Below are 246,936 nucleotides of genomic sequence, written 5' to 3'. Positions count from 1 at the left end.
ATAGGCGCAGTAAGCTTTACCACTATCATCTACTATATCTAATGATTAGAGAGAAACTTTTGTAATGAGGTGAAGTACCTATCAGTACATACGACTATGATTTCATACATGATTTATTAAGTTTACTCTATAGTGGTCTCTGTAGTCTTCAATATGCTGTTATACTTTAGTAACTAACTTTAACTCAATGTAGAAAGCGTATGGAGAATCATGTCTGCAATCAGTGTCTCTTATAGAGTAGCAACTCTAATTTCAATCTGACATCCGACGATTGCGCATTCCGTCTAAGCAGATTTGATTGCTATTCTATATCAAATCTCGACCTTGATTCAAAATTACTGTGTGACCTAATATCAAAAGGGACATCAAAAGAAAACACATTTAACGGAATTTGCCATTTTCATTAACTATAAAACATTAAGCTGCGTCCAATGTCGGTATAATTACATTCAAACAATCTAAATGTCTTTTCTTCTCAAATATTTTTGTAGTAATTTCCAAAACAAATGAAAGTAATGTTATCTAAAGAGATATAACTTTGTAATAGAACTCTCGTCTGAAAGCTTATCGATGATTGATGGACGGAATGTAGACAGAGACATAATTATAGGACATAACGTGAACCATTTCCATGTCTGTCTTGAATATCGAATTATCGATTAAAATAATTTGCATTATTACAAAATATTATTTTGTATCATATTGAATTAATCCATTATGATTTTATTGCTTGATTACAATACGTAGTTAAAATTGTTTTGTAATAAAATTAAGGAATATAGGAATTTAAAAATTATTTTGCCCGTTAGAAATCTATATATTAATACGTGAAGCAAAAACTTTGTATCCCTTTTTACGAAAATCGCGGGACGGAGGAGTATGAAATTTTCCACACTTATACATAATGTAGAGAAGAAGTGCACAATACTAATATTTTTTTAAAATAATGCATAAAAGATACATTAAATCAATAAAGAAAACATTACACACACTACATACCATGTATTTGACGCACACACGCATGCATACCGTACTATTTATTGTCAAACTTTTGTTCTTGACGTCTGTTGTCAAATTGAGATAAAATATTGTTTGTCTTTGTTAATATTTTTTAAAGTGTAGTCTTGGCGAAATTTGTAATTATGGAAGTATAAAATACAATCTTATTAGTGTACAAACTTACAATCCAATTAATTATAGTCGAATTTCGACTACTGCGGGACATCTAGTATTCATAAAAGTGAATCTCGAAAAACAATTCCAAAATTTCGAATAACAAATGAATCGAAATTTTATCTGGATTTAATCGCTTCTTTGTTTAACGAGATGTCAGCTTTCGCTTGAAATACATTTGAATATGAGCTGGGAATATCTTTTTTTTTTTTTTTTTTTTTTTTTTTATGATTGAAGGATTACTGGTGGCCCGAAGGCCTTTCCAGTTTCACCAGGACAGGTGGGCGAGCAAAGGCTCAGCCAAGAGGGGCGGGATTAGCTAACAACTGCCCGAGCGCCTCCGAAGGAGACCTAACAACTCAAGAGCAATTGCTTCGCGAATGAATCTACTACCGGATCGGAATCGCGACCCGCTGAGAAGATCCGGCGAGAAACTCAGCGAGCTGATGCATGGGTTAGGTTGCACGGCGAACTCTTTGTCGAGTTCGACGAGTACGGTTACCGAGGTTCCTAAGCCTGCTCCTAGTGTTAGAGCTGAAGGCGTCTAATGCAGAGGTTATTGGATCTGATGGATCCGTAAGAACGTGTCTAGGGCGTCGACGGTGACTGGCTCCTGCATGATCAGGATTCGGGGAGTAGTCAGCGGCGGCTACGATAAGGCGATTATCATGACGCATAGCCTTATCGAAGTACCGTTCCGACGCTGACTTCATGTATTTCTGTATAGATTCGAGGCCCAGGTCGTCGTGTAGGTCAACGTTCCTCACGAACCACGGAGCTCCGACGGCTAACCTGCAAAAGCGGGATTGTAGAGATTGAAGGGTGTCTATGTGTGTGCGGGCCGCGTGAGCGAACACCACACTCGCGTAAATCATGACGGGCCTTATGCAAGTTTTGTAAAGTGTCACCTTGTTACGAAGGGACATTTTACTCCGCTTACAGATCATGGGGTAGAGTCTACCGAGAATAAACGCGGCACGGTCACGGACTGATTTTATATGTGGGCGGAATGTCATCGATGCATCCAAGGTAACGCCCAGGTACTTGACCTTCCTGGCCCAGGGAATGGATTGACTAAAGAGAGTAATCGGGGGTGTGAGATTCCTCCTCCTAATACGGGAGGAAATCCGTGTGGAGCTTCCCCTCTGAAATAGCACCGCAGTACTTTTCGCTGGGTTGATGTCTATGCGCCATTTTCGGAACCACTGTCCTAGGGCTAGGGCTGCGCTCTGAAGCTCCTTCGCGATTAAGGACTTGTTTCTACTGGAATAGTAAACAGTCGTGTCGTCGGCGAATAAAGCTAAATGGGTCGGCGGCGACCGGGGAATATCGTTAACGAATAAGCTAAATAGGAGGGGTGAAAGGACAGAGCCTTGCGGGACTCCAGCTGTGAGAGGTCGTGGGGAGGAGCGGGTTCCCTCGACTCGATATCGAAAAGAGCGGTTCGACAAGAAGTCCCGTATGATGAGCACGAGACTATCCGGCACACCCATGTTGAATAGTTTGAAAATCAAACCGTTGTGCCAGACTTTGTCGAACGCTTTTGCGACGTCGAAGAAGAGAGCTCCCGTGTATAACGGTTTTGGTCGATTAAGCCCCACAAGAATGTGCTCCGTGAGGCGGTGCACCTGTTGAACGCATGAGTGATTTGTACGGAATCCGAATTGTTCATCGATGAGAATGCCCTTGGATGAGACGAAGTCTCTGAGGCGTTTGTAGAGCAGACGCTCATACAGTTTGCCTAGAGACATGAGGAGGCTAATCGGGCGGTAGCTCGTCGGATGATTTTTTGGTTTACCGGGTTTATGTATGCCGATAACGTCCGCTTCTTTCCACACCGCGGGAAAGATACAGTTCGCCATAGCGGCATTGAAAATAGATGCCAACATCACGATGACTTGGACGGGTAGAAGTTTAATAACGCGGTTGGATATACCGTCGGAACCGGGAGCCTTGCGAGGACGTAGGTCTTTGATCAAGTCTTTAACTTCCATCGGGGTGACGGGTGGTAACGCATCCGAGGGTGGCAAGGAGACTATGCGTTCTACCTCACTGTCTACTAATTCTACATGAACAGGGTCCACGGATTGAGTGCTGGGCGTGCACTGGGTTTGCAATGTATCGGCCAGCAACTCTGCTTTTTCGTCATCATCAAACGCCGCGAGTCGGCCTGAGGGGCCTACGAGGGGGGGCATTGTTACTACCGTATCCGATTTGAGAGTACGAGCTAAGCGGTAGTAAGACCTTTGGGAGGGCGCGAGTCCTTCTAAGAAATCAGACCATCTGGCATCTCGGACTTCGGCGATGCGAGACTTTACGTCGCGTTGTAGGGCACGCATTCGAATACGATTTTCCGCGGTAGGATACCTGTCGTAGGCGCGTATCGAGGCGTTCTTAGCTCTAAGGAGTTCCCTAATATCATCGGACAATTTGAAGCGGTGAAGGAAATCCTCCGCTACAACTTGTTTCGATGATCTATCTAATGTTGAGGTGATGTGTGACGTTAAGATGTCTATGGCTTCAGCGGTATCCTGAGGAGACGGAGTAGAGTCCGGGTTAAACGGGAGCGATGGTGGATCAGATTCAGCCAGGCTGATGCCCAGCGTGTGCCAATCCACCACAGTCCTCGTGACGGGAACGGAGTCGGGAGCGCGACCGAGCTTCATAACGACGGGACGGTGGTCTGAATCTAACTCTGAAACTACTTCGATCGAGTGTAAGCTCAGAGTTACGTTTTTTAATAATGCTATGTCGAGTATATCCGGGCGATGCGCGATATTTAGCGGGTAGTGAGTCGGTGTTAGCGGAGCGACGATATCGAAGGCGAGATCATCGACTAACGCGTCAAGCCGCCTGCCATTCGGGGTTGTGGTGTGTGAGTTCCACCTGATGTGTTTACAATTTAGGTCGCCCGCCAGAATGACAGAGCTCCCCATGCCGAGCAGCGCCTCGATATCACTGCTTAGAACGATCTTATCCGGTGGAAGATAAACGGACGCGATAACGATCGGCGCGTGTCCCGTCAGTGAGATTCGGCACACTGATGCTTCGATATTAGCGAGCGCGGGAGGATCGAGCGGGACGCAATGCAGGGCTCTTCTATAGTAAATGACGGTACCACCACCACGAGCAGAGAGCCTGTCGTTCCTGACCATGTTATAGTTCGCGATTTTGGGGTCACGACGCGCGGGCTTAAGTAGGGTCTCCTGCACTAAAAAGATATCAATTTGATGGTCACGCAAAAAGTCAGAAACCTGATCACGTTGATTTGCGAGACCGTAAGCGTTAAAAAATCCTATCGTTACGGATAGGGGCTTTATTCTACTTATATACGCCATTGATTACCGGCGGAGTGAGGGGAGGACGTACGTATTTAATGACGCGTATACGTCGGCGTATTCTTGCACAACGGCGATAAAGTGTTGTGCAGTGGAGGCAGCGCGAATGGCGTCGCCCAAAGCGTTAACGCGCTCAAAGTTGATCGACTGAAAGAAGTCGATCGCTAAAGCGAGATTGTCGGACGCGGTCGGAGGGCAAGTCGCGGGAGAGGGACGAGTTGCGGGGGCGGGACGAATCGCGGAGGAGGGAGTTGTAACCGTGTTCGTGTACGGCAGCGGTTTCGCCCAAGCCGAGACACTGGGCACCGGCGCCGGAACGAACGCTGGCTTAGCCTGCGACACAGAGGGTGCCGAGGCTTTGATGTCTGGGCCGGAAGCTCGGAGACGGTTTTGGCGGGCGACGCGGCGATTTATTTTCGGGGCTCGGGGGCATCCGCGGTAATTTGCGGGGTGACCCTGTGTGCGACACAGGACGCAGCTAGGCGGTTCCGTCGCGGTTTTTTGATCGCGAGTGCAGAGGGCCGTGGCGTGATCTCCTAAACACTTGACGCATCGGGGGCGCGCGTGACAGTTACGGGAAGAATGCCCGTATAATTGGCAGTTATGGCACTGGCTAGGTGTGCCTTTCTTGTGTGGGGTTTCGACGGCGATTCCGGAAAGGCTACAGACCGTTCGGATGTTGAATATTTGCTTACCCTCGGGGGTAGGCTCGAGGGCGACGAGAACCATGTTATATGGCTCCCTTCCGCGACCTGTGTGCATGCGGTGTACGGAGTTAACCGGTAGGCCTTGTTCGAGAAGGTCGGCCTTGACTAGCTCGGCATCCAACTCTTTAGGGATGCCACGTATGACGACACGGAGTTCGCGCTCCTCCTGGAGCGTATACGTGTGGAAACTTATACGCTCCTTACGGAGGTAAGAAGAGAGGGCCCTATGGTCGTCGGGTGTTCGAACCTTAATTTGAATGCCGTTCGCGAGGTTACGGGCATTCGTGAAGTTGATATTTTTGGCCTTAAGGGCCAGGGAAACTCGATCCCAAGCTGCCTTCTCTTGGAGGATTACCGGGGGAGGGGTCTGGGTTTTATTTTGTGCCACCGGACGCGGCGACGGAGTGGCACGGGCTGGAGGCGCAACGGGAGTCTGAGGGCGGGGGCGCGACGCGTTCGCGGCTTTGCTAATTTTAGCGGCCGCGGGAGCTCGAGACTCCGCGGCACGCTTCTTACCCTTTTGTACCAGGGTGAATCCATTCGTCGATGAGGCGGGAGCGAGGTCGACCTCCATCTCCGAGTCAGAGTCGGAGGACGAGGAGGCGGGCACCGGTGACCTACGAGCAGGTGTTTTGGAGGGCACGACGGAGGCTGCGGATGATCGAGCTGCTGGAACGGTGGCCACGGCGGACGACGCAGCAGTTTTACTCGCCAGTATAGGCGACGCGGGAACGGCAGGCACGACGGAGGCTGCGGTGCTCGATGCAGAAGCTTTGCACGCAGGTACAGGCGACGCAGGAGCAGCGAGCTCGGCGGAGTCCACGAGAGGGCTCGCGATGTGATCGGCCTTGAAGGCCAGAAACTCTGAGGCGAGCTGTGGGTGGCGAAGTCGGAGGAATTCCGCGAATACAGCGTCCATGATCGCTGAGTGCCCAGGTGGGGCGGCCCCGGGTCTTGAAAACACTCGCCTTGCGGCGAGGCCCCAACTTCTCGGACCTGAGCGGTTCTATTGAACACAGGTGGCGATGCGGCACGATTACTACAGGACAAAGAAAAAACACAACAAAACGGAAATAACAAAAAGAAACAGAACAATTAAGCACTTCTAGGAAAACAGTTTGTCGGCAGATGTACCACGAACACAGAAACAACAAAAGGAAACAAAACAAATAAAAACTTCCAGGAAGAGCACTTAGTCGGCAGATGTATCACGAACACAGGCCGCGCGAACAATGGCCGGGCTAACAAAAGCCGGGCGAACAAAGACCGGGCGATCGAGTGGTCGATGAGCACGTCCGCACGTGACGGGTGCCTCTATCGGAATGCTGGGAATATCTAGGAACTGGTCCCGGTTGCTTGTGGCGTTGATGAGAATTAGTTTCCGCTGAGAAAGCTCATTTTTCTCCTGAACAAAGGTTTGAATCAAGCTAAAAGGGCTAACTGCTTAATCTACTTGCGGAGCATGGGAATTTAATAAAAAGTAATACATAATCCTGTAGATTTTTTTAATTATATATTGTTTTAATGTAATATAAAACGAAATGGGCTATGGAATGAGCACCCCTCCACGGTGTTTCCCGAGCGCTATGACATGTCCTTCTTCAAACGAGGCTTGTGGAGAGTATTAAGTCGTAGGCAGCGGCTTGGCTCTGCCCCTGGCATTGCTAAAGTCCATGGGCGACGGTAACCACTCACCATCAGGTGGGCCGTATGCTCGTCTGCCTACAAGGGCAATAAAAAAAAATGAAATTAATAATATTGTAAAGAAAGTCCAAAAACAATGCAACAAAGTTTTGAAATTGAAATAAATAGCTCAATTGTAAACATTATTCAGAGTTGAAACAGAAAAGTGACGTTAAAAATAACTTTAACGCGCGTCTTCGCTAGAGTTGACTTCGGAAAAAATATGTAATAAAAATATACATTGTTTCCGCTCGTCAACTGATATTAAAGTTAAATAGTCACGCGTTAAGCAAATATAGTGAATTTACATGTTTCAATCGTATTTTTTGTGATCGTATCAGTATTTAACAGTTCTTTGCCTACGCGCGTCCGTGCTGTTTTCGTGCACCTGGTATAACCATAACATAGACGAAACAAAAAGTAAGGTTATAATGTCAAAGACTACAGAATCGTGTTAAGCTTAATGCCGAGTCATGGCCGCTCACAACTTCGGATGGCCACTAGCTCGGCCGCCGGCACAAACGGACAAATGGAAATATACGACGGACATCCTTTTAGCGTGTTACTACGTTGCAAAATTTCTCAGGCAATTGACTTTCTTTGAAGATTTAGTTGCTGTGCTCACTTTCAAAAATGTTTTTAGTATTCTTTTCTTTTTTCAATTGGGACATCGACCTCAGTAATTTAGAGGGCAGCATTGTGATATAGATGTACTAAAATGTCATCAAGTCAATCAAGTTTATGGCATTTTATGGCAATTTTATGGCATTCATATGGGATGCTGCCTTGTGAATTTTCACTAATTCGATTTCCATTCACATTCACAATTTTTTTTTATTGCCTTTGTAGGCAGACGGGCATACGGCCCACCTGATGGTGAGTGCTTACCGTCGCCCATGGACTTCAGCAATGCCAGGGGCAGAGCCAAGCCGCTGCTTACCGCTTAATACTCTAAAATACAATTTGTATTATGATGTGATTTACTAACGAATTACTTATAATATGTACAGTATGCCTTTTGATACACACTGAGATAGTGCACATCTAAAAGCACATTTCCTCGAATCAATCCCTCGAGTATTAAGTAGTATAAGTGTTAAGTCGTTCGAGTTACTTTCGTATGGCATGTTTATGTATGTTGTAATAATACACATGTAGCTGATTACTTCCTCTTCCAATAAAAGCCATTTTTGCACCAATTTCTGGACATTCATTATGAAGCGGGAACATTCTTCCGTCTATATATTTACGACGAACCATTAATTCGGTTGAAGTGTCGGTAATGTGATGAAAGCCTTCTTCTAATTCTTTTTTGAGCCTCGCCGTGTATGGAATTACATAGAAAAATGATTTATTTTTCCTTCACGCCTCTTCTTTTTGTTTTGTTTGTATGCGAAAATCACTAAAGGCGTTAATCGCAACTTGTGATCTTATGTTCATTTTATGTATGTCAATAATTATGTTTAGAAACACAATGTTTGCCTTGCCCAGTTATGTTGTGGTTTAGTTTTGATCTTAAATTTAATAATAACAAACAATTACCCTCCCAAATTAAAGTTCTAAAGGTTAGTTAAGAATAAAACAGAGTCCGAAAAATAAATGCTAATTAAAAGTCTATCGTTGGTTTCATAACTGAATTTACTGTTGATCAATACCCCGAAGAATCAGGTGAAATAACGAGGTTGTTTCTCGAGAGATTGTTTTATTTTTTCATCTTTGTACGAACGACAAAAGCCTTGATTACAGAGCTTCATTGGCGAAGCGGAGGGCTCTCGCCCCGACAAGCACTCTTCGTTTGTAACGAAATGTGCCAAATTGTCAACTCAGCCTTCGATCGCGCTTGATATTCTTGTATAAGATTTATACTTCAATCATAAATTAATAGGCTTATTGTACATAAAGCAAATGAAAACAATGAATCATAATTAACGCAGTATAAGGTGTAAAATCATTTGATATTTCATTTGCTAATCCAAAAAATGTTTAAATTTTTCTGTCATAAAAATTATATGATAAGCAGTCCCCAAAGTTGGCACTAGATAACGTCACATTTTCTATAAGCCGTCTTGGCGAGTCAAGTTTGGGGAGGCTTTAATTTCCTTGTGCTAACATAATCTGGTAGTCAATTAAAATTTTCTTACGCGAACGTCCTTTATAAATTGTTCTCGGTAAAGGGTTTTATTTATTACTTTATAATTTGAGCAGTCCTCAGATTTGCCCTTAAGATGCTTGTATCCGATTGACAACTTTTATACTTCTCTTCTCGTAAAGTTTAATAAAATTAAAACGAATTCGATGTAATCAATTCTTTTTTTATTTTAATTCAATTCGTGTCTATAATTCGGGAAGATTCAATGAAGATAAAAAGTCATGTATAAAAACCGCGATATTGCTGATCAAAAATATAAAATTAATAATTTGTACACTAGGATGTTCTGGCGAAAGAGTTCGATGATCTGAGAGAACGCAGAGATGTCCAATCAGTACAACCGCACTTGGTAAGGGCGGGTCCACATATCCAAACTGCTCCAAGACATAGCCCAGAGCCATTATACAATGACCTACGTAAGGTAGGTACACTTCTATAGCATCAGATAGATCACACACTAAAGGATTCATTTAGTGCACTATTCAAATTCCACAGTCACGTTCGTAGTTTTCCATACCGAAATTCATTTCTTTATACTCGCCTAAAATGGATAGAATATTTGCAAACGTAAAGTAAGAATTAATTTCGTAATCTCGTTTTCCGTTTTTCAAGCACAAATAATCTTCATATAAGGTAGTAAGTTCCGTCATCAAAGCTACGAGATGTCCCAATAAAATGAGTAAATTGCTGATGAAGAATGTGTATTGGTTATCAGAGTTAATCTTTCCAATTACAAATCCTAAGAATACTAGACAGTTTCCGATTACTGATAAGTAGAAGTCGATAGAAGACAAAATAATCCTGGGCTTTGTTCGTAGTTGACATCCGTTGGTCTGTGGCATTTTGGAAATAATCGCAGCTCACAACTAAGTATTACGAAAGACGATTGTTAATATTTTGGTTGGTTCTTCATGATTTTGTTTCTGGTGCCAATACCCGAACGAACAACATTTAGTTTTATACCAACCATACTGATTTATAGTGTGTGACTAAAGGTTTGAATACGAAAAATTACAAGCTTTTGTGACATATCTAGTGATAACAAATAATGACAATACACGTTCAATAATTTTGTGCTATGGCAACTTCGTTATTTAGTTCTAAAAGCTTCAATAGGATTAACGTTCTCGAATAAAAACCTTATTTTGATGTTTGAATACGAAAAAGCGTTTTAAGAAATTCAGAGGCGCATTTTCACTTTAATCAATTCGGCCAATGAAATTGAACGGTATTCACCTGACAGCGCTCTCAAATATTCCCCGTTGTTATTCGTTCGAATATATTATTTGAATATTATGCGGTCCCCCAGAAATACAAGGGTTACAGGTATTTGTTTCCTGTGAACAAAAGGGTAAATTCTTCGGGGTTACGGACACACGCCTCCCTAATAGTTACAGTTAGAATAACTGCAAAAGTTGCCAGAGCAAGAAAATAAATAATGTATTATCTCGTTACATCTGCTAATATCAGTTGCCTTTGCGTAAGCTATCCTAATACCCATAAATACCTAATATTCAAACCCAACCTTACAAAATCCTACGAAACGCAGAAAAGATACGACACTAGCATGGTTTTTTCTAGAATATTTTAGAATGGTTAATTATAAAATCAATAATTGAAAAATCTAAGTATGTGCCGTTCGTGTTCAAATGAATAAGACATCCGGTGCATCTTATTCCTTTCAATCAATACATATATGCCGGAGCTTAAAACCTGAAACAGAAAAAATAGTTTTGTGTTCGTACGCACCTAACATACGGTTACAGAAAACTAAAATTCAACCTTGTTATTAGTAACATTTTTGAATTTCGTAGGGTGTACCTTTTTTTTTTTTTTTTTTTTCGGGCCGGGGGCCGAACCTCCTACGAGGTCCCCGCGCCTAGGGGGCGCGCGGGGTATGTGAGACTCAACGATCTGCAGGTGTTGAGAGCAGATCGCGGGCCCAAGGATTTTAGGGCCCACCCACTAAACGACTCCCCTGCACTCTTACACCCGACGTCCGATCTCCGTCCGGGGTCAGAACCCGTTCAGAGTAGGGGGGTTCCCGCGGTCAACACTACAACCAGACACGCGGCGCCACCCCGAGGACGCCCGACCGACGGGTCGTCGAGGCGATAGTCGACGACCAACGACGTCGGTCTCCGCGGTACGGCGGCCCTACCAGGCCGCCCGGGCGGTGCCGCTGGTGTTCCGGGATACCCCGCTGGGCCAGAACCAGCCTGCCGGGTCGGAACGCGATACACCGCCGACCGGGTTGCTCTTCAACAGTATGTTCGGCGACGACAGCGACGACGAAAATGCGGACCGCATCGCAGTCCGCAGCCGCCGACGCGCCGTCCCGTCCTCCTGGTGCCAGCGCGCTAGAGTGACGGTAGCGTGCGGCGCAGCCTCAACCCCCTTAGGTCGCCCCGTGACCATCACCGGGAGGAGACTGCCTCCTCATAGGGGCTGGAGCTGGACAAACGCCCTCCTCCGAACCCCGGCTCGACGGCGGCGGCACGGCGCCGAGAGGGAAGAAGAGCTCTCCCTCTCCCGTTCCGCCGCCTCCTTCTGCGAGATGGTGGACTCGCAGAAGTCGAGCATCGCCTGCCAGGACTCGTCGCTGCCGAGCATCGTAGCCACGACGGTCGGAAGCGACAAGTCCGGTCCTATTTTTGCAACGAGGACGCGGCGCTGCTCCGCGAAAGCGGTGCAGTACGCGAGCGTGTGCTCCGCCGTGTCCTCGTTGCAGCCACTGCAGTGGTGACACTTCGGCGTCGGCTCCCTCCGGGCGACGAGGTGCAGGTAGCGACCGAAACAGCCGTGTCCCGTGAGCACCTGCGTCGCTCGGAAGGTGAGACGTCCTCGGTCGCGATTCACCCAGTCCGAGAGGACCGGGCGGATCGCCTCGACAGTCCGTCGCCCGTAGGTGGGGTCCGCCAGGCGGCGAGACCACGCCTCGAGCACGGCACGCCGAGATTGAAGTTTCCGCGCTCGAACTTCCGCCGCGCCGGGACGCGGCTCCCCCCTGGAGCGGAGATCGCATCGCCACGCGTAATCCGCAGCGAGCGCCTCCGCTTCTAGGTCCCAGGGAGGCGTCCCAGCTAGCACGCACGCCGCCTCAAACGAGACGGTGCGGTATCCACGAACCGCCCTGACCGCAATCGCGCGCTGCGGACGTCGCAACGCCGCAACGTTGTCACGGGTCAGGGCGTGGCACCACACGGGAGCCCCGTACAGTGCCATCGACCGCACCACCCCCGTGTAGAGGCGACGCACTACCACGTCAGGCCCCCCGACGTTCGGCAACAGCCGACTCAGCGAGCCGGCAGCCGCCATCAGTCGGGGACCTAATCTTTCAAAGTGAGCGCGGAAGCTCCAACGACCGTCCAGTACGAGACCGAGGTACCGCAACCCGGTTGCCTCGATCTCGACGCGAACGCCTCCGATCACGAGGTGGGCCCCCTGAGGCGGCGCTCTCCGGGCCCCGTGAAACAACAGGGCCTGGGATTTATCAAGCGCCACCTCCAGACCCAACCGTCGGATCCTGCCGATGACGAAGGCCACCCCCGCGCAGGAAAGACGGGCAGACTCTCGCAAGTCCCTCCCCCGGGCCACGACCAAAGTGTCGTCCGCGTAGCAAACTACGCTCAGACCCGGGAGAGGAGTGCTTAGGGTGCCACGCAAGACCCAGTCGTAGCCGATGTTCCACAAGAGAGGGCCAAGGACCGACCCCTGTGGAACACCGCGCTGGACGGGGAAGCGGAGCACCGTCCCACCGTGCCCGGTGCACACGACCGACCTATCCTCGAGGTAGGACCCGATCAGCCGACGGAGATACGCAGGGACGCCGTGATACTGCAGCGCCCCCGCGATCACCGACCAGGGCAGGGTGTTGAACGCATTGGCGATGTCCAGGGACACCGCCAGTGCAACCCCGCCCCGGCTGACAGCCTCATCAGAGAGGGCGCGCACGCGCATCACCGCGTCAATGGTCGAGCGGCCCTCCCTGAATCCGAACTGCTCCGCTGACAGATCAGGACCCACTCCCGTCAGGTGCTGGACGATGCGGGCGGCCACCACTCGCTCGAGCAGTTTTCCCGCCTCGTCCAGCAACACGATGGGACGATACCCCGCAGGTGAGTCCGCAGGGCGTCCCTCCTTCCTTAGCAGAACAAGTCTGCCCGTCTTCCACTGCTTTGGAAACCGCCCCGACTCGAGGCAGGCTTCAAAGAGCCGCACGAGCCGGTCCCCAAGGGCACCGAAGGCCAAATCCCAAACCCGACCGTGAACACCGTCAGGGCCGGGGGCCGCGTCTTTCCTCCGCATCCTCGACACGGCCGCACGCATCTCCTGCTCCGATATGCTCGGAGGGACCACCTCAGCAGGGGCATCACCGCTCGCGTCAAGGCGTGGCGGCACGCCCATGAAGGGGGGCTCAAAGTCCCTCTCCATCCGCGGGAATAGCCCGGAGACAATATCCCGCAGCTGCTGAGGCTGGAGACGCTCCGTCACCGGGAGCGCCCACGGTCGCAATTTCTTGCGTACCGTCTGGTACGGGCGCCCCCAGGGATCCTGATCGAGCGTCTCCAGGAGCGTCTTCATGCTCTGAGACTTGGCCTCGCCGATGGCCCGCCGCAGAGCCTCCTGCTTCTCACGGCAGTCGGCATGTAAGCGGGCCGCCACCTCCGCGAAATCCATACCGCGAAGACGGCGACGGCGGTGGCGGGCGTTTCGGCGGCGTGCCCGCACGCACTCCTCTCTGAGGAGTGCGATCTCGGGCGTCCACCAATACGCACCGCCACGTGGGGCGCGGCCACTGACCCGGGGCATCGCAGCATCGCAGACGCGACGCATCGTACCCCGGAACCAATCGGCCTCCGACTCCACGTCCACTAGACGCGCGGGCATGGGCGCCCACGCGGCCACTGTGGCCGCCTCCACCGCGAGCACCTTATTCAGGCGCTTCAGTGCCCATCGTGGGAATGATCGGGGAGCGCTACGCGGGAGCTCCTCCTCACCGCGGGCGTCTTCGGCCGGCGCATTCAACAAAGTGGAAACGGAGAGCTCAAATCGAACAAACCGATGGTCCGAGAGCGTCTCCGCCCCCTCGAGAACACGCCAGCCACGGACACGGCGTGCGGCGGACGGAGACGCGAACGACACGTCCACGTGTGATTCCCCGTTCCACCGCACGCAGGTCGCGACCGAACCTCTGTTCAGAAGACAGAGACCGGTCGCGAAAGCCCACTCCGACAGGAACTCGCCGCGCGAGTCCGTGCGGGGGGAGCCCCACGCTGTACATTTAGCGTTGAGGTCCCCCGCCAGTATCACCGGGCGAGACTCGAAGCGATGAACCAACGCCTCGAGCCCACCCAGGAACCGTTCGAACTCAGCGAGACTCCTGTTCGGAGAGAAGTACACCCCGATCACGACGGTTTCATTGACCCTAACTACGACGTACCCGGATCCCCTGGCCACCATTCCAAGGGGGGGTAGCGCCGCTGACTGTCGCATCACGATCGCCACGGAGCCATCAACATCTCCGGCCCAGGAATCCTCCCGGTCGGGAGGTACGAAGTATGGCTCCGCAACGATCGCGATGTCGATGAACCACTCCGCCATGGTGTGGACGAGGAGATCCTGCGCCCTGGCGGAGTGGTTCACGTTGGCTTGGAGGAAGCGATGGACGTGATCCATTATTGAGGTGTCACGTCCATCGCTCCCTCGTCTTCCGTCCCACCTTGCGGCCCGACGGCCGCGGCGGGAACTGACTGGCCGGCTGCTTTACACGCAGCCGGCTCTTCCTCTGCTATCTTCTTCTTTTTCCCGCCACGCCTCCTCTTTGTGGAGGAGGGGGCGGAAAGACAGGCCGGGCCCCCAGCCCGATGATCGGCCCGCCGCTTCGCCGCGTCGCATAGCACGCAGTGTGGCGCGGCGGCTGCGCAGGAGACCGCTTTGTGTCCTGGCTGGCCGCAGCGGAAACAAAGCCCGCTGCGGTCCACGGCCGATGGGCACCTGGCGAGGCCGTGCCCGGTGCCGAAGCACCGGAGGCATCGCCAGGGGCGGGCCTTCTGTAACTGCACGTGGGCCATCACCCAGCCCACGCGCAGCCTCCCTGGTGAGTCGGCGGGCCGACCTTGTGGAGGCGTAGCCAGGAGCGTGGCCGCCTGCATAGGGCAACGCGCCCACGCAGTGAAGGCTCCAGAGTAAGAGCTTCGCAGCTCTCCCACCCTGACCTGCGTGAGGGTGCAATTGCCCTGCGATGCAATGGCAGCGGCCACTTCCTCCTTTGTGGCGCATTCATCCAGGCCCGTCACTTTGACTTCTGCCATTTTGACGGGCCTGTCTATACGCACCACTTCTGGGTCCGGTAGGATTTCACGGAGCCGGGTTGCTAGCTTATCCGCGGCCGCACTGGTGTTGGCACCAGGACACTCCAGCAACCGGGCCCCGTTGGCGGTGTGCCGGACTCGGAGGCCACCCTCCACGCCCATAGCATCCACGTCGACGCTAGCGCGCGCCCGGGCCATGACCTCCCCATAGGTGAGGCCCTTTTCCTTGGCAGCCGGCAGCAGCTCCAATACGACAGCCGCCGACCGCGGAGCGCGCGGTTTTCTTGCCTTGCGCCCTCCCTTTCTTTTCCCTTCAGTTGCTGCTCGACCCACTACCTGGGGAGCCTTGACTGTCGGGACGGGACGGGGGTTAGGTACGTCTTGCGCCCTCCTTCGACCCCGCTTCACTACCGTCGTCCAGGCTGCGTCCATGTTGGACGGGGCGGGAGGCAATGGACGGGGCTGGGGGTGTTGCGCTGGCTGGGCGGCATTCACACACCCCTTTGGATTGTTGCGGCTTCTGCCAGGCCCCGCCTTCGCAGGCTGGGGCGGGACAGAAGCAGCAGCCTGAGGCCTCGCAGGCTGGGCGGGTATTCGTCGCCCAGCAGTCTTGGACCGTGTAGCCAGTTTGGCCGCAGTGGCGTTCGCGGGCGCCGGTGCAGCCGCGGTCTTAGGCGTTAGTGATACCTGCGCTGGCTGCTCGTGTGCCAGCGGTGGCCTCGCACGCACCACTGTAGAGGTGCGAGCCTCAAGAATGGCTAGGCGCCTCTTGAGGTCTTCGATCTCCTTATCTTTTTCCGCCACTATAGCCTCTTGCACTTGGGGCGGTGGTGGTGGGGAAACCGAACTGCCCCGCTGTCTCCTTACACCATCAATGGCCACACGCATTGCGGCCATCTCCTCCCGCAACTTTACACTCTCCGCCCGAAGCTCTGCATTCTCACTCTGAACGCAGGCGTACAAAGCCTGTAGGCTCTCCAGCTGCGACCGCAGGCCAGCTGTTTCCTCCGTGGCCGTGCGCTGGAGAAATGCCTCTAGGAGCCTACCCATGGCAGTGACCACGGAATTCAGGGCATGCACGTACGTGCCCTTTAAGGAGCCTGATTTGCTCGCCACCTTGGAGACAATATCCAGAGAGATATCGAAGATTTTGTGCAGGTCAGTGGGTTCAGTCTCCATAAGGGAGCGGCACAACCGCTCAACCTCTCCCTCCCTGACTCGTTCGGCCTTCCCACAACGGGTTCTCCCGCCTCGCAGCGAGCCGGCTGCCAATCCGCCGCAGGTTATCCGAACATCCTGTTCTTTGGCGGACGACGCCGCAACAGTCGCCGGTCCTTCCTCGACCGCCAAAAACTTGGCGGGCGCGGGTTCAATTTCCGAGGAGTCGGAGGGAGCGGAAGTCACTGGTCGCTTGACCGTCTTCCGCTTCCTCCGAGTTTTCGCATCAGCGTTGGCTCTGCTGGCGAGCCGTCCGGTAGTATTCCGGAGCAAAAGCGGCGACTCTCGACCACTCGACGCGTAGCCCCTCGCAGAGCTTCGCGTCGAGCGCAGTGAGAGTGCACTGTCGCAACGCTCAGGGTGCACGAATAGATCGTTTTCGCGGCTCGTGCTGCCGCCTCCTTCCTCTAGGCAATTGTTGCCCCCCCCAGAATACGAGGGGCAGCGTGCCTCCGATTGCTCGGAGGCACGGAGGGATTCTCCTCCCGCTGAGCGGGAGGTACCCTCCTGGGGTAATACTGTTTCGCAATTGTCCATGTTCATTTTTTTTTCCTTTCTTATTTAACCAGGGGTGAGGTCCCCTGGGATCAGGTGATGCCCTCGGGACTGGACTCCCTCCAGCCATTCATCCCTTCGCCGGGCATCGGAGCTTGGGATTGGGGTATTTTTTATAGAGGTTTACGTCCTCGCGACCCCGTGCCTTGCGGCAGCGGCCACCGCCCCCCACTCAGTGAGGATTACGGGTTGGTCGGCAGCCCACCGGGTGCACAGGGCAACTCGGCAGACCACCGCCCGACGCTCGAAACGAGCGACCACGAAGCCACGCCGGCGAACCGGTACCCCCCATATCTGGGGGGCGTTCCCCTGTAGCCGAAGCCGGGGACATAGCAACCAGCGGTCAGCAGCTGCGAAAATGCAGCGCTGACTCACTTCCACGATTACGGGGCACAGGGTGCCACCGCTCACGGCAGGCCGGCGAACCAGTGCCGTCGGAAGCTGCGATCTCCAGAAGGAGCACTCTTCACTTAGTGAAGAGTGTGGAGAGCGCAGTCCTTCCACTCCTCCTAGTGCTGATTTTGGTCCGCGTCATCCGATCTCTTTCGTTGCAAAGCCTATCTAAGCTATCCTAAACCTAACCCTAAACCTAGGACCTTAACCTACATCTAACCTAATCATATACCTAGGACCTTAATCTACATCTAAACCTAACCCTATACCTAGGACCTAAACCTAAGAATCCTTGCAACGAAAAAGATCGGACGATACCTCTGGGAATGTCGCCCAGAGGATCCCGTTATCCGCCACCTACGGACGCGCCACGGTGGAAGTCCAGCAAAACTCCCCCACAGACGGAGCCCCCGGCCACGCAGAGTGCGCACCGGGGGGCCCGCCCAGGTCCCGCCCGCCCAGGTCGTAGGGTGTACCTAAGTCATCATTTTCATCTTTGGCTGTACAGGCTCGCGTCGAACTTAGTGTTGTTTGAGCAAAATTTTCTTTTCTATCCGTAGATATTGAGTACAAGGTTCAATTGCTATTTGTTTCGTATTTCGGTGTCTCGTTCAAGTCATATTTACGACTCCTTAATTGAAAAGTGTTTTCTTACTTGAACACTTACATCTTAATTGAAATAATTACAGAGTGATACCCACGGGATGGCTGTAGAAAAAAAGGAAGACAGCCAAAACGTTGGGAAGATGAAATAAGGAGTGTAGCCGGCCCGCATTGGAGTCGAATGGCCAAAAATCGAGAATATTGGCAATCTTTAAAGGAGGCCTTTGCCTGTTTTTAAAACCACACCGAACGCCGAACGGAATAATTATAAGTTGCACTTAAATTTAATTTATTATTAAGTAATGTATTAAGTTAGTAATTAGTAAGTCAAACAGCAATAAAGGCTTATTATTATTATTATTAATTGAAAAGTGTGAGAAGCGGAATAAATTATTTTTTATTTGGCTTGGGTCGTTCCATAGGAGCTTCGAAATGGATTTTACCGTAATGAGAAATTATAACGAACGTTATATAATTACAGCGTTGCTTATTCGAATAAAATTTTCATCATCGTATGTTTTTATTACCGCCATTTATGGTACACAAATATTTTTATATAATAATTTATTGTTGCTTCAAATTTTTTTTGTTAAATTCATATTTTCACATTTCACCATACAAAAATAATATCAGTTAGAAATATTAACGTTAGATACTGTCTGCTTATTGCTGTAGATGAACAAACGAGTTCATATGGTCCAGTGTTATAAGAACCTTTCAGAACGTATTTGACCTCTGAATCATTGTAACAATCAATGTCCATTTTTATTTATTTATTTGTTTTCGCCGGGGCGGAACGGAGTCGAACTCAGCAGCTGGAAATAGTGGTCATTATTACCATTATCGACTGTAGATGTGGATGGTAGACAATAAAATAATTAACTTATTTGAAATCTAAGTAGACCATAAATCATATCAAACGATTTGAAGTTGAGAGCAAACTTTGTGATTCGATTACGAATATTTTAGATGAAAGTACGAAATCGTCGATTTCGTAGGAAACTGAATTTGAATTAGTTTGTGGATTCCATGAAGTGTGCACCTAAATGGAAGTATGTATGTGGTGGAACTTGCAATCTAGCAACGCCCAGCTACTTCTGAAATTGACTTTCGTCAGGCACTTCTGAATTTCATCGTAATCCTTCCTAGATTCTGGCATTTTTAGAGATTTAAAATATTTGCCAAATTATAAATTTACTTACAAGCGTTCTATTGGACTTCATTGTATTAAATTTTATCACATAGTATGATAATACACGAGAAATGTCTGTAATACTCGCTTTTTGTCGGGATATTAATATGAATAAAAATACATTAACGGCCCATTTCTTTTTTAGTTACTTTTAAATAAAGACATGCACATAAATAATGAGCGAATAACGTAAATGATATTCGTGATAGCGTTTTAAAAATATATTAGAAAATGAAAGTCGATTTTTCTTCATATTTCAAATTCTTTTATATACATACAGTTTAACACGATTTAACAAATACTTACCGAAAAAAAAAAAAAAACAAATACATAGTTCGAACGTCGCCCGTCGCGTTCTGAATTCAAATAACGCGGTGAGGTGTGAGAATCTTGAGCATAGAGGACTTGCTTTAAGAGAGGTTTGGAATTCTTTCCTCGTTAGCAATATTGAATTTATCGGCAGGAATACGACGAACGACGTTTTGTGCGAGAATTCCTTTGCTTCGTATGATCAGCGGTGATTTGATCTAAAAAGTTTTTATGGTTCACATTTCAGAACTTTTTTTACATGATACTTTAAAAATGTCCTATATTATCTTTCCAAATAACATATTCATTGGTATATAAATATAATGTAAAGACGTATTCACAATTTCTTAAACTTCTTCTGTGCTTAAATACCAATCTAAAATAAACCATTTTCATTACTTGATAAGTCAATTTGGAAGTATACTTATTAAATTTTGTAATCCGCTAAATTATTTATGACTACAAATCAAATTGACAGTTATTTAATTAACTATTTCATTAGTATCTGCAGAAATGACTTTTTCTTTTTTATCAAATGGCTGACCCGGCAGACTTCGTAGTGCCTCAATCGATAAATAAAAGACCTAAACTTTTGTGTAAAATAAACTTAAAACAAACAAAAGGAATCCGTCCAACGGGGGACACATAAAAGGGAAAAAAATATTGTTATTTTTATTTATATTCCGAGCATTTTCATATTTTAAAGCCTTCTCTGGACTTCTACAAATAATTGAAGACCAACACTAGCCAAATCGGTCCAGTCGTTCTCGAGTTTTAGCGAAACTAACGAACAGCAATTCATTTTTATATATATAGATAATCAGTTGCTATTAAAAACGTTAATGAAAGCTGTACATTATAATACACGAGGATTTGATTAAGTTCTAATAACCGATTAGAAGTGGCTGTTGACTTTGACTGTCGTCATCTGTTCGATAGTTGGCACTTTGTCAAATGAGTGTCGCGCCCTTGCACCACTTTATTGGAGCCTGAAGGCCTGCTGACGTCTTAATCACGGAGTTCGAGTCACTGGGAACGTTTTAATCTGTTCAAATCTGTTGTAATAGCGCTTCGATGATTATATGTCGTGTTTGATTGTATGCAATATTTTTCGTTGTATTTTGTGATAATTCGTTCTGTTGTTATTACTGTTTAGTAAAAAATAAATAATAGCTTTCAAAACAAACAAAAAAACGCGCGTAATTAAAAAGTAGAATATGTTTTACGATTAATAAATAAATATTAAATTGTAAAAATGCGTGAGGTTCTAGATGATGATATTATTGTAAATATGATATTGATTGCTTAAAAAGCACCTCAAGCTTTTTTTAGTAATAGCTATTTTTTGATTAGTGTGGGTCCTGTAGAAGTTGCCTTGCTTTAAACCTGGTTGCAGCGCCACTTATCGGGCCAAATTGTAAATATTTTCTCAGACCATCGTTTGAACTATCTATATATATCAAAATGAATTGCTGTTTTTTTTTATTGCTTAGATGGGTGGACGAGCTCACAGCCCACTTGGTGTTAAGTGGTTACTGGAGCCCATAGACATCTACAACGTAAATGCGCCACCCACCTTGAGATATAAGTTCTAAGGTCTCAAGTATAGTTACAACGGCTGCCCCACCCTTCAAACCGAAACGCATTACTGCTTCACGGCAGAAATAGGCAGGGTGGTGGTATCCATCCGCGCGGACTCACAAGAGGTCCTACCACCAGTCTCGCTAAAACTCAAGAACGGCTGGACCGATTTGGCTAATTTTGGTCTTTAATTATTTGTGGAAGTCCAGAGAAGGTTTAAAGGATAGATAAATATGAAAATGATCGGAATTAACAATTTTGATTTCCTTTTGATGTGTCCCCCGTCGGAAAAAATCCTTTTGTTAGTTTTAAGTTTATTTTATACAAAAGTTTAGGTCCTTTATTTATCGATTGAGGCACTACGAAGTCTGCCGGGTCAGCTAGTTACGAATATTTTGAGTCTAAAAACAGCCAAATCAGGTGAGCCATTCTTAAGTGATGCGATTATCAATAATTTAAGAATTTCAATTTTTTGAAGACATGTCATGATAAATGATGGTCGATCTGACTACGTCACTGTTATTGTCCATGTTTTTTCGTATTATTCATTACACATATTCAGAATACAGGTCTCCTTTAACGAAACCTAATATTCCACTGTTCCTATCCTGCATTTAAAAGTTAAGGCTTTGAAACAAAAACCTAATTATTAAATTTCCTTAAAATGTTTTTTGTTAACCAAAAATCTTGCAAAAAACGAATTTATTAGTATTACACGTAGTCAAAGATATAAAACAAATTTAGCATTGAACGGATATCTGTTTCGCATTCCAGCGATGATGTATAGGGATTGTTTCCGTCTTACATATTTTTTTACGTAAATACAAATAAAACCAAATTCATTACTTTATCTATGCACGAGTGTTTTAATAAAGTGCCTGTAATTTTAAACGAGCTATTAACTGTCGAAAAAATATTTCAAAAGCCGGTATAGATAATTTTTGTGTGAATAATCTTCCTTTATATATTAAAATTAGATGAATGATTTTATTTTACTCGTAGATCCCTAAAAGACGTAAAGCTCAGAAAAAAAACACGTGTGGCACTCGGGGACGGCCGCGGTAAAGCTATTGCTAGCATTTTTATCAACTTAATAATAATTTAATATTAAAACAATAATAAAATAAGACCATTTATAAACATTAACAAAAGCAAAACATTAACTGTCCCCTTCACACTCATAAGCTAGACCGTGCGAGAGAGAGAGATGGGAAGATTTTCATGATGCGCATGCAGTGCGACGTCACGCCGCGCGCTTATTCACAAACACTACACAAGCGCAACGTGTGAATGCGTTGAACGCGAGCTACACGGTAGGCGGAGTGGGGGATGTTAGGTTTTATTTTCGTTATGGAATTTCTTGATTCGGTCGCCGCGCTCAAAGCCCGCAATAAAAGCTATGCAATAGCTTAAAAATCGCACCTGATAAAACTAGTTGATAAAGTTTATAACCGCACTATACATACTAACGACTTTGTATATACAGTATTTGTATACTCCACATTGTCTCACTATTACCAACGATTACAGAGTTGTTTTAACAAAATAAAGTCTCAGTTAAGCATTGATCAAATTATCAACTTAATACAAAAAATTTACGCGTTGAGTTGACACTAAGTTATTTCTCAATTTAATTAATCGTCTCAGTTGTAATTTGCGCTTTTATGACTACGACTGTTTACGAGGGTAATTCCAATGCAATCGCATCTCTTTAACAATCCATTCGATCCTATCAATCAAAATCTATTGTAGTAATATGGTAGAAGTGTTGATTAATTTCGATATTGGAGCCGATTCCATTAAGCATTATTACGCACAACGCAATATTGACAATTGATATTTTAAAATTTAAAATTAAAATTTCCAAAATAAAACAATCATAAATGTTTTTATTTTAAACATTTATCGAGTTATCGATTATCAATCTATTCGAGTTATCAATATAGCTATATTTAAATTGTACCTACTAAGTTTATGAATAATACTATCGATATCTGTTAAATGAAAGATACTTTGAAACAATTCAATTATGAAACCGCTTCAGAAGTATTGGAAAATTGTTCCGTAAAAACTTAAAGAAACAGACAGACGAATCATCGAGTTGCTTTTTATTTGCCGTAGGCGTTAATTGAACTAAAAATAAATCTGGAAACGTGTCTTCTATTATATAGTCGGTCCTCAATTCGATCGGATTAGTTGCGTATACTAAGGATGAGTGTCTACTCAATTTACCTTTACTTCATCAAATGATAACAACCCTTTTTTTGCCAACCTATTTTATTAAGAAATAACAGATTTTATTACTGAGAATTCAAAGCAAATTTAATTTTTAATACGATTTTGTTAGTTTGTATGTAATTTTTGCACTTTTTGGTACTTTGGTACTTCACTACGTAATTTTTGGCAACTTCAAGACTTTAAAATTTGCACACGTACCAAGGATTCTGAATATAATATACATATATTACACAAATAAAATTTTGCGGGTTTGATTTGTATTACAGGATGTTATTTCTTCATTGTGGAAAGAAGTCGTGAATATTTATTTAGTATGTAGTAGTAACATTAGTACCTGCCTGCGTGTTCCAGTGCTCTGGGCGTCCAATTTAGGCGCCACAACGAGTTTAATTTACTTATGTTTGTTAGTAAATTTTTAAATTTATATAATAAATAAATCTTAACCTAATTTAATCCTGCACGGATGTGAAACGCCATGCCGTTTCAATTTACTAAAACCAATTAGAATCAGAATTAGATCTGAAATTGAGCGGATAGCGTGCATAACATTAGGGCTTGGGTACATTTGAGTAATAGTGTCGGGTTCTACTACATGAATATAAATTATACAACATCTGCGACCCACTACTGTTGAAATAGATTTGTCAGACGGTTACAAGAATCCAAGTGACCTTTATACAATTTTTTTTTACAACGATGCGAACTAGGTTTATACTTTTGATTGGCGGCGAACTATGAAAAGTCGCTTAGCACTAAGACTACCCGATCTGAAATACAGGCATGTGCATGTTACAATCTAACAGCCAATATGAGGTCTAAATTTTCGTGATCACATTATATGAATGTAGTGTGCGCATTTGATTGTCACAAGGTACGCGATCCTCTCTGTACTATGTATTCCTTCGTTATCATCGGTCCATAGTAGAACCTCGTCTTTAAATATTCGACATGCGGCATTTAAGTATAGATCCTAAAAATTTGTCTTAAAACATCCGATGCTGAGCTATTTGACGACGGGACCATATCACAAAATATGTACAGCTATTACGATCGATATTAATTTTATAAAAACATTTGTAATCAATAACACGGTTATTGTAGTATACACCTACACATGGTATGTAGGTCGCGAAATTTCGAATTTGAAATTTCCGTAAACAAGTGCAACTCATTATGAAAAGTTATGGAAATAAAAAAAATAAGACGGATAATTTATCACAAAAATGCAACACACTGTATGTTTTCTGGTCGGAAATATTTCTTAAAACTTACTGTGATCTAATAAAAATAAACTGAAATTATACAAAGCGTGCAAAGTGCTGGAAACACGCAAACCCAAAAACCTTAATCATTCACAAAAATACTGACTCCGTTAGAAATCGAACTCCAGCCTCGAGATATACAGTATTCAGTGTGACAAACCACTCGATCAAGCCGATCGATAGAGCTGTCGATTGGCTTTCAATCCAGTCTAAGCAGTTAAAAATGAGCCTCGTTTTTAAACTAAAACCTCCAAAGGGACGAACGAACTGAAGAGATTCAATTAGACCTTTATGCTTTTAGGTATTGACCGGAATGCGTATCTGGGACTTCAAGTGTCATTCGAAAATAACATTTCCTATTGCTCAACACCTTTGTATTGTACTTGTGATTTTTTACGAGTTCTTTACCTTTACCTCCCAATAGAAAGACCCTTTGTGGGCTCGTTGAGCATCTTCTGATGAGCGCCATATTTTATTGGAATATTTTCGGGTTCAGTGGTAAGATTAAAGTTATTGTGTTAGTATTGCAGTTAATGTAGTGTAGTTTGTAGATAATGTGGGTGTGGTATGAGAAATATCTATGTGTATGTACGTTTTTTGTGCAATAAAAGTGTCACGTGTATATTTTATGAAATAATTAATTTAATGTAAATTAAATACAAAAGAACCATTAAAATATAGTTTGTTTTAAAAATTGAATAAATTGTATTTAATATTACTATTACTATTTACTATTGCTGCGGAATAATATATTTTTAAAACGCTTTTACTAGCTTGATCTATAAACAATACTTATCTATAAGTATATATAACAAAATCGTTCAATTTAATTTTCACCAACTTGAAGACTTACGATTAACCTGAAAACTAGAATTAGCCGATGTATCAAGTACGGATGATAATACAGTTATTTCAATCATCAAGTTGGTGAAAATTGAGTTGAACGATTTTGTAAAGTAAACTTTACTTTGGCTTAATATCCTGAACAGGATCATCGGGATAAAATTAAAATATTATTTTAAGTTTTATTTGAACGTAGCTGTTTAGAAGCCTGAGCCGGTACTCCATTAGTTGGTTTGCGGCAGAAATGGGTGAGTTGTTTATACCCACTACCGTGGACGGATGACGGAGCAAGATAGGAAGGTAAGTGCTTAAAAGCAGTGTCTCGGATTAAGTAACTTTAAAACATACTCTTGATAATACAATTTTTGTCTAATAAATTTCGTAATAAAAATGTTATTTTAATCTTGCGAGCAAAAATTCTATGAAAAAAATTTAATATGACATGTAACTCGAGTAAAAAATTTACATCACAAAGTATGTTAGTTTAGGGTTTTCTATCATATTATTAAGTTAGGAGAGACGCAAGTTTATATGAGCCGAGATTAGTGACATCGTCCACTGAATTTTTTAGCATCAAATTTTGTGTTATTTATTCACACTTTATTGTATACGTTCTATATTATAAGGCGTACATATTGTATTAAATAATAAATAATTATTTGTAAAATTTGTGCTTTTTAAGAACGGGACAAATACAATTTGAAAGCTTAAAATATATCTGACTTTGTAGGTACCTGTAATGATAAAAATTATTAACCATATCTTTTACGAGTATACATATGTATTGAAATTTTAAGTTATTTATAATTATAAGCTATTTATAATTTTCTTTACTCATGATAACATAAACAGAAACCAATGTTCATTTACAAATAAATCATCATCTATAGGTAATATAAAATAAACGGGCCGAAATAAAACAGTTTAATACTTTCTTTTCTTTAACAACTGATTTTGGTTTCATTATGACCAGTTTTAGATTTCAAACTATAATAATAAACCTTTTTACAATAAAAAATAATAACATAAGAAAAATTTTAACGTATAAAACGAATCTTAGCCTTAAGGTATCGTGTATACGGTAAAAATTTAGTCACTGAACAAACGCTAGGGCGCATAAATATTCGTCGAATTAGGAAGCTAGAATTTCATCAACAGATATGTGACAGATATGATACTAGAATTTCATCAACAGAATGTAAATCGAAGCCAGACATCCACTCTACTTCTATTACCTCTGTATTATTGTGTTCAGTGCAAAAAACATTAGTAAAATCTTTTCATTAGTATTCTTTTACACTTTACTTATGCTGTCGTAGTAATAGCAGTAGTATAGTAGCGGATACACAACTTTCTTTATCGTTTTCGAGTATTGACGTTTCTGTATCGACTGTGCTTAGTGGGCGTTGGCACTTATAATCTATCAAGCGTATTGTCCGCTGCCACCGAGCGACGCGCATCATCAAACTAGCACATGAGCGATGGATGATGTAGACAAGTTATACGGCGCCGAAGGTCTATCGGAAATTCACTTACCGATAAGCGACATTCGGTACACGCCTGGTGACATCGTAACACGCTTAGTTAAATCATTGCAAGATTTCTTGATTCCTCATAGTGAAATAAGCTTAGTGTCTATGTATAATGAAAACATTTCCTGTCACTTTAATTGTATTTAAGTTATTGTTTTATGTATGTTCATTTATATGTATTTTTCATTTTATATCAGTTTTTTTTTTAAAGCTTAGTTTAAAAATCATGCTTTAATAGCTTTTATATTGTACACTATTCCCCTCTTATACATCGTATTTCACTCTGCTAATGGTTTGCTGGAAGAAAACTCATGAATGAGTTAAGCTCGCCTTTGTACATAGTATTTAGACATTCTTTAAATCTGTTTTTATTGTATTTTCTTTGTGTGTACAATAAGTATAAATAAAATAAATGATTTATAAACAGTTAATTTAGCGTCGAAGAAAACTGTTCTAAATATTTAACTTGTTAATCGGAACGAGCGCTATCGTCTAGACAAGCTGCCTGTTTCTAGATGTAGATGTCCATGGGCTCTGGTAACCACACCGGGTGACCTGTGAGCTCGTCCATCCTTGTAAGCAATAAAAAAAAAGACGCACGCTATTTCTTGCAACTTTTTATTTATTTATTTTTTATTGCATAAATGGGTGAACAATCTAACGCCCACATGGTGTTAAGTGGTTACCGGAGCCCATAGACATCTACAACGTAAAAGCCGCCACCCACTTTAAGATATGAGTTCTAAGGTAGGAGTTCAGTATAGTTACAACGGCTGCCCCACCCTTCAAACCGAAACGCATTACTGCTTCACGGCAAAAATACCACCGACCACCAGTAAGCTTCAGTGTCTTAGAAGTAACGTCTTCATTTAAAGTAATGTTCGAAAACAATTGTTCTACAAAACATTACGATCATATCGCCTTGTCACAGAATAGACGACGCATTACGCGTAAGAGAATAAGCCCTACCGTTCTAATAGATCTACCATTTTATATGCGTAAAGTACCGTCTCAAATATCAAGAATTCCCATTTTCCACTTTTTAGAAATTTAAAAAAAATGTTGACTGTTGTTAATATTTTAACACTAATACTACACCATAAGTTCATAAAAATCCACAAAAAAAAATAAAAAAAAAAATCGCCTGACTAATATATTAAAAGATGGTGTACAACTGTTTTGTTCCAGTTAATTATATTCATTTGAGCAGCTTTGTATACGTGGATTCGCTGTCGTTGACGTAGAGAAGCAAATCTTCAGTTAACTAGTACTTTTTTCTGAATGAAAAATACCATTATCCTGTGTGTGTACTTTTGACATGTAGGCAAAATTTTATGATAATTGATTCATTACTTGATACGTGAAAGTGTAATAAACAAACAAATTCACTGTTTAATATTATAGTATGGATTTTTTTATTGCCTTTTTAGGCAGACGAGCACACGGCTCAACTGATGGTGAGTGGTTATCGTCGCCCGTTAACGTCAAGCCTACCACATAATTATAACAAATATACAATTTCGGTAGGCAGCGGCTTGGCTCTGCCCCTGGCATTGCTGAAGTCCATGGGCGCCGGTAATCACTCACCATCAGGTGGGCCGTATGATCGCCTGCCTACAAGGGCAATAAAAAAAAATACAACCCGATTTAAGAAAACTGAATTAAATTAAAAACCCATTTATTAATTATATCAATACACACCTAAATGGCAATTTGTAAGCGATAGAAGACCTCAATGCTGACTTGATAGAATTCTGCATTCGCAAAGTAATGTTTGTTTCATTTAATTAAGATTCAAACATTCGAGTGTGACAAAGGGAACGTGATCGAGTTAGGGCTCCCTCCCGAGAGGATCCATTTGTCTGAACAGTAATCATTTTACCCACAACTCCTTTTAGCGGTTAATGATTTAATGAACACACTGATAGGCTATTGCGTAGGATCGTTTGTATCATCCTTAATGAAAGACGCGTTGTGAGTTCGATTTTCATTATTGTAACAAATTATAATTCATAAATCATCTATATTAAAAAAAAAACTACCTTTTATTGGAAGACGAATGAAACAGTTCACGGTCTATAAGAGGTTATGGAAGCCCATAGACGGCGCAAAATCAATGCCACCACCCACCATGAAATATTAGGACAAAGTTTAAATTGCAATGGAAGAAGGCTATTACACCCTTCCAGCCTGAACTTATGCTCAGGATGGTGGTACTCTAGCGGAGATTTGATGCACATTACTACCAACAATTAGGCAAATTTATAAATATTCTTAATTCAAATTCATTGATTACACAATAATATTTCTTCATCGCAAAAATCTTTCGTGGACACGTTAATATTTATACGACAAGTTAATATTTCCTTAGAAAATTAGTAACTTGGATTTGAACACCGGTATTTTTTCGGATGGACACCAATTCGCGTAGGTTCATACAGATAATTGTTTTTCGTTACTAGTTTCAATAAAATGTAATCGAAAAAAATAAAAACAGAAAACACGATTCTTAGAACAGCATTCCAAAATAATTTCAGTAAGTATAAAAGAGTGTGTTTATGTATTTACAAACGAGATCCTAAGAAGGGTTTCAGTGGTCGAGTCTGGTATGTCTTTAGTACTGTGAGGAAACGCCGAATATTTGTAACGTGCTCTTATACAAAGAGCACGTGCTTGAAATAACTAGACGTAATGGTTTTGTTGTGAAAGTTTATCATAGTTACTAAATAGTAACTATGGTAAACTAATAGTAACTTACTAAGTAGTAACTAATAGTATATAATTTTAATATATAGTGATGTATTAAATTATTCGAAGGTGTGCACGGATGAAGAAATTCGTTTTTTTTTAGTTTATATTATAAACTAGATGACCCGGCAGACTTCGTAGTGTCTCAATCGATAAATAAAAGACCTAAACTTTTGTATAAAATAAACTCAAAACAAACAAAAGGAATCCGTCCGACGCGAGACACATAAAAGGAAACACAAAATTGTTATTTTTATTTAATTTTGAACATTTTCATTCATTTATCTACCTTTTAAACCTTTTCTTCTTGAATTATTTGTCTTCCACAAAGCCAAGAGCAAAATTAGCCTAATCGGTCCGGCCGTTCTCGAATTTTAGCGAGACTAACGAACATTTATATATACATATATATAGATTATAGGAGTAGTTTCAGAAGATTTTTTCTATGAGATCTATTTCTAGCATTGCATCCACCGGACATTTCGGTCGGTGTGCTATACGAATACAAGTAAGATGGCGCCCTCGACTTATTCCCTCGAGATACGTAGCTGAGTCAGAATCTGTTTGAGTCGGGGCCCATCCCAGTCCCTAGATAAACGATAACTGATTGGTACCTACAAAGAAAAGTGCTCCCTCTCACAGCCCGCAACCTGCTTCTGTGATGCTGTAATCACGGAAATAGAATATGACCCGAAATAATGCGTCCGTCCAAATACGTAGTAGCAGCATCGTCACCCTCACGATTAGGGACTGACTCCGTACGGGAGATCTGTGTAGCATCATCGATTACACCATTTTCAGGTAGACACCTATCGGATGAACTATTTGTTTGTTCATACTCTTCTTTTTCTCCACCTTATCCCACTAGGTGGGGTCGGCACAGCTAATTTTTCTCTTCCATTCTTTTCTATCAGCCGTCATCTCAACACTCACTTCTCTCTCTCTCATATCGTCATTCACACACTCCATCCATGTCTTCTTCGGTCGATCTCTTTCCCCTCTACCTTGCACTACCATTTCCATACATCTCCTACACATTTGTTTGTTCATACATTCCATTAATTAAATGAGGATAAAAATATCTGATAATCCTTATTATCTGGTTTCCTTAACGCTATTAATCATGTTAAATTACATCACGAACAAACAATATACGAACAGAATCGACTAATTTACGAAAACTCATTCTAATCTAAACACAACTCAAATCAAAATTGTTTACGGGACTAAACCGAGATGACAATACACAAATAGGACGGTTTATAGTTAAATAAGAAGCAATTAAAAGTTTAAACGACATTAAGTTCAGAGCGGGTACGTTAATCGCTTCTAATGCAAACACCTGACTTTGAACAACGTTGCCAAATATAGACCAGGCTTCTGTTATCTCGGGCAGACAGATTAATCGCAACAATAATTGCCGTTTTAGACGATGTTTTAATATTATTTTTTAACTTCATTGATGATCGTACCTCAGTGAGGTACTGTTACGCATTACGGAAAGGATTACAATATGAAGTTATGATTTTCAATTAAATTGTAAAAGCGGCTATTTCGATTTTCAATCCTGAACACGATACTGCGTTGCAAAAAAAGTATGTAGGATGTTGCTACACTATGCTTAACTCTACGGGCACAGAATATTCCCCCCTGCTTCCCCAATAAAAAACAAAGTTATTCACACTCTGAATAAAATTTGTGTTTTTAAAATATTTATTATTTTATGAAAGCAATACATGAAAAATTTGAAGAAATAATGTGCCGAAAAAGCTACAACAGTACAATTTTTATTGGACGGTCAGTTTACAAAAGCATGCTGAGTGGTATGCGGAAATGAAAACATCAAAATTTATTATTAGGTAACTGTTATTGGTATTAAAAAGGCACGGGAGTGGATACTAAATGTCTGAAGGTTCGGTTAGCAGCGGTCGATCTGTGAACTTGGCTCGTATAATCGGATATTGCCATTATTATTTTTGTCATACAGCAATAATGCATTCCTGCCTTACATCTTGTTTAGACCATGAAGTCGTCATGGCCTAACGGATAAGACGTCAGGTGCATTCGTGTTGAACGATGCACCAGTGTTCGAATCTCAGGCGGGTACAAATTTTTCTAATGAAGTACGTACTCAACAACGCATTCACGTTGTGGATGTATGGGCTCCAGTAACCACTTAACACCAGGTGAGCTGTGAGCTCGTCTACCCATCTAAGCAATAAAAAAAGTCTATCATCATCAATGAGAAGTACATATTGGAGAAACGCACGCTAAAATATTCTTCACTCAGTTTTTGTCGCGTAACTCTAAACAGCCTATAGGCGAAAGACCATATCATATTCTATTCTTTAAAAAAAAACTGATTTAGTGACCTTCATATTATTTTATGATAAGTAGTATCGCATAGATTTGTCTACACACGTTTTTTATTCACGATCAGAAACGCAAGTTGTTAAATATTAGTAAAATCTATTTTATATTGACGGCAGAGATTTAGATTGCCATCGTTTCCATTAAGACGAAGTAAAGATACTAGATTTTATTTATTTTATCTCAAATTAGTAGCTTACTCTTTTCCATGAGCTTCTTTATATTTACTTAAAGGAAAAAGATAGATCAGCGGTGATATTATATATTATGTTTACTCATATGTACGATAAGAGGTGATAATACATATTATATTATCTAGTCGTATGTACGGTTACTAAATAAATCGAGAATGAATTTCGGTTACAAAAATCCAATTGTAAAAGTTAAGTAAACCTTACGTGTTACATTATTTTAAATTAAGGAATTCCATGATCTTGACGAGGGTCTTTTGTCAAGGAATACAATTAACATTTCGTAGATTCTTTCTTGGAACAACTACTAGCATTTTCATGCAAAACAACCCCGTAACAATACCTGAGATTTACGTCCTAAAATAATATTTAAAATATATTGTTATTTTACGTTTTAAAGCCTATAATAATTTCAATTTTAAATTTGAATAATTAATTCGTATTTTATATGATAGTTAATGTAGTAATAACAAGTCTGTATTTACAATATGATAATCGCTTGAAAGTTACTTACCTAAACAGCAGTAGAAAAACACCCAAAGCTAACATTTTGATAGAACAAATTTATGAAAACTTTTATTTAGTTTGTTTTCATTTTGCGCGTATGTGGCGCCGCGGTTGGCGTGCGGCAGACACGGTGAAGGTTTCGTTAGGAGTTAACTCCACAGCCTCCTCAGAACTCTGAAGCCTCACGCATGCGCCATCGCAAATACAAAAATCCTCGAAAGTAAACCATCTCAAGCGGAACTTTCCACAAGATTTCTTATGAGTTAAATTTATTTATTGCAAAATTCCTTTATAACTCATAGGGTTTCAAGATCAGAGTGTATGTACATGATCCAAGCGGTCTCACCTCTGCGTAAGTATGTATGGTATCATAGAATCGAGACAGTTTTGCAGTTTTTTTAATATTTTAAGTGGTCCTTAAAATCTATTATGTGGTTTGTATCTATAGTACCTAAACACACTCACTGTCACGACTGGACGGCAAACAATGTGTTTGAAAGAAAAAAAAAAAAAATATATAGGTATTATTTCCGAAACACCTGGAACATTTAATTTTTAGAAGTTGCGAATTCGAAATTGATACTGTTTTCATGTTAAATTTACTTTCATGTATTTTTATATATTTTAAACTAAACAGATTTCAACGTATGTACATACATATCAAGAATGCAAACTTCGTTTCGTTGCAGCATAGAACAATAGTTGCCAAATGAAGTGATCCCCAAGGCCGTGGCTGATTGCTCCGACACTGGTCGGCTTTGGTCGAAGCCTCTCGCCTAATAGGATTCCCTGGTATTGCGCGATGTCGGTCGATTAAGGAAATCCTTTTCATTTACACGCAATGCCATTCCCATTCGGACTCCAATTGTATCTATGTGACGAACTTTTAGAAATGTATCGTAAAATAGTCACGGTACAAAGTGGTTTATGAAGTCCATTTTGGTTTTCGAATTTAATTTTTATTATTGAAATTTTAATAATTTAATTTAATATTTAATTAATTACAACATATAAGAAGTAAATCGAAAGGTTTATTGTTTAATTTTAAAACTTAAAACAGAAAAGGTATGAGTATCAAATATTCCCTAGGGAATATCTTTCCTGTAACAATACCGAGTATTTTCTAAGAAAGTTCTTTATGAAACTTTATAAATAGCGACACGTTAAGCTAATTCAGCATAAAATATTACATTACGTTTAATCTCTTTTTTTTCTGTCATCATATTAAAATTAGCGTTGAATCAAATCGAATATTGTACAGACAATGTTTACGTGCGCATATGTTTTCAATCATACCCACGACTGGTTATACCCTTAAATATCATTATGTATGGCTTTATTATCTTAGTATCTCTATATAAAATACATAATTTTCAAGAACATCTTCGAAATACATAATGAAGTAAAATTTGATGGTATCATATCATTAGTATATGGGTCACCGGCGACTGCTGTTATATTTCTCACTATATCCATAATGGAACATAGGTAATCTCTTCAATTATCTGTCTCTTTCTTACTTTTTTATTGTATACACAAATGAGCGAGATAACCTACTTGGTGCTGAAGAGGCTACCGGAGCAGATAGACATCACATCCTGAATTGCGTTACTCACTTTGAGACATGAGGGGTGAGTCTGCGTCGTATAATGAAACGGCTTCAAACTGCAACGTGCTTCGTGCATATTTTGCAGAGTCAGAAACCGCAATGCATCGGCATCTTACAAGTTTCTGGAGCAATGCAATCATACGCTCTAGTTTCAAGAGTGATATAATTGAGATTTGAAGCTAACAGAAAGGCTTTCACGACTCTCACTACCATGTCTGTGGGGGTCGTCTGCCTATCTGAGATTATTGTAGCGAGTGTGATCTAAAATACGAGATATCGCCAACTAAAAGCGATACAAAATACAATCCTAACATTTCCAAGTGTGATGTGTGGCGAGAGACTTTTACTGAACGGTGACAGTACTACGGACACTCGATCCGAAAGTATAGTTTCGTTGCCTATCAGATTTAATCGAGACATTTTTTATTGTAAAAATTTTCACGCTTTAAAAAATTTAGACGCAGTGTTATTTATATAATCATTTGGAACATAAGAAAACACATTTTTTACTTTATTAATTCTTATAACGCTAGACATCGATCTATGCGACAATTTATTTAAATAAATCTAATCTTATTTACACTATATCTAATATAGGTCCAAACCTGACGACGTGACTAACACTAACCTAAGCAAGAGCAGTGCTTCGCAGAATCTACCACCGGATCGGAAACGCGACCCACTGAAAAGATCCGGTGAGAAACTCCCACTGAGTTGTGAGTTTGTCTGTGGTTACTGTGGGTTAATTTACTCGCCGAGCCCTTCGTCGCAAACGACGGATTCGACAAGAACGATGACCGGTGCTTGGGGTACCTAAAAGCACTGTTAGTGGATCAGGAGAATCTGAAATAACGTGGAGTATGTTCTAATTACATTAGAACTGCTTTAAACTGGTATGTATAACCGATCACGGCAGAAATTTAAACCATTCTGTCTGTTACTGTCGGCACATACCGCAGATGCAGTTAGTCTGAGTTTATAATATGAACAAACACCAGTAGAATGGATTAAGTAAGCTTAAATAAATTCAGCTTAAGTAATCAGATTAAGTAAGCTTAAGTAAAATCAGCATTTAGGCTTTAAGACCAGAGTTAAATACATAATATATGTTTCCTTGATAAATATACATTTAGCAGATTATTTCATTTCCGTAGTAGGGGAATCGCCTAGTGAGTAGATTCGGCATGTCTCCTTTAAATCACCATCATTGCCGGGCCCATCTCGCGGCTCAACAAACCACCGCTATGTTTATTCAACAAACATTTTTCAATCCTCACAAATGGAAGATGCTCACGATATCTACCTTTGGGTGTCACGTCGCCTCATCGTTATGGATGACGATCCATATTTGTTTTTCGGTGTAAATGTGTCGAAAATATGAATGTTCGGAATAGAATTATTCGTAGACACAAATATTATTATGTATGTACATACGTCTGAACCCGTTCTACGACCTTGATAAACGAAAATCTAAATTCAAAATACAGACATAAATTTTGCTATTTGTAAAGTATATTGTCAAATATTGTTTAAATTTAAAAATTTTAAAAAGTTTTTTTTTAAAAAATACGCTTCACTGTGACGTTGATCAGGATATTATGTTAAAGTAATACAAGTTATTGTATTGTCATCGGTCCTTGATACGTGTGCAAATTGTCCACTTAATCGGATGTCTTGATGTTGGCAAAAATTCCGTTACATAAACAGATTCAAGATACGATACTTACATAGACAAAAGTAAGTGGGCAAACTAATAAAAGGGTGCTATTAACTCACAGACACAACGCACTGAGTTTCGGATCTTCTGAGTGGGTCGCGATTCCGTTCCGGTGGTAGATTCAGCGAAGTACCTACTGCTCTTGCTAGGGCTAATGTTAGTAAGTTCGCCTGGTTGAGCCCCGCGAGCTCGCCTACACATTAGATGATCGTAGTATAACCCCTCGAGGTTACTAGGAGAGATATGAGAAAGTAATTTAAAAAAACAATTCATTAGAAAAAAATATTCACGCAATCACTTAGCTACTAATTTATATATATAGTTGTAAAGAAACTATATTTCTTTATAGTACATTTGTACAGCGCTCTATAGCTCCTATGTAATCATATAGATGGCGCTGTCGATAATGGTGACATGCATTGATATTGAAGGGTTGACATCTGTCATGTTCTGGCATATTGTTACTCAATTAAATTAGATAATTATTATAAAGAATTGAGAGTGGTGGACTTTGAATGTCGTTTCTTTGTTTTCAGGTGAGATACCTATTATAGGTTTGCAATGTGATTGTACTGTTTGTTAATGTTGTGTACGTTTTAAGTTATTAAAATAATAAAACCTTTGTTTTCAGAGCAACGCCATGTTTATTTCAACTTACAATTCCTATTTATTATTATTCCTAGTAAATGAAATAGAAAAAGTGTTATATAGTTATAAGTACTTTTTAATTTCGTCAGCATTAGAATTGCGAAATAAACATTTTTTATTTCAATGACTGAACGACCTGCCAGAATACGTAGAATTGAACTTTCAAAAACGGTCATTCGTAGCGCTCAATCAATCTCGTAGCGTTCTCGTAGCACTCGATGTAATTGCACTGTGCCAGTCGCATGTAGATGCATGCAGGGTTTGAAGCTGCCACTTCTCATTATTGTCACCCAGAAAGGCCGCCACAAAGAGAAAACTCATCTTTGGAATCACACGTAAAAATATTTAGAGCGTGAGAATGACCATTTCGTAGTTTTCGAAGTTATGTGAGTGGCGTCTGAAATTATATTTAACTTCTCTACATCGTTTTTATGATGTAAGTATTAGGCTACGGGCTAGCAAGAGTAGAGAGAAAACATATTCTACTACTTTTAAACTATAGGGAGTGCTCTGAATTGTTTAAAACCATCACGTTATCTTCTTTTTACTATGACATCGTCCGCTGTCAGAGTACTCTATATCTTCTATACTATTTAGAACTACTTCCCTTTTCACAGTAATTTTTTAAAGATTTTTTTGTCATGCATCATCAGCTGACTCTTAAATGAAGTCTCCTTCCGTGTATTTACCGAACGCTATGACATTTTATTCTTCAAACGAGATTTTCAAATAGGCCCCAGCTGTAGGCAGCCGTTGGATGTGGTCCTCGCGTTACTGGTTTTGTGAGCACCGGTGACCACTAAGTTCGAATTTCATTAAATTGTGTCCAGTTTTATTTCACGCGGGAAACTGTCGGAGGATACAACGGGGATAATTTTTAAGGTAAAATTGATTATTATTGTTTTTTTATTTTATTTAATTGCTTGATGGGTGGACGAGCTCACAGCCCACCAGGTGTTAAGTGGTTACTGGTACCCATAGACATCTGCAACGTAAATGCGCCACCCACCTTGAAATATAAGTTCTATGGTCTCAGTATAGTTACAACGGCTGCCCCACCCTTGAAACCAAAGCGCATTACTGCTTCACGGCAGAAATAGGCGGGGTGCTGGTACCTACTTGTGCGGACTCGGAAGAGGTCCCGCCACCATCTGGATACACGGAAGTCTCAAAACCCACCGCTCTACATTCTCTATCATACATACCGATATAGTGAACACTAAACACTACACAAAACCAACTGAGACACTCGAGAAACATACTTAACGTACGTGTCTCTACAAAAAGTAAATTGTAATTTAATTTCATTCGAATAAGGCATTTTAAACGTTTTCTTGATAAAGTTAAGCAAACGTATTATTACAAATTTAAATATGTTATTTGCGAAATAAACGAAGCACAACAAAGCTCGCAATTTATCGGAAGCAGTAATATCGGTCTTATCTTTCTTGAATGATAATCCCAATCCAGTATTTATTGAGTTGAAAAAAGATGAGACCGTTCTCGATTGATACGAAGAAATATGAAAAATACTCGATGCTTCAATATTATGAGATTTTCTGTGTGCCGTATTTATGTGCCGTTTGAGTTTACTTCACGATGTATTTGAGTACAGATTGTTACTTTTTTTTATTGCTAAGATGGGTCGATGAACTTAAGGCACACCTGGCTTTAAGTGGTTATCGCAGCCCATGGACATCTACAACAAAATGGTCTCCATCCATCTTAAAGAATGTGTTCTAAGGTCTCAGTTTTTACAGTACAACGACTGTTCAAACCGAAACGCACTATTGTTTCACGGTAGTAATAGGCAGAGTGGTGGTACCTACACGTGCGGACTCACAAGACGTCCTACCATCAGTATTATTATTACATTATAAGAAATTCATGCAAATTATTCAAAATTACTAGAGGTCCCGCAGTAGTCGAAATTCGACTATAATTAATGGGAATTGTAAGTTTGTACACTATTATGATTGTATTTTATACTTCTATAATCACAAATCTCGCCAAGACTATACTATAAAAAATATTAACAAAGACAAACCATATTCTATTCTCAATTTGACCACAGACGACAAGAACAAAAGTTTGACAATAAATAGTATGCATGCGTGTGTGCGTCAAATACATGGTATGTAGTGTGTGTAGTCTTTTCTGTATTGATTTAATGTATCTTTTATGCATTATTTTAAAAAAATATTAGCATTGTGCACTTCTTCTCTATATTCTCTATAAGTGTGGAAAATTTCATACTCCTCCGTCCGCGCAATTTTCGTAAAAAGGGATACAAAGTTTTTGCTTCACGTATTAAATATATAGATTGAAATGATTAAAATGTATTAATACAAATTGATTTTATTTTATAATTAAAATAATCAAAAGATTAATAACATGCTAAAGTTAACGTCAAAAAAGTCTGAAATTACTTTATCTTCCTACTAAAACTATTTTTACGGTTTAATCTCGTATTTTTTGTTGTTATTACGTTATTTTGTTTCGATGCTTCGAATACTTTACGGTTTTCGTGGTCTATTCTAATCGCCTAAATATATCACTAAAAACCGAAATACTAACCAAAGTACGGTATGTATGGATGTATATTATTTATGTGGCTTGTAGGTACATGTTCATATCTAGTGGTTTCTCTTTGAATGCGGATCTTAACCGCCTAACTCTATGGACTGAAAAAAACCGTAATGCTATACGTACTACGTGTATGCATATTATTTTTGTGACTTGTATAGACATGTTCATATCTCGTGATTTCTGTTTGAGTGCGAAGTGCGGAAGTCGGTGCGGTGGCGATGGTAGGTCAACCTGAGCAAATAACTTCCGTCGTCGAGCGTACCTCGTCTCGTGCTCCAGTTTGCACTTTACGTGCTCACGTTCCGTTTACAAGTACAAACGCGTTTCCTCAACATTGTGGTTAGATTTGCGGCTACATGTCGAGGCTAACGGTTTGAAGTTCGAACTGTTTGTTAAATACATAAAGTTTCGTGTTTATAATCCAGATTCAGTTTTATTGTTTTTTAGTCGAAGGAACAACTTAGAGTTAGCGTTGACTTATTAGATTTCACGTATAGTTTAATATGGATAATCTTATTAATCGGCTCATCGTTACATTATATAGTTTATCGTCTTGTTGTTTTTTGTGGGAGTATAAGATGATGCATTAAATGAGTATACTAATTTAACATAGTTTAAGTTGTAGTTAAACTTGTGATTATGGAAACAAAAAGGAAATCGTGCGAGATTTACGGCGAATAGCGCACGCGCGACGGCACTCCGTATGCCGCTGTTGCCGCGGCCGCCCGCCACACTTCACGAGACCCCACTGCTGATCGCGATCGCGATAACTTTCAGTACTTCCCGACCGACGCGATAGCTTGCCGATTTCGTGATGAAAAGTTTGTTAGGGTTTAGTAAAGCACGTTAATGTGGGATGCAAGTGGAGGGGTCGAGGCGGCGATGGTGAGGTTGCGGTGATCGCGCGATGTGCCGCGAGTCGCGCGGACGCGCCATCGTCGTGCGATGATCGCGCGTCGCACGCCGCGCTGTCGTTTGCACGCGCTCAAACTCGCGCGGGTTTTCTTGTTGCCAATCGTTTTAACTATTGCCAAATCACAGTAAGTATTAGAACTATGTAAAAAAATATAATCTTTTTGTAATGGAACATTGAAATTTTAAACGAGGAATCAATTAATGCAACTTATTTTACCTACCACACTTGGCTGCTGTTGCCTAGGTTTCCTCCACGGCTACATTACCGAACTTTCTGTATTCAAATTCTGTTAATTTCTTTTTGTTTTATAATATCCACAGATAGTAGTAATGTACTTTTAATGTTATTAATATAAATGTATCAAACTTTATGAAACGGGTTGAGATTTTCAGAAAAATAAATTTTGCATTAGTAATGGAAATAAACTTATGGAGTAAAACATGACATTAGTGATAAAAAAACTTTCAGGAATGTAAAGTTTACTCAAATATAGTACAATATGTACAAGGACATATAAAAACAACCCATTTTACACAAAACCAGCTGAAACTGAATGTTTGTTAAAACAAAATACAGAAACATTATAAACATACATACATTAGGTAGCAATCCTGGCCGATTGCACACTTGGCAACTATACTGCTTTATAAAAAAGAATAAAGTTAAAGATTACTAAAAATGTACTAAGGGCCAGGGTGTTTGTTTCATTAGGGAGTGAAATTCAAATTCAAATTCAAAACCCTTTCTGATTATCCGATTGCCCTTTGGCAAAGCTTCCCCCACAGCTTGCAATACTTTCTGTTCGTAACTTTTCTTCTCTAAAGTAGTCAAGTTGCGTTCTTTCTTTCTTCTTCACGAGGATACCACATAGTGATATCTTTTGTTGATTTTTTTGTCTCACTCCTTATAATATGATGTATCTAGTTTTACTGCAGTTTCATCAAACTGGAAGTGATTGAAATACCCAATCCTTAGTAAAAATAAACACATTAAGGACATATATATGAGTTTAACACTTTTTTGTGCCTCGCAAAGACATTTTAAGTGGTGCTCGCCCGCCGTCGGCAACCGAACCGCTTAGTTAATTCCTTTTACTACTTCGAACTTCATGAGTTTAAATTGACTTTAACCGAGGCTGTAACTCAACGGAGACTCAAATTAAACTATAATTAAACTACTACTACAAATTTAAAAATAATCAATTATCGAGATGGTTTATTTAAGTTAAAGGGGAAAAAAAATCGTAACTACGTCGTCCTTGAAAAAGAAGCAAGTTTACATAAGCGAACATTGAATGAAATCCAGGAAATTCCTCGAAATCGATTTTTTAAACATAATAGGTTGGGGAAAAAGTCTTTTCGTATTAGGTATAGTATGTATGAGCCTGTAATAAAATCTCTTTGGCTATACTATATTTTGTATCTGGCTGGTTTTGGTATCATTAAAAGCTTAAATTTTAAAGAAGATAATTCCAAATTCAAATTAGGAAAAAGTGTGATTTCACAACAGCGCCCCTAGCAGCAAACGTAGGCAAACGTTCCAACTCCATACATACATATATAATGATAATGGGTACTCCAGAATAAATAAACAATAAAATACTTAATTGCGTTTTCTGTTACGTGTATAATGAGAAAACAACATTTAAAGCCCTTATAATTTAATAAAATTATTATTTTTAACAAACTGAACTTTCTTTTTACTGAATGTCAAACTTCACTGAATGACATATAAGAAAAATCCTTTTTATAAAACTAAAGAGTTTTAGACTATGAAGGTTTTTCTTTACACACATTAGAGTTAACTTTTACGCTATCGAGAACGTTAAAAAACTCGGACTAAGCACGCTGTTGAAACTCAGACATGATAATGTGAATTTATTGAACATTTGAGAGTGGAATCCGTGATTTCTTCGTGGAAAGCATGGCCAGGAAACTCTCACCTACCCGTGTGAGCTCACAATGTGCCCTACCAGCCGTATTCGCAGCATTTTAGATCTCTGACTATTTAAATTTAATAAATTCACGGCAAAAATAGGCAGGGTGGTGGTACCCACCCTTGTGGACTCACAAGAGGTCCTACCACCAGTGGTTTCCTATGTGCTGCTCTTTTAAAGATCGATCCGACGAATCTTACGAAAATTTGTGATTATTTTCTAGTCTACCAGTTTAATTTCTTATTTATTTTATTTCGCAATTTTTCTCATACATAAATGAAAAAAATGAGCAGATTTTCTCTTCACCTTTAGAAGTTTTCTTCAAATTCAATTTCACTACGATGTAATTTATATCCCGGTTCCAAGAGTTTAAAATTAAATCGACTTACAGGTACCTTCAGATATGCAAGTGGCTTACGAAGGCTTTGCAATATTTTAAGCAGCCTTTTTAAAAACAGTTGAATTTTTAAATGTTTAATTTCTCTCGAAAATCGCTCGCTAATTTACAAATGTATTTGAAAAACTACAACTTAGCTATCAATTAAATCTTTATGTTTAGTTACATTTATAGTTAGTTGGTTTATGATTAATATCCTGATATTACACGATAACACCTCGCAGAAAAAAGTTGAAGAAAGTTGTTGTTTCATTTTTCAATGCATTTGAATGAGTTTTTTTACTGCACTATTGTATATTGTAAGGGCAGTTTCACGCTTCAAGCCGGAACTCACTTTGCAACAGAAATAGTTAGGAAGGTACTTTCTGATTCGAGCTTCGAATACGTTTTAAACCAGCATATTGTTTTCGAGTATTAGCACTTATTGATATGTCAGGAATTATTAAAATCAACAGCAGTATGTACCTATAATCAACTGGATTTCAGGTAGAAATAAGCATCTTTGTTACCTTTAAAAAGAAAAATGTTTTCGTACCTCGTGTTAAACGGCGTCTCAAATTGTTTTCGTCGGGAAGTCATTTAATATGGGATTTCGAAAAGCCTCACTTAAATTTGCATTACTGTTTGAAGTGACACGGTAATAATTCTGAATGTACTATAAGTGGGGCTCGGTTATTCTTGGGCCAGTATACTTATTATTACAATATCAATCTTTTGTAATATATAACCCGGTAGGTATACCGGGTGGTTTCCGCGTTATACCTAGTCAGGTCATAAATTCCGTCACATGTTTAATGTAAAATAATTGAAACAAGTTTATTCATTATGTAACCATTCATATACCAAAATGAACTTAACAAAACATAGATTCTTATGACACTAAAGTTTATTCAAAATTACCTCCGTGATTTTGAATACAGGCCTTCAATCTGCGCGGCCAGTCGTCTATCGCAGCACGAACGAGGTCCAAGTCAATATCGGCGGCTGCCTTAATCAAGGATGTCTTGAGTGACTCCAAATTGGGATGAGGCTTTGAGCACGCCTTTTCCTCCAAGTGTTGCCATATCTTGAAATCTAACGGATCCAAATCTGGACTGGAGGAGGGCTAGTTTTCGTGCCGGATGAAGTCGATTTCACGCGCCGCCAGCCAGTCTTGTGTGCTCTTCCCTCTATGAGCTGGCGCCGAATCTTGTTGGAATACCCAGTACCTGTTATTGAACATGGTATGAGAAACAGGTTCCACAAGGTTCGTCAGGACTGTATTTTGATACACAACTGCATTCGTTTTTACACCTTTCTCACAAAAATGTACCTCTGTTAAGCCCCAATAAGAAACTCCCAACCATACCATGAGCGAGGATGGAAAATGACCTCGTTGGACACGCGGAATACGGTTGCTCGCTTCTTCACTACTGTGTGCGTACACCTTATCATTTTGTTTGTTGTAGCTCTCTTGTACGGTAAAAATTTTTTCATCCGAAAAAAGAATTTCCCGATATTTTTTTCCCGCGTACCGCTTCAACAAAGTGCGGCATCTCTTCAGTCTCAGGTCCATTAGACGAGCATTCAAACGATGTCCTGTTTTTCTTCGATATGCCCGAAGCCCTAAGTCTTCATTTAACACCCTTTTCACCGTGGTTCTGCTTAACCCCATCTGAAGGGCCAACAGTTTCTGCTTACGTTTGGGATTTCTTTGAATTCGCGCCTTCACAGCTTTTATCACTGCCGGAGTCCTAACAGACCGAGGGCGACCACTTCTTGACCTGTCATCTACACTAGAGTCTTCATTGTATCGTTTGATGGTACGATAAACGAATCTTTTGGTTATATTCAAATTTCTCAGTATGTTAAAAATTTGAATTGGCGCGTAACCGCAACGATGCAACGCAATAACTGCAACACGGTCTTCTTTAAGCGTCCACTCCATGTTTAAAAATGAGTAAAATTCTAAAATTATGCATTTTTATTTTCATGAACAATTCGAAATTCGAATTCAATAAACTTTTTTGTGGCCAGCATTCTAAAAGAAAAGTTTTTACTTTGTGACAATACTTATGACCTGACTAGGTATCTGTAATAATAATAATAAAACATGTAATTTTGTTTTTCATTCAATTACCTATGTCTCTCACGGAGCTCTCCTACCAGATCGACATGCGATCCATTTTTTCATTGATGCGCGAGAGAATCACAAACGAGCAAACAACTTTTCGCTTGCATCCTTGCTGAAATGCATGAATTTATAAACGCCCAAGGACCAACCAACCTAGTACCTGCAAAAGATCGCGATAAATTTTTTTTCAGGATTGCTTTCAATACCGTCCGCAATGTAAAGCAAATTAAATTAAAACTTACGCGTTGAGTCATTGATCTTGCGTGAAGGTCATCAATTAGTTACGTTCACATTAAATTCCGAGCTAGTTATTAATACTAAGTTTTATGTAAGTAAGTATTATACTAAGTAGTATAAGAAACAAAATCACTTACTTAGTAAGTATTATAAAATACTTTTCTTAGACGAGCATTTGAATGTAATTTTCCGCTTAGGAGAAAAAAATAATTCCATTTCGACTTTGGAAATTATCCTTATAAAAAGTGATATGAAAAGATGTGTGTACTTTCTTAGCGTAGATTGGCAGGCGAGTTCTGGTATCTCTATAGCCGAACAATCAATGGAGCCTGCAGATAATCCTGCCTTTCTTCAGACATGCCTTTTTATTATCTTAGCAATCAGACGAGCGTATGTCAATCTCATATCATATGGTCACTATCGTCCATGAATAATGATAATACTGGAGGTTGCTGCTTATAATAAAATAATCTCCTTAAGCCACATTTGAAGGACATGTCGTCGTGGCGCTCCAGAAATATCGTGGTGGGTAGTTCATTCCAGAACGAATGTGGAAATATCTGAAATGATGAGAGGCAATTACGATGATGATGACAAATTCGCGGCAGAAACAGTCATGGATTAGACAGGAGTTTAGGCACATACCACCGTTTAATCTATAGTTGTAATGGTTGTGAATGTTCAATTTGATAATTCAGTGTGATTTTGTTTCAGAAACGAGCGTGCCGTGGTCGCTCGACTAGAGAACGTGACGCATACCGTGTCACGGATACTCGACGGATATGATATACGTCTACGACCTAACTTTGGCGGTAATCAATCTTTTATATAAGCCGACAATCTGGCTAATAACTAACAATAAGTCTCAAATTCAATCATTCATTCGTGTTGGTAACAATCATTGCACATTGAGACAAATTACCATTGATGTTTGTAAATGGTATACAAAATTCGGCTGCAGATCGGAAGCGACGCTTGTCACTACATAGTTTATAACAAAGTCGCTTTCTCTGTCCTATATCCCTATGTATGCTTAAATCTTTAAAACTGCGCAACGGATTTTGATGCGGTTTTTTTTAATAGATAGAGTGATTAAAGAGGAAGGTTTATATGTATAAAAATATCCATTAAATAGTGGAGAAATCAATAATAAATTACAGTTTCCGAAGCGAAGCGAGGGCGGGTCGCTAGTTTACCATAAAACACTATGAACAGCTGTAGACAAATGTCGACGCGTTCCGAATTACATTCATTAATACAAACCAGTAATGTCGCTCGTCGTGTGCAATCCTGGGTATGCGCCACTGTCACCGCAGCGTGCCTTCAGATATGGAATCAGACACTAATTTGTATGCTTGTTATTTGTACAAATAAGAGACAAGGTTGATTCTGTTTATGCCAAATAAGACGAAACTTACATAGATAAACAAGTGAAAAAAAATATTACATAATATATTGTAGTTTAATTATAAGTAGAAAGTGCGTGTCTTAATTTTTTTTGGTAAATTTTCAATCTATAGTTCATTCATAAAACTGTTCTTATAATGAAAAGATATTGAATTGTGTGCGATGTCCTCCTAAAAGGCAAAGTTCCCTTCTACCTCTCCATATTTCAAATAAATTTAGTTTTATTTATCCTAAATGTAAACTAACAGGTTATTCAAACATGGAATTTAATATTCAAAAACATAGTCTGTATGTATTACGTGTGACTTGGGTTCATATCAGTACGTTATGCAATGCATTCAAAATTCTGTGTACACGAGAAACATTACGCTCCACTCTTTTTTTTTTTTTTTTTTATGATTGAAAGTTTACTGGTGGCCCGAAGGCCTTTCCAGTTTCACCAGGACAGGTGGGCGAGCAAAGGCTCAGCCAAGAGGGGTGGGATTTGCTAACAACTGCCCGAGCGCCTCCGAAGGAGACCTAACAACTCAAGAGCAATTGTTTCGCGAATGAATCTACTACCGGATCGGAATCGCGACCCGCTGAGAAGATCCGGCGAGAAACTCAGCGGGCTGATGCATGGGTTAGGTTGCACGTCGACCTCTTTGTCGAGTTCGACGAGTACGGTTACCGGGGTCCCTAAGCCTGCCCCTAGTATTAGAGCTGAAGGCATCTAATGCAAAGGTTATTGGATCTGATGGATCCGTAAGGACGTGTCTAGGGCGTCGACGGTGACTGGCTCCTGCATGATCAGGATTCGGGGAGTAGTCAGCGGCGGCAACGATAAGGCGATTATCATGACGCATAGCCTTATCGAAGTATCGTTCCGACGCTGACTTCATGTATTTCCGAATTGATTCGAGGCCCAGGTCGTCGTGTAGGTCAACGTTCCTCACGAACCACGGAGCCCCGACAGCTAACCTGCAAAAGCGGGATTGTAGGGATTGGAGGGTGTCTATGTGTGTGCGGGCCGCGTGAGCGAACACCACACTCGCGTAAGTCATGACGGGCCTTATGCAAGTTTTGTAAAGTGTCACCTTGTTCCGAAGGGACATTTTACTCCGCTTACAGATCATGGGGTAGAGTCTACCGAGAATAAACGCGGCACGGTCACGGACTGATTTTATATGCGGGCGGAATGTCATCGACGCATCCAGGGTAACGCCCAGGTACTTGACCTTCCTGGCCCAGGGTATGGGTTGTCTAAAGAGAGTAATCGGGGGTGTGAGATTCCTCCTCCTAATCCGGGAGGAAATCCGTGTGGAGCTTCCCCTCTGAAATAGCACCGCAGTACTTTTCGCTGGGTTGATGTCTATGCGCCATTTTCGGAACCACTGTCCTAGGGCTAGGGCTGCGCTCTGAAGCTTCTTCGCGATTAGGGACTTATTTCTACTAGAATAGTAAACAGTCGTGTCGTCGGCGAATAAAGCTAAATGGGTCGGCGGCGACCGGGGAATATCGTTGACGAATAAGCTAAATAGGAGGGGTGAGAGGACAGAGCCTTGCGGGACTCCAGCTGTGAGAGGTCGTGGGGAGGAGCGGGTTCCCTCGACTCGATATCGAAAAGAGCGGTTCGACAAGAAGTCCCGTATGATGAGCACGAGACTATCCGGCACGCCCATGTTGAATAGTTTGAAAATCAAACCATTGTGCCAGACTTTGTCGAACGCTTTTGCGACGTCGAAGAAGAGAGCTCCCGTGTATAACGGTTTTGGTCGATTAAGCCCCACAAGAATGTGCTCCGTGAGGCGGTGCACCTGTTGAACGCATGAGTGATTTGTACGGAATCCGAATTGTTCATCGATAAGAATGCCCTTGGATGAGACGAAGTCTCTGAGGCGTTTGTAGAGCAGACGCTCATACAGTTTGCCTAGAGACATGAGGAGGCTAATCGGGCGGTAGCTCGTCGGATGATTTTTTGGTTTACCGGGTTTATGTATGCCGATAACGTCCGCTTCTTTCCACACCGCGGGAAAGATACAGTTCGCCATAGCGGCATTGAAAATAGATGCCAACATCACGATGAGTTGGACGGGTAGAAGTTTAATAACGCGGTTGGATATACCGTCGGAACCGGGAGCCTTGCGAGGACGTAGGTCTTTGATCAAGTCTTTAACTTCCATCGGGGTGACGGGTGGTAACGCATCAGAGGGTGGCAAGGAGGCTCTGCGTTCTACCTCACTGTCTACTAATTCTACATGAACAGGGTCCACGGATTGAGTGCTGGGCGTGCACTGGGTTTGCAATGTATCGGCCAGCAGCTCTGCTTTTTCGTCATCATCGAACGCCGCGAGTCGGCCTGAGGGGCCTACGAGCGGGGGCATAGTTACTACCGTATCCGATTTGAGAGTACGAGCTAAGCGGTAGTAAGACCTTTGGGAGGGCGCGAGTCCTTCTAAGAAATCAGACCATCTGGCATCTCGGACTTCGGCGATGCGAGACTTTACGTCGCGTTGTAGGGCACGCATTCGAATACGATTTTCCGCGGTAGGATACCTGTCGTAGGCGCGTATCGAGGCGTTCTTAGCTCTAAGGAGTTCCCTAATATCGTCGGACAATTTGAAGCGGTGAAGGAAGTCCTCCGCTACAACTTGTTTCGATGACCTATCTAATGTCGAGGTGATGTGTGACGTTAAGATGTCTATGGCTTCAGCGGTATCCTGAGGAGACGGGATAGAGTCCGGGTTAAACGGGAGCGATGGTGGATCAGATTCAGCCAGGCTGATGCCCAGCGTGTGCCAATCCACCACAGTCCTCGTGACGGGAACGGAATCGGGAGCGCGACCGAGCTTCATAACGACGGGACGGTGGTCTGAATCTAACTCTGAAACTACTTCGATCGAGTGTAAGCGCAGAGTTACGTTTTTTAATAACGCTATGTCGAGTATATCCGGGCGATGCGCGATATTTAGCGGGTAGTGAGTCGGGGTTAGCGGAGCGACGATATCGAAGGCGAGATCATCGACTAACGCGTCAAGCCGCCTGCCATTCGGGGTTGTGGTGTGTGAGTTCCACCTGATGTGTTTACAATTTAGGTCGCCCGCCAGAATGACAGAGCTCCCCATACCGAGCAGCGCCTCGATATCACTGCTTAGAACGATCTTATCCGGTGGAAGATAAACGGACGCGATAACGATCGGCGCGTGTCCCGTCAGTGAGATTCGGCACACTGATGCTTCGATATTAGCGAGCGCGGGAGGATCGAGCGGGACGCAATGCAGGGCTCTTCTATAGTAAATGACGGTACCACCACCACGGGCAGAGAGCCTGTCGTTCCTGACCATGTTATAGTTCGCGATTTTAGGGTCACAGCGCGCGGGCTTAAGTAGGGTCTCCTGCACTAAAAAGATATCAATTTGGTGGTCACGCAAAAAGTCAGAAACCTGATCACGTTGATTTGCGAGACCGTAAGCGTTAAAAAATCCTATCGTTACGGATAGGGGCTTTATTCTACTTATATACGCCATTGATTACCGGCGGAGTGAGGGGAGGACGTACGTATTTAATGACGCGTATACGTCGGCGTATTCCTGCACAACGGCGATAAAGTGTTGTGCAGTGGAGGCAGCGCGAATGGCGTCGCCCAAAGCGTTAACGCGCTCAAAGTTGATCGACTGAAAGAAGTCGATCGCTAAAGCGAGATTTTCGGACGCGGTCGGAGGGCAAGTCGCGGGAGAGGGACGAGTCGCGGGGGCGGGACGAATCGCGGAGGAGGGAGTTGTAGCCGTGTTCGTGTACGGCAGCGGTTTTGCCCAGGCCGAGACACTGGGCACCGCCGCCGGAACGAACGCTGGCTTAGCCTGCGACGCAGAGGGTGCCGAGGCTTTGATGTCTGGGCCGGAAGCTCGGAGGCGGTTTTGGCGGGCGACGCGGCGATTTATTTTCGGGGCTCGGGGGCAACCACGGTAATTCGCGGGGTGACCCTGTGTTCGACACAGGACGCAGCTAGGCGGTTCCGTCGCGGTTTTTTGGTCGCGAGCGCAGAGGGCCGTGGCGTGATCGCCCAAACACTTAACACATCGGGGGCGCGCGTGACAGTTACGGGAAGAGTGCCCGTACAATTGACAGTTATGGCACTGGCTAGGAGTGCCTTTTTTATGGGGGGCTTCGACAGCGATACCAGAGAGCCTACAGACGGTCTGTGTGTTAAAGATTTTCTTACCCTCGGGGGTAGGCTGGAGAGCGACTAGAACCATATTATATGGCTCCCTACCGCGACCGGTGTGCATACGGTGCACAGAATTCACTGGTAGGCCTTGTTCTAACAGGTCGGCTTTTACGAGCTCTACATCTAACTCTTTAGGGATTCCGCGTATTACAACGCGGAGTTCGCGCTCCTCCTGGAGCGTATACGTATGGAAACTTATACGCTCCTTACGGAGGTAAGAAGAGAGGGCCCTATGGTCGTCGGGTGTTTGAACCTTAATTTGAATGCCGTTCGCGAGGTTACGGGCATTCGTGAAATTTATATTTTTGGCCTTAAGGGCCAGGCAAACTCGATCCCAAGCTGCCTTCTCCTGAAGGATAACCGGGGGAGGGGTCTGGGTTTTATTTTGTGCCACCGGACGCGGCGACGGAGTGGCACGGGCTGGGGGCGCAACGGGAGTCTGAGGGCGGGGGCGCGACGCGTTCACGGCTTTGCTAATTTTAGCGGCCGCGGGAGCTCGAGACTCCGCGGCACGCTTCTTACCCTTCTGTACCAGGGTGAATCCATCCGTCGATGAGGCGGGGGCGAGGTCGACCTCCATGTCCGAGTCAGAGTCGGAGCACGAGGAGGCGGGTGCAGGCGACCTACGAGCAAGTGTAGGTGTTTTAGAGGGCGCGACGGAGGCCGCGGATGATCGCTCAGCTGAAACGATGGTCACGGCGGACGACGCAGCAGCTTTTCTCGCCAGTATAGGCGACACGGGAGCGGCAGGCACGACAGAGGCTGCGGTGCTCAATGCAGAAGCTCTGCACGCAGGTACAGGCGACGCAGGAGCAGCGAGCGCGGCGGAGTCCTCGAGAGGGCTCGCAGTGTGATTGGCCTTGAAGGCCAAAAACTCCGAGGCGAGCTGTGGGTGGCGAAGTCGGAGGAATTCCGCGAATACAGCGTCCATGATCGCTGAGTACCCAGGTGGGGCGGCCCCGGGTCTTGAAAACACTCGCCTTGCGGCGAGGCCCCAACTTCTCGGACCTGAGCGGTTCTATTGAACACAGGTGGCAATGCGGCGCGATTACTACAGGACAAAGAAAAAGCACAACAAAACAGAAATTACGAAAAGAAACAAAACAAATAAATACTTGCAGGAAACCACTTTGTCGGCAGATGTACCACGAACACAGAAACAACAAAAGGAAACAAAACAAATAAAAACTTCCAGAAAGAGCACTTAGTCGGCAGATGTACCACAAACACAGGCCGCGCGAACAATGGCCGGGCTAACAAAAGCCGGGCGAACAAAGACCGGGCGATCGAGTGGACGATGAGCACGTCCGCACGTGACGGGTGCCTCTATCGGAATGACGCTCCACTCTCCACGTCTCCGAAAACTAAAATTAATGTGTGTTTCGCGAACCACAAAGATTTCGTATTATTGAGAATTTACTTCAGCAAACCGCAACTAGTTTCGTCAGCGGTTCCCGTGCTCCGCATATGGCCGACCACATTGTTGCTTCGTTGCACAAAATGTTATTATTTCCAGGAGATCCGCTGTACGTTGGAATGGACTTGACTATTGCTAGTTTCGACGCAATCTCTGAAGTCAATATGGTATTTATTATTAGTATTAATTATCTGTATACTATAAATCCTTAGTAATTCTTTTTTAATCATCTTCATTTCATTTCATTTCACTCCATGTTATAATTTTTCACAAAAATAAGAATATAAATTAAAATAAGATATGACCTAAAGGTCTCAGTTACCGGGTCATAAAATGTCTTAAAAAAAGTTATTCTTTTTTTTGTTTTTTATTGCTTAGATGGGTGGATGAGTTCACAGCGCACATGGTGTTAACTGGTTACTGGAGCTCATAGACATAAGACAAGACATATAAGTTCTAAGGTCTCGGTATAGTTACAACGGGTGCCCTATCCTTCAAACCGAAACGCATTACTGCTTCACGCCAGAAATGGGCGAGGCGGTGGTAACTACCCGTGCGGACTCAAGAGGTCCTACCACCAGTTATTACGCAAATTATAATTTTGCGGGTTTGATTTTTATTACACGATGATTGATTTTATTATTTCCTTCACCGTGAAGGTCAATCGTGAACATTTGTTAAGTACGTATTTCATTAGAAAAATTGGTACCCGCCTGCGGGATTCGAACATCGGTGCACCGCTAGATACGAATGCACCGGTCGTCTTATCCTTTAGGCCACGACGACTTCATTTAAAGCTTGATCTTCATATAACCATGTATTTAAGTACGTACAGCTATTAGCAATACAAAAGGGGTATCAAATGAAAATAGTACTTCCATTAATATTGTTCCACAATAGTGCTTTTGGGTTTAGGCTGCCCTCAACACAAAGGCACTGTGAACACGTATATTGAACACGTGACCACTAATTTAAAAAAGACCATATTTTAGATGCTCTAATTTTATTACGTCAAGCTATTTAAAAGCCATCAAGGTAAGAATATTTGTGATAAAACCGAACCAGGATGTAAACGTCATTAAGAAGGCCGAGATACTGTAAGACGACCTTGCCGGTCTTGATGTTCCCTGAGAGGTTTCGGCTTACATCAAGGACTTGTCACTATTAAGCAGTTGGTTCATCGTAATTCATTAAGCTTTTAATAGCCACGGAAAGAGAGCAAGGCCACCACTTGACATACATCGAGGGTCGACGTCGGTCGAGGGGCGGCGTGCTGCGTCAGCCAATCGATGGCCGTCTTTACCCTCTATCGCCACTCACCGCTTGTCGTCGCAGAGGTCACCGCCCACTTATCAGTACATAGATTTTGTATATAAGGATACATAATCATTAACTTAAGTGAACAATTTCGTTAAAATGTACTTCGCATTACATAACATACAAAGCTTGAAGAATTCCCTTATTATATCCCTTTGTTACGTAAGATAGATAGCTTGTCCTGCATTTCAGGATTATACCATTACACTCTACTTAAATCAATATTGGAAAGATGAAAGACTAGCCTTCGGATTGCCGGAGGAGGTTTTGACGTTGTCCGGAGATTTCGCGGATAAGATCTGGGTTCCGGACACCTTCTTCGCAAATGACAAAAATAGGTACGTTCACATTTTTGAAGCGCTTGATTTTTGTTTATTAATATTTCAATTAATTTTAGATTATGCTAAAATTATTCGTCGGATAAGCGGACTATGAGTTATATTAACGATATTATTATTTTTATTGCTTAGATGGGTGGACGACCTCACAGCCCACCTGGTGTTAAGTGGTTACTGTAGCTCATAGACATCTACAACGTAAATGCGCCACCCATCGTGAGATATAAGTTCTAAGGTCTCAAGTATAGTTACAACGGCTGCTCTACCCTTCAAACCGAAACGTATTACTCCTTCACGGTAGAAATGGGCAGGGTGGTGGTACCCACCCGCGCGGACTCACAAGAGGTCCTACCACCAGTAATTTACCTTTTCATAAGTTTTGATAAGTAAGTAACTTTTTGATTTTTTCAGTTTTCTCCACGACGTGACAGAGAGGAATAAGCTGGTTCGCCTGGGAGGTGACGGCAGCATCACATACGGGATGCGTTTCACAGCGACGTTGGCTTGCATGATGGATCTACACTACTATCCACTCGACAGCCAGAACTGCACCGTCGAGATTGAAAGCTGTGTGACTCCTACACTTGTAACATGCCGTCAGGCAGAGCTTATACGATTGTTTTGCAAGCTCAATCCTAACGCCTGATTGTAAAAACACTCAATTATAGATTTAGAATCTAAAAAGCATGGCACATTCTCAAGCCACAGACTTTGTTTTTAGTTTGTGCTATACGATCCATCAAGTCCGATTTTAGTCCATAATATCGAAATATTGGCAATGAGTAGTTGTATTAGAATTACGCTTCGTTTCGTTGCTTTCAATTCAACCTAGTTTCGTAAACTTTAAACGTTATGATATTTAATTTTACGAGAAACAGTTATTTTCAGTTGTATAATAGAATTTACGGTAATATTGTATTCTCGAATTGAAAACATCGATACAAGAATAACATGGTGAATAGAATTTAGTTATTCTAACGAATACACGTACGGTTGCAGATGGCTACACGGTATCTGACGTGGTCATGTACTGGAAGAACACCCCGGTACGCGGCGTCGAAGACGCTGAACTACCCCAGTTCACAATTTTAGGCCACGAAACGAATGATAGAAAGGTTTTTTTTAAAAATTAATTATCTACTATTACGTGTGTGTGTGTGTGTGTGTGTGGATGTGGATGTGTGTGTGTGCGTGTGGGGATGTGTGTGTGTGTGTGGGTGTGTGTGTGTGTGTGTGTGTGTGTGTGTGTGTGTGTGTCATCAAAATTGGCAACTGGTGGTAGGTCCTCTTGTGAGTCCTCACAGGTAGGTACCACCACCCCGCATATTTCTGCCGTGAAGCAGTAATGCGTTTCATTACAGGAATTTCAAATCTGTCTCTGATTCAAATTTGACTCAAACAAGTTATGAATCTATGTTTTCAAAATGAACATTTACTTATTCCAGGAAAAGCTGGCGACAGGAGTGTACCAGCGTTTATCTCTTAGTTTCAAATTACGAAGGAATATAGGATATTTCGTATTTCAAACATATTTGCCGAGTATTTTGATAGTGATGCTATCTTGGGTGTCCTTCTGGATAAACCACGAAGCAACTTCAGCTAGAGTTGCATTAGGTATGTGAATTGCACATGAAATCAATTATTCGTAAGCCTTTATATGTATTTTCTTTTCGTTCCTAAAATAATTACATTAAATTTTCTATTTCGCGTTCTACTAAAATAAAATATGCGAAAAGAACTTAAACACTTAATATTAGTTGGTTAGTTTCTTTTTATTGCTGATCTTTAATATCAATGCGTGTGAAAGTTTTTAAGACTACTATAAAATAGAGTCTTTGTGCGTTTATACATCGCATAGTCCTCCTTTATTTAATTCCTTTTAACTGTAATAACAAAGGTAGGCTGATTTAGATTTTTTTAAATTAATTTTAGATAAATATCTCTATCTTCTTTATAATTATTAACAATCTTTTGTTCAAGATAATTTGGAATACCTTTCTTAATTATTTTTATTAATTTTATTTTCTTCGTCTTGTCTTATCCAAAATTATGTAGGGTCGGGGCAGCATCTCCTTTTACCATACTCCCTAGGGATTTGACATGAGCTTTAGTTTTGATTTATATCTCCAGTAGTATATCCAATGCAACGTTTCATACGAAGTAACTTTTTCTTCTTTTGGTGTTTCTTCATCCCCTTTTTATTATATTCACATTTACACTTCTTCTTTTTCTCCACCTTATCCCACTAGGTGGGTTCGGCACAGCTAATTTTTCTCTTCCATTCTCTTCTATCAGCCGTCATCTCAACACTCACTCCTCTCTCTCTCATATCGTCACTCACACACTCCATCCATGTCTTCTTCGGTCGACCTCTTCCGCCTCTACCTTGCACTACCATTTCCATACATCTCCATTTACACTAAAATTTCAAATTTCAAATACCAAGAGGTTCAAATGTCTCCCGTTTTGATTGGTTTTTATGTATTTTTATATTCGTTTATGTGATGAATTATTGTTAGGTATAACAACCGTGCTCACGATGACAACGATTAGCACCGGGGTCCGCAGTAGCCTCCCGCGGATCTCTTATGTCAAAGCCATCGACATCTATCTGGTGATGTGCTTCGTTTTCGTGTTTGCTGCCCTGTTGGAGTACGCTGCCGTCAACTACACATACTGGGGCGCCCGAGCACGGAAGAGGGCCAAGTTAAAGAACCGCGATCAGATGTCGACGAGTAGCTTCGAAAAGGACTTGAAGAGTTCTGGAAGTAATCCTTTTTTTTTTGCTTAGATGAATGGACTAGCTCACAGCCCACCTAGTGTTAAGTGGTTACTGGAGCCCATAGACATCTACAACGTAAATGCGCCACCCACCTTGAGATATAAGTTCTAAGGTCTCAGTATAGTTACAACGGCTGCCCCACCCTTCAAATCGAAACGCATTACTGCTTCACGGCAGTAATAGGCGGGGTGGTGGTACGTACCCGTGCGGGCTCACAAGAGGTCCTACCACCAGTAATCACGGTAGAAATAGGCGGGGTGGTGGTACCTACACGACTGTCTACCCAAATGGCTGTTTTAAAAAAAACGTTATAACAATTGACGTTTTAAGCTAGATCTGGTTGGCCTAAAACTGTATTTAAAAGCATCTTTTACTTGTTATCAACAAAATAGTAGGATCCTTACTTTATTTTCGTTCCCTACTCTCTCTAGCTCCTGTCTTAAATACTAGAAATATCTCAAATAAACGAAGGCGTTTCACCGAGTATGGGTTGGCTCGATGGTCCTGTCTATTTCTGCTACAAAGCAATCATACTTTGCGTTTGAATACCTGATGAGCCGTGAAATCATTCACCTATCTGAGTCATTTCAAAAATCGAAGTGAGTTGTCAAAGTATTAATTTGGTCGCCATAAGTGTACATGTATTATAGTAGCCGGTTATTTTCTCAGGGCCACGTTCTCCAGACGAGATTATAGCGATTCGTGAGTGCACCACGAGTATGGGACGGGTTTCTCCGCTGTTAGGATTACGGACGAAGCCATTGCCGTCGACTAGCGGGGGTCCGCCCTCACTGAGACTACAACGCGACAACACACTACGTTACAGGACGAGACCAAATTCTAGGAATTCGAGAAGTAATGAATTTCTTTTGCTGAATAAATATTTTTTTTTCGGGTAGAGGGCCGAACCTCCTACGAGGTCCCCGCGCAAAAGGGGCGCGCGGGGTATGTGAGACTCAACGATCTGCATGGTGTTGTGAGCAGACCGCGGGCCCAAGGATTTTAGGGCCCACCCACTAAACGACTCCCCTGCACTCTTACACCCGACGTCCGATCCCCTCCGAGGTCAGAACCCGGACGAGGTAGGGGAGTTACCGCGGTCAACACTACAACCAGACGGCGCGGCTCACCCCAAGGACGCCCAGCCGACGGAGCCTTCGAGGCGAATCGAAGGCTCTGAAACGTCGGCCGTCTCGGTACGGCAGCCCGTCGGGCCGCCCAGACGGTGCCGCTGGTGTCCCGGAATACCCCGTTGGACCAGAACCAGCCTGCCGGGTCGGGACGCGATACACCGTCGACCGGTCGCTCTATTCACTCCGCGGCAGCGCGGTAGAGTGCTGGTAGCGCGCCGCACGGCCTCACCCCCTGAAGTCGCCCCTTGACCTTCACCGGGGGGAGGCCGCTAAGTAGTACATACCCTAATAGATTACTGTTTCTTTTACTTTTTCACTGGTTGCGAAGAGGAGCTGAAGGAACATCTGGTAGTTTCCAGATTCAAGCAACATCGGAATGTCTGAATGCAACCTCGACATAAGTACATGAAGTACTCTGAAAAGCGAGTTACACTTTTCATATGAAATGAAAACTTTGTGGCAGAAATAATGATAATGGTACCATCGCTGCTACTATCACAATACTTCCTACCATCACTCTTACTGTTTTCCGAGTAGTATTTACTACTTAATAGAAATGATAGTCGTTTTTCTATCTATATTATATCAAGGTTGTAAAACCGATAAGTGTTAACTTTGGCGAACACATCCCATGTTTCGTAGGTTCATCTGTACTCTGCAATTTTAAATTTATATCAGCGTTCGCACGTTATCTAATCAATGCGAATGTTTTCACAAACACCAACCGATAATATCTACTACTCGGCCGTTACTGTTATTATGATGAGAGATATAATGATGGGTTATACAGCATTATTTACACTTTATTATATACAAGTGATAAAGATCTCGATTTGCTTCAATCGATCCGTGTACGCAAGAACGCGTGCATACAGATTTGCTTTCACTTATCCTTAAGTGACATCTATGTTTGTGCAGTTAGTTAGTATAATTAACAAAAATAGAGGTAACAATTAATTGAATAATAATTAATTTTACACCTCCGACCTCTGACTGTGGCTATCTCTAAGTTTATAAATTACTAGCTGTACCCTGTAGCTGGGCATTTAAAATTAACATTATTATTTCTCACCTCCACAAAGATTATCATCATTAACGCCCCCCCAAATGGTGTAGGGAGTCCAACACTCATATTAATTTTAATATTAGCCTATCCATTAAGCACATGTATTTTCTACATGGATACCAAGTTTCAAGTCAATCAGATGCATCGTTCAGTAGTTATAACGGAACATCCGTAAAAACCACTGTACATTTATATATTAGTATAGAAGTTTAGATAGATTATAGATTATAAATTTTTATTTCAGATGCGGCTAATAGCAAGCCTAAGATGATGCACGCGCTACGTCGCGGCGCTACTGTCATCAAAGCCTCGATGCCGAAGATAAGGGACGTAAATGTCATAGATACTTATTCCCGGGTCGTCTTTCCCGTGTGCTTCCTCATCTTTAACGCTGTCTATTGGGTCTTCTATATTTTCGATTAATTTGTTCCCTGCATCATCAATTCCATACAAATCGTTATATATTTTATGCAAAACATTTTATATAGCCGTATAAATAATAAAACTAGACAAACAATATTCCTTCCTATAACCTTATATGTTAAAGGATTATTACAGATCAGTAAATGACTGCCGATCAGGCTCAATTCTGTGATATGTTGGTCGATCACAGAATTTACTTCATGAACTAATTAGTTTGGAGAATTGATCTACCTCCAACTAGGGTCTGATGAATCTGCTGGTGTACCTAACTCCTGAATGGGTTCGAGTTCTCTTATTTTTCGTATTTCGAGAACAAATCGTATACTTATTGTTTTTTACAACAACGGATAGAATACATTATGCAAAGTACATATCCAATAGGCTGAAAGGCCAAACAAAATTTAGTGACAATTAACTATCATGGTTGAAAATTAGCTATGTCAGCATGGCACTATGGTCAACAGTGTTAAATATTAAATTTTACTAATGTAGACAGCCAAGTATACGGCCAACTTGATAGTGAGCGATCACCGACGCTCCAAAACCTCGGTAATGCCAGGGGCACAACGTGTTATTGTTGCTATCTAAAATTGGGTAACGGTTAATGTATTTTATGTTAAATTTCCATCAGTTATGAATGAATACTGAATATGACTAGCCTCTACTAGACTCTGACTAGACTAGTCCATAGCTACCCAAAGTACGGTAAGCTGTGCAAGGCTTCTTCGACAAAATAAAAATTAAAATATTATCGATAATCGTAAATGTTTTCGAATTTTTTAGGTGAACGTTTGTATGACAAAAGCGTTTGTAAAATTTTAATAAGTAACACTATTATATGTGTAATAAAATAGTTTTCAATGTGAGTAGGGATTAGAATGCTGCATGTTGTAATTAAACTGCCAATATTGAAACAAATAAGTATTTAGATGTTTACGCTATCATATTGATAAATTTTAAAATCTTTGCAGTTGATTAAGAACGCACCAATGATATTTATTTTCATTAGCCTCCTGTATTGTAATTGCCTATTGCGCATTCTATACCTGTCTCACCGAACACTGACAGAAACTGTTATGTGGTTGATTTTTTAACCGTGCGCATCCAAATTTTACGATCTCGTAAATATAGTAACAATTGTGAGTATTAATGGGTTATGGATCGATAATGAGTGACCATTCAACGAAGAGTAATGTTGCACTAAAGTAAATAAAAAATTAATAAATAAATTCATTGCCGATGTATTGCGGTCGAAATTAACCTTATAAAGAACCAAGCGATAATAGATGTCATTTTAAAATCCTTTAAAGCTTCTTGTGTTTTGTAATACTCCGAAGCAGTGACTATGCCATTTTTTTTAAAAGTCACCGTGTAAAACAATAAGTTTTAGGATTTATAGCATAAACCTTGTCTACGAGAGTCCTAGTTAAAACTACTTTTAACCTCCTGGTTTAATTGAGATTATATTATTTCCAACGCTTTGGAGAATGCAGTTTTCGTGACTATAAAAAAGTACGAACGTAAACATAGTTTTAGTTATGTTTAGGATATAGATAAAAAATATCTAAATAACACCCTTCCCTTGACATTTATGACGTGTGTGTTCAAACCACGAAGAGTAGTTTAGATATATACTCACCGTAGCTTGTTTAACAAATTGGTTCCAACATTTATCAATTATACGTGCATTTCATGAAAGTTTAATTTATAATAGGATTTTTGAATTTTCACTATTCGGCCTCAGTTAGCATGTATGAGTTTTATTAAAATGTTGATATTGTATTATTGTTTCCAAAACAAAAAACTGAAAGTTTACTTAAAATCTTAAATCTTTTTTAGCTTTTGATTTGGAATCTTAGGTTAGGCTGACGTCAGGCTTGAAATGTACCTACCTACTCAACAATATTAATGAGCACTTCTAATAATTCTGTGTTCTAAATCTACATTCTTTGTCATAATATTGATCTATAAGACTTAGCTGATTAAATAGAGGAATTTAAGAGATTATAAACGAAAATATTTCAAAGATTATATGATCTATTCGGAGTTGTTCACAAAAACTTCAAAAGAATCCATTATGTAGCACTAAGTATATGTTAGCACTTTGAATGTATAGTTACATTTTCTGTGTAAATAAATAAAGTTTTTAAACTGTATACCTTGTAAACGTTATATAGATTCATTGATGTTAATGTTAGATTTAGCTTAAGAATATCATATAAATTAATGTTTAATACGAAAATGCACGTTGTGTTTTATTTTCCCTGTTGTTTGATAGGTGTATTTATAAAGTTTGTTTTTTTTCGTTCAAAGGAGAGTTGAACTCGCGATCAGTCCTAATGTTATTGGAGCTCATAGGAACCGTATAGTTAATGCTATTGCCCATATCAGAATAATGGCATAGTATAAATGTGAGTCCGTTCACCAATATACGCTTATTCCAAACAAACAAAAAACTACGCAATAATAGGGCAGTTACTTGATCTTTAAAGAGTTTAATTTTGTGTTGTATTTTAGGTAACGTTATAAATAGCACGTAACCTGGGCAAAATTTAAAGAGACCCTCTTAAGCCATTAATTGAGCGAGATCATCAAGTTTTTGTTTAGAATTGCACGATTCTCTTCGACCAATTCTGCTGAGGTTCGTTTAGCAGTCATAGGGTATGTCAGCGTTAAGCCAGGATTTACACACATAAGTTCTTTTACAATGAAAATACAATACAATTCTATAAAACTTTAACATTACTTGTTTACAACAAAAAGCCACGCCTGAGTTATTCAGTGGTTTTTACACAATTGGCCATTTTGTGTTGGTTATAGCAACTACAACTTCTTTTATACAAACAAATGTAATTACTGCGAATAAATTCACAAAACATAGCTTAATATTCAAAATACATATTTTAGTGATTTTACATGACTCACATTTAATTTATTTTACATGAATTACTTTTAAGTAATATTAACTAACATTATTATTATCCAGCCTGATAATAGATGGCGCCAACAACATCATTGCATAACAATTACAATACTTAATTAAATTATTAGTACTGTTAATTATAATATAAATTATTATTAATATTTATGCTTTATTCATATTTAATCATTTATACAGTAATTTGTGTTTTTAAACAATAACATAAACATTAAACATATTCTGAACATTTTCACATCAAAACAGTGTCTGCTAATTATTAAATATGGTAGAATAACAGTTTTGTTGCTAATAATTAATAAATATTAACATATAATAAATTAAACTATATATTATTATGTTAATTATTGCCAACAGTGGCGTTTGCGCCCATACGGCCATACTGATTCCAGCGCGTCCCTTGCGCTGTTTTAGAATTTCACATAACAGTAAACAAGGCATATCCCCTACTGGGATCTACCCAACACACAAGGCACCATTCACCCTTACGAGATCTAGCTAACACACAAGAGGATTACCCAACACACAAAGCATCACCCATACGGGTCTAGTTAACTCGCAAGCCATCATCCTTACGGGATCTAGCCAACTTACCAGGCATCACCCTTACGGGATCTAGCCAACACACTCGGCATCACCCATTCGGGATCTAGCCAACTCACAAGGCATCACCCACTTGGGATCTAGCCAACCCACAAGGCATCACCCATTCGGGATCTAGCCAACTCATAAGGCATCACCCATTCGGGATCTAGCCAACTCATAAGGCATCACCCATGCGGGATCTAGCCAACTCATAAGGCATCACCCATTCGGGATCTAGCCAACTCTCAAGGCATCACCCATACGAGATCTAGCCAACTCATAAGGCATCACCCATACGGGATCTAGCCAACTCTCAAGGCATCACCCATACGAGATCTAGCCAACTCATAAGGCATCACCCATACGGGATCTAGCCAACAAGACCAGGATTAAGGATTCGCATGGTGGCCCGCCAGCGTTTTAGGAAGGATAATTGGATAGGAAAATAAAAGTAGCCACTTTAACAAATTATCAATCATTTTACAGCAGAACAAATCTCTCTGCCCATACGGTCAATTTTTCAGTTATCAGAATCCTCTGACATTAAGAGGATAGATTTACCTGTATCAAACCTTTACCATTACCAAACCTTTACCTTTACCTTTATCAAAACACATTGGATGGTAGAGACCGCTCGTCCATCCATTTCTCACCAGCTGATTCAACTTCCCCTAATTCATCATTCAGCGGACCATTTCCAATTTGCTTTATTTTAATGGCAGGTAGGGAACATCATCCTCCTAATGCCTCTGCATTTTTGTTTTATTTTTGTGCTGTAGCTTTTAATCAACTGTAATTCTTAAAGCTGCCTGTTAGAGCTTATTAAATTATATTTTATAAACATGTGACATTTATGACCCATCAATAGTTCAGCATGCCTGTTGACCATGCTCTCTCTCTTTGCAATAATGTGGTACTGAATTTCATACTGTTCACAAGTTTTTGAAACTTCTGAATTATCTTTTATCTTGGTGATTTTTATAAAAGTGACAGGGTTCCAAAAATGTAACTAAGATTTTTAAAGCAGAAATCAATACAGAGATCTGTGCAATCCTTTTTCTTGACTAATAATAAATTGGCATCCCCACTAGAAACCTAGGGTGCAGAGAGTTAATCAACCACTCATCCAAAAATAAATAATTATGAAAGGAAAAGTAATAATATGGAGCTACTGAACAGGGATGAGCTGTCTCTTATTATGACATTTTATTAAAAGTTTATTTGTATTGTAATATGCTTGAACTCCTCACAATAAACAGGAGACATACAGTATGTACAGCGTTGTACTATCCTATCCAAATTAATTATTTCAAATCCAACTTTTATCTGCCTGATCACCATCTATGAGACATGATTTGCAAAAGTTACATGATGATTGAATAATGACTCCAAACTTGAGCGTTCACTGGATAGAAACTTATAAAAATAGATAAGTTCTCTTCAAAGAGTGCAACACTGAGAAGTTATTTTTTAAAAGATTAAAACCTATTAGGATGTCAGCAAGACTGTCAGTATTACCATATGAAATTCTATAATAGTTCTAGTATTTTTCTCCATTAAAAGTCACAATGCTTTGTTTTGAAATCAGTTGACCCCTTATGCTCAAAAACTTTACATGAAGTTGTTTAGCTTACTAAACTAGATCTGCAATGATTTAAGTCTTATTAGTTGACCCCTTATGCTCAAAAACTTTACATGAAGTTGTTTAGCCTGCTAAACTAGATCTGCAATGACTTAAGTCTTATTAGTTGACCCTTTATGCTCAAAAACTTTACATGAAGTTGTTTAGCTTACTAAACTAGATCTGCAATGATTTAAGTCTTATTAGTTGACCCCTTATGCTCAAAAACTTTACATGAAGTTGTTTAGCCTGCTAAACTAGATCTGCAATGACTTAAGTCTTATTAGTTGACCCTTTATGCTCAAAAACTTTACATGAAGTTGTTTAGCTTACTAAACTAGATCTGCAATGATTTAAGTCTTATTTGTGGTGATACCAGGTGATACGTTTGTCCTCTTGACGGCGGTAACAAGTTTTCTCGAAATGACGCAAGTGACGCAGTAACCACATTTAAAACCTTAGTGTTACTAAAAGTGCCACGAAAACTGAAGGAATCATTATGTGATTGTGATAAAACTGAGTTATGTTTAGATTATTAACATTATATTTACAGTATATTTTCAATTTGACGCTTTCGGAACGTTTTTAGAATCGATATTATTTAGGAAGCGAAATACATACCACAGCGTATTTCTCAATAACTTGGATCGAATAAATTTAAGATAAATACCTGAAATCAGTATTTTTACCATCTCAGCGTCAGTAGTTTTTCCAAAACATCCACGGTCTAGAACTCATTTTAAATATCCACATCCTTACTGAATGCATGGATCAGTTCTTCCCTCGCTTGCTCCAATGCGGTTCAATACAAAGACCAGATATCGGCTTATGTCTTGCTTGCTCTTTTGAACTCGATGTTCATGCGATGAAACAATTAGCTTCATGATAGTTTCGTCCACATTTCCGCATCGGTATTGATGTCACGCCCTCATCGGAGTTGAACGGCGGCAAATAAAAGTTATAATGCCACCACAAGGGTACAGCATTTGCAGCTATCATCACTTTTCGCCTTTTTAATACAGGTTGAGAGACCCATCACTTCTTCAACAGTGGGTTACTTCATTCGGGGGCTTACGATTAATTTTGGGGCTGTGATCCCACTTCTGATGTCAGCGTTAAGCCAGGATTTACACACATAAGTTCTTTTACAATGAAAATACAATACAATTCTATAAAACTTTAACATTACTTGTTTACAACAAAAAGCCACGCCTGAGTTATTCAGTGGTTTTTACACAATTGGCCATTTTGTGTTGGTTATAGCAACTACAACTTCTTTTATACAAACAAATGTAATTACTGCGAATAAATTCACAAAACATAGCTTAATATTCAAAATACATATTTTAGTGATTTTACATGACTCACATTTAATTTATTTTACATGAATTACTTTTAAGTAATATTAACTAACATTATTATTATCCAGCCTGATAATAGATGGCGCCAACAACATCATTGCATAACAATTACAATGCTTAATTAAATTATTAGTACTGTTAATTATAATATAAATTATTATTAATATTTATGCTTTATTCATATTTAATCATTTATACAGTAATTTGTGTTTTTAAACAATAACATAAACATTAAACATATTCTGAACATTTTCACATCAAAACAGTGTCTGCTAATTATTAAATATGGTAGAATAACAGTTTTGTTGCTAATAATTAATAAATATTAACATATAATAAATTAAACTATATATTATTATGTTAATTATTGCCAACAGTGGCGTTTGCGCCCATAGGTACTTACTAAATGCTATTGCAATATTTCTTTTTTGCCACTCTTTATCACTGCAGACGAGCTGATGACCAAAGTCACAAGAGATTGTAAATGTCACAACGTCTATGGCGTAACCTACTTTGAAAGATGAGTTAAAATCCAATTGTGTTATAAAGGCTATTCCACACTCGGAACCAGTAAGCATGATTTCTTTACGGCAGAAATAATTATTGCATTCATGCGGGGAATTTCTTGCTTTACAACGTAGTGCAATAGTATCAACCTGAGCATGGCACTACCTTGGTATATAAAGATAATCGCCCCCGCAACTGGTGTAGGGAGTCCAACACTCATATCCGTATTAGCCTATCCATTAAGTACATGTATTTTCTACATGGATACCAAGTTTCAAGTCAATCGGATGCATGGTTCAGTAGTTATAACCGAACATCGGTAAAAACTCTAGATTTATATATTAGTATAGATTCTAGCAGTAAGTTCATATACTAAATGGAAGAATTAAAAATTATACATCAAATATATACTATGTGAATGTGACGGTCTATTCAGTAGCAGAACGGACATCTTGGATCACAGGTGCCAGGACCAAAGTCTATAGGATCTTATGTTCAAAAGCTCTAGTGATGTTGAAGGAATTGAATTAAATATGGGGCCTCATACAAAAGTTTTTTCTTAGTCCCAAATAAAATACGATTTGTAGGGCTCACAATACGCCCATCAACCCATAAATATCTCCCAAATTATGGCAGCATTGGATGTCGCTCATGACATCCAATGATCATAAGAAACTTCTGACGAATTACATTGAATTCTGATTTTTAATTTTAATGCTTATAAGATTGTATGTACATCTGGAGGGCTTTTTCCTAATTTTAAAATAAATATTATATATATTTAATTTGATACAAATCTATAATATTCAGTTTCCTTGATAGCTGGTAGGTGGTAGTGGCTGCGGTAGGCAGCGGCTTGGCTCTGCCCCTGGCATTGCTGAAGTCCATGGGCAACGGTAACCACTCACCATCAGGTGGGCCGTATGCTCGTCTGCCTACAAGGGCAATAAAAAAAAAAAAAAGCTGACATCTATTTTACTTTGATTGAAATTAAACAAAGATGACTCGGTGCGTTCTCGGGTCACATTCCAAGCTATTGAATTAAATGGCTTCTTTAACGCTAGCGACATCATCGTGAGTTTTGGGCGAAAGACGTTCTTTTGTAGACTGACATCTATGGTAATGACACGAACTATCTGGACAAAGTATCAAACCTCTGCGAAAATAAAGCGAAAAGGAACATTTAAATACAGCTATATTTCCATTGGTACGTAAGATGTCAGTAGTAAAAATTATTAGATTAAAAATCTGTATGAAAATAAAATAATTCTTAATGGAACGATATCTTAAAAGTAATATACTGTTTGTTTGAACGGAATTATTTTAATTTTAAACTACCTAATTCGATCTCATGTTTCAACGTCAATTCTGACTATTTCAGACAAAAAGCAGTGATGCGTTTCGGTTTGAAAGTTGCTACACACACATTATACAATATAACTGCGATTTCTATCTCATTTCTCAAGCCATCTTTCTCATTGTCATGTATGTCTATGAGATACGGTAACTGTTCAACACCAGTGTGCTTAGTGCGAGTTTTTCAACGTTCTCGATAGCTTATAAGGTACCTAACTTAAATTTAATCACGGTAGGCAGCGGCTTGGCTCTGCCCCTGGCATTGCTGAAGTCCATGGGCGACGGTAACCACTCACCATCAGGTGGGCCGTATGCAGGTCTGCCTAAAAGAGCAAAAAAAAAAAAAATTTTTTTTGCATGGATTTGGAACGTTTGGCTACGTTTGCCGCCAGGGGCGCTGTTCCAACTGCATACAAATTTGAGTTAAATTTTACGTTATCGAGAGCGTTAAAAAGCTCGCATTATAAATCGTGAGCTCGGTCACCCATGGTTGGATAGTAGTACTCATACTTTTTTTATTTCCGTATAGGCAGACGAGCATACGGCCCACCTGATGGTGATGACTTATACGTGCTGGCTTTACAATACAACTTATACTTAAGGTCCAATTACCTTTAAAAAATCGTTATTAGCAAGTTGCGTCGAGACACCGGTTTAAAACATTCCATAATTGAAAATCGGAAAACCCTAAAGAGTGTAATGCTGACGCCGACAGTCTTAGACTACTACGAATGAATAGATGAGAATTGATCGATATACCTACATACTTTAACTTAAACTTTTTTCTTTTTTTTTGCGGTTTTATTTTAAAAATCTTTTTTATTAACTGCTGCTATTTAATTTGGATTGCTGTTTATACTTAAGCTGCCTGATGATGAAAATATGTGTGTTACTGAGCTATTTAGGGAAAGAGCAAAATTTAATCACATTAGATTTCTATTAAAATATTTAAAGTATCGTCATTGAACGCTATTTATAACATGTCTGTCTTCAAACGAGGTTAGAGAGGATTCAGAGGCAGGCAGCGGTTTGGCATTGCTCCTGGGATGTGCCCCTGGGATTGCTGACGTCCATGAGCAACGGTAATCATTTAATCAGCGACAGTAGGCCTTATCACCTGCCTACCAAAAATATATAAAAAAACTCATTGATTAAAATAACATTACATTCGTCGCGCTTAAAGTCAATACGGATTAAAAGTGAAGCTAAATCCATAGCTAAAATGCTATCAAGGCTTAAACTCGTTGCTAAGGGGCAACATACATGTGACATCCATGCTTGTGGACTTGATCTATTTTCATCAAACGTTATTCACATCGGGCGATACAATACAAGTGTAGGAGAGCGTTCAGAGTGATTTTTATATGGAGGCGTTAGGCGGTTCATTCATTGACGAGGCAGAGGCTGCGCGGACTGCGTGAGCTGTGAAGGGGGGTGAGAGAAAGCTTCAGATCACCTAGTACCTCTCCGGGCACCGTTGCGTCAATACGCTCTCGGAGATCCATATTGAGAAATAAAAATATTCTAGTCTCATTACTACATTATTAACTTTTCAAATGCTGTGTATTAAAGAGTTAGTGTTTTTTCGATTCAGTGATTCTTAGTTTGACAACTCTTAATAGACACCCACATTTTGAGAACTTTTCTGTTCTTCCGGGTTTCAAACTATGGTGCATCTTTGATAAATAATCCGGTAAGTCGTTGAAAAATATATATTTTTTTACTGTTTATATCTTCTTCTTCTCAATCATTTCACTCTTGACAGAGTGGTTGTGATCCTCATGCAGTGTTGGAGGGCAGACATGACTTGTCTCATTTTGTCCCCGCTATCTCTCTCTAACATTTTATCTCAATTAACTATTTATCCCAATTTTATATCATTTATTACACTCTTTGTAAGTGTAAATAAGGAATCGGATAGAGTCTACATTTCGCATCCTACAATCAGATTATATAGAGTTTATATATAATATGCAGAGGTGAACATGTGATCTCGTCATTTTCATCTCTACCATTATAAGCTCTCTAAATCTATACATTTTCTCAGTATTCTTGTGACGTCGTAAGATTTTAGGTTTCATCGAGCGATCCGTGGAGCGTGGGCGGGTGGAGGTGCCGAATTTCAGACTCCGGTGGTGGCTAGGGGGTGACGGGAGACGCGCAGGGGCGGGCGTGGGTCGCGCAATCTACCCCGTATTGATCGCCCAGTTTTCATACGTATTAGTTAAACAACTTAACTATGAAATAGGTATCCTGTTTGTCTTTACGTTCGAGACTGTGTGACGAACAAATTATTTCGTAATTGAAGAAGATACAGGATATAAGTGGTCTAAACGTTTCTCAGCAAAATGTCTCCACTGAGCGGACAGCGTGTAATGAAATGACTGTATGTATGTATGTATGACGAAACGCTGTGTTTTAAATTAATACGATCTCATTAATCATTTTTAACAAAAAGAAAACCGACTTCCTAAAATTAAACGAGATTATCATTAATGTAGTCGAATTCAATTGAATATGCATTATTAAGGATAACTCGATAGCAACTGGTCAGATCTGGGTCAAAGAACACTCAAAATCGCTTCACCTAGAAAAAAGATTTGAGGTAACGCACACACAAAAAAAAACACAATTGAATCTAGAAGCTCTTCGTTTTTTTGGATTCCGTTAAATTATCGGCTTTCCTACCTCGAACCCAAAGTTCGTGGTGGCGATTCTTTTGTTTTTTTTTACATTCGACCTGTCTTCTTCATTCTATTTAGGTCTTATGGTACACATTGTGGTGGTATTCACATTGTGATGTTCAAGTGGACCCCTAGGCGCTCAACACCAGACGAACTGTAAGCTGGTTTGACTATCTTCTCGAAAATAGTACTAAATGTTCCAAGACAATCATTTTGTATATAAAGATCCTCTTTGCCCATTTAGATCAGGTCCTAAGAATACACTAGTTATTTCAGATCCCATAGGGAAAGTCAATTTGATATTCTGAGCTTTGAACCCAGTCTATGTTTGCTCACGAATTATTCCAAAATATAGTATAGTATTTGAATAGCCTTCATTTTTTACGTCTTTCGACTTACTACTTACTCATATCTTTTGTGTGTTGTCATCTTGAGCCACAATTCCGCTAACTTACAATGAAAATAAATTGCGTTGACAATTCCTGTGATCTCAAACTTATTATATTTTATCAGAGATAAATATTATGTACATATCATATGTCATATGTTTTAAAATACTTTCGAAAACCTATATAAATGTCTTATCAAGAGAATTAAATGAATCATATTTTACTTCTGAATCAATTCTTAAATGGCGATATATAACAGATTGTTTTGATAAGTTTTAATCGGCTTACTTCATCAGATCTATTGAACCCTCTATAAAATCTTTAATTTAATCTGAAGTACTAAGAAAAAGCTCTTCAAAGCTTTCGTTCAAACGGCGACACGTGAACACACAGAATAAATAAATAAACACCCCAAATAAATTAAAAAACAAAATTTATTGATTAGGTAAGACCAAGATAGAAAATTTGATAATTAAATTATGAAATGCACATTAAATAGCATTATATTTAAACAATTTTTTTTTAAATTCCAGCTTCTATTGTTGTAATTTTTACATTTGTAACTGACGCATAAATTCTGTAATACTCTGTAAACGTTTTATTGAGCTAGAATACCGCAATAATTGTCTAATTTCGTGGATATATTGTACCGTTATGATTTCGAATAGAGAAGTATCTCTTCAGTTTTCGTAGTTACAAACCACAGACATTTGTTTGAAATAAAAAAATCCTCTAATCACACTATCGTCTCAGCTCTATTACTTAAAATCGCTCTAGTATATCATTTTAAACCCATATAATATTGCTTAGACTTTAAGAATAGAAAAACAAAAATCTGAACTTGTTAAGGTCGGTATCGTCTAAGATTATTTTTCTCGCAGCAAATATTATTGATGTCTATTAATAAGTATCCTTGTAGCGAGCCGAGGCCGGGAATTAAGAGTACCTAGGGTCCGCTGCGTAGAATGCGCGGTCGGCTGCGTCGTGAATGAAAAATATATCAACAAGTAGCTCGTAAGGGCGAGTTCGCCCGCGCATGCGCCTTCAGCTCGTCCATTTTTTCCAATATGGTAGTTTGTTCGAAGCCGCCATTTTATGAGCTTCGACCTAATTTTAACTAGGCGTTTGAGCTGCATTTAGTGCATACACAGACCTAGGATGGATTGGTTGTGCAAGTGCATCCAATGGTAATATATTGCGCAAATTTATTGATTGAAATTCATTAGATGCTATGGGGCACTTGAAGGGATTGGGTGTGGTGGGATTGTTTAGTTAGTAATTTTCATTAAATTTCTTGCATATACAGATTATTTTTTATACAATTGATTTTCGATTAGCAGTTTCAACATTTAGACTACATAATTCGTTCTCTACAAATCTTGTTAGCGGTATGTTCCAAACATCTTAGTTTTAAGAGTGATCATATTCATTTTTATTAAACTGCTTTATCAAACTGCACGGGCTGCATTATTTATTTTCGTATATGAGTATATTTTATATTGTTACATACTCCCGGATCGGATTAAATAAAAGCTTTCCCCGAAGTACAAATGAAAACATTATTCAATACTTGCAACACTTAAGGTATGCTTCATAATTCGCAATTCACTTCTTCCGCTTCGCTTCAGGTTATCCGTTCGCTGTTTCGCTTCAAATAAAACTAATTACTAACTACCTTTATGTCATCTCTGCAACGCTTTTATTGTCGACACGATATGTCTCCAATTATCGTGAGCGTTCCCAATGTTTTCATATCCGTTTCTGCTATTTGATGACAGATGGCGTTACTCATACCGGCATAACAATATTATTATTTTTTTAAGTGTAATCACCCTCATAGACAATACACATAAATTAGTTATAGATAAGCAACTCAAGCATTCAACAAAAATGTTTAGGGGCGTCGGCCTGTAGATGGCAGTAACATAATACCTATATTCTATTTTTAATGAAGGATTTTGTAAATCTTCAGAAACCACAGGCTTAGGGGCAGCCGCTACAAGATGTCGCTAATTTCCGTACAGAAAAAATATTTGTCTTAAAGTATCGCAGTTTCAGGGCCCTGTTCACTCTCACTACTTAATACTACGCTACCTGATCTGATTTTTATATATTTCAACCCTTAACGACCACTACTATTACTGCGCTGTCGCTATAACCCCGAAGTCCGTCTTAGCTTCCGACAATAAACGCCGCCATTCGTCCCGGCGCTGCGTAAATCTTGCCATCAGTTAAATTTAAAAAAAATGTTACTTTAATCAGGTGAGGCGTGTCCCGGAAATTTGAGCCATGGTGCATCGGGCGCGAGTGAGGAGCGCCTCCGTGCTCTCCGCGCATGTCAATTAGATTCACTTCGAAGCTGCATCACGGTGCATTCGCCGCCATGCCAGCACCGATCGTCGTTTATATCATTTCATTCTTCTTCTTTTGGCTGTACGGTGAGTACGGTAATTGACAGAATATATTTAGAAAATATTTTAATTAATCGTATTTTGAATGTGATTAAATATGTTTTAGTGCTTGCGGATGAACCGATCGGCCAAAATGGACCTCGAGCAACAAACAATTCGGTGGATGCACCGGACCCTCGCTCTCCTTTGGGCAGAGTACCACCATATCAACCACCGCCGGCAGGAATGGGAGTAGGTCCCAATCCAATGAATTCTCCGGGATTTTGGCCACACGGCATCTATACTCGCGTTGAAGGCTGGCATCGTACGTATGCTACAATTAATTTTATTTCATATCATTATCAAAGGTGATTGACTAAAGCTCATTATAGATCGGCCAAGCCTTCAAAAGGCGATTGATGTGATTCACACCGACCCGGATGATGGACCCCTCAACGAAGGGACAGAAGACGACGCAGGCTGTATTACACCTTGCCTCAAAATCAATTTCTCGTGTCAGGTAAAAATCTACCTTTACATAAAAAATTTCCTTTTTAAGGTCCTACAAACAGATTTGTTTATAGATATCCTGCACGTGCATTCCTATGGAAAAACGTTGCGATGGAATTGCTGATTGTGCCGAAGCCGAAGATGAGGCCGGCTGCGCGAGATCCTGTGACGAACATGAAAACCGTACCATTTGTCACAGCACAAATGTGTGCATCGCTTTAGAATGGCTCTGCGATGGAGACAATGACTGCGGGGATTTCTCGGATGAGATCAATTGCGGTAATTTCTATTCTATTTTAAACCTTGCTTTTTGTTCAACTAGATCGGTACACTAGCACATTATCCGCCTGGAGTTAAGTACATGCAAGAGCTCATAGTCATATGCTCTGGTTGTTCTACAATTGTAAATGAGATCTGGATTGATATAGATACTTGTGTACAGGTGCACCTACAAATTGTACAGCCGATCAATTCCAATGCTCCAACGGCCTATGCATTCATAAAGGATGGGTGTGTGATGGTGACAACGATTGTCGTGACAACTCAGACGAAACTAATTGCACTAAAGGAAGGTGGGTTATTAAAATTACATTTTGGGCATTCACACATACAAATAGTAGTTCATAGCCGAGTTTTTATATGTATTTGTTTTCCTGAATAAGGTTTTTTTTTTTAACCGACAATATTGGTAATCAGAGGTAGGTTTAGAAAAAAGGATAAACGATTTTAATCTCATGATAATTTGTGTCTTCTACAGCTTAAATTTATATGGATATGTACTAGAATATGTTTATTGTGCATCAAAACAGTTTATAAAAAAATATGCAATGAGAAATAAAAGTATAAAGGGCGGTCTTAGTACTGGAAGGGATTTCTTCTTCGCTATGAGATTATTTAAGGAATAATTTATTGGAACTTAAGGTGGAAGGATGGATAAAAAGGGGTATCTTGGTTTTTTTATAATAGTTAATTATATACAGAGCCATTGTCACTACAGAAATATAATGTAGATAAATCATAGCAGCTATTATAAAATACATTTTCGGTCATATTTGTATTTGCACGGGTTCTTTCTATTGCGGTATCGTCCATATCTTTTGGGAATTGATTTGTTTTCACAATATCATTTCTTCAACAAAATGTATTAGAGCTTTTACTTTTTAAATTACTTTGTTTCAATTCTAGTTTCCTATCACTAAAATACATAGGTTCATTTGTTTATTGGTTAAACTGTTACCTCCATACTTAATGTTTTAATGAAAAATGAAAACAGGTTCATTTTTCCATTACAGATAATTGTGATAGTTGTTTTTATTTTATTGACGAAAATAGACCTGTTTCTTCTTAATCTATACTAATATTATAAAGAGGAAAGATTTGTTTGTTTGTTTGTAATAGGCTCCGAAACTACTGGACCGATTTGAAAAATTCTTTTTCCATTAGAAGCCGACATTGTCCCTGATGAACATAGGCTACTTTTATTTATTTATTTTTTAATTTTTATTTTTTGGTCCATGTGTGTTTTAATGTTTCCGAAGCGAAGCGAGGGCGGGTCGCTAGTATAAAATAAACTGATTGTACATGATTTTAATGAGTTAGGGATAAATCTTTTAATTATAATTCGTGGGTAGAATCAACGTGAAAGCTATATAGCAAACAAGAACGCCTACTCGAAAGTAAATATCATAATCAACTCGACATCTTCGACGTCAAAATTCGTTGGTTCGTTGTCAAAATGCATTAAGGCAATCTCAGTTGAGTGGGATTACGCACGTGTCACCCCTTACCATAACCTGCCCCATGATGTCATTGTTATCTAGGGTGAATAGGTATTACGTCATTCTGCTAATGACTCACACGGGTTGTGGGCGAATCTTTCATTTGCGTAATTCATTCCGAGTATCGTTTGAAAAGCTATTCTATTCCAACGCACGGTATTATAGGGAGCTTTTCAAATAATCTTGAACGTGGATTGGAATATTATGTGTACGTACGTACGTGTCAATGAAACCAGGAGATATCAAATAGACTGCCTAACAATAGACTCAAAAATTATTTATATAACAAGTATCTAGGTTTTGTACGAACATTCAGTATTAATTTTATAGTACCGAATTCCACAGCTTTTTTTTTATTGCTTAGATGGGTGGACGAGCTCACAGCTCACCTGGTGTTAAATGTTTACTGGAACCCATAGAAATCTACAATGTAAGTGCGCCACATACCTTCAGATATAAGTTCTAAGGTTTCGAGTATAGTTACAACGGCTGCCCCACCCTTCAAACAGAAACGCATTACTGCTTCACGGCAGAAATAGGCAGGGTAGTGGTATCTACCCGTGCGGACTCACAAGAGGTCCTACCTACCTCCAGTGAAAGCTTCTATAAAATAATTCAATTTCAAATATACAACTATCGTAGTATATTGAATAGGGCTAGAACAGTGCGACAAAACGGATAAAATCGAGATCGGTACAGATTGGTAGCACATTCGTAGCGGTTGGATCAATATTCCAGGGCGGGGGCGGCATTCCGTCTACGCGCAGCCTGCGCCCTGAGAGCGATCCGCCGATTCAAGCAGCTTCCGTGGGCGTACTTATTATTCTAAGCTTAATTTTTTAAACACAGTTTTTTGTTTCTACTTTTTGCTATGATATTTTAATAAACGGCAATAGAAGTATATCAAACCTAAAATACGTTTAACTGATAACTTACGCCCTTTCGCCCCTGTGCTATTATTATCCAAACACATTCATGTTCAAAGATTAAAAAAAAATGTTTTTTAATAACTAATCTCTATATATAAAAATGAATTGCTGTTCGTTACTCTCGCAAAAACTCGAGAACGGCTGGACTGATTTGGCTAATTTTGATCTTGAATGATTTGTGGAAGTCCAGAGAAGGTTTAAAAGGTTTAAAATAAATATGAAAATGCTCGGAATTAAATAAAAATAACAATTTTGTTCTTTCTATGATGTCCCCCCCATCGGACGGATTCCTTTTGTTTTAGGTCTTTTATTTATCGATTGAGGCACTACGAAGTCTGCCGGGTCAGCTAGTAAATAATAAATTATTTTTATGATGAATAGCCTATTGTTTCATATACGTCGAGCATTTTTTTTATCCATACTCCTTTTCATCCTTTACAACCTACGTCATGAAATGAACTCTCTCTTCAACTTTTGACAGATTTAAAGTTTATGAAACCATTTTTTTTCATGCATTATGCAGATCAGATCCGTTTTAGATACATTATTACTTATTTAACTAAATGTACTCAATATTGTGACACTTACATTTTACACTCCGCTACAAATCACACACATATAAAAAGTAATATTTTCTGCTCAAGTAATTTCTCATTTAAACAAATGAAGATAATATTTCAAGTACATATACTCAAACCTGTGCTACTATATTTTCGATTGGTAACAAATACTTATATTCTGACCATAGGTGACCCTCGCAAAAAGTACAACAAATTGTTAACTCTAACTTTCAAATATGGATGACACCACAGGCATGATAAACGATTTAAATTATTTAACTACTTCAAAATCCTACATTTGTGCTCCTGAAGAATGTTGTACATATGTCCAAAATGACATCACAGCGCTTAAAATCTTTCACATGAATATCAGAAGTATAGGTAGTATAGCTAACTTTAACAATTTTCTTATTTTGATAAAACGTCTTAATTTAATGTTTGACATTCTTATTTTGTCCGAATGTTGGCTAAGTAAATGCACAAATGTGCCTAGTATACCTGGTTTTAAATGCTATAAATCCAAATATTTCAATCAAAACGATGGCGTTGTGGCCTATGTGAGACTTGACATTCCAGTCTCAATAGAGGATTGTAATATCATAGATGCAAGCTGTATTCTAGTCAAATTGAGTACAAGTGTCGCTGTTCTAGCAGTGTATCGTTCTCCTTCCATTCGTAATATCAACGGGTTTATTAATAGCTTAGACAAAACTTTAACAAAACTCAAATCATTTAAGACAATGCTCTTAATCGGAGATTTAAATATAGATATTTCTGAAAATGTCGGAGATGCGGTTTCTGACTTGTATTTAAATGTATTGGCCTCACATGGTATGCTTCCAGCTCATTTGTTCCCAACGCGCGAAAACAACTGTATTGACCATGCAATCTTAAAATCAGATAAACCTGCAATTTCTCTAGTACTTGACACTCAAATTACTGATCATCGCCCTATTGTTATTTTCTGTAATTCGGAAATTACTCGTAAAAAAAATTCTAAACGACGAAAACATGTTAACATCCCTGCCTGTGTAACTAATCTTGAAAGCGTTGACTTTTCACCCGTACTGACTGCTGTTAATCCAAATATAGCTGCTTCGAAACTGGTCAACATTATTTCAGATGTGGTTGCATCAAATACTACTATAAGATGTGTACCTAATAAAGCAAAAATTATAAAACCTTGGATTACTTGTGGGCTCCTAAGATGCATCAGAAATCGTGACAAGCTGTATATTAAATCAAAAAGAAACCCAAATAATTTTGTACTGAAAAAGACATATACGAGATATAGGAACTTCTGCAATAACCTATTAAAGAAATTAAAACGGGAATATGAAAAAAATGAGTTTCTAAAACATCGTAATAATCCGAAGGCTACCTGGAAACATATTAAAAACATATCGAACATTACAAATGATAGATCTTCCGCCAGTGATTTGTTATCGCTCAAAGGAGATCCCATGGCTTCGGCAAACGCAGTAAATGAGTTCTTTGCAAATGTTGGAAAGAGTTATGCATCTAAAATAACGAATAAGTCAAATACTTCACGCAACAAGCAACGTCCGAGTATTACAACTACATCATCTGAGAACTCAATGACGCTCTTCGGTACGGATATTCATGAAATGATGGGAGTGATAAATGGCTTGAGAGGGGATTGTGCGGTGGGTTGGGATGATATACCAGCTGCTTTAATAAAGGCGGCTGGTCTCATTCTCGCTCCGGTGCTTTGTCATGTTTTCAACACTTGTATTGATTCCGGTATCTTTCCAACAGTTTTTAAAAAAGCATTAGTGCACCCCATACACAAGAATGGTGATAAGATGAATATTACAAATTATAGGCCCATATCAGTTTTATCAACCTTATCTAAGATCTTTGAGAAATTATTAAATAAGAGACTGCTAAATTACCTGAAAACGTATAACATAATTGCCCAAAACCAATACGGTTTTAGATCTGGTAGAGGCACTGAAGACGCAGCACTGGAACTAACCTCCACTATATTAGAACACCTAAACAACAAAGCTAAAACGCTCGCCATTTTCCTCGATCTATCAAAGGCGTTTGACACTGTATCTGTACCTATATTGCTGAGTAAACTGGAAGTCGTTGGTATCAGGGGACACTCACTCAAAATATTTCAAAGCTATCTGTCTAACCGCTCACAAATAGTCACCATTGATAATACCACCAGTGAAGAAGCGTCTGTCACTTACGGTGTCCCACAAGGCAGTGTCCTTGGGCCTACCCTATTTCTTCTGTACATAAACGAGCTTTGCTTGTTAAAAATTAAAAATACAAATATCGTTACATACGCTGATGACACAGCTGTAGTTGTTCATGGTGATAACTGGATAGAGACGCGTTTATGTGCAGAGGAAGCGCTGGAGACAGTATCTGATTGGCTTAAAACTAACTTGTTGACCCTTAATATGGAAAAAACTAGATTTGTTACCTTCTCTCCGAGGAATGTATCGCAGCCACCGCTTTCCTTTTCCTTGACTGTTCATCAATGCCATTCAGAAACGAACACACATGATCTTTGTCCAAAAATTTCACGAACTAATGCTGTAAAATATCTTGGTCTAAAAATTGACGGCACCCTATCTTGGCAAGAGCATATAAATGATTTGGTTGGAAAAGTACGAAAGCTTATCTTTGTCTTTCGGAAGCTAAGAACATCAAGCGATCTCCACATACTGAAAATGGTTTATTATGCTTTGGCACACTCTGTCATAACCTATTGCATTGTCGTTTGGGGAGGCTGTAGGAAAGGATTATTACTTAGATTGGAAAGAGCACAGAGAGCCGTGCTTAAAGTAATATCTAAAAAACCAATAAGGTTTCCAACGGAGGAATTGTATGATATCTGCAAAGTGCCTCGAGTTAGACAATCTTTTATTAGTAGCACATTGTTACGTAAACATTTGGAACTCGTTTTTGACCCTAATATCTGTTCGCAAACTCGTCGTCAGGGCAGAGTGTGCAAAATCTATGTAGCAAATTATAATGTGGTCAGGTCTCACTATAGGTATTTAAGCTCTATTCTGTACAACAAGATAAATAAATTACTAAATATTTACCCACTTATTTCTAAAGAAGTTAAAATTATCATTGATAGATGGCTTTTCTCCCTTACATACGAAGATATAGAAGAATTACTGGAGTAGATTACACTTTTTGGTAATGAGAAATTTATATATTAGGTATTAACACGCATCTACACATACACTCAGCCATACACATACACACACACACACACACACACACACACACACACACACACACACACACACACACACACACACGCACACGCACACACACACACACACATACACTAATTGTACTTCTAGACAGACTTTTGAAATAATATTGTATTGATTTGATAATTGTATTTAAAATTAATTATTGTAATGTGTTTATGAAATATTTAAATTTATATGTTATTGTTCGTTGTGTGTAGGGGTTGGCGTTGTTATCTGCAACACAGTCTATGACTACAGCAGATAACATCGTTTCAATATTTGTTATTATGATTAAAATTGTATGTTTTTGTAATAAATAAATAAATAAATAAAAAAAAAAAAAAAAAAAAAATTTACTATACATATAATGCGGTGTTTTTTAAATCTTCTTATTGTTTTGTTTTGAATCCGTTCAATGATCTCGATGTTATTATTCTTGGCAGTTCTCCAAAGTGCAAGCCATTTATCTGATTGACTTCAAAACGGTTTTGTAGATGGTCATTTTGCCTGTGGATGCGAGTTGGCATTTTTTCCAATTAATGTTTCCAGTCTTGTGACTAACCGTTCTCGGTTGGACCAAATGTCTTTAAGCCACATTCGTCTATCTAGGTATATGCCTAGACTGAATGTAATGTGAGCATTATATGAAATGCCATTTAATTTATCTATTTTACCTTGCGTGTAATACGTCATATTCCATTCCATTCCAAAATAACAACTCCCGTTTCTGATTTATTTATTTATTTAAAAGTTGCGTGTAATTTTTGAAATAAAGTGGTCGTAGCCTAAATTATGAGACGTCCGGTGCATTCGTATGTAGTGATGCATCGGTGTTCGAATCCCACCGGTAGGTACCAACTGTTCAAATAAAATACGTGTTTAACAAATGTGCACGATTGACTTCCACGGTGAAAGAATAACATCTATACATATAAAATCGAATTGCTGTTCGTTAATCTCGCTAAAATTCGAGAACGGCTGGACCGATTTGGCTAATTTTGGTCTTGAATTATTTGTGGAAGTCCAGAGCAAGTTTAAAAGGTAGATAAATATGAAATGCTCGGAATTAAATAGAAAATAACAATTTTGTTTTTCCTTTGATGTGTCCCCCGTCGGACGGATTCCTTTTACTTGTTTTAAGTTTATTTTATACAAAAATTTAGTTCTTTTATTTATCGATTGAGGCGCTACGAAGTCTGCCGGGTCAGCTAGTCGTGTTATAAAAATCAAACCCGCAAAGTTATAATTTGCGTAATTACTGCTAATCTTGTGTGTCCGCACGGGTAGGTACCAACCACCCTGCCTGTTTCTGCCTTGAAGCAGTAATGCGTTTCGGTTTGTAGGGCGAGGCAGCCGTTGTACTGTTAAAAGTGTGTGAGACCTAAGAAAGAACTCATGTCTCAAGGCGGGTGGCGGCATTTACGTTGTAGATGTCTATGGGCTCCGGTAACCACTTAAAACCAGATGGACCGTGAGTTCGTCCACCTATCAAAGCAATAAAAAAAACATTTATATATTATATTTAAATATTATCGATGTTCGAATTAGATGTCGTGAAAACCAGTTTACTTGTGCCGTCGGCGAATGCATCTCTCAACATTGGAGATGTGATCACGAACCCGACTGTCCTGATAGCTCTGACGAAGCCGACTGTCGTGAGTATCTACTTATAATGATAATATAAAAAAAATACCCTCCAATAACAATTGTATTCTGTCTCCTAAGACGTCCGAAGTCTTGGGAATTATGAAAACCGATATGAAAGACGGCGTCAGGAGGCGGAACGGGTTTTAAAACTCTCAATTGAATTAAACTCTGAACTTCGATTCACATTAAAGGTGATTAGATATGAGTCGTTCTGTGCCAAAAAAGCATTAGATAATGCGGCAAATCCACGTTCGACATGGAACCAACGTAAGACTAAGGTCCTCTAGAAGTCAAAGCTCCTTGACCCTTAATTCAGTAAAAGCTGGAAACGCTACACACTTTTTTTGAACATCTTTATAACGCACCACGCTCCAATCCGGCTTGTCAAATCATTGCATATCTTTAATTTTGTTGACACACGTCTGAATTGGTTTCGGTAGAGCATAGTTTTTTACAGAAATGCTCAAATCTACTATCCGCCTCAATTTTTTTTTAAGGGAGATTCTGACTTAATAACTAAGACCTTTAGGTCATTTCTTATTTTAATTTATATCCTTATTTTTATGAAAAATAATAGTATGGAGTGAAATTAAATGAAATGAGATGAGATGATATGGGATGAATATAATCTCAGTAAAATGGTGGTAAACGTTATTACACATTTAAAGCAGAAGGAACACTAAATAGACAAAATAAAACAAGTCACACAACTTCACTCCTCGCGTTCCCGCCAAAACGTCCACTCGCCTCTATTATTGGGGAACGTAAAATTGTTCATCAGTAGTTGTGGAACTTTGAATGGTAGATGAAGCTAAATTAAAAAAAAAATTAAATTTTTGACGAATAAACATAAGATGAGTAAATAAGTACATGAGTACATGCGTACTAACCGTCGTGACGAAGATAAGATGTATTCAACAAGAGGTTCTGCTTATGTTAATATTGTATATAACATGTTATGTTAATAAAAAATACATTTATCAAGTGAGTAAAAAATTATCAACAGGGTATGCAGGCCGCTGTATGCCTAAGCGATACCTAAGCGGTAGGTCGAGTTTTAACGTAATTTCTTTTAGAATTGGCCGTAACAGATAATTCTATATTTTACTAGCGGTGGAGCTCATGCGTTGCGCAGAAATCGATTTTGAATGCAAAAACACGAAATGCGTTCCCAAGGATTTCCAGTGCGACGGCGACAACGACTGTGGCGACTGGACAGACGAAGACTCGTGCCCAATGGTGCCTGGAAGTTGCAACGCTGGCGAATTCAAGTATGAACGTTATGATTGCTGAACAAAAATACTAAGTCTTTTTGATAACAATATGTATTAAGCCCTGTTCAATGTTTTATTAGATGCAACGACGGCAAATGTATACCGGAAAGATGGCGATGTGACAACGAAAGGGACTGTGCAGACGGTGGAGATGAACTAAACTGCAAACCAAATAGCATACGAAATTGTTCATTAGATGAATATACTTGCGCTGATCGAAGATGTGTACTGGTGAGTTTCAGCAATCAAAACACATCGTCTTTCTTGAAAACACATTTGGAGCAACATGTAATTATTTCAGAAAACCTGGCTCTGTGATGGAGTTCGGGATTGCACTAATGGTGAAGATGAAATGAACTGCGAAGTTAGCTGCGAAGAAGATCAATACACTTGTAGGCCTCAAGAACATTTAATGAGTAACGCTTTTAGGAATTGCGTAAACAGGAAGCACGTTTGTGATGGTATGAAGGACTGTCCTCGTGGCGATGATGAAGAACGATGTCCGTTGAAGAGAAAATGTTCTGCCGAGGAAAAATGCGAGAAGTTATGCATTACTACGTACGACGGTCATGCAGCCTGCGCTTGTCCTATGGGATTTTTATTAGCTGAAGATAAATACAGGTAAGTTAATAATAGCTACTTTTAGAATAGGTTTTCTGTAGAGCTTAACTTTTAACAAAGCCATTTTTAGTTGCCGAGACATCGATGAGTGTATGTACGAACAAGATCCAGTATGTTCTCAAACATGTTCCAATACAGTCGGAAGTTTCCGTTGTGGTTGCATGACTGGCTACATCTTAAGACCTGATGAAAGGTCTTGTAAGCCAACAGGCGAATCACCAACACTTCTGTTCTCGAATAGGATTGGGATACGACAGGTAGGTTTATACCACTTAAGGATAGGTTGGTTATATAAGTTGCTTCAAAATTCATTCACATTATTTTTCTAGGTGTGGTTAACTGGTGATAATTACATGTCCGTGGTCAAAGGTTTACATAATGCGGTAGCTTTAGACTATCATTACGAAAAGAAACTTGTATTCTGGTCTGAAAATAACTTACGAGTTATCCGTGTTGCGCAAATGAATACAAAAAATATGTCAGGTAATAAAAATATATATTAAATATTGCGTTTTTGTTTCGTGCTGACTCCGTAGATTATCAATCAAAATTGTTTTAGATGTCATTAGGTGGGGATTAGAGACACCGGCAGGAGTGGCAGTAGATTGGATACACGATCTTCTCTTCTGGACCGATTCAGGAACAAGAAGAGTTGAAGTGGCAACCCTTGATGGTTCCAAAAGAGCGGTTTTAGTTGCCAACGATTTAGACAAACCACGGGCAATTGCTGTACATCCCGGAGACGCATTAGTATTTTGGACAGACTGGGGTATTTTTTAAAAGAAATATAATTAAAATGTATGGCGAGAATTTTTTTAGACGATACATATCTAATAAACACCTTTTAGGTCCTAACCCGAAAATTGAACGTGCTGATATGGATGGCGATAAACGCAAAACTGTTATATATGACGAAATTTTTTGGCCTAACGGACTAACTATTGACTATACGGAATCTAAAATATACTGGGCTGATGCAAAGCACCATGTTATCGAAAGAGCTGCATTTGACGGCCGAGATCGGCGCAAGGTATGATATTTCGGAAACATCTTTTGTTTTATTTTTTTGCTTAGATGGATGAACGACTTTACGGACCATCTGGTGTTAAGTAATTATTGGAGCTCTCAGATATAACAAGATGTCTCGATTGTATTGCTTAATGGCTATCTTACCCCTTAAATTGGAACGCATAGATGTTTTGTGGCAGAAATAGACAATGTAATGATACCTATTGGTGCAGGCTTACAAAACAGTACCACCAGTAAGCGGTTGGCGATCGCAGTACTCTTGCATAATAATTTCATGTGGATTTAAACGTTTTACATATGTAATAGGTCACAACGAAAGGTCTTCCCCATCCGTTCGCGTTAACACTGTTCGATGATGCCATTTACTGGACAGATTGGCATACGAAAAGCATTTCTACCGTTAATAAGAATACAGGAATGGGTATTCAAACTGTGCATGCTGGACTTAATGTCCCTATGGATATTCATAGGTGAGTTGGGTATTAAAAATTATACATAATATTAACTGTTCACTTATTCAGAAAGTTATTTTGGAAATTGTGTTTTCCAGTTACCATCCCCTCAGGCAATTAAGAACATACAAAAATAAATGTGGCAAAAGCAACGGAGGCTGTAGTCATCTTTGTCTTCCTAATGCATACGGATTTTCCTGTCGATGTCCAGTTGGCTTCAATTTAAATTCTGACGGGTAAATTATAGTGAAATTTTATATTGAAATCATATTAATCCACTGAGATATTTAATTTAAAACATGGCCGATATTCAAGTAAAATTTTATGCCTGAAAATTTTCAGTCGATCTTGCGAAGAAACTCCCGAAAAACTATTATTGTATGCTCGGAGGAAAGATTTAAGATTGAAACAACTAGAATCTAAGAAGCCAATAGATTCTTTAGACATGGTAGGTGGTAATTATAAAGATGCGAATTATTTACTTTGTCTGTTTCTAATATAATTAAGCAAGAAATAAAAATATTGTTATAAATTATCGTCAACACATTTAGGTTATTCCTGTTGAAACTATTAAATCGGCAGTGGCTTTAGACTGGGATCAGAAAAGTAATTCTATCTTTTGGACGGATGTGGAAAAAGACACAATCAACCGCGCATACCTTAATGGATCCCACCAAACTACTATTGTGGATTCTAACCTCAGTAAGATTATTTTATATACACAAAATACAGCATGAGTTGATTGTTTTTATTTTTAAATGTCACTGCTTAAATTTGCAGTTTGGCCAGCGGGTTTAGCATTTGATTGGATTACTGATAAAATCTACTGGACCGACGGTGGAACAAACAGAATTGAAGTTTCGAAATCTGATGGTAGTATGAGAACTTTGTTAGCTTGGGATCACATTGATAAACCAAGAGATATTGTTGTTAATCCAGAAGGTGAGTTCGTATTACGATATATTCATAATTACATCTCGTAGGGCTTTAATTTAAAATACCTGTTTCATCGTATTTTAGGTGGTGTTATGTACTGGTCTGATTGGGGAGCGAGTCCGTGCATTGAAAGAGCCGATATGGACGGTGGTAATCGCAAAAAACTCATCTTCGGACAAATGACTTGGCCTAACGGATTAGCTTTAGACCTTGTACACAATCGTATTTACTGGACCGATGGTGGAAATAAAACGATTGAGTATGCAAATTTAGACGGAACTGGGAGAACAAAGTTAATTGGTAAGACAACTTAATGCATCCTTAAACTGAGTGTATCCTTTGGAAAATAAACATCATTCGCCTAATTATTTTATGGTAATTTAAACAGAAAATTTGCCCCATCCTTTTGGTTTGGATTTGTACGGTGACGAAGTATTTTGGACTGATTGGGACACACAGTCAATTCAAGCTGCCAACAAAGATACTGGAGCTAAACGACGAACACTAGGGTCTGGTGTAGCTGGACTTATGGATGTTAGAGTTTTCCACAAGGAAAGAACAAGCGGCTTTAACAGGCATGTTTCATGACTATAGATTATTTATTGTAATGAGAATTATCATAATTAATTTCAATGCTATTTTACTTATTAGATGCGGCAAGAATAATGGAGGATGTTCACATTTATGCCTCTTGAAACCAGGAGGACGATCTTGTGCCTGTCCTATCGGTATAAAGCTTAATGTAAGCTACTACACATATTAAATTATAATTTGGAATTATTTTCTAAGAAGATCTCAAGTAGATCTAAACTGGCTGTCAATTTGCAGAAAGATGGTAAAACTTGTGCCGATGGTCCTATCAACTATTTGATTTTTGCACACCGTGTGGATATTCGGGTCATATCATTAGACGTACCGTATCTTATTGACGTCGTATTACCGTTGCCACCACTGAAGAATGCCCTGGGCGTGGATGTCGATCACAGCACAGGTTAGTAATACTCACTACAATAATATAAGTTAAAAAAGACAATTTTATAATGATTCTTGGTATTTAGGTCTAATTTACTGGACTGATACGGGACAAAGGAAAATACAACGCGCAACTAGACTAGGAACACATGTTGAAACTGTAATCGGTAATGGCCTACACACTGCTGACGGTATTGTCATCGATTCAACCGGACGCAAGGTAATATGACTCATATATTGGGAGAGGTAGTGAATTAACAAAATAACAATATTAATATGATATTATATTTCCATAGATATATTGGACTGATGGCGGTCGCAACAGTATCGAAGTGGCAGAACTAGATGGTAGGAATAGGAAAGTACTCGTATGGACTGGCCTAGGTATTGCTGTTAATGTAATAATTGTAATAGTTAATGCCCATTTCTAGGTTATATAAACTATGTATTTCTTTTTAGATTCACCTCGAGCCATAGCATTACATTATGAATACGGTTATATGTTTTGGTCAGACTGGGGAACGTCAGCTAAAATCGAAAGAGCAGATATGGATGGCAATAATCGGTATACTATTTTTATCTCCTTTTCAACATTTTCTACTTAAGTGATATTTATAATGTTTCTTGTTGATCCAGGCGCGTTATTGTGGACAACAAAATCAAATGGCCTAACGGCCTGGCCATAGATAGAATAGAGGGACGTCTTTATTGGAACGATGCTAAAATTTTAACAATAGAAAGTTCCGACTTTGACGGCCACGATCGACGCACTGTTTTAAGTAACGTTCCATACCCTTACGGAATCGTTATCGTTGGTCAGCATATATATTGGACCGATTGGAAGACCAAAGCATTACACAGAGCTGACAAGACTAACGCTTCGGATCCAATAGTTATAAGAAAAAATCTAGAAGGCTTAATGGATATCAGAGCGATTCAGGTAATATTTCAAGGCATATTTTGAAGCAATATCATAGAAACATACGCATTCGTGTAAGCTGTTAATATTGTGTAAAATATTAATAAATTTTGTGTTTATATTCCACCAACAATGACGAGTGGGCTTGGCTCTGCCCCTGACATTGTTGAAGTCCATGGGCGACAGTAACCACTCACCATCAGGTGGGCTGTATGCTCGTCTGCCTACAAGGGCAATAAAAAAAACACACTAAATTAATAACGCCGCCAATTTTGAGACATAAGATTGGCAATAGAGCCATTCCAACAAGTACTTGAATTGAATTAGACCAATAGCTTCGTGGCTGGAACAGACAGGGTATTGTTATCCCCCTGTGATTGAACCTATTAGGAAATTATTAGAAATAAACTTCATTTCACAACTTTTATAGAGTGAACGTGTTTTGGAAAATGCATGTGGTACTGATAATGGCGGGTGTTCTCATCTTTGCCTTCGGTCACCACTCGGCTACACATGTGCGTGTCCAACGGGTATGCCATTCGAAAAAAGCACAACCGACCAAACGCCAAAGAAATGCAAGTCACATCCTGAAGAATTTTTAATATTTGCCACTAGAGGAAGTATTACTTACATTTCTCTTGAAAGTCCCGAGCAGTGGGATGTTACTCTTCCAGTCAAAGAAGTGAAAAATACCATCGCCGTGGACTATCATTGGGACTTAAAGATGATCTTTTATACAGATCTTGATCTGAATGTGATAAGGTCAGTAACATATACTTCTCATCTTTGATCAATTAATTGGAATTCATTAAGAATATATCTATCAAATGCATCATGCGATTTTATTATCAGGTCTATAAATATGACGAACATGAGTGAAAGCAAAACAATTATCTCTCAGAAATTGGAAACTCCAAACGGTTTGGGTGTTGATTGGATTGCAAATAATATCTATTGGACGGATAATGAACATAAGGTATGGTATCATGGTACACCAAAAGTAATCCACATTTTCATTGGTAATATTTAAATTATTTTACACAGTATTTAGACGGTTATTCTCTCTAATTTTTTAAACTATTTACAGGTTATTGAGGTTGCAAGGTTGGACGGATCATCAAGAAAAGTACTCATAACTGGTCTAACTGAACCAAGAGCTTTAGCATTGTTTCCAGCAAAAGGGTACATGATAGTTACATTGTTATTTTAAATGCATTCTTTTATTGATTGTCGGCTAATAATTCATTCTGTTTCTCGTAGGTATTTATATTGGAGTGATTGGGGTGAACATCCATATATAGAGAGGTCTTACTTAGATGGTAGCCAAAGGCAGATTATCGTGCAAGTTGACTTGGGTTTCCCTAATGGTCTAACAATAGATTACAAAGAAAGAAGACTTTATTGGACTGACGCGCTTAAGGATAGAATTGATACGTCTGATTTAAATGGACAGCATCGAGTCCAACTTGTTCCAGACGCAAAGAACCCTTTTGGAATGACGCAGGTTTGCGCAATTATTATTTAGAAGTACGATTAAATTAACATGGAGTTATGTTTTTGGTATCAGTACTGTGGTAGATATCTAAAACATTAAAGAGCATGTACTTTTTATTTTTTTACAGCTATAATAAAATTCTAAAACCAGATAATCTTATTGTACTAAGATTTTTAAATAGTTTTTGTCTCTTCGCAGTTTAAAGATTATATTTACTGGACGGATTGGTACAAAAAATCCATTATCAGAGCAGATAAAAGAACAGGGAAAAACATAACGTTGATCAGAACCAATCTGGAGATGGCGATGGAGATCAAGGCTGTTTCAGCGGACCGCCAGCATGGATGGAACCCGTGCAAGGAATCTAACGGTGGATGTTCACACTTATGCCTTTTCAGAGGCCATGAATATATTTGCGCCTGCCCAGATGATCCGGATCATGTAGAATGCTCAACTGGTAAAAAATATTTTTAGTAACATTCTCTAAGCTTACAATTAAATATTTGTATTGTGAATATAAAGAGCTCTTACATACGTAAATGAAGAAATCATTGCATACATGCCCTAGGAATGGTAATTTTTTCTGGAGGAGGGATACGCTATGATCCCTGACAAAATGTATGCACAATTTCATGTTTATCAGTTCAGTGGTTTGAAAGCGTAACAAACAAATAAACCTACTTTCGCATTTATCTAATATATAAAATTCTCGTGTCACAGTTTTCGTTGCCATACTCCTCCGAAACGGCTTGACCGATTTTAATGAAATTTTTTGTGCTTATCCGGTATCTATGAGAATCGGCCAACATCTATTTTTCATCCCCCTAAACGTTAGGGGTAGTCCACCCCTAAATTTTTTTATTTATTTTTTAGACAAAATTTTTAATTTCTATTTTTTTATGATACAACATACAAAAATACATACAATCCTCAATTTTCACCCTTCTACGATTAACCCTTATTTTTTAATAGCCATTTTAGTAATTTAATCATTTTTCCTCTCCGGTCGAAAACTGATCAATCGTCATTTAATTAGTTATCCCCGCCAGATGTCTACAGGTGTCACTTCTGACCCAGTAAACAGCACGGAGTAGGGATGTTACCTAAATGTTGTTAAAAAAATCCCTAAAGATTTCACTAACGATACAATCACAAATGTCGACGGATATCCAACATATCGTCGAAGGAATCCAGATAATGGCGGACAATCATTTATTAAAAACATCAGCAACACAGACATTGATATTGACAATCATTAGGTCGTGCCATATTCACCCCTGCTGAGCAAAACATACAATGCTCATATTAATGTTGAGTTCTGCAGTTCTGTGAAAAGCATCAAATACATTTGCAATTATGTCCATAAAGGCAGTGACATGGCGGTGCTTAGTGTGGAAAATATGAATGTACCATGGCACACAAACATTCGCTTGAGGCGTTGAACAGGACATTGAAAGATATTAAAAACAACGACAAACTATTTGGTGGCACTCGGTTAGTCCTTTCAGGTGACTTTAGACAAACACTTCCCGTCATTCCTCGCTCAACATACGCTGTTGAAATCAACGCCTGCTTAAAATCATCGACATTGTGGCGTAATGTTGAAATAGTACAGCTGAAAGTAAATATGCGAGTTCAAATGCTTCAAGATCCATCCGCTGAAACATTCTCAAAACAACTCTTAAATATCGGCGATGGAAAAGTCACTATAGCTGAAACTGGATACATAAAATTAGCGAATGATTTCTGCACTATCATTGATTCGCAAGATGCTCTCATTGAACAAATATTTCCTGATGTACACACGAATTACATAAATCTCGAGTGACTTGCAGAAAGAGCAATGTTAGCTGCAAACAATGTGGACGTTGACATTTTAAATCTGAAGATACAACAGCTATTGCCAGGGGACTTGGTATCATATTATAAATCTATTGATACAGTTTGCGATGACACTGAAGCTGTAAATTTTCCAACAGAGTTTTTGAACTCACTGAATTTGCCAGGCATGCCATCACATAACTTACAATTGAAGGTTGGATCTCCAATTATTTTGCTTCGTAATTTGAAGCCGCCACGGTTATGCAACGGTACGCGATTAGTCATTAAAAAATAAATGAAAAAAGTTATCGAAGGCACCATTTTAAATGGCAAGTTTTGAGGTGAAAATATATTGATAGCACGAATACCTATTATACCCACAGATGTGCCAATTCAATTTAAGCGTATTCAATTTCCGATTAGATTGCCATTTGCAATGACTATTAATAAATCCCAAGGCCAAACAATGTCTGTTTGTGGCTTAGATTTGAGCACACCATGTTTTTCACACGGACAATTATACGTTGCATGCTCTCGAGTGGGTAAACCATCAAGTTTGTTTGTATTAGCTAAAGACGGGCTAACAAAAAATATTGTTCACGCTGCAGCATTAAGAGATTATTATTATGTAATGAATTAATTATATATATAATTATTACTTTTAATAAATTAAAACAATTAATGTTTGGTGTTTTGTTATTTTTAAACAACATTCCCTCATCGTTCACAGCGCTCCAGGCCTTTTTCACTCATATTCCACATCCTTATACACTTCCAATAAGTTAGTCATTTTTTTTCTACACTAGAAATTCTCTAGAAATCTTATATATGGCAAGACAACGTTTGCCGGGTCAGCTAGTAATATTATAGTATAGTAAATAATATCTATAGTATAATAAAATAATATCGTGCTAACACAATTAATTAATTTTACAGTACCAAAATTCCTGATCGAAAATATCCTTCCGGCGCATTACCCGCCTTACTACGACTATTCTGATATAGAGTTTAAGAAAACAGTAAGGCCCCCACCGACCCCTAGTCCGGACTATTTTGGCAGATGCATGATGGCTGGAGGGATAATATTAATTTCTATTTTAGCATTTCTCTTCGTCACGATTTATTGCGGTAAGTAACAAAGATTTTTTAACAAAACAAAAAAAGTATAAACATACGTTTTGAATACTTGAATTTTAAAGTTAATTCTGTTCGCAGTGAAAATGCTCCGAAATTATCGAGACACTGAACTGAAAGACGAAGAGTTCAGCAATTCTACCGGTCACATATCTTTTCACAATCCAAATTATAGCTGCGCAACGGGAGGTCCGGGGGGTAACGGCCCTGATCATATTGAGCGTCGACAAAATCGATTTCAAGGAATCTTCAAGTACGACAAACAGCAGGTAATTGTGTATCATTATTTTTAGAACGTTCCTATGTATCATGTCGTTGACGATATTAATTTGTTTCATTATGAACATTATTAAGGAGCGGGTAACGAACGTGTACTACCCTGAGGGAACCAGTTTGCTGCCCACACCTACGCCTCCTCCACCCCAAAGACAAGCCCTCACGACGACAAAGCGACCGCCCACGCATGATGACTTCGAACCGGTGACACTGCACTCCTACGCTTGAAGGAACGAACGACGAACATTTCAAAAGTGTTTTCGTTACAAGAACGCGTGCATGACGTAAATATTTATGCACATTATCGAACTAAGTAAAATAAGTTTATTGTTAACAGAGCTATAATAACATACATAAAAATTTATTGTGTTGAAATGCATATCGGACAGTTGATAGTCGAATAATTTACGCGTGTTCGTGCAGTGCATGCTTGTAATTGAACCCGGAATGTGAATTTAACGTTGTTATTTCAACAATAATGTAAGGTCGTTGACCATAATTAGATTTTAATATTTTAATAATTAAATAAAAAATCATTGCATACTCAAATAAAATCGTCAATTTTGGATGTTGGATTGAAAATTTTGTAAAGTATCTATCTAATACGCGTTTGCTTTAATATTTTCCTAAGTATTTTTTTTTTATTGTAACATCAAGGCGTAGTTCTGTTATGGGCTGTGGCCTCAATACATCCATACTAATATTTATATATATTGTAAATATTTTCTGTAAATTGTTTTTATTATGAAAATTAAATAATAATCCGTCAGTTAAAAAAAAGTATCTCCGTACATAAACAATATAATTAATATAGATTATAATGTTTCCCTAAAGATAAATAAAAAAAATGTTATAGTCTATAGACGTCTCATCTAGTCATAGGATGATGATCAGTGTTATTTGTAAATAAATATATGTATCTACTTGTATTAAATAAATTGTGAATGGAATTTCACTTCAACTAATATTTTCGTAAAACATAGTTTGGATAGTTGTTATGGCTGTGGTTTGGCGGGAAACACAGTTCCCTGCCAGGCTAAATTGCGATGCGTACCTGTGAACCTTAATTTGTTGGATTAGTTTCTAGAACTAAAAACTCTAAATCCTAAATTATTATGTGAACTTCATTACAATATTTTTTATGATTAAAAAATTTAATGAATAAATTTTAGTGAAGATACATTATATCATACTTAACATAAATTTTAGTCTGACTATTTATGTGTTGTATTCTGCTAATGGCTAAATACCAGATGGACCATGATTTCGGCATGATACAATGAATATTATAAAAAAAATTAAAACCATAAAAAAATCAAGGTTAAGTCAGAAATTGATCAATAAAACAAACTAATATAAACGAAGTTTATTTTGATCCAAAATATACAAACACTTGTCTGATGTACAATAGCGCAATTTTTATTTGAAATAAAATAGTTAATCTGTTGAAGGCATACCGAGCGTAATAAAATTCACATTAATAATGTAGGAATTCATTCATCATTCGAAGGGTGCTAATATATTTGTATACGGTATGTAATATTACTTTATTGGTAAACACGAAGAAACTGGCTGGTATCAATGTTTATTGACTGTCGCTCAAAATTCATTAGAATCTCTTTGGTGAATAAATTTCGTACGTGCTAAAAATACCGTTTAAATCGACTAAAATTTACCAATTCAATTGTAATTTATTTCAATTCAGTTCAATTCAATTCAAGCTAGTTCAGATCCTACTATTGTAGGACCTGAATTGGCTGTGTTACAAATGCAGACTAAACTCGACAGTTAGCTACAGTAAGCCGTTGTGGCCTCAGAGAAAAGATACTTTAGGCCGTCAGCACAAAAGTGGCCTGTCCTACATTTTTTCATATTCGTGGTCCTACTATATTGCAATTTATTTAAAACATAATAAATTTTGATGCAAAACCGGCCTATCCCTAGTTTCGCCCATAGGTAGCAGATGGCTTTGTCAACATTATTTTTGAGCGTTTTGTTTTTGCCTATGAGGCAGTGTAAAAATAAATTCAGACCACTTTGTTACCTTACTTACTATAGTAAGCTCAGGTAAACTTAGGCCATTTTTGCACTGACGGCCTCAATTATATCGATGCCATCGTTCATATCGCGCAGGCAGCTTGTTTTTGTAATGAAATACGTACTTATCATATTTCCACGAATAACTTCCACGATGAAGAAACAATATCGTGTAATAAATATCATTTCTGCAAAAAAATTATTTACGTTATTACTATTGATTCAAGGTGGGTGGCCGTATTCACGTTTTGAGTTATATGGGCTCCGGTAACCAGTTAACATCGAGTGGACCGTCAGCTCGTTCGCCGTTAAAGCAATAAAATAAAATTAAAACTACACTAGGACAAACTCTCAACTCTCTTTGAAGTCGATATCTTCTCTGGACTAAATTAATTGAAATTGTATTCGTTATGTTTGTAAGAAAGGAATGCAAATAGAATCCCACAATAAAGTTGTAGTACACAAGACGCTTACAGTTTTACCAAATATATTAGTACCCTATAATTGTATTAATGTTATTTCGTATAATTTTAGAATGATATATGATGTACTGTGTGGATGCAACAATATATATGTACTGCTGATAAGTTTTGTGTTGAAAATATAAACTCGCGACCTTTTCCGCGGCTCACGGAAAAGGTGCTGAGACGTCCGAATAATTTGGTCTAAATTTTGTCAATACAATTCAATTCCATTTCATATTTCTGTGCCTACGACGAATGAATCGTGTTTTACCTAGTTTTTCTTTTAGTTTTAAGTTTCGATAATTTTCCGTGTTTGGAGGTATTATTTTATTTTCATCTAAATGGATAGTGATTTTATTTATGAACCAGTAACTATTTTATCTTATCACAAAAATTATAAAGAAATGAATGTAAAACTTTAATACAATTATTAATTATAATTTTACACTCTGGTCGGTTCTTACAAATAGATACAATGTCCATTTTAGAATATTATTTATAATAAGCAAATTTTTGTGAATGACAACTTAGTTATTTTGTAAAAATAACAAAATTTCCTATGTTTTACAAGATTTTACCAAAATGAGTTACCACAGTGCGGTGAACAATTTTGATGTTGTCGTCTTAAAAACAAGTTAAACCAAACATTACTAAGTTTTCACGAATCACGTATTTATTAAGGAATTGATTTACGGTTTTATCACGTTTGTTGGGGAGATTCTGTAGTTTTTAAGTTTACTATAGCGAGATGAGATCACGGCCCATATTATGCGAAGCTGTTGAAAGAGTGCAGATTGTTTCACCACGTCATGGATGTCACTGTATGACATTAAATCGAAGTAACAGTCGCACTGAATTAATAGCTACCGTTACACATGGGAACAAATTACTGGTTCGTGGTAGAAACAGGCATGATGGTAATACTAACACGGGTGTGCTTATAAAACTCCCTATTATCAGTAAACAGTTTAGAAGAAGAAGAAAAAGTTTCGAATCCCTAGAATTAAATAATAAGTACAATTAGCTTTTGAAGATAAATAATTCAATGAATACAAATAAATAATTGAGGACAAATCACGCACGGTTATCTAGAATCTTTCTGAACTTAGAGAACCAGAGACTGATGCACTCATATTTATATTTAATTATATGAATATTTAATACAAAAATAAACATGACATTCGAAAAAAAAAGGTCTTAGAAGTGACAGAACCTAATATCAATAATATAATCACTAGTTTATCACATATTTGTAAAATTTAGCACTCTGTAAAATCATTGAGACGTCCTAATCCTAGCCTTGGGCCATTGAATGTGGACGATTATTAAAATAAGAACGTATTCTGGGCATTACTTAATTACCTGCTACTTTCTTGCGCAAACATGATCTTAAAAAATTAAAACAGTATAATAGGCGTGGGAAAAGTTGAGAAAGGTATTTTACTACATACATTTAATTAAACGTGGAGACAAAACAGCAAAGTACCATTTTCTATTCTGTCTGTTAACGGATTTTATTTTCCTCGTTTAGTAACTGTTAGTGCTGTCATTTTTTTAATAGTTTTGTTTTCAAACGTGTTCGCTACATATGTTTTTAATTATTGTGTAGTGAACAATGCCAAACCTTCATCAATAATTTCGATCACATCTTTCTGTAGAACTTGCCTTCGTTTTCGTGAACCTCTCTCTACGATAATTTGGTCTAATACTTGTAATAGCTTGTAGAGAAAAAAAAAGGATTTAGATAATCTTTTTGGAAATTTTATGTTCAAAAGTTTTGATACAATTTCTGAAGTGATTTTAGAACGTTTCGCTTTTATATGTATTTAGCAGTTTAACGCCTTCTAGCTGTTCATTTCTTTATCACATCAATATCGATTTATACCTTTTACCATTTCGAAAATATCAAAAGACATATTAAATAAAAAAAGTAATTCTCAGAAAATACTGTTTGGGTTCCTCCAAGAGACATCCTGGACATTCAAGTGACATGCTAGATTTGGGATGTCCCCTCAAAAAGGACACCCGAGTGCAAAGGGCTATTTAAATCAGAATATTTTAAGCGAGTTAAAACCGTAAGTCTTCTTTTTGGATTTCGACGGAATAAAGACAAGATATTTCAACCTTACGAATAGTGTGACAGGGTGATTTAAGTCTAAGGTAGTTTAGGAAAGAATACAGTTATTGTTCTATGATTTCGGCCACGGCCTGTATTTTTATACTTCAGAACTCACAAAAAAATCATTTGCTATCGCTGAAATTGTAGTTACATTGTATTATTATACAAATTATATGTTCATTTATAAATTTATAGTAAGTTTTAATGAAACGAATAGCTTAACCAACGAAAGAAAAGCTATGAACTCTACAGACTGCGAAACCAAATTTGATTGTAAATGTTTATAATACTGGTGGTAGATCGCAATGGAAGCCCACAAGAGTAAATTCCACCGTCCTACTCATTTCCACCACAAACAGTCAGGTTCGGTTTAAAGGAAGGCAGTTTCACCATGAAACTGATATTTCAACCTCGTGTTCCAAACAGTACCGCTGTTATGTATATATGTAGGTTTCGGTAACCATTTACCAGGTGGGTCGTGGGCTTATTAACTAACTAGTGCACTTCACGGGTTTAAATACTTTTATAAGTACTGCAAACCTCATGGATTGCCCGCAGGGCAGCTTGTGGCGAGCTGTTGGTGAGTGGCGACACCACGGACCTGAATGCTCTTCAGAACTTTTTTGAAACGAAAAGTTCTGTTTGAGTCGCTAGAGCTTAACTGCTCGGAGGTGAAGTAGAATAGTGAATGCAGTAGTTTCGAACAAAACAGCGTCACTATACTACCACACCTTTAGCTATCCACGTTGACATCCCCTTCTAGTCTATTTTGACTATGACTAGGAGGGGAATTCAATGAGAGGTGATATAGCGAGTCACCGTCTGCCAAAATAGCCCATTGGCAGATGTCTATAGCCTAAACTCAATAGCCCAGAGAGACTACAACGTGCTGACCATCTACACGTGCCACACTTTCTATATTTATTTAATTACCTGGCGCTTTTGTGTTTCAGAATTTTCTTGTAAATAAACAGCTTCATTTAAAGGAAGTGTATCATTTCCTTGATTTGGAGCCGGTTATGCGAGTTCGAACAAGCATGGTTCAATCCGTGCTTGGGCGTGACGCGCATAGCTCGGACGCTGTCGCAGTAAGTGCACGGGTTCACCTCTCCCGCTGCTCCGAAAACGCATTACTACTTACGCGATATCGTTCCTATCCTCTTCTCGGGCTATCCACTTGCTTTTGCAATGACGAAAGCAGGTGGATTTATATTAGCGGCCTGTAAGTTTAAGATTTTAGTATTACAATTACATTTATAGTAAACATGTTTTAAATTAAATTTAAATCATGTTCGGTGTGCGGATTCCACAGCTCTTATGATGAAAAATACCTTAAAATTTTATTCGGAATAAAAAATCTTATATTTTTGTCTCAATTTTAAATATGTTTTAGTTTATTTCGGTGTTGTGTTTTTTAAACATAGTAAATGCTTGTATAAGCTTGATTTCCTTGTACATCGGAGACTTAGTTGCGGAGATCAACGCAGGGGTTCGCAGGCCAGTTTTCATGGTCGGTTCTTTCTGTTGATTGAGGCGATTGAGTCCGCGAAGTACTTTATGAAGATCAATCTCATCTAGTATTTATTGTTCTTGGGTTCTATTCGTTTGTAATTACATTATAATTTTAAGCAGTTTCAGAGATAGCAAATGTTTAAATAAACCTGCTTTGCTTGTACATCGGGGACTTAGTTGCGGAGATCAAAGCAGGGGTTCGCAGGCCAGTTTTCATGGTCGGTTCTTTCTGTTGATTGACACGATTGAGTCCGCGAAGTACTTTATGAAGATCAATCTCACTCTGTGTTTTGTTATTCTTGGGTTCCATTTGTTTGTAATTACATTATAATTTTTAAACGGTTTCAGAGATAGCAAATGTTTAAATAAACTTGCTTTGCTTGTACATCGGGGACTTAGTTGCGGAGATCAAAGCAGGGGTTCGCAGGCCAGTTTTCATGGTCGGTTCTTTCTGTTGATTGAGGCGATTGAGTCCGCGAAGTACTTTATGAAGATCAATCTCATCTAGTATTTATTGTTCTTGGGTTCTATTCGTTTGTAATTACATTATAATTTTAAACATAGTTTCAGAGATAGCAAATGTTTAAATAAACTTGCTTTGCTTGTACATCGGGGACTTAGTTGCGGAGATCAACGCAGGGGTTCGCAGGCCAGTTTTCATGGTCCGTTCTTTCTGTTGATTGACGCTATTGAGTCCCCGAAGTACTTTATGAAGATCAATCTGACCCTGTATTTTGTTATTCTTTGGTTTTATTCGTTTGTAATTACATTATAATTTTAAACATAATTTCAGAGATAGCAAATGTTTAAATAAACTTGCTTTGCTTGTATATCGGGGACTTAGTTGCGGATATCAACGCAGGGGTTCGCAGGCCAGTTTTCATGGTCGGTTCTTTCTGTTGATTGACGCTATTGAGTCCCTGAAGTACTTTATGAAGATCAATCTGACCCTGTGTTTTGTTATTCTTGGGTTTTATTCGTTTGTAATTACATTATAATTTTAAACATAGTTTCAGAGATAGCAAATGTTTAAATAAACTTGCTTTGCTTGTACATCGGAGACTTAGTTGCGGAGATCAAAGCAGGGGTTCGCAGGCCAGTTTTCATGGTCGGTTCTTTCTGTCGATTAACGCGATTGAGTCCGCGAAGTACTTTATGAAGATCAGTCTCGTCGAGTATTTTCTTATTCTTGGATTCTATTCATTTGTAATTACATAATAATTTGTTAAGATCTAATAAAACATACACCTTAAACGCGACAATGAGAACGCACAATGCGCATTTTAGTTTTTATAATTATTTACTTTTATAGAGTGGGTGTGTGCCAAAATTCTCAAGTATTATTATGTATTTTTCACTATTTTTTTCTTGTATTTTTTACGTTAGTGTACAGTTTTTACACCTCTTGGAATGCCTCCAACGTAAGAGGTGTGGAATCTGTTGAAAACTCAATTGAAACGAAAATAATAAAAAAAACAATAATACCCAACTGGTGTTTTATTTACTAGGTACAAATTCGTTCAAAAAAAAAGGCGTTCGATATGAAAAAAGAGAACACATTACAATATAACATATAATCTTTATTTTCTTTCGAAATACATATTAGGAATTTCATTTTTAACCATCGTACATATTTGAAGTACAAATATATAACACTTAATACTTATTACATAATACACAGGTCCACGATATAAATTAGTTACGTAATAGTTCGTCATCTTTTTATACGTTATACAGGTTTAGAAAAGGCTTCTTATACTAATGGTTATTTAAGGGCTATTTGCAGTAAGTATTCATATTAATAAATATCGAGTACAGTACGTTCTTCGGTTTTCTCGAACCGTAAATATAATTCGTCTTTTCGCATTAAAAGTTTATAATTTCCAAAAAAATTCGAAATTCAGTTAATATGCGGAATCATTTGGTATCACCAGTATTTTTCTCATAAATACTGTCAAAAGAGCGTAGTTTAGTTTTAGTTTATCTTTTTTTTTTTAGTTTACCTATATTTCGATTACTATTAACAAAATTAATACATAATTTTATCTTACTTTAAAAGACAGATAATGTAACTGGTAAAAAACTAAAAAATAAATGTTGCAAAGATGATCAATATTAAAAATACCATATGTTAAACCTTTAAAACACTCCTGTAAAAATTAGTAAGTTTTGAGATTATACAGTTTTAATGCGAGAAAACGAATTAAGACTGATTTACAGTTTAGATTTCGAGTTTCTTTAATTGTCATCATGTTATTTCAGATTTTTCGAATGTGTTACGGTTACCGTGGTCAAAGTCGACCACGTGGTCGGAAATAAAGTAATGACAGCAAAATAGGCGGGATTAAGCCCCAAAAGTGGTTTTAATTGAACATTGTATATACATTAGATAGAATTAGGCGGATGTGCTTTTGTACACATTATGCAGAGGCTTTTAATAATGTAGATTTATCGAAAAAGGATTTTATTCCAACTAAGGAAAACCGCACCGCAGCTTTTCCAACAAAGATATCGTCTAATATCAACAAGCATACAGCCTATACATCAACGCCTAACATCTATAAAACTATCTCATATAAACATTACAGACGTCTCTAATATTTGAGGTAAGATATTTTGATCCGTGACCCATGAAAACGGTCCGTAAAAAAACAGTAGAAAAATGTTTGAAATTCGTATCGAAGCCAAGAGCTGACCTCGTGTTTGACTTCTTACTAAACAGCCGCGTCTTACGATCCATACTTATTAAAATCTACAATGCGAAAATGAAGGTAATTCAATAAAATATATAGTAAGAAAACAAATTAATGAATTTAATAATCTGTTAAGGTAAAAAATAATAGTTTGGGTCTTAGAGAATTTTACTTTTAATACTAAGTAATTTTAATGGTTTTTTTTATTCGTAAACGTGACTTTGTCCCTTTCAAATGAGGGCGATGTGTCAATTGTTTTTGTGAAGGCTACCCAACACGCTGTAAAACTGTAGGCAAATTTCTCCTTTATTGCAAATCAATAAGGTGTTCTCAGAATCGGGCCGTACGGCACATATACCTTAATAGATCTTAGCAACAATAAAAATAAATTAAACAATTTTAAGAATTAACTTATCGCCTATTAGAATTTTATACACAATTTCACTAGAATATATTTTCAATGTAGTATCGTTATATATTAATAATATATAAAAATAATATATTATACACGTATCGTACGTACGTGTGTATACTCAGTAAAAACAATTTTTATAAAAAATTCAAATTTTTTTATGAGTCAGGATACTAATAACTAAATATTTTTGTTTAGTGTAACGTGCGTTTGATTTTCATTTAATCACCAAGAAGAAATGAATTATTAATAAGATTCGTGCAATAAAGTCTATCAATACAAATTAATGGTTGATTAAATTTTAGAATTAAATTAAGCTTTATCACTTCTGTGAGATTACTAGAATAATTTAAAAATATTCGGTAGGGTAATGAAATGGCTATAATAACGAACACCTACACGAGCAGCGAAATTAATTATCCCTCTTCATACTTTAATATACTACGTTTATTCTATTTTTAAAAATTAAAACGTTGTTGTTATTCCTAGCAATTTTTTTACTGCCTTCAGTATTTTTTTGTAAACATAGATTACTACTATAGTACATAATACTAGGACTATAGTACTAGCATTATCACTATAGTCTATAGCAGTGATTCTCAACCTTTTTTTTTGTTGCGGCACATATTTAACGATTTCAAAATTTGGCGGCACACAAAAAAAGAAGATAAAAATTATTTACTTACTAGAACACAGTGCATAAATAGTTTATCAAAAAATTTTAATGTACGAAATAAACTAAAATATACTATAAATTTTTTTTGTGGATTTTAATATATTTTCATGTTTAAAATATTTTTCTTTTAAAATGATATAATTTAATAATATTAACATTATTATATAATCGCAAAATTTGGCGGCACACTTTTGAAATTTGGCGGCACACAAAAGTGCCGCGGGACAGTGGTTGAGAATCACTGGTCTATAGTATTACCGCTTTTATTAATAACAGGATTGGCGTACACTAGACGCAGACGTACAGTATGAATTAACGAATGTTACGAAGTTAGCCGCTAATACGCAAATTTTGATAGTACGAAGTTGGCTGCTAATGCCATTTCTGGTTTAATTTTGCCCTGGCAGTAAAGTAATGTAAATTCAATCGCGAATTTAACCCGTTTACACACATATCTTTCTTACAAACCGTCTTTGGCACGCAAGCTAAGTACGATAATAATATAAGTCCCTTAATTCTACGAGCCGATAGCTTTACATTTAATACACTACAAAAACGAGATCAACAACTTGCGAAGATGCATTTAAATAATTATTTTTTATATTAAATATACCATCACGTTAGCTTTATATAATCGAGACATTTTCTTTATGCGCGTGATAAATACGTTTAAAGCTTATGATTCGTGTAAATATTCTAAAGACGTTCTCGAGGGAAGTGTATAAATATATTAAAATGGAATGCCTCTCTTCTAGAGATTCAGTTGTTATATCACTGCAAGTCAAACTTACACAAATTCGATTAATACAAAAGTGACAAATGTTCATCGTAATTTATATATTATGTAAACACCAAGTAATAAACTATATATACGTATATATATATATATATATATATATATATATATATATATATATATATATATATATCGACGCTTGAAAGGCAAACGTATCATTTATGTACAAAGCAGTTATTGTCGCTTAGTCACGTTTGCCTTTCACGCGTCGATATATATATATATTTTATTGCTTAGTTAGATGTTAGATGAACGAGTTCACGGTCCACTTGTTGTTTAGTGGTTACCGGAGCCCACAGGCATCTATCGATCGTCCTGAGACAAGAGTTCTAGTCTTAGTTTTAAAAGAGATATTTTGTGGTGTAAGTTTGTGACGTGAAAGTTTAACTACTAACATTGCTACAAACAAGCTAATTTACCTTAGAACGTATGGAAGACGAATAAAAAAAACGTACCATACGAAAATATTAAAAAATTATAGTCACCGTACATGTTAAAGGGAATATAAGTTAATATTAAAATCCAGTTCTCATACAATTTTTTATAATAAGTAGTAATCACTAGGAACGAAATTGTTAAAAATACGATTTTCAATAAAACTTCATTAATATTATTTAATTATCATACTAAAGTATCTACGCAACGTGAAAAGTAAATTAGAATATCTATAGTTTTGATATATCGGTCACAAGGATTTTTCTTTTTCTAAAACAGTCACAGTGCAAGTGATTTCTAATATCAAAATAATAATAGCCATGCATTAATTAAAAATAACGTTACGTATACCACATTATAGCACTAGTATGACAACACGGGGAATCAAATTAAAACATACACTTTTTTCCAAATGTCCATCACAGTTAAGAATATGCTCCATTTTTTTATTAGACACATTTGCCACTTTTATAACAGACTTTTAGGTACATACGTGTTTCATAAATCTATTGTCATGGTTTCTTACCTATAAATAGTATGGTATTAGTTATAGTAACGCTTGAGCTCAGGAAATACTTCTATCAATACCAGTTCGAACAATTCCTGCAAAATAAACAAAAAATTAACATTTTTTGTTATAAATTTAAACAATACATACAAAACTGGGGTTCAGTGCGTCGGTCTGTTAATATTAGGGGTTAAAATATTTAATCAAAATATCTACCATTATTATCTATACATTGCTGCATCTAATAGGAATAACTTTATTTATTTATATATATTAGAATAACTTTTTATCACGTAGAAAATTGTCCAAATTACGAAAAAAATTGTAGTCCGTTGGAGCAAGGTCTGGGCGAATACGGAGGGTGACGAATGGTTTCTAATTGCAGTTCCTGTAGAGTTAAAACGGTTTCTCGTGCTGTATGAGGTCTCGCGTTATCATGGAGTAATGATGGTTGAAGATCGATTCATGAGTCGGGCTGTTTCAACACAACAAATATATTGCAACAAACACGTGATTTAGTACATTAAAAAGATCTAAGAAATATCTGTTTGTCTATTTTCTTCACTTTGCCAACCAGCAGCAAACACATTTTAAGTTAATCCCGAAACAGGTTTTGACATAATGTCGAACCAATGTTATCTATACGCAATATGAAACTGGTGACGATAAGGACTCGACGAGCGAATTAACCCATAGACACAGCCCACTGAGTTTCTCGCCGGATCTTCACAGTGGGTCGCGTTTCCGAGCCGATTGTGCGAAGCACTGCTCTTGCTAGGGCCAGTGTTAGCAACACTTCCGGTTTGAGCCCCGTGAGCTCACCTACATGTTAGGGCGAAGCTGAAATAGCCTCTTAAGGCTATCAGCATAGGTAGAAAAAAAAAGTGATGATAAGTAAATCGGCAAAAAATAGTTTGTGGTAGTATATGTTAGATTGCAAACGTATTCAATCTATGTCTCAAGACGGAAGGCGTTTACCTTGTAGAGGATACGGTATGCGATAAATGTTTGAGACAAAATACGCAGCGAGCGAATCTGTAGAAAAAGAAATGTAGGTATTGTTATAATATACCTATACTGTGACAATGGTAGTTTAAACAATTTTTTTTTCAAACCACTCCATTCCTTCCGATTATCGTCCTATTAGAATTAATACCAAAATTACTCGTTGCAATTCATGGTTTTTATTACACTTTACTGCCGGACGAGTTGTTTTGTTAAACGGCCGTCTCATTCTTCAAACACGAACGGTTTACTTCACGGTGAAACTGGGCAGGACGGTGATAAATTTCCGTCCTGGCTCAAAATTCGGAGTGTATGAGTACGTAGGCAAATAATATTCAATTATCTCAAAGAAGCAAGTTGAGCACATGCGTGGCACGCTTGTCTGCACATGTCTCTTAAAACTGATCAATTTATGTACGGTGACAGTTTTAGCGAGCACGAAACGATTTTAGCTTCGGCCGACACGGAAATTTATTTTAGAACGATCGTGTGATATTTGTGCGATACTGAATTTTTCAATGCAGGGTTGTCAAACGTTCGATTTTCTCGTTTTTTTTTTTCTGTAACCCACAAGCATCAAGTAGGTATGTAAAAATATCGGTAACAATCCATATCCTTATGGTAAAAAGGAGGTGTTTGTTTGTTCTTGAAGATGAAAAACAAAAGTGATACTGGTGATTCATAATAACATGATTATTTTGATTTTTTTTCAGTTGTTTTTGGTATACGAATGTCACGAAAGAATGTTATAAATTAAAAAATCCGCCAATGTAGATAAGCTTAGCTTAATAAATTATTAATGTGTGTTTTATTGTTCGCGTTGTTGTAGTATATGTTGCTTCGAGGAAGATTTCATTCCATTATTTTTAATAAAGGAAACATTTTTCCTTCATAAGTAGATTTAGTATCGCGTCCCCTAATTCTATCAACATCTGGCAGCAGCATACTAAATGTTGGCCACAGTTATTGTCTTATTGGCATAGAATATACTACACTTAACCGACTTACTGTAAGCAAGTGATTTTATTAATACTAGAGGTCCCGCAGTAGTCGAAATTCGACTATAATTAATTGGAATTGTAAGTTTGTACACTATTATTATTGTATTTTATACTTCTATAGTCACAAATTTCGCCAAGACTACACTATAAAAAATATTAACAAAGACTAACAATATTTAATCTATTCTCAATCTGACAACAGAGGTCAAGAACAAAAGTTGGACAATAAATAGTATGCATGCGTGTGTGCGTCAAATACATGGTATGTAGTGTGTGTAATGTTTTCTTTATTGATTTAATGTATCTTTTATGCATTATTTTAAAAAAATATTAGCATTGTGCACTTCTTCTCTATATTCTCTATAAGTGTGGAAAATTTCATACTCCTCCGTCCGCGCAATTTTCGTAAAAAGGGATACAAAGTTTTTGCTTCACGTATTAATATATAGATATCGCGGACTCTTGTCATAGCAACAAGACCAAATTTTCAGTTTTTAAGATAATTCCTCTTATATTTTTAGACACAAACAAATACAAGTCTTGTATTACTGGGTTTTTTCTTTAAACAAAACCAATGAATATTTTGTTGAATTAAATTTGAAGAATAATGCATGCACAGATTAAACAAATCTGTTTTATAATGAACATTTTTGCGCACACGTCGGTCCATTTGGTAACAAAAGGTTACCAGAGTCTTGATATCGCATCGGTTAAACAAAATACAGAGAACACTGGCTAATGTGACTAGATCTGTTTTATTTCCGTCAAAAAACGAATGACATCCTTAACGCATTGCGTTTGGACATTCAAAATCTTTAAACCGTGGGCGGATCGAGAGGACGCCACATCGTATAGTTGCGGTTTGTACTCTTGTAATGCAGCAGTTAAACAATATTCTTCAAAAAAATTATTGAAACTGATAATAATAGTGAAAGCGTCAAATGGTGTGAACAGTGATAATAATTTGTAGTCATATTTATAATGCCTATATTATTCAGTGTGATAGCGTGTGATAAACGAGTCGTTTCGAAATTCGCAACCTGCGATGGTAACTTCGTGGAGATATCCGAACGAATGGTCTCAAAAATACCGGTACATGATCACAAGATGACGTACCTTCACGGAAAATATTTGATTCACTATGTTGTTCACAAGAAAAATATATTTCTTTGTATTACAGAAAAGGTAAGTTACGATTTCGTTTGAAAAGGACTTCTTACAAGTTAAAAAACATACATGAAAAAATAGAATATAAATATTGTTCTGAAAGTTCATTGATAATGTCGTCCAATACATTCGAATTGCTCAAAACACGTCATTACGGATCCTCCCGATCCATTAACGGTGCTTTTAGGTACCTCAAGCACCGGTCACCGTCCTCGCCGAACCCGTCGCTTGCGACGAAGGGCTCGACGAGTAAATTAACCCACAGACACAGCCCACTGAGTTTCTCGCCGGATCTTCTCAGTGGGTCGCGTTTCCGATCCGGTGGTAGATTCTGCGAAGCACTGCTCTTGCTAGGGCCAGTGTTAGCAACACTTCCGGTTGAGCCCCGTGAGCTCACTTACTGAATCTAGAATAGCCCCTCGAGGTTACTAGAATAGGTAGAAAAAAAAACGAATAGTATAAAACGAAAATATCTCATTTTTATTGTGGCCGGTGTTTAAAACTTGTTTTTTTTTTATTTCGTTCTCGTCAATAAATTTCTTAAAGATATTAGTTATTCGATCTGGTGCACTTATTGTTGTCCCATATATCTTCTGAACACATAGCACAGAGAAAATTTGGACGAACGATTGCCACTTATTAAATAGGTTGAATATTGAAACTAAACATATACGTCAGTTGAAAATTGAAGAAACTTTATTTACATATTTCTGTATGTGCAAGATTGTGTAAAGATTTTCTGTTAAATATGAGAGAAGCACACGTCGTTATTCGCATAAAGTTCCCTTATGTTAGCTTAAGTCAGAATTATGTAAATATTTTTTCTATAGTCTTCAAATCAAATGTATTTTCTTAACAGAGCTGTCAGAGATCAAGGGCATTTTTATTCTTAAATCAAATCCAGAGACGATTTGCTGAATACGTAAAAAATTTCGAACATATACTGGCAGAGGAAATGTACCGATACAATGAAGATTACAGTACTATAGTTATAAGAAATGGCGAACTGGATGAATTGAACAGGATCAGCGTTGAAAGGAGTGGTAAGTTTTTTTAAACATTTTTTATTAAACAGCTTTGTAAATATGTAGGATGGTTAAGAACGGAACCTATGGAAAGAGCGTGGAACGGAGTGTTAAGGTGTGAGTGAGAGAAATTTGTGAGAAATAGAGAGAAATAATAATAAAAAAAGCAAGACCGCGAGGACGATGAAGTGAGCGATGTGTAAAAAATGTGTCAATAAATTTTTAGTTATTTATTAAATAGTTTGGTAAATATGTAGGATGGTTGAGAACGGAACGTATGGAAAGAGCGTGGAACGGAGTGTTAAGGTGTGAGTGAGAGAAATTTGTAAGAAAGAGAGAAATAATAATAAAACAAAATGGCAACATGGCGAGGTCGATGAAAGCAGCAATATCTAAAAAATGTGTCTATATTTTTTTTATAATAACAATTAAATTCCAATTATACGTATGTATGTTTGTATGTCTTCTTTATAATGTGATTTGCATCGATTTTAAGACGTACCGACCACTAATCAGAAAGTTTGTACACGAATGAAGGACCGTTAGCTAAACAATAATTTTAATTGCTCTAATCGCTCTGAAATCCTGACCGGTATTCAAAAAAGGTACAAAATAAAGATAAAATTATTTGTTGGTACGGTTTGTAATTGAACGTACGGGTTCTTAAACTACATTTAATTTTAAATTAGTTTTTTTTTCTTTTCAGAAACAATTCTCGGCGAGAAAATGCTTTTAGTTGATAGCATCGATAGTTTATCGTACAGTGTAAGTTTACATAAGACATTAAGCCTACAAAATATAGTCATTAGCTATTTCTCTCATAAGCATGAATAACGTAAATGCCATTGTCTCGAGACATGATTTCTAACTCTGTTCTACAGTATAACAAGGACCACCCTTCAAACGGGGATCCTTACTGCTCCGCGGGAGAAATACGGGGTTGCCTTTAATTTTGATTTTATTTAGTTTCGCTCGTTATAAATGTCTCTGCCGGATGTATGAATGCGGCGGAAAAAAAGACTATCAGTTTCAACATTTTAAATGGAAAAAAATTCACAGAATACCTATTAAATAGTATGTATGAGTCGACTATTATCAAAGCCGGCAATGTGACTTTTGGACAATTATTGGTAAATCAGAAAAACGAATTATTGACTTTGTATTCCATTGGCAGTCACAAAACTCTTCTGCACGACATCTTAGATAAATAACAGGTTAAGTATTAACCTTTATTTAAGCAGGTTTTGAACCGTATTCTTTGAAGGAGACGATTATATTCAAATCAATCTGTATTGACATATCAATAACATTTTTTTGTCCAAATGCACAGATTGCCACCTTTGATAATAGATGACTCGTATAAACAAAATCTATTACCAAATCAAGTTTTTTATTTTTTTATTGCTTAGATGGGTGGACGAGCTCATAGCCCACCTGGTGTTAAGTGGTTACTAGAGCCTATAGACATCTACAACGTAAATGCGCCACCCACCTTGAGATTTAAGTTCTAAGGTCTCAGTATAGTTACAACGGCTGCCCCACCCTTCATACCGAAACGCATTACTGCTTCACGGCAGAAATAGGCAGTGTGGTGGTATCTACTCGTACGGACTCTCAAGAGGTCATACCATCAGTAAAGTGAATCGATCAACTATGGCATGCGAGTTTATTTAAGCGACAGCACACAAGTTTATAGTAATATTGTATTATATAAATAACACATACTATTTTGTTACAGACGATTTCGTACGTGGGTAGAGCTCCAGAACAAATATCTATATCTGTACAAGATAAACAACGTTTCAATTTTATTTTCATAGGAATATTTATGATTATTGTGGGATCTTCTGTTTACGTTTTCGGGCCGATATCTTGTGTCACGGCCACAGTAATTATAGTATTTACATTCATTAGATCACTATACGTATCCAAAAATAAAACTCATTCGAATTAAGGAGAAATTGACGACATTAAGATAATTTACTTTCGCGGTCTCATTGAGTTGTTTTCGTTCCGAAACGTATGCTTGAATTTATTTAGTAAAATTAAATAAATAATCTTCTATATAACATTCAGTTATGAACTTCGTATGTAATTTCGTTTTGATTCCTTTTTACAAATAGATATTTACGTCAATAAGCGGCAGGGTGTATTTTTAAAGTTGTTTTTGTAAATAAAATATGTCATATGTTTTGTGTCATGTTTCATAATTTCATATTCTGTAACGGTTACACGTTATACATATATATTTATTGTATGGATGTATTTTCTTTAATAATGTGTTGTTAATAGTACACCGCAATATATCTGCTGTGCAGAATTTCGGGTAATTAAACGGTTGTCTGGAGGAGATTGCTTTTAGCGATAAGACCGCCTATTGTACCAACTCATCTGCTTCTTGACTGTTTTCTGATGTAAAATTGTGTTTTGGTGTGCAATAAAGTATGTTCTCTCTCTCTCTCTCTCCCTCTAACGTTTTTATTTTATTAATTGTCTTTGTTGGTTAGACGAGCATACCGCCCACCTGATGGTGAGTGGATACTGTCACTCATGGACGTCAGCGATGCCAGAGATACAGCCAAAGCGCTGACTACCATTCAGTACTCTGCGCAAACTTCGTTTGAAGAAAGTCATATCGTAGCGCTCAGGAAAGAGATAGATGATACGTGGCAGAAAAAATGGAAACGCTGGAAACTCACTATGGACGAATGCACAAATTCATCGCAATTAAATGTATCGTTGAGGCGAAATTTTAAATAAAAAAATTGTATTTAGATTTCGATACACATAACATTTTTTCCTCATTTGATTATAATATAATTATGTAGAATAGGGATCGCAGCGCATAAAATAAAATTTCCACTGTTCCAAAATCTTCTGTTATAACAATAATTAATACTTTTATTAAGTCTTGCTCATTTTTAAACCGTCTTCGCCATCTTCCAATTCTCTGTAATTCTGTCTGTCATTCTCTTCTCCCTTTCTTTCCGTTTTCTCTCTTCACATCTTAACGCTCCGTTCCACACTCTTTTCATACGTTCCGTTCTTACCAATCCTACAATTATTATATGTCCAATTCTTTCGATTTATATGATTTTTAATCTGTATTAAATGTATAGATAAAGATAAAGCATTTAAGTATCATTTTCTAGTTTCGTTTGTCAAGAGTTTCTATTTTTCTTCGGAAAGTGTTTTTTTTTACTGTACTACAGCTACCCCTCCCATCAAACCGAAACGCTTCACGGCAGAAATAGCCAAGGTAGTGGTACCTACCCGTGCTGACTCACAAGAGGTCCTACCACCAGTAATTACGCAAATTATAATTTTGCGGGTTTGGTTTTTACTACACGATGTTATGTCCTTCACCGAGAAAGTTTGTTAAGTACGTATTTCGACGATTCGAATATCGATGTATTATCTCTAGATACCAATGAGGACGTCTTATCTATTAGGCCACGACGACTTCAAATGTCAATAATAATAAAAAGAGAATATGTAATACATAAAGTGATCTATATTTTGAGATGTCAGTGATTATGGAATTTAGGTTACTGGATGAGCACATGAATTATTTTGTTGACGTCATTTCGTTTGTGGTAGTGTACAGAGCGAGTAAAGCTGCTTTCACACTACGCTATACTATAATGCCATTTAATATAGCAGCCTATACTTAGCCAATAATATATAGTACAGTACAGTGTGAACAATGTATGGTGTGTAATATTGGTGTGCTATGAGCTATATATGAAATGCTATTATATTGTAGCGTAGTCTGAAAGCGGCTTAAGTGGAAAAAACAGTATGTGCCGCTGCCACGGCTCACGTTCTCCAAAACGTCGTTTCTGAGTAGTGTTGCAAGTGTCAACAGGTTTAGATTATATTTATGATTCATTCTTATTATTGACTGTTGATCATCTATACTTATATATAAATCTAGTGATTTTTTGGATGTTCCGTTATAACTACTGAACCATGCACCCAACTGACTTAAAACTTGGTATCCATGTAGAAAATACATGTGCTTAATGGATAGGCTAATATTTATATGAGTGTTGGACTCCCTACACCAGTTGCGGGGGCGTTAATGATGAGAATCTTTGTGGGGGTGAGAAATGATAATGTTAATTTTAAATGCCCAGCAAAGCGGAACGGGTACAGTGAGTCTATCATAATCCCCAAATATGTATTAGTCGAACGAGGCAGACTTACGTAGAAGAGTTGTTTGTTGTGCGTGGTGTGCTGCAGCGTGTGGAACAGCTTGTGCGCGCCGCGGGCCGCCGTCTGCGCGCCCACCAGCGACGACAGCGCGTCCATCACGCTCTCGCTCAGCTGCTGCAGCGCGAGGGTCCTCGTGTGCTCTGTCCGGACCGCACAACAAGAATAAATCGAGGGGAGCTCATCGCCACCATTTGGATCCTTTTTTTTTAACGCTGGGGTGCTCATTTACAGATGGATTACAGATTTACCTGGTCGAGGGGGGGTAAAAGACCGGGTTATGTCGGACTGCGGCGCCTCCAGAGAAGAAGAGGCAGAAGAGGGACCGGGGTCCTCCTCTTCTTCCAATTCCTGCCGGTAGACTACGCCTTGAGAAAGGCGCGTGAGGCACTGTACGGCGTCAGCCATGCAAGAGCTACCCCGCAAAACAGACTACCGACTAAACCCCATTGGCCCCACCACTCCGACTCCACGAAACCTACTGTACCGCCACCACAGTGCGCGCCGAAGACCCCTTGGATCCTAGTCTCAATAGCATATCGACTATCCAACTTTCCGAGAGTTTATTGGCTGAGCGTCAATAAAGGGCGTGACGGTTGCGTCCGCAACACTTATCCAGCCATTCACGTTAGCAGTACGTTGGTAAATCACATCACTGATACCTTCTTCGTCGTCTGTTTCGATACGAAATTATTATTCACATGTACCATCTTGGGCGCTAAGACGTGCCTTTTTTGTCATTGTCAATAAGAGGTTGATTCTTCATCTATGATTGCAGCTGTCCGTGATCGTTGGTAAACAGTTTCCATCAGATCGTATATGATGCCTTATAAAATCGTAAAAAAAGAACTTCAAAAGAAAGTATGTTTGGAAACACATTTTTTTTTCTAAAAGACTTTTACGTATAAAATATAAATAAATATCATCTACATACAAACAAATAATGTTAGTTGATTAGATACAAAAAAAAAAATAGAATACCTTTATCTTGAAAATTCCTGTTCGAGCCGTGCTCCGAGAGGACTCCGCCCGGCCACCAAGACTTGATAACTACGCTTATGTAATAATGTAACATCTGCTCCGAAAACAGCCAAGATATTGTATCTTTTATTTGTCTGGAAAATAAGGTTTATTTAACCCTTGTAGTGCTGAGTTTATTTTCACATATTTTGTAGATTTTGCAATAACATTTAATAAAAAATATACAACTTAAAAAGTATACGAAAATCAGTGATACATTCACAGCAAAATAATTTTAAATGGTTATTTATAAATGTTATTAACTTATTAAAAACGTTATGCATGCGCTCACTAAGACACGTCCCTACAGGTCGATACATAATACCTATAATCAAAACGCGCAATAGTGGGTAATCCAACGCTCCGCACTTTATACGCATTAATAGCGTCGATCTATCGACGGTTTACGCTCAAGAGTTAAACGTATACCTTCGTTTGGTTGTAAATTAAAATGACGTGTTTTGGGCGACGTCGACTGTTTACCATTTGATCCACAGAATCGGGTATGAATTGGACAGAAATTTATACCCATGCAATCAACATTTCTTAATGATATAACTTAATTGTATCACTCATGGACATATCCTAGATACATCGATCCATACTTATATCTACAGGTATTAGGTAGTATATTATATACATGTATATAATTCGCCTTTTCGCATTAAAAGTGTACAATTTCCAAAAATATTCGAAATTGAGTTAAACATTATCACCAATATTTTTCTCATAAATACTGTCAAAAGAGCGTTTTTTTTTTTTTAGCTATGTTTTTACTACTATTAACAAAATTAATACATAATTTTATCTTACTTCAAAAGACAGATAATGTAACTGGTCAAAAATAAAAAATAAATGCTACAAAGATGATTAATATTAAAAATATTACATGTTAAACCTTTAAAACACTCTCCTGCAAAATTAGTAAGTTTTGAGATTTTATACAGTTTTAATGCGAGAAGACGAATAAGTGTGTAGTCAAAAAATTGATGTTGGAGTGAATGAGTCGCTGTGCAGTGAGGCAACGTACCTATTGATGGTGCGTCCGTACGTGATCTGCACGAAGGTGACGAGCGTCTTCCGGAGCCAGCGGAACACGCCACGCATGTCGAACACCTCGCTGAGCAGCGCGTACAGCGGCTCCGCGGTGCTGTCCCGTTCTTCGGCTATCGCGCTGGCCCCTGTTCGTATACAGTGGGCTTAGTGCGAGTTTTTTAACGTTCTCGATAGCGTAAAAGTTAACCGCTACACCCAACCAGTGCTATACAGTGGGCTTAGTGGGAGTTCCACTTCGATAAAGCGGCAGGAAACGAGAACCCTCTCATCGTGGTCGCCGGTAACTACATTCCCGATCCTGCGGAAAGAATGGAAAGTCGACGTTGCCCCAAACACGTCATTTCGGATCCTCCCGATCCACTAGCGGTGTTTTTAGGTACCTCAAGCACCGGTCACCGTCCTCGCCGAACCCGTCGCTTGCGACGAAGGGTTCGACGAGTAAATTAACTCTCAGACACAGCCCACCGAGTTTCTCGCCGGATCTTCTCAGTGGGTCGCGTTTCCGATCCAGTGGTAGATTCTGCGAAGCACGGCTCTTGCTAGGGTTCGTGTTAGCAACAACGTCAGGTTTGAGCCCCGCGAGCTCACCTACTAGTTAAGATTACGCTGAAATAGCCTCTCAAGGCTCTCAGCTAGGTATAAAAAAAAATGCAATAATACTTTTAGAATTTTAATTGTGTTCTTTTTTTTATTGCCCTTGTAGGCAGACGAGCATACGGCCCACCTGATGGTGAGTGGTTACCGTCGCCCATGGACTTCAGCAATGCCAGGGGCAGAGCCAAGCCGCTGCTTACAAATCCCACAACTACGATAGCTACTGTTACCTCGCAAGGAATTAGTCATCGTTTTGTTTCCCGCCTCGGCTCCGTTGCCATCCAGGTACATCGATATTTCGTCTTCGTCCGCCGACATGTGGTTAAAGGCCTCCTTCTCCTGCGACGATCTATTCGTTGCTTCGCTGCTTGCGCTAAAAAATAGTATTTTAATCTATAAAATTCCACCAATTCGCTCACTAGTATTAATTCGCTTAATAATAATACTACTATCTCTACTCTACTAGTCAGCAGTAGTGAGATAATTTAAGTTGAAAAAAAAAACTGATAATCCATGGCAAATGTTACTGTTTTAGCTTAAAATCATAGCAAATTAAGCATTAACCTTTTGAATAATGTAGATAATGAGAATTTATTTTTCTTTGGCATGTCCTCTTGTTTTAAATACTCCGAGCTAGGGTTTAGGAATGTATATAAAGCTTCACTTTGGTTTAGTCTGTCGTCTTCTAATACGAACTGGAAACACAAAGGAAATTCAATAAGTAAAAACTCAAAATTGTTTAGACGTAATACAATAAAATGTCTTTACGCACCTCTAAATACTTTTGTATTAATGTTTTTGCTTTGTCTAAAGAATTCTTATCGTTTTTTCCGAATAAAAATTTAAAAGAGTTTGAGGGTAGCTCTAAATTTTTCAATTCTGAACACAAAGGCCTTAACTTTCGATGTAAGTCCTGAAAAATTAAAGGATCATCAGAAATAAACAAAGAAACAAATAATTAGCACATATAACTAATATGAACTTCGAAAAAAAAAAGTTTTTATTTTGTATTGTTTAAAAATAGTGGAAGAGCTCACGGGCCACCTTGTTATTGAGTGGATACCGGAGCCCATGGACATAAACAACTTAAATGCTGCCAACCATCTTGAGACATGAGCACTAAGGTCTCAGTATAGTTACAACGGCTGCCCCACCCTTTAAACCGAAAAGTCTCAGTTTTACACTAGAACAGTTACCCCAAACCTTTCGAACCGAAATGCATTACTGCTCTCCACGGCAGAAATAGGCAGGGTGGCGCTACCTACCCGTGAGAGCTCACAAGACGTCCCACACCGGTAATTACAACAAATTATAATTTTTATATTACGTTTTATTGGTATTAGAATCTGACTTTGTTTTCGAAATCTAATATTGAAAGAAAGTTTTTTTTTTTTGTAAAACACTTTTCAGTTCAATATAATTATTAAAATTGCTTCGTGTACATTATTATGCTCTGGAGATGTGATGTTGAAGACGAATGCTTGATATTTCATGGACCGAACTTCGCACTAATATATTCCATTTTTCAAGAACTCTGCATTAAGCAGCGTCTTTCGGCGCTCGTGCATGGGCGCGTACTATCGATTTTTGGACATGTCTCCCGGCGAGGAAATGACTCTATAGAGCGCCTTGTCCTTCAGGGCAAATTAGAAGGCACCAGATCGCGTGGAAGGTCGCCCATGCGATGGACCGACCAGGTCGTTTTTTTTTTTTTTTTTTATTGCTTAGTTGTGTGGGCGAGCTCACAGCCCACCTGGTGTTAAGTGGTTACTGGAGCCCATAGATATCCACAGCGTAAATGCGCCACCCACCTTGAGTTATAAGTTCTAAGGTCTCACTATAGTTACAACGGCTGCCCCACCCTTCAAACCGAAACGCATTACTGCTTCACGGCAGAAATAGGCGTTGCCTACCCGTGCGGACTCACAAGAGGTCCTACCACCAGTCCTACCATCCTATCTCCTACCATCGGCAGTTGGCGGCTGTTTGCATGAGTGTGCCAGGCTCACCACAAACCGGGAGGAGTGGCGATTGTTCGTGAGGCGCATAGCATCTGTCCACAGCAATGATGCTGAATGACGGCCACGACCGCTCTGACAAGAGTGATACGGCCAAGATATACATTACCTGGAATTCATTGAGCGTCCTCAACAGGACCCAGCCGGTGGTGATCTGCTCGGGTCGGTCCCCGCTGTTCGAATCTTCCTTTTCCGCCATGTGCACGACTATCACAAACTGCGGTGGTTTAGACTCGTCAATTACCTAAAATTAAAATAACTTTCAGTTTGGAATGAACTCCCCTCCACGGTGTTTTCCGAGCGCTATGACATGTCCTTCTTCAAACGAGGCTTGCGGAGAGTACTTAATGGTAGGCAGCGGCTTGGCTCTGCCTCTGGCATTACTGACGTCTATGAGCGACATTGACTACTTACCATCAGGTGGGCCATATGCTCGTCTGCCTACAAAGGCAATAAAATAAAAAATACATTCACTATAATATTTCCAAATATCAGTCACATAAAGAGGGATATGCATTTTTTCAATTTGCCAATTTCTTATAGCGATCTTTGCAAAATGTAGTTTTACAGTTGAGCTTCGGATGTTTAGTTTCATAGTTTTCTTTGTTGTTTATTTTATTTATGAACTTTCACTGAACGCTTTAAATCTGTCTTCTATATTGTCCATTGAAATGATAATCAAAATGTGGTAGTGGTGTATTACAACATTTTATTTATTTATTTTTTATAATGAAATTATATGATCTATACTCTATACTAATATATAAATCTACAATGGTTTTTACGGATGTTCCATTATAACTACTGACCCATGCAACCGATTGACTTGAAACTTGATATCCATGTAGAAAATACATGTACTTAATGGATAGGCTAATATTTATATGAGTGTTGGACTCCCTAATGACAATAAATAATAATGTTAATTTTAAACGCCCAGCGAAGCGGGCGAGTACGGCTTGTATTCATACAAAGTCATATTGCAGAATGAAGTGGTATAACGATTCCAGTTGACATATTTTTTAAAGCGCTTTTCAATTAATCTTATTCCATTTTATGTATTTAAAAAATAATTAGCAATAGGTAAGGTTTATGTGAAAGATTGGATGTGGAAGGCGGAGGATCGTTCATTGTGGCGGACTATGGGAAAGGCCTACATCCAGCAGTGGAGAGATACAGGCTGATGATGATGATGATGAAGGTTTATGTATAAATAATGTTCAATGAATACGTCAGCACTGTGGACGGAGGCCCGCCAGCGCCCCAAGTGCTCGGCCCACGTGTCCGTCCTGGCCAGGTGTGCCTCGAGCCTCATCTGTTCACCGGCCAACTTCTCCACCTCGTTGGCCAGCATGGACAAGGCAGGGGACTCCGGCTTCAGCGACGCTCGCAGAGCAGCTAGAGCCTGAAATACAACAAGCAAATACGCGATAGTGGTATAAAAAGCCCATAGACACAGCCCACTGAGTTTCTCGCCGGATCTTGTCAGTGGGTCGCGGTTCCCATCCGGTGGTAGATTCTGCGAAGCACTGCTCTTGCTAGGGCCAGTGTTAGCATCACTCCGGTTTGAGTCCCGTGAGCTCACCTACTTAGTTAAGGTTACGCTAAGATAGCCTCTCAAGGCTACCAGCTTAGGTAAAAAAACTGTTTGAGGCAGAGGAGAATGAGAAAAAAAGAAATCATTTCTCATATCTCTTCAACTTCTTTTCAGACTTTCAGCTGCAGACGCATCACGAAAGCGAAGAAATTTACCAATATTTGTCTAAAATAATTATCACCCCGTAATCTTTAATTTTACTCCTGCTTCAGCCCAGAAGTCTGCTGCTTATAACGATCGAAGACTTTCGTCTTAACAAAATGCGGTATTTGGAATAAAAAGATTCAAGACGTCGTCGTGGCCTAAAGGGTAAAACGTGTGGTGCATTCTTTTCTAGCGATGCACCGGTGTTCGAATCCCGCAGGCGGGTACCAACTTTTCTGATGAAATACGTACTTAACAAATGTTCACGATTGACTTCCATGGTGAAGGATTAACAATGTGTAATAAAAAACAAACCCGTAAAATGATGATATCTAATTAGCGTAATTACTGGTGGTAGGACCACTCCGAACGGGTAGGTACCACCCCGTCCATTTCTGCCGTGAAGCTGTAATGCGTTTCGGTTTAAGGGCGGGGCAGCTGTTGTAACTATACTAAAACCTTAGAACTCATATCTCAAAGTGGGTGGCGGCATTTACGCTGTAGATGTCTATGGGCTCCAGTAACAATTTAACACCAGGTGGGCCGTGAGCTCGTCCACGCACCTAAGCAATAAAAAAAATCTTCACAGCGTTCCTACTTAAAATTTCAAAATTTTGCCATATTCCTTTAATATGATAAAGCATATTATCGCCCAACCTAGATACTTCCTATAATAGAATGTAAGGATAAAGTTGAAATCACCTGTATCTTATTGTTGTGTCGTTCTTGTAGCTGATCCAGTTTTCTTCGTGCGTACGTCGAGTGCTCCGTTAGGTGCAACGCTCCCGCGACGCTCTCCGCCGAAGAAACAGACTCATTCGACAATTGCCGCTCTTCTATTGGCGATCTATCCACGTTCGTATCTGCCAATGAAATTTGCCAATTCAAAAAACGAACTGTTATCCATAGATTATACACTTAATATTTGAGGTTATACCCCCTCACTGCAAAGGGATAATGCTTCTCTGCAGGACTGTCGAGAGAACTCGGCAATCTTGCAGATTGATATACTCGATTCCAATCTAAACGAGTTAAGACTGTTTCCCATCTCAGTCGAGAGCGGTTGCCTTCTCTTAATAAAAATTCTTGTCAATTTAAGGTTTAAAAATTTTTATTTTTTTTTAAAAATGATTTTTAACTTCCTAAGGATGGGAAAAATGTGAAGACCACGGATGTGATTCAGGACAGTTACAGAGCAGTAGATTCAGTTCGGCAATAAGGTACTTGGAGTTTTTTTTTTTTGTTGATAAAGCGGGCGGGCTAATCGGTATTTCGAAAGTCAACGGTATCCATATTGCCTAAAATTATGGTGTCCTCTTCAAACCGCAATATACGCGACAACAGTAGGACGATATTGTGGTAAGGAACCATATACATTATACCACAGATGGTCTAAATTGCTGAAGGATGGAATAATATTTTAATCTGGTTGAAATTATACAACAGAAAATTATAGATCCATTCGTGACGATGATGACAAGTGTATTCGTTTATTTTTTTATTGGGGGTAGGAGGTAGTTATTCAATAATAAAAAATATGATGACGATATACCTACATTACGTAATCTGCAATGATAAACGATTTTTTTCTTTCTACTTACACACTTTGTCTTAACTTTTATACATCTATTTTAATACTACCAACTGCTTTATACTATGACTAATTTTGATGTAGTTTTCTTCTTAGCGGTATATTTACGTAATGTATTTTTTTTTTTTGTAAATACTATACTTAAATCTCTCTCATTTGCTATGACTGCCATCAAACTTGAATTTGGTTGAGATATCTTCATTTAACTATTTGAACCATCAATTATGGTTAAAAAAATGTTACCTTTGCTATTTTCTTCTGTTGCAAGTTCAGCAATTAAAGCTTTATATTCCTCACTCATTAAGAACGAATGATAATATTTGTCTTGTATTGTATCAAGAACGGTCTCTTGTACTTCATAAAATACATCTGGTCCCTTGTCGCCCAGCAGAAAGGATTCCATTCGCTTTCTAGTGTCCTAAAATAGACAAGTCCACTAGATATATCAGTTACGATGATCCTAAGCCCTAACGAAGTGGTTGCCTTGAGACATGAGGACCAAATCTTCATTTATACTGGTGGTAGGACCTTTTGAGAGTCCGCGCGGGTAGGTACCACCACCCTACTTATTTCTGCCGTGAAGCAGTAATGCGTTTCGGTTTGAATGGTGGGGCAGCCGTTGTAACTATACCTGAGACCTTAGAACTTATGTCTCAAGGTGGGTGGCGCATTTAGGTTGTAGATGTCTATGGGCTCCAGTAACCACTTAACACCAGGTGGGCTGTGAGCTCGTCCACCCATCTAAGCAATAAAAAAATATATATATATATTTTACAGCTGTTGACCTCATGCAGCAGTTAATCGTACAAGTTCACAAAACTCCCTACCTGCATTAATACATTACACAATTATGATTTGACAAAAAGTTTTTTGCAAACCTAAACAAACATACTGTTAAATTATAAGCAGTTGTTGTCTATTCATCTTACATATCGCGCACACACACACACACACACACACACACATTACAAAGCTTATCCTCCTATACTATATATACATTACACTATTTATTATACTAAGTTTATTCACTATAAATATAAAGATATAAGATAGAAACAACAATCGGTTTCTCTTTTTAAGCTACAATATAAATTGAATGAAAAAAATAATGTAAAAAAGCGTCATGAAATTCCACTGGACATAACTTGATTGATTTCTTGAAAAAAAAGGGATATTATTTGGTAACAATTAAGTACATAGTTTCCATACAGTAAAATTGTAAATAAATTCTGTATTTCAGAATATTCAATCTAGTTTACCTTATCGACTTTAATTTCCGCACTAGGCGATCTTATGTAAGTATAAAATATCTCGGCACCGAGCTGATGCCAGCTGCTCCTGGGGCTATGCCGCAGGTCTTCCACTGACGTCCAAAAGCCAACTAGGCCTTGAGAACACATTTTTTCTAAGAACATCGACAAATACCGGCGCCCCGTCACGCTGTCCATGACTTTGTGCAAAGGTAGCGTCTGCAATCAAATGTTGCATCATTCAATAAACTTATCAATTGTTCAAGACAAATTGTTCAAAATAAGTCCTATAACATTTATAAATGAATCCAAATAAACTGCTTTGAAAACTTTCGAAAATACTAAATTATGATAAAACTTCCCATTACCTTGCTATCTGTCTCAAATGTAGGAAACGCACCATCCCAGCCCATTTTCCTAAGTGCAGTTTCACACTCCGCTTTCGCTATTGTAAGTTGATTTATATACCTCTGAAGTTTCTTAGCATCGGTTATTTGTTGCCGACTTATGTTGTGTTGTGTATTACTTTTTTCTATTGCATCTAGGTCAATTCCTTTTGCTCGTTTCACGTTTTGGAGCGTTGTTGCTTGCATTATTTGTGTTACTATATCATACCTTAAAACCAAAATGCAATTGATGAAATTGTGAATGACCAAAATTAGAATAGTTTTTACTGGCAATTGTAGAGTAATAGAAACCGTTTTAGAAGGTTTGATTAGTAAATGTGATTTAATCAACCTACCGTAACCGTTTCAGCGTGTCAACATTGTTGCAACTATTAATGAGACGTATGTAGTCCTCAAACGTTTTTGCATATTCATGAGTCCTTATATGCATGGCGTTTACTTCTTTTTGTGCTTCCAAATATTGAATAATTTTCTGATTTATATAATCTGGTTCTGTTACAAGATCTATAGCTGGTTGTAAAACTGAAAAAGACACAAAGGTCCATACTCAGCAATGTGAAAAAAAAAAATTTATTGGTTGACAAATTGTTTTTGAATATAGATATTATTTTGTGATTTTAAATATTATTATTTACATAAAATAATAATAATTACATACATTTTAAAGCTTTTTTATAGTAGGCCATCCTATTTTAGGAATATTCACCTTTTCTGCTTAAATCTTAATTCATCTAGCTTAATTATAATTAGTATTTACAGATTATGTAAGAATGTAATTGAATTTTTATAGTAATCAACAAAGTAAAAGTACAAGATTTAATTCAAATATTCACATACTCTTGCAGGCAAGTATTTCCCTCATGAGATGGCATCCTGGTGCCAAAGAATAGCATCTCGGCAACAAAAACATGATAATAAGTTCACTGATCTGCCTCAAATAATGCTGTTCTGTTTCGAAAGATGTCAGATGGGGTGCTAGAGCAAAAACAGGTGCTTGATTCAATTCTAGTCTGAAAATATATTAACACTGATATTAATTTGTAATAGAAAATGTTGTGAATCTTATATGTTTATACTTATTTCATTTAAATTGTATTCTAAGTAAAAGAAAGTACTGCAAGTATGTTTTCTAAAAGTTTTAGCAGAAAATGAACGCAAAATCAATACTTACGCACAACTTCTTGCAATTCTTATCCTTTCAAAATGTTGAGTTATCTTCACCACCATATCATTAGCCAGTAATTTTTCAGCATCAACCCTTGATAGCCTTTCATATAAATTTTGTATACCTCCCCAAATATGCTCCTTGAATTTGTCTATGACTGGTTCAGGTTTATGTGCCAATTCTTTCAGCCATCGAGTTACAAAATCTCTCAATATGTAATCAATGAGAAGCTGCAATTGACTGTCTACAGTTCTTCCGAATATGACTGGCAGATGAGATTTTTTCATGGATTGAGGCCAATTTGCCTGATCTTCCTGTAATTTTAGATATGGTGTGTAAATGAATTTACAACAAATACCATTTAGAGCTTGTATATATCATTAAAAAAATAATAGTGGATATACTTCACAATGTTTTAAAATTGTCAAATAAAATTATTTTGTTAATTTTAATCACGCCATTACTTACTTTTTAAGAATTTTTATTTATTTAGAAGATTTTAATGTTAAATTTGAAAGTAGCATTTTAAAAAAAAATATATACATTTAATTTTACCTTCAGTGCTTCTTCAAATTGTCGAACTTCCTTTTCAATTCTTTCTATCAAAAACGGTGGTATATGATAAGGTGATGACAATGCAATATGCCCCCATAAACTAAGAGTGAATACACTTAATATTATAAAGATAGCTAACAATAACAAATAAATTAGGCTCCATAATATTGGAAAATACCAAATCAAAACGTAAACTAGTGGAACACCACATATTAACATCCACAACATTTTGTTAACAGGTTTTTCATTAGCATTTTACTTGCACAAATAAAGTATCTACTTCATAGTTTTTTCTTTTTTTATTATTTATTTTTTGCTTGTTTTTCTACATATTGTTTGTAGGTACCTATGTAGGTAGATAGTTGACTTTGTTTTACATTGATTTCGTATTCTTTCCAATTATTTTTTTTTAAGAGATTTTATGACCTGGTAACTGAGACCTTTAAGTCATGTCTTATTTTAATGTATATTCTTAATTTTATGAAAAATGATATTATGGAGTGAAATGAAATGAAAATGATTAATTTGAGACATTAATCAACTGGGATGAAATTAAATGAGATGATATGAGATGAAATCTAATCTCAGTAAATTGGTGGTCATTTACTAAGATTTTTTCAGTGGACTTTTTGGAGGATCCCGAGAAGTTACGTCCAGCGGCTTTGTTTCATTTTCCCACATTTGTGCACTTTCACAGATATTAAACGGTTAATAAACCACCATTATTACACATTTAAACCCGAAGAAACACTAAATAGACAAAATAAAACAAATCACACAACTTCACTCCTCGCGTTCCCGCCAAAAAGTCCCTATTCTTTCCAAAGAGAATGTTATGCATAGATTATACACATAATATATATGTTATGTGTCATTTAATAGAATAGGCAAAGGAGACGTAGCTCGTATATCATAAAAAGAATTCAAAAGTCAGACCAAATAGTGTAGCTTGGGTGTATTTTTTTTTGTAAAATCTAAATTCTTTTAGGATACATATATTTGGGACATTTACTAATTTTAATCTAATTAATCCACGAAGGTTGCTATAAAGTTCGTTTGATTACCCTGGGATCCCATTCCGACCTACCCTTAATTAAATATCTAATCTGGATAAGTGTAACTTCCAGTAGAGGTTATTTAATGTCTATGGTGTTGTCTTATCTCTTTTATTCATTCTATTTCATTTTATCTCAGAACATCATTTCACGTAAATATGGATTTGACTTTGATTTATTATTTTAAATTTGTACGCCTTGTTCTTTTTGCTAGCGCAATGGCACAGACAAATAAAAAAAATGTTGAATATGTACCGTACTTAAAGGACTTGGCGGGAACGCGAGGAGTAAAATTGTGTGAATTGTTTTATTTTGTTAATTTATTATTTCTTCAGGTTTAAGTGTGGAATAACGGTGGCTTATTATCTATATAGTATATGTCAAAGTGCCAAATGTACCCCCATTGTAACACAGTCACTGGATGTGACTGTGTTGCGCTTACCCTGTTACGCTTCTCAAGATTTTCCTATTTCATTGGAAAAAGTCTCAGTAAATAACCACCATTTTACTCAGACTATATTTCATCTCATATCGTGTCGTTTCATTTAATTTCACTTCATTTGCTTAATGTTTTAAATTAATTAACCTCATTTCATTTCGCTCCGTTTTTCATGAAAGAGAATAGATTAAATAATTATATTAAGTGTATAATCTATGGATTAAATAAAAGACTAGGGTGTATTGACTTAAAAGTCTTAGTTACCAGATCATAAAATCCCTTATAAAAATTTACGATGTAGGTATGGTATCACCACTGAAGTAGGAAACTTATATAGGTCTATGGGTATCACACCTTCGCCTTTCCAGTTGAAAAAATGGAACAAGTACTACTACTGTCATAAACATATGTCATAAATAAAGTTAATTTAGATATACACACACAAATTAAAATAATTATTAGATAATACGAGATAGTAGGTATTAAGTTTGCTCGATTTCGATAAGCTATTAATTCCATTCATGTCACTTACAAAAAATAGACAAAAACGGTACAATGTCGGAGATTAATACTACATATTTAATAGTTGGCGGTGGTATTGCTGGAGTTACTTGCGTAGAAACTCTTGCGATCTTGCATCCTGAAAAAACCTTGGTACTAGTAACAGCATCAACACTTGTGAAAAATGTTAGTAACGTTACCTTTTTTGCTAAGACTATAGTGAACTTTGACGTGAATGAAACAGAGGCCACCTCCTTGCAAAAGATCCATCCGAATTTAAAAATTATATATGATTCACTAAAACATCTTGATACTGAAAAGCAGAAAGCTTTGACAGACAAAGGTGTTCATATACAATATGACGTAATTTGTATTTGTACTGGAGGGATACCAAGACTAATTTCAGATTCCAAAAATAGCAAAAGAGTACTGGGCATTAGAGATACAGAATCTGTGAAAGACTTTCAACAAAAATTGAAGACAGGCCGTAGAATGGTTATAGTTGGAAATGGAGGTATTGCATCAGAAATAGTTCATGCTACTTCGGGTATAGAAAAGGTGTGGGTGATTAGAGATGACTATATTTCAGCGACATTTATTGATCCAGGTGCTGCTGAGTTTTTTCAAGAAACCTTTAAAAATGAGAATGAAAGAAAAAATCAAAATACAGTTTTAAGGAGGCATATTTACTCTGAAGAAGACAGTTTGGTATCTTTAAATAAAAATTTAAAATCTGCTGCACTTGGTCCAGATTGGTATAGGAAACTTGAAAACATTAAGTCTGACAGAGGGGTCCAAGAACTCGAAATAGTATATAAAGCTGAAGTAGAATCAGTATTAGAGGATAATAAGAATGAATATCCATTACGTGTACAACTAACAAATTCTCAGCTTGTTGAGTGTGATTTTTTAATATCTGCAACTGGGGTGGAACCATCTGTCAACTTTACATGGGATAAAGTTCCAGAGAAAGGTCAGGATGGAGGATTGGCAGTCAATGAATTTCAAGAGACTAGTATAAAAAATGTATTTGCTGCAGGCGATGTTGCATCAGCTGCATGGGAACATGCCCCACACTGGTTTCAATTACGTCTCTGGACTCAAGCCAGACAAATGGCTGGAATGGCTGCTAAAGCAATGCATGGTAGAATAACAAATCAAGAAGTTTTACAAGATTTCTGTTTTGAACTGTTTACTCATTGCACAAAATTGTTTGGTTATAGAGTCATTTTATTAGGAAAATACAATGGACAAGGCCTAGGCACTGATTATGAAATTCTTCTTCGAACTACTCCTAATGTTGAATACATTAAGTTTGTATTAAAAGAAGGAAAGCTACAAGGAGCAATTTTAATAGGCGAAACTGATCTTGAAGAAATGTGTGAGAACCTGATTCTAGACCAAATTGATTTATCACCATTTGGTGATGATATCTTGAATCCAGATATAGACATTGATGATTATTTTGATTAATAAAATTGTTATAAATTATGAAATAAGCAGGGCAATAATGTAAAAATATATGGTTAATATTATTATTGAATCAATGCTTTTATGTCAAAGACATATCTTGTGTGTTATTCAAAAGAGTAGTATTAATATGTGATCTAGGTTAATTATTTATTATAAAAATGTTACATAAGATTTATTTTGTTTAATACAGAATATGTAAGTAATTTTGTATGATGGTATTTTGATCACAATATTATTACATGTCAAGAGCTTATGCACATCAAGAAACTTATAAACGAGTAGAAGACTTAGTTTCAATGCCCTATTATAACAATGTTTATCTGACCTTTTAATTAAAAGTAGTTGGGCCCAAAAAAATTAGATGCATGGTGTGCTTGTATTAGTTGATGCAATCAGTTGAGGGAGATTAATTCTCAGGGAATATGTACTAACATACATACACATGATTACATTCTATGATGAATTGTGTAATAAAATTTAATATCATAATATAATATTAAGGTGTAATTTATTGCTATTGGTAAACATGTTATGTAGTAATAATTGTTGATTAGTTTATACAAGATTTTATAACATAATAGAGGTTATTGAAAGTATACTTTTTTTTTATAATATGTGTTTATTATATTTATTACCCATTTTACAAATTTATCTTAGAAAAATATTATTCATCCATATCCTCTGATGAGTCCCAAACGTTCATTTCGGCTTTGCAGCTTAGCACTCGCGGTTGTGCCAAAAAAAATCTGTACATCCCTGGTCCAGACTCCTCTCGTACTTTACTTCTGTACTTTGATATTTTTTTTATGATTGATGGATTACTGGTGGCCCGGAGGCTTTTTCGGTTTCTCCAGGGCAGGTGGGCGAGCAAAGGCTAAACCAGGAGGGGTACGATTTGCTAACAGCTACCCGGGCGCCTCCGAAGGAGACCTAGCAACTCAAGAGCAGCTGCTTCGCGTATGAATCTACTACCGAATCGGAATACGCGACCCGCTGAGAAGATCCGGCGAGATGCATGGATTAGGGTGCACGTCGAACTCTTTGTCGAGTTCAACTAGTACGGTTACCGGGGTCCCTAAACCTGCTCCTAGTGTTAAGAGCTGAAGTCGTCGTGGCCTAAAGGATAATACGTCCGGTGCAATCATATCTAGCGATGTAACGGTGTTCGAATCTCGCAGGCGGGTACCAATTTTTCTAATGAAATATGTACTTAACAAATGTTCACGATTGACTTCCACGGTGAAGGAATAACATTGTGTAATAAAAGTCAAACCCGCAAAATTATAATTTGCGTAATTACTGGTGGTAGGACCTCTTCTGAGTCCGCACGGGTGGGCAACACCACCCCGCCTATTTCTGCCGTGAAGCAGTAATGCGTTTCGGTTTGAAGGGCGGGGCAGCCCTTGTAACTATACTCAGACCTTAGAACTCATATCTCAAGTGGGTGGCGGCATTTACGCTGTAGATGGCTATGGTCTCCAGTAACCACTTATCACCAGGCTGTGAGCTAGTCCACACATCTAAGCAAAAAAAAGTCATCTAGTGCAAAGGTTAATGGAGCTCATGGGTCTGTAAGGACGTGTCTAGGACATCGACGGTGACTGGTTCCTGCGTGATCAGGATTCGGGGAGTAACCAACGATAAGGCGATTATCATGACAAATAAATTTATCGAAGTACCGTTCCGACGCTCACTTCATGTATTTCCAGATTGATTCGAGGCCCAGGTCGTCGTGTATGTCAACGTTCCTCACGAACCACGAAGATACGACGTTAAACCTGCAAAAGGGGATTGTAGGGATTGGAGGGTGTCTATGTGTGTGCGGGCCACGTGAGCGAACACCACACTTGCGTAAGTCATGACGGGCCATAAGCAAGTTTTGTAAAGTGTCGTCACCTTGTTCCGAAGGGACATTTTACTCCGCTTATAAATCATGGGGTAGAGTCTGCCGAGAATAAATGCGGCACGGTCACGGACTGATTTTATATGTGGGTGGAATATCATGGATGCATCGTGATGCCCAGGTACTTGACCTTCCTGGCCCAGGGTATGAGGGTGTGAGATTCCCCTCCTAATCCGGGAGGAAATCAAGTACTTCGATCAATTATATTACACATCATTTACTTTTTCGTATGTATATTGTTTTTTAACATAAGTTATGGTTATAAAAATATTAGTAGTAGAAAAAAATAGTTGGATGAGAGAGTGACGTGACGAGTCCGAGGTCGTGCAGTGGCTTACCAGTACTAGCGCACCGCTGTGTTGTTGTAACCCGGCAGGCTGGTTCTGGTCTTTACTTCATGTCGTTACATTTAATTTTATTTATCCCAATTAAGTAAAGTCTACAATTAATCAACTTCATCTCATTTCGCTTCATTTCATTTTTCATATAGCAGATATTTGTATGATATATATATTATAGATTGTGTTTATTAATAAGTTTTTTATTTTTTATTGCCCTTGTTGGCGGGCGAGCATACAGCCCATCTGATGGTGAGTGGTTAAATACTCTCCACAAGCCTCGTTTGAAGAGGGACAAGTCATAGCGCTCGGGAAACACCGTGGAGGGGGGAGCTCATTCCAAAGCAGGATGGCACTTGTCAAAAAAGATCTCTGGAACCGCACTGGGGATGAACGCAGTGACTCCAGGTAGCATGGATGAACTCTATTCCGGTGACCTGGCGGGCGGTGCGATGGTAAATACGAGATGATGGAATAATCTCAAACAATTCCTCAGAGCACTCCCCATGGAACACACGGTACAGAATTCGGAGGGAAGCGAAGTTCCTCCGCAGATCTAGAGGTTCCAAGCGATCTGCAAGAATAGCATTAACTCGATATCTCGATACATATCTCGAATCGGATTTTATAAGCTCGACACTGGCAACAATGCATTCCAAGGCGCTAATTGCCATAGTTAAAAATAGGAGAAAAAGTGTCATGATGGGTGCATAGATTATACACTTATGTAGTGTGTTTTGTGTTGTTCTCTGTTTTAGTGAGTGATTAAAATTTCATATTTTCAGTAAATAGGTATACCATAAACATACCGAATTCATTTCAAGAAAATCAATTTATACCTAATATTTTCTGTCACGGTCATTGCCCGATAATTATTTTCTAGTTTGAATAAATATTTATCCAAAATTTTATTCCATTACCTAAAGAAGGTGTGCGTGTGTAAATAGTGATTTGGTAACATTGTGTTCTTTGTGTCGTTTACGCGATTATTCACAATGCCTATATTATTCAGTATCGTGGCTAGAGGCACTGTAGTCCTCGCTAAATATGCAACTTGTCAGGGTAATTTCACTGAAGTCGCAGAGCAGATTTTATCAAAGATTCCGCCCCACGACGATAAGTTGACATATTCTCACGGAAATTATCTATTCCATTACATAGCAGAGAACAAATTGGTTTATTTCTGCATCACTGACGATGTAAGTATCTTACGAGTAATAACAGTATAATAATTGGTACGGACATAAATTATAACTTCTCTTTCCTTCAGAAATTCCAACGTTCGAGAGCGTTCTTATTTCTTAATGAGATAAAAAGAAGATTCACTACAGCATTTGCTGACACCGCACAGACAGCAATACCTTACGCCATGAACAGTGAATTTGGTCGGGTTCTTGCCACTGAGATGAAACATTACAGTGAATCTCGAGACTTGGACAACATTTCAAGAGTTCATGGAGAATTAGATGAATTAAAAAATATAATGGTTAAAAACATTGGTAAGTATTTGTCTTTCTGCTTATTGAAATTGATTTATAATTAATACAATAACATTATGCATTGTATGTTTTAAAAAAAAACTATTTGCTCTCTTTGTCAAGTCAAATATGGTTCTTAACCTAAAATTACAGTGTTTGCAAGGAGTGCTCATTAAAAGTGATCATTATCTGTGTAAATATTAGATCTATAATCATTGCGAACCATTAATTATAAATAAAACATTGTTTTTCTAGTATTGATAACAGATTCAAATGAGTAAACAAGGCTTATCAACTGTTATCAATACTTTAAACTGCTACCTCTGAATATGTTTTTATTGACTTTTCAGGATAAAATTTCATATAGTTATTGATTTAGAATATAACTGAATTGCCTGAATTTAGGTTGGTAGTGTGATGTTGGAATATATTATAATAGCTCCATTTTATACTATGGTTGTTATAGAAGGTGATTAATTGAATCATTAGAAAATGGCTAACAGCATTATCTGAGTACCATAAATAAGCACATTGTTGTTGCCAGCTGGAATGTATTGGTAGTATGGCATATAGTAAGGCTACACAGGCAGGTACCATTATCCCGCCCATTTCTGCCACACAATCATAACTCTTGGTTTGGAGGGTGGGACAGCTGGTATGCTCTACAAGCAACTTTAATCCCATGATGAAAACTGGTATTAAAAGTTTATGGTAATTGGGAAATACTTAATATCAATTGGCTAGAGAGTGGTTTGCCTATGAAATAAAATGAATGAATGAAAATGGGTTTGTAACAGAATACTAGTATGAAGAAGTAAATGATCTAAGTAAAATATGCAAGTTTATATATATATTGATGCTTGAAAGGCAAACGTGACTAAGCGATAATGCATGAACTTTACAGTAGACTAAGTTCAAGTTGAATTACTTCAAAACAAAATTTATTTTAACGAATCTATCTGTAGTAGAATCTAGCTAGTAGCTGTAGGTTTGAAATGATTTTAATAGACCTAGAAATATTTTTTTTTTTGCGTATCGAATATGATTATTGCCTATCATATATGTACAAAGCAGTTATTGTCGCTTAGTCACATTTGCCTTTCATGCGTCGATATATATCTCAAATGAGCAGTAGTCACTAATCAACAATTGTATCAAACAAATATTCTAGGTAAAATTGAGATGTTTCTTTGTATGTATGATCACTATTGTATTGCATGGTTAATTTTATCTGTCAATACTAATCGCTTCTACAAAAAGAATTAATGAAAAACCCTTAATAATAATAAATAAATATATGGATATTAACAGTCCTATGTGTTACAGTTGTGTTGTAAGAATACAAATTACATTTTAAATCATTTGAATACCTGTTCAGATTATTTTAACAACTTAGTAAATGAATAAATTTACATTAAATTGATAAAAAATCATGACTTAGTGAAAAAAAACGAGACATTTCTACATCCTCAAGAATTGGAATAAACTATTATTCACTGTTACCTTTTTATTTCTCCAGATCTGTGAATGAGTGCATGGCCCACATTGTATTAAGTGTGTATTGGAGCTCTTACATATCACAATGTGAATGCCATTACACATCTTGAGTTATGAGTTTTGGTTATCTAATTAATATATCATTACTTGTGCAGATAACATGGCAATGCGTGGAGAAAAGCTAGAACTGCTTGTGAACAAAGCTGATAACTTAGCCACTAGTGTAAGTATAAAATTCTTCATCTAGAAGATATGAAGTGTATTTTGTTGATATAGATTCTTATATCCCATGTCATTATAAACCACCTCTCAACTTACCAAAATGATACAGTAGGCCAGTGCTTTTACCCAATAATTTGATATTTTTAAGTGAAAATAATACATTCATTTTGATCAAACTACCCTCTGATTTCGCACATACACACCAATTGAGACAAGGCACCTTATAAACAGTCTAAATAATTATATAAATGGTATTCGTGGGATACCTGTTCCATTTAGCGTGTTTCGGTACAGGAGAGTTTATGACTAAGTATGTACGTATAATATACTTGTAAAACCTTAGCATCTACAGAAATAGGATGCTACATAAAACAGGTTTATACTCGTTTAAAATAAACGTAACATTATTTATTTAAATTAGTTTGCCTATCGTTAATTAAATTAGATCAGCATTTTCGTACATTTTGATGATGGTAGCTTTGTTTTAATCTATTTTTTATTAAGTAAGTTAAGTTAAGAATTCAATTAATTTTATTTTAATGTGAATTCTAAAGTGTTAATGTCCGTAAATGTATTGATGCGACTGCCTTATGCATTACATTATTAAACGAATATTTCAGCATCTTTTGTCGATAATATGCATATTTGAACTGATTTTTATTGCTCTTGTTAGGTCGATGAACTCGCAGTTCACAAGCTCACAGTAAACAGTTGCTCATCGAGCCCGTAGACATCGCAATGTATATTTCGCCATCCAACTTGCGACACAATGTTCAAGTATCAAAATTATGCTGTATATTTATTTTAGAGCACGCCGACACACGTGTACTAATACGTCCCCATTAGGAGTGGGTGATATAAATCGTATATAGATTCAATATCTATATATCGCAGCAATATCGTTGAATCCGATATCGCCCCGCACGAAATCTATATATCGATATCAGCCGATACACGATATTGCTCGATGTGATGCGCATCGCCATATCGGACCGATTTGTGAATCGAAATCTATATTTCGATATCAGCCGATACGCGATATTGCTCGATGTGATGCGCATCGGCATATCGTACCGATTCGTTAATATCAGCAATATTCGTTTGGTTCGTATCGAATCGGCCAGAGTGAGTGAGCGCACGATATCATGTGATGAATGAAACAGAAACAGGCATTATCCATACAATTGTAAACCTTATATTTAAGTCCATATGTCTGTAGATTATTCTTAGCGTATCAGCAGGATACAATTAAGGAAAGAAGTTTCAACTTTCGACCCTAACTTGAATGCAGTATAGCCTATTTGCATCGTTGAATTTAATTTCACGCGCTTTGACCTTGAACTAGAATTTTTGGACAAGTGTTTATAAATACTTAAAAGTTTTTTGTGTTTGATTTTTAAAGTACACATTTTTCTATTTTTAAGTGAATCCAAATAATTGCGTTTATTTCTTGTGTTTGTATTAAACTTCTGAAATCTACACTCTTTTGGTATATTTTGTAATTTTAAATTAAGACACAAAATACTAAAAACTGAAAATAATGTAGCCAGTCCTAAGCCTGGTAAAAGCATGAAGGAAAGTTTTTTTGATATTTTTATTTTCATGTTCTTTTTATTACTTTAAGATCATATTATAAATTGATATCAGAAAACCAACCGTATAACGTTGACTTAAATCTATATCTACTACGATATTATATCAGCGTATCGTTTCAAATCTCAAATATCATGAATCGAGAAAATCTACTAGCATCCATCAATATATAGATTCAGAAAATATATAGATTCAATATCCGATATTGATCCTCGATATATAGATACGATTCGATACGCGGCAAAACCGATATTACCCACTCCTAGTCCCCATCATCAGTACTTACGAAAATTTAAACCTTTAGCGGGCTTCATTCTAGAACACGATGTTATTCTATCAACGTGGTTGATTGTTAAATCGGTACCAGCAAAATCGAACGCCATAGTCTCGCAATTCGATTTAATTTTTCTAATTCCTCATATTTAATTATTTTACAGTCAGTGTCGTATCGCGCTACTTCTCGCACACTTCAACGCTCTCTATTCTGGAAGAATATCAAAATGTATGTCATATTGGTGTCCATAGCAGCATTGGCGGTTTACTTAATAGGAGCGATGGCGTGTGGAGGCCTCGCATGGAAATCTTGCGTCGGTTAATCAAATAAGAAAAAAAAAAGAATATACTAATTATTAACATTATTGTCTCACGAAACTGGTACCGTGAAAAAGACAAATATATTATTGCAACCTGATTAAATATCGTTATTTCGAATGGAATAAATTAACGTTTTTTCGAACACTTTGAGGATAAAATAATTATAATAAAAAAAACTAGTAATATTAAGGCGTTCTTTAATCGCTATTGGAGATGAGTTTTTTTACATCCGTTCAAAGCTATTTTCGAATGCTGTATTAATTTAGTTTTTTTTTTTAAATTAAATCGTAGTTTAAAACTAGACTGACTCGGTGGTGTAGTTATTAGCGCCTCTGACCTTTGTGCCGAGGGTCGTGGGTTCGATTCCCACATAGGGCCAACATTCGTGTGATGAACAGGTTTGTTTGCTCTTTGGTTGTTTATTATCTGTGTATGTATATATTTAAACGTATATAAGTATGTTTTTCAGTCTCTGGTAACCATAACACAGGGAATACTAATGTGGGGCTAAATGTCCGTGGTTGATATGGTCCCAATCATTGTTTATAAAACTAAAATAGTAATTATTAAAAAAAATATTAAATTCTAAATACAGTCTTGTCGCAGTTATACAAAACTATAACATTTAAATTGTATATACAATAACTGCTAATGTTGTAATATATTCTTATATAATAATATGTATTCTTATGTATTATATATTATTTAATAGTTCTGCTCTTGATTTAGGTATATCAAGAGCAGAACTCTTGAAAATCTATTAAATGAACATTATAATAACTTTCTTCCTTGCTTACAGTATTATTGCACTTAGTTTTTTTAATTACCTAATGTATTTCTACAGTCTCTAATAATAAGTTTTGTTTTGATTAAAGAACGCCTTAACTGCTTTCCGTAGTGAAAAATGTCATGTAACGTATATTAATCAGATTAGTAGTAGTTTTACAAAATGTCGTCACCATATTTGACTACACAAGAAACGATTTTAATCACCATTGACACCCAGGAAGACGATAGTAATAAAGTAAATATTTTATCCGAAATATCAAATTTTAATTATATTATTGAGTTTATTTTTTTGTATTGTCAAAATATCCATGATTTAACACTTGTATAAATATAATTTGTGTACATATTTTTTCTTATTTTTTTTGCTCATAGCCATGCATGTATTGTAATTTTGTATAGTTTCGGAATGAGGTCAGACAGACTCATTGTTTGGGAAACAGTGATTATGTATATTGCATCTCCTTCAACTAATTTGAGAATATAATATTAATATAAAAGAAAAAAAAAAATTAAGGTATGTTTAGTCGGCCAATATTATTTCTATCGTTGTTTGGTGCGTGTCCAAAATATTCTTCTATCTCCATATTATTTAGTTCCAGGGAATATGACCATAATAATAGATCTCCCCTGAAAAAGTTCAATTATAATCAATTTAAAAAGGTTAGTAAATAATTAGAAAGAAAAGAAACTAAACGTGCTTAAAGATACATTCAGTTACAAAAAAAAGTAAATATGAATTTGGTATTTCTGCATAAAATCATTGTTACAAGGTGTATTGGATTTTACCGAAAAGTAAGGGGTTTTAAATTATTTTTCAACAATGGTTTTTTTGTTAGATGTCAGCCGTCGCGCAGGATTGATCTCTATTATATCGCATATAAATCAGTATTATGTTGTAGTCATATCTGAAGTTTTTAAATTTTATTAACATCCATATTTTAAATTATTCTTTCATGTTTCTACACGAAATTTTGTTAAATTTATGCATGCAGATCAAATGTAAAAAAAATATTCTGTACGGACGTGATAATATGATAGAAGCAACGAACGTGATTGGCGAGAATACTTAACAGGCTTTTTAATGATTATAATGATCAATCAGCCTTTCATTATTTTGTAAGTATGTATTTTAAAAGTATTTTAATTAGTCTACATGTCTGTCTGACCAAAATATATATTATGTTTTTTGCAAAATGTACTTTAAAATATTATTATCATCTGCCTTTTATTTGTAATTCATGGAAATAGTTTATTGTTTTAAATTGTATAACGTTGTGTTAGAGTATCCCTTCACAAAATTTCCATGTTATTGTGATCGGTTTGTATTGAAGGACTATAAGTATTGTGATATTGTATATGTAACTACGTTTTAAGTATAAATCATATTGTTTTTCAAGTGTTTAATAAAGTATAATGGTATAGGTTATTAAGTTTTGTTTTATTTCACCGTTAAACCTAATAAGAAATTAAGGAACGACTTGTTTCATATATTTATTCAGGGAGTGTACCTACGTTTATAGGGTACCTAGGTTTTCTCAGGGAAGTATGGCAGAATACTTCAGTCTATTTAAACTAAAGCGGTTACCGGAATCTCGAATTTGAATGCTCAGACTTTACATTGAATTCGCAGTTAGTCTTAAAACAACGGTCAAACTATTCTTCAAACCGGTGATTGCTTCGTCATAATTATATAGGATGAATGCTACTGGTTTGGCGAGCCGTTTAGGAAGGGTCATTTTAATGTGAATGCCATTGAATTCCAAATATCGTGTTCCGGGTACGTGTGAGATAAATTCGGCGGTCCGAGGGTGCATCCCCCGCCCTTCCCGCGCTCGGTCAGGCCACGCTCGGTCGACGCGGCAATCGCGCGCCATCCTCTGTCGCGGGAGGGCGCTGTCGTTGGTCGTCGCGTTCCCTCCTCACGTGCTCACTACTACAAACCTCGTATACGTGCGTGTGTGAGTGTCGTTGATTATTCCGTGTCAATACTCCTTCCCGTACGATGCGTGTTTAGCGTAAGAATCGACAGCTCGTCTGTCGTGTGCAAATGAATATGTTTGTTTATGGTATTATTGTTGTTGTTTGAAGTATTGAATACCACTGGCGCTGGAATTCGAATATAATTTCGATGATATTTGTTTTCGATCTATGCATTTACTATTTCTTTGTTTCTTTATAAAACACGAATTTTATAAACTAAGTAGTTAAATTTTAATTAATTAAACGAAAATGTTTTTATTAATTGTAGTTTACTTGTTTATGTTACGATTTACCTGCCCGCTTAGTTATGTAGGATTATAAGTGCGATAGATTTATTGCGACTAAATAGGCGTAGCGGAATTTTTAACGTGTATGCGGGGTAAATATTTTTGGAAGCGTTCATCAACGGTACAATGGCTTTGAGCATTATACTACGTCCAGTCTCACAGTTAATAGTTCCCCGTGACCAAATTTAGGGTCAAGATAGGTTACCCGCGTTACATTATTCATTACTTAAGTTCCATACCGAATAGGTGATTGATTGTTTTAGACCGTTTTGGAACTGGCAGATGTCATAATAGATCGATTTTAGTAGCATTTGTATTTTGAACTTTAACCAAATTACAATTAATTTAAAATAGACTGACAAGATGGCATATATAGGTGTATCTATAGCAGTATTTTATAGGTGTGCGTTCCGGCGTTTATCGGAATCGCCACGACCGACAGGAAGCGTTGTCGATTTTGGGAAAGCTACGTTAAAACTGTTCACGGGTCATTGTTCTTTTAACGCCGATGGCGGTCTTTTTGTTCGGTGACAAGATAGATTACTATTGTTGGTGTGAGAGCGACTTTTTGTAACACAAATAATGTAATGTATAACACATATGGCATGAACACAGAACTGGTTCAAATTACCCGGAACCGAGTGACTGATGAATTGTTTTATGATTCGTAATAGTTCAAAATAGTTTTAGTCCCTGCTCGGCTTTTATAATTAAGTCGATCGGAAATTCTTATGAAGTTATAGCTGATCGCATTCAATTTTCTAGTTAGATAATTCGCCGGTTTAAAAAAACGATTCCAATACAAATTGATAATAAAATATAGAATTCTGTAACCTACATTCTGAAATTCTTTGTATTGTTTACCAGATTAATAAAACAAAACTAGATACCTAGCCACTTTACTTCCGGCTAATAAATCCGGCATTTCATAAAAGAAATTTAAAATTTTACAGATATTAAATGAACAAAAAAAATGGGTTAGCGAACTGGAACACGACTTCGATATGATATTCGTTACTGAATACATAAGGATTTAGGGAATTGGTCCTCGAACATGGATGATAGTTCACCGGATTTGTCGCTAAAACTGCGACGCGGGTCCAGCGACTCTCGAGAGTCGTTTTATATGGACTTCGCTCAAGGCATAGATTCAGATATTGAAGAAGTGACGACCATTGAAAGGGTCATCCCCGAACATCCGGGAGGGAGAACTGAAGGCGATGCGGATACGCTAGCAACACCGTCTTGCTTGGATGAAAACAAGGAATTGGCACAATGGCAAGTATCTCATACCTTAATTACTTATTAAAGCATAAACGAATTAGATACATTTTAGACTTATCATTAAAATGCGTACATGAACAAGTGATTTAAAATGCCTCCCATGCAACGAGGTAGGTAATATCTCGAGGCTCCCATGACATTTTTACGGTGTAACACTATTGTTGGTTTGTTTTCTTGAATGCTTACACTTCAAGTCGCTACTTTCAGAAGAAAACTGAGAAATATGTTTTTCAAGGATATTCTATTATTCTCATTTTAATGTCTCAGCGGGAATGCACGTGTTTTTGAACTCGTCTTCTCCCATTTAAAAAAATATACCCAGAAGTACAAAATATCGATGTATTTATTATTTTCGATCGATTTAAACTTTTTTAAATTGTAATTGATTTTAATGTTTTCTAGTTAGCTATGCGATCATTATTATGATAGTATTCTTTTAACCACTAAACAATACCAGTAGTCTAATAACAGTAGATACGAGACTCTAAAAAGTTTTTTTTAAAAAGTATCCCGAAGTATATGGTATCCCGAACCCATAATTCATATTAAGCGAGCACGTACACAATAACATGACGTTGAATAGAAATACTTACCGTTGGGCCACTAAAGCGTTTTTTTTGTCTTCTTTATTATTTTGCTGTGTGTTAAATGTAGGTTGGGGGTTTTTCCAATGGCCCATTGTCCAGCTGATTAAAATAATTTGATAACTACCGTATTAACACACTAAATACTTTAATTGTGTTTGCTATCACTGTATTCCTAAAAAAGTTCTACAAGGTGTAATACTATAGATGTCTAACAGGAAATAATCCCTTCAAAACGAAACGCATTACTGCTTCACGGCAGAAATAGGTAGGGTGGTGGTACTTACTACCCGCGTGGACTCACAAGATGTTCTACCACCAGTAATTACGCAAATTATAATTTTGCGGGTTTGATGTTTATTACACGATGTAACTTATTCCTTCACCTTGGAAGTCAATCGTGAACATTTGTGAAGTACGTATTTCGTTAGAGAATTTGTACTTATCAGCGGGATCCGAACACCGGTGCATCGCTACATACTATACCTAGTCAGGTCATAAATTCTGTCACATGTTTAATGTAAAATAATTGAAACAAGTTTATTCATTATGAAACCATTCATATACCAAAATGAACTTAACAAAACATAGATTCTTATGACACTAAAGTTTATTCAAAATGACCTCCGTGATTTTGAATACAAGCCTTCAATCTGCGCGGCCAGTCGTCTATCGCAGCACGAACGAGGTCCATGTCAATATCGGCGGCTGCCTTAATCAAGGATGTCTTGAGTGACTCCAAATTGGGATGAGGCTTTGAGCACGCCTTTTCCTCCAAGTGTCGCCATATCTTGTAATCTAACGGATTCAAATCTGGACTGGAGGAGGGCCAGTCTTCGTGCCGGATGAAGTCGATTTCACGCGCCGCCAGCCAGTCTTGTGTGCTCTTCGCTCTATGAGCTGGCGCCGAATCTTGTTGGAATACCCAGTGCCTGTTATTGAACATGGTATGAGAAACAGGTTCCACAAGGTTCGTCAGGACTGTATTTTGATACACAACTGCATTCGTTTTTACACCTTTCTCACAAAAATGTACCTCTGTTAAGCCCCAATAAGAAACTCCCAACCATACCATGAGCGAGGATGGAAAATGACCTCGTTGGACACGCGGAATACGGTTGCTCGCTTCTTCACTACTGTATGCGTACACCTTATCATTTAGTTTGATGTAGCTCTCTTCTACGGTAAAAATTTTTTCATCCGAAAAAAGAATTTCCCGAATTTTTTTTCCCGCGTACCGCTTCAACAAAGCGCGGCGTCTCTTCAGTCTCAGGTCCATTAGACGAGCATTCAAACGATGTCCTGTTTTTCTTCGATATGCCCGAAGCCCTAAGTCTTCATTTAACACCCTTTTCACCGTGGTTCTGCTTAACTCCATCTGAAGGGCCAACAGTTTCTGCTTACGGTTGGGATTTCTTTGAATTCGCACCTTCACAGCTTTTATCACTGCTGGAGTCCTAACAGACCGAGGGCGACCACTTCTTGACCTGTCATCTACACTAGAGTTTTCATTGTATCGTTTGATGGAACGATAAACGAATCTTTTGGTTATATTCAAATTTTTCAGTATGTTAAAAATTTGAATTGGCGCGTAACCGCAACGATGCAACGCAATAACTGCAACACGGTCTTCTTTAAGCGTCCACTCCATGTTTAAAAATGAGTAAAATTCTAAAAGTATACATTTTTATTTTCATGAACAATTCGAAATTCGAATTCAATAAACTTTTTTGTGGCCAGCATTCTAAAAGAAAAGTTTTTACTGTGTGACAATACTTATGACCTGACTAGGTATAATGCACCGGACGTCTTATCACGCAACGATTACATAAATAAGAATACTTTTAGATTTTTAAAAACAAACTTTACTCAATATTTCATATTTTCCTTATACACACACGGCTATGATCGCAATAATTTCTAACGCTATTGAAACTTTATTGAAAGGGACCGATCAAAGGTATGGGGTTCAAAGGAGTATTTACCGCAAAATACATTCTCCCACTATCCATTTGTACTTTTATCGATAGCACTGTAAACTGAAGTCTAATATTGTATTCTTTTCACGAGCGGTAGACATAAAAACCTATATTTATTGCTTAAACCCGCGTTTGTTACAGAACGCTAAAAACGTTGTAAGTACTTAATATGGCTAGCAAAATAGCAGCCTCATAATGCACGAGATAGTCCGTGGAGGGCGACAAATGTGTGTCAGTGGTACCCGTCTGACGGGTATCCGGTATCCAGTGGCTTTCACTCCATCGTGAGCACCCCGAAGCCCGGGTCAGATCATTGATACCGCATGTCGTACGGTCACCTGTAATCTCGAGTCATTAGTCACGAATTTGATTTGACGGAGAGTCTCAAGCACTCTAAATAGTTTAGCAAGCAGTTTTTTTTGTTGAATTTTATATAATACAATTATATTCAGTTTTGAATAATTAACGTAGAACATTCGCACAATCATTTGTTTGTTAATGAGGAAAATTCTTTACTAGCTAGAAGTGCAGACATTCTGAAATATTGTCCAGCAATAGAATCAATCAATAAATTCAAAAATGAATGAACAAGTCATTAAAATATTGATTACAGCTGTAATAATATTACAATATTATTATTTTGACGACCATTTCTAAAGTCACTCGATTTTCAAATTATTTAATAAATCATGATTGTATTATACATAGGTAGTTTCATTTGATGCTGTATTTACTGTGTCAAAGATAATGTTAATTAGGCAGTTTCGTGTTTGGTTTTTTGGCGCCATTTTCATTATTAACTGCTGTTTACTTTTAGAAAATACAAATGAAAACGCAATGAAACTGTTATTCGTAATTTTTTTATTGTATACTAGCAACCCGCCCTCGCTTCGCTTCGGAAACATTAAATTTTATTATTGATAGCTGAGTCCCGCGATGTTACCTGCGGTTATTGTCGTACCGCGGGTGAAGCCACGCGGCGAAGCTAGTCTAAAAAAAGTAGCCTAAGTTACTCATTATATTATCAGCTACCTATGAGTGAAAGTCCCGTCAAAATCGGTCCAGCCGTTCCAGAGATTAGCCGGAACAAACAAACAGACAGACAAAAATTGTAAAAAATGTTATTTTGGTGTATGTACCGTATATATATTCATATGCATGTAGTAAAAAGAGGCTATTTCAATATTACAAACAGTCACTCCAATTTTATTTATATGTATAAATGTCGGCGTTACGCCAGGGTTTTCACACATAAGATCTATTACAATGAAAATACAATACAAATACATAAAACATTAACATTAGAGAGAGAGAGAGAGAGAGAGAGAGAGAGAGAGAATACACTTTATTGCACACCAAAACACAATTTACATTCAAAAAAACAATCAAAAAAACAGATACATTTGTACAATAGGCGGTCTTATCGCTAAAAGCGATCTCTTCCAGACAACCGTTTAATTTATAGAAATTCTGGAAAATATAAAAACATTACTTGTTAATTACAAAAAGCTACGTCTTAGTTTTTACACAATTAACCATTTTGTGATGGTTATAGCAACTACAACTTCTTTTATACAAACGAATATAATTACTGCAAAACAATTCACAAAATATAGCTTAATATTGACAATACATATCTTAGTGTTTTTTACATGACTGACATTAATTTATTTTACATAAATTACATTTAACTAAAATAAACTAACATTGTTATTATCCAACCTAATAATAGATGGCACCAACATCATTGCATAACAATTACAACACTTCATTAAATTATTACTGTTAATTATAATATAAATTATTATTAATATTTATGGTTTATTTATATTTCATTATTTATACAGTCATTTGCGTTTTTATACAATAATATAAACATTAACATATTCTGAACATTTTTACATCAAAGCAGTGTTCGCCAATTATTAAATATGGTTGAATAACAGTTCCATCTTGCTAATAATAAATAAACAATAACATAGAATAAATTAAACTATATATTATTATGTTAATTATTGCCAATAGTGGCGTTTGCGCCCATATATACGATGGAACGAGCTTGCGGCCTACCTGGTGTTGAGTGGTTACCGGAGCTCATAGACATCAACAATGTTAATGGCGCCATCCATATCGAAACATGCCTTCTCAGTCTTAGTTAAGTACAATAGTTTCCTCCTTTCCAAACGGTACGCATTACTACTTCACGACAAAATACGCAAGTTGGTACCCACTGGTGCGGGCTTGCTAGACGCTCTACCACCAGAAAAATAATCATTAATACGCTCTTATTAGCTTCAGTATGTATGTTAGTATGTAACGGAATCTTTGAACATGATTTTGACCCTCTTTAAAACGTCGGATTAACTCGAAATTTGGTATACTTATTAAGGACCGATAACAATTCAATATTAAAAATAAATAAATCGAAAAAGTTGAAATTCAACAAAAGAATGAAAAATAAATAATAGTTTAAAAAAAGTAACAAAATACGCGTTTATAGAAAATTCAACTAAAAAATAGAAAATAAATTTTAATAAATTTGAATTAATCATAGGTAGTGGAAAGAATAACGCGTATTTTGTTAGTTTGTTTGAACTATTATTTATTAACGATTTAATCTTGTGCATATTTGATAAAATTTATCATTCCATGTTTCGGTTTTCGTAATTGCGGGTTGTAAACTACCTCTGTTTCATCCTAAAACCCTCAATTTGTTGTTTAATAATATGAAGTAGTGAAAATCAAAGAAAATAAGGCAACTAACTTACGAATCTTAATATTTACATAACCTTCATTTTGATCTAAGTATCCAGTAACTACATATTTATAAACAGTATAAATATTATATGTATACGGAAAAAAAAACCATAGGTACCATTTAAATGAAGGTAGATCGCCAAAGAGTTTTCGGATGAACTCATGTAGGCTTACGTTAATGGCATTAAATTGCGTTCTCTAAAATTTCATGCAGGCGAAAGGATAATTTGAATCCTACTTTTGCCGAAATTAAACGCTTGGATGTGAAGTGTGTTTAAATTACAGGGTTGCCAAGACCCATTTTTAGCATTCATCCTTAAATGAAAATAGTTGTATTTCATAAAAAAAGTTACATACGTTTAGTAGTTTTTTATTTGAAAAGAAAAAAGTTTTATCTACAAAAATTTCTCAAAACAGTCGCCTATAACATCCCTTTGCAACTATTATAATATTATACAAACAAAAAAAAACTGAGAACATTCATAGTAGCTTTAGGCACACCCGTAATCTAGACGTAATAATTTTTTTTCTTCTTTATTAGACCCATACACAACGTAATTTATTATTATTATAGATTTACGGTTTAAAAACAATTAAATTAGTAAGTTATAAAATTATCACGTTTGTCTTCATTTCAGATTGGTTTTTTGACTGATCTTCACCTAGTCGCAATTATTACCTAAAAATCTTCTGATTTCATTTATATGTACCGGTGGTAGGACCTCTTGTGAGTCCGCACGGGTAAGTACCACCACCCCGCCTATTTTTGCCGTGAAGCAGTAATGCGTTTCGGTCTGAAGGGTGGGGTAGCCGTTGTAAATATACTGAGACCTTAGAACTTATATCTCATGGTGGGTGGCGCATTTACGTTGTAGATGTCTATGGGCTCCAGTAACCACTTAACACCAGGTGGGCGGTAAGCTTGTCCACCCATCGAAGCAATAAAAAAAATGTACGTTTTAATCTTTTTACTAAAGTAGATTAGGAGATGTGCTGTTAGAGCTCATAAATAATTCCAAAGCTACTTTTGTCCCTCAACTATTTTCTATAAAATTCATAAATCCAATCCGAAAAATGTTATTTCATCAAATTCAAACCAACCCTGTATTTTGATGACTACAAACGTCACACCGGCTTAAATTAATGGCGTCGTTTCGTTCCGTCATTAGAGATTTTATTGCTTAACAATTCTATTTCATATTTGAATTTAACGTAACTTATTTCAAGTTAAATTATAGTTTCTGTAACAGACGCCTATACAACTTTTTTTATAAGTCCAAAAATATTATTATGTGTTTATCGTCATCAATACTGATGGTTCATTATGTCTTGACGAAGTGTATAAAAATGTTCAATGGTGACAGAAGGTTAAAAGTTTTGAAGTGAAACTTCTTTAGGTGAGTTGAGAGTAAAATTTTACTCGCGACAGATTCGTTACGCGTAGAGAGGAAAGATACAATTTGAAAAGAGCGTGAGTGAGAAAATAGCAGAGCGTCTCGCGAACCATTCGACCGTGGAGAGAGGGAAAGGAGCTAGGTAGTTTCTCTTGTACACAGCATTATAATACAAGAGAAATTTGATTTAAGGATGAAAACTGAAGAAAACTACAATTATTTTACCACAACCAATTTATTTAATAACTAGCTAGCGGCCCGGTCCGGCTTCGCTCGGGTCTTTAACAAAAATTTCAAAATAAAAAAATTGAATACATTCACGTTAACGCTTATATTTGCGTCAGGTTTCTAAAAATAGAAAATTATAAAGATAGTTTGAATATTATTATTTTAATGAACTTTTATTTTCATTTAAATAATATTTGTTTTTATCTATTATTTTTACATTATTATTTTTCTAATTTTCGTAAAAAGGTCATACATACAAAACGAAAGCCATTGAGTTTATTGAGTTAGAGCTACCCTGTAAACGATATTTGACGTTAATTTATTTTTTTAAATAAGATTTACACTAATTGTGGTATAACTATAATAGTCAGACACATGCTATCGCGACACTTTTTGTAAATAATAATGTGTTCTACAAAGTCATACCACATTATTTTATTCTATCATCAATAGATTTCGCAGCGCACGCGATGTAAAGAATATTTTAGGTAATTTTTTACACCTTGGGTTACATTATTGGAGTTTTAGTAAAGATCTATTTTTTTTTTCTAAAAAATAATATAACCTATGTCATTCGGGGATAATGTAGCTTCCAAACAGTGAAAGAATTTTTGAAATTGGTTCAGTAGTTTCAAGCCTATTCAATACAAACAAACAAACAAATCTTTCTTCTTTATAATATTATTAAGTATAGACTATGACACACTAGAAAAGGAATTTTGTTTTTGAGGAGAAGCGTTCATATAAAATCAAATGGATTATGTATTTCTTATATTGCAAGCAAAAAATGGTTTCGCATGCCTTGTTCGATTATACCGGATCTTTGCATTGACGCTATTCACGTTTCTGGGAATATTTATGGCTTAGTACCATCAGCTGACTGTGCTCTAATATTTATGGAAAGTTAAACCGAAGTTGAAATTAACTCAAAGATTATCAAACCACAATGACTACTGAATTGCCTGGAAAATTGAATACCGTTGTGCAAATAATGTACCCAAAAGCAAACGTGATAAATTAGTATTCCGTAAAAGCATCTCCACTGCTTCCATTACAGAGAGTTCGTGTGATTCAAAGATTTTCATAAAACACCCATCTGTATTTGGGGGGCTGCCATATATATGTATGAGCTTAACAGTATAAGCAATGATTTATGTACAGAGCACATAATATTTTTGAACATTTCATAATTATATTATTCCTATAGTAGATATATTTCTTTATTTATCGTTAGTAACAATTGAAACATTTTTACCAATTAATCTCTGGTTTATTTTTGTTTTTTTTTTACGATTTTAGCGCAATATTAAAATATTGAGCTGCGGTAGTCGTTTAGCATTAAGTGGACTGTGAAAACAAACCTTAAAAGAGCAAGACTTTTTCAATCTTCGGAATATTTTGTGTCATTGAGGCATTTAAGCCGTTTTCTTATCAACAAAAATTTGAATTAAGTAATTTTATTAAGCTGAATTAAATCAGATCACTTACTAACCTTAAGCTGTACCCAATATTTCTTGTGCTGTTACGAATAAATCCTTTGCCAATACTATTTTAAGTACGACTTTTTACACCTTTTTTTTTATATATACATTAAAAAATCGGTACCTATTTATAAATGTCTTTCCATAAGCTACCTTCATTGCAGAGGCTGAATGCGACGGTAATTTTACGGCAGTTCGCATCTATAAGGCTCCCCTAAATCACTACATATCATGCATGTTTGATACAGGAACAAGTACTTGTACGGCGCTCGACGAGTGCGAAGCGTACATACATGAAACATGTTTAATTAGAGGGTTCACAACGATTGCTTTTTCATCTTGACGATTGAGATTTTAATTAGACTAATTGAGCCTGTTTTATTGTGAACTTATATTGAGTTTCGTTAAAAAAAAACTGAATTTGTTCGTTGAAATTTCCAGTGTGATGTTTAAGGGAAAAGTTTTCTGAAATTGTGTGTTTTGGATACTCGGTTTTTTGGAAAACAACAGGAAATGTTATTTATTTTTAAACGGCAACAAGAAAGTTAGCGAATAAGGTTTCCTTTGGATTTCGCGAGTTACAGACACAATTAAAGTTGCTTTGATGGTTAATCAAGTTTGAAAATTATATTTTTTAAGCTGAGTATGTTATTTTTCCATGTTTATGTTACGTCAAGAGAAAATCGACTTTTATTAAAGTACCAATTGGAATTCGTGAAATAACCTTGAAGTATATTCAACTATTATTGATATGAATTGTTCTCGTATTTTTTATTGTTCACATTTCATCGAATTCACATACCTGAAGTGTGGTCTAAGTAGCAATCTGAAAAGAATAACTAATGTTTTTTTTGTTTCCTTCGTTAAAAGTAAATATATAATATAGTTGGTAGAATTTAATATATGACGGTAGGCATTTGTCTAAAATTTATTTCAATACATATAATTTAGAAAAGAGCAATCCCTTATTTTGTTGATGATTCCTTTCATTATCAGATTAATAAATACCATCATATAAGATACAATCAGATCATATCAGCAAAATCATGTTGAACAAAATTTGTACTAAGTAAATTCAAGAAAAAAAACGACAAAGCAAATTCAAATTCAAATTCAAAATCATTTATTTCAACTTAGATGTCAGTATGACACACTTGTTGATTGTCAAAATATAAATAACAATGTTAACCCTATCACCGGTTCCAAAAAAAGCCACAGTCCCGAGAAGAACCGGCGAAACAAACTCAGCGGGCTTTTTTTTTTGTTTTTTCTCAAATATTTACTTTTTTTTTAAATAAATAAAAATATTTACAATAAAGGAAAAAACAAGTCAAAAAATACAATTAAAAATAATAATAATAATGAAAAATGAAAAGGCCAGGAGCGAACGCCTTATTATAGTTCCAAATGGAGAATACCTTTATCACGATCACATTTTACTAACTAGGTTTGTACAGTTTTGCCCGTTTATTAAAGTTGAGTTGAAGAATTAACATAAATCTGTACGTAATAGGCAAGCAGGGAGCATAAACAGCTCCTGTTGCCACAGCATTAGCATAAAATGAGGCTTTGCCGCTGTCGTTGTAAAGTACAGCCTTGTTGAGATTCTACGTTTGGGTTAGTTTGTAGTTCAGTACTTCTATTTCTTGTTAGGTCGGATTTCTGTATGAAAATCGAACTGTATTCTAGTTGAATTTTATAGACATTTGCAAGTCAAAATAACTTTATCACCGATTTGTAATACAGTGCATTCGTGTGGGGCGATGCACCGGGTGTTCGAATCTCAGGCGGGTACCAATTTTTCTAATAAAATACGTACTCAACAATAAATGTTCACGATTGATTTCCACGGTGAAGGAATAACATCGTGTAATAAAAATCAAACCCGCTAAAATTATAATTTGCGTAATTACTGGTGGTAGGACCTCTTGTGAGTCCGAGCGGGTAGGAACCACCGCCTTGCCTATTTCTGCCGTGAAGCAGTAATGCGTTTCGGTTTGAAGGGTAGGGCAGCCGTTGTAACTATACTGAGATCTTAGAACTTATATCTCAAGGTGGGTGGCGCATTTACGTTGTGGATGTCTATGGGCTCCAGTAACCACTTAACACCAGGTGGGCTGTGAGATCGTCCACCCATCGAAGCAATAAAAAAAAGGTTATCAATGCGAAAACATTCTCAAGAAGTTCAGGATATGCTCAAATCGAACTATATTCTAGTTGAATTTTATATACATTTGCAAGTCAAGTAAAGTTTTTTTGCTTACTCAAATTCAAATCCATGAAAACTTAAACCTCATTGCTCCATAATAACTATGGTAAGCTTAGGCCATTTTTGTGCTGACGCCCTACAAATAAGGCCAAGAATCGTTACATGTGTCCCGAAAAACAAGGACCTACACACAAGAACTACTTAGGAAACTCCGAAGCCGAAGTGCACCTTTGCACGTCTCGAGGTGTTTTCAGTGGTTTCAACGTCTAGACTTGAGTTAGCTGCTTTCTGCTAGCTACACATGTGTATAATCCAGATACCCGAACAACATATAGGTCTCACTGGAAAATATTTTCCACGTACCTGCTTCACAGAAAAGTAAGGTTATCCCGATCATCATATTCTTATAATTAAACCTAGTTTTACCTTTTAATCTCGCGTTGTTTATTGTCATTATATAATACTAGCGACCCGCCCTCGCTTCGCTTCGGAAACATTAAAAGACACATGAAACAAAAAAAAAAAAAAGTAGCCTATGTTCATCAGGGACAATGTCGGCTTCTAATGGAAAAAGAATTTTTCAAATCGGTCCAGTAGTTTCGGAGCCTATTCGAAACAAACAAACAAACAAATCTTTCCTCTTTATAATATTAGTATAGACAACGTATCTGACGTTACGTATATTTTAAAGTTTTGTGGTCACGGACGACAATGGTGTTTTCATCCACATTTGAATATTAGGCTACTACCGTCTATTTTTGTAAAAAAAATATTTGTACATTTCATTTCACAATGAGCAAACTAATAGTATCTTGAGGTGTGGCGATTTGTTTGACTTATATTTTCATTTTCACAGTAAAAATTAACCCAGATGTTAAATAAGCGTCAACCATCTTCTTTATTAAAGTTATGGCGTATTTTTTAAATTAAATGGCCTAGACTACGTATAGCGCAAGCTCGCTCACTATACATGGAATTAATTTTGTTTGCTTTAGCGAGGAGCTTCATTTTATCACAACTTAAAAAATAATTTTTTTTATAGCTTTGGTGGGTAATCTGTTAAGTGGTCACCGGAGCCCATCGACATCTATATCGTAAAATGCCGCCACTTAACTTGAGATATGAGTTCTAAGGTCTCCGGTTTTACAGTACAACGGCTGCCCCACCCTTCAATCCAAAACGCATTACTGCTTCACGGCAGAAATAGGCAGGGTGGTGGTATCTATCCGAGCGGACTTACTTGAGAGGTCCAAGAGGTCCTACCACCAGTAATTCCGCAAATTATAATTTCGCGAGTTTAATTTTTACTACACGATGTATTTGTTAAGTATGTATTTCATTAGAAAAATTGGTACATGCCAACGGGATTCGAGCACCGGTGCATCGTAAGATACGAATGCACCGGACGTCTTATCCTTTAGGCCACGACAACTAAAGCACGACGATTGAGAGATAGTTGACACCACTCTCTAGGGCATGTTGACAAAGTGATAGTAAAAACAGTTTTAATTACGCTTACGGCTCACGAAAATCCAAGGAAATACTATTATGATATATAATTACTATTTCAAATGTAATCTATATTTAATATTTGTCAGTAATAACCAGTAAAAATAAGATCTTTAATGTTTTTTTTAAGAAGTCAGTTTCAAGGTCATAAAGTAGGAAAATATTCCATGTGTCGCAATAGTTTAAGTTTTGAATAAAACATGAGTCGTACGAGTCGAACTAAGTTTTTTCGGTGCTCTTGATCGGGGTATTCAATCTAAGTATCGTAAAATTACTAATATTGTTAACGAACTTACGTGTGCAAGTTTCCTTGTTAATCAGATGCCTTCAAGTGGGTGAAAATTGAATCCGTTACGTAGATATCTGCGAAGGTCAAGTTCTTAAAATCATTTACAAAAAAATTCGTAAGCTGTATTCAAATCAACAAAGCGCTTAATTTTTCTTTCTAACAAGATAGTGTCTATTGGATACGATTGCTACTAGTGCTTCCTAGCGTGCTTGCTAATAGAATATCCTAGTGTGGTTGCTACTAGTATGTCCTAGTGTGATAGCTACTAATGCTTCCTAATGTGATTGCTACTAGAGAAAGTCAGTTTCAAGGGAAAGTGACACCTACATTTTCAATCGGAGGGCATGATTGCTTTGTGACAGAAATAAGCAGGGGGCTGCCATTAATCGACGCGAGCTGACAACACCGCAGCTCAAGGATCTAGATGAGTAATTTATCGTGTTACATGACGAGCGTGAATGCAAATTTCGTTATTCCTACGCATTTAAATTTACCCATTGCATTCGAACCCCTCTGTAGGGCCGCCTCAGTAATATGTTACTCAACAGGCTAGAACGCGTCATAAATCAAACATTGTAACGTCGAACTTTGTATTAAAGTGGGGTTCTGAAGCTAACTATTTATATACGGTGACCAGACAAAATTAATATTCGTCGTCGCCATTCCAAAGAGAGATGATTATACAGATTACGATTGTATCTTTAAGGCGTTCAAATTGTGAGGTTAGGTTGTATGTGGTACTTAATTTGATTTTTCGCTTACAGCTGTGAACATGCTAATGTTGTCTATAAGCAATAAGAATAAAGTTTATTGCGAATTAGTGAGCCGAGGAACGCATGGCTGTCACTAAATATCTGAATCATCTATTACTGAAAGAGCTTGTGCGTCGTCTGTCTAAATTCCCGATGCTAAGACAAAAACGTGTAGGTAAGCTCACGGGGCTCAAACCGGGAGTGTTGCTAACACTGGCCCTAGCAAGAGCAGTGCTTCGCAGAATCTACCACCGGATCGGAAACGTGACCCACTGAGAAGACCCGCGAGAAACTCAGTGGGCTGCGTCTATGGGTTAATTCACTCGTCGAGCCCTTCGTCGCAAGCGACGGGTTCGACGAGGACGGTGACCGGTGCTTGTGGTACCTAAAAGCACCGTTAATGGATCCGGAGGATCCGTAATGAAGTGTTTAGGGCGACGTCGACTGTTTACCATTGGGTCTACAGGAACGGGTATGTAATTCGACAAAAGGGTTTTCATGTCGTGCCGCTTTCTCAAAGTGGCGCAATGATACCGACTGTAGATACTTACTGACTGAGTCAAGCTCATCATGGAGATCCACGTTCCTTAGGAACCATGCTGCTCCGACGGCTATCCCGCGATAACGGGATTGAATAACTTGAAGGGGTTTCAAGTTGGTGCGGGCCGCGTGAGCGAACACTACACTTGCATAGGTCATGACGAGTAGCTTAGTTTTTATTCCATTGATGAAAGAATGAGCTCGCGAGCCGCCTGTTGCTAAGTGGTCTATGATGTTCATTCATATGAATGAACGTCTATATAATGCGGTTAATAGGATGCATTGTAAGCTCGCACAGACATATACAACCACCATCCCACCCATTTCTGCCGCGAAACAGTCATGCAACCCGAGTTGAAGCGTAGAGCACCTGTGGTCAAATACAATTGAAAATTCAACCTTATACCAAAAGTAGTAAGACAGCATTCACGTTGTGGTGTGTTACTTAGTGTATTCACGTTAGTTGCTGAATTAATTCTAACAGGGTGTACTTAAGTTCCTCGCCGGCAATAAGCCAATAGATTTCAATAAAAACTAAAAGTCATAAAGGTAAGCATGTACTTAAGTCTCTGGTCACAAAAAAACTTTTTCAATAAGTTCAAATATAGGAGAATACTTTGATTAAACGAATTAGGTGTCATTCATTCTGAATTCATTTATAGTACAATGAAATACTTTTCCTTCTTTAAATGTTTCTTTCTTTTTCTTTTCTCTTGATATTTCCATAGACTCATTTGATATTTGTGTAAATAATCGGATTGATTTTAAATGTTTTAAGTTTAATATATTGCGCATAAATAATTTACAACAACTTCACTAGGCCATTGAAGTGGACAATTTCATCAAAGAGCGTCATAAATTCTTCTGTCTTCTATTCGAATAGGCAACGCGAAAAAAAAACAATAATTTGTTTTTCTTCATTGCTGCATTTTTTGTTTACGTATTTCTGGTACGGTGAAGCGAAACGAACTACATTCATCGATCGACGAGGACGCCCTCTCGCGTATTTTATGTACCGGAAACCAGGCACCCCTCGGTTCTGCCGGTATATTGTTTTCAGTCCAAAACTATATGTCGACAATCGTTTTTACACAGGGCATAAATCGATAAAGACGCTTTATAATCGATTAAACAAATACAATGGGTATTTAAAATTATGAAAAAGGTGGTATACTTTCATAATCCAGTATTTATAATAGTCTTCAAAATTACTTTAGACTATAATACAAGTTTGAAAACAGCCTATTTTTGCTGCGAAGCAGACACGAGTTCCGGTTTGATGGATGGGATAGCCATTTTACAAAACAATTGACACTTCAACCTTATGTTTTAAAATGGATGGCGGGATTACCGTAATGTTGTCTATGATTTATGGTAACCACTCTACAGCAGGTCAGTCGTGAGCACGTTAGTCCACATAAAAAATATAGTACATTGTGCACCGAGGGAGAAAAGTAGGACATTTCCTCCCGCGTGTAAAATTGCCACCCGAACCTCATACTCATAAAAAGCCATAGCCCGAGATACTCATAAAAAAACAATTCAACTGTTTTTTATTTTTTAAATAATCTACTACTAATTGAATAAGAACTGTCTGATGAACTCATCTTTGCTTAATACTTCACTATTAAATTTTAATACCTTTTGTTTATTTCATTTTTACACTAAACACAATATTGCAAATTACCCGAGTACAACAATGGCGGAGAATTTTTGGTGCGTGAGAGCAGACGTAGACACTAACGCGCATGCGCACTTATCAGTACCCAGGGAGGAAAAGTTACACTTTCCTCCTTGTACAGCGGGAGGAAAACCGAACTTTCGGCGTAGGTAGGAGAAAAAAAACGTTTATAGCTTGCAAAAATTAGGCTCAAGATTGCATGTTTCTGGCAATGTACTAAGTCATTATATCTGTGTGAAGATTAACAGGATTACATATAAAACTCGCTCGTTTATAGAGTGCAATGTTTCGCAATTTCTACTTTAAACAGGTATCGGTAAATTGTTAACTCATATATCACGGTCCCTATCAAAACGACCGTCAATATTTTACGATTCCGTACACTCATTTGTTCAGAATGATCGAGAAAATATTATCTCTATAACTTATATTTCTTTCACCTGATTACGCCCGATTGAAAAGAGATAAATACAAAATTAATCTTTAAAACAGTAACAACGTTTTTATAGCTATCTATTGGACTTGCGCGAATCCACAAACATTTTTATGAGACTTTCATAAATTTATCGGCGTCACAGCGAAAACTCGACATCTGCTTGAATCATAAGAATGTAATTAAGAGGATAGCCCTCAAAAGTATGTTGTGATTTCATTAATGTCGGCATCGGGTCCCTTCGCTTAATGAAATAACGGCTCCGAAATGTTTACGACTATTGAAAATTAATTTGTTCCAAGAACGAAGCGGAAATTCTTCTGCTGTAAAAAATTAAAAGTTGTTCTTCGTGTGTCCTATACTGTTCGTCGGCGTCGGAGCGGAAATAAACTAACAAGATTTATGGTAAATATAAATGTGTTTTTAAACTATTATTCATCCATTGTTTTGTGGTTGGCTCTAGTGCTATCAATAAATAATATCGGAAACATTTACTAGAACATATACTACGTGTGTTAATTAAAAAAAACAGAAAATGTATTTCGTAAGATGAAGAAATGATCAAATATTGATGTATGTATATTTGTATAAAAACACCAGAAATATCGATTGTCGCTTCATGATTCGGGTTTTGCGATTCCTATACACAGTCCATATATCTTATATGATCTAGGATAAGATTATATAAGATTTAGAAAATAACTACATACAAAATACGTGTAATACGAAAAGCGTCCCGATCCATTAACGGTGCTTTTATGTACCACAAGCACCGGTGACCGTCCTCGTCGAACCTGTGGCTTGCGACGAAGGGCTCGACGAGCGAATTAACCAATAGACAGCCCACTGAGTTTCTCGCCGAATTTTCTCAGTAGGTCGCGTTTCCGAGCCGGTGGTAGATTCTGCGAAGCACTGCTCTTTCTAGGGCCAGTGTTAGCAACACTTCCGGTTTAAGCCCCGTAAGCTCACCTACATGTTAGGGTGAAGCTGAAATAGCCTCTGAAGGCTATCAGCAAAGGTAGAAATAATAAAAAAAAACGAAAAGCATTGTAAAATAAAAGTTTATTAAGTAATATTTAAATAGCATTAATTGTTTCTCTATACCTAAATTTCTCATAACCTTAAATGTTAGCGCAGGATTCAAGTGTCCGTGAGTGACTACGGAAATTGTTTTATACGTTAAACTTTTGGTTTGTTTATTTTGTTCGCAATCGACTTTTAACGTATAGACAAACAATTTAGTGACGATAAAAAATAGAGTGTCGACAGTTTGTTGGGAATATTCGAGAAGTGTGGGAAGCGTTATGTTAAATGCTTCTTGAGATATGTATAACCGCTCCAGTGTTGATTAGTTAATTGCTATTTGATTTAAAAGCGCCATTAATTTTTCTTTCCCTTTTTGTGAACGCTTAGTATTAGAATAAGATTTTCTAAAAGTCAATTGCTGTATTGAAGCCGTGGCCAAAATGAAGGGTTGGTTTTCAAATAAGTTTCGAGATATCATACCTACGTCTTCTTTTCCATTTTAGTATTTCATCATCCACTAGCTTGGTTGTGTACCTGGTATTGCTGTTGTCCATCAGCGACGCTGACCACTTACTATCAGGACCGAGTACTATGACCTGCTGTTTTAAAAAAAAAAATTTGGAGAAATTTGTTTTTCCTTTATGCTTCGATCAATAATAGTACTTTATGTTCTAAATTAGTAATGGTACTTCATTACCGTATCGTAAAATCATCTCATTTTTTAGTTCGATAATTCTAATAGAACTTTATTATCATGTTTATTGCTGGCTTAAAAAACTTACCATAATTTTAGAACAGAAATAAATCATCAACATAAATCATTCGAGTAAGATGAATTGACATCTGGACAAAGGCTCAATCTAACCCCGGGGCTTAAATTCCTTCTTCAGTGCCCTTGATAAATCGTAAACATATGTGTTGAGCGTCTCGGCCTGTCGCGTGTTCACGTGTGAACATAAGGAGATGTAGCTGTGAGAGATCCTGTTTATGGGGTGTGAAACAGACCGATTGTAAGCATTTAGTAATGTTTGTTAAGAGAACATTACACGACGGAATTTTTTATTAAATTTCTGAGTTAGTATTTAGATTACACTATTTTATCTAAACAAAAAATGAAAGATGTGGTGTCGTGGGACACCAGGTGGGAACGAAGTTCCTTCGGCTAATGTAGAAACGACACAATTTGCAAAAAAAAATCGTGCTCAATTTTATGTAGGTTTTCTTGATTTTTCTCTTAAATTTTGCTGATTAGTTTTTATTTAAGTATAGGAAAGTATTTAGGAAATTCAGTATTTTAGGAAATAATAAATTACGTAAAATAGAAAGAGAATGGATGAGAGAACGAAAAGAAAGAGGGAGAAAGAGAAAGGTATTATACACTACTCGTTTGTGTATGCGACTGTCGCGCCTGCGCACGTCTCATTTAACGGTTTTATTCCACGCACTTTTTTCCACGGATTTTTTCCACGGATTTTTTCTTACGGTTTTACTATCACATTTTTTTCAGTTCAGTCGCGCAGCAAAATCCCTATCCCCTCCAAGCCTGCCGTAAGGAACTTCGTTCCAAAAATTAAATTCACGACAGATTGACGTATATTTGCACGCATCACATGTACCTACATAAAATATATTCCACGTCCGTATGAATCCATCAGATCCAATAACTCTTGCATTAAACGCATTCAGCTGTAACAGTAGAATTAGGCTTGGAGATTCTGGTAACTTTAGTCGTGGTACTGGGCAAAGACTTCGACGTGTAACCTAACCCATGCGTCAGCCCGTTGAATTACTCGCCGAAACTTCTCAGCTGCCCTTGAGTTGTTAGGTCTCCCTTGGGCTGCCTTTGGACGATTCCGAATGAAGATTCGTCGAAGCATGTGCTACTATTGTTAAAAACTTTTGTAGTCGATCTCAACAGTTTTCAGATGAAACTTTAGTACGGTACGGTTCGTAGTGCACGAAAATGTCATACTCTATGTACAGATAAAAGATATCTAAACGCTACTTGGGCAGGTTATTAATTACTCGACTACGATTATTATCCATTTAACCTCTTTCTTTTGTGATAGTGAAGTTTTGTATTGGAAAAAACATTACAAAATGTACAAACATGTTTAAATCTAAAATGGCATAGTTGCGTACAGCATTTTTTTGCTGTCAACCGCTATGTTTCACAATCGCCACTCGAATCAATCAGCACAGGGAGAATTTATTGACTTTCTAACTGTGATATTATTATTTTTTATTTTTTTATCGCTTAGATGGGTGGAAGAGTTCACAGCCCACCTGGTGTTAAGTGATTACTGTAGCTCATAGGCATCAACGCACAACGTAAATGTGCCACCCACCTTGAAATATAAGTTATAATGTCTCAGTATAGTTACAACGGCTACACCCCCACCCTTCAAACCGAAACGCATTACTGCTTCACGGCAGAAATAGGCGGGGTAGTAGGGATAGAAATACGGGGGACTCATAAGAGGTCCTACCACCAGCAATTACGCAAATTATAATTTTGCGGGACTCATTTTTATAACACGATGTTATTCCTTCATAGTGGAAGTCAATCGTACGTATTCGTTGGAAAGATTGGTACCCGCCTGCAGGATTCCAACACCGTTGCATCGTTAGATACGAATGCACCGGACGTCTTATCCTTTAGGCCACGACGACTTCATTTAGACACAGACCTTTTATGACACATTCATTCGGGCTTATTTTTAGGATTTGTGTTTACTCCACATCGCCCCGTTTTCATACATAAAACACAGGCATCGCGACATGAAAGGAAACTGCCAAACGTAGTTGATTATGTAAATAGCCTTTAACGTGCGTGGCGGATGGCGTCGTATGTTGCAGCATATCTAGTAAACGATATGATTTATGCATTCGCGAAATTGGGAAACCTTTGTCATCCGATTATCAGCTGAAAAACATCGGAATAGAATTCCTTGTTCGTTGCACGTACAATAAACAAGGAAACTTGTACTAGCAAGCTCGGTTATTGATCCGTCATTATTTGAGCGTAAGGAAAAACGTTTCATAGGGTTTCTCACTAACGCTCAAAATCTTTAGCAATTTATTAAGTTCAACTTGTGTACTTTATCAAGAGTATACCGATTTATTTATTTATTTATTTATTACACTTAATGTAAAATTTCAAATTAAAAAAAAAAAAAATTAAAAAATGAACCTTGACAAGACGAAAGTCATGTTCAATGATAAAATCGTCCCGGGTCAAGTTACAATCTCGAATGCAGTCATTGAAGAGGTAAAAGACTTTGTCTACCTCGGTCAGGCTATCCAACTTGGCCGGGGTAACTTCAATACAGAGATTGAGAGACGCATACTACTGGGTTGGTCGGCATTTGGGTAATTCCGTGCAATCCTCACCTCCCAAATTCCTCAATGCCTGAAGACAAAAGTCTTTAACCAGTGCATTCTCCCCGCTATAACCTACGGCGCGGAAACCTGGACACTGACGGCAGGGCTGGCCCATAAGTTAAGAGTCGCACAGCGGGCGATGGAGAGAGCTATGTTAGGTATTTCTCTAAGGGACAAAATCCGGAACGAAGAAATTCGACGGAGAACCAAAGTCGACGACATAGCTCTCAAAGCTAGCAGGCTGAAGTGGCAATGGGCCGGTCACATCTGTCGAGCCAACGACGCCAGGTGGGGGAGGAAAGTCCTCGAATGGAGGCCACGGATGGATACAAGGAGCGTGGGGCGTCCTCCAACCAGGTGGACTGACGACTTAGTGCGCACGGCGGGAAGTCGTTGGATGCGGAAGGCGGAGGACCGCATTATGTGGAAATCATTGGGGAAAGCCTATGTCCAGCAGTGGGCAGATAAAGGCTGATGATGATGATGATGATGATGATGATTATGATTATGATGATGGTGATGATGATGATGATGATGTAAAATTTACATTGGCATGCCTAAGGCATTCTCTACCAGTCAACCAAAGGTAGTGAATTAGTGAGAAATTTATATTAATTTACAAATACATACACACAAAAAAAAAGTATATACATACATATATACACAATCACACATACATACACAAATACATACATACATACATATAATACCTAGTTTTTCCAACGTTTTAGTTACTGTAGAAAATCTGCAAGTCAACGTGTTGTAAATAAAGCATGTCTCGAAGTGATTTTACAATTATATTGCAGTTCCATAATCAGAAACGCGTGCTCGTTTTTCCGCGTGACCTAAAAGCGGGTCGCTTGCTTCTACTTACTTAATTTTAATTAATATACTTCAGAGCCCTGCTTGGAATTCGATAAGGCTTTGATACTCTGTGTACGGTTCCATTAATGAAAATATAATTTAGACGTGTGAGATCATAACGACATATTTTCTTGAATGAATAAAGAGTAAAAATTTTACAAATAAGAATCTCTTTCAGACTTTTCCGATGCGAAAACGGTTGTGCAGAAAAGATCGGTTTTAGTGATAGGACTATTTAATTTGAAATTTTCAATAACTATGTTTTGATGTGTAATAAATTACTTTCTCTCTCTCTCTCTCTCTCTCTCTTTCTTTCCCTCTCTCTCTCTATAATTATATAATTATAGAAGTCGTCGTGGCCTAACGGATAAGTGCATCAACACGAATGCACCGGTCTTCGAATCTCAGGCGGGTACCACGTTTCTAATGAAATACGTACTCAACAAATGTTCACTATTGATTTCCACGGTGAAGGAATAACATCGTGTAATAAAAATGAAACCCGCAAAAATTATAATTTGCGTAATTACCGGTGGTAGGACCTCTTGTGAGTCCGCGCGGGTGGGTACCACCACCCTGCCTATTTCTGCCGTGAAGCAGTAATGCGTTTCGGTTTTAAGGGTGGGGCAGCCGTTGTAACTATACTTGAGACCTTAGAACTTATATCTCAAGGTGGGTGGCGCATTTACGTTGTGGATGTCTATGGGCTCCAGTAACCACTTAACATCAGGTGGGCGGGCTGTGAGATCGTCCACCCATCTAAGCAATAAAAAAAAAAATTGATTGCTTAATTATTTTACAAACATTCTGTATTCTATAATTTAGTAACACTGATACAATGTCTTCTTAATGTGAATATCCGACTGCTTTAATTCTTGACAGAAATCGCAATTCACTCAACGCATACTTTATTTAGCTGTATGAGTAGTATATGATATTGGATTAATTCATACCTTTGTACATATGTCTAGTTAATAAGTTGAACTTTACATTATATATTGTGAAAGGGTTAAAACTAAATAAACAGTTATATACCTAGTAAATGTACCTTATGTATTTTCATATCGCATTTATTGATAGGGCGTATTGTGTCCATTGAGTTAACACCGCCATGCTGCCTTTTTCCGTCACGATGCAATAATGCATTCCAGTTTGTGGGATAGCCCGAAAAAAGCGGTTAAGCAACACAATTGAGATTTTATTTCACGTCTTAAGGTAATTGATGGCTTACATTTATGATACATGGCTTCAAGAAATAGCTAAAACCAAATGGGCATCTTGTGTCATTTAGATATTCTATTTAAAGGCAAAAATACCTGTTATTATATTTTCACGATTTTCAACAAAACTTATTTTACTTCTAGGTAACATTTAGATAAAGTTGTCATTCATTTCAGGGCATAAACCCTCTGTTTTCAATTTTCAATGGCGAATAATGGTAGGATCAACATTAATACAATTGTATGCTATATTACCGACATAACTCTATTGAAACCCGCAGAATATTAATCCGCTGTTGTTTAGATTGTCAATCAGACTGCAGATTGTTGTCCGGAGTCGTAAAATTGGTCACATCCTCTGCAAGACAGGACCCCTCCGTCCTCTAAGCTGACTCGTGACTTCTCCGACACGAAACTTTCCATAGACGTGACTCGTTTCAAGGATTATTATTCCGATGCATTATTGGCCGAAGTTTTTATGTCTTATAATATATTGGGGAGAAAGGCTCAGAAATTTTAGGGAATATGTTATGTTACTGTGTGAGTTGACGCGTGATCGCGATCGCTCTAAACACGAAAGTTTGTTTTAATAAACGTGACTGTCGTTATATGTATACATATTAGTGTATATTCTCTAAACGTGACTCTCATTTGAATAATTATGGGTGTTGTAGGATATCTAGTTCCTGCAGACGCAGTGCAATGATACTTCGTAATACGAATCATTGTTTATTTGTGTAAGGATTACGAACAGAATGTACATAGTGGAATAATATATAAATAAAAAAATTATGTACGTTTTGTGGATACATGTTTATCTGATCGATTTATTGACAAACAACATTTTAATACGAGTTATTATACTTTTTATAGTTTATTTTAATGAGACAAATAGACGAGACATTGTGTTTTTACTGGGGCAATATTATTACATTATCATAGTACATGAATAAGATTGATACCTTTCAGTTGTATCAATTTCTCTTTCATGTCTAACGACCTTTCCTTTTGTTTTCGATCGTCATAGGTTCTTTTGATTCATAATTTACTGCCACATAAATAGTCACGTACTAAAGATGACGTGACGCTAATTATTACAATTTGTTTTAGTGCTATTACTCGGAAAAAGTCCGGAAATTACCTACTTTGATATCATAATTTGATATTAACATTAGTGAACAGGAAAATGCCGGAAGATATATGTATATTCTTTTAGTCGTCCGCTCACTTAAGTAAATGTACAACGGGAGTTAATTGTTATCGAATCGCGAGTTTCAGGATCCATTTGCTCGGGAAATTCTATTAGCCTTTGAAAGGTCCCACGCGTATAACATTTACCGCTTCCGTAGACGGCACGGCGACGTTTTAGCCTTAACAACACACTTGTCATTGAACTGCGAACATCCATTTAGTTTCATTATGCGTCTATTTACCAATTTCGCTCGAGAGCCGGTCTCCTGCGTCCCGCCCTCGTGCAATCATGGTTGGTATTAAATTGCTGCAATCCAGCCAAGTGTTGTCGAGTTAGATCAGTTAATCCCCTGGGACAGTGGCGTGTTGGTTAACTCGGTAGCCGCACTGCGCTTGCGACTCGTTTTGCAAATTCATTCAATGCAGTTACGTTCAATTCTAATTCAAAGTTCTTCAGAACCGAAAGGTTTTAAAATTGCAACCCTCTTTTTTTATTAGCCAGTTATCGATTTCTGAAAAAAGTTTAGTTTAGAAGTTTAACGTTGACATTTTGTTTTTGGAATGTCCCGATAGTGATGTCATAATTTAAATCTGAATTATTTTGCTGCTTAGTATTAGAATGAAAATCACTGAATCGCTCGTGAATGGAAATGAGGCGGCGGCTCATGAAAGGTAAGCTTTCATTACGTATTCTGTTCGTGACGGACGAACATGACACATCGTTGGTTATGATTATTAGATATGCATATTCAATCAAAATCAAAACAGATACGGATACTCGTGTGTACGAGTAAGTACGAGTGTGAACATATTAAAGGATTTTTTGATTTTCATCGTAGCTTTGTCGTGAGCTATGATAAGCACTGTTAAAAATATAATTTCATTTATAAATATTATATTTTGGAACGAAGTTCCTTATGGGACGATGGGGAGGGGTACCCTAACCGGGAAAAAACGTCCGTAACGTAAGATTTTTACTAGTAATGTACAAAGTGTACGACTTAACTTTGTAATAACGTACAAAAAATAACATATTTTTATTATAATATATTTTTTATAAATCATTGTGAATAAAATAAAATTGATAACTTTTTAAGTAGTTTTTTTATACCAATAAAAAAATCAAAATAAAAATGTATACCCGAATAGAATAGAACATACAATTAATATTTTTATAATAAGGAACTTCGTTCCTATCCGGTGTCCCACGACACCACACATCTTTTTTTACTTCTATATATAATATAATAATAGCATACTTAAATATTGCTTAAAGATTATATCTGTAATGTTTGTTCTGGTTTGTCTGTCCCTAAAGAAATGATGTTTCAAATTGAGATGTATACATAAGTTCGGCCACACGAAATCGTTTCACATTCACGTGTAAACTCACTTCACTCACGTCACTTGTTGACTCGTAAGCATCGAATTGACATGACCACTTACGAACGGCTTACGAGTACTGTGATCATTCAAAAAAAAAAAAAACGTGATGGATAGGTGTGAAACGGTTCGCGCGGTGGGCGCTGCCCCTCGCTCCACTTCCTGTTGTGTTCTCTTTTAATGTTATAAACATTGAATCGTCCTAAATTCCGGGGGGTCGATGACCGGTTACGGCACTCCGGTGTGCCCCTGACAGGGGTGGTATTCGATTAATTATAAAATGTTACAAAATGTGGATACAACACGCGACCTCAACTCAGTACTTGTTAATTATAATTTACGAAATCGGCCGCTCCGGTTAGTCGTCTCGATGGTCAGTTCAAATTGTAGATTCGTATTCGTAATGTTAAATAATATATTTTTGAGCACGCTTTTATTATTTTGGTATGAACGTTAGTTTCAACGACTTAAATACGTCCGATAAACTGAAAGTCTATTGTACATCAAGGACCGATGATAATAAAATTCATTTTATTACTTAAGCTCTGAACGTAATCAACATATATTAAAATTTAAAATGAAATAAATTGTTAGTTCGTTTTGCTATATAAGTGTGCATCTGTGTAGTTTTTTATAAGTTTAGAACTAATATATAATTTTTATTTATTACAGTTATGTTCGTTTACAGGGAAATGCATTCTTTCTTTAGGTCTGTAAAGCTATTATTTATAAAAATCAGTAACTTCGAGGCACCTAAAGAGCCGTGATAATACATACATAGTGTATGTATGTATTGGTTCATTTTTGTATAGAGATATTGTGTCTATGTAGGGAGCAAGTGAAAAAGGAAACTTTTTGGAATAACGTCAATCTATGCTAGGGATGGACGAACCTTTACGGATCAACATGTCAATTTTTGCTGGAACCATAGACGTGGCGTTAAATAATATGGACTTAGGGGTTTGAGAAAATAATCAATCTAAATACAGCTATTAACGTAAAACTCTGCATTTAATTCAAAAATATACGTTTTGTACTGTATGTTTACAAATAGCAATAAATGTTTCAATAGCCAATAAAAAAAATATATATAAGATGCAAAATAAAATGCTATATGTATTAGGGTTGTAAAATTTTACTTATAAGCGAGTTTTTAAAATTTCTCTGAAAATATTGATCCGCAGGCATAGGCTTATGAAAGTATGGATGAAAGAGCCCTTCGTTGCGTAGACTCACTCGAGGTTACTCGAACGCAAAAAATATTTAATAGTGAAAGTTACTTAGAATTAGAATTCGAACAGTTTCGATCGGTGGCGTGCCGTAAATTAAATTCTATGGGGTAAGTTATTTCATATCTTCAATTTTAAACTTTGACCCAGAAAATCAGAATGTTTTTCTTATATTGATTCATGTACAGTCATCATTTGTACATGATTCATGTACAAAAGCGCAAGATAGAATATCTCGGCCACGTGCTCAGGAACGATAGATACATGCTGCTGCATTTGATAATGATGGGCAAAGTGGACGGAAAGAGACGTGCTGGGCGAAGAAAGAAGTCATGGCTTTGGAATATCCGGGAGTGGACCGGTATTGCCTCCGTCGAACAGCTGTTCCGGCTGGCTGTTGATAGAGATGAATACAGGAAGCTAACGGCCAACCTTCAGGACTGAAGAGGCACTGGAAGAAGAGGACATTCATTGCTTAATCGACCTTGCAAAATGGTTGGAATTACAAAAACCTTCTTTATTTATTTATTAGGCACACAATAAAAATCACAATAAAAAAAGATACAAAATCTGCCTTGCAACATAAGCTATGTGCGCACGACTAAACAAGACAAAGTGCTGAATTTGTACACAACGTTCCCTATACAAAACAATACGATAAAGTCTATGAACTTATTGTAGAAATCCGATAAGCCGTTCGTTTTCAGTAGCTGCATCAGTCAAGGTATATCTCTCACTAGCGACCCGCCCTCGCTTCGCTTCGGAAACTGTAATTGATTAATGATTTCTCCACTTTTTAATGGATGTTATTATACATATAAACCTTCCTCTTCAATCACTCTATCTATTAAAAAAAACCGCATCAAAATCCGTTGCGTAGTTTTAAAGATTTAAGCATACATAGGGACAGACAGATATAGGGACAGAGAAAGCGACTTTGTTTTATACTATGTAGTGATTACACTTCTTCAATATCCCACTAAAAATTTAAATACGTTTTATAAGTAAATTGTTTTCAAACATTCACCGCTTAAAGTGAAAGCTATGCCGAATATTAATATTCATAGTCCGTTAACAATTCATTCCATTTATTTTTTGGTTACGTAAGTATTCAAATATCCGTTATCCTTAAAAGACGTTCGTGAAAATTTCGTTAAAAACTCGAAACAATAAAAGGGAGGTAATATTCTCTCAGGGTTTCCTTTAGAGAAGCTGGTGTTTCTTTGTGTGCGTTTTCAACGACGAAGAGGAACTTATTTCCATCGTCGGAAAATGTCTTGTAACTACAAAGTGTGAACTGTGAAAATATTCAGAGAGATGTTGTGGCGTCGGTCGCTTTTCTTGTCGAGAATGTGCGCATAAGAGGCGAGACTGTTTGTGTTTAAAAAAAAATCTTTGTTTCTCTATGAATAAAGGATTTATTTTACAAAATACAAGGAGATGCTTTAAATATGATCCTGCTAATTTTTGTTATCATCAGAGATGGTTTTTGGTTTGTAGATTGGAATATCCGATTAATAATTTAGTAGAGAATAGAACCTCATGTCTCAAGGTTGGTGGCGGCATTCGCGTTGTGAGGTATATTTGCTCGTTGACGAAGTAAAAAAATTAATTTAAGAATCTATTTGTTTAATTTCTTGAGAACTTTTGATGTTACCATCAAACAAATTGAAAATAATCAATGTATGTAATTGTTGAAATTTCAATAGCAAATGAATGAAATTATGAACCTAAATATTGAAGTTTTTTTTTATTGCTTAGATGGGTGGACGAGCTCACAGTCCACCTGGTGTTAAGCGGTTATCCAGTAACGTAAATGCGCCACCCAACTTGAGATATAAGTTCTAAGGTCTAAGTGCCAGTGATTATGGTCGAAATTAAATCATGGAACACTATATAGTATATGTCATTACAGTAAATGTTGGAAAATTATAATGTTTCAGTACAAACGATAAATACTTTAGAGCTCTGTAATAAATCGATAACCAATAATAATTAGGATACATAAATGATGGTAAGTAAAATAAACGAAAAATCCAAAAATATCATCGCAACGAGAAAGTCTTGTATCACAGACTCATTGATCCGGCCGGCGGTGGGCACGACGCCAACGAAAGCGAATTTACTATGACTTATCGTGAAAATGAAAACATCAACAGGCTTTAGAATAAACACCAAATTGAACTTTATCGTACTAGAAATTAACACCATTTTCAGACAGGATGGTTTCGGATTTGTTCACTTTTAATATAGGAGGGAAAACTTGGTAGTTCTCGCAGAAAATAGATCTTGTGCTCTATTGTTTAGCGATGTTATTTGAAAATTGGGGTTCGATATGCCCTTTTTGCTACGGGGAATGTAGTAGTGAGTACTCAGTAGATAGTACTACGGCGTAGTGATAGTATTTGTATACAAAACACAGATTTGGCGTATAGTGGAATCGTCCGGCTTTACCGGTTCTTAATATTTGAGGCCAGTCATTTTCTTTTGTTTATTTATAGGACGTCTTTCTGGTAAGGTTAATGTTTGCAAATAAATATTTACAGGCTTTTATTATTTGTCTTTAATACTTACGAATATGTTTGTTTTTTATATAATTCTGATTTTAGTAGATTTGGATTAGGAAGCGAGGTATTCAACGTTACTTAATTTAGTCAATTTGTTAGTTTCAATTATCTCTGAGATAGCTAAACTGTACGGAAAATAATATGAAATTTTTCATTCCACTGCTATTCCGGCTTCGACAATAAGTGAAATTACCCCACTGATCTTATCGACGACTTAAGCATTATTTATTATTTTGTTACGTAGTCTGCGAGCATGGCACGAAGACGCAAAATGATATATCATAGAAATAAAAGAACTAAATTTAACGTCTAGACTAAAGTTAGGTACAGGAAGAAGCGAATGAGTTAGTGAAATTAATTTTTACACAAATTTAAACATCGATTTTTGCGTTTACGTTAAGACTAATTACTACGAATATTATTAGTAAATAGTTATAATTAGCAAGCAAAATAAGTTTTAAGAGAGGCACATAGCGTTGGATTTGGAATTTCTTTACATTGTTCTTCATTTGCCCGGCGTTTGTATTCGCATTAAATTTGTAGTTCAGAAATTTTTTAACACGTTACATTTTCTTGGGGTAAAAAGTTGGTTATATAACTTTATTCCCTATAAACTCCCCCTGCATTTCTAGATCTGTTAATTGGTAAAATCAAAAACAGCAAATACACTTGCGTATGTATTATAGCGTATAAACTGGACCTTGTTTGGGTCATTTACCATAGCAAAAGCACCCATGTGTTATTATACAAATAAAAAATTAACTTTCTGCAAAATTTTATCCAAGCAAACTAAAACTGAAATTATTAATAGTATTGATTTACTGTGTAGAAAGAAGAGTTAAATATCAGTGAAAATTTATATTTTTTATAATTGTTACAACACAATACAAATATGATTGAATTCAATAGTAAACCTAAATAATCTTTATGTATTTTTTACGTAGGTATAATTGTGTTTTTCTTTATTTCAAAATATATGTACGTATTATGTAAATCATATTTTATTTATTTATATAGGTAAATTAGAAGCTACTTATTAGGTATGCAATGCAAAACAACAATTTAATGACCTTCGATAAGCCTCGATGAGCTACTGAGCTATCCAAGGATTTCGTTACGCCCCCTGATAATCACATCAAATACTATATTGTTTCATAATCAGATCAAATACTATATTGTACTGTCTTAAGTAGTTTTGTCAAATTGTTACGATAACCAACTGTATATAGCTTCCAAGATTTGTTAACATTTACAAGTGAATCTATCAAAGGCGTCCAAAATATATTCCGGAAATCACTAACGGTTTTTCAGTCCGAAGAGAAAATTTTGTTAAAAATAATTAGTGTAATAAAACCTGAACACGGTTTGCTTAGATACAGTCAACTGTTTGAACACATGTCTCTTATTTCCTACAGACCAAAATAAACGATGCATTTTATTCGACATAAACGGTTTACGGCATAGACGAGAGCGGAAATAGAAGTCAGTATTGGATGCGGAAATGGCGTTCGTCGGGAAAGGCCAGACATGCTCGGTATTTGCCGGTATTATTTGATTTGCGTCGTCGTCGACAACCACCCCACAACCGCCATGGATTGATTGAAATAATGGAATCAAAGGAAGGAAGGAATTAAAGGTTGCAAAGTAATTTCTATACCACCTTGATATGTATGTTAGTACTTGTTAGTAGATATGTACTAGTTACCAGGAGAAAAACAAGAAATTGTTTTTACTGTTAAAACAGTAGCTGTCAAAGAAATCAATTAAATATTTAGTTTGTTCTCTTCGAACTTAATTATAAATTACTAGCGGAACGCTCCGTCCCCGCTCGGGTCTTTAATAAAAATTTCAACGATATTTGACGTTGTTTTATTTATTTAAATAAAAGAACACTTATTGCGGTATATCTAAAATAGTTAGACATATGCTGTCGCCACACTTTTTCTAAATAAGAATGTCTTCTACAAAGTCGTAGTACATTATTTTATTCTATCATCAATAGATTTCGTAGGGCACGCGATGTAAAGAATATTTTAGGTATTTTTTTTATACTTAGGGTTATATTATTAGAGTTTTAGTAAGGATCCCTAACTTTTTTCAAAAATATTAAAGTCTATGACACTCGGGAATAGTGTAGCTTCCAAACAGTGAAAGAATTTTTCAAATCGGTTCAGTAGTTTCGGAGCCTATTCAATACAAAAAAATAAATCTTTTTTTAATTCATTTTCAATAAAAAAAATATATCAGACTAAATGAGCTGGCAGACTTCGTAGTGCATCAATCGATAAATAAAATAAACTTTTGTATAAAATAAACTTAAAACAAACAAAAGGAATCCGTCCGACTGGGGACACATCAAAGGAAAAACAAAATTGTTATTTTTATTTAATTCCGAGCATTTTCATATTCATCTACCTTTTAAACCTTCCCTGGACTTCCACAAATAATTCAAGACCAAAATTAGCCAAATCGGTCCAGCCGTTCTCGAGTTTTAGCGAGACTAACGAACAGCAATTCATTTTTATATACAGAGAAGAAGAAGATTATGAATATTGATATCAAACTGTTTTTACGAATGTATTTACTTAATTGTACGCTTCTGAGTCTGATATGTATAATTCAATTGAACGACTCGTATATCATGTGGAAGTATATATGTAAACAGCAATAACGACAATTTATACGAACATTGCACCCGGCATATCTGAACTGAGCGCAGATATAAATCACGGAGGCCCAGACTACATCAGCAAATGCAATTTTGATCGCAATTAAATCCGTGTTGTGAATTACATTATCGGATATAGAGTTTAAAAACGATACTGTTTTTGTTTTGTTTTTTTTAAGCATTCATTCGGTTACATTTAGCGATTTTTTTTCAAATTACAACACAATTTTGTAACAAAATAATAGGTTTTATTTGGTGTTAAGTGGTTACTGGAGCCCATAGACAACTGCAACGTAAATGCGCCATCCACCTTGAGATATAAGTTCTAAGGTCTCAGTATAGTTAGTTACAAAGGCTGCCCCATCCTTCAAACTAAAACGCATTACTGCTTCACGACAGAAATAGGCAGGTCGGCAGGTCTGAGAATTCGCGAATACGGCAGTTGCATACCAAAAGAAATAAAAAAAATCACGATGATACAAATTTAACAAGGTTTATTGAATTATTGTGGCCTGTGAGAATTACGGAATTTGAAAATTCAATATTATTTATGTTTTTCCTTTGTTTATCTACATAGGCCGAACAGGGTTCGCTTCATATAGTTATGGGAGTAGACATGTATACTGAAATATACATATGTCGCCAGGATCCGTGAGATTAAAGTCTCAATGGTACTGCTTAACGAATGTCCTTGAATCCTTCGGTGTTCTATTGCAGAAAAGGGGCGGGTTGAGTCATTTCTTCCCTAACCTATTCATGATTATCTAAAATATATCTAAAATTATCTTGTACTAGCAAAATTGATTTTCTTTTATCAGATCAATTAGTGGAATCAGAGATGAATTTCAGCTTTGACAGATTTTTATTAACGTTATCGATGGAAATAACTTAAACAGCTACGATAGAACCCAATTTGAGGCCAATTTTACTTCAAACAATTTAAAAAATAAATTGAAAAGTTAAGGTTTTGTTTCATAACCTCAAAAATAGCTCATATATACTTCACAAACGTTATTCGTGATTATAGAAATCGCGTGTTACAAAATATAAAATACATTTAATTCTCGAAGCCTTAAAAATTTGCATAATGGCTTAACAGTATACGAAAATTAGTCGGAAAGTTCTTAAATGTGATCTACTTTGCTAGTGTAAAAAAACTTGTTAATTTATTCATATTTATCAAATACAATCTTATATGTAGATACTTGTGAATTCAAGATTTAAAATCGTATACAGTTTCTCGTTGTCATTCCTGGAAGTGGCTTAAGGGGTGTGCAGACATTTGGTTTTTTAATTAAAAGAGACAGGCGGATCTTAATTAAAACGGGAGCTAAGCGAGCTTCGGAGAAAGCTCCGTGATATTATTACCTCTATATCATACGAGCCGAGTATTACGAGGAAACCAGACCGGTTTTCTTGTTTTTTTCCCTCATAAGGCTTCGTTTTTTTTTTATGACAAGCGTCTGCGGTCTTGACTGAAGTTGCAACGTCCGCAGAATTAAAAATAATAATCTATGTTGCTATAACGGAGCTTAGGATATATTTGCGATCTATTTCGTGGGTTCTGTTCTTTAGATTCAAGTGACGATCAGGTCTGTTTGCTATTTATCTGGGTTTAAATATCTTCATAATATGTACCTAGTCAGGTCATAAATTCTGTCACATGTTTAATGTAAAATAATTGAAACAAGTTTATTCATTATGTAACCATTCATATACCAAAATTAATTTAACGAAACATAGATTCTTATGACACTAAAGTTTATTCAAAATGACCTCCGTGATTTTGAATGCAGGCCTTCAATCTGCGCGGCCAGTCGTCTATCGCAGCACGAACGAGGTCCATGTCAATATCGGCGGCTGCCTTAATCAAGGATGTCTTGAGTGACTCCAAATTGGGATGAGGCTTTGAGCACCCCTTTTCCTCCAAGTGTTGCCATATCTTGTAATCTAACGGATCCAAATCTGGACTGGAGGAGGGCCAGTCTTCGTGCCGGATGAAGTCGATTTCACGCGCCGCCAGCCACTCTTGTGTGCTCTTTGCTCTATGAGCCGGCGCCGAATCTTGTTGGAATACCCAGTGCCTGTTATTGAACATGGTATGAGAAACAGATTCCACAAGGTTCGTCAGGACTGTATTTTGATACACAACTGCATTCGTTTTTACACCTTTCTCACAAAAATGTACCTCTGTTAAGCCCCAATAAGAAACTCCCAACCATACCATGAGCGAGGATGGAAAATGACCTCGTTGGACACGCGGAATACGGTTGCTCGCTTCTTCACTACTGTGTGCGTACACCTTATCATTTTGTTTGTTGTAGCTCTCTTCTACGGTAAAATTGTTTTCATCCGAAAAAAAAAATCCCGATATTTTTTTCCCGCGTACCGCTTCAACAAAGCGCGGCATCTCTTCAGTCTCAGGTCCATTAGACGAGCATTCAAACAATGTCCTGTTTTTCTTCGATATGCCCGAAGCCCTAAGTCTTCATTTAACACCCTTTTGACCGTGGTTCTGCTTAACCCCATCTGAAGGGCCAACAGTTTCTGCTTACGTTTGGGATTTCTTTGAATTCGCGCCTTCACAGCTTTTATCACTGCTGGAGTCCTAACAGACCGAGGGCGACCACTTCTTGACCTGTCATCTACACTAGAGTCTTCATTGTATCGTTTGATGGTACGATAAACGAATCTTTTGGTTATATTCAAATTTTTCAGTATGTTAAAAATTTGAATTGGCGCGTAACTGCAACGAGCAACGCAATAACTGCAACACGGTCTTCTTTAAGCGTCCACTCCATATTTAAAAATGAGTAAAATTCTAAAAGTATATGTTTTTATTTTCATGAACAATTCGAAATTCGAATTCAATAAACTTTTTTGTGGCCAGCATTCTAAAAGAAAAGTTTTTACTGTGTGACAATACTTATGACCTGACTAGTTATATATTTAAATGTATGTCAAACTACTTACTCTATATCAGTTTCTGCTTCCCATGGTTCAGGAAATCCTGGCTTGGATTACGGTGATTGTGTGTGTGATTTACGTTCGATTATGTCATTGATTTATAAAAAAAAAAGAATGTGTGGTGTCGTGGGACACAGAATAGGAACGAATTTCCTTATTATAAAAATATTAATTTTAAGTTCTATTCGAGGTATAAAGAGAATAAAACTGGAGGTTTCGTAACAACCCACAGTCATTCGGTAACGTGCAAACTTATTGTGGTACACTTCATTCACGTTTGTTTGTATAAGAGTTAGTGTATTGTGCAAACGAAAGATCTGAGATCGTGGTCAATTAATGATAAAAAAAGTGTGTGTGTCCGCTCCGACGCACGACTGGAGTTTACTGGATATAAAAAATTAAACGAAACAATACGAGAAATAGTTCTATATTACGACAACACGATACACTACAGATTATTAACAAATTAACGAGACACAAAACAAACGACTAACAAATATATGAAAATACAATAATGAGAGAAACGCGCGATCAGTACGAGGCTTTGTGGCGGACTGCCGGCGCAGCAGCCCGGCGTCACCTGCAATAACGCGGCCGCGCGTTGGCTCCTGATTGGCGCGCGCACGCATCACGCAATCAGGAGCCAATCAGGCGCATAACGCATTTCGTGTGACATGCTAGTACGATTTTGATTGGCGCGCGCACGCATCACGCAATCAGGAGCCAATCAGGCGCATAACGCATTTCGTGTGACATGCTAGTACGATTTTGGTCCCCATAATTTTCATACCCCGGGCCTATATATGTAAATCGATTCTAAAGGAGTAAACTCCAAAAATATGTTATTTTTTGTACGTTATTACAAAATGAAGTCGTACACTGTGTGCATTACTAATAAAAATCTTACGTTAAGGACGTTTTTTCCCGGTTAGGGTACCCCTCCGCATCGTCCCATAAGGAACTTCGTTCCAAAAATTCAATGTTCTCAGATAGAATAGAACGGCATATAATCATTGTGGTGTATTAGGTTCAATGATTTTTTTTTCTAATGTTGCAGCTGTTACTCCATACCGGCGAACAACATGTCTGGTGGCTCTCATGTGTCGCGAACTACATTCGGCGGAGCCGACTCCGAGATGTCCAGTGGTAGTGCTCCACCGCTTCCCAGTCCAGCATCGGCTGGAGCCGCACTAGTCTCGCCAGAAACTTTAAGCAGACACAGCAGTCCGCCCCCGCTACCTCCTCATCCGTCGCACCAGCATCCGGCGCCATCTTGTTCTTCTCATCGGGTACATATGGAGTCGCCCTTACGGTATGTTTTTTCCGTTTGAAAGAAAATGAGCGTTTTTTTTTTAAATAATAAACTAAGCTGCACGAGATATTATCACAGACGTGGATGGGTTTTTTATGCGTAGATGGGTCCACAAACTCTTGACTCACCTGGTACGCACTAGCCCATAGACTTCAACGTGAATGCAGCCATCTTTCTTGAGACATAAGGTAGACTTTTTACAATAAACTCAGCCACTAGTAAAAAAAGTATCTATAATGTGTGTGCTACATTATTTAATGAAGATTTAATAAATTATAAAATCGGTAATTTACTTGTGTTAGGTTATGCGGTCAACACGCACTAATATGCACTTCCGAATAAATATCTCTCTATAAGGTTAGTGATCGCTGTTTTGGTTATGATGATAAAATTCTATGATGTTTTGTTATAATGATTTATGGTGATAAAATTGAGACTTCGCCATCATCTCTCAGGATGGTTATAAAATACCTGTTCAGATCAGTCTAACATCAGGTTTACATAAGAATAAGAAATTGAATAGGACCAGGTGAGATATCACATCATCAGAAAAGCTTTTACTATCATTACCTATTTTAGTAAATCTTGATTGTCAATCGACTGAACGATTGAATCAAATAATGTTACAAAGTGTTCTAACATGATAAATATTTTTACAAACTCTTATTCCCATTTTTTATTGCTTACCGGAGCCCATAGACATCTACAATGTAAATGCCGCCACCCACCTTGAGATATGATTTCTAAGATCTCTGTATAGGTACAACGGCTGCTCCACCTTCCAAACCGAAACGCATTATTGCTTCACGGTAGAAATAGGCAGGGTGGTGGTACTCACAAGACGTCCTACCACCAGTAAAAATCATATATCACCACATCTCTCATACTGTATATTACTCGTAGTACTAGTTCTAATTCTTGAAAACCTGTTCCCTTTAATAATAATTAAAAAAAATTGATTGTGTGTTATCAGTTTGAAACAAATGATTGTTTACACAAATAAAAGAAATATTCGTTCCGTTATGTAATATGTTTCTTTTATAAATCAAAGGTTCATCATTCATTTTCCGTCCAATTTACAACACCTTTGTGTTCAGACAAGATGCACGTAAGACAAAGAAAACCTTTGTTCTTCCACAGACTCGTTACATAGTCAAATGAACGCCTTCTTGAATTTAATGTGACAATATTGTAGACAGACGTGCAAATACGCCTCTAATGAACTTCGGCTGCGGAACGATACTGAAGATGCTGATTTATGTAGGAAATGAGTAGAGGGACACATTTGAAATTTGACAACAGCGAGCAGCTATCATCGTTTTTTTTGTGTTGTAAAATGTTGATCGTAAAGATTGATTTGATGTTAAGCCACTTGGCCTTTCGATTTATGTACGTGATTTGAATAGAGGGGCTTACCGTTATGCGCATGATTACTACCTTTATTACCTAAATATATTTAAGATTCGGGGTCTGTATGTAAATGTGTAAATGTTTTGATCTCATCTGTATGTTTCCATGACCTGTAATACAGGATAAAATTCCTAGCTTAGGGCTGTATAATTTTGATACTATAAAGACACATAAATCAATCACATAGATTTGAGCGTTCACTAGGTATTAATTACAATTTACTTTTTCGCTTTCTTGAGGTAATGCGTTCGTCGCTTCTCATGGAATCGAAATTTCGTCATTATTCATCTATACCTTTATAGTTTTTGACAACAGATGGGATTAATCGTACCGCCTTAACATTCAAGAAATGTCCCAGAACATTCAAGAAATATCCTAGTTTTTCGATAAACATTTCTGCTATTAGACAATAGATGGCGTTACTCGTTCAGGCGCAGTTTATCCGAGATTAACTCATAACTAAAGAATTAAACAAGTTGGAAAACAGAAATAAATTTTAAATTGCTATGAATTTATTTTATCCCGCACTGCCGATTTAATTAATCGGATTAATTTGAATCCCTTACATGTTGAGAGCCTTGGCAATTATGATTCTCATCATCGTTTCACCTCATCTCATTGCGATATTACGTTAAATTTATTCTAAACCTACAACGGTTTCAATTTCATTTGTTTCACATTACAAAACTTGTACCTGCCCGCGGAATTTGTCTTCATTAGATTTGGTTTCATTCTAATTGCAACGCATGATTGATACGCGACAGAAACAGGCAAAATAGATTAAATGGTAGCACCCGTGACATTGTGCCGGATTTCATTTTTATTTATTTATCGTGGTAGTCTTTTGTGAACACGAGTTTGTTTGAGTATTTCAAGCCTAATTGCTATATAAGAGTTTTGTTACAACAATATTTGATATAAGGGAATTGGGAACGAAGACAGATGGGTAGTGTTAGTGCTTCTCGTCTAAAACGTTAAAATACTGTTAACCTTTCAACGCACCACTTAATCAACAACGCGTGAACGCATAGATTACAATTATCAATATCGTTTTCTGAAGACTAGTTTATCAGTTGTACAAAAAGTCTTATTTAGAAAAAGGTATTGGACAAGAAGTTTTTAATTGAAACTGTTATCGTTAGATGACCGTAAAATAAGTTACGTATAACCCCAGCCAGTGCACTAATGAGATTCGGGCAGTTAACTAACTTAGAACCCTCGTCAACTAATACGACCAGGGATGTCGCCTTTATCAAATTTACTTAATCTAAATTTGTATGTATACCACATCCTGACGTTTCTATGTTCATAAGTTCTATTTCTAACAACGAAATTTCTATAGAATATTTCATTTTGTGCATTACAAAATTCTACACAAATGTTTTAATAATGCTGAAAAAAACGTTTTTTTTAATTTATTTTTTTTGCTTATGTGGGTGGACGAGCTCACAGCCCACCTGGTGTTAACTGGTTACTGGAGCTCATAGACATCTACGACCCACCGTCAATGCGTCACCCACCTTGAGATATTAGTTCTAAGGTCTCAGTATAGTTACAACGGCTGCCCTACCCTTCAAACCGAAACGCATTACTGCTTCACGGCAGAAATAGGCAGGGTGGTGGTACCTACCCGCGCGGACTCATAAGAGGTCCTACCACCAGTGCTCATTTAAATATGTTTCGTTGTGCTTTTAACGTTTAAAAAAATCGATCACAGTTTTGATAGCTTTATGCTTGTTATTTTTCTGACAGGATGTCCAGTGCTCCATCAATGAACTTGGGTGGTTCATTGTCGCTACAACCCATGCTGTACGGAGCTGCGAGCGCTGGTTCGGCTCACGTTCCTCTGCCGCCAACAAGACGCTCACCACGACCTTCCAACACTATACAGCAGATGCACGTTATAAGCGCGTGAGTATGCTTTAACCAACTTTTTCCATGGGGAGTGCTCTGAGGAACTCTTTGAGATGATCCCCTCATCTCCTTTTTATCATCGCATCCCCAGCCATCGGAGCAGAGTTCATCCATATTATCTGGAACCGCTGCGTTTATCGACAGTGCGTTTCCAGAGGTTTTTTGCCATCCGGCTATCGAATGAGCTCCCCTCCACGGTGTTTCCTGAGCGCTATGACATGTCCTTCTTTAAAACAGGCTTGTGGAGAGTATTAAGCGGTTGGCAGCGGCTTGGCTCTGCCCCTGGCATTGCTGAAGTCCATGGGCGACGGTAACCACTCACCATCAGGTGGGCCGTATGCTCGTCTGCCTACAAGGACAATAAGAAAAAGCCACCTCACTGGTATTGTCATGACTTATTTATCCTTATACTTGATTCACTTAGGAATGGTCTCTGTACGTAACAATGTATGTTTCATTTATATCTCTGTTCTTATCGATAGCTTTCGTGAAAATAAAACATCATATTTATGCAAGTGGTCAAATAAGCAGGTAGGCATCGACTTGGATATATCTCTGGCATTGCTAAGGTCCAATAGCGACGGTAACCACTTACCTTCAAATAGACCGTATGCTCGTCTGCTTACAAGGGCAATAAAAAAAATTAGAGCAGAATGAGTAAATTTTTCGAAAAGTAATACTCAAGTACCCTGTTAGTGTTAAAAATTTTATAAATAATTATAATAGTTTATACTTATCGTTAAAGGTATATAAGTATATTTATTTAATAAAGAAATATTATAGGGTCTATGAAATATAATTAAAATTTAATGGAATATATTTAAAATTTCATTTAAATGTTATAAAAAAATTAATTTTATGATACAGTAGTACAGTATCAGCAATGGCCTAAGATATTAGTGAATATTTCCACTACGCGAGACTAAAATAAATACTTTTAACCAACATATCAACCGCATTTTTTTTTCCTGTAATTATAATAAATTACGACAAGAATTTTAATTACCGACATTAATTCCAGTAAGCCCTTCTAAGATATCGAATGCAGCACTATAATTATCCTATTGTTGGCTATATTCGGAAGCCCTTCCTAAGCCTCTAATGCGTTTCGAAGTGCTGTGAAATTTGTTTGTGGAAAGCATCAAATTAGAAAATATGTTATTTATACGATGCTTTGTTTAATGTTAAATAATAATTGTTATGTTTAACTCTTCTACTTATAATGTTTATGGTTAAGGGCAAATATAGTTTTGTTATTGAATTGTAAAAGCGATTCCCGTGTTTTGTTTTCCGTCGCTCAAACGTGATTTCGAAATTTAAATGCACTTTGTTTGGTGTAAGAGTAATAGTTTTAATAGTACAGGATCCCTGATACACTTTTCATAATTTATTACTAACAAGCTGATTTTTCGTGAGTAGCTTCCTTTTGACTAGACGCCCAATTTTTTTCCTTACAGTAACGTTGGTAAATGGTAGCTTACTAGGAGTAGCACGGATAGAATATGTTGATTTCACGAATTTAAAAAAATTATTACTAATCGAATTTTTCTTTGTTAATTATAGAGATAATTATCTAAATAACGTGAAAAAATATTTGTCCTACAAAATATAAGGTTTTGTTAGGGAGTCCCCCCTCTCCAACATGTATCATAAACAAGGTAATGAAAAATAATTACTAACCAGCTGATTTTTTTTTTATTGGTTAGCTAACATTTGCATGGTTCACCACCCACATTGTCCTAAAGATTGCGTGGTATGTCGTCTTGGTCCTACGCTCAAAAGTTGTAGTACTAATACGTAATGAAAAATAATTACTATCAAGCTGAATGTTCGAGAATAGCTTCGTTTCAATGAGACGCCCTACTAATTCTTTTACGAAAATTCTCGATTGTGGCTTATAACTACGATAATAGGGATGAAATATGTTGATTTGACGAATTCTTTTTTTTATTACTAACATAATAATATAGCAGGTCTATTGATTATAGTTGTAAATCCCAAAATACTATATTTTCAAACAGAACTAAACAGTGACAAGAACAAATCAGAAGATACGAAACTTCCGTGAATGCCTTGTCAATTGTATCTAACTAGATCCGGATCCAATAAATCGGCATTCCCTTGTACGTGGACTTCGTTTATTTCACGATCCTTCGCTTTCGTCGAAAATGTGACGTCAGACAGCAATAAAGCTCCTTTTATGCGAGAAAATTTTTGAAGAACACTCTCATTTTGAACAGGCATAGGCAGGGTCGTACGTAAGCGCGTGGAGGCAATAATCTTTCTACGGTCTTGTGGCCCACTCGTAAATGTGAATATAAGGCTCCTGTACTTATTTAACGCGGTACTAGAATGTAACAAATACGCGGATAGCTCCATAGGTTGTATATATTTTAAATTAATGAGTTTTTCCTTTGATAAGTAATCCATATTCGTTCCCTGAATCAGGGATATCTGATATTATTTGTATTTTCGATATTAAGTCATATGAATATCAATCTCTGGTTTCTATAGTACAGGGAATCCTAGTTTGGGGTCAGGTGACCGTGCGGGATTTATTTCTGATTACATATCGACGCTTGAAAGGCAAACCTGACTAAGCGACAATGCGTGAACTTTACAGTAGACTAATTTAAAGTTGAAATATCTGAAAAAAAAAATATTTTAACGAATCTAGCTGTAGGATTGAAATGATTTTAATAGACCTAGAAATTATTATTTTTTGCGCATCGAATATGGTTATTGCCTATCATTTATGTATAAAGCAGTTATTGTTGCTTAGTCACGTTTGCCTTTCAAGCGTCGATATCTACTCTTTTTTATTGTCGGATATCCCTATTAGGGCAACATTAGAAAGGTTACGATTCATATTTATAAATTAGCCATTTTTTTATATATATATTTACGTATGTTATAATATAGCAGAATTCAAAACCGCCACGCATCTACCATTCATTTTCGACTTAGAGACTAGATCGAAGTGAGCTTCTACGACAAGTTTTACCAAATGGAAATTGTTTTCCTTTAATATTAAGGAAGTTTATTTAAATACAGTAGGAATTTACTTAATACAAAACAGCTTGACTAACATAAAGGATAGATTAGGAATAGGCGGGTATTACGTGAAAACTTTTACAGTTGGTAATGCGTATTCTATGAGTTTACGGGTAGGTACTATTCTCTTGCTTATTTATGCCGCGAAGCTATCATGTATTGAGGTATGAAGGATAGGGATAAAATAGGGAAGAATAAAATAGAGATAGACCTCGAACTATACAATTGAGACTTACTAACTGGTGGTAGGACCTCTTGTGAGTCCGCACGGGTTGGTAACACCACCCTGCCTATTTCTGCCTTGAAGCAGTAATGCGTTTCAGTTTGAAAGGTGGGGTAGCCGTTGTAACTATACTGAGACCTTAGAACTCATATCTCAAGGTGGTTTTTTTTTATTGCTGATATGGGTGGCTTCAATTACCTTGTAGATGTATATGGGCTCCGGTAACCACTTAATACCAGGTGGGCTGTGAGCTCGTCCATCCATCTACGCAATATATAAATACAATTTACCTCATATCGATAAGCAGAAATCTCGTTCTGTCTACGGGCTCGGTAACAGCTTAGCAATAGACGAGGCTCCATTGTCCATATCAGCAAAAAAAAAACGGTTAAAAAACTCCCCTCTGCAATCATTGGCCGAATGGTAAAATTGGCACAGTGAAAAATGTCCTCGTTTCTCTGTCGTGTAATAAATTACAAGAATACGTAAGTCTTGAGGTGGAGTGTTCTCGCCCCTCGCAAGTGCGGCGACCAGCACGTGGATATAATGTAATCGACATCACTTTTATTAGGGTTCCAGAACGGACGTATTAAATTCACTTCAAATATATCTATTGCCAGAAATAAAGGTTTCCGCAATAAAAATTTTATACGTTCCACTCTTCGGTCAATTGTGAAATCGAGATGTCCGGACGCATTTGATTATAAGATAAAATTAAAACTTTACACGAGACGATGGGCCCCAAGGGGGGCCCTGAAGCAAAGAAACTTTTGTCAGAAATCTCCAAATGCTTGAAGGAGGCTACACGTGATGCTAAGGCTGGCTGGTATTTTACACAGAGAGTGAGTCTGGCTGTCCAACGAGGTAACGCAGCCAGTATCTTGGGAACTGTGCATCCTTCAAGCGCATTGGAAGATTTGTTCTACTGTATGAATTGATTTATGTTAAATTAATTTGATTTGTTATCACTACATAGTATAAAACAAAGTCGCTTTCTCTGTCCCTATATCTGTCCATATGTATGCTTAAATCTTTAAAACTACGCAACGGATTTTGATGCGGTTTTTTTAATAGATAAGAGTGATTGAAGAGGAAAGTTTATATGTACAATAACATCCATTAAACAGTTGAGAAATTAATAATATATTACAGTTTACGAAGCGAAGCGAGGACGGGTCGCTAGTTTATTAAAAAACTCTAAACAAGTATACTTTACACATATTATAATAGATACAATATTTTAGACTGGGCATGTACCGTGTACAGTTTAGTTTAATTGATTAGTAAATAGGTGAAAATTTACGCTTTATTTTTAGACTATTGTTGATTTAAGTGTGTTTTGGGGTTAGCTAGCCGCTCTGTATGAAAATAGTGAAGCTTATTGTGACGATTAATGTAATCAGAGGTATTGAATGCAATAACAATCTTACCTACATATTTTATCGATACATTAAACGTATTTCGTCCCTGCTCTCACGATTCGCACTCGCAAGGGAAATTGCATTTTCCTCGCTGAATGTGCACTCTGATGAAAAGCACTCGGTGCGGTGACACCGCGTGCTCTAGTGCTTGGAAATTAACAACTATATACACAGAGCCACCGTCTCGCAGAGCTTCTTTATTCGAAAACAAAACAATGTCGTTGAATGCTACACAACCGACAGGATTTTGCTGACTGTTTAAATGGCTTTTGTATTTGAATTGGATAAAGCGCTGTGTTATCTATATATTAATACGTGAAGCAAAAACTTTGTATCCCTTTTTAAGAAAATTGCGCGGACGGAGGAGTATGAAATTTTCCACACTTATAGAGAGTATAGAGAAGAAGTGCACAATGTTAATATTTTTTTTAAATAATGCATAAAAGATACATTAAATCAATAAAGAAAACATTACACACACTACATACCATGTATTTGACGCACAATTGAGAATAGAATATAGTTTGTCTTTGTTAATATTTTTATAGTGTAGTCTTGGCTAAATTTGTGATTATAGAAGTATAAAATACAATCATAATAGTGTACAAACTTACAATTCCAATTAATTATAGTCGAATTTCGACTACTGCGGGACCTCTAGTATTTTAAATTAGCCACGGGGTTGTTTTCGTTTCAGTAAATTTTCTGAGATTGCAAAACTGCAAAGTACTACTGTATATATACTTTATAGTATTATGACGATATTGTACTGTGAAGTTTGATAAGGAATTTTTTTTTTTTTTTTTTTTTTTTTTATTGCTTATATGTGTGGACGAGCTCACAGCCCACCTGGTGTTAAGTGGTTACTGGAGCCCATAGACATCTACAACGTAAATGCGCCACACACCTTGAAATATAGTTCTAAGGTCTCAGTATAGTCACAACGGCTGCCCCACCCTTCAAACCGAAACGCATTACTGCTTCACGGCAGAAATAAGCAGGGCGGTGGTACCTACCCGTGCGGACTTACAAGAGGTCCTACCACCAGTAAAAAAAATTGGAATACGGATAAGGGAATTCATGCCAACGTTCCATTATTTTTAGGATAGGCGTCTGTTTGTAACGCGGCAGTATCGCACAGTTTTTAAACGCTTTGTCAATGGCAGTGAATAGTGTTAGTATCAAAAGAATTAAGACTTTAAGAAGTGTCTGAGTTTAAGGGAATAATTGAAACATTATACTTACTATAAATTACACAGGTAAGAAATATAGACAGTTCTACGACTACATTTTTATTCGGATAATAGATCATCTTCCAAGTTAGAATATCGGTTATTCATTTGTTTTTATTACACTTAACCAAGCAGCGACAGAGACATATGAATTGCGTAAAAAAAATTAGGTCAGAGAGTAATTTAAGCTACTTCATATCTCGAAACATTTATACTTTTTTCAAATTATAGAGAACTCTTAGTTTCTTACTAAGGCGGAATCAAGCTCTTGAGTTTGTCATACATCATTTGCAAATTATCATCTTTTTAACAACCAAAAATCTTCAAAGGCTAGGTACATATTTATATAATTCCGACACCCACGCAATTAGAATGTTTATTGTGTAGTCATACCATTATAAGTTCATTCAAGTCAGAGGAATATCGTAGAACCAAAATATACATATATATGTATATGACTTTGTATATTTCGGAGAACCACAACAATTAGCATAGCCTTTACCGGCGGTTCGAAACCACAAGTACTTTGACTGGAACTTCAAAGGTGAGGATAACTTTGATAATTACTTGGCGCAAAATAAACGAAACAACTTCTTAAGTGATACGGATTCTAAGTATAAATTACATGTGGGTGAAGTTCATTCGAATAATTCATTTTTGGTTTTAGAACTTTCAGCTTCAGCGTAGCAGCACAGCTTATATCATAGCCTCGTCAAGGTTTTGTGACAAGAGTAGGAAATTAAGTATAGAGTTGAATATGTACTAACATTGTCTATGCAGCTAGCTTTTTGGCTAACAAGATCACTTTATTTTTATATTGTGAAGCATGATATATGATTAATATATTGATAAAATCCGTATTGTAAATGTGTTAATTGAAATGTTGCAAATTGTGGAAAAGGACAATGTTTTTTTGTTCAAACATATTAACGGGTTATTTTAAGATAATATAATGTTCGGCTTTTAATTTCTTAATTAAAACTATTTTTACAGTTTGATTTCGCACTTTTAATTTTATCTATATATTAATACGTGACGCAAAAACTTTGTACCCCTTTTTACGAAAATTGCGCTATGAAATTTCCCACACTAATAGAGAATATAGAGAAGTGCAGATTGTAATTTTTTTTTAATTAGGCATAAAAATCAATTAAATCAATTAAAGAAAACATTACACACACACGCATGCATACTACTTGTACAGATTTTTTTTCCTTATATGCGTGGACGATCACAATAAGAATATAAGAAGAGCAATAAGAAAAGTGTCAAACTTTTTTTTTGCGTATAGTCTGTGGTCAAATTGAGAATAGATTAAATATTATTTGTCCTTAATAATATTTTTCTAAAGTGTAGTCTTGGCGAATTCTTTTAAAGAAGTAAAATAGTCTTTAACAATAGAACCAAATTATACACTGAATTATACACACAAATTATATACAGAAATTATAATAATATGATTTCAATTAATTATAGTCGAATTTTGACTACCGGGGGACCACTAGTTGTTATAAAATCACGAGATTACGAAACCGCTTTTACGGTGTAATCTCGTATTTTATTTTATTTTTATTTACTTTAGTTTTAATTAAGTCTACGACTTGCGTAACCCCAAGGTAAAAAATAAATTAATTTATTGTAATTTTCAATTTTTAACCAAACCTAAAGGAAAGTGATGGCTAAGTTAAGAATTTTCAAACAAAGTCTTCTAAACTCAACTAATTCCTGAATCCAAAGGTTATCATTTGAAATGTGACGTCATAATTTAAGTTAGTCTATAAACGCGCATATTGTACGGTGGACGGTACCTTCGTACGCGTATATTTTGAGTCAGTGCGGAGCTCGTAACGCAGTTGCCATGACAACCGAGTATTAGAAGAGGGGATCCTTCCCTCAGGGCGAACGCTGAGTACTCTCGACGACCAGGTTCGTGTGACATCTTTGATTTTAAAGTTCATTCTAAATGCGTAGCACGAAATATTTTTAGAGTTCATACGAATTTGGGCAAAAAAGTTGCAAGTATCTATCTGTATTAGCTTTTATTTTAGTTTTTAATCTTCTTAATCTAAATGAAGTATTTATCTTATTTTTAAGTTTAATGGCTTAATTGAAAGAAGGGAATGTTGTTAGTTCAATCATTCAGTCTGTTTTTGAATAGATTACGAACGGATAAAAGGATCGCCGAATCGGAAATTCAATTTGTATTCTTATTTACTCTGCTTCATTTCGGCATTGCGTTTTGTATAGGTTTCACTTGCTTTTTTCATTCAATACGTATTACCTATATATAAGCAACTAAGCAAATTAGGAGAATATCTCTGTGTGAAATAATTGTTTTGGGTTTGTGAAACGTAGAAATGTAATCTGAATCATTTATATTAGTGCCTGGTGTCGCGTGTAGCTAGAACAGATATGAATAGTCCGTGATCACGAAAATTAAATGGACCTAGACAAGCCCTTACTGATCCATCCGATTCACTAACACTATTATTAGACGCCTGCAGCTCTCTGGCACTAGGAGCAGACTTAAGGATCCTGGTAATCGTACTCATCGAATATCGAAATGAGTATTTCAGAAAAGCTCTGTCTGAACTCATCAAATGTTATATTATTCTCAACCGGTCTCCTTACAATTGTTTTTAATATCGTTAAATAAATACATCATGTAGGTATTGATTATGATTTTGGTAATAACCCATTTTTTTAATGTTAAAATATTCGAGACTATTTTTATGTCGTCTGAAAAAGCCGTAACCGTAATTGCTACTGCGAGTTTAATAGCTTAATTTGAAACACGGTGAGTAGTATGCTTAGTTTATGCTGTTTGATAGAAACGACCTTTTGCGTCGCTATTAAATAAGGATTAAGAAAAGAAAAAAAAACGCACACGAGCTAAAATTCGCGTTCGGAGCTTTGAACATGGTGAGCTTTACCGTAAAAATCCACTTAAGAGGCGCCATATGTGAAAAGGGAATGCGCAAAGTATTGAATTATTAATGCAGGCATCTTGTCGTCTTATTGAGATACAAATTTCAGATACAATAAAAGTACAGGCGTGCCTAAAATGCCGTGTGAATCAATTTAATTGCAGTAACGTTCGTTTTTGATGCAATTTGACTCAATGGTAATGGTATTGCAATATCGCGTATCGCGTATCCTCGCCCAGAATTTGAACTTAGGTCATTTGTCGATAATAAGTTTTTGTAGTTTTAATGAATGCGTATAATTATTTCGTGACGGATTTAAATGAACTATCGACCCAAACGACAGCTGGTGGGTGGCTCAGAGACCAGTAAGAGAGTGTGAGCCACATAATAATATAATATATATCTTCGTTAAGTATACATATATTGTAGGTTGCGATTTTTTTTTTTGGTTTGTTCATGTCATTAAACCAGCCGCCGCCGTCAAACATGTATTTTGGTATTCACTTTTAGAATTCGTGGTTAGTAAGGAGAGATTGGATGCGGAAGGCGGAGGATCGTTCATTGTGGCGGACTATGGGAGAGGCCTACATCCAGCAGTGAAGAGATACAGGCTAATGATATAAGGAAAACCCACCAAATAATTCCTTTGCCAATCTATGAGTACATACAAGTCAAACATAAAATTTTGCATGACTCGAATCAAATCTCACAGAGCTTGAAACGGATCGATGGTGTTCGGATTTTCATAAACTTACTGGGTTATTTTATAAACTCACAAGTTCCATTGCTGAATATAATAAAACTTTCATTCGATTTTCATGCTGAAAAATAACAAAGGTAACAAAAGGAATAAAACAAAGAATAAAGTAAGCATTAACTTTAGGAACGTTATTCAATATTCTGTTTTTGTATTGCGTCCACAGAAACGAAGGGTCAAAGGTTGTTCAAATATGTACATATATTAATATTGGCTTATTATTCATCACTCATCAATATTCACGTGATACTCATATCGTGCCGAGAGTAGATACGCGTATTAAGTCTTTTATACGTATTCAATGAAGTCAGCGAGATAAGGGTCGAATTAAAATAAATCTATACATATTTAAAATACAAAAGTAATTTTGTCTGTCTGTTAGATAATCACGATCAAACCATTGAACCGATTTTGACAGAATTTGATGTGAAAATTGTTTCAAAATTTTAAAAATTATACAGTTTACATTACATCCCACAGCCGAGAGCGAGTCCAAATCCAAAATATGTGGTAGTCCGAGCGAAGCCGCAGCCGGAAAACTGCTAGTATTATACTGTATACTTATATTATATTATCGTATATGAAAGCTAAAATGAGCTTGTTTGTTTGTTACGCTTTTAGGTCGTAATTATTATAATCTGCCGATCATTATGATACCGATCATATTAAAGGCTTTCATACCTGTGGTCAAGTGTACAGAAAAAGTTATAGAGTAAATTGTCAACTTGCATCCAACAAAGTGCTTAATAGTAATTATGGGGACTTTTAATTGCCTCTGTAGGCAGATATATAACTCACCCAGATGCGACGCCAGAAATTCTAGGGACACAGCTAAGCCACTGTCAACCGCTGAGAAGTTTCTACAATCATTTTTGAAGAAGGAAATCGAAAACTATGTCGATCTTCTTTTTATTTTTTGTTCTTGCACTAGCGCAGAAATATTGTAAAAATAAGTTCATGTCACAGAGCGAGGTGGTACGTGACAAAAAAATTGTGGCAAAATAAACATGGAAATGACGGAGTCATCTCGAATATTTTTGCCGTGAAACATCTTCCATAGACCAATCCTCGTGGAATTGAGTGTATAAAATACACAGAGGACCAATCTATACGTGGTCTCATCGGTTTTAATCTATTACTGGTGGTAGGACCTCTTTTACTGGTGGTAGGACCTCTTGTGAATCCGCGCCGGTAGGTACCACCACCCTGCCTATTTCTGCCGTGAAGCAGTAATGCGTTTCGGTTTGAAGGGTGGGGCAGCCATTGTAACTATACTGAGACCTTAGAACTTATCTCAAGGTGGGTGGCGCATTTACGTTATAGATGTCTATGGGCTCCAGTAACCACTTAACACCAGGTGGGCTGTGAGCTCGTCCACCCATCTAAGCTATAAATAAATAAATAAATCTATGAGACAGATGTTTGCTTACAGAAATCGCAACGCAGTAATAAAAATCCTCCCCCGAAAACTACGTGTAAAATGTAATACGATTTAGCATTTAAATTGCTATGCAGATTTAAAAGAGATCCATTTTTGTTTGACCGCTCACATTTTGAGTGCCGTTTTTTGGGATCGGCAAACTCCATGATCGCGCAGATTAAAATTGAGTACGATGAATTATCTCTGCCTTTGAATAAAGTTGAAAATTTAATATAACGATAAATTAAGCGGTGGGCCTGATGTAATTAACGCCACGCCAACAGTTTATTACTGAGCTTCCAGCGGAGTTTCAGCACGTTTTCGGAGTTTATGATAAACGATGTCCATTAAACTTTGGTGAGCAGTGGATTTGACATGGTAATCGTCCGTCCAGTTACAAATCATACGGAAATAAGACCTGATGCCACACGATAAGATCCCAAAAATTTTTGATTACATGTATTTAAGCAGCCATTTCATATCAGGCGATCTGTGACATTGAAAAATCATCAATAGTGATATTGGAATATATAAAGCTCTCTAAATTAAGAATACTAGACACGTCCGACGGGTTCACCCGCATCTTTTTGAGTCTACAATAATTAAGTACTTGTGGTTTTTCTGTGGAGCTAAATGTTAACTGTATGTAAACAATTTATATTCATAACGTATCTCGTTGCATCTTTTTCCAACAAATGACAAAAACAAACAAATATACATTCTCAAATTAAATTATACTTAAGAAATAGTAGTATGGTAGATATACGAAATTTGATGGGTGCATTGTACGTTCAATAGGAACTATTTAATATATAATAGAAATAATAAGAACGAACTTTATTGCTTGTTAGAAACACAATAAACACCAACACGTGTTACTTTAATATGAAGTATGAAAGCAGCAACAATCATTTTCATTACATCACTAAACGAGTGTAAATTATAAGTAACTAGCTGACCCGGCAGACTTCGTTGTGCCTCAATCGACAAATAAAAGACCGACGGGGGACACATCAAAGGAAAAACAAAATTGTTATTTTTATTTAATTCAGAGGATTATCATAGTTGTCTACCTTTTAAACTTTCTCTGGACTTCCACAAATAATTCAAGACCAAAATTAGCCAAATCGGGTCAGCCGTTCTCGAGTTTTAGCGAGACTAACGAACAGCAATTCATTTTTATATATATTATATAAGTAATAAGTAATAACTCGTTCAAAGACAATGTTTCACAGTCAACGGCTTCGTCAGTTACGAGGAAATGAAAATAAAGGATCTTACAGTATTAGGAAATGTCCAGTGAGGTACAAACCTCTACGGAAGATCAATAAGAAACAAATGAGTCCCTTGTAGGACGTACTCAGAGTTTTTGTATTTGTTGAGCACTCGAAACAGAATGTTTTAGCCTTTTTTATGCCTTTCGATTTTCGGCTGTGCTCTTGTGTCGTATTATTCATCTAACGAGTGTTATTGTTACTACTAATGTAGTTCAATTTTTATTGATAAACCCCTTTTTTTAACTGTCTGCTTGTTCGTTCTCCTCCATCTCGCATCGTTTTCCTCATTACTGAGGGTCGTGACTCCCCCGCTGCATTAGTTTCTCCCGTACGATCTTCCTCCATCTGCTGCGATTCTTATCTTCATGAAGGGTATTGTGGAAGTTGATGTTTAGAGAAGATCGTTGTTTGTTCTAGTTAGCAATAAATTTATTATTGATGTATATATTTTTTTAATTTTGTCATGTATTTATTCGCTCTTAATGCGAGTAGCTCAATAATCTGGCAGTATAATAAACATTTAATACAGTTAGGTAAATCAACAAAACTAGCATAGAAGTCAACTATTCCGTATCAAACTGGCTATAATGCACGTAAAAATTGCGCAATATGGGCTTTGATTCCATCTTTGCATTTCAAATTCGTCAAATATATGTTTTATCAAATAAATAATAATTGGTAATTATGAATTTCTTTAAAGATCATTAGGTTTGAAACAAGACGCAGACAAAGGTTTCATAACTTCTTTTCGAGAGGCTATTGCAGCTACGCACGGTTTGGTAGGTGAACTTAAGGGGCTCAACCTTTGTTGGATGCGGACCGCGGGCCTGATGTTTGTAGGACCTTATACGGGACTCAATCTGGGAGAACTTGCTAAGACTAGCCTTAGCAAGAGCAGTCATCATCATTTTTTCCTATTACCCTCTGCTGGGGTGTAGGACTCGAATCAAATCCTTCCATTTACATCGGTCTTGGGCAGTCTGTTCTAGCTCCTCCCACGTCATGTCCTAGATACCTAGCTTTTGCTCCACTGAGCGACGCAAAGTTGTTCTTCAAGAGCAGTGCTTTACTGATTATACCACTGTATGCAAGAACAGCTAAGAAGAGAGCAACTCAGTAGGTTGTATGTGGGTTAGGCTACACATCGGACTGTCGAGGAGGGTGACTGGTATTTGGAATGCCTGAAAGCACCAAGAGTGGATCAGGAGGCTTCGACTTGGAATTTTAGCGATATTCCATGATGTCACTAGCATTGAGGTTCGGGCCTTTATGAGAAATGGCGAAATGATCATTCTAAAGAAGTAAAATTTTCTTATACGACTATTAAATTATTATTTAGTAATTTTACAATTGCTATCGACGCTGCAAACAAAACGGTTCCTTTATATCACTTTTCTGTTTCGTATAAAGTATTGTATCCAACTAAGTTAGTCAGGTAAGTAGGAATCATTTCAAGAGTTTTCAACCATCAATTCAGTTCCCTCCGACAATACATCCTGACTGCGTACCTATCAATACAAACAAAAGGACGAGTCAGTGGGGCGTAGAATCATTTTCACAGATTAACGAGATCCCAGTGACACTGTCACCCGGACTACCCGAGGATTCCATCCATATTTACGCGTCGCATTCTGTTTAAGCGGCTTATTTCGGATCCATTTCGACTACTCGTTAGTGTATTGTGATTACCAAATTAATGTATCGTGCTTATTAAATCTGACGATAGGCGTCCTTGTAATGTCGCACGCTTTACCTTAAGCTCGAATCTTTTAATTCAAACTAGCATTCTTAGTATGCTCAGTTTAAATATATCTATTTTCAAAATAAGAAACTAAGGTTTGGTTTTCATGATTTCGTGTGTCTTGATTTTTTCTAAGACAAAAACAAAAACGTTCCTAATCCGTTAATGATGAATCTTATGCTTTACAGTTAATTTATCAAGCTTAGTATCCCGCAGGAATATACGGGAATCCGTAGAAATATACGATAAGCTGGAAGTATTTATTTCCCAAGGCTCTCCCTCGCAGGGCGGTTGGCCGTCTCGTAAAACAAATGGGCAATGATTCCGGTCGAAACTGTTTTACTGGCAGTTCGAATTCAGCCCGATGTTATTTATAAACTACGCGAAAGAAAACAGGGTTTTTGCAAAACCTTACGAATGATCAAGTAACTAAGGAGTTTTGTTTCAATTTACTCCCATGAGAAAACAATATGTACAATTATTTAGACTTTAAGACTTACAAGATTTTAACAAACTAAGTATTTTCTCGACTTACTTCACTTTTCCGAAGAAACAGCACAGAAACAAGCCCGAACAAACCAATAATGAAATATAACGATTGTTTGAACAGAAGCGATGCATTAGCGACCACGTTGTCCGCTCTCTACGGGAAGCTGTTGGTGGTCATGGGTGTCGCCTTTCCCATGGCCGAAGTCATATCAACGTACATTCCACCCTCGTTTTATGAGGTAAGCTCAGTTTGATATATTGCTTCTCTTTTCGTTGGCAGTATTTTCGATGCGATATTTTTCTTTCTTTTGATTTCGGGTGATTTGATCGATAAACGATTGTTCAGATCGTGTTGTGTTCTAGACTAATTAGTTCAATATCTCAGAAACTTCTCGAATTAGCAACGAATAAATATATTTACGTTTAATTATTTTCACAAAACATTCAGGGTGTCGTGTCGCGTATGTACTCCTAAATTCAAGGCGTTCGTTCACATGGTGCTTTTTGTAAAACGTGCACGCAGACAATCCTCCACGTTTTGGAATATAAAGTACACATTAAATTAAGGGTATTTATGTACACCTGGAGCGAGTGACATGAATTATTTTCTTTGTGTATTTAGCCATAGAATCGTTTGATACGGTAGATAGATCTTGTAATGTTCATCAAAATTTTAGTATAATCTTGTCAAATCCAATTATTAATTCATCAAATGAGCAATATGTATTAAATGTTGAATTTTAATTATTGTTTTCGCTTATGGAAATGTATTTACGAATGTTTTCTGAATTTAATGCTATTTAACGACTGTTTTGAAAAAAAAAATCTTTTTGGCCATAGAAGCTAGCATAGAGCTATTGGTCACTATCGATCATTAGTGTAGGTTCGATGAATACTAGATGCCATAGTTCAAGGTCAATAATTTCAAGATTCCTAAGACGGCTTTACTTGTTTGCTCTGAACTTGTTTCTTGTCAACTTCAAGAAATCCGATTTGGTTAGTATTCGCACACATATCAAGGACCGTTGATAATACAATAATTTAATTATTTTGACCCAGATCGACTAAGATCACCAGGAAAAAAATTCTTAAGGTCGTGTTTTTTTTGCTTTTTTTTGTGTTTTAGTTTTCAAGCTATATTGATTTGTTTAACAGTTACGCATGGGTTCAAGAAAGCTTTATGAAGGTCTAACGTGAGGTCAAAGTCTGTTGCATTAGAATAAATTTTCTTAAAGTAGGATCGCATTATTGCTTTTTGTAAGAAAGACACCCTTCTGATCCTTCACTTTCCGATTGTTTCTGCAGGGTTTCTATTTGTACCTGTACATCGGCAGCATGGTGTTCCTTTTGTATATGTACGCCGCTCTCGTAAGGGACAGAACGCGATCTGGAAAGGAAACCGCTATTGTTGCAAGTTAGTATGTAATACTTTTTTTGTTGTCTTACCTAATCGCTGTTAGCCTAAGGGGCTATTCCAGCTACACAAGCACTGAATGTAATACCAATACTAAATGCAGAATGTTTTGCTACTTTTTGTCAGATCAAGAGTTTGTTTAAATAATTCGTAAGAATATTTTAACTTTTTTTGAAATGATCCTCTTTTTATATTGCTGAAGTTTTGCTAACTATTTAAAGACCATGTTCACTCGTGCGATACCTTTATATGTGTACATTAATGTTGTATATTTTCTTTTCATTTATTAACTGCGTTAGTCCATGACCGTGTTCACGGTACGGTGTTAAGTGGAACCGGAGCCCGCAGATATTAATTACAGCGTGAGCTTAAGTCAGAAAACAATTATCGAATAACTAGTTTTCATTTTTCTATTTCGTATATTGATTTAACTGATTTTTATGGGAAAGTTTAGAGTATAAAAGTGATAAGTAAAATGCACCAGTTTTTTATTGATTAATCCTTGATAAATATGTAAGTACACTATAAATGAAATGCGACGTTAAATTGATCGTGTTTTGTTGTTCTTTGCCGCAGACGGGTAGATGAGTTTATCATCATCTTGTCTCACCATTCGAATGGTAACGCATAATTTCTTCGCGGTAATAATCAGAGTGGCGATACCTACCTTATTACTCCACTACCTACATGCGGGTTCGCAATACGACCTACCACCAGGAAACACCGGTTAACGGTCAAAAAATGCTGTCATAATCCTCGGAGAATGTTGCTGCCCATTCTCCGGTGTAGCCGTTTTTTACGACACTCATGGGAAGAGATGTGGGATGGTGGGGGCTACACAACCAATTTCGTATCCTAAACCTTTTGTTTTTTCCAACATTCCAGTTGATAAAAACTGGGTACATTTTCTGTTTCGGTTCCGTAAATCTGCATTTGTTATTTAAATGATGCTTGAAAAGTGCCGGCTGAAAAGGGTCGCTAAATAGTGAAAGGGAAAAAGAGTTTCGGGTGCTTTTTGTTGCTTGATATTATAGTAACTATTTCATGTAAATGAATGTTCAAATAAGTTTTTAAATTGCTAAGTTATTGATATAAATAAAATAACAATTGCTACAGTCAAGAATGAGTTTATTTAATTTTTATATACTTATATATTTTGAAAATTCAAATTAAAAACAATATTATTATGTCTATATCTACTATCTATTAACTAATTAGTGAGGAAAATCTCTTCTATTTATTTTCTTCCCGCTTTATCATCTCGAATTCTGAAACAAATTGTTTCAGAATTTTGTTAGAAATGCTAAAATATGGTTTGTCTTTTTATTAAGGATTAGGCTTTCCGCTGCTTAAATGGAAAACCAGGTGACATTCCATATGCTTTAAACCGATATCTGTTAATGCTGTATATTGGCTTTTGTATAGTCTCAGTATTATAGTTTCCAAAGTCCACATTCTACACGTACTAAACTCAATCACTGAATAAAAATACAGTATGTTGTTATTTATTTTTATAAATATAATTTTATTTTAAATAGAGTCAGAATCTAGTTCGACGCCATCCGAATCGGATTCGTGTTCATCGCACGAACAAAGTACTACGACAACGACACACGCGATCCCACAGTTACCCGCCAAGAGATTATCCCTCGGATTTGCATTGGCCACCCGGACGCATCACTACGGAAGTTTTTATTTGCGAATGGGAGCTGTTGGTAAGTGCCCGAATAATGTAAAGCTATATTATTTAATTCTTTCTACACTTTAGATTGGATATATAAATATGTTATATTTGGATATATAATTTATTACTGGTGGTAGGACCACTTGTCAGTCCGCGCGGGCAGGTACCACCGCCCTGCCTATTTCTGCCGCGAAGCAGTAATGCGTTTCGGTTTCAAGGGTGGTGCAGCCGTTGTAACCATACTGAGACTTTAGAACTTGTATCTCAAGGTGGGTGGCGCGTCTACATAGTAGATGTCTATGGGCTCCAGTAACCACTTAACTCCAGGTGGGCTGTGAGCTTGTCCATCCAACTAAGAAAAAAAATATAACAAAAAATACAAAAGTTATCGGCGATCACTTTTCTAGCGGTAGGCAGCGGTTTGGCTATGCCCTTGGCATTGCTGAAGTCCATGCGCGACGGTAACCACTCACCATCAGGTGGGCCGTATGCTCGTCTGCCTACAAGGGCAATAAAAAAAAAGTATTTTTACCTATAAATAGTAGTAAAAGTAATTATATTGTCGGATTTTAAGGGTAGAAGGGCCATTAAAAATTTCAATTAAGACTTCGGCTTCATTCCTCAATGTGGTGGCGATATTTACGTTGCGATATCTAGGGGCCCCGTTAACCACACAACAACAGATGGGCTGTGACTTCGTTCAATCATCTATACAATAAATAATATATAAAAACAATACTTTTTCTGAACTGTCTCCAATAACATTACAAACTTTCAACTCAATTAAATATACGAGGCTCAAACGCATAGAGCACGAACAAACAAAATCATACATAGAAGACCAGTACATTCAATGGCGGATCCGGGGGGGGGGGGGTAATGGGGGTCATGACCACCCCCTGAGCTGGTTCCAGGACTTAGGTGGACCACTAATTGAATATAATGATTTTATTTATATATTTTGTCACCATACAGATTTTATGTAACTACATACCTTCAACATTTAATTAATTTAATATAATATAATAACTTTGTATAATGGCAAACGTTTGGGAACGAACGTATCTAAATTTGACTATGTGACCCCCTCCTGGCGCCAAAGCTGGATCCGCCCTTGAGTACATTTAAAATAGTATTACGTTAAATGCATGAAAACGGGTCAAATACGTCTCAATGTTTAATCAATCTACCTATTTAACGAAATAAACTTAACTCAATCTTACAATACAAGGAATAGCAAACTGATTATCTACGCCGGGTAGAGACTAACCGAGCGCTTGCCCTAGTTCAGCCCGTATTTGCAGAGTACAAACAATTTGTCGAGATATCTAACTAAATCTCTCCACATCCTTTGTTCGGATCGCAGCCGAGTCATGGATTAGTTCCGAATGAACTTTCTTATTGATGGCGAAAGTTCCACTAATTCCGTTCAACTTCTAACGAGATTCGCGTTAATCCAGTCGCATCGTGTTTGGATAATGTTTTTGCTGTGTTTCGGTTGTATTGTTTTTCGAAGTGTTTCTTCGATTTAGTGAATTTAGTTTTTTTTTCTTGTTAAATGATTGATGGTTTATTGTATAAACAGGTGAATTTGCTCACGGCCCACATGAATTTAAGTATTTATCGGAGCCTATATAGATATATAGGGTGAATGCAGACTTGAGGTCTTATCTGACTAGTATACAAATTATGCAAATGTTTTTATGGAATTTATCGTGGAAGTCATTCATGAACATCAGTTACATACATATGAGGTCGTCAGCGCAAAAGTGGCCTAACCCATAATTTTTCATATTCGTGCTTTATATGTGTATTGCTATTTATTTAAAATATAATAAATTTTGATGCCAAACCGGCCAATCCCTAGTTTCACCCATAGATAATAGATGGCCTTGTAAACATTATTTTTGTGCGTATTGTTTTTGCGTACGAAGGCAGTGGAAAAGTAAATTCAAACCTCATTATCTCCATACTAACTATGGTAAGCTTAGGCCACTTTTGCATTAACGGCCTCATATACTAGGCATCTTATTCTTTAGGCCACAATTTCCATAAGATATAAATCGTTAAGAAAGAACTATAATACTTTTCAATAATGAAAAGGTTTACAAAATAGCTCGTGGAGCGGTTATCTTACGAATTACGCTCATTCTATGGAAAATACCTGCTGATAGAAACTACGTTACGTTAAACCACAGAATAAAAAGTACATACAAAAATATATTAAAATAGCATACGATTGTGTAAAGGATTGGAGTCAGTTCATTGCCCGTTTTCTGACATTTGCAGACACAAGTTTATGGAACAAGACAATATGAATAGAATTTATTTATTTTATGAACACTTCATTATGCATAACCAATATTAAATTAAAGTATACTGTCTACGTATGTTTATATTAATTTTGCCAATTATTATTATGTAAATTTTAGCATGAAGCTCTGCTTTTTGTTCTTAGCTTTTGGTATCGGATCAATGATATACTCCGGGCTGGAATTTGGTCAGTACTGGGAACTGGAGAGGAACACTAATTGTCACAACGTCCTGCTGGCGCTGACACCCGCCACCAGAATGGCCTTCATCTTCATACAGATGTACTTTATCTTTCTCAACAACGAGGTTAGTAGAAACTTTATTTTTGAAAATTCACATATTACTTATGGCAAGTTTTTGGGAATATTTTAAATCAAGCACTATAAGCTACTGTAGTCAAACAAATTAAAAAAAAGGAATGTTTGTTTTTAAATATCGAAAAAAAGACGTGTGGCACTCGGAGACTGCCGCGGTAAAGCTATTGCAAAGCATTTTTTATCAACTTATGCAATTACAATTAGACAATAATAATTTAATATTAAAACAATAATAAAAATAAGACCACGCTATATTTACAAACATTAACAAAAGCAAAATATTAACTGTCCCCTTCACACTCATAAGCTAGACCGCGTCAGAGAGAGATGGGCAGACTTTTCATGATGCTCATGCAGTGCGACGTCACGCCGTGCACTTATTCACAAACCAGCGCAACATGTGAATGTGTTGAACGCGAGCTACATAGTAGGCGTAGGGGTGTCAGGTTATTTTCGTTACGGAATTTCTTGATTCAGTCGCCGCGCTCAAGGCCCGCGATAGAAGCTATGCAATAGCTTGAAAATTTAGCTGTTACTTAAAAACTTACCAAATTAATAACTATTCCAGATGAAAGTATACAAACACAAGATTGTGGCCAGGTTCGGTTTAATGCACATGGTTGGAACTAACCTCAGCGTGTGGTTGAATGTATTGGTTCAGGAAACGAAACACGAGATACTGACCTTCTACGACCCGGAAAATAAGACCATTGGACTCTCGCATAGACTAGGTGAGCATTGAAATTTATTAATCATTTTTGAACTTAAGCTTAAGTTTTAAACTAGATGATATTCCTTTTAATAACATATTCTGTTGATTTCAAATGCAAGGACAATTGAGGCCGTCAGCGCAAAAGTTGCCTAACCCACAATTTTTCATAATCATGCTTGTATGTATATTGCAATTTATTTAAAATATCTATAATAAATTTTGATGCAAAACCGTCCTGTCCATAGTTTCACCCATAGATAACAGATGGCTTTGTAAACTTTGTGTTGTTTTTTTGTCTATTCAAATTCAAATTCATGAAAAACTAAAACCTTCATTGCTCCATAATAACTATGGTAAGCTTAGGCCACTTTTGCGCTGACGGCCTCAATTGACCTACGAAGTAAACGAAAAATAAAATCGATCCGAATGTATAGAAAGAGAATGAAATAGAAAGGGTTGCACTGATCGGAAAGATATAGTTTTACGTCAATTTGGCAAAGACCCTTTCAAAATATAATAATATAAAGCGAATAACCGTTGCTATTTTGTTCCGTGCTATCGAACTAGGCACAGCGCGTCTTCATCAATCGATATTTTTGTTTCTTTGTGTTTACATGAATAAAATAGTGGAAGGATCGAATCGCCGTTGTAGAAAGTACTAAAAACTTATTTTATAATATAAACTAAATGAAACTGACTACGTAGGAATAAATTATTACTTACTGTATTTCTGAAAGCAATTGGTGTCTTGAGAGTAAGAAAGATAGAGGAGATTATTTTTTTGTAGAGAAAAACAATTAACATTGAAAATCAGTCAACAGGCAAGTATAATTATACAACGGGCAGTTAAAAGCAATGTCTTCTAGACAATTGTTTTAATGTAGATAAATTCTGAAAGAGATAAAGTTAACTTGCTGTATACTATTTTTAAAAATATTCAGAGATATCTATCTATCAACATAGACCAAACATCTATGCATGCATGTTATTAAAAAAATAAGAAAAATAAAAACAGATATACAATAAAATCTTGATTATTAAAATAAAAAAAAAAACGACTGGTAATCTCGTAACCTCAATCAATGACTGACACTGACATTCATCTTCTTTTAAAACAAATCTAGTGTGTCAATGTGCACTAACTAACAATATAAACCTAAGAGATAGATAGATAATATACATACGTGAAATCACAATAAAATTTAATTACTAAGAAAGTCAAAGGTAATTCTTACATTTATTAAGGGTATGGTGTAAAATTAAACTGGTATATTAATTAAATAAACGGTAAAATATTGACAGTTGCTATTATTTAAAGATTGCTTCAACCGTCAGAGTTGAAATCCATTACCGGTATCAGTCTTATAATTTTATTGAAACAGATTAACTAAATCCGAGTTTTATATTTTTAATACGTTGGATCGCAACATTGTCACGTTCGAGACTCTATTATGTAAAATGTAAATTTGTTTTACGCTTAATTTATGTAAATGTTGTAACATATGATCTGTATATTCAGGCACCACCCCCTGGTAGGTCAAATTAATATCTATAGACTTCGGTAACTGCTTAACACCAGGGGAGCCGTGAGTTCGTTCACTCATCTAACTCATTAAGCAACGGGTTACGTTGAAAAATTCCGGTACATAAAATTTTAGGTCAATGTAATAAAAAAAAAACGTGTTAAAAATCTGTTTGGTGATATTTTACTAACTGCCTCACGTTTTTATGTCAATAAATAAAATGGAAGAGATAACGCGAAGTTGATTAAGGTGAACTAATGATAGCCGTCAATAAATTACTCGGATGGCATTCCTATGCCGCGAGCAAACCCGGAAGTTATTTGACCCAAATATTTACGAGGTTTCTAGATAGCGATCGAGGATAGAACGTATACGACGAATAGCTTGGCTCCGTGATATTTGGTTTCATTATTTATTTTTTGTTCCAGCATTCCAAAAGGCCTTCGCTTCTTTAGCTACTGAGGTGCCTCCGTCACATCCGGCAGCGGCACATCTCCGCGTTCCGAGAGGGCTGAAAGGACCGCATCACATTTTCGAATGTAGACGTACTAACATAATGGGTACTCTCGTTCAAGATGCATCGCCTTTTCTGTTTCCTTGTACAATTGAGTATTCACTTATCTGTGCGGCTATACTTTACGTCATGTGGAAAAATATCTCGAAATATCCATCTAAAGACGTAGCGGCAGCAATCGCCAAAGCTCGCATACTCGAAGGCCTAGCTTACAAGAAGTCCCCACATTTGTACAGCGTCGACTGCGCTAGAGCTCACAAGGGACTGTTTTTTGGAATTCTCGTATTAGTTCTAACGATTATATCACTGATCTTGTTCTTCGTTTTAGTATCCAAAAAGGAATACGCATCATTGGCGGTTGTCGAAGTGAACATGTGTGAATTGGCTCTTTACGCTATGACGACTTTAGCTAGTTTGGCCGGAATGTTTTGTGTAAGAAATCTAAAGTATGACGGAAACCGAAATCTCGAACTCGATAACATACTTCTTGTTGGAGCTCAAACTGGCATGTTCATTTATGGTACGTTTACCATCATCGGAGGGCACTTCACTATAGAAAAGAACACGATTCTGATCTTGATCACTGCTTTATCTTCGTTAATCCAAACAACATGCCAGACGATGTTCATATTGGATGCGAGTCGTCGGTCGGCTAAGACTCCTGAACAATTGAGAAAAAAGCCTGGCAGGGAAATAGTGACGTTCTTATTGGTAACCAACTTAGCCATGTGGGCGATCAACACACTGGAGAAATCGCGCGCCGAATCTCACCCAGTCCAGTTGCACTTTTACGGACTCTGGGCTTGGACGATCATAACGCATGTCTCAATGCCGCTAGCGATTTTCTACAGATTCCACTCGACCGTTTGCTTGTGTGAGATTTGGAAGCGCGCTTACAAAATGAAACCTGCCTACATGTAGCGACGAATCCGAAGGTATTAAAGCCACCGGTAAAACATAATTGACTTTTGTGTAACGCATTCGTAGTTTTTTCGAAGTTAGTCGGTGTTGGTTTATCTGGATGAAAGTGCCATAATTACATCTAAGTCGGATGGATAGTGAATACCGGAACTAATTTTATGACTCCTATCATTTTATTATTATGAATACATATTTATAAACGTGTAGTTTTGAACATGCTTAATCTTATTATAATCCGGTGTACACTTATCTTGATATTAGTTTCGAAGTTGACTGCTATATGTTAAGTTATTGTATTTAAAATATTTTAACGTGTTATTTATTTGTAGCTTTATGAGACGCTTTAATGTTATTAGCGAAGGTGCGTGCGTTGTTGATATCAGTATTTTGCGAATAAACGGGTCTATACGTTTGGTTTTAATGCTTTAAACGTAGAAGTTATTTTTTTCTCATGATTATAGCGTTAATAAATGTATAGTTAAAATATTGGATATATTATAAGTAGATTATGTGTTCGTCTTTCGTCATGTTCATTAATTAGATGTAGCTAGGTGTAAGTTGTTCCAAGACGTGGCCCGCATAAACATTCCAGTTTTTTAATAGTTTTCTTTACTATTTTATTAACATCCTCACGTACTCAGATTTAAATGACAATGTCTTCCATTAGATTATATTGTTTTGTACACATTTCTGTTAGAACACAAACCTGTAGACTGTAGAGTTAAATGATAAAATAAATACCTAAATAATACATTTTCCATAGTTAAAATGGGAGCAATAAATTATCGACCTAATATTTTTTTGGGAATTTTTGATGTTTTATCGAAAGAAAAAAAAAAAGAGTAAAAACTTGCAGTTACAGATACATGTACGAAGAGATAATAATACGTTTTATTAATATAACGAGTGTAATCTTATAGTCTGAATTTATATTTGAGATTTGTAGGTGTATTTATTCGGATGGAAATGTAGTGTCAGTATTTTGGATAAACTTTTATTAGTAGAGATTAACGTGCTGCGTATCCAGTAAGTAGATGAAATATGAACACCAAAGTTTTATAAAGGGTAGGAAATTTGGAGCTTACTATTATAGATGTCAGATCATGAATCGGTCGGTACCACAATACACAATGTATCAATAGAATTAGCTAATAAACATTACGTCCATTGCATTAGGTTTTACGAAGCATAAATCATTCATTGACAGAGATAAAAGTATTTAAAGAAATTTTACGAGGTTCATTTGGCTTTGCATAGTTCAAATGGAATTTACATTTCGTCTAGAATTGCATGTAACTAGATTTAGAAAACTTTATATACCTTCTCATAGTTCGATGTCGTAAAATAAGGTATAATCAATTGTTTCTAATATTTGAAACTGTAACAAATAAGCAATTTTGTAGGTCGTATTCAAATATTAAGATTACAGAAGAAGTACATTACAGAAATACATTACAGATAACGGCTGATTCTGTAGGCTCAATCAAATCTTACTTTAACTAAAGGATTTCTAAGTTATTCACGGAAAATTATTATTAGGGCAGTATAACCGGAGTATAAGATGTATCGGTTGAGTCTTAGGTACCTCTGTTTCCACTATTATTAATAACTAAAGATATCGTTAGTAATATTTTACAGCCGCGTGAGTTCTGAATAATGTTCATTCATCATGATGACGGCAGGGTCACTAAATAATGTATCATTCCAACTAATACTAAAAAATAAATAGTTATTTAGTGACCCTGCTCTTATCGATCCCAGATGTATCGATTTGTTAAATTTAATTAACCTCTGTATTTCGAGTTTTTACTGTGTAGATGTGTATAATATGCGTTCAAATACCTCAAATTTTATGTAATTGCTGTTTTATTGTGTTTAATCAATCGATATGTTAAATCGTATGCATCTAATTGTTTTTGCATTTTCATAAAAATGACTATTTGAGTTTTATGTTGAACAATTTTTTGTCGTCCTACAAGTTATATACGCAGAAAATAGTGCTTGTTATTTTTATATTATTATTGTTTCGTGTTGAATAAACAGTAATAAAAATTTTGATAGAGTTCTATAATAACGCTCAGTGGTGTCCGTAAGACTAATTTTTTATAACATCTTTTTAAGTAACAGCTCAAAACATTAGTCAACAATTTGATTGGTTTTATTCAAACTAGAATATGAACTCATCAAATAGGAGGTTTGCAGCTGGTAAAATGATTATTGAGATAATGAGAGATTGATGATTATTTAAATCCTGTATGCCATGAAAACACATTGAAATACACATAATAATATGTATTATAAAATATATAATAATATATAGTATAAGTGTTGTTTTGAAACGACCCGATGATAGTCCACATGAATTCTCAACTACAATCAGTATTTTTGTTAAAGATATTTTTTATTTAAGGTGTAGTTAATTTTGTTGTTAGTCGTGACGATCGCGTCAACGGACGATCGGGGATCCTCGGGGTGACGCCCCGGGTCTGGTTGTATTGTTGACCGCGGAAACCCGAGGTCAGAACCCGATACCCGGATTCTGACCTCGGGCGGAAATCGAACGTCGGGAGTCGTTATGTGGGTAGGGACCTAAAAACATCCTTTGGCCCGCGGTTAACTCTGAACACCTGTGAACCGTTAATGCTTATGTGCCCCGCGCGCCCTCATGCATGAGGCTTGATGCCGTGCCCGAAAAAAAAAGTAACTACTTTGGCAGAACGAAATTAACAGTAAAAGCGATACAGCTTACATTTGCTAATCCTAGTACCGGTTCAGTGATAGTTTCAATCTTATGTTTATATGTAAATATAAATGCGATGTATTCATGCGTTGGAAAAACAATTATATAATAATATCATGGATATGTAACTTCATACAAATAATACAATACATGATAAACAATTACATCCACGTATACAAATTAATATGATTTGTTGCTATTTTAATGTGTTATTATTTTATTATGTTATTGTTGTAAGTGTGCATCGTTGAAGGCATATTTTAATATCTTTCGATCTCTCGAAGAGATTGCTCTTAGTAATAGGACCGCCCATTGTCCTTTTGTGTAGAACGTTTTGCATTTGTTTTTCATTATCTTGACGTACAATCAAACTTTCTATGCTTCCTAGTACACGAGCCAGCAATGCAGATGTAGCATTGAGGGTTCTGTATAAAGGAATTGCACACTTTTACTGAATACAAATGATCTTATTGACCACCGTATATTTGTATATAAATTTTTGATTTACATAGCTTATATCGATTTTTTTAATTGATGTTAATTAGAGTAGCTTCAATTATATGATTATTACCAAAAATGCTTAGCTACTACGATTTCAGAATTGCCTAGACATAAAAGATCAGAGGTACTGACGTATTTCAAATAATTGCTAGACCGGCGATGGAGTCGCCATTTAATCTTTATTGTGCTAACCCTTCTAGGTACAGCGGTGTAGATTACTGTAAATATGTAATTGATAATTACTTACTTCATCCAAACATAAAACCTTTAATATACTTTAAGGAAATATTAAAAAATTGCTTACTAGTATTATAAATGGGATGAGGAACATTTATTGTGCTCAAATTAGTTTTCAATCATCCAAATAACACTAAATTTTAATGGTATATACTCGTAGATTCAATTGACAGATTTTCTAAAGCATTCGAATGTTTTTATATAATTCTGCCTCAATGTTGTTTCTCTATTTAATTAAAAAAAATACTATTCTTGATGTCACATGTTAGTTTATATTCTTTTAAAATATTATTCATAGATGTCACAAGTTATAATATAAACTATTTTGGCCACTTTTTGGCCAAACTATAGAGGTTGGGCCAAACTTTACATTACGGACACTTATCAATCGTTTCTGCGAACCCATGACGTTTTAAGCATGGGATTTTAGTATGTTGTGTGTATTAGATATTACTAATCTTTTTTGAATTTTCTGAACACGTGCTCAAAATTTGTCTCACGTGACGATTGCTCTCGTATGTTATAGAATAATAAACACATGTGGCGGTAGCCATCATACAACACAAGATATGTATTTGACAAATGCCTGAATCTCACTTACGACATTTTCAAGATAAGCTTGCATAAATACAAGTTCCGAACAACAACATTCGGACCATCGGTCTACCGAGCAATATCACCCGCTCGGTGGAAGATCTTCCCGTCATGATAATCGCCTTATCGTTGCCGCCGCTGACTACTCCCCGAATCCTGATCATGCAGGAGCCAGTCACCGTCGACGCCCTAGACACGTCCTTACGGATCCATCAGATCCAATAACCTTTGCACTAGACGCTTTCAGCTCTAGGAGCAGGCTTAGGGACCTCGGTATCCGTACTCGTCGAACTCGACAAAGAGTTCGCCGTGCAACCTAACCCATGAATCAGCTCGCTGAGTTTCTCGCCGGATCTTCTCAGCGGGTCGCGATTCCGATCCGGTAGTAGATTCATTCGCGAAGCAGCTACTCTGGAGTTGTTAGGTCTCCTTCGGAGGCGCTCGGGTAGCTGTTAGCAAATCCCACCCCTCCTGGCTGAGCCTTTGCTCGCCCACCTGTCCTGGTGAAACTGGAAAGGCCTTCGGGCCACCAGTAAACTTTCAATCATAAAAAAAAAAAAAAAAAAATCTTCCCTTTGTCGTATATTTACACACACATTAAATGTGTTAAAGAGCTAAACATGTAATGTAATTAATAAATGAAATGATTATTTGGAATTGGAGATCAAAATTAAGCGGGTGCGTTAATAGAAAACCGTGCTTTAAATATAGACGTTGCCAAGAATTGTGGCTTTGAAAGAAAAAAGTTAATCTAACTGACTACTTAACCTATTGTGTTGCCTGAGTCAGTATTACATTATTACATCACTGTCTTTTATCATAGGTAAAGGATAACTGCTATTCAAGTGAACGAGTCTCACTTAGAGTTAAGTTATTTCCACAGCTCATGGACATCACCCACTTTGAGACATCCGGCTGAGTCTCAATTACATAGTACAACGCCTGGGCTGATCTAGCTAATATTAAAAGCGGATAACATTATTGTTTTGTTGCAGAAATGGGCACTGTAGTGGTACGCGGATTCACAGTGCAAACTACCAGTAATTACGCGATACTGTTCCGTCGTCACTGAAGGGATACAGTGATTTTTTTTATTGCTTAGTTGGGTGGACGAGTTCACAGCCCACCTGGTGTTAAGTGGTCACTGGAGCCCATAGACATCGGCAATCGTATAGTTACAACGGCTGCCCCACCCTTCAAACCGAAACGCATTACTGCTTCCCGGCAGAAATAGGGAGGTGGTGGTACACTACCCGTGCGTACTGACAAAAGGTCCTACCACCAGTAATTACGCAAATTAAAGTTTGGGTTTTTTTATTTTTATTACACTATGTTATTCCTTCACCGTGGAAGTCAATCGTGAGCATTTGTTAAGTACGTATTTCATTAGAAAAAATGGTACCCGCCTGCGGGATTCGAACACCGGCGCATCGCTAGATATGTAGGTACGAATGCATCAGACGTCTTATCCTTTAGGCCACGACGACTTCAAAATGAACGAACATGAATATTATTTAAGTTCGTATTAGATTAGAAAATGTCGTCTGGTTATTTAGATTATCATTGGCAAAATCGCAACGCTACACTTATACGAATACATCGGGAGTCTTAAACTATATTTTTTTATAAATAACCTACATCTTTATATGGAGTAATGAGTACCTTAGCTTATTCCAACTACTAAAGTAACAAATATAGTAATGAGTTCCTCGTCTGTTCTCTTAAATTGCCTAAATCCTGAAGTTTAAGACTTCATTGCTTTAGCAGATAATATGTTCGTTAGTACGATAAAAGGTAATTAATTATTCGCGGGGCTATACGTTCCGTGAATATGCCGCGAATATAAAAACTGACAATGGAATGCGCGTTTATAAAAGGTATTCGGTTGGATACCCACATATTGGAATCCTTTTTAACAATGAATGTACCGATGTACCGATTAAATCCGCGAATAGAAAAATCTTTAGCCGCCAACATAGGAGTTGGGTCCCATTTTTTTTATCCGCGATAGAAGGAAGCGCGATTAAGGAGCTTTTACTATAGTTACAAATAATAGTAATGATAGAATATGGGCATACAGTATTAATTTAATAAATTGTAGTAACAGTGTTATTAAAGAGTTTAATTAGCTTGTCCCTTCTCCATCCACACCAAATATTCGTTAATTCTTATGATGTTAACTTTTACATTTTTATGTAATTTTATTGCTTTTTATAAAGTTAATAGTGATACTAGCATTAACGTTTTAAATTCTATTTGTGTCGTAACTATATTTATTAAACTAAAATTATGTATATTTAATACATATAGAATAGTATAGCTCTAAGACTGTCCTTTAAATGTTTGATGTTTCCGAACAAATAAAATTTTCTTGTATTTTACTCTAAATTATATTTTTGTTTTATTCAGACACCTATTTGATATAACAAAGTACCGTAAAACGGGTGATTAGGGATTTAGAGGTGAATGGGGGAAAAACCAGGAAAATCTTTCGACGCTCAATATTCGTTTTTTATTAGTTGCAAAATCTTTCATTTTTTGTAGTTTAATAGTAGAATGTTGAAAGTTCACAAAACAACTCTGAATACGCTTGATAATAGCTGCTAACTTTAAAAAAATTGCATTTCAAATTAACTTCTTGTGGTGATAATTATTTTAGTGCTAGAAACTTTGCACTCTTTTATTTATTTGATATAAATAGAAGACGACTGTGATTTATAAAAGTTATTTAGTGTTTGATTTCATTCGATTTTTACTTTGACAGCTGTCAAATTAGGGTGACGTTTGGCGTTAAGCTCTGACGTTTGCCGAAATATTGGTAATTTATGTCGAAAAAAAAACCTTTTTTGGGTCTCTCCACCCACGTGATCAACCTTTGAACCCGCCAGAGGGCCCAGCGGGCAGTGATCAGAGTTTTTCAGGACCGGACATCAGCTATTTGATCTGCCGGTTCAATACATTTTGACGTCATATAACGTCACATGTGACGTCACAGACTCATTTTTCACACAGCCTTGGTGCCTCTTCCTACCTAGCAATGATTTTGACATTTGAGGTTTACGTAAAATTACTTTGGGTTTTTTTTTGACAACTCTAAAATAAGGTTGACGTTTTCTTTATAACTTTGACGTCTTCAAAATAAGGTTGACGTTTCGGTTATAACTTTGACGTCTTCAAAATAAGGTTGACGTTTTGGTTATAGCTTTGACATCTGTCAAATAATGTTGACGTTTTGGTTATAACTTTGACGTCTTCGATATAGCTTTGACGTCTTACCATTTCTATAAATTTCCTTCGATTTTTACTTTGACAACTGTCAAATTAGGGTGACGTTTGGCGTTAAGCTCTGACGTTTGCCGAAATATTGGTAGTTTATGTCGAAAAAAAACCTTTTTTGGGTTTCTCCACCCACGTGATCAACCTTTGAACCCGCCAGAGGGCCCAGCGGGCAGTGATCAGAGTTTTTCAGGGCCGGACATCGGCTATTTCATCTGCCGGTTCAATACATTTTGACGTCATATGACGACACATGTGACGTCACAGACTCATTTTTCACGCAGCCCTCTTCCTATCTAGCTATGATTTTGACATTTGAGGCTTACGTAAAATTCCTTTGGTTTTTTTTGACAACTCTAAAATAAGGCTGACGTTTTCTTTATTACTTTGACGTCTTCAAAATAAGGTTGACGTTTTGGTTATAACTTTGACATCTGTCAAATAATGTTGACGTTTTGGTTATAACTTTGACGTCTTCGATATAGCTTTGACGTCTTACCATTTCTATAAATTTCCTTCGATTTTTACTTTGACAACTGTCAAATTAGGGTGACGTTTGGCGTTAAGCTCTGACGTTTGCCGAAATATTGGTAGTTTATGTCGAAAAAAAACCTTTTTTGGGTCTTTCCACCCACGTGATCAACCTTTGAACCCGCCAGAGGGCCCAGCGGGCAGTGATCAGTTTTTCAGGGCCGGACATCGGCTATTTCATCTGCCGGTTCAATACATTTTGACGTCATATGACGACACATGTGACGTCACAGACTCATTTTTCACGCAGCCCTCTTCCTACCTAGCTATGATTTTGACATTTGAGGCTTACGTAAAATTCCTTTGGTTTTATTTGACAACTCTAAAATAAGGTTGACGTTTTCTTTATAACTTTGACGTCTTCAAAATAAGGTTGACGTTTTGGTTATAACTTTGACATCTGTCAAATAATGTTGACGTTTTGGTTATAACTTTGACGTCTTCGATATAGCTTTGATGTCTTACCATTTCTATAAATTTCCTTCGATTTTTATTTTGACAACTGTCAAATTAGGGTGACATTTGGCGTTAAGCTCTGACGTTTGCCGAAATATTGGTAGTTTATGTCGAAAAAAAACCTTTTTTGGGTCTTTCCACCCACGTGATCAACCTTTGAACCCGCCAGAGGGCCCAGCGGGCAGTGATCAGAGTTTTTCAGGGCCGGACATCGGCTATTTCATCTGCCGGTTCAATACATTTTGACGTCATATGACGACACATGTGACGTCACAGACTCATTTTTCACGCAGCCCTCTTCCTACCTAGCTATGATTTTGACATTTGAGGCTTACGTAAAATTCCTTTGGTTTTTTTTGACAACTCTAAACTAAGGTTGACGTTTTCTTTATAACTTTGACGTCTTCAAAATAAGGTTGACGTTTTGGTTATAACTTTGACATCTGTCAAATAATGTTGACGTTTTGGTTATAACTTTGACGTCTTCGATATAGCTTTGACGTCTTACCATTTCTATAAATTTCCTTCGATTTTTACTTTGACAACTGTCAAATTAGGGTGACGTTTGGCGTTAAGCTCTGACGTTTGCCGAAATATTGGTAGTTTATGTCGAAAAAAAACCTTTTTTGGGTCTTTCCACCCACGTGATCAACCTTTGAACCCGCCAGAGGGCCCAGCGGGCAGTGATCACAGTTTTTCAGGGCCGGACATCGGCTATTTCATCTGCCGGTTCAATACATTTTGACGTCATATGACGACACATGTGACGTCACAGACTCATTTTTCACGCAGCCCTCTTCCTACCTAGCTATGATTTTGACATTTGAGGCTTACGTAAAATTCCTTTGGTTTTTTTTGACAACTCTAAAATAAGGCTGACGTTTTCTTTATTACTTTGACGTCTTCAAAATAAGGTTGACGTTTTGGTTATAACTTTGACATCTGTCAAATAATGTTGACGTTTTGGTTATAACTTTGACGTCTTCGATATAGCTTTGACGTCTTACCATTTCTATAAATTTCCTTCGATTTTTATTTTGACAACTGTCAAATTAGGGTGACATTTGGCGTTAAGCTCTGACGTTTGCCGAAATATTGGTAGTTTATGTCGAAAAAAAACCTTTTTTGGGTCTTTCCACCCACGTGATCAACCTTTGAACCCGCCAGAGGGCCCAGCGGGCAGTGATCAGAGTTTTTCAGGGCCGGACATCGGCTATTTCATCTGCCGGTTCAATACATTTTGACGTCATATGACGACACATGTGACGTCACAGACTCATTTTTCACGTAGCCCTCTTCCTACCTAGCTATGATTTTGACATTTGAGGCTTACGTAAAATTCCTTTGGTTTTTTTTGACAACTCTAAACTAAGGTTGACGTTTTCTTTATAACTTTGACGTCTTCAAAATAAGGTTGACGTTTTGGTTATAACTTTGACATCTGTCAAATAATGTTGACGTTTTGGTTATAACTTTGACGTCTTCGATATAGCTTTGACGTCTTACCATTTCTATAAATTTCCTTCGATTTTTACTTTGACAACTGTCAAATTAGGGTGACGTTTGGCGTTAAGCTCTGACGTTTGCCGAAATATTGGTAGTTTATGTCGAAAAAAAACCTTTTTTGGGTTTCTCCACCCACGTGATCAACCTTTGAACCCGCCAGAGGGCCCAGCGGGCTGTGATCAGAGTTTTTCAGGGCCGGACATCGGCTATTTGATCTGCCGGTTCAATACATTTTGACGTCATATGACGACACATGTGACGTCACAGACTCATTTTTCACGCAGCCTTGGTGCCTCTTCCTACCTAGCTATGATTTTGACATTTGAGGCTTACGTAAAATTCCTTTGGTTTTTTTTGACAACTCTGAAATAAGGCTGACGTTTTCTTTATTACTTTGACGTCTTCAAAATAAGGTTGACGTTTTGGTTATAACTTTGACATCTGTCAAATAATGTTGACGTTTTGGTTATAACTTTGACGTCTTCGATATAGCTTTGACGTCTTACCATTTCTATAAATTTCCTTCGATTTTTACTTTGACAACTGTCAAATTAGGGTGACGTTTGGCGTTAAGCTCTGACGTTTGCCGAAATATTGGTAGTTTATGTCGAAAAAAAACCTTTTTTGGGTTTCTCCACCCACGTGATCAACCTTTGAACCCGCCAGAGGGCCCAGCGGGCAGTGATCAGAGTTTTTCAGGGCCGGACATCGGCTATTTCATCTGCCGGTTCAATACATTTTGACGTCATATGACGACACATGTGACGTCACAGACTCATTTTTCACGCAGCCCTCTTCCTACCTAGCTATGATTTTGACATTTGAGGCTTATGTAAAATTCCTTTGGTTTTTTTTGACAACTCTAAAATAAGGTTGACGTTTTCTTTATAACTTTGACGTCTTCAAAATAAGGTTGAGGTTTTGGTTATAACTTTGACATCTGTCAAATAATGTTGACGTTTTGGTTATAACTTTGACGTCTTCGATATAGCTTTGACGCATAGACCTATATAGTAGGGACACGACATATTGTTCTATACGTACAATTGCTTATATAAATAGCACCTATTTTGAAGGCACACACATAAACATATATCTATCTCGTTCTTACTCAGCACTTTAACTCGCAAGAAAACAATATAACAGTATTTCAGTGCGTACATAAAATGAAACATGAATATACGTAAATGTCTCCGTCTCCGTCTAATGAGGCCGAAAATCCGCCATGTTTTGCGCGCCAAATGTCATTGTCACGTCAGTTCGGCCGTCTGTTTTGGGTTGTACATTATTTATTGACTTTCATATCGATTTAATATGATTGCTTATATAAAATTTCTGATTTTATCATGCTTAAAACGTACATAAATAATAATTAAAACATATTTTATAGGATCTCAAGAAGGTCGATGCCCCAAAACTATTATCTATATATATTTAAATTCATTATGGAGCCCTCATCCGAAACATGGATTATACACTTAATAATATATTTGAATCTGAAATATCGGATACCATTTTTCGGTCGGAATCTATTCATCATGACACTAATCATAAATACCTCTTTAAAATATTATGTCATCAAAACATATTTAGACATTCTGTTTAGATATTTCGGGAAAAAGGCTATCGACAAAATCTCTTCGGAACTATTTAAATAAAATAGTTTTATTCCGCAGTGAGTAAAACACTATTGTAAATTCGTTAAATATTTATTAATTAAGTGATTTTAGAGAGGAAGTCACAAGGAATAACTTTGTAATTTCATTAACGAATAAATGTTCTGTAGGTGTTTTTTGTTATCAGGCGGTCCCTTGATAAGTTTAAAATTTGAATCACTCTCAAGTGAGAGTGATTCAAATGGTGCGGTGCACCTTCCTTGAGGTGCACTGCAGTAGTCTGTTACGGACTTTAGAGTCAGCAAAACAATTAAAATAGATTGTAATAGTCTAAGAAAAACACGTACTCAAAATACGATAACATTCAGTATGCTAGAAATGGGCTGATGGCACTGTACTATGCTACATCTTTATGTTTTGCGGCAAACGACAACTTTATAAAATCAGTGTAGCAAATTTTAAAAATCGTCATATCGTTTACTTGGAAAATTTGAAGCACGAACTCGTCTTAGATTTCACATAATATCTAAATCACATCATCTTTGCACATAACAATATACTGAATTCCTATTAAAGTATAAATTCTACAAATACATTCATACTCAACAATATTTAAAATAAAATAAGCCAAGAACGTTTATCGATAAAACCTACTAACATTATAATCTTCTGGGCAGCACTAAAGCCGCCATGTTTTGTGGCCAGATGACGTCACAGTGGCACGAATTTTTTGTTGACGTTTCATTTCCATAGGTTTCCTACTTCAGTGCTTTGACGTCTTACCATTTCTATAAATTTCCTTCGATTTTTACTTTGACAACTGTCAAATTAGGGTGACGTTTGGCATGTAGCTCTGACGTTTGCCGAAATATTGGTAGTTTATGTCGAAAAAAAACCTTTTTTGGGTCTTTCCACCCACGTGATCAACCTTTGAACCCGCCAGAGGGCCCAGCGGGCAGTGATCAGAGTTTTTCAGGGCCGGACATCGGCTATTTCATCTGCCGGTTCAATACATTTTGACGTCATATGACGACACATGTGACGTCACAGACTCATTTTTCACGCAGCCCTCTTCCTACCTAGCTATGATTTTGACATTTGAGGCTTACGTAAAATTCCTTTGGTTTTTTTTGACAACTCTAAAATAAGGCTGACGTTTTCTTTATTACTTTGACGTCTTCAAAATAAGGTTGACGTTTTGGTTATAACTTTGACATCTGTCAAATAATGTTGACGTTTTGGTTATAACTTTGACGTCTTCGATATAGCTTTGACGTCTTACCATTTCTATAAATTTCCTTCGATTTTTATTTTGACAACTGTCAAATTAGGGTGACATTTGGCGTTAAGCTCTGACGTTTGCCGAAATATTGGTAGTTTATGTCGAAAAAAAACCTTTTTTGGGTCTTTCCACCCACGTGATCAACCTTTGAACCCGCCAGAGGGCCCAGCGGGCAGTGATCAGAGTTTTTCAGGGCCGGACATCGGCTATTTCATCTGCCGGTTCAATACATTTTGACGTCATATGACGACACATGTGACGTCACAGACTCATTTTTCACGCAGCCCTCTTCCTACCTAGCTATGATTTTGACATTTGAGGCTTACGTAAAATTCCTTTGGTTTTTTTTGACAACTCTAAACTAAGGTTGACGTTTTCTTTATAACTTTGACGTCTTCAAAATAAGGTTGACGTTTTGGTTATAACTTTGACATCTGTCAAATAATGTTGACGTTTTGGTTATAACTTTGACGTCTTCGATATAGCTTTGACGTCTTACCATTTCTATAAATTTCCTTCGATTTTTACTTTGACAACTGTCAAATTAGGGTGACGTTTGGCGTTAAGCTCTGACGTTTGCCGAAATATTGGTAGTTTATGTCGAAAAAAAACCTTTTTTGGGTTTCTCCACCCACGTGATCAACCTTTGAACCCGCCAGAGGGCCCAGCGGGCTGTGATCAGAGTTTTTCAGGGCCGGACATCGGCTATTTGATCTGCCGGTTCAATACATTTTGACGTCATATGACGACACATGTGACGTCACAGACTCATTTTTCACGCAGCCTTGGTGCCTCTTCCTACCTAGCTATGATTTTGACATTTGAGGCTTACGTAAAATTCCTTTGGTTTTTTTTGACAACTCTGAAATAAGGCTGACGTTTTCTTTATTACTTTGACGTCTTCAAAATAAGGTTGACGTTTTGGTTATAACTTTGACATCTGTCAAATAATGTTGACGTTTTGGTTATAACTTTGACGTCTTCGATATAGCTTTGACGTCTTACCATTTCTATAAATTTCCTTCGATTTTTACTTTGACAACTGTCAAATTAGGGTGACGTTTGGCGTTAAGCTCTGACGTTTGCCGAAATATTGGTAGTTTATGTCGAAAAAAAACCTTTTTTGGGTCTTTCCACCCACGTGATCAACCTTTGAACCCGCCAGAGGGCCCAGCGGGCAGTGATCAGAGTTTTTCAGGGCCGGACATCGGCTATTTCATCTGCCGGTTCAATACATTTTGACGTCATATGACGACACATGTGACGTCACAGACTCATTTTTCACGCAGCCCTCTTCCTACCTAGCTATGATTTTGACATTTGAGGCTTATGTAAAATTCCTTTGGTTTTTTTTGACAACTCTAAAATAAGGTTGACGTTTTCCGTATAACTTTGACGTCTTCAAAATAAGGTTGAGGTTTTGGTTATAACTTTGACATCTGTCAAATAATGTTGACGTTTTGGTTATAACTTTGACGTCTTCGATATAGCTTTGACGCATAGACCTATATAGTAGGGACACGACATATTGTTCTATACGTACAATTGCTTATATAAATAGCACCTATTTTGAAGGCACACACATAAACATATATCTATCTCGTTCTTACTCAGCACTTTAACTCGCAAGAAAACAATATAACAGTATTTCAGTGCGTACATAAAATGAAACATGAATATACGTAAATGTCTCCGTCTCCGTCTAATGAGGCCGAAAATCCGCCATGTTTTGCGCGCCAAATGTCATTGTCACGTCAGTTCGGCCGTCTGTTTTGGGTTGTACATTATTTATTGACTTTCATATCGATTTAATATGATTGCTTATATAAAATTTCTGATTTTATCATGCTTAAAACGTACATAAATAATAATTAAAACATATTTTATAGGATCTCAAGAAGGTCGATGCCCCAAAACTATTATCTATATATATTTAAATTCATTATGGAGCCCTCATCCGAAACATGGATTATACACTTAATAATATATTTGAATCTGAAATATCGGATACCATTTTTCGGTCGGAATCTATTCATCATGACACTAATCATAAATACCTCTTTAAAATATTATGTCATCAAAACATATTTAGACATTCTGTTTAGATATTTCGGGAAAAAGGCTATCGACAAAATCTCTTCGGAACTATTTAAATAAAATAGTTTTATTCCGCAGTGAGTAAAACACTATTGTAAATTCGTTAAATATTTATTAATTAAGTGATTTTAGAGAGGAAGTCACAAGGAATAACTTTGTAATTTCATTAACGAATAAATGTTCTGTAGGTGTTTTTTGTTATCAGGCGGTCCCTTGATAAGTTTAAAATTTGAATCACTCTCAAGTGAGAGTGATTCAAATGGTGCGGTGCACCTTCCTTGAGGTGCACTGCAGTAGTCTGTTACGGACTTTAGAGTCAGCAAAACAATTAAAATAGATTGTAATAGTCTAAGAAAAACACGTACTCAAAATACGATAACATTCAGTATGCTAGAAATGGGCTGATGGCACTGTACTATGCTACATCTTTATGTTTTGCGGCAAACGACAACTTTATAAAATCAGTGTAGCAAATTTTAAAAATCGTCATATCGTTTACTTGGAAAATTTGAAGCACGAACTCGTCTTAGATTTCACATAATATCTAAATCACATCATCTTTGCACATAACAATATACTGAATTCCTATTAAAGTATAAATTCTACAAATACATTCATACTCAACAATATTTAAAATAAAATAAGCCAAGAACGTTTATCGATAAAACCTACTAACATTATAATCTTCTGGGCAGCACTAAAGCCGCCATGTTTTGTGGCCAGATGACGTCACAGTGGCACGAATTTTTTGTTGACGTTTCATTTCCATAGGTTTCCTACTTCAGTGCTTTGACGTCTTACCATTTCTATAAATTTCCTTCGATTTTTACTTTGACAACTGTCAAATTAGGGTGACGTTTGGCATGTAGCTCTGACGTTTGCCGAAATATTGGTAGTTTATGTCGAAAAAAAACCTTTTTTGGGTCTTTCCACCCACGTGATCAACCTTTGAACCCGCCAGAGGGCCCAGCGGGCAGTGATCAGAGTTTTTCAGGGCCGGACATCGGCTATTTCATCTGCCGGTTCAATACATTTTGACGTCATATGACGACACATGTGACGTCACAGACTCATTTTTCACGCAGCCCTCTTCCTACCTAGCTATGATTTTGACATTTGAGGCTTACGTAAAATTCCTTTGGTTTTTTTTGACAACTCTAAAATAAGGCTGACGTTTTCTTTATTACTTTGACGTCTTCAAAATAAGGTTGACGTTTTGGTTATAACTTTGACATCTGTCAAATAATGTTGACGTTTTGGTTATAACTTTGACGTCTTCGATATAGCTTTGACGTCTTACCATTTCTATAAATTTCCTTCGATTTTTATTTTGACAACTGTCAAATTAGGGTGACATTTGGCGTTAAGCTCTGACGTTTGCCGAAATATTGGTAGTTTATGTCGAAAAAAAACCTTTTTTGGGTCTTTCCACCCACGTGATCAACCTTTGAACCCGCCAGAGGGCCCAGCGGGCAGTGATCAGAGTTTTTCAGGGCCGGACATCGGCTATTTCATCTGCCGGTTCAATACATTTTGACGTCATATGACGACACATGTGACGTCACAGACTCATTTTTCACGCAGCCTTCTTCCTACCTAGCTATGATTTTGACATTTGAGGCTTATGTAAAATTCCTTTGGTTTTTTTGACAACTCTAAAATAAGGTTGACGTTTTCTTTATAACTTTGACGTCTTCAAAATAAGGTTGACGTTTTGGTTATAACTTTGACATCTGTCAAATAATGTTGACGTTTTGGTTATAACTTTGACGTCTTCGATATAGCTTTGACGTCTTACCATTTCTATAAATTTCCTTCGATTTTTACTTTGACAACTGTCAAATTAGGGTGACGTTTGGCGTGTAGCTCTGACGTTTGCCGAAATATTGGTAGTTTATGTCGAAAAAAAACCTTTTTTGGGTCTTTCCACCCACGTGATCAACCTTTGAACCCGCCAGAGGGCCCAGCGGGCAGTGATCAGAGTTTTTCAGGGCCGGACATCGGCTATTTCATCTGCCGGTTCAATACATTTTGACGTCATATGACGACACATGTGACGTCACAGACTCATTTTTCACGCAGCCCTCTTCCTACCTAGCTATGATTTTGACATTTGAGGCTTACGTAAAATTCCTTTGGTTTTTTTTGACAACTCTAAAATAAGGTTGACGTTTTCTTTATAACTTTGACGTCTTCAAAATAAGGTTGACGTTTTGGTTATAACTTTGACATCTGTCAAATAATATTGACGTTTTGGTTATAACTTTGACGTCTTCGATATAGCTTTGACGTCTTACCATTTCTATAAATTTCCTTCGATTTTTACTTTGACAACTGTCAAATTAGGGTGACGTTTGGCGTGTAGCTCTGACGTTTGCCGAAATATTGGTAGTTTATGTCGAAAAAAAACCTTTTTTGGGTCTTTCCACCCACGTGATCAACCTTTGAACCCGCCAGAGGGCCCAGCGGGCAGTGATCAGAGTTTTTCAGGGCCGGACATCGGCTATTTCATCTGCCGGTTCAATACATTTTGACGTCATATGACGACACATGTGACGTCACAGACTCATTTTTCACGCAGCCCTCTTCCTACCTAGCTATGATTTTGACATTTGAGGCTTACGTAAAATTCCTTTGGTTTTTTTTGACAACTCTAAAATAAGGCTGACGTTTTCTTTATTACTTTGACGTCTTCAAAATAAGGTTGACGTTTTGGTTATAACTTTGACATCTGTCAAATAATGTTGACGTTTTGGTTATAACTTTGACGTCTTCGATATAGCTTTGACGTCTTACCATTTCTATAAATTTCCTTCGATTTTTACTTTGACAACTGTCAAATTAGGGTGACGTTTGGCGTTAAGCTCTGACGTTTGCCGAAATATTGGTAGTTTATGTCGAAAAAAAACCTTTTTTGGGTCTTTCCACCCACGTGATCAACCTTTGAACCCGCCAGAGGGCCCAGCGGGCAGTGATCAGAGTTTTTCAGGGCCGGACATCGGCTATTTCATCTGCCGGTTCAATACATTTTGACGTCATATGATGACACATGTGACGTCACAGACTCATTTTTCACGCAGCCCTCTTCCTACCTAGCTATGATTTTGACATTTGAGGCTTACGTAAAATTCCTTTGGTTTTATTTGACAACTCTAAAATAAGGTTGACGTTTTCTTTATAACTTTGACGTCTTCAAAATAAGGTTGACGTTTTGGTTATAACTTTGACATCTGTCAAATAATGTTGACGTTTTGGTTATAACTTTGACGTCTTCGATATAGCTTTGACGTATTACCATTTCTATAAATTTCCTTCGATTTTTATTTTGACAACTGTCAAATTAGGGTGACGTTTGGCGTTAAGCTCTGACGTTTGCCGAAATATTGGTAGTTTATGTCGAAAAAAAACCTTTTTTGGGTCTTTCCACCCACGTGATCAACCTTTGAACCCGCCAGAGGGCCCAGCGGGCAGTGATCAGAGTTTTTCAGGGCCGGACATCGGCTATTTCATCTGCCGGTTCAATACATTTTGACGTCATATGACGACACATGTGACGTCACAGACTCATTTTTCACGCAGCCCTCTTCCTACCTAGCTATGATTTTGACATTTGAGGCTTACGTAAAATTCCTTTGGTTTTTTTTGACAACTCTAAACTAAGGTTGACGTTTTCTTTATAACTTTGACGTCTTCAAAATAAGGTTGACGTTTTGGTTATAACTTTGACATCTGTCAAATAATGTTGACGTTTTGGTTATAACTTTGACGTCTTCGATATAGCTTTGACGTCTTACCATTTCTATAAATTTCCTTCGATTTTTACTTTGACAACTGTCAAATTAGGGTGACGTTTGGCGTTAAGCTCTGACGTTTGCCGAAATATTGGTAGTTTATGTCGAAAAAAAACTTTTTTTGGGTCTTTCCACCCACGTGATCAACCTTTGAACCCGCCAGAGGGCCCAGCGGGCAGTGATCAGAGTTTTTCAGGGCCGGACATCGGCTATTTCATCTGCCGGTTCAATACATTTTGACGTCATATGACGACACATGTGACGTCACAGACTCATTTTTCACGCAGCCCTCTTCCTACCTAGCTATGATTTTGACATTTGAGGCTTACGTAAAATTCCTTTGGTTTTTTTTGACAACTCTAAACTAAGGTTGACGTTTTCTTTATAACTTTGACGTCTTCAAAATAAGGTTGACGTTTTGGTTATAACTTTGACATCTGTCAAATAATGTTGACGTTTTGGTTATAACTTTGACGTCTTCGATATAGCTTTGACGTCTTACCATTTCTATAAATTTCCTTCGATTTTTACTTTGACAACTGTCAAATTAGGGTGACGTTTGGCGTTAAGCTCTGACGTTTGCCGAAATATTGGTAGTTTATGTCGAAAAAAAACCTTTTTTGGGTTTCTCCACCCACGTGATCAACCTTTGAACCCGCCAGAGGGCCCAGCGGGCTGTGATCAGAGTTTTTCAGGGCCGAACATCGGCTATTTGATCTGCCGGTTCAATACATTTTGACGTCATATGACGACACATGTGACGTCACAGACTCATTTTTCACGCAGCCTTGGTGCCTCTTCCTACCTAGCTATGATTTTGACATTTGAGGCTTACGTAAAATTCCTTTGGTTTTTTTTGACAACTCTGAAATAAGGCTGACGTTTTCTTTATTACTTTGACGTCTTCAAAATAAGGTTGACGTTTTGGTTATAACTTTGACATCTGTCAAATAATGTTGACGTTTTGGTTATAACTTTGACGTCTTCGATATAGCTTTGACGTCTTACCATTTCTATAAATTTCCTTCGATTTTTACTTTGACAACTGTCAAATTAGGGTGACGTTTGGCGTTAAGCTCTGACGTTTGCCGAAATATTGGTAGTTTATGTCGAAAAAAAACCTTTTTTGGGTCTTTCCACCCACGTGATCAACCTTTGAACCCGCCAGAGGGCCCAGCGGGCAGTGATCAGAGTTTTTCAGGGCCGGACATCGGCTATTTCATCTGCCGGTTCAATACATTTTGACGTCATATGACGACACATGTGACGTCACAGACTCATTTTTCACGCAGCCCTCTTCCTACCTAGCTATGATTTTGACATTTGAGGCTTACGTAAAATTCCTTTGGTTTTTTTTGACAACTCTAAACTAAGGCTGACGTTTTCTTTATTACTTTGACGTCTTCAAAATAAGGTTGACGTTTTGGTTATAACTTTGACATCTGTCAAATAATGTTGACGTTTTGGTTATAACTTTGACGTCTTCGATATAGCTTTGACGTCTTACCATTTCTATAAATTTCCTTCGATTTTTACTTTGACAACTGTCAAATTAGGGTGACGTTTGGCGTTAAGCTCTGACGTTTGCCGAAATATTGGTAGTTTATGTCGAAAAAAAACCTTTTTTGGGTCTTTCCACCCACGTGATCAACCTTTGAACCCGCCAGAGGGCCCAGCGGGCAGTGATCAGAGTTTTTCAGGGCCGGACATCGGCTATTTCATCTGCCGGTTCAATACATTTTGACGTCATATGATGACACATGTGACGTCACAGACTCATTTTTCACGCAGCCCTCTTCCTACCTAGCTATGATTTTGACATTTGAGGCTTACGTAAAATTCCTTTGGTTTTTTTTGACAACTCTAAAATAAGGTTGACGTTTTCTTTATAACTTTGACGTCTTCAAAATAATGTTGACGTTTTGGTTATAACTTTGACATCTGTCAAATAATGTTGACGTTTTGGTTATAACTTTGACGTCTTCGATATAGCTTTGACGTCTTACCATTTCTATAAATTTCCTTCGATTTTTACTTTGACAACTGTCAAATTAGGGTGACGTTTGGCGTGTAGCTCTGACGTTTGCCGAAATATTGGTAGTTTATGTCGAAAAAAAACCTTTTTTGGGTCTTTCCACCCACGTGATCAACCTTTGAACCCGCCAGAGGGCCCAGCGGGCAGTGATCAGAGTTTTTCAGGGCCGGACATCGGCTATTTCATCTGCCGGTTCAATACATTTTGACGTCATATGACGACACATGTGACGTCACAGACTCATTTTTCACGCAGCCCTCTTCCTACCTAGCTATGATTTTGACATTTGAGGCTTATGTAAAATTCCTTTGGTTTTTTTTGACAACTCTAAAATAAGGTTGACGTTTTCCGTATAACTTTGACGTCTTCAAAATAAGGTTGAGGTTTTGGTTATAACTTTGACATCTGTCAAATAATGTTGACGTTTTGGTTATAACTTTGACGTCTTCGATATAGCTTTGACGCATAGACCTATATAGTAGGGACACGACATATTGTTCTATACGTACAATTGCTTATATAAATAGCACCTATTTTGAAGGCACACACATAAACATATATCTATCTCGTTCTTACTCAGCACTTTAACTCGCAAGAAAACAATATAACAGTATTTCAGTGCGTACATAAAATGAAACATGAATATACGTAAATGTCTCCGTCTCCGTCTAATGAGGCCGAAAATCCGCCATGTTTTGCGCGCCAAATGTCATTGTCACGTCAGTTCGGCCGTCTGTTTTGGGTTGTACATTATTTATTGACTTTCATATCGATTTAATATGATTGCTTATATAAAATTTCTGATTTTATCATGCTTAAAACGTACATAAATAATAATTAAAACATATTTTATAGGATCTCAAGAAGGTCGATGCCCCAAAACTATTATCTATATATATTTAAATTCATTATGGAGCCCTCATCCGAAACATGGATTATACACTTAATAATATATTTGAATCTGAAATATCGGATACCATTTTTCGGTCGGAATCTATTCATCATGACACTAATCATAAATACCTCTTTAAAATATTATGTCATCAAAACATATTTAGACATTCTGTTTAGATATTTCGGGAAAAAGGCTATCGACAAAATCTCTTCGGAACTATTTAAATAAAATAGTTTTATTCCGCAGTGAGTAAAACACTATTGTAAATTCGTTAAATATTTATTAATTAAGTGATTTTAGAGAGGAAGTCACAAGGAATAACTTTGTAATTTCATTAACGAATAAATGTTCTGTAGGTGTTTTTTGTTATCAGGCGGTCCCTTGATAAGTTTAAAATTTGAATCACTCTCAAGTGAGAGTGATTCAAATGGTGCGGTGCACCTTCCTTGAGGTGCACTGCAGTAGTCTGTTACGGACTTTAGAGTCAGCAAAACAATTAAAATAGATTGTAATAGTCTAAGAAAAACACGTACTCAAAATACGATAACATTCAGTATGCTAGAAATGGGCTGATGGCACTGTACTATGCTACATCTTTATGTTTTGCGGCAAACGACAACTTTATAAAATCAGTGTAGCAAATTTTAAAAATCGTCATATCGTTTACTTGGAAAATTTGAAGCACGAACTCGTCTTAGATTTCACATAATATCTAAATCACATCATCTTTGCACATAACAATATACTGAATTCCTATTAAAGTATAAATTCTACAAATACATTCATACTCAACAATATTTAAAATAAAATAAGCCAAGAACGTTTATCGATAAAACCTACTAACATTATAATCTTCTGGGCAGCACTAAAGCCGCCATGTTTTGTGGCCAGATGACGTCACAGTGGCACGAATTTTTTGTTGACGTTTCATTTCCATAGGTTTCCTACTTCAGTGCTTTGACGTCTTACCATTTCTATAAATTTCCTTCGATTTTTACTTTGACAACTGTCAAATTAGGGTGACGTTTGGCATGTAGCTCTGACGTTTGCCGAAATATTGGTAGTTTATGTCGAAAAAAAACCTTTTTTGGGTCTTTCCACCCACGTGATCAACCTTTGAACCCGCCAGAGGGCCCAGCGGGCAGTGATCAGAGTTTTTCAGGGCCGGACATCGGCTATTTCATCTGCCGGTTCAATACATTTTGACGTCATATGACGACACATGTGACGTCACAGACTCATTTTTCACGCAGCCCTCTTCCTACCTAGCTATGATTTTGACATTTGAGGCTTACGTAAAATTCCTTTGGTTTTTTTTGACAACTCTAAAATAAGGCTGACGTTTTCTTTATTACTTTGACGTCTTCAAAATAAGGTTGACGTTTTGGTTATAACTTTGACATCTGTCAAATAATGTTGACGTTTTGGTTATAACTTTGACGTCTTCGATATAGCTTTGACGTCTTACCATTTCTATAAATTTCCTTCGATTTTTATTTTGACAACTGTCAAATTAGGGTGACATTTGGCGTTAAGCTCTGACGTTTGCCGAAATATTGGTAGTTTATGTCGAAAAAAAACCTTTTTTGGGTCTTTCCACCCACGTGATCAACCTTTGAACCCGCCAGAGGGCCCAGCGGGCAGTGATCAGAGTTTTTCAGGGCCGGACATCGGCTATTTCATCTGCCGGTTCAATACATTTTGACGTCATATGACGACACATGTGACGTCACAGACTCATTTTTCACGCAGCCTTCTTCCTACCTAGCTATGATTTTGACATTTGAGGCTTATGTAAAATTCCTTTGGTTTTTTTGACAACTCTAAAATAAGGTTGACGTTTTCTTTATAACTTTGACGTCTTCAAAATAAGGTTGACGTTTTGGTTATAACTTTGACATCTGTCAAATAATGTTGACGTTTTGGTTATAACTTTGACGTCTTCGATATAGCTTTGACGTCTTACCATTTCTATAAATTTCCTTCGATTTTTACTTTGACAACTGTCAAATTAGGGTGACGTTTGGCGTGTAGCTCTGACGTTTGCCGAAATATTGGTAGTTTATGTCGAAAAAAAACCTTTTTTGGGTCTTTCCACCCACGTGATCAACCTTTGAACCCGCCAGAGGGCCCAGCGGGCAGTGATCAGAGTTTTTCAGGGCCGGACATCGGCTATTTCATCTGCCGGTTCAATACATTTTGACGTCATATGACGACACATGTGACGTCACAGACTCATTTTTCACGCAGCCCTCTTCCTACCTAGCTATGATTTTGACATTTGAGGCTTACGTAAAATTCCTTTGGTTTTTTTTGACAACTCTAAAATAAGGTTGACGTTTTCTTTATAACTTTGACGTCTTCAAAATAAGGTTGACGTTTTGGTTATAACTTTGACATCTGTCAAATAATATTGACGTTTTGGTTATAACTTTGACGTCTTCGATATAGCTTTGACGTCTTACCATTTCTATAAATTTCCTTCGATTTTTACTTTGACAACTGTCAAATTAGGGTGACGTTTGGCGTGTAGCTCTGACGTTTGCCGAAATATTGGTAGTTTATGTCGAAAAAAAACCTTTTTTGGGTCTTTCCACCCACGTGATCAACCTTTGAACCCGCCAGAGGGCCCAGCGGGCAGTGATCAGAGTTTTTCAGGGCCGGACATCGGCTATTTCATCTGCCGGTTCAATACATTTTGACGTCATATGACGACACATGTGACGTCACAGACTCATTTTTCACGCAGCCCTCTTCCTACCTAGCTATGATTTTGACATTTGAGGCTTACGTAAAATTCCTTTGGTTTTTTTTGACAACTCTAAAATAAGGTTGACGTTTTCTTTATAACTTTGACGTCTTCAAAATAAGGTTGACGTTTTGGTTATAACTTTGACATCTGTCAAATAATATTGACGTTTTGGTTATAACTTTGACGTCTTCGATATAGCTTTGACGTCTTACCATTTCTATAAATTTCCTTCGATTTTTACTTTGACAACTGTCAAATTAGGGTGACGTTTGGCGTGTAGCTCTGACGTTTGCCGAAATATTGGTAGTTTATGTCGAAAAAAAACCTTTTTTGGGTCTTTCCACCCACGTGATCAACCTTTGAACCCGCCAGAGGGCCCAGCGGGCAGTGATCAGAGTTTTTCAGGGCCGGACATCGGCTATTTCATCTGCCGGTTCAATACATTTTGACGTCATATGACGACACATGTGACGTCACAGACTCATTTTTCACGCAGCCCTCTTCCTACCTAGCTATGATTTTGACATTTGAGGCTTACGTAAAATTCCTTTGGTTTTTTTTGACAACTCTAAAATAAGGCTGACGTTTTCTTTATTACTTTGACGTCTTCAAAATAAGGTTGACGTTTTGGTTATAACTTTGACATCTGTCAAATAATGTTGACGTTTTGGTTATAACTTTGACGTCTTCGATATAGCTTTGACGTCTTACCATTTCTATAAATTTCCTTCGATTTTTACTTTGACAACTGTCAAATTAGGGTGACGTTTGGCGTTAAGCTCTGACGTTTGCCGAAATATTGGTAGTTTATGTCGAAAAAAAACCTTTTTTGGGTCTTTCCACCCACGTGATCAACCTTTGAACCCGCCAGAGGGCCCAGCGGGCAGTGATCAGAGTTTTTCAGGGCCGGACATCGGCTATTTCATCTGCCGGTTCAATACATTTTGACGTCATATGATGACACATGTGACGTCACAGACTCATTTTTCACGCAGCCCTCTTCCTACCTAGCTATGATTTTGACATTTGAGGCTTACGTAAAATTCCTTTGGTTTTATTTGACAACTCTAAAATAAGGTTGACGTTTTCTTTATAACTTTGACGTCTTCAAAATAAGGTTGACGTTTTGGTTATAACTTTGACATCTGTCAAATAATGTTGACGTTTTGGTTATAACTTTGACGTCTTCGATATAGCTTTGACGTATTACCATTTCTATAAATTTCCTTCGATTTTTATTTTGACAACTGTCAAATTAGGGTGACGTTTGGCGTTAAGCTCTGACGTTTGCCGAAATATTGGTAGTTTATGTCGAAAAAAAACCTTTTTTGGGTCTTTCCACCCACGTGATCAACCTTTGAACCCGCCAGAGGGCCCAGCGGGCAGTGATCAGAGTTTTTCAGGGCCGGACATCGGCTATTTCATCTGCCGGTTCAATACATTTTGACGTCATATGACGACACATGTGACGTCACAGACTCATTTTTCACGCAGCCCTCTTCCTACCTAGCTATGATTTTGACATTTGAGGCTTACGTAAAATTCCTTTGGTTTTTTTTGACAACTCTAAACTAAGGTTGACGTTTTCTTTATAACTTTGACGTCTTCAAAATAAGGTTGACGTTTTGGTTATAACTTTGACATCTGTCAAATAATGTTGACGTTTTGGTTATAACTTTGACGTCTTCGATATAGCTTTGACGTCTTACCATTTCTATAAATTTCCTTCGATTTTTACTTTGACAACTGTCAAATTAGGGTGACGTTTGGCGTTAAGCTCTGACGTTTGCCGAAATATTGGTAGTTTATGTCGAAAAAAAACTTTTTTTGGGTCTTTCCACCCACGTGATCAACCTTTGAACCCGCCAGAGGGCCCAGCGGGCAGTGATCAGAGTTTTTCAGGGCCGGACATCGGCTATTTCATCTGCCGGTTCAATACATTTTGACGTCATATGACGACACATGTGACGTCACAGACTCATTTTTCACGCAGCCCTCTTCCTACCTAGCTATGATTTTGACATTTGAGGCTTACGTAAAATTCCTTTGGTTTTTTTTGACAACTCTAAACTAAGGTTGACGTTTTCTTTATAACTTTGACGTCTTCAAAATAAGGTTGACGTTTTGGTTATAACTTTGACATCTGTCAAATAATGTTGACGTTTTGGTTATAACTTTGACGTCTTCGATATAGCTTTGACGTCTTACCATTTCTATAAATTTCCTTCGATTTTTACTTTGACAACTGTCAAATTAGGGTGACGTTTGGCGTTAAGCTCTGACGTTTGCCGAAATATTGGTAGTTTATGTCGAAAAAAAACCTTTTTTGGGTTTCTCCACCCACGTGATCAACCTTTGAACCCGCCAGAGGGCCCAGCGGGCTGTGATCAGAGTTTTTCAGGGCCGAACATCGGCTATTTGATCTGCCGGTTCAATACATTTTGACGTCATATGACGACACATGTGACGTCACAGACTCATTTTTCACGCAGCCTTGGTGCCTCTTCCTACCTAGCTATGATTTTGACATTTGAGGCTTACGTAAAATTCCTTTGGTTTTTTTTGACAACTCTGAAATAAGGCTGACGTTTTCTTTATTACTTTGACGTCTTCAAAATAAGGTTGACGTTTTGGTTATAACTTTGACATCTGTCAAATAATGTTGACGTTTTGGTTATAACTTTGACGTCTTCGATATAGCTTTGACGTCTTACCATTTCTATAAATTTCCTTCGATTTTTACTTTGACAACTGTCAAATTAGGGTGACGTTTGGCGTTAAGCTCTGACGTTTGCCGAAATATTGGTAGTTTATGTCGAAAAAAAACCTTTTTTGGGTCTTTCCACCCACGTGATCAACCTTTGAACCCGCCAGAGGGCCCAGCGGGCAGTGATCAGAGTTTTTCAGGGCCGGACATCGGCTATTTCATCTGCCGGTTCAATACATTTTGACGTCATATGACGACACATGTGACGTCACAGACTCATTTTTCACGCAGCCCTCTTCCTACCTAGCTATGATTTTGACATTTGAGGCTTACGTAAAATTCCTTTGGTTTTTTTTGACAACTCTAAACTAAGGCTGACGTTTTCTTTATTACTTTGACGTCTTCAAAATAAGGTTGACGTTTTGGTTATAACTTTGACATCTGTCAAATAATGTTGACGTTTTGGTTATAACTTTGACGTCTTCGATATAGCTTTGACGTCTTACCATTTCTATAAATTTCCTTCGATTTTTACTTTGACAACTGTCAAATTAGGGTGACGTTTGGCGTTAAGCTCTGACGTTTGCCGAAATATTGGTAGTTTATGTCGAAAAAAAACCTTTTTTGGGTCTTTCCACCCACGTGATCAACCTTTGAACCCGCCAGAGGGCCCAGCGGGCAGTGATCAGAGTTTTTCAGGGCCGGACATCGGCTATTTCATCTGCCGGTTCAATACATTTTGACGTCATATGATGACACATGTGACGTCACAGACTCATTTTTCACGCAGCCCTCTTCCTACCTAGCTATGATTTTGACATTTGAGGCTTACGTAAAATTCCTTTGGTTTTTTTTGACAACTCTAAAATAAGGTTGACGTTTTCTTTATAACTTTGACGTCTTCAAAATAATGTTGACGTTTTGGTTATAACTTTGACATCTGTCAAATAATGTTGACGTTTTGGTTATAACTTTGACGTCTTCGATATAGCTTTGACGTCTTACCATTTCTATAAATTTCCTTCGATTTTTACTTTGACAACTGTCAAATTAGGGTGACGTTTGGCGTGTAGCTCTGACGTTTGCCGAAATATTGGTAGTTTATGTCGAAAAAAAACCTTTTTTGGGTCTTTCCACCCACGTGATCAACCTTTGAACCCGCCAGAGGGCCCAGCGGGCAGTGATCAGAGTTTTTCAGGGCCGGACATCGGCTATTTCATCTGCCGGTTCAATACATTTTGACGTCATATGACGACACATGTGACGTCACAGACTCATTTTTCACGCAGCCTTCTTCCTACCTAGCTATGATTTTGACATTTGAGGCTTACGTAAAATTCCTTTGGTTTTTTTTGACAACTCTAAACTAAGGTTGACGTTTTCTTTATAACTTTGACGTCTTCAAAATAAGGTTGACGTTTTGGTTATAACTTTGACATCTGTCAAATAATGTTGACGTTTTGGTTATAACTTTGACGTCTTCGATATAGCTTTGACGTCTTACCATTTCTATAAATTTCCTTCGATTTTTATTTTGACAACTGTCAAATTAGGGTGACATTTGGCGTTAAGCTCTGACGTTTGCCGAAATATTGGTAGTTTATGTCGAAAAAAAACCTTTTTTGGGTTTCTCCACCCACGTGATCAACCTTTGAACCCGCCAGAGGGCCCAGCGGGCAGTGATCAGAGTTTTTCAGGGCCGGACATCGGCTATTTGATCTGCCGGTTCAATACATTTTGACGTCATATGACGACACATGTGACGTCACAGACTCATTTTTCACGCAGCCTTGGTGCCTCTTCCTACCTAGCTATGATTTTGACATTTGAGGCTTACGTAAAATTCCTTTGGTTTTTTTTGACAACTCTGAAATAAGGCTGACGTTTTCTTTATTACTTTGACGTCTTCAAAATAAGGTTGACGTTTTGGTTATAACTTTGACATCTGTCAAATAATGTTGACGTTTTGGTTATAACTTTGACGTCTTCGATTTTTACTTTGACAACTGTCAAATTAGGGTGACGTTTGGCGTTAAGCTCTGACGTTTGCCGAAATATTGGTAGTTTATGTCGAAAAAAAACCTTTTTTGGGTCTTTCCACCCACGTGATCAACCTTTGAACCCGCCAGAGGGCCCAGCGGGCAGTGATCAGTTTTTCAGGGCCGGACATCGGCTATTTCATCTGCCGGTTCAATACATTTTGACGTCATATGACGACACATGTGACGTCACAGACTCATTTTTCACGCAGCCCTCTTCCTACCTAGCTATGATTTTGACATTTGAGGCTTACGTAAAATTCCTTTGGTTTTTTTTGACAACTCTAAACTAAGGTTGACGTTTTCTTTATAACTTTGACGTCTTCAAAATAAGGTTGACGTTTTGGTTATAACTTTGACATCTGTCAAATAATGTTGACGTTTTGGTTATAACTTTGACGTCTTCGATATAGCTTTGACGTCTTACCATTTCTATAAATTTCCTTCGATTTTTATTTTGACAACTGTCAAATTAGGGTGACATTTGGCGTTAAGCTCTGACGTTTGCCGAAATATTGGTAGTTTATGTCGAAAAAAAACCTTTTTTGGGTTTCTCCACCCACGTGATCAACCTTTGAACCCGCCAGAGGGCCCAGCGGGCAGTGATCAGAGTTTTTCAGGGCCGGACATCGGCTATTTGATCTGCCGGTTCAATACATTTTGACGTCATATGACGACACATGTGACGTCACAGACTCATTTTTCACGCAGCCTTGGTGCCTCTTCCTACCTAGCTATGATTTTGACATTTGAGGCTTACGTAAAATTCCTTTGGTTTTTTTTGACAACTCTGAAATAAGGCTGACGTTTTCTTTATTACTTTGACGCATAGACCTATATAGTAGGGACACGACATATTGTTCTATACGTACAATTGCTTATATAAATAGCACCCATTTTGAAGGCACACACATAAACATATATCTATCTCGTTCTTACTCAGCACTTTAACTCGCAAGAAAACAATATAACAGTATTTCAGTGCGTACATAAAATGAAACATGAATATACGTAAATGTCTCCGTCTCCATCTAATGAGGCCGAAAATCCGCCATGTTTTGCGCGCCAAATGTCATTGTCACGTCAGTTCGGCCGTCTGTTTTGGGTTGTACATTATTTATTGACTTTCATATCGATTTAATATGATTGCTTATATAAAATTTCTAATTTTATCATGCTTAAAACGTACATAAATAATAATTAAAACATATTTTATAGGATCTCAAGAAGGTCGATGCCCCAAAACTATTATCTATATATATTTAAATTCATTATGGAGCCCTCATCCGAAACATGGATTATACACTTAATAAATATATTTGAATCCGAAATATCGGATACCATTTTTCGGTCGGAATCTATTCATCATGACACTAATCATAAATACCTCTTTAAAATATTATGTCATCAAAACATATTTAGACATTCTGTTTAGATATTTCGGGAAAAAGGCTATCGACAAAATCTCTTCGGAACTATTTAAATAAAATAGTTTTATTCCGCAGTGAGTAAAACACTATTGTAAATTCGTTAAATATTTATTAGTTAAGTGATTTTAGAGAGGAAGTCACAAGGAATAACTTTGTAATTTCATTAACGAATAAATGTTCTGTAGGTGTTTTTTGTTATCAGGCGGTCCCTTGATAAGTTTAAAATTTGAATCACTCTCACTTGAGAGTCACTTGAGATTCAAATGGTGCGGTGCACCTTCCTTGAGGTGCACTGCGGTAGTCTGTTACGGACTTTAGGTCAGCAAAACAATTAAAATAGATTGTAATAGTCTAAGAAAACCCCGTACTCAAAATACGATAACATTCAGCATGCTAGAAATGGGCTGATGGCACTGTACTATGCCATATCTTTATGTTTTGCGGCAAACGACAACTTTATAAAATCAGTGTAGCAAATTTTAAAAATCGTCATATCGTTTACTTGGAAAATTTGAAGCACGAACTCGTCTTAGATTTCACATAATATCTAAATCACATCATCTTTGCACATAACAATATACTTAATTCCTATTAAAGTATAAATTCTACAAATACATTCATACTCAACAATATTTAAAATAAAATAAGCCAAGAACGTTTATCGATAAAACCTACTAACATTAAAATCTTCTGGGCAGCACTAAAGCCGCCATGTTTTGTGGCCAGATGACGTCACAGTGGCACGAATTTTTTGTTGACGTTTCATTTCCATAGGTTTCCTACTTCAGTGCTTTGACGTCTTCAAAATAAGGTTGACGTTTTGGTTATAACTTTGACATCTGTCAAATAATGTTGACGTTTTGGTTATAACTTTGACGTCTTCGATATAGCTTTGACGTCTTACCATTTCTATAAATTTCCTTCGATTTTTATTTTGACAACTGTCAAATTAGGGTGACATTTGGCGTTAAGCTCTGACGTTTGCCGAAATATTGGTAGTTTATGTCGAAAAAAAACCTTTTTTGGGTTTCTCCACCCACGTGATCAACCTTTGAACCCGCCAGAGGGCCCAGCGGGCAGTGATCAGAGTTTTTCAGGGCCGGACATCGGCTATTTGATCTGCCGGTTCAATACATTTTGACGTCATATGACGACACATGTGACGTCACAGACTCATTTTTCACGCAGCCTTGGTGCCTCTTCCTACCTAGCTATGATTTTGACATTTGAGGCTTACGTAAAATTCCTTTGGTTTTTTTTGACAACTCTGAAATAAGGCTGACGTTTTCTTTATTACTTTGACGTCTTCAAAATAAGGTTGACGTTTTGGTTATAACTTTGACATCTGTCAAATAATGTTGACGTTTTGGTTATAACTTTGACGTCTTCGATATAGCTTTGACGTCTTACCATTTCTATAAATTTCCTTCGATTTTTACTTTGACAACTGTCAAATTAGGGTGACGTTTGGCGTTAAGCTCTGACGTTTGCCGAAATATTGGTAGTTTATGTCGAAAAAAAACCTTTTTTGGGTCTTTCCACCCACGTGATCAACCTTTGAACCCGCCAGAGGGCCCAGCGGGCAGTGATCAGTTTTTCAGGGCCGGACATCGGCTATTTCATCTGCCGGTTCAATACATTTTGACGTCATATGACGACACATGTGACGTCACAGACTCATTTTTCACGCAGCCCTCTTCCTACCTAGCTATGATTTTGACATTTGAGGCTTACGTAAAATTCCTTTGGTTTTTTTTGACAACTCTAAAATAAGGCTGACGTTTTCTTTATTACTTTGACGTCTTCAAAATAAGGTTGACGTTTTGGTTATAACTTTGACATCTGTCAAATAATGTTGACGTTTTGGTTATAACTTTGACGTCTTCGATATAGCTTTGACGTCTTACCATTTCTATAAATTTCCTTCGATTTTTACTTTGACAACTGTCAAATTAGGGTGACGTTTGGCGTTAAGCTCTGACGTTTGCCGAAATATTGGTAGTTTATGTCGAAAAAAAACCTTTTTTGGGTCTTTCCACCCACGTGATCAACCTTTGAACCCGCCAGAGGGCCCAGCGGGCAGTGATCAGTTTTTCAGGGCCGGACATCGGCTATTTCATCTGCCGGTTCAATACATTTTGACGTCATATGACGACACATGTGACGTCACAGACTCATTTTTCACGCAGCCCTCTTCCTACCTAGCTATGATTTTGACATTTGAGGCTTACGTAAAATTCCTTTGGTTTTATTTGACAACTCTAAAATAAGGTTGACGTTTTCTTTATAACTTTGACGTCTTCAAAATAAGGTTGACGTTTTGGTTATAACTTTGACATCTGTCAAATAATGTTGACGTTTTGGTTATAACTTTGACGTCTTCGATATAGCTTTGACGTCTTACCATTTCTATAAATTTCCTTCGATTTTTACTTTGACAACTGTCAAATTAGGGTGACGTTTGGCGTGTAGCTCTGACGTTTGCCGAAATATTGGTAGTTTATGTCGAAAAAAAACCTTTTTTGGGTCTTTCCACCCACGTGATCAACCTTTGAACCCGCCAGAGGGCCCAGCGGGCAGTGATCAGAGTTTTTCAGGGCCGGACATCGGCTATTTCATCTGCCGGTTCAATACATTTTGACGTCATATGACGACACATGTGACGTCACAGACTCATTTTTCACGCAGCCCTCTTCCTACCTAGCTATGATTTTGACATTTGAGGCTTACGTAAAATTCCTTTGGTTTTTTTTGACAACTCTAAAATAAGGTTGACGTTTTCTTTATAACTTTGACGTCTTCAAAATAAGGTTGACGTTTTGGTTATAACTTTGACATCTGTCAAATAATGTTGACGTTTTGGTTATAACTTTGACGTCTTCGATATAGCTTTGACGTCTTACCATTTCTATAAATTTCCTTCGATTTTTACTTTGACAACTGTCAAATTAGGGTGACGTTTGGCGTGTAGCTCTGACGTTTGCCGAAATATTGGTAGTTTATGTCGAAAAAAAACCTTTTTTGGGTCTCTCCACCCACGTGATCAACCTTTGAACCCGCCAGAGGGCCCAGCGGGCAGTGATCAGAGTTTTTCAGGGCCGGACATCGGCTATTTGATCTGCCGGTTCAATACATTTTGACGTCATATGACGTCACATGTGACGTCACAGACTCATTTTTCACGCAGCCTTGGTGCCTCTTCATACTTAGCTATGATTTTGACATTATAGGCTTACGTAAAATTCCTTTGGTTTTTTTTGACAACTCTACGTCTTGCGATTTTAAAAATTTACTACGATATTTATTTTGACTACTCCCAAATAGGTTGACGTTTTGGTTATAACTTTGACGACTCCAAATAGCTTTGACGTCTTACCATTTCTATAAAGGACAATGCCCAAAAGTGGGCCAACTTTATGTCAAAACTATTTGTACTTGAAAAACTATGCCTTATTTTTTCACGTTGTTTAGTTTATGTATCAACATTTCTTTCAACCTAGCATTGTTTTACAAAAAAATAAATTACTTATTTGATAACATCCCAAAACTGAGTGCCATAGTTTTTAAATTCGCCAATAGGCAAAGGGCTTAGCCCATACAGCCTTATAGTAAACCTTTAAGCTGCCAAACGAGAGTCGTCTGTGACTTGAACAACAAATTAAAAAAAAATGTTAATGGTGACTTTTTAGTTTATTTTTGTTCAATTCAATATTTATATATTGTAATAATAATCATTACTTAAAACCATAAATTATTTAATATTTTTAGATATTATGAATTCCATTAGTAAAAATCTCAATGGCCTACCATTACTCTATTCATATTATATATGATCAGAGAGTTTTGGCAGCAACCCGAGTCAAGCGTCACGTGAAGTTTTATTTTAATGTTTTTTTAATAGTTTATTATGATGTATAATATATAAAATGGGCGTTGTTTTGTGTATTAAGCGTTAATAATCGTTGTTCACGATTATTGAGGCATTGGAATAAAACTGTGGCTAACATAGCAGTGACTGTTTTTTTTTTTTTTTCAAGATAAACGGTCTGCGGAAATTCACGCTCACTCAATGTGCTATTCATCGAGTTGACGTCAAAACTCCCAAAAAGCAATAAAAAGAGATACACCAGCTTATTATTGAAAAAAAAAAAATATATAACTACGATAGACTAGGCTGTATAGGCTCCCGAGGGACCTGGGCGGGCCCCCCGGCGCGCACTCTGCGTGGCCGGGGGCTCCGTCTGTGGGGGAGTTTTGCTGGACTTCCACCGGGCGCGTCCGTAGGTGGCGGATAACGGGATCCTCTGGGAACAGTCCCACTCCCAGGGGTATCGTCCGGTCTTTTTCGTTGCAAGGATTTCTAGGTGTTAGGTAGGTAGGCTAGGTGTAGGAGTAGGGTAGCCTAGTTAGGCTTTGCAGCGAAAGAGATCGGATGACGCGGACCAAAACCAGCAGGGGGAGTTGCGGGCTCTCCACGCCCTTCACTCGCTGAAGGGTGTTCCTCCTGGAGACGCTCGGGCTCCCTCTCTTGTCCCCTTTCTTCCCCCTTTTTTGTTTTTCTTCGGGTCACGTCCGACCTGTTTCGGACGTAACCCATGGGTGGTGGTGGGCCACTTTTGGCCTGCCCTTCGATGGAGAAGTGAGCCGGCGTTGCTTACGCATCTTCCGGCCGCTGGTCGCCATGTCCCCGGCTTCGGCTACAGGGGCACGCCTTCCAGAGGGGGGTACCGGTATACCGGCGTGGCTTCGTCGTTGCTGCTCTTTTGAGCGTCGGGCGGTGGTCTGCCGTGTTGCTCGTTGCACTCGGCGGGCCGCCGGCCAACCCGTAATCCTCACCGCGTGGGGGACGGGGGCCGCTGCCGCGAGGCACGGGGCCGCGAGGACGTAAACCTCTTTAAAAAATGCCCCAATCCTAAGCTCTGGTGCCCGGCGATGGGATGAATGGCTGGAGGGAGTCCAGTCCCAAGGGTACCAACCAGACCCCAGGGGACCGACCCCTGGTTAATAAAAAAGGAAAAAATGTATAATGGCATCTGTTGAAAAGTTATTACCCCAGGAGGGTACCTCCCGCTCCGCGGGGGGAGAATCCCTCCGTGCGGTCGAGCGATCGGCCGCACGCTGCCCCACCGTTTCTGGGGGGGGCAAACACTGCCACGAGGATGGGGGCGACAATACGGGTCGCGTAAGGGACAGAGTCCCAACCGTAGTAATTGAGCGCTGCGAGAGCTTAATCTCGCTGTACTCGGCGCGGAGCTCCGCAAGGGGCGACGCGTCTAGTGGGCGGGAGACGCCAGCGCTGTTTGCCGATTGCGATCGGCAGCGGACTCGGCGGAAGCGGAAGTCGGCTCGTCGGCCGGCGTCCTCCGCTCCGTCCGATTCATCGGAAGGAGAGCCTGCCAGCGCCAAGTACATGGCGTTGGCGGAAGGGCCGGCGGCTGCTGCGGCGCCGCCCGCCACTGATTTTGAGAAGCCGTCGTCTTGCGGACTGGACGCTGCCTCCTCGGCGCAGTTCAGAGCCGCCTGCCGTGAGGCGAAAAATAAAAATAGGAAAATAGAAGAGGTTGAGCGCCTACAGCGATCCCTGACGGAGGTGGGTCCCTCTGACCCCCTCCGAGCTTGTAAAATAGTCGGGAAGATAGTCGCGACCATTGCGGCTAAATCCACTGGAGGCCTCAAGGGCTCAGAAGTGTCGGCCATGAAATCGGCGGCCGCCACACTCGAGGAACGGCTGCAGGACGTTGTGGACCGCACCACAACCACGGAAACGGCAGGCCTGCGGCAGGAAATAGCCCTGCAGCACGCCCGCCTTGAGCAACTGGCGGAGGAAAATGGCCGACTTCGGGCGGAGAACGGACAGTTCCGCGTCGACATGGCCGAGCTGCGAACAATGGTTGCCGATCTCATCGAGCGGCAACGCAGCTCGGCCCCTGTCCTTCCTCCGCCCGAAGCAGAAGGCCTCACTGAGGTCGAGGAGCTGAGGCGGCAGCTCCTCATACAGGAAGCACGCAGCTCCAGGGTGGAGCGTGCGAGGCCGCCCCTCGCCCATGAGGCGAAAGGCAGTGCGCCCTTGCCAGCGCCCCGGAAAATAGTGGCCGTCAGAACTTATGGCGGCCCTACAAAGGGCGCGACACCTGCGGCACGCCCGGTCGCCTCGGCTGCTGTTCCGGCCAAGCCTGGACCAACGGACCCGCGGAACCAACAAAATACGGGGGCACCAAAACCCGCCCCCTCAGGAGCACCAGTCACCGGCCAGCGGAAGACTAAGAAGAATGCTCCTGCCCCGTCCCAGCCTGCGAAGGCGGGGCCCGGCAGGAGCCGAAATAAGAAGAAGGGGGGCGTCAACGCCGCCAAACCGGCCCCGACCCCCCAGCCCCGCCCACTGCCCCCTGCCCCGGCCAATATGGAAGAGGCCTGGACGACGGTAGTGCGGCGTGGGCCTAGGAAAGTGGCGGCGCCTGTAGCGCCGCGTCCCAAGCCCGCCCCTGCGGCCACCGCTCCCCGCCAAGAGGGTCGAGCGGAGCCGAGGGGCCAAAAAGGAAGGAGAGGAGCACGCAGAAAGCCGCGGGCCCCGCGGTCGGCTGCAGTGGTATTGGAGCTGCTGCCGGCCGCCAAAGAAAAGGGCATCACATACCACGACGTGATGACCCAGGCGCGCGGCGGCGTAAATGTGGACGCCCTCGGCGTGGAGGGTGGCGTCAAGGTCCGGCAGACGGCCAACGGGGCTCGTCTTTTGGAGTGCCCCGGCGAAAACACGAACGCCGCGGCCGAAAAACTGGCGGCCCGGCTTCGAGAAATTCTGCCGGACCCCGAGATGGTGCGCATCGCGCGGCCCTTGAAGATGGGAGAAGTTAAAATCACGGGCCTCGACGAGTGCGCCACAAAGGAGGAGGTCGCCGCAGCCATTGCGTCGCAGGGCAACTGCGCCCTCGCCGACGTCAAAGTCGGAGAGCTCCGGGTGACATATTCCGGAACCCGGACGGCGTGGGCGCGTTGCCCGATTGCAACGGCGACCCTCCTGGCCACCCCTCCACAGGGGCGGCCTTCCGACAGCCCCGGAAGGCTGCGCGTGGGCTGGGTAGTGGCCCACGTGCAGCTGCAGGATGCCAGGCCGTGGCGTTGTCTTCGGTGCTTCGGCACCGGCCACGGCCTCGCCAAGTGCCCCTCGACCGTGGACCGCAGCGGCTTGTGTTTCCGCTGCGGCCAACCGGGGCACAAGGCAGCCTCCTGCACCACAGCCGCGCCGCACTGCGTCTTGTGCGACGCGGCCAAAAGGAAGGCCGACCACCGGGCCGGGGGCCCGGCGTGTAAATCCGCCCCCTCCTCTACAAAAACGAGGAGGGGCGGAAAGAAAAAGAAGCCGGCTGCAAAAAGGGCAGCCGGTGAGTCAGCTCCCGCCGCGGCACCAGAGCAGCCGCAGGGCGGGACAGACGAGGGAGCGATGGACGTAGCCCCGTAATGGGTTGCGTCCACCGCTTCCTCCAGTGCAATTTGAACCACTCCGCCAGGGCACAGGATCTCCTCGTCCACACCATGGCGGAGTGGTCAATCGACGTCGCTGTCGCTGCGGAGCCGTACTTCGTCCCCACCGACCAGGACTGCTGGATCGGGGACGTCGACGGCTCCGTGGCCATCGTACTGAGACAGTCCGCGGCGTTACCCCCCTTGGATATGGTGGCCAGGGGACCCGGGTACGTCGCGGCTAGGATCGACGGGACCGTCGTGATCGGGGCGTACTTTTCTCCGAACAGGAGCCTCGCCGAATTCGAACGGTTTCTGGGCGGGCTCGAGGCGCTTTTACACCGCCTCGGGTCCCGCCCTGTCATCGTCGCGGGGGACTTCAATGCCAAGTGCACGGCTTGGGGTTCCCCCCGCACGGATGCGCGAGGCGAGGCCCTTTCGGAGTGGGCGATCGCGACCGGCCTCTGTCTCCTAAACAGAGGCACGGTCGCGACTTGCGTGCGGTGGAACGGGCAATCTCACGTGGACGTGACGTTCGCGTCCCCGTCCGCCGTGCGCCGCACCCGCGGCTGGCGCGTACTCGAGGGGGCGGAGACGCTCTCGGACCACAGATACGTCCGATTCGAGCTCTCCGCCTCCTCCTTGTCTTCGTCGTCAGCCGCGGGCGCCCGCGGTGAGGAGGAGCTCCCGCAAGGTGCGCCCCGTTCGTTCCCCAGGTGGGCCTTGAAAAGGATGAACAAGGAGTTGCTGATGGAGGCGGCCGCTGTTGCTGCGTGGGCGCCAAAACCCGCGCGGCTCGCGGACGTGGATGCGGAGGTCGACTGGTTCCGGGGCACCATGGCAAACATTTGTGATGCCGCCATGCCCCGGGTCGGCCCCCGAGCACCACGTGGGGGTGCATTCTGGTGGTCGCCCGAGATCGCAAGACTCCGAGAGGAGTGCGTGAGGGCGCGCCGCCGGAGCGCACGCCACCGCCGCCGCCGTAGTCGCGACGCAACGTTCGCGGAGACGGCGGCCCGGCTGCACGCTGACTGTCGTCAAAAGCAGACGGCGTTGCAGCTGGCCATCGGCGAGGCCAAGAAGCAGAGCATGAAGACTCTCCTGGAGTCGCTCGACGAAGATCCCTGGGGGCGCCCATACAAGATGGTTCGCAGGAAACTGCAGCCGTGGGCGCTCCCGGTGACCGAGCGGCTCCAGCCTCGGCAGCTGCGGGAAATAGTTTCTGCGCTTTTCCCGCCAGCAGCGGGGGGAGACTTTGAGCCCCCCCAGATGGACGCCACGTGGGGCACGCCTCCGCGTCGCCCCAGCGTTCCCACTGCCGAGGAGCCCCCTCCCCCTATCACGGGGGCGGAGATCCATGCGGCCGTGTCCAAAATGAGAGCGAAGGACACGGCCCCCGGCCCTGACGGCGTTCACGGCCGGGTCTGGAGCTTGGCCTTCGAGGCCCTAGGGGACCGGCTCGGGGGGCTTTTCGAAGCGTGCCTCGAGTCGGGACGGTTCCCGTCGAAATGGAAGACGGGCAGACTGGTCCTTCTGCGGAAGGACGGGCGCCCCGCGGACTCACCCGCGGGCTATCGCCCCATCGTGTTGCTGGACGAAGCGGGCAAGATGCTCGAGAGGATCGTCGCGGCCCGCATCGTCCGGCACCTGACCGAGACGGGTCCCGATCTTTCGGCGGAGCAATACGGCTTCAGAGAGGGCCGCTCGACTATCGACGCAATTCTGCGCGTGCGGGCCCTCTCCGATGAAGCCGTATCCCGGGGCGGGGTGGCGATGGCGTTATCCTTAGATGTAAGGAACGCCTTCAACACCCTGCCCTGGTCGGTGATCGCGGGGGCGCTGGAGTATCACGGCGTCCCCGCATACCTCCGCCGACTGATCGGCTCCTACCTCGAGGGCAGGTCGATCCAGTGCATCGGACACGGTGGGGCGATGTACCGCTTCCCCGTCGAGCGCGGTGTTCCGCAGGGGTCCGTCCTGGGCCCCCTGCTGTGGAACATCGGCTACGACTGGGTCCTGCGGGGCGTCATACGGGGTCCCCTCCCCGGGCTGAGCGTCATTTGCTACGCTGACGACACTCTGGTCGTGGCTCCGGGGAGGGACTACCGGGAGTCTGCTCGTCTGGCGTGCGCAGGCGTGGCACACGTCGTCACAAGGATCCGACGGCTGGGACTCGAGGTGGCGCTCGACAAAACCCAGGCCCTGTTGTTTCACGGGCCGGGACGAGCGCCGCCTCTGGGTGCCCACCTCGTGATCGGAGGCGTCCGCGTCGGGGTCGGGGTGACCGGTCTTCGGTACCTCGGCCTTGAACTGGATGGTCGGTGGAACTTCCGCGCTCACTTCGCGAAGTTGGGCCCTCGACTGATGGCGACGGCCGGCTCTTTGAGCCGGCTGCTTCCAAACGTCGGGGGTCCCGATCAGGTGGCGCGCCGCCTCTACATGGGGGTGGTGCGGTCGATGGCACTATACGGCGCGCCCGTATGGTGCCACGCCCTGACCCGCCAGAACGTCGCCGCGCTGCGACGTCCGCAGCGCGCGATCGCGGTCAGGGCGATCCGAGGATACCGCACCGTCTCCTTCGAGGCGGCGTGCTTGCTCGCTGGGGCGCCACCCTGGGACCTGGAGGCGGAGGCGCTCGCTGCCGATTACCGGTGGCGTAGCGACCTCCGCTCTAGGGGGGAAGGGCGCCCCGGCGAAGGAGTAGTTCGAGCGCGGAGGCTCCAATCTCGGCGGTCCGTGCTGGAGGCGTGGTCTCGCCGCTTGGCGGACCCGTCGGCCGGCCTCCGTACCGTCGAGGCGGTCCGCCCGGTTCTCGCGGACTGGGTGGGCCGCGACCGCGGATGCCTCACCTTCCGGCTGACGCAAATGTTGACCGGCCATGGTTGTTTTGGCCGGTACTTGCACAAGATAGCCGGAAGGGAACCGACGGCGCAGTGCCATCACTGCGCGGACCGCGACGAGGATGACACAGCGGAACACACGCTGGCGCGTTGCTCTGGATTCGACGAGCAGCGCGCCGCCCTCGTCGCGGTCATTGGAGAGGACCTCTCGCTGCCGCGCGTCGTGGCTACGATGCTCGGCAGCGATGCGTCCTGGAAGGCGATGCTCGACTTCTGCGAGTCCACCATCTCGCAGAAGGAGGCGGCGGAGCGAGAGAGGGAGAGCTCTTCCCTTTCCGCACCGATCCGTCGCCGTCGAGCCGGGGGCCGGAGGCGGGAATACGCCCGTACGTCCCGGCCCCTGTAGGTGGCGGTCTCCCCCCGGTGAAGGTCAAGGGGCGACCTGAGGGGGTGAGGCCGCGCGGCGCGCTACCAGCACTCTAGCGCGCTGCCGTGGAGTGAATAGAGCGACCGGTCGACGGTGTATCGCGTCCCGACCCGGCAGGCTGGTTCTGGTCCAGCGGGGTATTCCGGGACACCAGCGGCACCGTCTGGGCGGCCCGACGGGCTGCCGTACCGAGACGGCCGACGTTTCAGAGCCTTCGATTCGCCTCGAAGGCTCCGTCGGCTGGGCGTCCTTGGGGTGAGCCGCGCCGTCTGGTTGTAGTGTTGACCGCGGTAGCCCCCCTACCTCATCCGGGTTCTGACCTCGGAGGGGATCGGACGTCGGGTGTAAGAGTGCAGAGGAGTCGTTTAGTGGGTGGGCTCTAAAATCCTTGGGCCCGCGGTCTGCTCACAACACCATGCAGATCGTTGAGTCTCACATACCCCGCGCGCCCCTTTTGCGCGGGGACCTCGTAGGAGGTTCGGCCCTCTACCCGAAAAAAAAAAAAAAAAAAAAAAAAAGGCTGTATAGGCTACGCTCTTTGCCTGCTTATTGTCGAATTTAAAAACAACAACAACAATATCGTTGCCGGCTTCCGGATTTTCATTTCATTTTATTATTATTAAGAGGATATAATAATAAAAAAAATGTGTGCGTGTACTAGTGTACACACGTAAGAAGTGAAACTTGTTTATGGCCTTATTTTTCGAAAAATGATCTACATGCAACTTTCTAGAAATTGGTTAAATAAAGTTAAATTAGATAAAGTTTAAACAAAAGGATTTTATTATCATAGACATGAATACAAAAAAGTTAAATTAGATAAAGTTTAAACAAAAGGATTTTATTATCATAGACATGAATACAAAACAGATGGCGCGTAACGGAAAAAAGTGACGCGTAACCGAAAAATGTGACGGTAAATTTTTTTCCAACGCCGATAAGGAAGTTTCACTTCAATAAAATGTACGTAAGGGCTTATTTCTAGAAACATTAACCACTATTATCGACCAGAAGTGAGGTAGTTAACAAAAAGAAATAAATAACACAGAACTGGCCTAATTATATTTCACTGAATTAACAAAACTTCTAACAAAATGATTTCAATTTACTATTAACGAAAACTGTTAAAATTACAAAAGTCCCAAACATGTTTCAACAAGAACCGCACACACGAACGCCACGCACAAAAAAGAGGCAAAGGCGCAGCGAGGGATCGTTTTTATAGTTTTAGCGCTGGCTCTCGGTCGGGGGTTGCCAGGACTCTGTAACACGGCCGTTCCTGATGGCGAGGCGTCCTCGACCGCTTCATCTCTCAGCAGAAGCATATCTCTTCCAGCTACGTCAGAGCTTGCATCAACAAGGTCACCCTCTGTAACGTAACAAAAAAATTACACCGAGACCTTAATGCTCTAAAACTTTCTAAAATTTAGAATCCCTACTACAGACGCAAGCGTGCACTCTTACATCTGCAGCGAGGACGAGCCAAAGATAACATTTGAAGTGAGAAGAATGGATATTGCACAACTGTCCCAAACTGCGCAATTTGAGACACCTGCACGATTCCTTTACTAAGTTAGCCCGTACAGGAAACGTCTAAAACAGTAGCGCGCTGTTGTCGGCAATATTCACCGATACAGATACTGAACATTACCGACACAACACAGCTAAACAGTAGGGACGCAAGATCCGGCCGAATCCGCATCTACCATACTGCTCAAAAAAAAATAAACGGGAAGTAAAGCACCGTCGTGCCCACCTCAACCTCAAAAATGGGAAGTAAAGCACCGTCGTGCCCACCTCAACCTCAAAAATGGGAAGTAAAGCATCGAAGTGCCCACCTCAACCTCAAAAATGGGAAGTAAAGCACCGAAGTGCCCACCTCGACCTTCACATATTAATTTCGAAGAAAAGGCTGCATGTCACCAGGGTCCACTCGTAAGGATGATGTGGAAGCAGGGCAGCCGTCCCAGCTCCAGTCTGCTCCCACGATGCGAGGCTGCACCACGTGTGGCGAGCGTCCCGCTCGACCGTCCTGATAGATAATCCGTTGGGTAGTCCGCAGCAGCAGGCCGCAGACTAAGCGACATCGCCCTCTGCGTCACTGCCAGTCGTACAGCACCGTGCAGTCGGCGGCATGCGAGCAACACGTGCAGTATGCACGTCAGAAATAGGTGAGCGCGCGCATGCAGCGCACGCGAGCAACACGTGCAGTATGCACGTTAGAAGTAGGTGAGCGCGCGCATGCAGCGGCACGCGAGCAACACGTGCAGTATGCACGTCTGAAGCAGGCGAGCGCGCGCAGGTAGCGGCACGCGAGCAGTGCGCGCAGCCAGCGGTACACGAGCAGTGCGCGCAGTATGCGCGCCAGAAGTAGATGAGCGCGCGCAGCCAGCGGTACACGAGCAGTGCGCGCAGTATGCGCGCCAGAAGTAGATGAGCGCGCGCAGCCAGCGGCACGCGAGCAGTGCGCGCAGCCAGCGGTACACGAGCAGTGCGCGCAGTATGCGCGCCAGAAGTAGATGAGCGCGCGCAGCCAGCGGCACGCGAGCAGTGCGCGCAGCCAGCGGTACACGAGCAGTGCGCGCAGCCAGCGGCACGCGAGTAGTGCGCGCAGTCAGCGGTACGCGAGCAGTGCGCGCAGTATGCGCGCCAGAAGTAGATAAGCGCGCGCAGCCAGTGGCACGCGAGCAGTGCGCGCAGTATGCGCGCCAGAAGTAGATAAGCGCGCGCAGCCAGCGACACGCGAGTAGTGCGCGCAGTCAGCGGCACGCGAGCAGTGCGCGCAGTATGCACGTCTGAAGCAGGTGAGCGCGTGCAGGTAGCGGCACGCGAGCAACACGTGCAGTCTACACGGCTCTGCGCTCTCCTGCTGGAGCACGGTGCCGACTCGCTACTGACCTCACACGTCGGCGACAACGTCCTGCGTCTGTGAACAAATCAGACAGAAGGCGCCTCCATTGTCAAAGTTTAGATAGCACCTGCAATGCTCCAATAATCCTGTTCGTCACGCCGTCCATCTGCTGACCAGCACTGCTACACACACCCGCCGATTTGCATGACGCTGTTCCAGGGTACTCAGGTGCACATGCGTCACCCCCTTCGACGGAAACCGTTGCTGCTGGAGGCAAAAATAAGTGCGCGTGGCGTTCGGTACAAGAGTGCGACAGCGTATTGCGATTAGACGGTACCGGTAAAGTGGTCATTAATCTCACGATCTCACGAGTATAATTATGTTCTAAACAACGGTTCCACGGAACTATGCCAGGAGACATCCTGCGGCGTAGGTGTATTGTTTTTCCTACACACAGCACGATCGCGACGATGATAA

The 246,936-nt window shown here is 38.3% G+C and overlaps 7 protein-coding genes and 3 long non-coding RNA genes across 11 annotated transcripts; 6 read left to right on the top strand and 4 right to left on the bottom strand.

The window, feature by feature from the left end:
- Nucleotides 1–18,682: 18,682 nt before the first annotated feature.
- LOC134199922 (uncharacterized) lies at nucleotides 18,683–19,597 on the bottom strand. Its single transcript, XR_009974588.1, has 2 exons — nucleotides 19,336–19,597; nucleotides 18,683–18,948 (listed from the first exon to the last, which is right to left on the bottom strand). It is a non-coding gene; the product is annotated as an uncharacterized LOC134199922 (long non-coding RNA).
- Nucleotides 19,598–40,183: 20,586 nt separating this feature from the next.
- LOC100500929 (ligand-gated chloride channel-like3 protein) lies at nucleotides 40,184–65,543 on the top strand. The gene is made up of 10 exons (XM_038015121.2): nucleotides 40,184–40,509; nucleotides 45,783–45,880; nucleotides 52,199–52,266; nucleotides 53,609–53,754; nucleotides 54,166–54,323; nucleotides 54,754–54,869; nucleotides 55,200–55,368; nucleotides 56,274–56,522; nucleotides 57,206–57,391; nucleotides 58,980–65,543. Exons 1-10 carry the CDS (start codon nucleotides 40,415–40,417, stop codon nucleotides 59,156–59,158), a joined length of 1,464 nt encoding a protein of 487 aa, XP_037871049.1. The 5' UTR covers nucleotides 40,184–40,414; the 3' UTR covers nucleotides 59,159–65,543.
- A 3,223-nt stretch (nucleotides 65,544–68,766) lies between these two features.
- On the top strand, nucleotides 68,767–100,214 carry LOC101739543 (low-density lipoprotein receptor-related protein 4). The gene is made up of 35 exons (XM_062671759.1): nucleotides 68,767–68,960; nucleotides 72,862–73,037; nucleotides 73,117–73,314; nucleotides 73,382–73,509; nucleotides 73,574–73,778; nucleotides 73,942–74,071; nucleotides 81,566–81,672; nucleotides 82,776–82,935; nucleotides 83,019–83,169; nucleotides 83,240–83,559; nucleotides 83,630–83,816; nucleotides 83,889–84,042; nucleotides 84,119–84,328; nucleotides 84,408–84,589; nucleotides 84,895–85,058; nucleotides 85,139–85,276; nucleotides 85,383–85,488; nucleotides 85,592–85,742; nucleotides 85,821–85,982; nucleotides 86,061–86,276; nucleotides 86,365–86,551; nucleotides 86,628–86,718; nucleotides 86,805–86,967; nucleotides 87,035–87,168; nucleotides 87,245–87,332; nucleotides 87,408–87,513; nucleotides 87,585–87,888; nucleotides 88,298–88,629; nucleotides 88,720–88,843; nucleotides 88,955–89,049; nucleotides 89,128–89,371; nucleotides 89,561–89,819; nucleotides 92,120–92,311; nucleotides 92,399–92,586; nucleotides 92,672–100,214. Exons 2-35 carry the CDS (start codon nucleotides 72,935–72,937, stop codon nucleotides 92,819–92,821), a joined length of 5,829 nt encoding a protein of 1,942 aa, XP_062527743.1. The 5' UTR covers nucleotides 68,767–68,960; nucleotides 72,862–72,934; the 3' UTR covers nucleotides 92,822–100,214.
- A 70-nt stretch (nucleotides 100,215–100,284) lies between these two features.
- On the bottom strand, nucleotides 100,285–124,866 carry LOC101739689 (sorting nexin-25). Its single transcript, XM_038014840.2, has 18 exons — nucleotides 124,056–124,866; nucleotides 123,507–123,814; nucleotides 123,173–123,345; nucleotides 122,671–122,857; nucleotides 122,297–122,543; nucleotides 121,938–122,147; nucleotides 120,922–121,096; nucleotides 119,790–119,950; nucleotides 118,578–118,751; nucleotides 117,456–117,590; nucleotides 116,101–116,241; nucleotides 115,893–116,023; nucleotides 115,559–115,701; nucleotides 114,709–114,859; nucleotides 113,640–113,773; nucleotides 112,653–112,801; nucleotides 103,508–104,340; nucleotides 100,285–103,369 (listed from the first exon to the last, which is right to left on the bottom strand). The coding sequence occupies exons 1-17, from the start codon at nucleotides 124,281–124,283 to the stop codon at nucleotides 104,281–104,283; spliced, it is 2,907 nt and encodes a 968-aa protein (XP_037870768.1). The 5' UTR covers nucleotides 124,284–124,866; the 3' UTR covers nucleotides 100,285–103,369; nucleotides 103,508–104,280.
- On the top strand, nucleotides 107,043–111,587 carry LOC101739644 (vesicle-associated membrane protein 7-like). Its single transcript, XM_004927879.5, has 4 exons — nucleotides 107,043–107,436; nucleotides 108,278–108,461; nucleotides 109,150–109,208; nucleotides 110,182–111,587. The coding sequence occupies exons 1-4, from the start codon at nucleotides 107,233–107,235 to the stop codon at nucleotides 110,395–110,397; spliced, it is 663 nt and encodes a 220-aa protein (XP_004927936.1). The 5' UTR covers nucleotides 107,043–107,232; the 3' UTR covers nucleotides 110,398–111,587.
- Nucleotides 124,867–125,861: 995 nt separating the features above from the next.
- On the top strand, nucleotides 125,862–128,135 carry LOC101739788 (pyridine nucleotide-disulfide oxidoreductase domain-containing protein 1). The gene has a single exon (XM_004927880.5). The coding sequence runs from the start codon at nucleotides 126,105–126,107 to the stop codon at nucleotides 127,521–127,523; it is 1,419 nt and encodes a 472-aa protein (XP_004927937.1). The 5' UTR covers nucleotides 125,862–126,104; the 3' UTR covers nucleotides 127,524–128,135.
- Nucleotides 128,136–130,481: 2,346 nt separating this feature from the next.
- LOC733071 (synaptobrevin) lies at nucleotides 130,482–135,158 on the top strand. Its single transcript, NM_001044169.2, is given in 4 exon segments — nucleotides 130,482–130,963; nucleotides 131,035–131,263; nucleotides 132,895–132,962; nucleotides 134,992–135,158. Coding segments are annotated over 4 exon segments (660 nt in total). The 5' UTR covers nucleotides 130,482–130,759; the 3' UTR covers nucleotides 135,151–135,158.
- A 2,489-nt stretch (nucleotides 135,159–137,647) lies between these two features.
- Nucleotides 137,648–208,861, top strand: LOC101740010 (proton channel OtopLc). Of its 2 annotated transcripts, XM_021349004.3 has the most exons (10): nucleotides 137,648–137,895; nucleotides 139,158–139,482; nucleotides 174,881–175,135; nucleotides 178,298–178,456; nucleotides 193,122–193,239; nucleotides 194,306–194,414; nucleotides 195,953–196,129; nucleotides 198,557–198,717; nucleotides 199,297–199,459; nucleotides 201,392–208,861. In XM_021349004.3, exons 2-10 carry the CDS (start codon nucleotides 139,259–139,261, stop codon nucleotides 202,396–202,398), a joined length of 2,373 nt encoding a protein of 790 aa, XP_021204679.1. In that variant the 5' UTR covers nucleotides 137,648–137,895; nucleotides 139,158–139,258; the 3' UTR covers nucleotides 202,399–208,861. The 2 variants fall into 2 exon arrangements, with proteins under 2 accessions (XP_021204679.1, XP_004927938.1); XM_004927881.4 differs by lacking the exons at nucleotides 137,648–137,895; nucleotides 139,158–139,482 and adding an exon at nucleotides 163,350–163,681.
- On the bottom strand, nucleotides 157,010–158,426 carry LOC134199960 (uncharacterized). The gene is made up of 2 exons (XR_009974660.1): nucleotides 157,971–158,426; nucleotides 157,010–157,331 (listed from the first exon to the last, which is right to left on the bottom strand). It is a non-coding gene; the product is annotated as an uncharacterized LOC134199960 (long non-coding RNA).
- LOC105841928 (uncharacterized) lies at nucleotides 195,526–199,699 on the bottom strand. Its single transcript, XR_009974659.1, has 2 exons — nucleotides 199,413–199,699; nucleotides 195,526–195,682 (listed from the first exon to the last, which is right to left on the bottom strand). It is a non-coding gene; the product is annotated as an uncharacterized LOC105841928 (long non-coding RNA).
- Nucleotides 208,862–246,936: the final 38,075 nt, after the last annotated feature.

This window comes from Bombyx mori, chromosome 13 (genome assembly GCF_030269925.1).
Source record: "Bombyx mori chromosome 13, ASM3026992v2".
In the NCBI taxonomy this organism is placed as follows: Eukaryota; Metazoa; Arthropoda; class Insecta; order Lepidoptera; family Bombycidae; genus Bombyx; species Bombyx mori.
The sequence above is the reverse complement of the archived record's forward strand: the minus strand, read 5'-3'. Positions and strand labels throughout refer to the sequence as shown.

Bases quoted from the DNA above. Each gene is read 5' to 3' on its own strand.
- LOC100500929 (XM_038015121.2), top strand. From the start codon at position 40,415: ATGATCGCGCGTCGCACGCCGCGCTGTCGTTTGCACGCGCTCAAACTC. The intron at 54,324-54,753 runs GTGTGACTCCTA...GTACGGTTGCAG, and splicing joins CACCGTCGAGATTGAAAGCT to ATGGCTACACGGTATCTGAC. The intron at 57,392-58,979 runs GTAATGAATTTC...TTTTTATTTCAG, and splicing joins AAATTCTAGGAATTCGAGAA to ATGCGGCTAATAGCAAGCCT.
- LOC101739543 (XM_062671759.1), top strand. From the start codon at position 72,935: ATGTCAATTAGATTCACTTCGAAGCTGCATCACGGTGCATTCGCCGCC. The intron at 86,968-87,034 runs GTTAGTAATACT...CTTGGTATTTAG, and splicing joins GGATGTCGATCACAGCACAG to GTCTAATTTACTGGACTGAT. The intron at 92,312-92,398 runs GTAAGTAACAAA...TTCTGTTCGCAG, and splicing joins CTTCGTCACGATTTATTGCG to TGAAAATGCTCCGAAATTAT.
- LOC101739644 (XM_004927879.5), top strand. From the start codon at position 107,233: ATGCCTATATTATTCAGTGTGATAGCGTGTGATAAACGAGTCGTTTCG. The intron at 108,462-109,149 runs GTAAGTTTTTTT...TTTTCTTTTCAG, and splicing joins GATCAGCGTTGAAAGGAGTG to AAACAATTCTCGGCGAGAAA. The intron at 109,209-110,181 runs GTAAGTTTACAT...ATTTTGTTACAG, and splicing joins TCGATAGTTTATCGTACAGT to ACGATTTCGTACGTGGGTAG.
- LOC101739689 (XM_038014840.2), bottom strand. From the start codon at position 124,283: ATGTTGTGGATGTTAATATGTGGTGTTCCACTAGTTTACGTTTTGATT. The intron at 114,860-115,558 runs GTAACAGTAGCT...GTATACGAACAG, and splicing joins GATGACTAATTCCTTGCGAG to GGGCCAGCGCGATAGCCGAA. The intron at 113,774-114,708 runs GTACGTTGCCTC...CTTATTTTCCAG, and splicing joins TACGGACGCACCATCAATAG to ACAAATAAAAGATACAATAT.
- LOC101739788 (XM_004927880.5), top strand. From the start codon at position 126,105: ATGTCGGAGATTAATACTACATATTTAATAGTTGGCGGTGGTATTGCT.
- LOC101740010 (XM_021349004.3), top strand. From the start codon at position 139,259: ATGGATGATAGTTCACCGGATTTGTCGCTAAAACTGCGACGCGGGTCC. The intron at 194,415-195,952 runs GTTAGTATGTAA...TATTTTAAATAG, and splicing joins GGAAACCGCTATTGTTGCAA to AGTCAGAATCTAGTTCGACG. The intron at 198,718-199,296 runs GTTAGTAGAAAC...TAACTATTCCAG, and splicing joins TTATCTTTCTCAACAACGAG to ATGAAAGTATACAAACACAA.